This window comes from Condylostylus longicornis, unplaced genomic scaffold, assembly GCF_029603195.1.
Source record: "Condylostylus longicornis isolate FDR11 unplaced genomic scaffold, ASM2960319v2 ptg000004l, whole genome shotgun sequence".
Taxonomy (NCBI): domain Eukaryota; kingdom Metazoa; phylum Arthropoda; class Insecta; order Diptera; family Dolichopodidae; genus Condylostylus; species Condylostylus longicornis.
The window spans coordinates 1,139,949-1,428,306 of NW_026577973.1; the positions used below are offsets into that span (position 1 = coordinate 1,139,949).

At 24.3% G+C, this 288,358-nt stretch overlaps 3 protein-coding genes across 4 annotated transcripts; 2 read left to right on the top strand and 1 right to left on the bottom strand.

The window, feature by feature from the left end:
* Positions 1 to 12,169: 12,169 nt before the first annotated feature.
* Positions 12,170 to 43,454, top strand: LOC129612382 (skin secretory protein xP2-like). Its single transcript, XM_055525944.1, has 2 exons — positions 12,170 to 12,190; positions 42,813 to 43,454. The coding sequence occupies exons 1-2, from the start codon at positions 12,170 to 12,172 to the stop codon at positions 43,452 to 43,454; spliced, it is 663 nt and encodes a 220-aa protein (XP_055381919.1).
* A 56,125-nt stretch (positions 43,455 to 99,579) lies between these two features.
* LOC129613993 (fasciclin-1-like) lies at positions 99,580 to 213,571 on the bottom strand. Of its 2 annotated transcripts, XM_055528362.1 has the most exons (14): positions 213,210 to 213,571; positions 126,034 to 126,172; positions 124,991 to 125,163; positions 124,775 to 124,911; positions 123,217 to 123,313; positions 122,878 to 123,043; positions 119,595 to 119,755; positions 111,495 to 111,646; positions 111,274 to 111,364; positions 110,945 to 111,153; positions 110,693 to 110,855; positions 109,706 to 109,853; positions 107,518 to 107,553; positions 99,580 to 102,484 (listed from the first exon to the last, which is right to left on the bottom strand). In XM_055528362.1, exons 1-14 carry the CDS (start codon positions 213,327 to 213,329, stop codon positions 102,267 to 102,269), a joined length of 2,010 nt encoding a protein of 669 aa, XP_055384337.1. In that variant the 5' UTR covers positions 213,330 to 213,571; the 3' UTR covers positions 99,580 to 102,266. The 2 variants fall into 2 exon arrangements, with proteins under 2 accessions (XP_055384337.1, XP_055384345.1); XM_055528370.1 differs by lacking the exon at positions 107,518 to 107,553 and having other exon boundaries at positions 213,210 to 213,563.
* Positions 213,572 to 239,530: 25,959 nt separating this feature from the next.
* On the top strand, positions 239,531 to 245,547 carry LOC129612406 (cytosolic carboxypeptidase 6). The gene is made up of 7 exons (XM_055525981.1): positions 239,531 to 239,597; positions 239,713 to 240,272; positions 240,335 to 240,700; positions 240,768 to 241,083; positions 241,143 to 241,497; positions 241,561 to 241,772; positions 245,162 to 245,547. Exons 1-7 carry the CDS (start codon positions 239,531 to 239,533, stop codon positions 245,545 to 245,547), a joined length of 2,262 nt encoding a protein of 753 aa, XP_055381956.1.
* The last annotated feature ends 42,811 nt before the right edge of the window (positions 245,548 to 288,358 follow it).

Consider the following 288,358-nt stretch of genomic DNA (forward strand, 5'->3'; position numbering starts at 1 on the left):
AGATTAAAGACTGAGTTAATAACAAGAAGTATCATCTGCAATACTAAAAAATTTAGTTCTAACTGTATGAACAAACAAAATAATTACAAGTATGTGTGGACCATTTCACATATTGCATATTAGTATTACTTTTCGGTGCTGCAATCACTGCAATCAATGAAAAAAACTATTTCACTCATACTCCTGATGAAAATGTGAGCGAGACAACGGATCATATGTGATTTCTCGCAGTTAAACTTCTTAATCTATTGCAGCTATATTACACATAGATTAGTTAAGTTACAATAAAAATAAGAGTGGCTAAATAGTTTTACTAATTTCAATTCCATAGAGTTGAAATTAGTAAAATTTACAGACATGATTTATGTAAATACCTTATGGTTGATTCTCTCAACCAATAATTATTTATTTTCTCTCTTTTTTATTTTCATTTTTGAATTTTTCTATTGTTTCATTTTATATTTTTTACGCTTTTTAGACCTTGACGGAGAAACAAAATTGAGAATTTCCGGAATCGAATTAAGGTATATAGATATAGAATTTAATGTACAAAAGAACGTTAAATTAACATTTGAAAAACATTGAAAAGTATAAGAGCAGTGCGATAAAAAATCTAAAATTAAATTAAAGGAATAAAATGGAAGAACTTGACATTTATTTAATTATATTAAAATTCTTATTCATATACATATATATATATATACATATATGTACAACATAATATGTGAGTAAAAGTGATGGACAGATTTGATTTTGTAATCATTTAAAAATAACATTTTTTCTTTTACTTTAAGATTTTTTAAATTTTTGGTTACAGACTTTATATTATTATGTTACTATTTTTAGTACAAATTTTATGTTTACACAATGAAGATAAATATATTCGTTGGCACAAATTTCGTAGTGATGACGATTGAGAATGAATTTTTCTAAAAATTGGTACATAAAAGCCTTCGAAATGGAATATGATTTTGAAATTTAAATTTCACAATATAATTATAAAAATTTTGGAATATCGTCCGTGTTTTACAATTTCTTGTATCTTGTATAATTGAATAAACTATAATATTAATATACTGTTGTTACGGAAATCTATTTGTTATATTATTTTTATGACAACACCTATTTGTGTAATAAAATATTCAATTGATTCGAACTACAGTAGGCATATTATATATAGATAATTAAAAAGATTGATGACAGCAGAAGATATAGAAGTTTTCTTTTTTATTAACCGTAAAGAATGACCCATTGTAGTCAATAACCTGAAATTTCCTGCTTCATTCTGTTTTACAAATACCTTAAATTCTGAATTTTGCTATCTTATTTTTTCCAATTTGTTTTCCAACCTATTCAATTAACAAACTACAAGCCTCATCCTTGTAATACATAAAAATTAAAATTTTTATTATTGGTACTACTCGTACCTATTCTGAGTTTTTAATGTAAAAATCGAGGCACATTTTAGGGCACCAGTAATGTAGTACTCGTATATACAAAAAATCTCTTAATAATTTTTGCTTTTCCTTATTAAATCTGAATAAAAGTTAACGAATTCTACCTGAAATTTTTTCAACTTAACTTTTTTTACAAAAAATATTTTAAATATAAAATAACTAATTATTATTTTATTAAAAATTTTAAATAATTACAATTTTGCTTTAGGACATTTACTGTTTTTAAATTATATTAAATTTTCATTCTTGTACTACTATACAAACATATACATACATATTATATAAAATATGAAGTAAGTTTTTCAGGTTTTTATTTATTAAAAAAAGTTTTTGTAATTTAAAAATTCTCTCGTATAACATTTTATGACAATAAAGCACAATTTTATAGAAAACATTTTATTTTATAAAATCATATTATCCATTTTTGCCTTATTTTTATATGTACTAGTCCGTACCTGAGTAATAATTATAATAATGATTTACATTTGAGTATTGTTCTACAAAACATACAAAAATTCAAAATAGAACGAAGGGAAGACAGCAAAATCGGTTAGATTTTCCATATCATACATAGCACAAATTTCGTTGGATAATTGTAATTTGGCAAGAAATTTGTCAGGGATCATTTTTCCTTGATTGACAATGTATTTTTTCGAGTTAAGCTAAATATTGCTGAATTAGCTATTTTTAAGAACACATAATTCAAAATTAATTGTAATATAAGTTTTTTTTTTATTGACACAGATTTGTTTTAAAAGCAAGTTAGAGAATACAAAAAATATTTCTTTGTAATATAAAATTTGAAGAAACCAAATCAATAATTTGGATCTTTTAGGAAAAACAAAAATTTTATGTCATAAATAATTGTTATTAATCTTAACACTTTTGTGAACATAAAAATTGAAACTAAGTTAAAATACTCATTCCTTATGAACGCGATTATGCCATGTTTTTAATTTGTTGGCAGAAATTCAAAGAAGTCTTGCGTATAAATTAACTATGCAAATCATATGTAAAGAATTATACGTCTGAATTCGAATGTGGTAATTGGCTTTTAAAAAAACAGAACAATTGTATTAGTAATCAGACCTTTTTTATGCTTGAGCTTATTCCTTAAGAAAAAAAAAAAGAAGAACAATCAAGCAACAAAAAATTCATTTCGCTATTTATTAAAATATCATTTTCGCTTTCAAATCACATTCTGATATACACATAATACATACATTTACATGTAACATCCTTAATAAATGCAAAGAACAAAGATTGCATTCTTTACATCACGTATTCTATTTTCACGTACGTAAATGTATGTATAGATGTTTGTAAATTTTAATATTTTAAAAAACAAATTAAATAAAAGGAAGAAAATTTGTTATTCTATGCTACTGATCTGCTCCTTTAGAATTCTTTACTCTTGTAATATGTCTTAAAAATATATGCGACATTTAAGTCTAAAACAGAAAAGCTATAACTAATTTCAATTCCTTAAAAACATTATTTCCCTTGTACACGTACAAAGTTACAAAACAAAAAAAAAAACATGAAGCATGAAGTAAACACAAAACAACATAGTAGTTACCATCATTCCTGAAAAAGATTGTCATCTTTCATAAATTTCAATAAACTTTTTTTTTAACAAACACAAAAACAATGAAACGAAAACGACAACGGCAAGGATAGATGCAATGTGAATAACAACACATTTTTTTTATTATTTTGATTTCATATTACAAGAATATGTACGTATGTATGTATTATGTATGTATACATGGTTTAATTAACTTGCCAACGGAGGATAATTCAAAACACTTCCAATTTTTTGCGTTATAATGATTCAACTACCCATTTGGTCGAATTAGAGCAATTGATCGACATATTTATGTATAAGCTAAATCTGACATCGAAACACATAGCACTTGAATCGTATGACAATTCTAACTGCAGCAGCCTACAATAAAGGACTAATTTAGAAGAGTAATTATGCATATTGGTCGCGATAGGCGATTTTATAGAATCTTTAAACTTATAAGTTTTTTTTATTTATTTATAATAGATTAGGTTGTATACCGCAACTCGCAAACTAATTTGACATGAATTTAAGAACCCATACATTTACAAATTTATATATAAAAATTTTCTTTTTATAAAAAAGATTACCGTGAATAAAAGTGCAGTTTTAATAGTTTAATTTTTGTTCAACCATTCAATAGCAGCGTGATTTAATTTGGCTAATAAATTCAAATTACAAGGGGCTAATGCCTTAATTTCCTATAATTTTTCTTATTCATAAATAATATTTTTCATCATTGCTTCTATATTTTCTGCAATAGCTGAACAAAACATTTATTGAAACAAAATTTAATCTTAAAAAGCTTAATTCGAGACTGCGACGTACACATTTTTAATAATTTTAAATAAAACTCGGTAAGATTATCATGGTACCAAACAAAAAAGGATAGGCAATCGACTAAAAGTTAATATTACGAAAAGTGAGAACAAATTAGAGAAAAACAAAAAACCAAAGTAGAAAACATTAAAATCAAATTCTTTTTCAAGAAAATTATAGTAACGAGGAGAAAAAATTCGCAAAAGGAAATTTTTTTGCAATCTCTGTGTATCCTTGTTTCCTAAATTTTAAGATAAAATGATATTTTTTTACAAAAATGCTTACAAAATAATATTTGATATGCTAAACCTATATTATAAAATAAAAAATATTTCGCTTGTCTCCGATACAAAATTCAACTCCAACTTCAAAATATCTGCAGCACTCATTGTTTTTTTTTTTGTTCTTGTTATTTTTCTTTTTTTCTTATTTCTTTTTATTTGTATACTTATTAAATTTTGCTAGAACAAAAATGGATTCTTTTAACTAATATTTCAGCAACAGTAACACACGTTCTCTGCAAATATTTAATCAAAATAATAATTTTGAAAAAAAAAAAGAAAAAGCATGAAGTTTAATTGTTTTAATCCAGTTCCATACCTAAAGGAAAATTCAAAAATTTGTAAATAGGGATCATAGAGCTATAAGTGTAAATTAAGCAGTCATAAATCTAAAATAATTTTATTTGCCTCAAGGAATTTTAAAAGCATGTAATTTAAATGCAAAAGCTTATATACTTCGAAGAGATAAGCAATGTTTAAGGGTCTATAAAGAAATATTTTAATTATTATATATATTTAGGTGTATACATAATATGCATGTACATGAATGTGAAATAACATAACATATGATTTACAAAGCACAGCACTTCAAGAGACGCATTCTGGCTGCTTATATTAAAAGTTTAGAAACTCTTAGTTAAGGTGGTTATTGATAAATATCATAGTAAGTATGGCATATTTCAATCCAAAACGAGAATAAATTGGGAACTGCTTCGAATAATCATTAAAAAATGCTTAGGTCATGGTTAGTTTAAAATAGTTTAATATGATGAAAAGAAAAAATTATATTAATTCTAAAAAAAAAGAATTTATTAGAATATGGAGGAATCTCCACTATCTGCATTTCTTAATTCTCTACTTCAAATTAAATTGTATATAAATATAACAAAGTCATATAGAAATTATTTTTTATAACTTCTAAGTTATAAGTCACTACATATTGATCTTAGACCAGGTTATTTTAAAACCAATTTTTCAAAGTTTTGTTTTTTAAATATTATTGAAATCGTAGTTCATATTGTAATTAAAATTTGCAAATTCATAATAACCTTTCCCTTTTTACATTTTTTTAATTCATTTTTTTTAATATGTATTTTTAAGAAGTAAAAAAGAAATGTTAAACAAACTAAATTGAAACACAATAGAAAAACCTCAGCATAGAAAAATTCAAATAAAATCTTTTTCTTATTCCTTGAATTTAAACTCATACCACACCACATTTATTTATTTTTCTTTCGAACTGATTTCAAACCCAATTCATTTACAATATACGTACACCAAATTCAAAGAAAAAGAAATGATAAAAAAAATAAATAATAGAATAATAGGACAATATGCAAGCAGTATGCTGCCAGATCAGTACAAGCAGTTTTTCATTTTTTCTACAATTTTTATTTCTCATTTGAAAGAACTTTTGTATTCTGTTAAAGAATACTTGGTATAGTTATAAAAATTAAATTTCATTAAACTTAGATGACCTTAAATTTTTTCTTATATTACTATTCTCCTTCTTTTTTCAGTAAAATGTGTAAGAATGAAATTTTTTAATTAGAGCATTCAATAACAAAAAAAAAACAAAATACAATAATGGCAATAACAAAAAATTTACATACATTGCACGACTCAAAAATTATTATAATTTTGAAATAGGAAACTGGTATATGCACGCACCTAAGTATACACTAGTATATAATAATATTGATATATATATAATGACAGTTATATTACTGCTACCTGATTAAAATTCAAGACACAAACATGAAATTTAAAAAAAAAAAAAATTTAATTTTTTTCATTTTCATATTACGTAAAAGTTCAGCAGAATAAGGATCTATGAAATTGAATTTTTTCTCACGCATTCAAATTTATTTTGTAATTTTTGTAATACGAGTATTAGTTATTATGAAAATAATATTTTTCAATAAATATGTGTACTATAAATATACTAACGTATGTAAGTTGAGCGTCTTGAATCAGGATTATTACAAAAAATTTTATAATTATATGTAGAAATCTTACTTTAGCACATATTGAACATTGCATAATTGCTGTAATACATTCTTAACAAACAGTAGAGAAGAGATATACGTAGATACTTTTAAGGAATTGCCATTAAAAATTTAAAAAAATATAAAATATTTAATATTTTTTGAAAAAAATGCTATAATTTTGAAATATTTCTTCTTATTATATTGTAGATTAACGTCTTTAAGTAGAAACAGACCTCTTTTGAAAATAATTGCTGTTATAAAGCACGAATATTTAAAAATTCAATCAAGAGTTTTAATATTTTTATACGGTTTCCTGATTTTCATATAGGATTTGAATTTATAATAAATTTATACAATTCATTTTTTTTAAATAATAGATGGTACGATAAATTTATGTTTTAAATATTTGACAGATGCTAATTGAAACCCGTTTTAACTCTGACGCTAACAGTAGTAGGAAATACCCGTATGCAATAATACCATATGAATTTACCAAAAGTAGGTAGGTACATATTAGTTATAAATAAATTTAAAAATTTCGAACATTTAAATCCACTTATGTAAGCATAATATACACTTTTCAGAACTGTAAAATTCAATGTATCTTAAAACCATGAACACAATTTTTATTTTACAGTACAAATAAGTAATTTTATACTTCAATTTAAATGCCACATAGGAATTTTTGGAGAAACGGAAGTTAAAACTTTCCTGATCTACATTTATTTTAAAGTTAAACTTATAACCATATAACAGAAAAATAAAAATAAAAGAGAAACAAAAACACAAACTTTTTTAACATATACAAACAAAGAACAAATAACAAGTTAGAAAAATTATTTTACAATACAAGGATTAAAATGAATTTTCCTGATTTTTGCTTTTTCTTTCCCATTTATTTTTATTTCAATTTTTTTTTTTTTCAGTTAAAGTGTGTACAATAAATTTTTACAATATTAATTTTTACTCAGTTTCAAACAATCGAAAGTTCGAAGTTCATCACTCTTTACAACACAAAGTTTTGTTTTTGTTTTAATACAATCTCAACTTTCACATTCACTGCATACTACACAACAACTTGCTCTTTAAACATTCATACAAAAATTTTAGCTTGTTACAAAAGAACCATGTTAGAAAATAAACTAAAAGAGAAATTTATATTTTTAAGCTTCCAATTCCATTGTACCTTCTGTATACAGGTATCACTCCTATAACACGGTTAATTGGTTCCGTGTTATATCGAAACCGTGGTATACGAGGTTTTTAAAAAGATAACAAATTATGTACATAATATTGTTAGGTACAATAAATAACGTAATTACATCAATTCAAGAAAATTTTTTTGCCCGTGTAATATCGAGACCGTGTTATATAAAAACCGTGTTGTATCGAAACCGTGTTAAACGAGACTGTAAAACTAATGTATTTTCCGTGTAATATCGAAAACATGCTCCGTGTTATATCGAGAGGTAAATTTTAGAAAATCTGAAATTTCATAAAAAAATTAATGAAAAACTTATTAACTTTATTTTTTTAATATAAATAAATAATAAATTCAATCATAAGTAATAACGAACAAAAATAAAAATATAAATTCATAATGTATAAATCGTAATGAAACAATTTCATTAGATTAATTTGAATCATCGCTGTCATCAAAAATGACCCGTGACTTAGTATTAATTTTTTTCATATTTGCTTGAAAATCCTCGTCACTAGTTATTTCTTCATCAGATGAAGCAGCTACAAAATCAGATTGCAACTGGGCCAAAACTTCTCTATAAGGACCCAAGCAACTTCTGAGATCTCTTTTAAATTTTCCGCAACGAACTGCTGAAGAATCTTTGTCAACGAAATGATTCTCTAAGTCATTAGCTAACGCTATACCTTTTTGCACGTCAGCTAAACTTAATTTAGGAGCGATAAAGCTAAAGTTTTCGTTTTGATCAAAATTGGATATATTCAATAATGTATGTTTAAGTATTTGTTATTATTTTTAGGGGAAATCCCATTTTTGTTGTGTTGAATATCAAAATTTAAAAAAAAATTTCCGTGTAATATCGAAAATCGTGTTAAAAAAGTCGCAAATTTTATACCGTGTAATATCGAAAACGTGTTATACAAGTGCCGTGTTATACGAGGGATACCTGTATTATTATTTTATAAATAACATTATCAGTTTGAAATTTGAAGAGAAACAAAATAAAGGAAACAAAGAAGAGGAAGAGAAAAAAGTTAGAAAACAATGAAAATTCAATTTGAGAAACTTATTCAGTTCGTTTTCTATATTAAATTTTGATTTTCAAAATAACAAAATTTGTATTTTTTTTTTGTGTTATATTTTAAGTTTTGTATATCACAGCTACCAACAAACCAGGATATCTTTGCTAAAAAAAACAGAAAATAACAAAGTAAATACGTAGGTATTGTGTTTTCATCCAAGGTAGGTAAGTAAGTTGTATCCATAGAAAGAGAAAGAGAGGGAAAATAACTTGTAATGAGTATAATTTTGCATAATATGGTAGAAAAAACGGAACGTAAATGTAAAAATTTTCAATAACGCTCAATAAAAAGAAAACTTTGCTTTCTTCCGAAAAGCAACAAGGAAAAAAAAAATAAAACATTGAAATAAAAAAAAAACAACTGGTCCCAGAATAACCTTCAACCTTCATGATTATTTTATAAATACGAAAAAAAAAACCAAGCAAATCAAAAAAAAAAATGAAACAAATTGTTTTTTATTGTTGATTATTGGTTGTTTTCGGAGAGCAGTGAGAGTATGATAATGGTAAAGAATGGTAGTAAGAGTATTATTAGTAGCACTAATAAACATTGCAAAATGTACAAGTAACATAAAGGTGTGTTATCCCCTAATAAAATGTTAAAAATGAAAAAATAAACAAATAGAAAAAAAACTTTTTAAAATTGCTTTTTTGTTTTTTTTTTAAATAAAAAGTTTTTGTGTTAAAATTGCTCTTTTTGTTTGTTTTTTTTTTGTGAATTACCAACAAGTTGATCCCTTAAGTGCAAGAAAATGCGTAATAAGATTTTTTTTTTATTTTATTGTAAGTACTGTAAGTAAGGTAAACTCAATTTTGCTTTTTTTCAAAATGAATTTTAAAATCTCCAAAAAAAAAAAACCTAGTTTAGTTTCTGACTTTTGTAAATTGTTGTTAATTGACGATGATGTATGGTTTAAAAAAAAATAAACAAAAATCAAAGTTATTAGTATTTTAACTTTCTATTTGACGAATCTATTGATTAGATATTTCAAACATTTCAATTAGACCAGGAATGAACAAGACTTGAATAAGATCCGAATCAAAATTTTGTCTCTGAAATGTAAATCAGTGTTCACTGGAGATTTAGTTGTGTCATATATAAGTATACACTATCGATACCAAGTATTATTAAATTAACAATAATAATTAATGCATCCTTGTTTTGATATCTGATGTGTCATTCAAAGGTTTAGTTTCTATCATTATTGTAATGTAAGCGTATTGCTACTGCCTTTTAAAAATTCTAATTTGTAGTGATAAATTGAAAGTACAAAATATTTTTTTTTTAAATTCCGACTCTTATGTCACATTACACAATGAATCTAAATTTAACATTATTGTAATATATCAGTTATTTATAAATATTAATTATATAATTATGTATCCTTTTCGAATATAAAACCAATAATTTTCAATTTAAATTGATTTTGAAAACAAAAAACTTTCGATTTACTTTTCCTTTACTTTATAACATTATTTCTCTTAACGACTTCCGGGAATTTAACTATTTTCCAAAGTGGTTGTCAAAATACAATGCAAAAGGATAATAATACAAATACTTAACAAGAATTTGTTTAAAAAAAAAAAAACAAATCCTTATTTTCTGTATATGTACATACTGTATAATAAGTATAACATAATTTCAAATTTAAATTTTATATTATTTTAAGATATAAAACGCCCGGAAAACAGTAAAAATAATAATATAGGAATGTAAAATAAAACAAAAAAGAGCTATTCAATAAATTACTTTTGAAAAATTGTTAAAAAGCTTTATCCCCAAAATATAACCTACTTATGCACAAAACATTGTAAGTTTATTTATGACGTATAATAAAAAAAATGTAAAATAAAAATCGAGCAAAATATAATGTGTATAAAATAAACAGGATGATCATATTTAAGAAATTTTTTAAAAATCCTTATATGATTTTTTTTCTTTCTCTCTCTAAATCAAGATTTTATTTAAAACCCCAAGTAAATTTACCATTTCGTTTATAACACTCATCACGTGAAAATAGCATTGTTCCAATTATTATTTAAAATTGAAGTAATTAAAGTATAGTAGGAAAGAATAGAATTAATTTAGAATATACTCAATTTTTAGTGAAACTTAAGTTTCGAATACATTAAAATTATCACAATTGGAATATTTTCATAACTAACAAACTATCATCCTGTGAAACACTACAGTTAATCACGCTTCTTTTTTAGTATAATTAGATTTAAGAAAATCCAGTTCTTAAAATTAGATCAGCAAATGATTATCAGTTCAGAACTTTGTAATGCTAGTTTAAGAGTGATACCTTCGAAAACCAACAAATTGAAGAGTGTAAAAAACTTTTACTTTAATTAACAAATATTACCACATGATCAATATGTTACATATGCATTGTATGTTACGTATACAGCAGCATATTTATGTGCATTTCAAATTTTAGTATTTAATTAATTGCTAAACTCACACAAATAACTAAATATGATAGTGCTTGAGAAAAAAAAATTTAAGAAAAAAACTTTGATATATTCCCCCTTTTACCTATATTAAAAAATCCTGTATGGATAATAACAGTTAACAAATTAAACTAACCAAAGTTCTTTATATTGTACAGAAAAACCACCGCATTTCATTTTTGAGCCCGCAAAGTTTTTTAAATTAACTTTATACTTTTTCATTCTCTTATTTTATAAACCATATATATACGAGTATATAGCAAAATATAAAGCAAATCAAAATGCATGTAAATATAGAGGGTTTTAATGTATGGCAAGGGTATAATTTATTTGGATGTTTTGAAATTTATTAAAGGAACCGAAAAAAAAAATGTTAACAGTATAACGAATTGGAAAATGAAAAACAAAAAATAAAGAAAAATAAAATTAAAAAAAAATAGTTAACATTTTTATATAATTGAAATCATCTTAATTCATAGCACCAGGGTAAAAAGGAAATACGACACTAAATTATATACCATATAATAATATGATTTCTGGGAGTGTCATTGAAAATTAAGTATACCAATTAAATATTCAAAACATGTAAAGTTCATTTAATTAATTTATATTTTATTTGATTTGATTTTATTATACATTTTACTATACCTACATATATGCCATATAGCACATACATATATTATAACGTGTAAATGTAGAAAAGTTTTTTCATTTAAACGATAAATGACTTTGAGTATAATACTATAAGAGTAAGGATATTTTGTTTTAATATATAATATGTGTACGATTAATATATTTTATACATGGATGTGTCCTATTAACATTCCTGCACTATATGTTAAATAAGTTTTAAGTATATTATGTACTCGGAATGAGAATAATTTGAATTTTAATCAAGAAGTCGTTTACAGAATCCTTGATTTTATATATATACACGATAATAAAATAACTTACGTACTTACTTAGGTATTTAAATTATAAATTCATGTCCCATTTTTTATATTTCGGTAAATATTTGACATATTTATGTAGTTTAAAACATAAATCAAAAATTTTCCTTAATTCCTTAATTTAATTAATTACGATAATATGGTAAATATTATATATATAAAATAAAAATTATATAGAACTGAAATGTTATTAGATCTAAAACTGAATTGTAATTAGCATCAACTTATGCTTATATGATATTCAATTTTTGAGATTTTTCAAATTTTTAATAAAATTATTTTTATAAATTTCAGATTATGTGTACTGCCATAAAAAGAAAACTAAAAAATTATAAAGAAAAATTTTTTTTTATTTTAAGATTAAAAAAATGGAAGAATTAAGAGCTGACGTAAGTATATGGTTCAGAAATAAAATTTATATAAAAAAAATCTGATGTGGTCAGCACATAACCGACCGCATTGTGTATTGTCTAGTTAAACGAAAGTGTTACAAAATATTATAAAAATGTCTGTTAAATACTTTTTTTCAATTTTTAGGACATTAGTAAGCTTATAGTTAACATACTTAGAAAAATGTAAATTTGGCTCTTAGTAGAGTTTCGCTTTGTGTTACCAGAATTCCCTGAAATGCTCGCCAGTTAGTTTCGGTAACAACCAGAACCCAAATGTCAAATTTCAAGAAATTCCATCAATTTGTTCTGTGGATATGGTGAAAAATGTAAAATCGGCCCGCAAATCAGTTCTCGAGCCCTGATCTTTCCAAAAAAGTTATATGTTCATTGCTTTAATATGAGGAATTCATATATTAAATTTCAATGAAATCGGTTGATTATTTCTCTTTATACACACAAAAGTGTATGTTTGGCCCGTAGTAAACGTTTAGTTGCCGATGCCTGATCTTTCCAAAAAATTTACATGTTCATTGTTTTAATACGGGGAATTCATATATTAAATTTAAATGAAATCGGTTTATTATTTCTCTTTATATACACAAAAATGTATATTTGGCCCGTAGTAAACGCCCAGTTGCTGATGCCTGATTTCTTCCAAAAGTTAGGAATTTTTGCGTATGATCGAGCAAAGCTTATATATGACATTTCAAGTAAATCGGTTGAATACTTTCTTCAAAATGGTGAAAAATGTAAATTCGGCCCGCAAATCCGTTTTCGAGCCCTGATCTTTCCAAAAAATTTATATGTTCATTGTTTTAATACGAGGAGCTCATATATTAAATTTAAATGAAATCGGTTGATTATTTCTCTTTATATACACAAAAATGTATATTTGGCCCGTAGTAAACGCCCAGTTGCTGATGCCTGATTTCTTCCAAAAGTTAGGAATTTTTGCGTATGATCGAGCAAAGCTTATATATGAAATTTCAAGTAAATCGGTTGAATACTTTCTTCAAAATGGTGAAAAATGTAAAATCGGCCCGCAAATCAGTTCTCGAGCCCTGATCTTTCCAAAACAGTTATATGTTCATTGCTTTAATATGAGGAATTCATATATTAAATTTCAATGAAATCGGTTGATTATTTCTCTTTATACACACAAAAGTGTATGTTTGGCCCGTAGTAAACGTTTAGTTGCCGATGCCTGATCTTTCCAAAAAATTTACATGTTCATTGTTTTAATACGGGGAATTCATATATTAAATTTAAATGAAATCGGTTGATTATTTCTCTTTATATACACAAAAATGTATATTTGGCCCGTAGTAAACGCCCAGTTGCTGATGCCTGATTTCTTCCAAAAGTTAGGAATTTTTGCGGACGGTCGAGCTGAGCTTATATATAAAATTTCAAGTAAATCGGTTGAATATTTTCTTCAAAATGTTCAAAAATGTAAAACAGGTCCGCTAAAAAGTGCAGTTCCCGAGGCCTGATATATACCAAGAGTTGATCGATCCGTGCCATGGTGGAAACAAACTTACATATAAAATTTCATCAAAATCGGTTCAGCCGAACTTGAGATACACGCGTGCACACACAGACCGACAGACGGACAGACCGACAGACCGACAGGTTGCTAAAAATAGTTTATTTATACTTCCCTACTATGGAGAAGTACGTTCCCACCGAAAACTCGATATGCAAAATTTGTTGCCATCACATAACCTACCTATTGTTTACACAATACGGTCGGTAATTAAGTTTGGTCAAACCAATGGTTTTATTGTAGCACTTTTCCTTTCAACAAGTGAAAATTCTGCTTTTAAATACAGTCTATGTATGCCTATCACACTATTAAAATTATTTTCATTCATATACAAAACTATTTCTAGGATTGCATATATTTAGGATGACGCATATATGTAGTGTTTGAAATAAAGCAAAAATTAATATAAAAAGGGGTTAACATAACGCTCGATTTTAAGGGTTAATTGTGTGAGTTAAGAAAAATAATTATATTTTTTAATTTCATGGAATTTACCGTTAACTTTTTGCGTTTATAAAAATTTGGAAAACCTTGCGGTTTCGGAAATATAAGGTGTCAAAAATTCAAATTTTACGAATTTCAAGAGGTGATAACTTGAGAGGGGGTGGAGATGGAAAAAAATTTTCTTCAAGCGAAATAAACTATTTGTTAATGTCTAAAAGCTCCTAAAATTTCAAGCTTCTACAGGCTGGGGTCTAGAAGAAAAACGACATCAAAAATTTGGAAAAAAAGGACTTTAGATAACGGTAAATTTGTACGGCCATTTTGTTTTTCTAAAGTTTAACTATAGTATATCGCGCTAGGGGAAGCAAGCTACCGCCTTTCTGCGTTTGCAAAATTTCAAAAATGGTTATGGTTTCATTGCAAAAAATATTTAAAAAAGGCCATTTTTAGGGTTTTGGGGGGGTATAACTTCTAGAGGGGGGGAGATAGGTAAAAATTTTGTTCTACGGAAATAAGTTTCTAGTAAAGATCTATGTACGTATTAAATTTCAGCTTTCTATCTTCAAGGGTGTAGAAGTTTTGTAAACAAAAAAAGTGTCCACGGACGGACGGACGGACGAACAGAGTGAAAAAAAATTTTGGAAAAGTGCTAAAAAATGATGTTAAAATAACAGATTGAATAAAATTTTTGAGGTTTACTTGAAATTAATTTCAATTTATTCAGAAATATTCACTCAACAATCAGAATAATTACTGATTTTAAATAGCCCTTACAACATGTCTTTTTGGAGGTTTGAACTTTTTTTCAAATTGTGCAGGTAAAAATAAATATAGCAAGTTCAACCAATTATTATTATACAAGACTTAAATGAGCGGATTTTCGGAAGCTGGTAGATAAAAGTTATCTTTAATTTGACATTGAATTTGTGAGATGAGCGTGGTTGTATATATACAGAGTTATTTGATATAAAGAGTTTTTCAATATAAATACTACCATTTAAAACATTCCAAATGGATAAAATATTTTCCTTAGAAACAATTGTTAAATCTAAATTTATTTAAGAAAATTTCAAAAATATTTTTTTACTTGTGGAAAGATAAAAATTTAAAGTTAAGCAGATGCTATTTGAATTTTGTTTAACCACCAAATGCAAGTTATAAAATTCACCTTTTATACTTCTTGTTTTCAACTTGACAAAAATATTAAAATTTCTAAAATTTTAATGATTATCAAAAAAAACAAAAATTTATATATTGAGAAGAGAAAAAAATTTTTCTAGAGAAAAAATTTATTTTATTTACTCCATGAATTTGAGAAGGTATAATACACAGCAAAGCATGTATATCCTGATTACATCTCGTATACTGATATTAAAATATGGTAGCGAGTACGATTGCTAAAACCGAAACAACGTCCTGTAAATCATATTAAATATAGATTAAGATGCTCTTTTATTTTGATTCGTAGATGTATATGCGAATTCAGAATTAGTTGGTAATTATTAGTAGATATTTTGTTAATTGAGTATCAAGAATACCGCAAATTAAATTAAGGTATAAAAATATTCAAAGATCTCTATTCATTTTTATATAAAATATTATTTATTAATTAATAATTTTAAGTTCTTTTTTAACTACGAATACATTAAAGTAGAAAATTAAATTAAATACATCAAAAATGCTATTCTACATAATATAGCTATTTAACGTATACGTATGTGTGTATGCAAAGAAAATTTCTTGCTTTCAAATTTATTAAAAATCTTTTATGGAAAAGAAACTTCCGATAGAATTTGAAATACTCGAATATTAAGCAAACAATTCTAAACAATTTCTTTTTAATAATTATTTCTTTCATTTTTGCATATAGACTCAATAAAGTACACACAACTTGTGTAGGCTTTAATTTGGTAAAAGAACAATTTTATTATTATCAAAGTAGCATAAATTGCTTTTTATATATAGTATAATTAATCTAATAAAGATTATGAAACGAAAAATTAAAGAAAAGTTTTTTTTTTTTATTTTATGTACATATAGTTACCTCTATACATTTTAAATAATAAAGAACTGATTCGAGCAAAATTATATTAAAATTTATATGTAAATAAGAATTTAAAAGATGTAAATTTGTTTTACTTTAAATTAGTTTAATTAATTTTAATCAACAGACTGGAATTAATTTTTGTCTAGTCATTATTCACTATACATACATAATTTGCACATATACTCATACTTATATTAATAAATTTAATTAAAAGCCTAGAGTATTGAACGAAAAGTCATCTTAAATTTTTTTATATACGCAAACATATAGATGATATACATATATCATGTTACAAACAGGGTATTGAAAAAAAAATTCAACTATATTTCCAAAAATAAAATTTACTTATATTAAAAGATTTCAAAATGTAAATAATATGGTTTAAATGATAAGAATTTAATCCTTTTTTTTATAAATTTGGAAAAATTTATGATTAAATTATTCGAAAATAGTTGACAAAATATTTTTCATCAAGTATTTTTAATAATAAATTTTTACTGAAAAATTTCCATCAAAAATTTAACTAACAATGATTATATTAATAAAAAATTTTTAAAATAATTGAAAATTAAAATTTGTAAAATTTTAAATACTTATTAATATAAAAAAAAAATTAAAAAAATTTCAAAAAAAAAAATCTTTTTTCCACAATAAACTCATTTGAATGCCTGACCGCATAATAACCAATTGAATTTTTAAAATAAAAAAAAACAAAAGAAAGGATAATATTAATTCCCTCACTGGTTAACTATATTCAAATATACTCATATGCATACTTACAGGCGCACAAAATAAATAATGTACGATAATTTCCATTGGAATATTGAAAAATAGTATGGTAATAATGGTAGCAATAATAAGTCAAATTATAATGGCATAAAATATAATGAATTGTTCCCAATGTGAGAGAAAGAGGAAAACTTTTTTTATTTTCAGTTTTCCCTTTTTAATACGCGTTCGTTGAATGCGGTCTCTCATTGAATCATAATTTGCTCTTACAGAGGTTTTCAGATTTCTTTTTTTTTAAGTATTTTTTTTTGTTTTTAAGTATTGCCACAATTGAACCCTGTAACTCAATAATAATTTGTAGAAATAAAACTGCAAACATGTATGTATGTATACATACTCGTATAATATATATTTATATACATATTATATACGATATACACATACTATAGGAATAAATACTTTTGTTTTATGATTGCATTCATGGAATCTTTATCAACTTTAAATTGCATGAATAAAATGATTATCAACACCATGGCAAAGGTTAACACTTTGCATCCGTTAATTTTGCACACTAACTCAATAAAACGAATTCGAAATTGTTGTAAATTTTCCAGTTAAATAAAATGATTCATTCAATTTAAATTGAAGTGAAAAATAAAGAACCTAATCAGAAAAAAAAAGAGAACCGAAAATAAAAAAAAAATGTCATGGTGCGGTTCCCATTTTTTAATTAACAAAAATAATTTTTGCATCCAAAAAGAATAAATTAATTTAATTAAAAAAAAAACAAAATCCGCTTTAAATTTAATCAATATTAATTTGAGTTTATTTCTGCGGTATTCTGATAATTTTACTCTTGGCTCATATACACAGTGCGAAAAAAATGTTATTATAATTTTGCAATTTTTCCAAAAATTAATTAATAATACAATTAATGGACCAATTTTACCTTAAATTATTTTAATATCTCGAAACCATTCAAACGTCTCATCATAGCAAACAATTCTAAATCACGAAATATTGGAATTTTTATTAAAAGCTCTAAATTTAATTTATCAAGGTTTCTTAAAACAAATTAAAAATATTTGAAATTTCAATAAATAATCTTAAATTTCAGTTTTTTTTATTGAAACAGTTAAATTTATAAACTAATTATATCTAATAAGAATAAATAGAAAGAAAAACAAACTTTAATTTTAACTGTATTATTTATTCATTGGAGCATATTAAAGTTAAATAAAATTCAAAATACAGTAAACAAAAAGAAAAACAAAAAGAAAACAGAAGCAAAAAACAATTTTTTTTTTCATTCCCTAAATAAAACAGAATTCCACAATTCGTGCCTTAACGCCATCTGAATACAATGCTATACATTTAATTCATGTACCAGCTCATATACAATCTCATATACACCCAATATATAATGTATACATACAATTAATGTATTCTATATTAAACACACAATACATATTCATTAGTACATTTTTACTCGTTTTATTTTTTGTTGTCCCATCACTAAAGTAATTATTCCAATGACCCAATACAAAACTTTATTACTATTGTATTATGGATGAGAGGAAAAATATGTAGAACAGTTAACCCGGAAAAAAATGGTAGCACACAAAAAAAAAAACATAAAAACAAAGAAAATAACAACAAAATTGAAAAAAAAAAACAAAAGAAACTTGGTATGTGAATCCGTACGTGACAAAACCGTCTATGAAGCTTCTTTGAATTACTTAACTTTACTTCATTTAACAGTTATTTCAGTTGTTGTATTTCACCTAATATACATATATACATGAATATATAATATATTTACGTCTACATATCTCTACATATGTATATACGCCTACATATACGAATATATGTATGTATATAAGTATATATATATCTTGTTCATTGCTTTTGAATATCCTTTTCTTATTTTACATTTCAATGTGAGACTTTAAAAGCTATTTAAAGCTACATATATATAAGTATGTATGTGATGAAGTACACAGGTTTTCGCACATCATTTATTATCCTGACTTCTTCATACAATGTTAAAATGTTTATTTTAATTTTCTTATTTTTTGCTCTTTCTTGATTCTGTGTACTTTCGTGTTCCTTTTGATTGTCCTTTAAATTCCATTCTATTTCTTCTTTCTTTCTTACAAATTTATATTGCTTTAGAAATTATGGAACTGTATAAGAAGATAAAATAAAAAACAAATTGTCTTTTTGTATTTTCCGTGTTTTTTTTCTTTTGCTTTTTATTTCTTTACTTAATTAAATTCAGGACTAAAGTAATTTTTGTACTGTGACTTCTATAACGTATAAGTACAAAGTTATTCAGGGCTTGCCCATGCATCTAGCATTTTTACTCGTCAGGGGATAAGAAAATAAGAGGATTGTGTTCGTGTTGCCTACCTCGATTTTTCTAAAATTTATGCAAAATTTAGTCACAACTTCATTCCTTCGCAAGTTCATTTTGAGAAAGTATTAAAATGTATACTTATCTGAATCAAAAAATCATAAAATTCTGATGTTAAAGTGAATAAAAAACCAGTCTAGCTGAATGAATAAAATACACAAGAAGGCTGTCAATATTTTGCAATTTCAATAAAATTATGCTTTACTTTCAGTTTTAAAGTTTTAGAAAATTATTCACAATATATGTGCGGGGTTGTTAAAATTATCGCCAACAAAAAATGACTTTATTTTGAAAATTATTTTGCCATATTGATAGACTCGTTTCTTTTGTTCTGTTGTACTTCTCATGTTTAAACAAGTTTTAGCTTTAATATCTTTGTAAAACAAAAAAAAGATTCGTGGATAAAAATATAAGAACTAATTGATAATAACAAACCAATGGTTTGTAAAGTAGCACTTTTATCTCGAACAAGTGATAATTCTGCTTTTAAAAGCATTTCTAATAGCTATGTACATTATTTAAATTACTTTCGTTTATATATATTAAAATTTATAAAATTATTGCATAAAATTAGGATGATCAAAAAAAAAAAATCAAGAGTTAAGACAAGAAACGGTTTGATGGTTTAATGGTAGTTTTAACCATTCAATTTTCGCTATTCTAGGAATTCGGAAAAGTACTGAAAATTCAAATTTTACTAATTTCGAAAAGATAACTTTTAACTAAAACGGTCACTTTGTCATTACAATATTTGCGGATTTACGGACGAACAAAGTGAAACTACTGAACAATTTTTCTACAACTTTCTTTTTCGGAAAAGTACTAAAAATTATGCTGGAACTTTGATAAAAAATATTTCAATATTATTGGTATGAAGATATCTTCAAATAGGTACGATAACACTATGGTTATTGAGTTTTTAGCAAAAAATTATATTTAAAGTAGAGTAAACATGCATTTCTAATTTCTTTTTTGTCACTTGCTTAATTTTAGTTTCAGTAACAATATAGTATATACAGACTTTTTATTATAAATTATTGTTAATCGTTTGAATATTTTAATTTGTTAAATAATAAAAACGAGCAATTTATATTTCCAAGAAGTCAACGCTTATATAAAAATATTTAATATTCCAGAAATATCTTGAGTGTTTTTATCCTTATTAATATAAAACTATTATGTAAGCAAAAAAACTCCACGATTTTTGCATATATAAGAATGAAACACACCACAACAGTAAATTTTTATTTAATTTCCTCAGAATAGTAATTTGGATTTTAGGGAAGGTTCTTTAAACTGCAACTTTACTTAGAACAAAATGATCAAAGAAGTAGATTTTTTTGAAGCCATGAAACAAGTTGAAAGAAAATTTTATTTTAATTGAAAAGATTAGATCGAAACCCATGAAGATGAAGAAAATAAAAATTCCTAAAAATATTTCCTAAAAATTGTTAAAACGCATTTCAAAAGCACAGAAGGTTTAATGTTGGATTAGCAGTCAAATGTTTTAGTTCTTATAAAAATGAAGAAAATCTAAAACAAAAAAATGAACTAATAAATATATGGAACGTTTTCCAGTAAGTAAAAAACTGCAAAATAAGAATGAAACCTTAAGAATTTGCTGACAACAAACCAAAAAAAAAATAGAATAATAAATACTTGAAACAACCAAAAGCAGAAAATGGGTTGAAAAACAATATTTTGTTGTTTGTTAAAGAAAAATTTTTCCTTTAGCAGTTTCAATATTATTCACCTTCCACCCTTTGAACTTAAATAAAATACTCTTTTGAAAACTTTAACATCCTTTTCGATGTATCTATAAAATTTATTTTCAATATCTTATTTCTTCACAATTTAGTTATTTTATTATTATTTTTGAAATTTTAGACAAGAAAAAAATATTTTTGAAGAAAAAAAAGCCAAAGAAACCTTGCCGTTTGAATATTAAATAAGTGAATTTTAACAGAATAAGTGAAAATAAAAAAGATTATGAAAAGGAATTAGAATTTTAATAAAAAAAAAGGATAAAGTTTTAAAAACTAACAAAAAAAAAAGAGAAGACAACTAAATATTTATTTGAAAATTTTTCCATAAAGCTGCAAAACACAAAGAAAATAAAATTCTAGAATTTTAAAAGAAAATATTTTTATAACTCTTGTTTCTAGATTATAAAAAAGTTTTTAGGATCCTTTATAATGAATATTAAAATTCATAATTCGAAAAGAGTTTAAACGCATTAAACTCTTTATTACCGTACAAAACGAATTATAATATTTAGTTCTATTCTACAATAGTTTAATGAAATGTTCTTATTAGAACTCATATTCAAAATATTAAAAATTTTTATAAAAAAGCTCACTTTTGGGTCTATGTTTAAATAATGTGACTAAGGATTAAAAGAATTAATTATAAAACTAAATTTATTTTTTTGTAGTTAAGAAAAAACTCAACTCATATATATTAAATGTGGTAAAAGCATATTAACCTTCGGTTATGCGAGGTTGCATAACGTAAGTCACAAGAAGTAAAAATGAGTTTCAAGAAATCTTTTCTCTCTTTATCGTAGTACTGCACAGTTTTGTCATTTGGTCAATGCGTTGATTTAAATATTACGATATGATCAAACTAAAAATTGCAAAATAACTTAAAAACCAATCTTTTGATCAACATGCGCAATAATATTATATGATTAGGATACAAGGTCATGCCAATTTAAAGAAAAAACACGTTTCGCACTACAAAACGTAAGAATTTTTTTAATTAATTTTTTTTTTAAATCGTTTTTGTGCTAGAAATCATATTTTCTATATATAAGAACAACGTTTTGTATAATTCAGCTCATTCCAATTTTTTGGATTTTTGTCAAAAATTTTTTTTATTAATTATATACAAGCACATAAATTGATTTGGCATTTCAATATAAAAACTAGGCGATATTTGAAAATTAAATTTCATTTATGAGAGGAAAACAATTTCCCTTTGCGAATTCTCTAGCATTTCACAATTAGAACTAAAGAAAATGTCTTTTGTTTTACAAAAACTCAATCATCTATTTTTTTTATTCACAATGTTTCTGCCTAAAATGCTCCTGCCAGAAAATAATTAAAAATTTCACATTCAATATAAAAGTTTAGTTTCTCAATTGAGAGTAAATTTAATTCGCATTTCAACAAAGTTCGAAAAACAAATATTTTTTATTTTCTATAAAGTAGTTGAAAAATTCTTTGGCACAAATCTTAAGAGAACCAAAAAACACCTACACATTAATTACGTAATACTTGCAGAACTTAAAATGAAAGTTTTTCGAAAATTTCGTTTTTATTTAACGATTAATATTTTTCATTTTGCAAGGTCAAAGACATTTCTTTTTATGTTCGTCCTTATACGAATAAAATATGCACGCATACATGATTCACACTTTCCACTATTTTACATTTTTCCTTTTAATATTACATAATATATGCACACGTCCATACACACATGTCAATCATAGGTGCGGCATTTAATAAAGAAATAGGTTATAAAATAAAAAATAAAAATACATATAGGACAAAGGATCATTTTCACTTTATTTTTTTTATTTTTTTTTCGATATTTTCTCAATGAAATCAGAAACGTTATCAAATTGATGTATTCCAAAATGTCATTTTATATCTATAAAAAATAAACAAAAAAAAATGTTTTTCTTGAATTAATATCGTTTTGAATACAATACATTCACATATTATATATATATATATATCTATACGTGGTATATATGTATGAAAAGGCCCTTTTAAGAAAATTATATTCGTTTTATTGTATCGTGTGTTAGATGTAGGCATGACAATTTAATATCATATAATACTGGAAAGTAATACTATTAAAATGAAAAAAAAAAAATAAAAACAAAAAAATATTAAAAAAAATATAAGATAAAATAAAAAATAAATTAAATTCAAGGATTTAAACCTCGCCTACATGCAACCATATTTTTATATATTTATGTATATGTATGGCCTTTCACACATACATACATACAAAATATATGATTTATTTAAATGTTATGAAAGTTTAGGTTTTTATGGTAAAAATCATAAATTTGTTTTGATATTTGTTTATATTTTATTTTGATCTTGTTTTTTTTTTGTTCCTTTATTTTTCATTTTAACTCAATAAATAAATTGAAACCATAAATAATAAGAGTTAAAATGAAAATTGTAATGTATCTATACATATATATATAACTGTACACAAATATCTATGGCAAGGATTTTGGAAATAGATAAAATATTCTCTCTCCTAAACATAAAAATAATGAATTACAAAATGACAAAACAATATTTTTTGTTTCTTTTGGCATTTCTTTCTCTTTTTCAAATACAGGGTCAATCCTTGATTTTGTTTGACAATTGAATTATTGAAATGACAAAGATATGGAGAAGGATGTTAGTTAGATTAGGGCGGAGTATAAAACTTTTTTTAATAATTTTTTTACAATATGTTCATATGTATTTTTTTTTTCGAAATGTTCAGATTCAAAAACTGTATGACTGTATGAGCTAATATTTATTGGTTCAAGCACATGAAGGAACAATTGAATTTTGAGTATTGAACTCTTGTTTTGCAATTCCTTAAATAACATAAATACGAAATTTGTTTTAATTTTTACAATGCAATATTGAATAATTTACAAAATTATTACAAATAATTGGATTCAGCCACCATATTTTAATTAGTCTTGCATAATCCCATACACTAATTAAGTACCTACGTTATACCACAAATTTTTGTTTTATGAAAAATATTGGATTTTTAAACAATTAAAATAACCTGAGATTGAATGAGTACAATGATTCTCATGAGCGGCAGATTATAGAAATTTTAAATGCACATTGCGTTAAAATATTTATGCATTTTAAAACTTGTTATGACATACAGAATATAAAATATAACGCATTATTTGCGTAACTTAAATTGAGAGTTTCTTTATACTTCAGTGATTCATGGCAGTCTATTTTAATTTTAAATGTAGCACTAATATTCATAGAACTTCAGTCAAAAACTCTTATGACAGTTGACATTTCCAGGGTTCAGTTTAAAAAATAGTAGCGGATTTATAAAAATTTATCTTTATTAACTTAATATGAAAGGACGGGTATTCACAGTTATTAAAAGCTAAATTTTTGAAAAAATTATAACTCAAATCAATTATAACTTTTGTGCAAAATCAAAAATTTATTTAACTTTAAAATAATTAAGTATAAATTGTGTGTTTCCATAATCTTTCCCATTTTTCATTATGTATATTAACAGAAAAATTTTTCTGTGTAGTTTTGAGTTTAAATTCATCTGATAGCAGAAAAACCATTATTTCTATTAAAGTGACAAGTTCTATTAATCTATTATAATAAATAAACTCAGAAAAATTGAAAAAAAAAAATTGAAATTGAATTACACATTTACTATTGCAATAATAACAATTTCTGTTGAAAAATTGAATTATAACATAAAATTAGAGTTTTTCTTCAAGAAATAAATAAATAATTTATAACTAAAAAATTTATAAACAAATATTGTTAATGGTATTATGTAATTCACCAATTGCTAATATGCCTAAATACCGCACTTTCAAAATATGTATACAAATGTATATAATGAAACGTGTATGCACATGACACATCTAAACACTCTTATAGTTCACCTTACGTGTATGCACATCACTATATTTTTATTTTGAAGAACCTGGCTCGAAAACTTATCGTTGATATTTTAATTTAATTCATTATTCTGACCCAATTTAAAATATTCTATCAGAATATTCCAAGCGCATATTATGAAAAAAAATTTCCTGAAATCAAACTTCATTTTATTCTTCATAATGAAAATTTATAGGAAATATTAAATAGTCTGTTGTTAAAATATAGAATAACCCATGCAAGGATGAATGTAAAATGGAATATATAGATAAATATAGGTATTATGTATGTATATAAATTGTAATATTATAAAATTTAAACGTTCAATAGAAAACCACTTATTTCTGCTTTTAAAAATGAATGGCAACTGAATACAAATGAAAATTAAAATAAATGATTCTTTCTTTCTTTCTTTCTATTTTATTTTTTTGGATTTTGGTTCGATTATTATTGTTATAAATATTTGAGAATTATAGCGAGATCATAAATAAATATTTTGTATTCATGAAATTTTATTTAGCAAAAATTTCATTCAAAACAATTTTTATTGAAAATTTTCTAAATTTATTTTAATCTATTTTATATTTTATATTATTATTTATATTATTAAGATAGTTTTAAAATATTTTGAACTTAATAAAATACAGCGCTGAATATAAACGCGTGACCATGATTCAAATCTTAAATACAAAAAACTTCTATATTATTGAACACTGGGTGCAAAATGCAATTATTTTAATTGAGACTTTAAATTATTCTTATATTGCAAGCTCATTGCATACTTTAACACAGTAATCATACAGTTTGAGGTGTAATCGAGATCTGATTCGATTTTGGTAATTTGATATGAAATCGCAATCAAACTCGTATATTATAATTCAAACAGTAATAATTATTCAAATTTTCCTGGTTGCTTATATATCTGCATGTTCGTTTGCTAAATATAAGCATTTTGTACATTTTGGGTTAGTAAGTGTTTTTATTATAATACAAGATGTGACAAACAGCGTCCAGCATAAAAAAAAGGAAAATAAACTCACTGCACGTTTTACTAGACATTTATAGTTTTATAATTATATCGGCAGACCATTCATTTAGAAATTTGTTTGAGAAGTTAATGCAAAGTGTCAACCGGAATTTTATAAGGGGATAATAAGCTAATAACATTTTGTACAAAAATTTGTATTACAACTCGCTATTTGTTAAGTACTAAGAAAAAGAATTTTAAAGTTAAAGTTTAGTGAAATTTTTTTAGCGAACGCGGTGTTATTTCCGCTACACATTAAAGAAAGTCATTGGTTTAATCCAAAATTGTTCTGTAATATAGGAAAAAGATGGTTAGTATTTTTACTAAGTAAATATACCTATAGAGTCCCTTAAATTTTTCTCAATTTTAGAACACTTTAAATTATTTCATTTTTTCAAAATTGTAGTTTTAATCTCCGTTTACGTCTCCCAAAACAGAATTTTTTTACTAGATATATTTAAATTTTTCTTACTTAAACTTTTTCAAACTGTTTCATTAATGTCGGAATTTAATTTTACACAGTAACATTTTATAAATAAGTACTTTTATATAAGTATGGATATGTACATATTACTATACCGACCATTAAAACTTAGAATTACAAAAATTCTCAAACATATTTTAGATACGACTTTAATATGCCGGTTAGATGCACATAAAATTCATCAACCTTTTGATTCATATCACATAAATTTTGAATAAATTATAGGAATTTTTCTAATTTCTAGCAAAATCGTAGAAAATTTAAATCAGGAACACAAAAAAATTAAAAAAAGAGCAGAGAAACTTTTCTCCTTTACACTAATGTAAACCCAAAATAATTCCATAGAAAGTTTTATTTTTGATTTTTTCTCTATCCAACTGTCAGAAGGGTATCAAAATAAAGAATTATAATAAGCTTTACTCTTCTGGGTACCTACTCTCCTTTATTAAAATATATGTGAAAGTATTTTAGCCAAATTTTCTGTGTTTTATTTTTTTCATTGTTGTCATATTTAATCCCTTGAACACACAATTTTAATCTCATTTAACTTCATTATATCACGTTCATTTTTTTTTAGAATATTGGGTACGTTATACACATATACATATTATATTTATAATGAGGATATAACATTTTCCTTAAAAAAGTCATAGAAATAAGTTATTAGTAAATTTACTAGTAATAATTGATGTTTTAATTTTTGCTCTTAATTGTTTTCATTATAAAAATATGCAAAGTGTAAGATAGTGGAAATGTTTACATAAACTTTTTAATTTTTGTTTTGATGCCAATAAGCTATAATGGAGAATTTAAAGCAATCATGTCAGAGTGGAAGCATAATCTTCATTGTTAGTGAGTATTCAAGGATGATCTGAAAATATTAAACTTATTTTTACATATACATATAATGTGTACGTAATTATATATTATAACAATAACAGGGAAAGATTTTCGACTTTTAGAAATCTTAATTAATTATTAAATTACACTATAATTCAGTATAATGTAATTTAAAAAGTGTCAATTCAGAAATCACTCAATTTTAATGATGAGTACTATAATAAAACAATAATTTGTTGTTGTTCTTAAATTATTTCTCTTGATTGATTAAGACTTTAAAAGTATAAGGAACATAACATAAAATACAGCCTTTGTTATTTAAAAAGAAATCACTCAAAGTAGGTTTTATAATTAAAAAAAATTTTAAGACTTACATTTTCAAAGACCATTTTCACCGTGGAAATCCATTTCTATTAAAAAACGGAAATATCGTTTAGTTATTTCACTGAAAAATGGAGTAATTTTTTAAAATTATGTAAAATTTCGAAAAATTCATTTTAATCAAATATTAAGCCGTAGATTGCGATAACCACATTTTAAAACTCAAGACAACCACATTTTCAAACCCAAAGAAATTTTGAAATCTACCTCTGAAAAAGTTACTTTCATTTATGAGCAAGGAAACCACATTATTTCGATAAATCCAGTGCATTTCCAAAGCTAGAAATTTCAATTCCCGAACTGACATATATAGTCAAAATCAAAGGTTTAAGACCCTTGAACTCATGTCAAAACGACGCATAAAGCTTTTCCCTTCCATTTTCCCACAAATCGCATACAAATGTGCTTCTCATTACATATTAAACTTAATGCGTATACGTTACAAGATGTTCACTATATAAAAAATTTTTATCAATTTATGAGACAAAAGTTTTTCCTTCCTTTTAAATCTCTATTTCTCACTCGATGAAAATAATGTTTTGGGAATATCATAATTCATTGCGTTTCAAGTAGAGTTTTCTTATACTTTGTCACATACAGCTTAAACTTCAGGAGTAAGCAGCTTAGGAGAACGACTCAAAATTATTATTAAAAATTGTAGTTTTCTTGCTGATCTCTTTATATACGTTTTATCAGAGCGTTTATAATTATTTTCTTTTGAAATTTTTAAAAATAACATGTTCTGGGTACCATAACAATTCATAGGCTCATTACAGGTTAATTATTTATAAAAGACACACAAAAAAAAATATAAAATTTAATTGATTTTTTCCGACCGTATTATGTATACAATAGGTATAGGTCATGTGATAGCATCAAATTTTGCACATGTTTTCGGTGGGAACGAACTTCTCCAGGATAGGGAAGTGTAAATAAACTGTTTTTAGCAACCTGTCGGTCTGTCTGTCTGTGTGTGCACGCGTGTATCTCAAGTTCGACTGAACCGATTTTAATGAAATTTTATATGTAAGTTTATTTTGACTACGGCACGGATTCATCAACTTTTAGTATATGTCAGGCCTGGGGAACTGCACTTTTTAGCGGGCGTGTTTTACATTTTTGATCATTATAAATATATAAGCTTCGCCCAAACGTCCGCGAAGCCTCCTAACTTTTGGAAGAAATCAGGCATCAGCAACTGCACGTTTACTATAGGCCAAATATACATTTTTGCGTATATAAAGAAAAATAATCAACCGGTTTCATTGAAATTTAATATTTAAATTTTTCGTATTAATGCAATGAATAAATAATTTTTTTGGAAAGATCAGGGGTTGGAAACTGATCTGAGGGCCGATTTTAATTTCTTACCATATCTACGGAACGAATTGACGGAATTTGTTGAAATTTGATATTTGAGTTCTGGTTGTTACCGAAACTAACTGGCGAGAATTTCAGAGAATTCGGGTAATACAAAGCGAAACCCTACTAAGAGCCAAATTTACATTCTTCTAGGGATGTTAAATAAAAGCTTATTAATGTCCTAAAAATTGGAAAGAAGTATTTAACAGACATTTTTATAATATTCTGTAACATTTTCATTTAACTAGACAATACACAATGCGGTCGGTTATGTGCTGACCACATCAGATTTTTTTTATTTGTCCTAAAATTAGAAATTTTATTTTTATTTTTATATTTAATTTTATTATACGTTTTCTTTCTAATGAAAATTTTTTTTGAATATTTTTTAAAAGTAAATGATTTCTATTTATATGATTCGTTTTACGTAATCACTTAACAAAGAAAAAAATAAATTTTGAATTTCAAAATGTGTGGTTTAAAATAATTTTGACCTTTCTAATACCATTTTTCAAATTTACAATGATCGAAAAAAAAAGAATTAAGTATAAGTAACTTTTATCATAAATAAACTATATTATGATAAAAAGTTATGCCTATAGCCGATAGATTTGCAATTCAAGCTTTGGATTCATTGAAATAATGATTTTTGATCTCTGTCGACAAATTATAAAAAACAAGTAAAAACGTTTCAGTCGGCGTTGCATACCGGAGACGACTTCCTTAAATGGTTACAAACTCCATTACCAAAGCTAATATATCCTTCACGAAGGTGCAGGGTATACAAATGGTACTAGCTTTCATTTTAGAATATTATTTATACTTTTATTTACGAAATCATAAAGGTTAAAATGGCTTGGAAAAAAAAAACATTTTCCACATCAATCCAAGTTAATTTATTGTTTTTCAGAATTTTAATAGACGTCGCTAATTAATATCATGTCAGAACCATAGACGAACAGTAATTGAAATATTTTTATATTTTATTGGTTTCACCCATCTCACATATTATGTTTTTCCATTATTAAACATTTTGCAATTCAAAAAAGGAAAAAAAAATTAAATGATTTTATTTTCCAAACCCCTTGTAAATTTTTTACCAGTATAGTACCTAAAGATTAGGCCACTATTAAACTTATAAAATATTTCAACTGAAATAAATACCTACCTGTACATTACAAGTATGATTCCATAATTTACTTAAGACTCCAACTTAAATTACTTTTTTCCTCAAGAAATATTGTTTTTTTTTTTAAGGATCCAATGTTAACAATTTTTGAATGTTTTAAAAGTGAAACATTAGTTTCTAAATTATTCTTCAAAATATTTTTTTAATTGCTCTTTTTAAAGTCACAAATTGTTTTGAAAAAATAAAAAGTACTTAAAGAAAAACTTTTATAAAAATATTTTTTTTCCGTCTATATGTGTGAGTCCTGTAATAAATACACATTTAAAAATTAAAGGTGAAATTAAAAAATAAGTTAATAAATTACTTTATAAAGAGATTTTTAAAAAGATTAAGAGTCGTTAACTACAACGTTTTAATTATGATTATGTTTCGAAACAAATTTAATAAATTATGGTTGTTGGTTAGAGGAATTAATTTTAATTTTGCTGTTTTTCCTAGAATCAAATTTTAAAAGATAAATTTTTACATCTAATAGCGTGTTTATATGAGGAGCTATTTGTGCATAAAAAGGGTTAAACTTAAATGTTACACAGTTGGGTCGACTGCACGCACACCTATGTCGACTTCTGAGCAACTCTAATGAAAAACAACATTTTTACGCTCAACACCTTCGTTAAGGTTATATAAACTTTGATGCTGAATTTGTAACTACTTGAAGGAGTCATCTGCGATATGCACATGTATACATATTCTTGATCTGCGTAAAATTCTGCGTTGATTTAGACATGTCCGTACGTCCGATCGCATAGTAACTCAAAAGCGAATAAAGCAAATATCACCAAACTTTCACAAGTTGTTTCTTTTCTCTCAAGGATGGGTCAATTCAAACAACGGAGTCAAGTAGTTGCCACGCTATACAACTCAAAGAGTTTATTTTAAATATTTTAAAAACTAATAAAGGTAAAAATATGAAATTTCTTATAAATGTTTTTTTTATTTGTTATATATAACTTTTATAAACGGAGCATTGTAAAGAGCAACACTACTTTGAAGTTTTATTTAATTTTCGATTATTTAAATTACAAAATCGAAGAAGCTTAGGCATTTGATTCGCTTCATATTGAAATTTAAAACATTTAACGTGCACTGCGACAGACAATACCAGATGTGCAAGGCGCATCTAAAAAAATTTTATAAGAAAATATATTCTTTTAAAAATTATTTTCCTCTTACACAAAGAAAGGAAAAGGTTAAGTGAAATTCTTAACAATAATTTTATAATTGTTGTCAGAGACAAAAGCTCTCATTTTCTTTTCTTTTGCATTTGTTTCAAAAGTTGAAAACTTGCGGTTTTTATAAGTATAACTAAAGTTTGTACATCAAATCAATTATCAGTATTGAAAACACTTGTCTTAAGAGGTAGCATATCTACAATTTTCTACCGTGAATTTTATAATTCCAGTTATGATAGCGCAAACTATGAACAATAAATATTTAATGCATTGCAATATATTGAGTTTATACCTAAAATCTCTACAGCTATAGAACACTCTACCTAACCTACTCTACTATAGAGCACTCTATATTATGTACACCCACTTAAACATATAAGAGTTAATATTTTACATCCTTGATATAACATTTATTTTGACATTTATTTTCACAGACCATTATTTTTACAGGAAATTTTTCCTTTTATCATTTAATTGAAAGGTGTTATATTTCCATCGATTTCAATTTTAAGTACAAAAGACAGAAGTATAAAACATAAAAGGGACCATATTTAATATACGTAAAACATAATTTTATAAACTATTATGTAAATGTATGTTTTTTTTTGTAAACGATATTTTTTTCGAAGAAAAATGAAGTGAATAAAATAAAATATTTGAAATAATTTTAAACAAAAAAAAAGTGTAGGAACATGTGTATATACAATTTTCCTTTCCTAGTAAATAAGAAAAGGCGAAGCTACAAATGTGTAGGAAATTTTTGAAAAGAATAATGTTCAAGTTTTTTATGTTATTTCAGATATTTTTGTAATGTGTAGGAATGAAAATAATATTCATATTTTATAAAAAGGACATTAAGTTCATTTCAAAAAAATTCTCTATAAATAGAGTATGGAAAATGTATACGTATGTATATGTACATGATAAAAAATTGATTTATAATTTTTCAATGAAAAATAATGATAGCTGCTTAAAAGCAAATTTTCAAGCAGGTCGTTTTATTAATTTAGAGTTGAAACAAGTTTCTGATCAATGTAGTTTTCAATGCATATATGAACATATTTCTGGTATGAATATTAAGAAACAACATTTTGTATACTAAAACCTGTGAAATTTAAAACATCAAACGCGGACACAATAAGTTTGTATCATAAATTGCATAACGTAAGATTTTTTTAAAGAATATACAGCTTTTCGAGCCTTATTTTGGAGCTTTTAAAATCCAGGACAAAGGGACCCTCTAAAAGAGAAGAACTTTTAAGTATGTATTACAATTTGCAATTACACAAAAACACATATTAATCAAACGTTTAAATATACTTAAAGTTCAAATGAAAATCGTCTTCCAAATGCCCCATATAATATTGTATTATTACCATTATTTTTATCGTTATGCTAGAATTAAAAAAAAAGTATAACAATTTTTCTAAAAATCTTATTATTTAAATTGTGAATCGATGCTATGTTTTTCTATTTGACTTAAATACCTCCTGACCTGAACTTTAAATCTAATACAACATATTATAAACTTATCTCCAATGGTTGAGCTATTTTTATATTTTTATTTCCTGGTTTTAATGATTTTATTCCCAACACTTCCCTTTAACCCTTAGAGGAACTCTAAATGCACATTGAATTTATAACTGTTCAGCTACAGGTAAACACATAATTTTTATTTTATTATTGCATTTTAAAATATCGTCACCTGGGTGCAATTATGATTTATACTCCACTTTCATGATTTTTGACTTAAGAACACTTCCACAGGAGGAAGATCTTTCAGAATAGGCAATTAATTTTTAACTCTTTCGCTTAACTTTATAGATCTACGAGTTATTTTGATCCACCTACATTTTTAAAACAGTTTTATATACTTATCTTTTTAGTTTAAAATTTTTGTTTTCGCATTATAACTATTTTTATGATACAAGTGTATGAGGAATATGTTTGTGCTGCTTTGATCTATATCTATTAAAATTAAATTTACAAATACAATATTATACAAAGGGAATCGAAACTGTAATGGCAAAAACTTAAAAAATCTCACCACGTAATTTTTAAATATAAGATTGCTAAACTTCAGGCGGGATTTTCTCGATTCAAAAAATATGTCATATGGGTCAAAATTGCATTTAATCGACGATATATAATAATGATATTAATTTTAAAATAATAATTATGATTGCCATAATTTTATCAGGATGTCAAAATGTCAATTTTACAAATCAAATGCAAATAATTATATTATTAACGAAACAAAAAAAATATTCGAATGTAAAATGTGCATAATATGAAATTTTGTTTTAAAAATACAAAACTTAGCAAATATTTAATGTCAATAATAATTAAATTGAAATTTAAACCATTCCATAATAATATTTTAATGCGAATATTACACCTCTAGCCACTATTTTAATTTATGAAATTTAATTGAGTTGTTGCTAAAATTAATACAACAATAAAAAAACTATAATGAGTTGGTAAAGTTGGTAAAAAAATTAGTTGGTTGGAAATAGAATATTTATATACTTACATATGTACGTGAAACAAAGAGTTAAATTCGACAGACAATTAATTAAAAAAAAAATAAACATGGAAAAAAAGAACTACTCTCCTGATTAAATTGTTGTCATTAATATTCAATTTCAATTAACACTGAATTTATTATTAGCTATTCCTTTTTTTCTAACGAACAGATTTAAAAATGTTAAAACCATTCTAAAAGTACACTTGAGATTTGTACAAGTAAAGAATTAAAAGTCAGTAACCATGTAAGATACCTGACCAATGATGCAGTGGTTATTACACTGGTCCTTTAACAGAAGGGTCTCGGTTTCACAGCCCAGCCAGGTCACTATAAAAATTATATTCAATATTATATATACCAGAAAAACAAAATAGTAAATATCAATAACCTTAAATTTTTAATATAAAACTACAGTAGACGCATCACTAACCTAGTAAAACTCAATGAGGTAAAAAACTGGTGTTCATGGTTATCCATAATATCGCGCACCACCCCTAAGCTTTTATCCCTAAGTAGGAATAAAAGAATAAAAAAACCATGTTACATTAAGTATTCAGAAAATTTAAAATGTTACGTACATGCTCTTAAAATTGCTTGACAACCTCTTACCTAACAATAAATAAAATCAAATTACACATCTAGGTAACAGGAAATAGCACAATAGTTAGCTCAATAATTAAATGTTATTCAATTACTATACAGAATTATTTTTGGTTTTCTTCAATTTTTAAAATCATCAGCTATTATTTTTCTTTATTCATCCCTATATCCAATTTAAAAATATGTTCATAGAGCACAAATTTCAAAAGAAACAAGTACTAAATAAATGTAAGCGCCCCTATACATAAGTAATTATTCAATTGCTATCGTGTATTATAGTATAGTGCATACCTTACTTATTATTATAAGTAAGCAAATGTATAACGTTATTTGTAAAAGAATAGTAGAACAAAGTATAAAATTAATCATATTAGTGGAACATAAAGTTTTATAACGATTGTAACAATTGCATTATGTGAAAATATAGTAAAAATATAAAAGCGGAAAAATAAACTTTTCCCTCTAAAGAAAAATTATAAGCCTGAAAAGGCTCTTCTTTCAACTTTCTAAAACTAATTGAGTTAAACTTTTTTTATAACAATGTAACTCTGGTAGAATTTTCATGTCAAAAAAAAAAAGACCAAAAGCAAAAATTAAATGAAAATCGTGAAAAACTACACCCTTTAACAAATAAAACTTTTTTCCTTATAACATCAAATAATAAGAAAAAATAAAAAATAATTATCAAGGCTTCTGTGATCTTCCTTTCTCTTTAGAACTTTATTATTAACAAATTTATCAACGCATATACCTATTCTTCTTGAAATAAATACGACTACTTACATTACAATGTTCAAAGGATGTTGATTTTATTGACTTATTGCACAAAAGACACAGAACCAGAAACAATAATAGGAAATAATGTTATAAAAAGGTCAAGGATATTATAAGTATAGAAAAACTTTTCTAATTGAAAATGCTTTTTGCTCCTCACCAAACTTTTATACAGAATGGGTTTTTTTATATTAACAAATAATACTCGTAGGCACACTTGCTAATACACTATTGATTTTTGCATGCCCTCAATTTGAGCACTTTTAAGCCAAACTTGATTTTTAATAATAAATTTTTATGAACGTTTATTGAAAAGAGTTTAAAGAAAATCTTGTATTAAACTTAGCCGCAACATATAACGCATAAATTAATGACATTTTGAGCAGATGAAGTAAAGTGCTAAAGATCATTTTTCATTTAAAGCCTTTCATAAAAAATCAGCGAATGTGCACGCGGACTTTATCGTAAATTTTTCCTAAAACCGATCCTGCGACACTTTAAATTATTGAAAAATCTTGAGCATTGTCTGTAACACGTTCTACTTATATTTTTTTCATTTAAAATTGAATGTATTTCAATTGCAGTAAGATCAAAACTGTTTTGGTGTTAAAAAGCAGTTGAATTGATGTAGGTTTTCTTTTAAGATTGTTTTGAATTTTTTGATATACGGCTTGTAGAAAAATTTGTGTAACAAAAGACTCTTTTCTAAAAAACTGCATTATTATATTTTAAAATTAATGAATTTGTGTAAATTATTTTCAATTCTTTAACCATTAAGAGATCAGCTTTAATCGTTTTTCAATTTGGCTCAAGATAAAACTTGACTGATTAATTTTCAAATGAAATAAAATTCAATAACACTTTAACAAAAACCTAAAAGTTTACTATGTTTTATACTAAAAGGAAACCATTTTTTTTTAATTTTTCAATATAGAATCAAAGTCACGATTTCAACTTTATTTTCTATTTGAAGAATTTTTTCATTTATATAATAATATGGTAAAGTGATTTAATTGATTTTATTAAAGGATATCTAAAACGTGCTTATGAAAAAATTCTATGTAATTTCATTATTTTAACTGTAATTTGCTTTTATATAAATATAAATAGTTACTTTACTTTCAATTAATTTATTTAATTAATTTTAAGAACTCACATTTATTTTCGTTAGAACTATTACATTTTTCTTCCTTAAAAATAATCGTTTTCATGGTACGGATATATGTGTGTGAAACTTTTATTTTCAAATTTTAAATACTGTAATTTTTGCTCTATACACGTAAACATACATGTATAAAATATTTATAATTTTAAGAAAATTGTTTGTTGGAGAAATAAAGTAAATGGTAAAATTGTACTAAGATTTATTAAGAAAAATAAGTTTTCAAATAAATACCAGTTATTTGGGTATTGCATCTTATAAAAATTTGGTTTGTATAAAAGTGTTTTAAGTATACTACAACTAGATACCTACAGCAATGAGTATTTATTAAAAATACAAATAAAGAACACAAGAGCATCTTCAATTTGATATTTTTATTTGATTAAGAAATTAATAAAACATTTTTTTATAATTTAAGAACAAAAGTTGCATTTAAATATTCAATTAAGTAAATTTCTTTTAACCAAAACTTCATTTTAAAATAGTTTTAATTTCATTGGACGTGCAGAGCTGAGGTACGTTTTGTATATTGTTTAATATCTTCATTGGCAAAATATATCTGACATGAATATGTAGTTATAAATTTAATTGAGAATATCAAAAAATTATGTTTTTTGAATTTAATAAAAAATTATGAATACTATTGTGGAGAATAAATGTCAGATAGAATCGAAATTTTCAAATCATAAATTTTATATAAAATTGATTTTTCAATTTTAATCGAAAACTTCTTATATCTAAAATCATTTAAAATCTTTGGCAGTAAGTTAAACCAGTCTAACTCAACTTAGTATGAAGCATTGATATATTTTACAATATTTGAATTTTTTATCAACGAGGAAAGTCCAAAAAATGAAATGAAGAGAAAAGCTATTTTCAAAAAAATTGAAATAATCTTATTGAAATTTTGCATTTTATAAAAATTTATTTGTCAAACATATTTAATTTCATTAATTTTCCCAAAAAAAAAAATCTAGAATAGAATTTTTTCTTATGTCCACTCTATTTAAAAGTTACGGCTCCATAAAGTTAATTTTTCCATTATTTATTGCAGCGAAACCATAACATAAGCCTGTTTGAAATAAAATATGTTATATTACCGTTATATAAAATATGGTTTTCCAAATTTTTGGATATCGTTTTTCTTTTAGACCGCAGATTGTAAGAGTATAAAGTTTAACATCTTTTAGACAGTAATAAATAGTTTATTTTGTTATATCAAAATTTTTTTCCACCTCCACAACCTCCCAAGCTATCGTCCTTTGAATTTTTGGCACCTGTGATTCCGAAACTGCACGCTTTTCTGAATTTCTTTAAATGCGAAAAGCTAACTGTAACATGATAACGGCTTTTTCAATTTTTTTGTTTTATTTCAAAGATTGCATATATTACTCATCCTAAATGTATGCAATTTTTGAAATTTTTTGCACATGAATAGTTTAAATTATTTATGTAGTACATACATAGGTAGATTGTTTACAGAAGCTTCATTAGATTGTTCAATAGTTGAAAGGAAGAGTGCTATATTGCAAACCATTTGTTTGACCTAACTTTATTCATAATAACTAACGTTTGCTTCATAAATATAAAGAAAATTATGCATTTCCTTTTTTGTACATTGATTTTAAAATCTTATTTAAACTATACCCACAGTAAAAAATTTTATATGTATTAGGAAACAGTTGTCATATTTTTATATCTAATAAGTTTTGTCAAACTTATATTGGCATAAACTGTAAATATAATTTGCATTCGCAAATTCAACAGATCGTATTTGATAATTTTTCAAAACTCATAATGAGTTTCGGAAGCAAATTGCTTGAAATTAAAGTTTGATTTAAAATTTTATTAAAATTTTTATGGTATTTTCTCTGCTATACTTGTAGAATACCATAAAAATTAAAACTAGTTTTGGTAGTAATTTTATATGATTTTATTTATCATATTATTAAAATTATTAATTTTTGAAAAAAAAATATTCAAATTTTTTAAGTTTTTTATTAAAATTAAAGATATTGGCATATTTTGACATAAATACTGATGGTAAACATTATTAATCACTTCCTAAAAAGTTTTATGTGCGAGTACTTAGCATAGTTTAAAAAAAACGGTTTGAAACTAAAAACTTATTTTTAAAATAATTAAAAATAAGTTTTTAAAAAACTTAAAATATTTTTAAAATAATTAAAATTAAAAATTTACAATTTTTTAATACAAAGGTTTTCCGAAACCATATTTAAGACCTAATAATCTTGCAAATAGTCAAAAATAGCAAACAATTGTTATCGAATGGCTCAATCCATTTAACGAGATAAAATAATTTTTAAGAAACTATCAAAAAAATTATGGATAACTACGGATTCTAAACAGTAATAATTTTGCTCAGGCTGCTTATCGATCCAAGTTCAAAACTAAAACTTGAAATTTCTTCCACAAATTGGTTATTTTTCCACAATGAATTTATTTTGCATTCGTCTTAAATGGGTAACTGGGATTTTCCTAAACTAAATAGTGGAAATAACCTACTGTTTTACAACCGATTTCAATCAATTCTGTAAATGCACAAAAGTCCTGAATTGTTTCTTCTATTTAAAAAATTCATAAGCAAAGAAAAAATCTGCTTATAAAATTGATTTTTAAAATTAACCGTTATAAATATCTAACCAATTTTTGACTAATTTTTCAAGTAATTTTTCTCAAAAAAGAAAGCTCGTTATCCCTTATAAATTTAAAAATATGAATTTTCTTGGACACCACAAGCTTTATCAAGCTTTGGTGAAAACCAAAATGTCTATCAGATATACAATTCAAGCTTTACGTCGACATAAATTTGAAATATTAAATTTATTATGAATTGCGATAGTCTACACTGTTGATTTTGAAGCTCTAAATATTTGACAAATAAAGTTTAATAAGTCCAAAAGGCGATAGGTTCGGAAACGATTTGAGTTTTAAAACTAAAGATAAAAGTGGAATTTTAATGCTTTGGATTTTTTGATTGACCACGTTTTCTTTTTACTTTTCGTCAATTGTCCGGCTATATATTCGGAAACAATTAATAGATTCTGCAAGCTGAGCTATATTTATATGCACATACATATATTATATTAGTCAATAAATCTTATTCTAAAATTTAATTTAATTCTGAACAAAATTTTCCTTTTATCAAAATCAAGATTAATAACTAAAGCGCACACTATTATTTCCGCGATCTCATTTTATTGATAATTTAATCTTAAAGTACAAATCTAGTAATACTCACATATTGATTCATATATTTATCTTTATAATACTATTTACATAAATAAATACATATTATACAAAATCAAATATTCTTAACTAAACGCAAATAAATAAATGAATGAATTAAAAATTTTAAAAATTTTACAAAAACTAAACGTAAAACATGAATGCAAATTATTATTTCTAGTTATAATTTCCAATAATATTTCATAACTCCCAAACTACTTTATGATTTCATAAATATGCTGTAGGCTATAATATTCATTTTCATTTTTATATTCCAAATTATAAATATTCATAAGTTCTTAATCACAGTTCTAAAATATTTAAATTCATTTCCTAAAAATTTAATTAATTTTTCATATTACATACTAGTATTTAAACTGGTTTATTCAAAGTATATTTATTATAAAAATATTGCGGTATAAGTAAATTGAATACAAATTTTATTGTTTTTAAATGAAAAATATCGTAAATTTGAGAAAACTATTATGAGAATTACAGTTGATTGTAATGTCAGTGACCGTACATTAGAAATATTTACTGTAATATTATTAAATTAAAGCTAATTAAAATTTCAGCAGAAAAGATCTTCTTTCTAAAAACCAAAAATTAATTCAATACTTGTTTAATTCTATTTATTAATTTTATTAATTTTACTGTAAAGTAGTTGTTATAGTCAAACTCACAGTCAAACTGAAATCAAAGCACAAAGCGCCTGGGCTTATGCTTTTTTTCAGACAATTTTGTTTAAGTTTATTTTTTTAAATTCCACGTACTTCAGAAACTTAATTCAATGTTTTATCCAAATATCATTCGATTTATAGTGACTAATGTAAAAAATATTTTTAGAAATATGAAATAATTATGTAAATTCAATGACAATGATGTATAAACACATATACATACGTACTAAGTAAAAATTAATTCAGTGTGCTCTCAATTGATAATAAATAATTTGGTTAATTATAATGTGTCTTTCACCTTTAAAATCTATTTATAATAAATTGTCCATTATTTAAATACATAAAATTAAAATCCAATATTTTAAAAACGATTAATATTGCTCAAATTTCTTTCATTTTAATAATGTTATAATTGTGACATTGTACAGCTTTTAATATTTGTTATTTATGTAAAGAATTTTTGTAGGTAAATTATGATATGGGGTGCGTGCATTTTATTCTAATAAGGTTATTTGTTAAATTTGTGACACTGTTATTAATAACAATAAAAATATTTTAGGTAACCGCAAACCTTCTAAGGTTTAAAGTATTATAAATATTACATTCCAAATCATGACATATTTACGTTTTAGATGTAATTATATAGATCTTTTAGTTTAATGAACACTAACCAGTAATTATTATAATGCTTCCAAAATCATTAACTAATTTACATAAAATTATAAAAATCTAATAAACTCATCAAAATTTAGTTTAAACTTTATTATTAACATAATAAATAATTTACATATTTGGTTGTAAAAATTAAAAACTTGTTTTCTAATTATAGATTAAATTTGACTTAATGAATTTTTTTTACGTCTACATGATTTTTTTATTTTTTGTAAAACTTTAAGTTTCATACACAACTTTGAAACCATAACCTAAGTTAACCTAACCTATAAAGTATAAAACAAATGAGGTTTTCCTTAATGTCATCTCATACATACTTTGGGTTCAATAAAACTCTTTGAAGTTCAATGTCGTTGTAAACACAAACAATGTGAAAAAATTCGAACAATTTGATCAAGAGACGTTTTATGTTAATTAAAGATAATAGATATAATAAAAATTATTTTAAATTATTTCAACTGGAGCTTGAATGTAGTCAACTAAATGAATTTTATACAATTATGCTTATATAAAATGTGCAATAAAAATAAAAAATATATCTAAAACCAAATGACTTAATTACATTTAAAATGTATTCACTATATTAAATGACTAAACGAAATCACTTGTGTAGATTTAATTAATTTCCTTATAATAGACTAGTATAAAATCAATTAAAATTTTACAGACACCATTGGGTATTTATGACTTTTGTGTGCATTGAAAGTGCTTTTTATGTCTATTTTCTTGAAATTTCTTTCAAAGTAGTTGTTTATGTGAATTAATATTTTAATTGTTATAAGAGAGTCTCGGATTGTGTATCTACCTTACAAAATTCAAAATTTAAAAGATGCATGATAAATGCAAACATATGATGTGATAGTATCAAGATTAAGATAAACTCTTTGTAAGTATATGTATATATATTGTATTAAACTAACTATAATATATGTTGCCCACCAGCATTATAAAATGTTATTCTTTTGAATAATTAATTATAACATCGTTAATTAAAACGTTAAAACGTTAAGGTAAATCAATAAAAACTAAAAAATTATTATGATGCGCGTTTTATTTTTTACTAAGCGATAATTATTACCTTTTAGGCTACCATAATTAACTTATGTTTATATGTATGTATGTACGTTTGTATAATTTATCTGAGCAAATATTACAAAGATCTAGAGGTAGCAATTTGTTTCAATATTATATACTTGTATTTAATTTACAAATTAAAAAATTTATTCAAATTGTTTAATATTTTTAAATTAATTCTATTTCTTTAGTTTTATCAATTTTTTTTTTTGTTTTAATAATTTAATTCGATAAGGTCGCTTAGTTTTGTGTCGTTTCTTTTTTTCTTCTTCTTTTTAATAGGTACTAGTTCATTTTCGCAGTTAATGAATTAACCCACCGCTTAGTTAATATTCTATTAATTTTTGCGTATTACCTCAAATATTTATTTTTGAAAGTTTTAGTATAAATATTCTTGTAACTTTAACATTTGGTATCAATTCAATTTTTCAATTTCATTAAGAAAGAATAAAACTCTTTAACTTTACAACATGGTACATACATACCCTTTTTTCTAATAAAATTAAATCTTTATTAATATTTTTCAATAAAAAAATGGTGTAATTGTTTTCATTTCGTTTGTGTAGAAATTTTTGTTGTGTGCTTTAGCTTGCTTGGCCGTAGCATCCGCTGATGTTTCACATTTAAGTGGATATAATTATGAACCACCAGCTCGTCATGAAGTAGCTGCAGCTCCACCACCAGCCCCACCTCCAGCTCCAGCTCCAGAATATTTGCCACCATCAAAACCAGCTCCTGCTCCCGCTCCAGCTCCAGCTCCAGCCCCTGCTCCCGCTCCGGCTCCACATCATGCACCAGCCCCTGCCCCATCACATCACGCTCATGCCCCTGCTGCACATCATGCTCCAGCTCCACATCATGCACCAGCCCCCGCTCCAGCACATCACGCTCATGCCCCTGCTGCTCATCATGCTCCGGCACCAGCACCAGCTCCAGCACCAGCTCCAGCACCAGCGCCAGCACCTGCACCAGCCCCACAACAAGAATACTTGCCACCTCAATCAGCACCTGCTCCAGCTCCTGCACCAGCACCTGCTCCAGCACCAGCACCAGCACCTGCACCAGCCCCAGCAATCGCACATGCATCAGCACCTGCACCAGCCCCAGCTCCCGCACCTGCCCCAGAACCAGCACCAGCTCATGAGTTAGCCGATGACGGTTACCGTTATAGAGCTATTAAACGTTATAGATATAGATACAGATATTAGATTAAATTAGTCCAAACCCTTCCATTATCGGAATGACAAATAATAAGTTCTTTTTATTTGGAAACATCAAATTTATTATAGAATTTAAACGCTAATTACTGCAAAAATATAAAAAAAAAAAATAATTCCAATGTGCCAAAAATTTTATGTATATAAAATAAATATTGTGTAGATATCGTAAAAAAATGTATTATTTTTAGTTAGGAATAATAGATTATACGCGCATATGTTTAACGTAACATTTGGTAAGAAACTTGTGAATCACACCTAATGTACATAACACCGGTAATATGTACATAAAATTTTATAGTGAATTTTCATTTTAGTGTTGTTCTTATAAGACAAATTTCTTGAAGCAAGAATTTCAATAATACGATAACACGATTCCATTTGATTTTTCTTATGGGCTTATGTGAATTTTATATAGTATACTTTATCGCACATTAATTATAGAATTACCAGGATCATACACGAGTAACTTTTGCTATAATTATTCTAATGCTGCGTGATAATAAATAAAACTTTTGACATTTCTCTAATAAAAATGTTTTTCTTTCGAGTACTGTTGCTTTTATACAATAACTACATCTTACCATTGTTTTGACCAATAACCAAAACTTTTTGTTGAAAATTAAAATTGATCACTAAAAAATTATTAATTAGATATTTTAAAGCTTTTCAAAATTCAAAACTTTTTCGAACAAAATCAAAAGATAATAACAATTTTATTAAATTTTTTTTAGACTATGGGCAAACTGATTCTTTAATAGCTCACATTAAACTTATAACACTTTATTATGCTTCCAGTTATAAAAATTCTAAACGCGTAGAGACAGAAAGCATAACTTCACTTGCAAATGCATCTCAATTATTTCCCTATATCTAAAAAATTGGACCAATCAACTCAAAACATGCTTTCCAAAACTCAAATCAACCGTTACAAACCATAAAGCTAAAAGTTTCAGAAATGCAATTTTCAAAAAGCAAAATTATATTTATCTTTCTTTAAACATCTTCTTTCTGAATGTAATTTATATAGCAAAATTTGATGTGATCAGCACATAACCGACCACAATGTGTATGGTCTAGTTTAACGAAAATGTTAAAGAAGATTACGAAAATTCTTTTTAAAAATTTCTTTTCAATTTTAATAATGCTTGTAAGGTTTTCGTTAACATACCCAGAAAACCAATTACATCCGGCAGCAAACAGATATGGTAAAAAATGTGAAAAGAGCCCCTATTTCAGTTTTCGATACCCGATTTTTCCAAAAAATTTATTTGTTGCGCTCATTATTTTAATACTCCGAATTTAATAATAATATGTAAAATCAGCCCATAAGAAGGTCCAGTTCCAAAAATCTGATATATCCCAAAAGTTAATTAATCCATGGCATAGCCAAAATAAATTTACATATAATATTCCATCAAAGTCTGTTCAGCAGAACTTGAAATAAATACGTGCACAAACACATACAGCGACATCTCTTTAAAAATGGTTCATTTACGCTTTTCTACCATGGAGAAGTGCGTTCCTACCAAAAACTCGACTTCTAAAATTTGATGCCATAACACAACCTCTAACGCTATACAGTCGGTAATGAATAAATAAATAAATTTCTTGTGAACGCATATACAACAAGATGTGAAGCCCCTTACTTCATAAAAATGTGACCCTTAAACTTGTAAAGATAATTATGTTATATTTTATATGCAAACCTTAATCTAAATCGAATGTAATTCAGTATTTTTCGGCTTTAATAATTACTTCTTTTAAATCACGAAAAAATTGTTTCTATGCCACTAATTGCAATTTTATAAAATCTGCATAAGTATTTTAACAAGAGAATATAGTTGCAAGGAAGACAATTTCAAATCAATGATAATGATGAAAGAATTCTTTTTCAAATTTTAGAATTTAAAAGAGTTTCTTTAAGTATATAAAATTTTCAAACCAAATTAAAATATCGAATTTAAACTACCATTTAATAATAATGAAAACTATAACTAAACATACTAAAAATTTGTTGTTGAAATATATTATTATCCAGTATTACTGTAGTCGCTTTTCAAAAAAATTCAAGAAAATAATTTTATTATAGACTCTTGCTATTACCAAGAAACTTCTTGAAAAAAAAAATTACTGTTTAAAAATAAAAAGATGCAACTACAAAGGACATAAAATGTGAATGTCATAATCTATACTCAAGATGTTATTATGAGCTAAAGGAGAATTTACTTCTATTGTGTGTAAAATATTAAATGAAAAATTTTTGTTTAGTGACAGAAGGACATTATATAAGTAGTTATAAGAGAAATGACATGTTCATGACGTTGATTTTGAGTTTTAAGGACATTTAAGGACAAATGAATTTTTTTCATTTATTTATAATTTTTACATTTCAATAAATGAAAGGACTTTTTCAAATACATAAGTTTTTTCATTAAGATTTTTTATTATAAGTACCTAATAGATTTATATATACACATAAGTACATAAATTTCGTAAAGCAAGGACAGTAAAAAAATTATAATTTACTGCAAGGGCAGTAAATTATAAAGGGTAAAATGTTTTCATATTAAAATATATTACTTATGCTTAAAATAAAATATGTAACCGTACCTTAGTTAAATCCGGATCATCACGCATTTTATCCAAGATTGCACATTTAACACCATTATTGGCATTAAATACACAAATATAAAGTATTGTTGTTGTACAGAGCACCGATAAAAAATCCATTAATGATCTCATTTTGAAATTATTGTTTGGTTTTTTGCTTTTAATAATTTATTATTTATTTTATTAATATTATTATTTTTATATTTTAATTCTTTACGTAATTTAGTCTAAATTCACTTTCCTATTTTATAATTATTTATTTATTATTATTAAATATTTTTGTTTTGTTATTTCGAACACTTTTATTTTATGTTTTTGAAAAAAATATATTATACAAGATCACTTTAAGTAATTAATTTCTTTTCTCTTTTTTTGCTGTTAATCTTGTGTATTAAGAATTTTCATTTAAATATGTTACCTAGAAAAATAGTAATATATACTTAAGTATATAATATTTTTTGAAATGAAATTAATTGGTGGTCAGTAAAATGTTAAATGAACAAAATATTATAATATTGTATATAAACATACGAGTACTATGTAATACACACAAATATATTTTTTTATGTAGATGAATAAATTTTATATTTTTCATGTTTTTGTTTTGGGTTTTAAATTTTTTTAAGGTTGCTATAGAAACTAGATTAAAGTGTAATGCTAATTGGTGTTATGTACTGAATTGGACATAAAAACCAAACGTTTCCGTTGTTAATTATTTTATTCAATTATTTTTGATATTCCTATAACTGTTCCTATGAAAGTTTTATTCAAAATCAAATATTGGAAGTTTATGTTGAAATTAAACTTCAGATGTAAAAGAAGTAACAATTGATTTATAAATAATCAACAAAAAATTGAAAATTTCAAAATTCCTTTTTAAATTGGGGGAAAAAGTGATATGTACGAATTTCGAATATAACTAATTCACACGTCTTTATCAATTATTTTTCCAAATAAGAAATTATCAATTTTTAAGTTTTGTTTTGTGAACCTCTACTATAATTACAGCTTGGTACATGCATAAACATGTATATTTACCGTTAATTTTGAAGATTGATTGAAGCCTTTAAAAGTGTGTAAGTGTATATATGTATATACATACGTCCTTCATTTTTTTCAGAGATTATTTTAAAAAATTATTAAAAAGTTTACTTAAGTTGGAATGAAATCATCTGAAACCACGTAACTACAAATATAAAATTAGTCCCATATATGAATATGGAATATGAAAAAATAAATGCAAAGAAAAACTTATTGAACATTAATTAATAATGTTATTTATTGTATAATAATTAATAACATTACTCTCAAAAATTAAAGAAAGAAAAAATTTTGTAATTCTAGGCTTCTAATTTAAATATTTTGTAATTCTAAACTTAAATAAATATGATTATGTATTTTAGAGGAAAAAACATTACTAATTAATATTATATAACAGTTAACTTTTTGAAAAATATAAAAATTCGATAAATTATATATAACCACAAATAAATTACGATTTACTACGATTAAACGTAGTCTGCTCATCGATTACGATAGAAAACTGCTTATATTGCAATATCGTAAAAAATCAACTTAACACAAATTTCTAACAATTACTTGCATCAAAATTAACTGCTAATATACTTCAAATATAATTGTATGTTATGATTATATTCTTTAATTTTCATTTAACATTAACGCGCAACCCCCAATATATCGATCAAGCAGAAAATAAAAAAAAATAAAAAGAAACAAAACATGGCCACAGATATATGAAAGAAAAGGGTGGAAATGCAGATTTTCCGTTACATCAGATCTGAATGTAACTTTTTAAACAATTATCAGTTAATTTGTAAAAGAATTTCGAGTATTTTGTATGCATAAATTAAGTATTTCTGGGTACATTTAAATATCTAAAATATATTTGAAAAAATACATTAAATATACAAGAATTTATGAAATAATTTTTATTTAAAAAAAAATATTTAGTGCATCATTGTTTAATTTGAAAATTTTAAATTTAAAAAATCGATATTTTTGTCTTTTGCTTTTGCACTATGTTGCACAACACATAGCTTTAATAATCTATATGTGCGACATAAACTGCACCACTTCACACACGGCAATGCAAAATTAGATTTTCTATTTTAAAAATTTTTTCTTTTTCTTTTACTCTTGTGAATATTTCAAGGTTATTATAACACATAAAATATTAAAAATTTTTTGCAATATTTCTTTTGCCCCTAAATTTTATTGATCGAAAAAATTATTTTAATCTAACACAAGTATATAAGTTCAATTTAATATTTTATATTAGGTAAATAAATAGTTAACTATATTGCTGAATGTGTCATACATAAATAATTAATAGCATAATTATTATTATGAAAATATATAAGCACAATAATTTTATATAACTGTATAATATAAATAATTATGAATATATTATGAATATATTTAAGTATATGTTCCTATAGTGGAACACATATGATGTTACACAACTAAATGGCATTCACAAAACACGAAGAAAAAAAAAACAAGAGAAAAACGAAAAATTTTCTTTCAAGGTCAACATTTACACATTGCTAACAATTCTGTTATATTAAAATATAAATAATATGTAAGTGTTTCTATTTAAATATAACAGCTACATAGGACAACAAAACTTTATTTAAAATAATTATTCTTTATGTACAACTATTTTCAAATTAATATGCAGCAAACGCATGCCATAAAAAATCTTATTAATTTTTTTTTCTTAAATTTTTTTCTTGTTTCATAATCACTTAATTAAAAAACATTTTTGATTTATTTTTATTTTTGTTTCTTCTTTCTTTTATTTAATAAAACTCAACATGGTTGCTTTATGTTTTTATGGATTTTATTTTTTAATATTATTTGATTACATAAGAGAAAATTATTCTTAAAATTTGAATTGGAAAAAAAAGCACTTCTTTATGTATTTTTTTTAACAACAACAGCAATAACAAATCAAAAGGAAGAAAAAGGACAATTTCTTGTTTTAATACATAAAATGCAACGTAACACTGCACCAAAAATTTGAAAATCTCACTAAGTATGTTATGACAGCAATAGTAACGGTAAAATACTATGTTCGTCAGTTAAGAGAAAGAGAATAGCCAAAGTTTAATTTTGTTATAGGTTTATTTTTCAATTTCTCTTCGTTCTTTTTTTAATCTATTTTTAAAAGAGTTTATAAATTGCACCAAAAAAATTAATAGATGGCATGCACATAAAGAGAACACACACACACTTAACCACACTTAATAAGAAAAAAAACTTGAAATTTAAAATATTCTTTGAGCATAATTTTTCTCATATTTATTGAAAGGAATCTGAAAGATTATTAACGCTAAATAATAGAAAATCAATTAATTTTTTTTATTGTTCAAAATTTTGGTAATTCAAATTTTTGTTAATAATTTTAAAAATAAAAATTGTATAATTTTTGTTTTATTAAATTGAATCAAATTCACCAATATTCAAGATTATGTATTTGAATTTTTAAATTTTGTTGCTACCAATTCCCATTTAAGGTTAAAATTATTACTTAACAGTGTGCTCTTTTGTATATAAAATATCGATTATTCCTCTTTCTATGTAATTAAATATTTAACCTTGAAAAATTTTTACACATTATGTACACAATTACATATATATTTTAACTTTAACTGGAACAAGATTTCCTTTGATATTTCAAAAATGAAAAAAAAACAGAAAACAAAAAACTAAAACATTTATGAAGAAAAAAATTTTAATTTTTGTCAAACACTTTATTAAATTCACAAAATTTTTTCATCCGTGTTTTGATTTTCCTTTTTTTTTTTTTTTAATATAAATTAAAGATTCGCCTTTCTAATGAAATTTTGACACATTAAAAAAAAACCACTTGAATTATTTACCATTCCAAGAAATTAAAAACAACAATATTGTTTTCTTTTTTTGATTATTTTCTAAATTATATGTGATATATATGTATATATAATATATGTAAAGAGTTTTATTATATAAATCCTTGTATTTTTACTTTACATACATATATATGTATAAGAATATTTATTTATTATATTATTATACATTTAATTGTATATATAACGGCTCGTATCCCTAATTTTAATGCTTCCAAAACAACAAAACGACAAGACGTCCACCGATCAACTGTTTTATTAAATATCAAAATACCGTTAAAATATTATAAAAATCAACAATTCTAATTTCACATAGAACAGAAATTGTTGAAAATAATATAAATATAAAAATTCTTACATTGGTGAATTATTTCTGTTATTATTATTATTGTTTTCCTTCATTTCTCCTTCATAAAAAATTTTTATCAGTTTTTTTTTTTTCTTTTTTCATTTTTACAGACTTCCCATTCAAATTGAGAGAAAAGAGTAAATTTCGTTTTGTAGGTTAAACGTGAAAATGCAGAAAAATTCACAATAATTGGTGAATTAAATTATTATGTTTATATACGAAATAGAAGGGGAATAAAAGCATTTTACGTTATTATATTGTGTTGGTGATATTTTATTTTTGCCCTCTTGTTTTTTATATATTATTTAATTCATGCTTCATGGATTTTTCTCTCTGTATGTTAAAACATATAATAAGGAAATTATTTTATGTAGATTATAATTTTCTTTGAAAGTTACATTTTTTAAAAATGGAACGAAATTTAACATACCATATTATAATTAAAGAAGACTTCACAAGTCACAATATACAATGAAAATCAACATTCAAGCATTCTAAAAATAAAATACATTTATGATGCTAATTAAAAAAATTAAAAAATAATTACTTTTTCCAACTGGCTCTTAAAGCATTTAATTTAACATTTGCAGACATTTAACATTTTAGAAACAAAAATTGTTTTTAATGTTTATGTAGGTACTCTATACATTTTTTAAATTTAACCGAAAATAATAACAGATTTCAATGTGAACAATAACAGAAACAAAAAATTGGTGAAAAATAAAATAATATAGTACATGAGTCCAAACGTTGTTATGATATAAGAACAATAAAATAAAAATGATAAAAGTTAAAATAATTTTCTTTCCGAAAATCCTACTTGAGAGTTTTCACAGCTACAAGCCGTTTACAAAGCTAATATAAAAAAAGTTCTACAAAGATATTGACCTCATAAAACACTTTATATTTAAGATGCCTCCTATATTGTTAATAATTTAAAATTGCTGTCAATTTGCATGAACATAACATTATTCTAATAAATCTTGAAAACCATGTCATACTAATCGTATTATGATTAAACTGAAATTATAACAGAAAATTTTATTGCTGCGTTTACGTAACATAATACTGTAAAAATAAATTTTCTTAATGCAGAAATAATTTTCAACCATATTCATTTAAACATTCTGTTTTGTTGAAGTAGAACAGAATATTGTTTGCTTGTCATGGCATTGTAGAAGAATAACGATGCGGTAAAATTGTTGTTAAAATTTACGATATTAATATTATATGAGTCATATCAAAATTGATTTTATTTTCTGCTGGAGAAAAATATAACAAAAAGAAAAAAATATAAAACAAGAAGGTAATGACGTTGCACGTGTTTTTTTTGCTTTTGAATAATTTTTCTACATACAATAAAAATATCAGAAAATTTCTACAGCACAAAAACAAATTCATACATACACATATATTTATACAAACACAAAGAAAGTCATACCGTTATTTGGTATGACTTATTATACAATGGTTATTTTGTACTATTAAAGAATTTAATATTGAGCATTAGATAATATTGGCATTTGTGACATTTAAATTAAGGCAAATTTAAAAAAAAAACTATTTTTATAAAGTACATAACTACATACAGGGTGTGCATCTACATGCAAACGAATATTAATTGTGTATTATATACTAAATTATAAGATAAAAACTATTCAAGAATTTAATAAAATATTTTGAATATACTCCGATATAAAAATTCATATAACAATTAGATAAAATAAAAGAATGTCCAGGAAAAAATTTATTTTGAAATTCTTATAGTATAAATGTATATACGAAAAGTTTTCAATAGCTATAATGTATTTACCTATATAACACATCCGAATTCATTTGTACGAATAAATGTTATGATCATATAAAATATTATGATAAAAACTTTGAATATCTTTAAACATATAAATTGCAGAAATTTTTTTGGGAAAATTTCAAAGGTCATGAACTAAATTCTCCAACAAATGCACATAAACATTATACATAAATAATATTCAATAACATATAAATTATAATATGCATATATAAAAGATTAATAAAAATAATTAATATTCAAATGGCTTCTGACATTAAAACAGTAATGAGTTTTGCATAATAAAATAAAAAAGAAAATGGAAAATTTAAATCAATACTTCAAATATATAATACAATGCTTTCCTGATTAAGCACTTTTAAAGTTTTTTTCATATATAATTCAAATATTAATATTAAATCTATAATTATGTACATTATAGGTATATATTATATAAAATAAAATATTTTTGCATTTAAGGTTATCAGAGAAATTGTTATACGAGTATTACAGTTATAGAATTAATTATATTTTATAAGTATACAAGAACTTGTGTATATAAAAAATATATTTTATTTATTAAAATAATTTTATTATTCAGAAAGCAAATATTGTCAAGACTAATTAAATTAAGTGCAATTTTTAGTAAAATATAAATTAATTAACAGTTGATAGAAAAAACGAGAAAAATGTCAATGATACCTAAAGCAGGTAACTTTACTGCATACTTTATTTACAATCTAAATCTTTATAAAATTTTTCAATTTTATATAAAAATTCATATTGCAATTCATATTGAAATTCATATTGCTGATATTCCAAACCAAGTTTCAATTGCTTAATTTAAAATTTATCAATTAGAAGTATATGCGCTATCATGACTGCAATTAAACACCAAATATGCAAATAAAAATTTAAAGTTAAAAAAAATATGAATCTGATACTTAATCACACGTCACGTTTATTAACAATATTTGTTGTTATTGTGGTTACGTATGGCTTTTCGTAACTTAATTATATGCGACCCGATTTCAGCACAAAACGTTCCCGTATGTACCTACATACAAAAAACAAATCGCATTTTCAAATATTTTTTATTAAAATATGAATTTTATCATTATAAAATTACCTATTAAAATATTTTTTTATCGTAATCAAGTTTTTTTGCATGTGTGTAAGAGCAAAAGGATTGCATATATTTAGGGGGAAAATAATAATTTTTAAAAAAATTGTAAAACATTATTAAATTGCACATATGAGAGGATACTTTCTATTATCTTTCTTTTTTTTTACAAGTTGAATTCAGAAGAAATAACGGACCGGAATTTGAGATTTTTGCTGTTTTACTGAGTTGCCGTTTAAATAAAAAATCATATCAAAAATTTAAAAAAAAATTCATTAACAGCAGTATTTTGTAAAGGTAATTTGATATCCTAAAATTTTCTAATAATGTTATCAAATAGAGAAAGTCCGTATGCTAAAATTTGCCTGTAGTGGTTATAACCAGAAGGAGAGAAAACATACATAAAAATCTTCTCTTAGAAATGTTTTTATCTGCTTGTGAAGTTTAAATTTTTATTTCAAATTGAAAAAGTAAAGTTTTTTTTTCCAATTTTGTCGAAACTTGTTAAAAATTTAGGTTATTCTTTAGAGTAACATTTATTTTAATAAAATAAAATTATTGCTAAAAATCATTTAAGTAGATGAGTAGATTTAAATTTTAAATTAAAAAATATAATGCAACTGTAGTCCAATAAAAAATTATAGACATTTCTAACACATTGTTATGAATATTACAAATTAACACTACAAAAACACGTAAAATTACAAACCAACATAAATGTCGCACCTACTGAATGAAACTGAACAATTAATTCAATTTTAAATGGAAGTTTCGAAATATTTAAATTAAATAATGTTCTTATGACATAAGACGGATAGAGAGTATAAGTAAGAAAGAAGTATTAACAAATAATGTTCTTAATTTCAGAAAAATATATTTTATATTAAAACAAATGCCAATAGTTTACACGAACACTATTGTGAATCGAAGCAACGCCGCATTCCCATATAATGAGCCTCAGTTTTCGTATAAAAGACATAACGTCTACAAATATTATCTCTAAATCCATGGTACTGCTTTAGTGTTACTATTATCTAATTTTTATATTTGGTGTTGTGGCAGTGGTGCAATTTAATTTTCTCAAAACATAACATTTAAATGCAATATAAGAATTTTGAAAGTCAAAATAAAATTTTCACTTATACCCTAATAGACACTAATTTAAAAAAAAAAAATTACCACTGCAATATTAGGATACAATAAAAATTTTTTTTTTCAATATTATAAGAAATTTTCTCAAAATACAAAATCTTGTTTAATCTACACACATACATACATACCAATATTGAATAGAAAATGCACATTCTAATGTTAAAATTCAAATTTTTCCAAATTTTATTTTCAATTTACAAAATAATATTGGTAGCTACTATACAATTTGAACAAAAAAAAAATTCTTGGATATTTTTTAATACTATCTGTGTGGTATTTATAAAATATTTATTATGAATATGATTTTATAATGTGGGATTTGTACAGACCAATAAATGCACAATTTATGCACATACGCACGCATTATAATATTTTAATATTAAAATAAGCAAATTTATATAAGCAATTCAATTTTCAATCCTATAAAAAGCAATAAAAATAATAAAAAATTAATATAGAAATAAAATACAATATAAAAAATTAAATGCATAGAATTGTTCATATGAATGTGATAGGAAAACTTTCTTACTAGGAAAAAAAAATTTTGACCGAAAAAAAGTTCAAATGCGATACCACTATTATACTTATATTGTACTAGGGTTTAAGGACATATGTATATATGGGTATGCCAAAAGATTTATGCGCTTACATTATAATAAGAAAAATAGGACACCAAAGGAATATTTCCCTATACTTTTGAAAAAATGGTTTTTTTGATGCAGAGCACTAGTTTATACAGGAAATATTAAAGCAATGTACAAAATTTCATATAATAGGAATTTTAATATAATAACATCAATTTTAGTTAAATATACTGGCCCTACATTTCTCGTACATTTTTTTAAGAAAAAAAAATTGAACACTCTTAAATAAAGTTTCATGATATTTTAACTACATTCAAAATTTAAAGTTTAATTGTGTATTAAAGAACCGAAAAATCTGAAACTTAATAGGCAAGAGTATACAATTTGTAGTTCAATGTGGAAAATATAAATGAAGTTGAACTTGTAAAGGAAAAATATAACCTAACTATTCATCTGTTAATTTAGCTGTTTAATTTTACTGAATTTAAAATTTTATAATTATGTACACATGTCAATGATGTAGTTTCTGTAATAATTTTGATTATGCGAGTTGATCAAAAAAATATACTTCTTTCCTGAAGAAATCTGAAATATCTAACGATGTATTAGAAATAAAATTATCAAGCAATGCCATTTCGCGTTCAATAGAATAATTAATTGAATTAAAATTAAAAGAAAAATTTGAGATTGAAGACTAAAAATATTTTAGAATGTTTGGTCTTTTAATATGTCAGAATAATTATCACTATTATATTTCTCTGAAAAAAAGACCCCATACTTCTACGATATTTTGTTATCCAAATGTGAATATAACAATTATAAGACCGATCAAATTTATTTTTACTAAAATATATTTCCAAATAGACCAAGTCTATTTGATATAAAATTTTAAGTCACAAAATATTATACTTAATCGAAAAAAGAAATTCGTCTTCACAAGCAACATTAAAAATTATCCATTCCAAATAACCATAAATGAAAAAAATTTCCATTTTAATAAAAAATAGTTCTATATTCCATTTAAAATTTAAATATTAAACTAAAATATATTCTTGAAAGAAGAAAATAAATTTATGAGATCTTTTAAAGTTTTGGTACTCGATTGTACGCCTACGATAATTCAATCTTTTCTCTTGTGTACTTTTTTTAATGATAATAGTAAGACTCAATATTAGTAATTCTTAAATTTTATATTTGTTCTTGTAAATTTGTTCGTATGCACTGAATATATGCTAAAAAGTTTATTGCATTTTAATTTCTCTGTATATAGATTTACAAATTTATAATATCAATTAATAAATTTTTAAATGGATTGAATAAATAAGAAAGTTTTAAAGCGAAAACGATATGTTAGTTATTAATTTTGAGTATGTGAACACAATTTGGTTAGAAGCACATAGATTATACTCTTAATTATTGCTTACAATTTCTCACATTAAAGATTATACAAATGCAAAATATGGTCAAATACAATTATGAAATTAAAAATTGTAACAATTTGTCTGAGATTATTGATAAGAATTTTAAATAGAATGCAGTGATTTTCTCCTTGAAAGTTAAGAATAAATATCGAGCCTTTTTTTTTAATAAAGATGGAACACTTGATCATTTCTACCAAAACTCTAAAATTTAGACTAAAAAACTCAAGAAGTGAATTACAAAATATATTTTTGTATTTGATATTGTAGCTTAAAAAACTTAAACTTTCAATTTCTCGTAATTTTTTTTTTCAACTGAAAACTCTATCTAATAAATTAGTATTTCGAATTATAAAATTAATTAATTTTATCAATAATATCATACACTTATTGCTAAAATTGCCTGAAATTCTGTTCCTCACGAACTTTAATTATCCAATACATGTACGAATTCTATTACAATGTTAACGTTTCGCTTTTATGATTTTATCCTAAAAATATGCAAAAAATATTATTAAGATATTTAGGAAATAATACAAAGCGAACGTCATTTCAAAGTCATAATTTTATGAGTTTAGTTTTTTATTTGAAACTGGGTATTTTAATTATTAGGCTTGTGATGTATATAGACCTCACTTAGAATTTCAGGACATTTTTTCATAAACTAGCTGCCATTTAAAGTAAACAATTCTCGATAACGTGAATTTTACAGTAGTGTTATTAAAAAGAGGGTGTCAAATTTTTTATGTTTTATAAAAAATTCGCATTCGAAACTAAATGAAAAAAAGAAAGAAGTCTGTGTATAAGAAAAAAGCACCAGATGTTCCTATGTTGGACGAAAACTTTCAACATGACGTTACTTAACAAAAAAAAAATTGAGTAATCTTTTCTTAAAAGTTAAAATTTTTATTAATTTAACTTCAAACAAAGTATTAATTTTTTTGAATTAAATCAAATTTTTTAAAATACTTCGACCAAATATAAATAATTCGAAGGTATTTTTATTCCCCAAATTTTTACATTTTATAAACATGCAGCCAACATAAAAAAAATACTTTTTCATACAATTGTAGTCAGAAATTCAAAACTTTAAAACGAACGAAAAAATAATCTTAACCACAATTTTAAAAACTTAAAAAATTTTTCAATAATTTTTTTATGAAATAAAACGAAATTATTAAATGGTAATTATTTTAACAACTTCCTTTCCTTTATTTACAATTTTTCACTTTATAATTATTAAATTAAATGAATTTTAAAAGCAAAACAAAAAAAAATTAATAACAATATTTTTGTTTTATTAAACAAGGACCATTTAAACGTGCTAGTAATAAATTGTAAGTGTGTGTTTTATCTCTTTCACGTCATATTCCTGTGTTCACACACACACACGTGTTCACAAAAGGAAATCATTAAAAATTTTTATTTTGACAGCAATTATACTTTTACGTTTTGTATTTTTCTTTTTGGCTGACGCTTATTTTTTATTTTAACAGTAAATGTATACGTTTTTTTTTCGTTTTTCTTTATTTTTTTTTAACCCAATTTTCCATAATTTTTTTTAAAGATTTTTCATTATCTTGTTATTTAGAATTTTTTCATTTTCTTTTTTTTTTTTTGGTTCTTTAACAGCAATTCGCTTTATGGTTTTAAATTTAACTTTTACGTTATACAAAACAAAAAAAAAAAAAAAAAAAAAAAACAAAAATAAACAAAACAGAGGGAATAAAATTTAAGGATAACAAAAGAACGGCAAAAGCACAAATTAAACAAAAATGCTGTCATTTAAGTGAACTGTAATTTTTTTTTTACATTACCTTTCAGAATGATGTGAATGTGAAGGATAAAAAGTGTATAGAATTTCAAAAGAAAAATCTTCTGAACACAAAAATGTCCTCGTCAGCTTTCAAAACAAAAAAAAATACGAAGCAAAAAAGAAAAATTACTTTACAAAAAGAAGCAACAAAAATACTTTTGCATATATCCGAACAAAAAAAGTACCAATCCGCCCAAGTTTAAGGATGTGAGAAGTAAAGCTTTACAGTATCATTTTTTTTTTCCAAAATGTCACTCTGTATTTATCTTTATATATTCAAAGTATTTAGCCTAAGCTTGCGAAAAATGCCAAAAATAAATAAGAAAAGTAAAAATGAAGAACAAAAAATATTCACATATTTTCGCATTAGCGTTAAAAATTAGTGCACACACTCATAAAAGTACATAATATATACATATAATAATTAAAGGGAATGTGTGTATAGACATGCACTCTTTGAATTGGCCTCTTACTCCAACCTCCACACCACGTCTCTCTATTCTTTTTTCTTTAATGAAAGCATAATTTTTTTTTCTTATTTTATTTATTTCTTCTTTTGACAGAATTACGCTGCGGGTAAAAATTTGCTTTTGCATATCATGACGTTATTTGAAAGTATAGTGGAAAATATATTTAAAGAGAAAAAAGTGTTATTTTGTATATATATAGAAATTTAGGTCACAATGAGAAATTATATAAAAACTTTTGAAAAAAGAACAAATTTTGTTTTTCAAATTTATTTTTGGTACAACATGAAACCAATAAACTTCTTTAAATATCGTTGTTTTGAATGCTAACTTTTTAAAATTTAATTGTATACACAAATTCTTATGACTTTGTTATTGTAATTGAAACTATTAAAGTTTTGCAAGGAATGAGGAATGTTTTATGAACTTATATATTGCAATTTGAAGATTAGTAGTTAATTTAATTAAATTCTTATATCTTAGTTAAAAATATTCAAATTTTACATACGATTTAACCAACCGTACTTCAGACAAATTAATTATCATTTTGAGCATATTTCAGACCAGATTGAAGGAAATGTGTTTTTTAATTTCGTTTGTACATTCATTCGTATGTTCGTCCATGTCTATAATCAGCAAACACTCGTTTTTGTATAAACGTAAGCCCTTACATAATTTTCCCCCGCCCCCATAGCTAACTCGATAAGAAACAACAATTAATAAGATAATAATTAATAAAATAATAATTACAGACAATTATAACGTAAAATCAAATATAACTATAAAATTTATTTGTGTGCGTATTTATAATATTTTTTATTGCTACCATATTGGACGAATTATAATTTTTCATAAATCGATTTTTATATTTAATAAAATTTCCAATAGTTGTGATTTTCTTAAAATAATTCCAAAAAAATATAATCCTTAAATTTAAATCTATATAGCAAATCTACGTTTATATGTTATATGAATGCCAGCAATGCTTTTTTAGAAAAATTTTCTTACAAATTTCTAAAATATTAGTATGTAAATGAATAAAGTTGGGTCAAACCAATGGTTGGTATTGTAGCACTTTTCCTTTCAACAGGTGAAAATTCTGCTTTTAAATACAGTCTATTAAAAATATTTTCATTCATATAGGAAACTATTTCTAGGATTGCCTATATTTAGGATGACGCATTATGCAGTCTTTGAAATAAAGCAAAAATTAATATAAAGTGGGGTTAACATATTACTCGATTTTAAGGGTTAATTGTGTGAATTAAGAAAAATAATTATATTTTTTAATGTCATGGAATTTACCGTTAGCTTTTCGTGTTTATAGAAATTTGAAAAAGTTGCGGTTTCGGATATATAAGGTGTCAAAAATTCAAATTTTACAAATTTCAAGAAGCGATAACTTGAGACGGGTGGAGATGGAAAAAAAAAGGCACGGGCAGACAGAGTGAAACTAATAAGCATTTTTTTTCAAAAAATTTTTGGAAAAGTGCTAAAAAGCACTTTAAATAAAAAAACTCTACATTTTAGTTTCAATCTGAAAAAATTTCCATTAATAAAATTGTTCATAAAACTCATTCTTTATTCCACCTAACGGTAAGAATTTGTTAACTTTCCTTAAGTGCATACAACAATATATTCCAAATTCATTCTTGAGACTAAACGATTTTAAAATGACAAATTTATTTTACTTAAATTTAAATTTTTTACCATTTATTTAAAAATTTGTATACAAAGAGCATGTATTTGCAATTATTATAAACGTGATTTTAAAAATAGTGAATTGCAATTTTATGTGTTCAATATTCGTCATTTACACAATACCTGACTTTCGAATTCACTTTTCGAATTTTAAAAAAAAAATTTTTCGACTACGAGAATGTGCAAATTGTAAATATACAATATTATGTTTATAAATCATATATGTGCATACTTAAAGAAGCTCTTGAAAATGTCATTTTGATTTATTAGTATTAGAAAAATATATTTTTTATATATAAAGAAAACTAACTTGAAATCGTCATTTATCTGTTCAATACACTTATATCTTAAAGGACAATCTACTATACACGTTTTATTGTAACATTTTCACAATTTACAGTGGAATAGTAAAATTTTAAAAAGGAAATTAAATTTAGCTACAGCACATAAAACGTGCAAATCTCTTTTCGCTTGAAATATTTCAAAAATTTTTTTTTTATATTATACCATTCAATCCTTTTTAAATGTCTTAAGATTTTAAACAAAATTTTACGAATAAATTTCTTATCCTGCACTTTTTTTGAAAAATGGTTTTGAATTTTTACACAATTTGATTTTAAATTTGTAAAAACAGACAGCTTTCTTGCATATTTTCACAATTTGGCCTTGTACTGAATGAAATTTTGGCCCTATACATATTTTGCCTTATAATGAAAAATACCTTATAAATACAAACTTAATTTTCTCTATTATTTTCAATTTAAGCCTCTCAATTAAAATTTCTGTATTTTTAAGTTTATTCACTAAAAAGAGTATATGAGATTGGGAAATCATTTCTTACACATATTTACTAAAAATTATTTTAATCAGTAGAATATTGCTAACCTAACAATCTTCTAGCTTTTGGTTAATTTAAAATTTAATAAAAGACTAAATTTTTAATTGAAAGAGTCAACCCATTAAGTTAAGGGCGGTGCCAATTTTGGATTAAATTTCATGTTCAATAAATTTGTCTGATCTCGATAATAAAATTTGTATATGAGTTCTTTTAGGAACTTAATGAATTACTTTAATTAATTGAGCTTTTACTATATTTCCAACGATATATTAAAAGTAATAATTGCATATTATAATAATTACTTATCTAATTACCAATTTCATATTTTTAAGATGTCTTTCATAATATTACTTGGAATAATTAATTTAAAATTAAAATTTGTTTGCATAGAATATTTGAACCTTTCTCGTACAGTTTTTCTACTAAGCTGATACGATTTTCATTCAGGAAGAATCAGTCATGTACTTTCTTATTAACATCAGATTTTTAATAATATAAATTTTTTGCTTTATCGTAAAAATATTTCATATTAATTTCATTTGTAGAAATAAAGTTAGCAATTCGCATGAAAAAGAGAAACATTCATTTAAGTTTTTCTTATAATATTTTCCCCCACACATATTGCAAAAACCCTAACGTCCCCCCCCTCCCCTCAAAAAAAAAAATAAACTTCATATTTCGTACACCTCTACAAAACAAAAACCAACTAAAACTTTTGTAAAAAAGAGTCGAAACATAATATTTAGTGCATCTTCCTTTTTTATACCCTGCACTTCGTGAAGGGTATATTAACTTTGGTATGGAGTTTGTAACTACTTGAAGGAGTCATCTGCGGTATGGACATATATATATATTCTTGCTCAGCGTAAAATTCTGAGTCGATTTAGACATGTCCGTCTGTCCGTCCGTCCGTCCGTCCGTGCGTCCGTCCGATCGCACGATAACTCAAAAACGAATAATGCAATCGACACCAAACTTTCACAAGTTTTTTCTTTTGTGCCAAGGACGAGCCCTATTGTTATTGGACTAATTCGGACAACGGGTTCGGGTAGCTGCCATACAACTCAAAGAGTTTATTTTAAATATTTCAAAAACTAATAAAGCTATAAATATTAAATTTTGTATACCTGTGTCCAATTATATTCTACACATGCTCTAAAAATTATAATGGGATAGCTGCACCGGTTCGGGTGGCTGCCATACAACTTCAACAGCAAATTTTTTATATTCGGCAAAATAATAAAGTCAGATTCATGAAACTTGGCAGTCATGTGTCCAATTATAGGTCAAATATATTTTTGAAGTTTTAGAGGAATCGCTTGACAGGTTCGGGTACCTGCCATTCAACTCCAGAAGCTAATTTTAAATATTTGGAAAAATAATATAGTAAGATTCATGAAACTTGGCAATCATGTGTCCAATTATGGCTCAAATATATTTCTGAAGTTTTGGTGGAATTGCTCAACAGGTTCGAGTAGCTCCCATGCAAGTCTAAAAGCTTATTTTAAATATTTGGAAAAATAATAAAGTCAAATTCATGAGACTTGGCAGTCGTGTATCCAATTATAGGTCCGACATATTTCTAAAGTTTTGGTGCGATTGCTTGACAGGTTCGAGTAGCTCCCATGCAAGTCTAAAAGCTTATTCTTAATATTTGGAAAAATAATAAAGTCAGATTCATGAAACTTGGCAGTTGTGTGTCCGATAATAGATCAGATATATTTGTGAAGTTTTAGTGAAATTGCTTGACAGGTTCGGGTACTTGCCATACAACTCCAAAAGCTTATTTTAAATATTTGGAAAAAAAATAAAGTCAGATTCATGGAACTTGGCAGTTGTATGTTGAGTTATAGGTCACATATATTTCTGAAGTTTTGATGGAATTGCTTAACAGATTCGAGTAGATCCCATACAAGTCTAAAAGCTTATTCTTAATATTTGGAAAAATAATAAAGTTAGATTCATGAAACTTGGCAGTTGTGTGTCCGATTATAGATCAGATACATATATTTGTGAAGTTTTCGTGAAATTGCTTGGCAGGTTCAGGTACTTACCATACAACTCCAAAAACTAATTTTAAATATTTGGAAAAATTATAAGGTCAGATTCATGAAACTTGAAATGATTTTAGAGGTTCAAGTAATTGCTACACAATAACGAAAGGTGCAGGGTATAATTCAATCGGTTTATACCGACTGAAACGTTTTTACTTGTTATTTTTTACACACACACAAAAAAAAAGTTACAAACCAAATTTAATAAATTCCATTTAATTTTAAATACGAAAAAGAAACTTTTTTATTTACAACAAATATTTTGATAAATTTTCTGTTTTTCAACCTTTTTTATTAAGAGGTAAAAAAATTATAGCGTAGGTTTGGTTTATTAAAGTGTTGCATGTGTGAAACAGGAATATTTTTGAGGCTTCACTAATGTTGGGCTTATAAGAATAATACAAAACTTTTGAATTAGTTAAAGAATAATATTTTTTCAGATTTGACAATTGAATTATTATAAAAAATTAATAAATTTGCTCAAAACTTTAATTATGTAAAAGTGTAATAGAAAAACTTCGTCATAATATTTGTTTAATTTTGATCAAACGCAAAATTATTTTAACAGCTTAAGTAAAATTAAAGAAAATTTGAAATTGTAAATAATTCTTTTTCTATTTCACTCCTTTTAAAAGCATAGGGCTTCCACAAAGCTTTTCCAAAGAATTTTATTTTGCGATATAAGAACGTTCCAATGTCTCCTAATGCTTGTTCCAATGGTCTTTACCGTATGATCACTCGATATTCGAGGCTCTGTTTCAAATTCTTGAATCATTTTGTATTTTCACTAAGTAGATGATTTCACTAGGTAGAGTCTATTGCACCGATCATCTTTGCGGCGAAACTTGTCATGAGTACTTTTTGTTGAACTGCCATTGCGGTGAAAACCATGACAATTCATTACACCACACGATTATCGTCAAACATCAGGCTGTTCTTCGGTCATATGATATATTTATTATCATTTGTAAGGTTTACCATTATTATTATATATCGGATTATCATTAATATTATATATCGGATATTATTAGCACGATCATTTTGGATATTTGAATTATTAAAGTCGGTATGCATATTGGATATTTTTCCTTCTATATTTCAGTATTAGATATTAATTTATAAATTATTAGTTATATTTGTATGACCTATCTAGGGTTTCAACCCGGGAGCTTTTGATAAAAGAGTCGGTGCCTTAACCATTGCACCATCAGACAAATTAAACTATTTGCGTAGATTATTTGCGTCAGTTCAAATTTTGTAAACTGGTCGCTTACTCCCAAATGGCTTGCACTGACTTTTATTTTAAATACAAATTTTTTACATCAAATGTGATACTTTTCGAATATGAATTTTATTTTATTTTTTTTTTCAAGTAAATCTAATAATACTCTCGATAATCCATTTTAAAATATTTGACGGATTAAATATTTTTATTTTATTTTAGTAAAAGTGTAAATAAAATTTTGTACAAAAACAAGGAAAAAAATTGTTTTTTTATTAAAAAATTTTTCAATCCCCATTCAAACAACGGTTTTGTAATTCTCACAACAAGATTAAAAAAACAAAACTTTTTATTTTACACGAAATTTTTTAATTTTTTTGCTCCTTTTCAAGTATATATTTAAAAAAAAGTCAAAACTCTACTGACCAATAACATGAGAAATGTGAGAAAAAAAACGTGATGTGATCAACACAAAAAGGACCGTAATGTATATTCTCTAGTTTAATGAATGCGTTAAAGAAGATTGTATTATTATAAGAATGGGTTTTAAACACTTCTTTCCAAATAACTAGAAAAATTTATACAGTTTCGCTTTTTGCCATCCAGTCCCCGAAGCCTGACATATCCTAAAAGTTGATCAATCCGTGACATGATAGACGAAGTAAAATCACTTATAAAATTTCATCAAAATCGTTTCAGCTGAGAGAGACCGATATACCGACAGACTAATACGCTGCTACTATTATAAAGAAGTGCGTTCCCACCGAAAACCCAACATATGAAATTTGATGCCATCACATATCCTTCCTTATTGTATGCAATGCGATCGGTAAAAAGGATTAATAAAAAATCAAAATCATTCGTAAAACACAAAAAATTTCACATATTTTTAAATTATCATGAAATAATTTTATTTTTCGCTCAATTTATTTTAGCTATGATAAATACAGTTTTTCTAGCCGCCCACTGTTTTCTAAAAGCAAAATCACTTATTTTAGCACTTGTAACCATGAATTTGGTTGAACGAGCTTAAATCATTTTGCTCAACTGCAACGCACCTATTTCTCTTAAAGTATTATTATTTTTCTATTTTTAATTCAAGAGATAAAATATTTAAGGAAACAAAAATAAATTCAAGTGTTAAGATTTAAATGTAAGTTTATGTCTGGATGTGTTTCTGTGATAACAAAATTTTTATGTGAGTAACATAAGATTTACTTAGAGCACTATAATTACAGGAAGACTGAAAAGACATGATTACTATTTACTTTATCATCCAAACTATAAACTGGGACACTTACTCATTATCCCTAAATATTATGATTGATAAGAATGTGCTTGTAAGCAATCCGTTGTGTTAATACTTACTTCATTTCTATTAAATTTTGATTTCATAAAGGTATACATAAAATTTGTGTTATGCCCTTTTTTGAATGCTTTGATCCAGAAAATTTAAAAATTCCATGAATTTTCATTAAGTTAATTTATATATGTATGAATGATAATCCTTTGTTTGCAATTATTTATTAAATAAAAAATCAAAATCAAATAAAATCAATTGATTGTAAAAAAACAAAAAGCACTTTCCCTTTTAGATGATTTTTAGTGTTAGAAAATTTTGAATACGATATCATTGAGTACGTGTTGGGATTTATATAGGAATGGAAATAAAATAGAAATGTATTTGAAGCTGAATGTCGTTCAAAAGTATTTAATTTTAGTACAATAATTCAGCAACCCGATGTAAGTTCTGCACCCGCAGTAGTTTGTAAGATGTTTAAAAGTTGTAATGGAAGTTTTCATACAAAAACTCAAAAAATTTTAACAATTTAAAGTTCAATGAAAATAATGGACTCATTATTGTATCTGCTTGTGCTAAATTTCAGTATTACAGGGAAATATTTTTGGATAATACATTTTTCTAATTGTTATCTCCATCACGAGTTTATATGTTTACTTCTCAGCTCGTTTTTTCTGAATGTCACGCATGTTACGGAAAATAAATGATAACTTAAAATAAATGACATACGTACGTCCGCACATAGGGATAAGAATGGTTATTAACCAATAAGAATCAAGAGTATTTTTTCATTTCTTTATTATTATTCTCTTTCAGCTAGTAATTTTCAATATATTATCTGATTGCTTATAATACTTATATATTTCTTCAATTTAAGCACGTGAATAAGAAAACTCAAATCTCAATTTTCAGTATTTTCATACTCGAATATGAACGAAAGTTCGAATGTTATTATAAATTTAACACTCCGTTTGTAATGCCAAGAAAAAGGCGTCTAAGGTATGGACTTAAGTACTTACACGTTTTTGATCAATGTCACATTTTAATTAAGCACATCGTAGGAACTGTTTATTACAACCAATAACCGTAACCAATAATTCGTAAAAAATTTGATTGTTGTATAAACTCTTACAATGTATTGTAAGTTCTAGCAATAGATGAAGCTTGTGGTCGTATAAATTGTTACAAAAGCTTTCGTAAAATTACAAAAATAATATGGTCATAAAATTAAGAGCTATATTTTAAAATTTTGGTGAGTTTGCTAATAGGTTCCAACTGCATAAACTCTTTCTTTATTTAATTAAATAATTCGGGAAGCAATTTATACTCATAACTTAAATTTTAAAGACTAAAATATAGAGAAATGTTAATAGAAGACATTCGTATACGGATATACTAATATATCACAAAGTTTACACGAACAAACTCTATCTTTCCTCGTATTTCTACAAATTCAAATTAATATTGTATTAAATAAAAAATATCCAAATATTTACATGAATTCCATTTAAAATAAATTAATACTTTAAAAAAAAGATCTGACCTAAATTGGTTTTTTATTAGCTAGAATTTAAACAACGTTTTTCCTTTTAATTTATTTAAAGTATATAGTTGTGATTCTTCTCCTCGTTAAAACAAGTTTCTTATTTAACTTTAAAAATCTAAAGTTAAATTCCAGCTTTTTTATATGGTCCTTATTTAAAACTATTGCATAAGACTGCACAAATTGATACAAAATTTAAAGTTTTATTTAATATTTTATTTGCATAGCTCTTCATGCACACAATACCCTAGCATATATATATATATATATATACATATATACATATATATTATGAACACACAAGTACTATGTGACAAATTCTTAGTTTATAATTAAGCTATTATTTATGAAACTACATAGAAACATACATTATTATATAGACACGAGATACTTACAAAAAAAAATTAAATTTTTTGTATAGTATGCTTGATACTCGCATATATAGCAAATTTTCTACGCATGCATATGTACATGTACATAATAATATCCACATGACCGTATGTGCATTTGTGCATTGTATTTCCATCGTATTATAAATAATTTATGTAACTTTTCCTAAATTTTCTCTGAAAATATTTTACTATAATATTGTCTCTTTCTATTTAAATAATAACATTTTATCCCAAGTGATCCATATATATGAAAATGCTATACAATATTTATAATAATGTGTGTATATGTACATACATTTATGAAGTGTATAAATAATTTGCATATATGACTTAAATTCATTCAACTTTTAAAGCTAAAGAGGCAAAAATATCGTGCATAAAATCCATGTTATTCCTTTACGATATCATTTTATGTGACTTTTATTTTGGTTTTTGCCCTTCTCTCTTGTTGTATTTTATTATTAAATGAGAGAAATAGAATATTTTTTAAATTATTGCTCGGTCCGAATCCACACAATAATAATTAGGTGGACGTGTGAATTTTTTTCTTTTTGATAATTTTTAACTATTCTCTAAGTTAGAATGATGGAAGAGATTTTATCGTAAAATATAGATCGTTAAAAATATTAAATAACATTAATTATAATGAAAGCAATGAATTTATTTTTTTTTTATTTAAAAAATTTAATCACTTTCACTATTTTATTTATTCTTTAACAGTATTGAATCAACAATAAATGTTATTAATTATTACACAATTAAGATTTATTTGTTAATCGTTCCTTATGTGAAATATACAATAGTTTGGACTACAATTACATACATTTTATACTACAATTTAGTTATGAGGAAAGCGCGGAAAGGTACAAAGACTATTTTAGAATAGAAATACTTTAAAAACATTATATATAAAGAGGGGGAGGAGACCTTTAACCATTTTCTGTTTTAAGTTATAGGTGTTTAGAAGATATTTAATTCATTCATTAATGTCAATAAGGCAATTCTTTCAGAAACTTTCGTTGTAGTATAGTATAATTCAATACACTTGAATTTATTTCTTTCATTAGATACTTATACACAGCTATACTTTAATTTTCATGAAAAATGTGATCCGATTATCGTCCAAATGGAGTTCATTGAAGCCTATAGAATACGACATATCTAAAAAATATTTAGGAATTTCAACCATTTCATTTAAGGCATGGCATTTTCGTATCATATTCAGAAATTTATGCAATTTTTCTTAAGGCTATTGATAATGTGAGTTCTATTTGAAATTTCAAGAAAAAAAATATTCTTTTCTTATTAATTTTATTTTATTAAGTTCACGTGCATTTGCAGCTTTATAATAACAAACTTTAATATTGACTCTAACTTAATATCTTTTTAAACTATTATAAAGTACATATTTTACATTTAGTATATAATGTGTCATATTTGCACAAACAAATTTTTACTTACAACAAACCTTAATAGAAAATGAAGACAATATTTTACCTCCTTTTTACTCTAACACAAGTTTTATGTGTTGTGATTCCCAAATGAGCTTCTACTATAAAAATGAACTGTTTAAATAACATAAACATTTTTCTTTTTAGTTAAAGCATAAAAAATATTATAATGTCATCTTTAACAAAAAAAAAAAAAAGAGAAATACAGAGTTGACCGTGTCAACTCTGTGATACCCGTACGAATTTGTTATCCTATGTACGAATAATTATGCCTTATTTGACTATGGGACAGACTATTACGTTAAGTTGTCGTATTACCATATTAATTTATGCAAAATTTCAGTACCGCGTTTTCAATATTTTCTAAGATATGATCAAACTACTATTAAAGTTGCATGGCCGCTGCCAGAAAGAGCCAGGCGATTTCAACTACTTTTATCAAACACTTTGGCCCTACTAATATATTCGCTTGTGTGAAATTTCATTATCACACCTTTTATAATTTCTAAGATATAGCCAAATAACTTTTGAAGTTGTATGGCAGCAGTACCCCGATCATATCTAATTTAAATAGGATTCTACAATTTATTTTAATAAATCATTTGGGAAAATTTGGTGAACTTGGATCAATTAGTTTTTGAGTTATCATTTAGGTGGACGGAGGGACGAACGGGCGGACGGACATACAAAGCTAAATCGACTCAGAATTCGACGGAATTCAAAAACATACACTTGAGTCTATATCTAACACCGTTATTTCTTAGCGTTACAAACGGTAAGGTAAATTTAGTATACCCTTCGAACATACGTTCGTACGGGTATAAAAAGGATTTCCATTTTAGCCAAATATATAAATTTAAATAAAATGAAAGTTCTCTAAAGTTGTTCTGGATAACATTAAATAAATATCAAGAATAATGTTATAATTTATGATATATAAGATGGTGTGTGTGTGTATCTAAAGATTATTTATTTTTTGTTTATACTTTAGAAAAAACATATCGAAGTCTTGTGTAAAACTTTTTATGTCAAACATTTTTAAAATTTTTAAAATTAATTGCAATATTTTCCAATTGAACATTGAACCACCTACCATAAGTAAAAATAACCCGTAAACTAAAATAAAAATGCTTTATTTTGTAAAATATCCAATGGAATAACCAGTAATTTAATTTTCAATTATCAATAGTAGAATTTTAGAAAGAATAAAATTATGCATAACTCTTCGATGTTTAAAAATGAAGGACCTAAATTTCAACTATCCATCTAGGTGCTTTAAAATTACACTACAATTTTGTATTGTTAATATTGTTTTAAAATTTTTCGTTTTGGAATGTGAATATGTATAATAACGTTTTTCGAAATAGACTTTCAAACCTTATTTAAAAAGTTTGGAAGCCGTCAAATGTGATACGCGGTATTGTTCGAAAAGTCTAGACGTTATCTTAGAAACTGTTGCTTCGGGAGATTTCGGGGAGTTTCGGGGGAAAATGGATCAATTTTGGGAATGGTCCAGATTTTTTCATGCTGATATTTGAAATATTTAAAGTAAGTACAGGAAGCTTCTCGCGATTACTTCATCACCACTATGCGAATAAGGTTTTAAGGTCTTCAGAAATCGTAAACATCAAAAAAATAATAGTATAACTGGAGCAAAATGTTGATGAGCTCGAGAAACACCAGAATAAGAAATTTTTCACTTTTTTTATTTTGAGCTAGTAGGTAGTGATAGTAAAATATGTAAAATTGGATTTCGACCCGATTTGAGTAAAATATAACTTAACCGTGAAATGATTGTGAAACAACCTGCATGACACTTTCATATAAGTTTCACATAGCTTTCATTATATCATATACTATCCCTAAGATACTCCGAATCAATCATTTTGAATTAAATAAATTGTCTTTCAATCTCTTAAAATTATCATCTTAGACAAACAAATTGATGCGGTAACTGGTAATCCAGTAAAAATAATGCAAATAAAACAATATTATATTGTTGGGCCTAAATCAAGACCCAAAAATTTTGTATGTTGAGTGTAGAAGCAAAAAAAAAATTAAAATTCTATTATAATGCCAACAATTTTAAATTTCTAATGCATCATCCACGAAGGCCCTTTGGCAGTGAAATTTGTACGCGAATTTAAAAATGAAATATGTCAAAGAAATATCATGCAAAAATTGGTTTCGTGATTTTCCATAAAGTTTCCAAATAAAAATAACTGCTGGTAATAACAATTAAAATTAGAGCAAAACTATCATAAAACAAAACTTGGAAAATGTTTTTCATGACATTCCGTTCAAATCGTTGTACGAACATTAAAACAATTATTTTTTGATGTTATTATAGTTTTTCGCCTTAAAAAAAATTCTATTGATATAAATAAGTTTCTGGCAAGCGGATATGCATAACATGAAAACCATTATATCAAACATTTCATTTAAAAATGGAAGAAATTCGGGCAAAAATAAAAGTTCTTTTAAAGTAAAATAAACTAAAGAAAAATATTTGTTTAATGTTCTTGAATGGCACATAAGACCATCAGAATCAACATTAAAAATACATAAAGAAAATTTTAGAATATTGAAACTGGTTTTTTGTCATATCAAATTAAACAAATTAAAAATGTAACGTAAAAGAAAACAAAGAATTTTAGAAAAAATTTTCTTTAAGACGTTTTTTCCCTCTTACTTCTGTTTTACTTTTAATATTTCCGAGACAAACAAAGCTACAAATCCAATTAAAAATTTTGGTTAGATTTTGGTTTGTTTCTCATATTTATGTTTACACTAATAGGAATCTAAAATTTTTTATTAGAATTTTGTTTAAGTTTCCCTCAAAAATTGGCTCAAAATCCTTCTACTTTTTAGAGAATAATTCCTTTAATTTTTGCCTCACTTCATACTCTGTAAAATCGCATACTCACCATTAAATTTAAAACATTGTGCAGACCATCCCTAACAGGATTCTAAAAGAATTTTAGATCACTTTATCGATCAGTGTTAATTGTGTTGTATGACAATATTTCAATTTAAAACTTCTTAACGTATAACTAGTTAATCAATAAAATTCATCACAAAAAAAAATTGCGGAAATTTTTGCAATAATTAAAGTTTTTGAAAAATTTTCAAGTGTTTAACTTGAAATTCTGTACGTTTGAATTACTATACCTCGAAAGCAGTAAGTCTGACACTAACCATCAGTATATCGTTATGTAGGTGGTCGTAGCTGGAATGGATATTGGTGAGACAGAAGTTTTACAATACGATTTCTGTGACCCTAAAAAACTGCCCGTGAACGTCCGAGCTCTTTCCCCCTCCCCCCTCGCTTCCTCTCCTATTTTTTCCTGGCAAACTCCAAGCAATAGCGTCTACACCAGAACAAAACGACCCTGTATATAGATGGATTACAGGTTTGTGTGATAACAAACCGATTTAAACGAAAATTTTAACTGTATCGCTTCAGCTCAAGATCTTTTTGTTCTTCTTGGAATAGAACTCAAGATCTTTTGTTCGTTATTAAAAAAATCGTTTCTTAGATGTACCGTTTTTGTGCCATGTACGTGTCTCAAGATATACACTCAAAATACGATGGATGACTTACTCAGACGACAAACTACACGTGATTTATACAATTGAGTGGTCATCTTTAAGTTTTGTTAAGCGGCAACTGATTTTCAAAGTTAATTGTTTTTATACCAAAATACATGATCCTAATTTATATTACAACGGTTTAATTTATTTTACACTACTTAAATTTTTCCTTTTCGAAAACAATTGAAGATACTTCCCAATTTTAAATTTCAGCACTTTGCTTTGCTTTTATCAAAAATTCCTATTCAAAAATAAGTTCGCAAATGTATAAAATTTTGCTATCAGAAAATTTGTAAATAAATTTATCATAACAACACTTCTTTTCAACTTCAATTCATTTTAGAATTTAAAACTCTTATTTAACGAATTAAAAATACTTTGTTATTTTATTAAATTTATTTTTCAATGTCACATAAACAGAATGTCAAAGTTTTTAATAGATAAAATAATAGAAAATTAAAACTAAACAAATAGATTGCATTACAATAGATACATAAGATATATGTATATATATATGGATATATACATATATGGATACATATGTACAATTTGAATTTTATTTAAATTAATTTTATTTATTAAGGAACACACACACACAACATAACAAAAAACACTTAAACTCAAAATATTCCCTCAAGAAATCAAAACAAATGATCATAAAAGAATGAATAAAAAAAAACAGCAAAACTTATAAAACATTACCGCATGCTATAATATCCTTTAGGTATACACATTTATACCTCTATGATAACAATAAAAAAAAAACTTTTCTTCCTTTATTTTATAACGGAATTATTAATTATTAAAGGAAACAAATTATCTTACTTCCTTAGGCATAAAAATGAAATTATTCTGGAAAAAAAAAAGAAAATATAAATGTCACAATTATTACTTGAAATTTACTTAGAATATATTCCTATCCTTGTTCAACTTTAACAACAAAAACAAAAACAAAAAGGCGAAAAAACTTTCTTTACTTAAATTTCTCTTCGTTTATTTAAAAGGACGACTTTTCTTTTTTTTGTACACATAAAATTTACTACAATCATAACATTTTATAAAAACAAAACATTTACTGACTTGTATTTAAAAAATTTCCCTCTCTCTCTTATATTACATTTATACATTTATGTATAAATGTTGTATAGTTATGTAAGAACTTTTTTTTTTAAAGAAAATAAACTTTAATTAAATTAAAAGCATCATCGTTAACAATATTTAATTGCTTTGATAAACTTTTCTACTTTATTTCTTATAGTAGTAATAAAAAGAATTCTTATATCGCAGTAATGAAACGACTTATAAAATATAAAATGAGAATACTACCTAAAAAACAAAAAGAACAACAAAAATAGCAAATGAAAAGAAAGTAAAGCAGCATGGATTCATGATAGATTAAGGGAAACTTTTTGTAGTATTCTTATATTTCGTTTACAATTTCCTCTTCAGTATTATATGAGAAAAAGAATATTTTCTCGATTTACGGGATGAAAAGGAATATTGGATTGGAAACCTTTATAAGGAATTTATAAAATTTATTTTGAGCTATTCTAAATTGTAGCAATATATGAGATTGTAGCAATAAGGACAAAAAATGTAAGTCGACGAAATATTGTTATATTTAAAAAATATAAGACAGCTTTTAAAAGCTTAAAAGTAATTTTTAATCCATGTACTCGTAACTGCCACATAAGCAAATCTTCATTTAAACTATTCCATAAAAACAAGTTCCATAGAATATTTTAGCAGTATTCCATAAAATTTGCTCAATTTCTACATATAATAAATACAAACTAAATAAATTTTTTAAATATTAAATAAGGTACTTACAATAAAAGGCAAAAGAAAAGAATGAAAAATTTGTTTCAAATAATTCGATTAACGCGAATAAAATTAAAAAATCATTATGTCACCTACAGCTCTTTCAAAAAAATTTAATTAGATAGATTAAATAGATAGATTTATTAGATATTTACCTAATAAATATCTATCAAGATCTATCTAATAATATCTTTATTAGATAGATCTTAATTAGATAGATTTAAAGAAAAATTATAGACCATTTATGAATAAAATTTATTGACCAACTATGAACCAACGCTAATTGTAAGTAACATAAGAGTAAATTTGCATTCCATTGAATTATTAACAAATCGGGAAAGTTTACAAAAATTTACAAACTTTCATTTATTCAGCTATCTTATTCAAAATCTAATGATTTATATAGGTGAAAAGTTTTTTGAATTTTAAAGTTTTTGTTAAGATTATTATTTTGTTTTATTTATTTTAATATTATTATTATTATATAAATTAAACAATGAAATATGAGTAAAAATAAAGCTATCAACAAAATAGAATCATTGAAATCTATATTTAGGCGAAGAAAATAATACTCTCTTATATAAGTATCATTATAAAATTTACGTCAGAAATTAAAAGTTTTTTGAAAATTCAAATACACGCGCCTAAATATAGATTTCAATGATTCTATTTGAAATCTAAATATAGATTTCAAATAGAATCATTGAAATCTATATTTAGGCGCGTGTATTTGAATTTTCAAAAAACTTTTAATTTCTGACGTAAATTTTATAATGATACTTATATAAGAGAGTATTATTTTTCTCAAAATCTTAATTTAAATATAACTACAATTTTATTGTACAAGCATTGTAGGTTATAGATTTGAAACATGTAGTATCCATATAATGATAAAATTTGAGACGATTCCTGATTTTCAAAAATAAAATAAAATTTTTAAGGTTTTCTATCCATACTTTCACAACATTTGTGCAACTTTGGAAAAGAAAACGTAAAGTTTTTTTGACAACAAAATTTTATTGAAACAAGAATCGACAGTGTGTTCTGTAACGAATAAATGATTTTAAAACCTGTAGCATAATTGCAAAATTTTTTTACAGAAACTCTTGTTTTTTGAATTTGTTTGCCAGGTACCAGTGCCCTCGCCTCGATCATATTCAATTAAAACGTGGTTCGGCCATTTCTAGTATTTAACCGGTATTTTCATGGCAGCTACCCAAATCACCGCATCGTTCACATCCAATTGAAAACGAAATTGGGTTTTACAAAAATTGGTACAAAAATTATTTCTCTGTAGCCCAAAACATTTATCCTATCCCCAAAACTCATTAAAATTCAAGTTTTTAAACTTGAGCAGGATTTTCAATCTATCCTTTCAAACTGTTTTTAGTTTTAAATATGGATTAATTTTTCTCCTATATAAGGAATCTTAGAATTGCGTCCAACTATTCTTCAGATATCGAAAATAAATTTATTTCATAAGAAAAGATTTTCGTTTACCCTGCTTCTATTTCTTTTTCAATATGCTTCATCGAACTTCTATACAAAATCCGAAATGGAACAGTTATTGCTTTAATTGTCAGTATTCTTTTACTAATTAGCAATTTTAAGTAATTTCACTAATTAGCAATTTAATTCGACCTTCATAGTAGTAGAACTTTATTTAAAATTTATACTTTAAAACTTCTCCTGAATTTTATATGCAGCATTAACAGGGTTCTGTTTCCTGATCGATGGACGTGGGATCGGGGTGGTCCGGTACTTAGGTCGGGTTCGAGCGTGTGGTATGCGGACGGATCCAAAACGGAGTCGGGTGTGGGCTCGGGCGTATACGGTGTCCGCCCGGACACGCGTGTATATGCAACCCTTGACCCGTATTGCACAGTGTTCCAGGCCGAAATACATGCAATAGAGATCTGTCTGAGAATCAATTTGGAAAGGGGGTATAGAAACCGCACCATCTATGTGTTCTCAGACAGCAGGGCTGCACTGCTGGCGCTCCGTTCAGCTCAGGTTACATCCAAGCTGGTCTGGAGCTGCCTTGCTGCACTTGTGGAATTGGCATCGGAAAACAGAGTGATGCTCATTTGGGTGCCGGGCCATAGTGGCCATGCGGGCAACGAAGTTGCCGATGAGTTGGCGCGGAGGGGATCTGGGGCTGCCTTTGTGCAGCCGCTGCCTTTCTGTGGTCTGCCTTCTTCCGCCGTGGGGGCCAGGCTTGCCTGCCTACTCGCGGCGGAATGCAGTCGTCACTGGCGGGACACGAAAGGGTGCCGTCATGCGAAGGTGTTTGTTCCGGCGTGCTCCGGCGGATTCGCTGCGGAGTTGCTGGGGATGAGCAGGAGCCGGGTTCGCACTATTGCGAATTTCTTCACGGGGCACTGCCCGGTGAAATACCACCTGCACAGGCTGGGGAAGTCGGGCTCCCCCCTGTGCAGATTTTGTGGGGGTGGCGATGAGACCGCCGTGCACATTCTCTGCGACTGTCCGGCACTGGCTGTTCGGCGCCGCAATTGTCTTGGACATGGGTCCCTAAGTGTTCGGGAACTATTGTCCAACTCCCTTAGGGATATCTCCGGCTTTGTGATTGGGACGGGGATATTATAGACGGGAGAGTGGGGTGGCTACAATAAGTCAAAAATGGCTGCGGTGGCTTGGGGGATGCTCCTGTCCCCACTCAGTTCCCTTAGAATCTACAATCTACAATATGCAGCATTATAAATACTGCATATAAAATTTTTAAGTTAGACCTTCAACATAAAGTTATAAATGTAATTTTTCCTATATATGTGAATTACAAAGTAAACACTTAGGAAAATAATTATTCATTGGCATACTACAAAATTATTTGAAATTTTAAAATTTAAAATAAAACCTTTATTTTCTTTAATTATAATTAATTTTTTTGTTTTTAATCATGCTCCATTTATGGCCCATAACCATGGATATTTACCAGTTCAATAAAATATTTCAAAGAAATCAAGGTGAATTGAATAAATTCGAGTTAATTAATGGTATAGTAATTATAATATAATAATCCCTTGACTGAGCAATAATTTTCTTTGATATATTATATTTTCATTGTGTTCATTACATGTTTATAGATACAAATACACACAACTCTTAACACATAATACATAACATTACATATATATACGCAATAATTATTATTTATCATAAAAACTTTTCATATTATTAAATTTCATTTGAACTCAATACAAGAGAAATTAATATCGTTGATAGGAAAAAAAAAACTTTATTGAACTAAATTTTCATTAAATACACAAATGAATAATTTTCATCAAGTATTAATTGTTGACTTTTTAAATATTTTAAATTAAATTAAAAACATTATGTATTCCCTGTTGAAGAAGATTGAGTGTATACTTATGTGGTAAAAATATGTACATATACTTGTCGTAAACAATTTATGATAACGTATAACAGTATTAACACCTTTTCATAATCATCACTTCCTTATACTTGATTTATTTTATTTGAAATCTTAAAATTTATACTCGAAACATGTCATTTATATATCAAAACCAGAGCAAGGATAACATAACAAGTTTAAAATGAAAATAATCGAAATTTCATAAATTTCAACACAAATTATATATATGAACAAACATATGTGTCTGTATTGCAACTTTATAGAACACAAATATAACGTTATTTATGCTTGAAAAAACTTTTACAAAATTTTCATTTAAGGATAATAATGCTCCCTACATATACTCGTAATAATATCCTACACATATTTCACATATTTCATTTATTATACTTTTTTTTTATTTCAATTTCTTTCCTTATTTTTTCTTCTATTAAATTCTTCTATATTATTGACAATTAGAGTTCATTCATCTGTACAAATTCTTATACATAAGAAAGATAAGTTTCTGTTGAAAACAAATAATACCAATAAGTTTATATGATGTAGAATGTACATGTAAACTTTTTTATATGCTGAATTTCAACCTATTTTAATATGCTTGTATGTACTTGTATATGCCCTATATATAAAATTAATCTATATGCTGAAGAATTGATTTCTTATAAATCATTCTCATCCATTTTCAATTTTCAATCATTCTGTCAACTAAAGAACTGGAACAAAAAATAAAGGAGTTAAACAAAAAAAAAAGAAGAAAAACAAAAAAGGCTCACAATCAAATATAAAGATAGCAAAAAAAAAAAAAAACTTTTTTTTTTAAACTATAAATTTTTGGAACTGTTGGTGGAGAATATTGTTTTCTTATTAAACCTATAAAAATCGATTTAACGTATTAACATATAAGAAAATTTGAACTACATGGAAAATTTCTTTTACGAATTTTTCTCACAAAACAGAAAGTTAAACTTAATCGTTGAGCCAAGGATATGTTGATGAACACAGATAAAAATTTCCATTAACAAAATTTTGAAATAAATAATCCTCATCTTTCTCGTCTTGAATACATTTCAAACGAAATTAAAAAATGTGCTTGTATTGCTGTCCGCCCGTATATTTTTTTTACAAAACTTCTACAATCCTCCAGATAGAAAACCAACATTCTACGCACAATAATATCTAAATCTTACCGGTGAAACTTATGCTACCAAATAGTGTTCTAACTACCTTCTTAAAAAGATGGTGACTTGCTTCATCTACTGCCTAAAAAATAAAGCCTAACATTATAAAACAAAGTGGCAATTTTGATTAAATTTTTCTCTAAAAAGTGGTATTGTAAAATTTTAATGACTTCTTCACATTAAAAAATGATTCATTTAATTGAAATAAAATATTTTTCATTCATACCATCCTTGTAAGTTGTCACGACACGCTAAATTATCAAAATTTAAATTTCGGGCAATTAAAAATTCTAAATCTGAATTCAGATCAGAAACTATAAGGTTTGTTAAATTTTTATGTATTAACGCAATCAATTAACCTTAAAAGGAAAACATAATTAAAACGGTTCTTCAAAACTACATTGCTTCATTATTCAGAAACTACAAAGCATTTGTATATTATTGCTGTATAACTGCACTTCTGTAGTCCGCGATGCCGTTGTTAATGTAGAACATCTTCTTTTCACTCAGAATTTCACTACTTTAGAAAGCCCTTGGATTGTTGCAATTTTTTACTTTTCTGAAAAGTTATTGAGCTCCCGTATTCTTCCGAAACATGTTTTTCATTTATTTTAACTTCGAATAGATTGCTATTCCTGTGTATACAGCCTTGGAATAATAAAACGTTTGAAAATAAATTCTTACTTTTTTATAAATATTTTCCCCTCAATACAAAAAAGCAAAATTGTAAAGTGATTTGTGTGCAAATTTGATGATTTTTTTACGTCATATTTTCCCTCATTTAATGAATACGCGTATAAGTATGAAATGTCCTTTTAAATAAAGTAGAAATATATTTAGAGGTCTAAAGAACAATATAACACTAACAACATAATACATACTTACATATATGTATATTACATAACACATAGCAGAACACATAAAGATAAACTAAGCGTTTAACCATAAAATAAAGTGTAAAAGCGGAAATACGAGTCATAAAGAGATTTGTTCATGGTGGAATTTACGCGTACAAAATAACATCTCAAGTATACTTACAACTTACATAATATACAAAATTTAGTTCTATACAAATAAATTAATATAAGACATAAAAAGAAAGAAAGACAAAATGACTAGATCGTTTGACTGCTCGCTTAATTTAATAAAATATAATAAATAAGGTTAGAATTTTGGAATCTGAACAATATGCTTTGTATTATAGATTTAGTTTTTAAAGGAAATCTATACTTTCAGTTAGTTTAACTTTATAAAGTAACTGTAATTGAAGTGATTTTGAATGAGTAAATGATAGTTGTACGTGTAGAGTAACCCAAAGTTCAATTTGATTGAAATTTAATTTCGGTAAACCTCTTCTACTTTTACCAATAAAAGTTCATGCTCAACACAGTTTGGACATTTATGGTCAAGAAAATAGTCACATAATTCTGTTTTTTTTTTTTGAAAACAGTTTTATTTTCAATGTTAGAAAACCATAACATAAAATATGTATTTAAAAGATCTAAATATCATATAATTCATATTGCATAGTTATAGGCAAAATTCGAAATGGTTCCTATTAAATTGTTTTCTATAACACAAAATAGGCGCGCACAAATATTAATTCAAGAGAACCACATGGCTTTTATGAAATTTCAAATAATTTAAATTTTTTTTGTTGTTTTTCTCTTTTTATTACATACTAAATGCAATATGTTTTTCAACATAATTAAGATTTTTATTAAAAGAATGAAACCACGCAAATTAATTTCAAGGACAGAATAATCCTCGTACAATTTTACTCGTATAATATATCGAAGGTCCGTACAAATTTTTATATATTTTCCTTATATATTTACAGAAACTAACGTGTTGTCATAAAGTACTGACTAATTTAAATATAAGACTAGAAACATTAAATGTATGTACTTAAATTTATGAAATCTACTTTTTTTAAAAATCGCTATAGTTTGTAATGTAGCACTTTTTCTTCAACAAGTGAAAACACTGCTTTTAAACGCAATCTGGGTAGATACTACATTATTAAAATTAAATCCATTCATTCACCAAAATTTTTCAAAAATTGCATACATTTAGGATGTGAAAAAAAAACAATTGAAAGAATTGTAACATAATGTTCAAATAGGTTAATTACATAATTTAAGAAAATTATATATATTTTAAATGGCATTTACCGTTAGCTTTCTGCACTTTTAGAAATTTGGAAAAGCTTGCAGTTTCGGGAGTATAAGGTGCCAAAAATTAAATTTTACAAATTTCATGAGACGATCTTGAATAGAGAAAAAAAGAACTATTTATTACTGTCTAAAATATGCTGCGATTTCAGGCTCGTAAAAGTTGGAAAAAACGGATTTTAAATAACTGTTAATTTTAACGTTCATTTTGTATTTTTTTAAGTAGTGTAGTATGCTGCGGCAGAAGAAGGCAGCCGCTATGCATTCGCTACAATAAATAGTTGAAAACTAGCATTTTTAAAATTTTGGCGGGCTATGACTTTAAATGCGAGTGAGAATGGTAAAAATTTAAAAATAAAAAATTTATACTTTTATATAATGAAGTATTATGCGCACACACAGTAATAAAAAAAGAAAATATTTGGGCCCTATTTAAACTAAAAGAGTTATGCTACATTTCCTTCTTCCTATTGTTGAAATTATTAAAACAAAATATCATTTCTGAAACTTAATATGAAACGTCAAATACACGAGATTTGTTTATAGTGGTTTCAGCAATTTAATATATATTTTATCTGCCGATGGTTTTTTATACTGAACATATAATATAAATAAATTTAACCTAAAAAGACAAAATATTTTTAATATTTTAAATGGATTTGCCAAAAAAAAATAATTTGTAATTTGTAATGCACTCAGGTGTATAAAATTGCCACAACAAGTTAAAATATTTTTTTATATTGAAGTACAAAATGCATAAAAAAAATGTAAGACACTAATATTTTCCAAGATGCATCTAATGTGGAGCGGTATTCAAAAATTCCAATTTTCCAAATAAAATCAATGTTGAAATTAATTATTGAACACTAAAATTACAATATTAATAAGAACATTGCCTATTGGATATTGGTGATGGCCAGTGTTAGCAAAATAAAATTTGTTAATTTAAAAAATTAACAAATTTTAATATTAAAAAATTTAAATTAAATTTCTTCATTAACAATTTTATTTTCTTTTTCTTATATCAAAGACCATATATTTAAATATAGGATCTTTGCTCATACATTAAGAAAACGCATTCACCTGAGTTTGCAAGGTGTAAAGGGTTTGTACTAATAAGAAAAAAAAAATTAATTCTTCTCAGTAATTAAATACGGCTAGCTAATCATCTATGTACCTAGTTAAAATATCTATATGACGCAATATGACGCAATCTATGATAGCATGCACTAGACCTATACAAAATTCTGGTATTTCATTAAAAAAAATTAATTTTCTTAAAAAAAAAAATTTAATGAAAATATTATTGCTTTATATTATATTTAATATGCCCATGCTTTCAACATTTTTATTTGAAATTTTAATTATAAAAAATATTGTTTTGTTTTCCTTTTTATCTTTTATTATTTTGTTGATCATCATTCATTGGGCGACAACATAAAGTTACATGGTCTTATGGGTAATAAACCTCTAACAAAATAAAAATAATGAATAAAAAATAACAAAACAAAAAAAAACAATTGTGATAAAATCCTTCAAAATACGTATGTATGTATATGTATGTATGTATGTATGTATGCAATATAAACTTATATACAAATTATATTTTGCTCATATTTTGAAATGTTAAAATGTGAACAACAAACAAATAAAATTCAACAGACAACTTGAAAACAAAACTCAAATTACTGAAAGGATGTATGTCAAGAGTGTCAAATAAGAAAAAAAAATATACAGAAGAAATTATATACATACTTATGTAACACGTAACTGTAAGAAAAAATTTAACCAAAAAAAAAGAAGAACAGAAATAAGCAAGAATAAATTGTAAAATTCACATTAGTGGCAAGCTGACGTAATATGTACTTACTTACATTACTTGTACTGCTATGATGGTAATATGTAGAAAACTCAGAGACAGAGAAATGTCCTTTTCTTTTCCCTTTATTGTCATCTTCCATATTATGTATGTATGTATATAAAAAGATTTTTCATTCTGAATGCTGTCATCGTATTAAATTTTTTCTCATGTATCAAAACAACAAGAAAAAATTTTGAATTTCATTCTATAATTTTTTTGCTTTCTACTTTTTTTCTTTTATTAAACAAAGCTTGCTTTTTTATATTTTACCACATTTTTTGATAATTTTGAAAAAAAAAAAAGAATCCATTTTGTTATTTTGGTTTTATTTTTCAGTTTCTGTTCTTTTTTTTCGAGGGGGGGTGGAATGAATATGAAATTTAAATAAAATTTATTCGTTTTTCATTTTTATAAAAATTTTAGGTGAAATCAGAATATTTTCTTTTTTTATTTTTTATTTTATTACTTATTTTTATTGCTATACACACAATACCACGTATCATTTACAAAATGACGTAAAGATGAAATCATCTGTTCTCTAACTTTTCATGAATAATTAACAGATTTTCAACATTTTACGAACAAAAGAGAAAAACTAAACATAACATTGGATTGAAAATATTATTATCAAGGATCTACAGCACATATACATACATACGACATCTATTTTTAGTTAAAATAGAAATTTCTGATTACTTATTTATTAGAATTTATTTCATATTAAAATTCATATTTTTTTTTCTACTTAAATTCAACACTTTTTGTAACTTTCACCATATTTGCACTTAAATTTTATGATTTTTTTTGAATCGCGAAAATTTAAACTTGTCTACTACATTGATGGTTTAATAAAATCGGTATTTAGCACTTCTTATTATACATATTATGTTTGCATATATAAAAACACAAAAATTATAAATTTTATTAAAACACATGCAAAAAAACTGCGAATTATAGATTAAATAAGATTGTCAAAAAAAATATTTTAAATTCTACTATATTTTATTAAATACGAAAACCAATAAAAAAACCGAACGAAACTAAAATTCTAGAAAACTAAAAATTAAAATTCTAGAAAATAAAAATTATTTAGCCAACTAGATGTAAAAAAAATTTTAAATTCTTTCTTTCCAAAAATATTTGGCCTACTAGATATGCATATTTAGTAATTTTCGGGCGCCTTTGTTTTTTAGTTCAAAGGTTCATTTTGAGTAAATTCAGGATTGTTCATTTGATTTGATCACATGAAAATGATTGTGTAATCTGAGATCTCTAATTTTAAAAACGAACACGATGTGGTACCTGTTCGGGTTTCAGGTTCAAACCGTGATCAGGTCACTATCAATTATCAAATAACCTTACGCTTGCGCTCCGAACGGAATTTTTGCCTCCCTTTTGTTTACATGTGTTGCCGGTTTTGCACTATACCCGGCAAAAAACTCTGACTTGTAAATTATGGATAAAAAAGCTTCTTTTTAATAAAAAGTGTTTATACCTATGAGCACATTTTTAATTCATATCTGAAGTGAATTTTTGTTTTTTTGCTTTTTAGTTAGTATCTTATGTTAGAATATGGTTTAGTACAGAAAAATCAATATTTTCTGCAACCCCATGCAAAAAACTACTAAATACGTGTCAAAAGTTAGAGTTTTCGTTCCTATATCAAGTTTCCTGTATTTTGCTACAATTTCAATAGGACAGTTTTAGATGTAGGTGTATGAAGCTTCGAATATGTAGATTCGTCATCATTGAATATTGAATTAAACAAAAATTAAGTATAACTAAATGTCAGCATCAGAATATTATTATAGAGAGTGTTTTATTATGTTAGAATTCCGGGCACCCTTTTAACCTTAAAAGCTCCATTTTTTTTCAGTTTACTACTATGTAAAATTGTAAAATGCCACTATAACCAAAACCCGACCACTATAATAATAATACTTACCATTATTTAGTTTAATATACAATATTATTAATTAAAAAAATGTTTATAAAAGTAATTGCCACTTGCTATCCATAAAATTCGATATTGCATACTAAAAAAATACACAGTAAAAATCAAATAGCTTTTTAATATTTAATATAAAAAAAAACTACGGTAGGCTGGTAATGGCCTAGTTCACTCAATAACTTGTGAAACTGTTGCTTGACTCCAAATTCAAATGGAAGGTTCTAATACTCGCAAGTGGAGTAAGGAAAAAAAGCATTACTGATAAAAACGTTTTCATATTAAAAAAAAAATTTTTCAATAGTCAGAATATGCATTTCGGTTGTTCAAAATTTAAATACATCTTTTAGCTGTTTTGGAATATTCGCATGCAATCTAATGTAAATGTTTTCTTTCCTCATACACTCTTACTTTACACAATATGAATTGTATTGCAACTCAGCAAGCTCACATATAGATTTTAAATTTGGAATTCAATTAAATTCATAAATAAAATTACTGATTTTTAAAAAAGAAGACTTTTATTTCAAACTACATTTAGGCAATTTAAAAATTTTATCAAAGTTTACAAATTATTGAAGATCTTAATAAAATAAACCTAAAACTTGATTAAATTTCATTTAAAAAAAAATGCATTATCCTATGCAAAAAGTAGGAAAAATTTTAAAATGAAATTGTGCAATTTTTTCTTCCTTTTCATTTTATCTTTTTTTTTTAATTAAAATATTCAACCCTTTTTGCTAACGTTAAAAACCTCATAAACAGCCCTCGGTTATATTTTCACTTATTCTTGTATTAATATTCATTTACTTCTTTAAATTGACCTCTCGGTAGGGTAACTTTTATATGCGAACATGTTGTTTGAGTAACAAGAGAAAATTCCATTAGAACGTTATACACGTACAACTTATGTACATAAAAAAAAAACAATTAATAGACAATTTATTTTTACATTCAATAATTATTAAAAAAAAGAGCAGAAAGGTAGAGGACTTCATACCATTTAAGTTATTAATGAAAATGTTACATAAGAAAAACATATTGGGGTTTGACCGGATATCGAATATTTATTTATTCTGTATATAATTAAATTACTTCAGAAGCACACATGATTTATGCCCGTCTATAATTCCAATATTATTGCATGATAATTCCAATATTATTGCATTGAAGAAAAGAAGTTATAAATCAAAAAAATATAACGTACATTTTGAATTATTACGGAAATGTTACATTTATGACTAAAATTAGCTGGACTTAATAAAATGAATTTCAAATATAAAATTCTTGCAAACATGACCACTAATTTCACCCTTCTCTTTTAGAAATATTTTTTGCAAATATAATTCTGCAATAATATGAAAAGCAATAATTATATTATGTTATTGTAGGGCTGAATGTACTTATTTATACTTACTTTAAAAATTTAAGAAATAATGAATTTAAAAGCCATAAACTTTAAAATGAAATGCATCAAAAATTTCAAAAACTCTCTAGTTCAAAATGCTACCGTTTCCAAATTTTTTATTAGATCAAAATTTTCATTTAACTCTCAAACGAATGTCACATTTTTGAAACACAAACGGATAGCATGCGCCTGATAAACACATATGGTAAAATGAAACATTTTCGATGGATAAAATCTTCATTTCGTTGAAATTGACGGTTGCCTCTTAAGCACATCTTATCCATTTCAAGATTAATTAAGTCGACGTTCAACTTTAACAACATATTTATGTTATATAATAAATGTGACTACATTGCATATATTTAAACATTTTAATCGGTATATACGTATGTTCGTATACACTGCTCCTTAAATGTCAACAATGTCAATTATTTCAACTTAAAAAATATTAAATGACCTCAAAAATTTATGAGGCTCATTTCTAATATTTTCTTTTAATGATTGGGTACATATTTAACATTTAGTTTGTCATGTTCAGTTCACAATTTTCTATATATACATACATTATGACGCATTATGCCTACCCATAAAAAAATATGCGTAAAAATAAGTTGATTTTTTTTTTTCTCCTAATATGTTTGTTAACAAAATCCACACTTTACATATTAAATTTAATGTGTGATCATTGTTTATTCTGTTATGGGTTCAAAAGTTATACAAGACAATAAAATGAGTTTGAGTCCTTTGTTTTTCTTCATCATTTTGCTAAGAATATGATAATTTTTTCAAGAAAATGATTTTCTATTTTTTTTTGTGTTCTTTTTTCAAAACCCTTAAGGATAATATGCGAGAAAAAATTTTTTTTTTGTTTTACTCCCTAATGTACAAACAAGGTAAGACATATTACAAGCATTTGTAAACTTAAACCAAATGTAAACAATTTTTTTTTATTATTGTGTTTTTGTTTTCTTGTATTTTACACTTTCTATCATTTCTCTTTATATTCTTCGAATGCCAAAACAAAAAATATAAAAATGGATATTTATGCTAAAATTACCATAAGTTAAGAAAAACAGGTGCTAAAATAAATAACAGGACCCCTGATAACTATACAACTCTACAAAATAGGTCTATAGACAAAATAGGTCTACTTGTACTTAAAATATTTGTGTGAATATGCATGAAAGAGATGAACATATATCATAGTATAGTTTTGCTTAGGTATATTCCATTATTAATCATAATAATGGTGACTACAATAAATGTATAAGCATAATAAAAGAGTTGCATATCCATTTTACTGTCCAAAATACAACAACATGAATTCAACAAAAAAGTGTTTTGGTTTTTCAATTTTCAATTTCAAAAAATACCTTTTCCCTCTTATTTCACATTTTTATTGCAAAATCCTGTTCAAAATTTTCATTCTAAATTGTTATTTATTCTTATTCGTTAAACAATTCATTCAAATATTTTTCCTCTAATGTAATAAGCATATAGATTTTTCATAAAATTACAGAATATTTGAATTATTCAATCTCTACTAGGCTTTGCAAAGTGAACAACATATTGTTACGATTTGTTGAAAGATTTGTACGATTTCTCATTTTAACAGAACCATTTTAATGTTGGGAAATTTTAAAATTATTTAATGTTTTTTTAAAATGTTTATTTTATACTAAAAATAAAGTAATGAATTTTTTGTGGAATTATTTGTTTTACAGAAAAATTTTGAGTATTTGAACAATAGCATCACATACATACATACATATGCTTACACAAACTTCAATATTAAAGAATTGTGTTAATCCTTATTATATTATAGTATTAAGCTAACCCTTATTTGATTATTGATTAATAATTTTTCCCTTAAACATCAGAGCTAAAAACGTCGAGTTTTCGGCGCAAATGTGCTTTTCCACCCAACAGTATATTTATGTTTTTAGCAAAATATCTGTCGATATGTGTGTCAGTTTGTCTGTACAGACCAGTATCTAAAGTTCGGCTTTAATTATATAATAAACGAATATTTATATGAAAGGTGAGATTGCTCGATCAATTTTTAGGATATGTCAGATCTCTGGAATAGGATCTTTAAGGGCCGAACTTTAATGCTTTTCTCATTAGAGAAATTAAAAAAAGATGAGAAATGAAGAAAACCACAATATACAAATTTAATTCTATTATATGTTACATGTTCCGGAAATGTTGTCCGTAAATTGAAATTCCGTAAATCGAATCTTTTTACTTACATTACGTTCCAACCACATAATTTTCTACCTACCTAAACTTATATATGTATGTATGTGGGTTCACATATTTCTTTTAGTTTGCGAAAAACATAGTAGGGAAATAAATTCCCTGCATTATTTTGCTCTGAACTCTGGTTCATATGTATAAAACATTAGAATATACATATATGTATGTACATACATAATCGCAATGGTTTTCATGTATCTACATAATATTTAACATACATATATATAAATTTTAATTTTTAATAACAAAAAACTGTAATTTTTTAGACTACTTTGTTTGTTTTTTGCATTTTAAAAATTTTCCGTAAATTGAAATTTATTTTCCGTAAAAAGAGACTTTGGTTTAATTTTGGCTTTATCAAAAATTTTAAGTTTTCCAATTCTAAGATCAAAACTTTCATTATTTTAATTGATTTCTCTTGTGATTGCAGTCGCAGAATATTTTGTTTATTAAATTTTATTTTTTCTGAATTTAAAATAAATTTGAAGAATATTATACTTAAATGCATTTTTCCATGTTACATAATTAATATATTATATAGGTATAAGTGTTAGGAAATGTTTATTTCAATTCTCGATCTCCACATAACTTGAAATCGTTATCTGAAACCATTCTGTTTCAATTTTATTTTAATTGGTTTTAAGAATTTAACTAAATTGGTCTTTTTTCTAATTTAAAATAATTAAGAGTTTGATTGCATCAAACAAATAAAAGTGAATTTAAAAATTGTTTTAAATTCTTTATAACTTTCTCAGAGAAAATTAATTTTAATTTTAAATTTTCTATTTTTTTGGAAAAATAGAAAAATGTTTGTTTTGTTAAATTTTATTTTATTTTTAAAAACTCAACCAACTACTCAATTTCAATTTATATAATAAGCTAGTAGATATACTCACAATAACAATTTTATGTAATTGAATAAAAAATTTTTTGAAAAATAAAAAAAAGTAATTATATTACTCTCTATCTATCTCTATTTCTTTCAATTAATTAAAAAATTTTTAAAATTTTTATATGAGAACACTAAAAATTTTTCTTTTTTCAAAAAAAAAAAATTTACAGACAACCTGTTATTATATGCATTCAAAGAAAAGGGCAAAGTTTAACTAAATACTTTAAAAATTTTTAATATTTTTCTTACATTTCTTTTACCAAAATACACACACAAACAAAAATCTATATATACATATATACGAGTATATACAAAAAAGAAAGAAATTTAACAAAACAATCTTCCTTTTTTACTAGATCATTTCATTTAAAATGCCTCTTTAAAAGGCATTCACCGTTTATCATTTTGTAAAATTTTATTACAATCGTATGCAAATAAACAAACATACATGAATATACATATACTATAATGTTATATATAGATTTATAAGTAAAACGTGCATGTTAAAAACAGAGTCCTTGTCCTCTTTGTTATGCATAATTTTATTTCTGATATTACATAAAAAACACGTTCATATTATACTTACATAATATGTATATAAAAAATACAGTTATTAAATCAGAAACGAGAATAAAAATAAACAAACAAATAAAAGAGCAAAATTTTATTTTTCAACTTCTTAAAAATTATACCTTTAAAATTAGCATAAAAAGTTATGCCTAAATTAGGTTATTTTCATTTTCTTTTCCTGCTTTTGAAATATAAAATGTTACAAAAGGCAAAAAAAAAAAAAAAATAAGAAAATCTTTAATTATAATATGAAAACTTTGAATAATTACTTTTCTTCCCTTCATTTACATTAAATGCACACATACATACACAAATGTAACGTACGTCTCTCTACTTCATATTATGAAAAATATAAAATATGTGAATGTGTTCGTTAGAGAATGCTCTCATATGTTAAATTATAATTTGAATTTTTCTCTTCTTTCCTTTTGACTCCTGCATAATTCATATAATAAAGTTTAATGTTTGAAGAATTTTCCTTATTTACAAGGATTCCTTATAAGTATGAATGTGTTTTGAAATTGTATATTTTTAAATTTTCGTATAACATACTTATTGCATATACTATCACATACTGTATAATAATAACATTTATTTAAATTTCAAATATATGCCTACACATACTTGTACACATATTCCTTAACATATTATTACTTATCAAAAAAGAAAAATAAAAATTAACGTCATGAGACCAATTTCTATGAAATGATTTAAACCGTTCTTTAAAAAGGATTCCGTGGGCTTGTTTTACTTAATTTTCTTTACATGATATAATTATCGAATTGAGAATTATAAATAACAGCTTTGCGGTATAGTACAGCGAATTAATGTACATATATGTATATAGTCTACATTTTTTATTCATATTTGTATGTATATGATCTAATTATATGGGAGATGATATTATGTGTAGGAGGAATTTTAAATAATTTTAAAATTATTAAGACTGTTAACATTATATTTTATACGCATTGGGTTATTAATAATGCGCTATAATAAAGTAAGAAATTTCAAAAAGGAATTAAAGACTTTAGAATTATTATAAAAAAAATTTTCTTTTTGTTGTTATAAGGTATGAAATTTTAAGTTTTCCTTTATAAAAAAATTTTCAGTTAATTAGATTGTTTTTATTTTCAATTTGAATTTCTAAATTATTAAAATCATAGAAATAAAAATTTATTTACAATATTGCATTCATACTCCTAATTGTATGCAATATTATTGGATAGTAGAGAATTACTTCAACAGGACATCATTTAGAACTAAACATATTAAGCTAGATAATTTTAATAATATGTGTTTATACCTAAATTCTTAAGTGATTCCATAGGTGATATTTATTACAGACGTTACTGTGTTGTTGATAAAAAGAAACTATATTAACCAGATTTATATTAATCGACTAGTATTGTAACAGTGCTATAAACTTCTATATAGGAAGCAGGATATTATGTATACATACGAAGATATGTTTACAACAGTAAACTCTTGACTCTATACATACGGTGTACGGACACATGGCTTTATACAAATTAAAATAATTTTGCTTTTGTTTTTTACTATATCATTATTACCAACTGCATGGGGACCTTTTAGCGGAAATGCGTTTTCCTATTTTAAGCAGAATTCTAAGAAAACCTAAATAATTATTAAGAGATGCTTGTCTGTTGTCATGACTATGTACGGTTCACATCAGATTTCTTTAAAATGACAATCAGTTAATTTTAGCTGAAATTATGAAAAAAAAAATATTTTGATTTTTTAACATTTTCTATTTTTAGTAAATTTTTTAAAGTCTGACAAATAGTTCCAACATGTGTACGTAAATAGGTAAGTGTAATCTGAAAAAATAATCTTATGAAGTAGTCCAATATATTGGTTAAATGGTTAAAATGTTATGAACAAGTCGATTACATTTGATATTACATAAAAAACCGCTGAAACAAGAAATCTTACATTCAACTACATTCACATATTACATATGTATATTATGTAATTACGTAGATTACATAAACTTTTACGGGAATTGTTATCAGCAGGCATTTGAATCAATTTAACAAAAAATACTCTTACAATAATTAATAAACAAAAAAATCATACACGCACATACACGAAAATAAATCTTAGATTAATAAAATGAAATAAAATTATAATTCAAAATGGTAGAATAAAAATCAAGGTGGAAACGAAAATTTATCAAATTTTTGCATCCTTCATTTTATTATTTGAAAAACGAATGCTACCAATACCAAAAGTAATGCGACCTGTGCTCAAAAATACGCTAAATCAAATTTGAATTTAAATAGTAATATTAAAATCAAATTTTATTTTGACTCAACAAAAAAAAATCAAAAAAAGCAAAGCAAGAGAAAATATTTTCTTTTCTTTGGAAAATTTTTCTATATAAGAAAAATACTACCACCATTTTCATTTCCCCTCCACAACTAAAATTCCAAAATCGAACAATATTGACCTAGATTTTTTGTTTTTGTTTGTGTAAGAATTTCTTCGATAAATTTTACTTCATATCTATTCAAAGTAAGTAGGTATATGGCTACATACTATTTATGCCCATAAGTATACAAATTTTTAATATTTACTTTCTCTTCGAAATTTAAATATTTTTTTCATATATACATATGTATGTAACAATATACTCTTTGGTGTTATTCAATAAAAGCACATTTAAAATCAAATTTATGAATCCTTTATAGCCTTCATAAGGTTTTATTTTCTCATACTCAAATATATTTGTAAATTTTCAATATATAGATGTATGAATGTATTTCATAAATCTATTGTAAAACATAAAATTTTTGGAAGTGCTCCCTTGAATTTTAAAATGAAAGAAAACAAATTTGCAAAAAAAAACTAATCTTTTATTAAAATTCTATTGATTTGTACTTCATATTTTGCAAAACTTTCTCAATATAGGCTCATAATATGTAGATATGAGTTTGAATGTATGATATAGAACACGCATTCATAGATATATATGCATAGTTACTTTTTCTGAAAATTTTTCCTAGGGATACTTTTTTTATTTGCTAAATGAGAAACACTCAAAAATAAATGTACATATGTGATCCAACATACATACATATTGCTATATATACCTCCTAACATTCTTGTACAAATCAATAAAAATTCATTGGTTTTAGAGAAGCACATTTCCTAATAATTTCCACTGACTTCAAAAATTCCCACGAAAACTTATAGCTATACATAGACTGTTAAAATAACATGAAACGCGTCATTAAAAATTTTTATATTTTTATATTCAAATTTTAGGAACTCTTGTGAATCTAAGATGTTTAGTTTAAATTAAAATTGGCTTCGAAAATTTAAAAATTTTAGAATTTATGGATAAAACTTTTTTTTAAAACAATTAAAATAAGATCATATAGAAGAAGAGTTTACTACCAATATTTATACTTATTCGAAGAACCAAAATTTTCTTAAATAACAGGCTGACTTCTACATTTATTTTTTTCTTTAGGGAATTTACAAAAAAATATTGAACAATTATTTTTTGTTTTTATTGAAAAAATTTCAAAAGAAAAATATTTATTTTTCTCTTTCGAAACAAAAATTCGGTTGGAATTTTCCAATAAAGAATTTTTCTTAAATTAGGATTAATTTTACCCCTTCTTTTTTCTAATTAACAATATTATTGTCCATTTTATTTTTGTTAAAAAGTTCTTTAATTTGAAGTATTGGAAATACAGATAAGAATGCTCATTGTTCAAAAGATTTTTTGATGCACGAACTGTGATCAAACGCCATTATATTTGACTAACTTTTTAAAAACTTTCTCAACTATTGATATTGCTAGCTAGTGAAATTTTATTATTAATTTTCAAATTGTTTTCAGTAGCGTCGTCGCAAAAATAGTCAATTTTTTCCATATACGTCGAAAGATTTAGTCAAATTTTACTAAATCTAAATTGAGTAGTTGAATGTTTTGTTTTTTATAAAATCATCCAATTATTGTTTTCTTCAATTTTTTATAACTTGTTATTTTTACTGAAATTATTAAACCTTATTATGCTCACAAAACCAATATTTTTTTCCCGAAACTCCACATAATAATCCAATTCATATTTTATTGTTTGTTTATTTAAATTAAATAATTAAAAGTACACAATTGAAAATCAGGCTGATTTAAACATAAATATTAAATTAATTTCTATACTAAAATTAAAAAAACATTTTTTAATAATTAAAATTTTGTATTCGTTGTTTTCGAATTCAACAAGCTTTTGATTAATTTATTCCGCCTATTCAATAATATTATTTCACTTTATTGTTCATCATAAATTGTGCAGATTAAAAATTTATTTTGTTATTCGGTTTTAGGTGGAGACCGCCCTTAGTACTAAGTTAACGGTATTAAGTATCACAACTTCACTTAAATAATTATTTTGTCAAATACTCGAGCAACTTTCATCATTACGAGTACAAAAATTTCTCTTCTTCTAAGTAAAAATACTTAAATCTTGTACAAGGAACACTGGACTTTAATAATAATAGTACAATTGAATGTTTATATGCCAAATTTAATTATTTCAATAATAAATATGCCGAACTCTATTAAGAGTTAACTTTTATTCTAGATAATAAAATGAGCAGCAAACAATTTTAGCAATCATACAAATTTTTTCTATTGTTATAAAACACATTTTTTGTCAATTTTTTCCTTATAAAATTTAATCGGTATTTACTTTTTACTTAAATTCTTTTTATTTGTAACTTCTCAAGTATATTTTATTTTTACTAGCTTACATCACAGTTATAACGAAAGGAAACGTTAAACACATTTCGTTAGCAAAAAATTTATTCAATGAACACAAAAAAAATCCATTATTTTTTTGTTGTTTTTTATTTTTTTTTTTTTAATATTTATTCCCTATTTTATTAATTTTATCAATACCCTTAATTGATATTCAATACACGTTTAAATACATGGGAATTCGATGAAGCCAACCCGAAATATAGGGTAAGTTACATTTTTACCATATTCTTAGAAAATTATATTGTGTTTAAAAAGCAAAAAAAACAAATATGATGTGATCGGCACATGACCGACTAAAAAATATTAAGAAATCTTTATTAATTCATTCTTAGACAAAAGAGTTGCATAAGATTGTTAAAAACGGTTAGTTTGGCATGAAAATGATGTATGATCAAGTTGCAGAGGGCGATGTAGTGTATGGGAAAAGCAATATTAAAACAAAATAACAAACTTTTCAGTTTCTTTTCTCTAAATTTCATAGTTAGGCATTTATTTCTTGAAAGAGTAACTCTGACACCAACCACAAACTCTATACCATTATGTAGGTGTATTAATTGAGAAAAAAAAAAATTGTAAACAACACTTGCTCTAAGTTTAACAGCTATTGATATCTGTCAGCAAGAAATCTTTCAGTCTGACTTGCTTTAATGTTCCAAAACTATTCCTACAAGTCTGAATTCATCCTCCACAAGACTAATTTAATCCAAAAGAACATCAAGGGATCACCTCCCGGAAGCTTTAGTAACAGTTTTGTGGAAACCTGTAATATCAGCAAAAATGTAAATTTCTGAATTAAAAGAGAGTACTGTTATTTGCATCTGATTTCTGTGATTTCTACAGAAGGAGGTTCTTCATATTCCCATATTTCAAAAGTTGATCAACCCAAGATATGAATGAATCTAGAATTTCGAAATCAGAAATGCACTGGCAGACACAAAAACAAAATTATAGACATTTTGCCAAAAAAATTGTTCATTTATGCAGTCCTTATGCAAGAAGAAATTAAATTCCATCGAAAACTCGACATTCGAAGTTTGGTACTATCACAAGACCTACCTGACTGTATACAATACGGTCGGTAAAAATCAAGAAATTTGTTAAATTAAATTTAAGGTTGTATATTGACGCAAAAATTGTAAGAACATAAGTAAACATAATTTGTGTCCGTAAAAAACGGAGCATATAACAGAATAAATTTATAAAAATAAAATAACAAAACTTTAATAACTTTTATACAAATTTATTTTCATTGTAAATTTCTATAATCATAATATCCAAGCAAAAAAAAAAATACCAGAGTATGAGAGAGTGCAAACTTTTGAAAAAAAAAAATATTATAATAATAAAAACAACTAAAATATGTAAAAAACCAATGATTTGTAAAAACACTAACAAAAAACTGAACATATAGAATTTAAAAAATATTATTCTCCCATCAAGGATAATGCCTAAACGATAATAAAATATATTAAAACACTCTTTTCTGCCTTGATATCCTTATACATGCCACCATAGATTATGTATACAACACAGAACAGGTAAAACCCCGTAATCGAAAGATAAAAGAACCGAAAATAATAATAACAGGAAAACTGCTTACTGGAAGTAATGCAATACACAATAATTTTTTCGAAGGAAAATGTTTTTCAAGTTAATGAAAATTAGATCTGAAAAACGTGTATGAAATAATTTTACATAAACTAAATAATAAAGATATTGAAAGGGATAATATTAGGGAGCCTATGGATAAATAGGAATAAAGGAGTTTTTATCCTTGAGAAATTTCTTTTTTATATATTTCGATAACAACATTAACGTATGCATAATCGATATAATAATTTCCATGTTTTACATTATATAATTTTGTTTCAGACAGATTTTTATAAGCAAAAAATACATTATATGTGATGTTTTACTATACCAATACTTATTACATAAATTTGGGCGCCAATTGATGACCTTCCAAGAAAAACATAAAAAATAATATAAAATATCTTGTTATAATATAAAAAGAAATCTTATATTTTCTTTAGACACACATGAAAAATAAAGGAATCAAGAAGCCTAAATTTAAATTAATTCATGAAAGCAAAAGAGTGTATATTTAAAATGCTTTTGCACGGCCTTGTATTTGTTTTTGGCATGTGTTCAGTAAAATTTAAGATGTTTTCATTGTATGTAATTGTATACGTCAATACAGTTTTAGGTAGACCGGAATCACTACCCTTCGAAAACAATTTTTAATAAGATGACAATAATACCAACTTTTAACACTGTTTGAATAATTATTTGAATCATTTTGTTCTAGGCAGGCAATATATTTTCATCTAGAATTACAATCATGGGACCATTACCTTTTTACATGAATGTTATAAAACAATTTTTGAATTATGTAAAATCTTTGGAATCGTAATATTGATTACATTCTTTGAATCCCTAATTTGACTGTTAGTTTAACTAAATATTTAATTATAATTACGTTAGTCTAAAAATTATCAAGAACTGAAATAATTCTGTCAAATATTTTTATTTTTTCGTTCTCCGTTCTACTCAATTTTCTGAAAAATTTGCAATTTATAAAGCAAAATTTTATTATTCTCATCTCAGTATTAAATTCAGATTAAAACTATTTCTAACGTAGAATACTAAATTATAAAACATAAAGGTTATCGGTTACTAAAATCCTTAATGAAGCTTTAATTCGCATTTTGATCAAAATTTTCTTGCTAGTAACTGATTAAATGCATTGTACCTGATAAACGTATGATTCGATTCAATTAGAATTTTATACTTTCAAGAAAGGTGGCGATTTTGTTATTCGAACTTCGGACCTGGCAAATGCGAATTGGGGGGCTCTTAACTGGTTTTCAAAAAGTTCTTAAGCTCTTATCTAATTTAAGTGTTATCGATTGCGTAACCTAATAAAACCTAATAAAACCTAGAAAAACCTATGCTAGTTTTGTTTAAAAAATATATTAAATAATTTTTTACTTAATTATGGTGTCATCACGTAGTATATTCGTCATGTTTAAGAATAATCAAAGAACTTTCTAACTATTTCATTTATACGAGTATGTGTGAATAATTGTGCAAAAGAGTTTTCTGGCAATCTTCCTATATGAAATTAATAGAATTCAAAGTATATTCAAAAATAAGATTACTAAAATCCTATTTTAAGTTACTAATTATTTTTCAGAAAAAACTTATTTAAAATTATTTAGATCTGTTTACATTGAGTTTTGTAATTTGTAAGTCAATTGATAAGCATCTAGCGATTGATATGCCTAAGTTATCATTTATATTGGGTATTATAAAAAATTTGGCACAAAGAAAATTGAATTTTATAATATTAATATAATTAATAGATTTGAATTTTAAAAATATTTTTATTATTTCTATAGCTATGGACTACAAAAGAAAAGGCAAATCTCTTATTGTCAGGATTAGTTGTCAAAAAGAAACATAAAGAAAACGCTAAGTTTCTAAGCTTTTAACCAAACGATAAGTTTTACAAGTAAAATACTTACATGTTTGTTATATTATTTAAATTTTTATTCAAACTTCTAAATTCAAATTTTAATTGAACTTCTTTATTTCAAATTCAACATTTTTATATAGTTTTGAATTCCGGAAATTTACTTTCTCATTCTCTTTGTCATTTCCTTGTTTCTCCGATAAAAGACTTTTATCATTTTAACCATTTTTAACATTTTTTATTTATTTATTTTATTTTTAATCATTTACAACACTATCTCATATGGAAATTATTTTTAATATTGAATCTCCAATATTAAGGGTGTACGGCAAGCTAGGCATCTACTTAATTAAAAATCTTTGACGTAATAAAACTGAGGCATGATTATCTATGGTATGATCCGTTAGCCCTATGTTCCTCCTAGTAGTGAAGAAACAAAAACAAATATTAAGGATATAAAATGCACAATATTATACGAAATATAATTTAATATTAAATTTCAAATTACGAAATAATGTTATAATATTTTGACTAAATAAGAAAATGGGCTATAGGGTCCAAAAAATTTTAAAAAAGAAAAACATTGGCTACCTTTGGCTCATTTAGTCCAAACGGGCAACACTGGTTAGCAGGCAATCATAATGCTACATCTACTAAAATGACAAACAACTTTCAAGGCACTCAATTAATTAGTATAATGACGATCGGTATTGACTAAACCGAATACATTGGATAGGCAGCCCAGATTAACGCAGTAAGAAGGAATAAAACGCATTTTTATAATTCTTAAATAATTTTATTTTCCATTTTTTTGTTTTCTTTGTTTTCAGTTATATTTACTTTTATCCCCCAAATGAATCCATTATTGATAAAGTAATTCTTTTATGGTTTTTCTTTTTTAATTAATTAAAGTTTTTTTTTTAATACTTAATTTTTTTTTCCATTTCTTTTTTTTATTTTTTTTTGTTTTTACACGATTAAAATAAAATTTTTTTTGCAAGGATACTTATAATTTATTTATTCATTTTTTTTTTCTTATTTTTGTATGATTTTTTTTATTTTTCATAAAACTAATTAAAAATTATGAGAAAATATTAAAGTGGCAGAATACGAGGTCAAAAGAAAAAGAGGAAGGCAGGAGGCAGGCTTTTACAGGAAAAACAAAAAAGAAAAAATATTATTTTTTTTTTTTTAATATGGAAGTGAGAAAATTTCGATAGGTGACTTAAATTTTAAATATATATATTTATTTTTCTTTTTCTTTTTTCTTTTTTTTTTAAATTAATTAAATTTTAACTTAATAATGGTTTTAATACATGTTTTTTTTTGTTTTGTTATTTTTTTATTTACTGTTATTTATTGATTTTAAATTGCTTTCAATTTTTTTTTCAATTTTTTATTTAATTTTTTATTTTATTTTTTCTTTTTGTATTATAAACTATGGCAGTCCTTAGAATGCTGTATTGCCATAAACGTGTATCTACAAAATAGTTATGATTGAATATTCCGTCCTTTTTTTTAGTTTTTTTTTTTTTTTAATTTTTTGTTCTTTGTTTTTAGCTTAGGATGATATTACATTGGTTATGATTTCATTTTTTTTTTTTCTTTTTTATTATTATTAAAATGGCGGTGAAATAATGTCAATTTTATATATTTAAATGGGGTGTGTATGTGTGTTTTATTTTGTTTTTTTCTAATGATTTAAAATGAATGTTCGATGATTGAATTAATTTTTTTTTTTATATTTAATTTTTTCTTTTTTTGTTTTATATTAGAATTTCATTGAATTTCTTTGAGTTATTCTTTTTGTTTTTGTTGTAGCTTTTTAAGAACGCTAAATAGTTGTTATTTTGTTGTTGTTTTTGTTCTTGTTGTTGTTATTTTTGTTGTTTATCAAAAAATTCAAAATCTAAATAAATAATGTACATACTCTTGTTTTATATAATTTGGTTATTTAGTGGTAGTGATAGTAAATATATTAATTTTTTTTTATAACAATTATTTTTAAAGAACTTCATTTTTTTTTAAATGAAAACAATAAAATGTCAAATTTGTTTGGTTATGTATGACATTTGAATTGTCAATATATTACATAATTTAATCTGTTGTGTTGTATCTTGTGTAAATGTATAGTATATTTATATTATATAAATTTTTGTGTGTGTTTTATTTTATTTCAATAAATAGTTTTTATTTAATCATTTATTTATTTATTTATTTTTTTATTTCTTTTAATTCATGTTGCTAAACAAAATATCACAGCAGAAAATTTTTCATAACTACATACATACATATTATGTATATGAATAGATTAATTAGTATGGCTAGGTATTATGGTGTTGTTTTCATTGTTTGTTAGTATTTTAACAGTGTTGCCATTTTGTAAAATTTTTATAGTAAATTTTTAGCAGCCTATATTATATTTTTGTAATATTAAGAAATATTAATTTTCAGAAAAGAAAAATATTAATTTACTTTTTTAATTTTACATTTTCTAATTTTCTATGTTTCATATACATAAATGTATATATATGTTTTAATAATATTTTTATTAGCGTTCTTATGCGAATTCTTTGTATTTTTTCTTTTTATTTAACAGTAAATTAAGTTGTTCTGTTTTTTTTTTCATTTCAAAAATATCAAATAAATATTTTAGAGATTTTTATAAAGATTTTTAATTTTATCGCTGGTTCATCTCGATCTTAAAGATTATTGAAGTTCTTTTTCAATTTGTCAAAATGTCAAATTTTGTTTTGATTTTTAAAATCTTTTTGAAATAATTGGTTATTGAAAGTGAAAAGTAAAAGTTTTGGAACACAATTTTGAAAAACGTTGTGGTTTTTATTTTATTATGGTTACTATTTTTATGTCTTTACATCTTTTTGCAAGAATATACTAGTGTATATAATATTATATCGTACATGAGTACATACGAATAATAAAATATTCAAACAGTCAGAGTTCGTTACAAGTAATCTAAGTTAATCATTATAGTTTTGTGATTCTAACTCGAATTAATAATTGAAAAATACTTATTATTTTGAATGTTTAATAAAAAATTTTATTATATGCAAAGTCGAAATTTTATAACACTTTAGAATTGAATTAATTTGATTTATTAACATATTTTTTGTTAATTCTTAAATTTTGAACTTGAAACATCGGGATTTCAAGTTCTTATCGGGAAGAATACGGACTAAAATTTGACGTTTGCCATTCTTAAATGCAAAATATTCTGGCAACAACAAAATATTTTCTTTATTAAAAATTTTTATCAAACAAAATATTTACATTTTTGTAGGACAATAAATATGCAATTTTGGGAATTTTACTTGTTTAAGGAAAACTTAATTGTTAAAATAATTTGAAAACCTTCGAAATTTCCGCAACAATGACGTTTTGTTTATGTCGCTGGATTCATTACTGTCAACGAACTCATAACTGTATATTTGTTATTAAATTTTATAATGATTACTCAGTTTTTATTGAAAATTAAAAAAAAAAAATTTAATAAATACCGAAAATTAGAGAAAAAGAAATTGAAAATTTTTTGAATGTATAGTTGTAGGCTTTCGGTTTTATTTTATATTTTTTCCAAGAAATCATTGGTGTTTTTAAATTTGAAATGTTTTTTGTTCTTTTCCTTATTTCATTTTTTATTTTTTAAATATTTATTTATTTATTTTTTTTGTTCTTTTATATAATTAGTTTTTAAAGTAAAAGCTTTGCTACAATTATCATTAAAAAGCTTGCAAATATTTGATAAGCACTATATGTTGTACGTGTTGCAAAACCAGTAAAGCTTCCAGTTACAATTAGATCTCCATTGTCCATAATCGGATGATCTAATACATGTATTATTCCATTAGTACATTCTACATCGGCACGGAATACCCCAATTTTCTTTAGATTCCATTTGATATAATAACCTGAAATAAGTTTTATAAAAGAAAATAAAAAAATAATGAAATAAAAAACACAAAGAAAAAAAATAAAATATTAATTTTTTTTTTTAAAAAAATTTTTTTTTTTTTTCTAATAAATTTATTAAAATGAAAATAATAAAATATTTAATTTGTAAATATGTTTAAGATTTATTGAAATAAAATTTAACATAAATAAGTAAATCGAAAATTTTTAATATGTTTAAAATAATTAAACATTCGATATGGTTTTCTTAATAATAAAATTTGAGTGTAGTAAATTTTATTTCTGAGACATGCAGTAAAGCTATTATTAAAAATATTTAATATTAAAAATTTGTATAAATTTGCTATTAACATTAAATTTTTGAGCGCAAACTAAATCTGCCTTATTATAGAAAAGTATGCCTTTTGAAAAAGCATGTGAAGAGAAGAAATTAGAAAATTTTTCATACTTCTTAAATAATAAAAGAAGTAAATTTGAACGAAATTTTTGGAAAAATAATTCTGAATAAAGTAAAAAAAAACGAAAGCCAAAAACTTAAATTAAAATTATTTTTGAAAATCAAAGTTTTCCCACAGTAAAGTCATTCATCTTGGCTAAAAGCTTTCAGAGAAATAAATGAAATTTTCTGAGTTTGTAAGAAAATACAAAAAGAAAGTTTGTGCTAATGCATTTATGGACATATACAAAATATTGAAATATTAAACATTTCGGACTCGGCGTTAAGAAAAATCCAAAATTTGAATATATTCGCAAATTTGAATAAAAAACAATTTCCTTACAACAACAAATCTAACTGGCATATTTCGAATCCTTAGGGTTAATAAATCAAAAATGACTGGAAGTAGGTGAAATAAATTTCAGGTTAGAGAAATTCATTTCTTAATTTGACTTTAAATTTTATGTAAATGGATAAAAAGAAAAGTGAACGGATAAAGATTAACAGAATTTAATAATTTTTTCTTGATTTTGCCTGAATACCTCAACTCCCCATACGCAATTAACTCTTTTTTTCATATATGAATGAGGAATATAATAAATATATGAACAGAATTTATTAATTTACATTAAATTAATAATTTCCAGCTAAATATACTTTCATATTACAATTAAGTTGATTAGTGCAGTGCATACTACAATTAAGTTGATTTGTACCGTAAAGTGTAGTGTAACACATAGCTAGATGTTAAGTCTAGTTAGTGCAAAATTACTTTAATTTATGGAGTAGTTTTACACTTATGATTAAAATTTTAATTTTCAAAACTTTAAAAATGTGATCCCCCGAAAAATGTATAATGATTGCTTTTAAAAAAAAATTTACCAAAAAGAATGCATTAATAAAATATGAGTTCTTTCAATGATCTATATTCCAAAGTCTATAGAAAAGAACAAAGAAAAAATACATAAATTAATAAAATTTGCAGTTCTTATAATTTTTGCCATTCATTTTAAATTTATCTAATAAATTCTTTACAAGACAACAAAATTTCTGCAAATTTATACAGTCATAACCTTATTGCAGTTTTTCGTAGTGAAAATTTATACTATAATTGAAAAAAAAAAGTAATTTTTCAATTTTATAAACGCTAGAAGACAGCACAAAAGCAATGAAATTGATTAAAGTAAAAACAAAGAAATAAAAGATTTTTGGCAAAACATTTTTAATTTTTGGCAAAAGTTAAACATTCACATAGAACCGCAGTACTGCAATACTATAGAAATTTAAAATAAAATTAAATCGTCTTTACTATACTCTAATAGTATTCAACAATATTGTAGTATTAACTTTAAAGGATCGCAAAGAATACTTCTTTTTTCAATTTAATTTCAATTTAAGCATCAATAAAGCTCTCAACATAAAACAAAAACAAAATAATTCATTTTTCTTTAAAGGATCTTTTCTCCTATAACGGTACATATTATTATGGTTGTACATTATACAGATATACATACACATAGACAAGTAATGTCTCAAAATCTTTAGTAATCTTTATCTTTTGATTTCATTTAATTTTCTTTAAAGAGACATCAGGCAACTAAAGATAGTAACAAAACGAAACAAAACCCAAAACGAAAAAAAAAACAAAGAGAAAAAATCCCCAATTTCATTTATAATAATTTTTTTTTTTTTTATTTGCGTTTCCCCATGAAAAATTTCTTTTATATCACCAATTTCTAAAAATTTCAATCCTATATATTGTACGAGAAAATTAAGGACCTCAAAACCATAAAATGGAATTTTCCTTTTTATATTTTTAAGAAAACAAAATTCCAAAAATGAACAAATAAGAAAAAAAAAATTTTTTTTTAATAATAAAATTTTTTTAAGGCAAAAGTCTACAGCAACATTAACAATAATAAATTACAGGTAAATAAATATACAAGGTAAAATTTGTATAAAAAAAAGAGAAAATACATAGGTACATAAAGGGAAAAGAAAATGATAAAAGAAGAAACACAAAGATAACAGAACAGAAGGGAAAACACAAAACAAAAAAAACAAAAAAAAATACAAACAATAAAAACAAAAACAAAAAGCAGTAGCGCTTTAAAAAACAATCATTTAACAATAATTTCAACATAATTAAAAATTAATGAAATATTTTTTCATTTTATAACTGAATTTTTTTTTTTGTGTCCATAATTTTATTCAAGTTATTTTTTAAAGGTTGAGTGAAATTTTTTTAAGTGAACTTTCAGTAAAAAAAAAAAAATTCAAAAAAATTCAAAAATACTTAAAATTTTAATTAATATTCGAAAGAATGCGTCGAATGTAAAAAATGCGAAACGCGGTACCTTCAAAATTTCGTACATAATTAAATTTTATTACAGTGTGATTACATTATTTAATTACAATTATACAAACATATAATTCTTGTAAATCTTCAAAATGTAATCAATGTGCTAAAATATGACAAATCAACTAATAAATTACATAATTTGATTTTGACATATTCATAACAATGACATTAACATTGACATAAATGTGTTGAAATTATAACCGACATGAAAATACATTATTGTCATTAGGGCTGACATGTTAACACTAAACTCAAAAATTTATGTCAGAAGGCATTACTAGAATTCAGTTTACGACTTGAAATTTCCAAATACTTGTAATAGCAATACAGGATTTTTATACAGTTTACTGTAGCAACACAGTATTTTTAAAATTTCAAAGTCAGGTTATGTTAAGAGTTAACATAAATCTTACAAAAATAATCGAATCATACGATGATTTTTAATAATTTTCGCATTTTTTTAACAAATCTCGCATACTTTCTACCAATAAGATTTATTAAAGCTTTATAATTGTTATACATATTGGTCTAATTATATTAAAAAAAATTAAATTTTGAAAAATAATTTTATTTAATAAATTCATAATTATTTCTAATATAAAAGAAATCATATAGTAATTCAATTAAAAATTTTCAAAATAGTTACTAAAGTGTAGAATTTAAGCAATTATTATAAAATAACTATAAAAATTAAATTAAACACAGGTATTAATTAAGATGGCGTATGTAGGGGGTGTACCAATTGGTTAATTAAAAGCAAATTGAATTTTGTAAATAAAATGTTTTAAAAAAAAGCATAAATATGAAAAAGACTCTATACAATTTGTGTGTATAGAGTTTTTTCTATACGAATTACTCTACGATTTTAAAAGCAGAACGAAATTATACAATGTAAATACGCAAATTTTTCAATCCTCAATAATTTTAAATACAAAATAACTTTTTACTTAAAATTGTGATCGTTTCAATAGTCTTAATGTTCTGCCATGAAACATGCTTGTTTATACTATTCTAATATCTTGGTCATCACTTTTATTTCTTCAATGTTATTTTATTTAAGAAAAAACGAGAAAAAAAATAGAGTTGACCTTGTCAACTCTGTGATACCCGTACGAATTTGTTATCCTATGTGCAAATAAAGATGCCATAACTTACTAAGGGACACATTAATTTATGCAAAATTTCAATACTGTCTGTTTTTCAAAATACTGTGTGTGCCAAACTACTATTTAAGTTGTATGGCAGCTACCAGAAAAAGCTAAGAAATTTTAACAAATTTTATCAAAAACATTGGCCCTAGTAATATATTCGCTTGTGTGAAATTTCAATACCATAGCTTTTATAGTTTCTAAGATATAGCCAAATAACTTTTGAAGTTGTGTGGCAGCTACCCGAACCGGTACCCCGATCATGTCCAATTTAAATAGGGTTCTGGCACTTACTACAATAAATCATTTGTGAAAATTTGGTGAACTTAGCTCAATTAGTTTTTGAGTTATCGTTCGGACGGACGGACGGACAGACAAAGCTAAATCAACTCAGAATTTGACGCTGATCAAAAACATACACTTGAGTCTATATCTAAGACCGTTATTTCTCAGCGTTACAAACGGTAAGGCAAATTTAGTATACCCTTCGAACATACGTTCGTACGGGTATAAAAACTTGTAACAAATCTCAGATTAAAATTAATTTTCATTCAAATATTAAAAATATTTAAATGCCAAACATGCTTTCGAATCGTAAAGTATTTCGCAATAATAAGAATAATTATAAATTTTCAAACTAGAAAAATTTCGAATTTAAAAAATAAATTTTGCTACAATATGAAAATTTTTTAACCCATAAATGCATGCTAAGACCAAATTTGAAAATAAATTAAAACTCTGTGCTCTTGTGACCGTATGAAATCTGATTTTAAATTTGCATGCATGTAAGGGTTAAATTTACTTTTTTTGGAATCTTTAGAATGTAGGCATAATTTTGTTTGTGGTTATAAAAATTTCACTCAATCTTGTTTTATTATTTTTAATTTTTTTTTGGAAGGAAAATACTACCAAACAACAAAATTAATTTACAAATAGATACAAAAAAAAAACAAGGAGAATTAAATTTTTATTTAAATTTTAGCTAATTTTTTTCACAAATTTATATTTAATTTTTTTTGGTTTTTTTTTAATTTATAATTTAAATTTAAAATTTTCTTTTTTTTTTGCATTTATTTTTTAACTCACCAGGCACTTTTATTTTTTTATATTCATTGGAGAAAGCTTTTTTTTTTGATATTTTTTTAAATTTTTTTTAATTGTTTTTGTTTTTTTTTCAAAATATTTTTAATGAATGAAATGTTTAACGTTTACGTATTTGTATTGGGCCGGCGATAATTTTTAATAACAATAACAACAGTTACGAGAAAATGAGAGTTTTAAAAAAGAAAAAGAAAGAAGAAAAAAATAATTTTTTTTTTTTATATGAAAATTTTTATTTATTTAATTAATATTAAAAATATTATATTTCATTGTATATGTGATAAAAAGGATCAAAACAAGTTGAAAAAACAAAAGTAGAAAATACAAAAACAACAGAATAAGAATAAAAAATCAATTTTACCCAAAAAACAAAAATAGAGAATAAAAAAATATAACAATTTCGGATATAACAAAAAAAAATCAACAGTAAAAACAAAATGAAAATAAAAAACTCAAAAATGATGAGATGAGAGTGAAAAAAAAAATTCTTACGCTCATTTTAACTCACACAAATACGAAATGAAACTTTTAATAATAATTTTGTTTTTCAAATTAATAAAATTAATAAAGGTAAAACAATTCGTAATTGAAAGCGTCATTATTACAAATTTAATTGAAATTCGCGACATTATTAAAACTTTTGACAAGTTATTTTTGCTTTCATTATTTTTGAGTTCGAAATTATGCCACGAAATTATTGTGTGATCATTTTGCGTAACACTGAATTGGGTTTTCAATATTTTTATAAATTTTTAATAAACTGTAGTCTTATTCGTGGGAAGGTTTTCGTTTTTGCATTAAAAATGGCTTCTGATTTCACCTTTTGTGACTTTTTTGTGCGGAGCTCAAACAAAATAGTCGAAGCAAATTTCTTCCAAAAGCTAAATAAAAAATCCTGTCCCAATCCGGGAATTATAAGAGCACTGGTATTAATAGTTACTTGTAAATAACCACAGAAATGAAAGGGTTAAATTTTTTTTTTTCAAAATTGTAACAATTTTATTATCTTTTTGTTTTCTTTTTTTTCCAAAATAAATTTAAAAATTATTTTTTATATTTTGGAAAGACATATACTACAATATTCATCATAATCTGTTCATCATAAATTAAAATATACCGGAACATCAAATTCATCAAGATCTTGTGATTTGAAGTGGAAATAAAAAAATATAAAATCTAATAAAAAGTAAACCAATAATTAACCAATACCGAATTTTTTTCCAATCTGGCCTAATAAAATTTTAATTAATCTGAAAAATAAAGCTGTCACAATTTTTTTTATTCGTATTCATGCGAGTACCTCATAATTGTCAAATATACTCATTTATAAAAGAAAAATAATTTCGGATTATATTGGGAAAATGCTTCAAAATAATCAACATTAAATAAGTATAAAAATCCGTACAAAATTACAAATGAAAGAAAAAATATACAAAAATAAAAGAAAAAAATGAAATAAAAACCAGTTTTATTTTTAAGTTTTTTTTTTTCCATTTTCATTTTCATTTGTAACCTATACATTATTATATGCTACTTACAAGCAAAATATATATAATATACTTTCCAGAAATATAATTTTAATGAAATGAGAAGGATACATTTTGTAAAATTATAAAAATAAACAGAAACGGAAATACGAAATGATGAAAATTGAAAGGAAATACGAAAAAAAAACCAAAATAAAACTGATTTTAAGAAAATAAAATAACGGTATAATTCTAGGGATAATGAAATCCTTAAAATAATAATGAGTTTTTTGTACAATCTTTTTTTATTCAATAAAATGAAAACAAGAAAAAAAAATCGAATACAATAATATTGTGATAAAAAGGAAGAAAATAATTTAAGAATGAGCATGAATGAAACAAAAAACAAAAAAAAATGAAAAAGAAAAACAACTCAACAATGGAAAAACACTACTTTTTCAAAATCGAACCAAAATTATTGTTTATACTTAATTTATATTTAGAGAGACTATATAAAAAGGTACTTGATTAACACAAATAAAAGAAACAAACCAAAAATATCTTTTCTTTTGTTATTATTATAAAAATAAAAATTGTTTTTTGTTTTTTAATTATATATTAAATAAGTATATAAGTATATGAATATATGTTAACACAATATACACATATATATACTTGTACAAACATATATAAATTAGTATACTTACGACCAAGTTCTTCATAAATTCCAAGTTTAAGGGAATCTCTTTGGGTTGGCAACACCGTAGGACCTTCTCTTTTTGTTATTTCAGCAAGATCTTTCATTTTATATATTCTATCAGAAATGACTAGATGACGTTCTAAAAGTTGAGTTGACTAAATGAAATGGAAAAATAAAATTTATAATTTTTGTTGAAATAATTGTACAATATTTTATATAAAGAATGATTCCTTAATTTATTTGATATATAACAAAGAACTGTCCACCAGTTGGCCATTAAAGTATGTACATAAGAAGATATTTTTGAATAAAGGAAAATTGATGGGAGAAACTTGAATTTTTCGCGATGTCTTTCTAAACAAAGTAATCAAGACTCATCTAACTAGGTCTGACATTTTCTCTTCTTCTGTTTTGATGGAAATTAAATAATTTCTAAAATTTTGCTTTCATTTCACATAGAATTTTGGCATAATATAAAGTAAATAACTATATTTCTGTAATATAGTACAAGTGTTTAAGAGAACATTTGTTAAATTTTTATTTTCGAAAAGATGGCCGAAAGTCAAATACGATTAGAAACCCCACACTCTACACAAACTTCTTCCATTTTAAAACCTCTAATCGGGTGAAACACGTGTTTTATTTTGTTTTAACATACTTAATTTGATTATTCGAATTATTTTATTAATTTGATCTGAATTTATTGCATACTTCAGGGATAAATGTTTTTATAATTTTTCAATAAAACAGTTCGTTTTTTAATGCGATAAGCTACTCGGTCGGATTTTTATACCACATATTCTTTAAACGCCTTTTTTTAAGTTTTATATTCTTGCAATAACTTAAATATTACAATTATTAAGAATACAAATTAAACTATTCTATTAAACTCGCACTTAACAATGCTGATCCCATATAATTTAATTGTATTTGTCATTAAACTTAATTTTATTGAAATACTTAACAAAAAGAAATTATTTTATTGTTTACTTACATGATATCTAAATTCTGGCATAAATATTTTTTTATATTTTGATGGTTGTTCATTTCTCAAATATTCCCAACCTTTATCACGTGTAACAAAATAAGTGTAACGTTTAGTTGTATCACCCAATTGTTTATTGAAATCAGAAAATGTTCCAATTGTATAAGTTCCACTATATTTGATAAGAAATAAAAATTAAATTGAAAAATTCAAGAATTTAGTAAATTTAACAGGAAAAAGAAAACAAAATATTTTTCTTACTTTAACATTGGATCCTCTTTTAGTTTTCCTAAAACTGTGGTATATGGTACACCTAAAACTTTATCGATTATATGTACATAACCATTTGTTTGTGCGATATCGGTTTGAATTAAAGTTGCATTAACACCTTTACCCTCAACGGTGATCGTATCACCCAAAATATTGAAATACAATGCTGTTCGATTATTTAAAGTCGGTAATAACGTAATCTAGTTTGAGTATAATAAAAATTTATTTTAAATTTCATAAGACTTTTAAATATAAAATACGAAAAATTTTGATTCTCAACAAGATATAGAATTTTTAAATTACAAAATCCGGAAACTTACTCGATTTTCATTTCTTGCTTTAATAGTTGCAATATCAACTCTGTCTCTAATTACGTGCATATTCAAAATATCCTTCATTTTCTCTCGATTTCTTTTTTCGCATTTAAATTATTTAGAAAAAAAACAAATATTTTTATTTATTATTTATTTTAATTTATTACAGAAAATTAATTTATGCATATATACATGAAAATTTAATAAATTAATTTTTATTTACTGACCTAATTACATTGTTAATATTAGCATTATCCCATGCTTCATTACTAGGTGCCAATATTGTTACATTTGGTAAACTTGCAATTTCACCAAGAACTTCACCACCAATATCCATAATTGTTTCATAGAATTTATGTAAGGCTCCATTCTCTTCATCCTTAAATATTGTTATCATTAGAATTCATAAAATTAATTTTATGCGAAAAATTATCATAAATTTAATTATTTTTTATACGAAAACAAACAAATAAATTAAAACAAAAACAAAATGTAAATTTAGTAAATAAATTAAAAATTTCTTGACAATAAAATTATAAATTTTGAAAAATTTTTTTTTTTCTTCTTTTGTTCTTATAATATAATATAAAACATAAACAAAAACAATAAAAATTCAAATTAAAAAATGTTAGTTTGTTTTTTTGGCGTGCAAAATTTTTTTCTTTTCAACATAATTTTTAATTTAAACAAAAACAAGGAACGAATATTAATTTTTAATTATGATGATGAATTTTCTTAAACAAGTTAAAGATTTGAGTAAATAATGATTAATTCAGTTGTAAGTCATAATTTTTTGTAAGTTGAACTAAAAATATTTTCCTTTATAATTCCCTCAGGGAAATTCATAATGACTCAGAATTTATAAAAACCGGAATTTTTCCAAAAAATTCTTGGAACAATTCAAAATATAATTTTTAATAATTTACGGAAACCAAATGCATTTTTCAAACCGAAACCAAATGCATTGAAAGTGTTGGTGAATAATGAAGAACCTTAAATAATAGCGTTTAGAGAAATTTTGTGAATGTTTTATATTTGAAAATGTTTTCATTAATTTTGAAATCGAGTAATCGTACAACAAATATAGGAGCTATGTATTGTTTCATATCTCAAAGAATTTCAAAAAATGTTTGATTTTGTTAAGTAAAACTGATTCGAATGAAATTTGATGAAGTAAGAGGCGTTCATACAAAGAAGGAAATTTTTAAAAAATCGTATAATATTAATAACCTCTTAGTAAATCGTAATTATAAAAATACGAGCTCTGTATAGAAATATCTCAATTCTAATTTCAAACATATACAAAATATTTATTTATTTTCAAAATTTTATAGTTTTTTTCTTTACATCTAATTTTTTTCATATACAACTTTATATGTATACATCTAATAATTTCACAATAATTATTTGATGTATATGAACACAATAGGAGAGAATTATGATAAATGAGAAAATTTTATTTTCTACTGTTTCCCGTTCGAGTAAATTTCAGTGAGATAAAAATTTTCTCAATTGCTACGACGAACTTTACAAATCAATTTTTACATCAGATCAAACACAGTTTGTATGAACAAAATTTGATTATTCGAAATTTTATGAAAATTTAATAAATTTAACTTTCTCAGAGAATAAAATTTTTAATAATAATAAAACGAGAAGAATTTGTTATAATTTAATTATTTGCGTATATACAACGTAACATAAAGACCCAGTAAACTTATAACTCAGAAACTTATTTTTTATTTTTTCAATTGAAAATGAATAATGAAATTTAATTAAATTTACAATAATTTTTGCCAATATTGTAATCGAATTTTTAATTAATAATTATTATGTGCTTCTATAATTTCATAATTGAATTGAATTCGAAAAATAAAAACAATATTTTTTATTTCTTTTCTATTATAATAACATAATAAAATTTCAATTACATAATTAACAATTTAACAAGAAATTATCGAAAAAGGAACCAAATTATATTAATTATTAATTACAGAAATAAATTAAAAAAAGAAATATATATATATATATATATATACGTTTTCTACCAATGTTTTCAAAACATTTTCACAATTTTCAACTTTTATATACAAATATATTTATATATTTTATTTATATTTATAAATTTAATTATAAAATCTATTTTTTTTTATAATTATATTTCCATTAACATTAAAAATACTTACATCAATCTAGTTTTTAGTTTTAATTTTTTATAATTATATAAATTTTTTTTAAGTGTTTAAACGAATTCGTAAATTGGTCGAATTTTTCGAAGATTTTTTTTTAACATTTTCGAAGTTTTAAGTTAAAAAACAAACAATGATATTCGAAAGAAACATAATAAGAGATCAAGAAAAGAAATATAATATTAATTATTAATATTTTAATTTCTTTTAATCATTATTAAATTATTTATATAATTTTTTTTTTTTTTTGAAAAAACATTTAGCAAAAAAAATATCTGAAATAATCAAGCACTCAATTAAATAAAACATCCTAAAGAAAACGTTAATGAATTGGATGATTTTTTGAAAAACGAAAAAAAAAGAACAATACAAAGGCTGATTTGTTTTGAATTAAAAAATTAATAAATCTATATATTTTTTAAATTCTGATTTTGTTTTAATTCTAAATAATAATATAGCATAGTCACTAATTATGATGTCAGTACAAAGATTATGGTAATAGTATGTTGTTGTTTATTATTAAATGTTAATAATCATAATGTAGAAACTAAGAACAAAAACAATATACAGAGGTCGAATTGAAAAGATGAAATTTTGTAATATTGAAAAGATTGTCATGTAAGTGTAGAAAATAATATTAAAGAGAACACATTGAACAATTTTTCTCTCACTAAAAATAAAAATTTTTCCAACATTTTAAAATATGATCGCGCAGTTTTTCAGTATGAAATACTTGATAGTTTGATACTTACTGTATGAAATACTTTAAGGAGCAGTTTTACAGTGGATTTTTGATTGTTGCATGGAAAATTATAACAATGTTTTCTAAGTTGTTAATGGAGACCAACGAAAAATTTAAGCTTACAAATTTTACAGTCTGATCGTGTTTATCGCTTTTTTACTCACTTTTTATTCACTTTCAAATCAGAATTTTTAGTATTTTCAGATGGATGTTTCACTTTTCCAATAACTCATTTTATTGTAAATTTGATGTTTTCATAATATCGATTGACCGTCTCACTTTCAAAAACAAAATGAATAAATTTTGTATGCATTTTAGAAAAAAACGAGATACGCAATACTAAATAATTCTTCTCATTCGAAAATTACATTTTTCAAGTACATGATAGTTACTCACTTTCTTCTCACTTTCCGAGTAAAATAGCGAAATAGATGATCAGCCCCTTAATGTTATTATTTTCTCATTATATAAAATTTTAAATTATTTTCAGTGAGGAGAAAAGCTTGTAATATTTTTTTTTGTATATATATGTGTTCCCTTGCATATTATTGTTTACACCGTAGAATAGTTTAGTTTTTAGTAAAAAGAAAACATCTAATTTAAAAAATCAAAAAACAAAAATCCTATGATATCTAATTATATAAGAGTGAAATACGATTACTTTTAAATAAATAATTAAAAGTATCACAGGAGACAAACCTATTGGGCTAAATATGAAACCTTTTGAAGTTTATACAAATTCTATGACACAATACAAATTTTCTAAAAAAGTTGGAAAAAATATTAATACAATTAATATTTTTGATAAAAATTTAAAATTAATTGCGCTCATTTGATAAGCAATTTGTCACATTTTCACTTAACTTTAGATAATTAGCAAGGAAACTTGTTATCAGAACCACGTGTATTACCAAAACCAATGTTTGACCGTCTGATTAATATGTTTGTAAATATTACAATCACTTTTAACAACTTATTGCTAAAATTAGCAAGGTTCTATTCAAATGATTGCTTCTCTTTTAATTTTAATGAAACAAAAGACTCTTTCTTTTGCTTATAAAAGAGCGAATTTAAAACTTATATGTAGCTCTACTCCAATTGCCTTTTTATCTACATTTCAATATTGCTTTGTAATTTTGTTACCTCAATTAATTCATTTCGTTTAGAAATAAAATTAACAAAATTAAAAACCATTTATGCTTTCTTTTCATATTTCTCTTATAATATTGAATTATGAGAATTGCAATTGCAAAATGATGTTATTTTTAACTTTACAAGTAAACTTACACTTGCAACCAGCTTACAGGCGAAAATCTATCACTTTTATAATACAATCTACTCAAATTTTTACTACTTAATAATTTTTTTTACTTCTCCTAAATATATGCAATTTTATTTAAGAATTCATTTCGTTCTATTTTAAACATGGAACTAAATAATTTTCTTTCACGCATGTTGTAAATGGCTTTTATACCCTGCACTTCGTGAAAAGTATATTAATTTTGGTATGGAGTTTGTAACTACTTGAAGGAGTCATCTGCGGTATGGACATATATATATATTCTTGCTCAGCGTAAAATTCTGCGTCGATTTAGACATGTCCGTCCGTCCGACCGTCCGTCCATCCGCCCGTTCGTTCGTCCGTCCGTACGATCGCACGATAACTCAAAAACGAATAATGCAATCGACACCAAACTTTCACAAGTTTTTTCTTTTGTGCCAAGGACGAACCCTATTGTTATTAGACTAAGTCGGACAACGGGTCAGGGGAGCTGCCATACGACTCAAAGAGTTTATTTTAAATATTTCAAAAACTAATAAAGCTATAAATATAAAATTTTGTATACATGTGTCCAATTATATTCTACACATGCTCTAAAAATTATAATGGGATATCTGCACCAGTTCGGGTGGCTGCCTTACAACTCTAACAGTAAATTTTTTATGTTCGGCAAAATAATAAAGTCAGATTCATGAAACTTGGCAGTCATGTGTCCAATTATAGATCAAATATATTTCTGAAGTTTTAGAGGAATTGCTTGACAGGTTCGGCTACCTGCCATACAACTCCAGAAGCTAATTTTAAATACTTGGAAAAATAATAAAGTCAGATTCATGAAACTTGACAGTTGTGTGTCGAGTTATAGGTCAGATATATTTCTGAAGTTTTGGTGGAATTGCTTGACAGGTTCGAGTAGCTCCCATACAAGTCCAAAAGCTTATTTTACATATTTGGAAAAATAACAAAGTCAGATTCATGAAACTTGGCAGTTGTGTGCCCGATTATAGATCAGATATTATTGACAAGTTTTGATGGAATTACTTGTCAGGTTCAGGTACTTGACATACAACTCCAAAAGCTAATTTTAAATATTTGGAAAAATTATAAAGTCAGATTCATGAAACTTGGCAGTCAGGTGTCCAATTATAGGTTAGACATGTCCGTGAAGTTTCTATTGAATGATTTCACAGGTTTGAGTGATTGCTACACAATAACGAAAGGACCCTGCACCTAACTCAATCGGTTTATACCGACTGAAACGTTTTTACTTGTTTGTATTTATTTTTAAGTGGTTAGAAGCAAAAACTTTTTAAGTCGTACTGCGTAATATAATTTTATATTGCACTTCAATTTTGAATTTTTTATAATTTAATGAAGTGTAAATAATGAAGAAAAATATAAAAGATAGCAATTTTCTTCAAATAAATTTCATATTTCCTTTGCAAATCGAGAATATCGTAACAAGAGTTTGGCAATTTATTGAAAATTTTATTCACGTATATATTCTGCTCAATTTTTGATCACAGTCCACTTATCTGATTCGGAAGTTAATTTAGGTAAATTACAACAGCTTCAGTTTTTTTTTAGTTTTTAACTAAAATATAAATTTCAAATATGATTTACTTGCAAAATATTTGTTTTATTTAACAAGTTTTTACTTAAAACCACAGATTAATTAAAATATAAGTTGCACAAGAAAAATATGAAATTTAAAGTTTTTGAATTCAGTGTTTTTGTTAGCTTAATTTTTAATTAAAACTAAATGTTTAACTTTTTATGAATATTTTGTGTTTAAGAATTACATCAATGTACAATTATTAATAATTTTAATAATATAATGCATATTAAAATTATGTTAAATATAAATTTTATATAATATTAATTTAGCGTTTTGTATTAAAATATGCGTGAAATAATGAAAATGTTTTGTGCATTTATTTCTTTTTTATACAATTATATAATAAATTTATAAAGATCAAAGAATAATTAGATGCAATTACTGAAACTATATATAGAGACTGAATGATATAAGCTAGAATGCTATAAAGCTGATTAGTCAACGAAAAAAAAATAAATTCGAAATTTTTATCCAAAAGTTGAAAAAAAAAATGAATCATGCAAATTTTGAATTCAGTATGATTTTAATTAATGAAAATGGAATATAAAAGATGAACTATTTCTAAACTAAATGAAATTTTTAGCAATGGATTTTTTTTATTTGTCATTTTTTTTGCATTTAATGAGCCTGTGGTATATATTAAACACCAACATGCCATTCTATTCCATTTTATAAAGCATTTTTAAGCTATTTACTAAATACATACATTTTTCTATTTCAAGTATAAATAATATCTATGCATTTTACATTATACAACAACAGCGTGTATTTATGTATGTTACGGGAGAAAATAACATTGCATTCAGAGTTAAATGAAGAGGAATAAAGCAAAGCTTCAAAACAATTTTGCATTTCAATTATGTTAAAACGAATGAATGAATGAATGGATGCATATGAATTTTTAATCAATATTAAAATGCATAATTATTTATTTATTAATTAAAAAATATCCTTTGATAATATAATTTTTTATTACTTTACCTTGAATGACTGGTAATGTTAACCATTAAATGAAAACACCCCCAATTTTTAGTTTTTATTTATAGTTTTTTTTTTTAATGTAAAAGGTATAGGAGGAAAAAGTTTTTAATAGTTCCGTTTTCCAAGTTTTATAGATTTCATTTTTTTTTTTAAGATGCGATGGTTTTTTTTTGTAAGTTTATTTAAGGTTAATATTTGTGTTTTATGTGTAGAAAAAACAAGAAATGAAATAGAAAGTAAATAAAAAAATTAATATTAGTTATTAATTATCAGAGTTTTTTTCTTTTCAATTATTTTATATGTTGATATAAATATATTTACAAAAAATAATTTTTCAATTTTAAATTCAAAGTTGAAAAAGAATGCTCTCGAAATTTCAATAAAGTAATTAAGAAATATCATTAAATTTTTACTTTAAATTAAAAAGTTCTTTGCTATAAATTATATTCAGAATAATAAATGTTGAATATTTCTTTAATTTAACGTAGTCATCAATTTGTATAATATTAAAATAAATCCTACAAATTCAGATTTTTTAATTAAATTTTATTTTTTCACTAATCACTCATTTTTCTAATTGATATGATTATACTACACGCCTATAGTAAAACATTGCCAGATAAAAAATATTTGCGTTATAAGATTGTTGTAAAATTGAAATAGACGGAAGTCGAAAATTTTCAAAACCGAATGTATCGTGTTTTTTGCCAATTTTAATTGTAGCGATCATATCCTATGAAAAACTCACAATTATATATTTATTATAATTATGCCACTTGCATGTTAGATATCTTCATTTTTTCAATGAGATTAAGATATCTGCATAAATATTAATCAAACTTCTATTAAAAAAACATTAATTTTAATTAACGATAATTTATTGAATTAATAAACGAAAACCGTAAATAAATACCATTTAATAAATTGAAGTTTTCGTTTAAATGCAGTAAATTCTATATAATAACTAATTTAAAAAAAATTTCTTTATGAATTTTACAGAAAATGTAAAATCACACCAAGCGAGTATTTTTTATTACAATTCTAACATAACCATATTATGTAAACGCCACAGAAATCAGAATTTTAATTATCAGGTAGGCATGTTAAAATATTGTGTATCTTCTACAGAAATTATTTTTGGCGATATTTTCCTTTTTACGGTAGCTGAAATCTTTTCTAAATCAAAATATAAAATAGCCTTTCTCTCGAAAAGATGTTAAATCTTGAATATTTTTAATCGAATTTATATTTTTCTACGTTAAATGAAATTTCTCTATTATATTTTTTTAATATAAATATACGCCAATTATGAACAAGTTTCTGTCTTGATATTTGTATATATTCATTTTCATTTTCAAATCTATTTTATTTTATATAAAACACAAAAGTATAATATTTTAGTGTAATTATGGCGTTTATAACATTATTTTGTTCACACCTTTCTTTATTAATTTTTCAATTTAGCAAAAATAAATATAATTATATTCAAAAAATTAATTAAATTAATTTACTCACCTGTAAAAATTGTGTTACCGTTGAATCAATTATCATTAAAGGCCTTGATATTAAATGTACAACACCATTTTGAACCGGTATATTTGCTTTAACAATTTCAGCAAGTACAACACCTCTTGGGTGTTTTGGATCTGCAGTAATTGTATTTGACTTAACGTACACTAAAATAAAAAATTTAAATGTTACACAAACATAAATTTTGTTGTGTATGATTGAAATGAATGTTTTTCATTTTCATACCAATTTTGTAAAAATATAACAATTATTTTAAAGTATTCTGTTGAAGTAATCTGAACTCATTTTTATTTTGTAACTCTATATTAAATATGGACTTAAGGAACGTCGACTAATCAGTTAGTTAGTATAACAAATATGAAATGAGTATGAAATATAGCAATTTTATTAAAATATTGTTATACTAAATCAGAATTAAGAAATCAAATATATTTCATGAATTTATGAAAATTTAATGGCGATTTTTTTCTTTCATCAAATAAAATCCGCGAACGTAATTATTTAAAATGGGTACTATATGAATTAAAAAACAATAAGGAGATTCTCTTGAAAATGTTTTCATTAAACAGAAATAGCTTTTAACAGTATTACGTATACAAATGTAAAAATTCTACTAAAATATAATTCAAGCACGGAAAAAGCATCAAGCCTGCAAGATTATATTAATAAACAGCTACACTCTAGGAATTATTTTAAAAAGTCAATAAGTTTTAATCACTTTTAAAATGAATTCAACATGAACTTCTGTAACACACCCATTCTGAATAAAATGCTTTTAAATTTTTTTTAGATAAACCGTCTAAGAAGTTATCGTTAAATGAAAAAATAAATCAAATTTTCAACACTACTTTCATTTTATAAAAATAACATGAAGTTTACACGAAAACTCTTTTAGTCATCGAATTTCAAAATAAAAGGATAAAAAAAGTAGATACGCAATTCAAAAATTTCTCATTCAATTTTTAACACAAAAATCCTAGGCGTTAAAACCTACAACAACTTACACTTATTCAAAACCATAATCTTTCATTTTCATGTCTTTTTTGAACTTTACCTCACTTTATTTAAAATGTCGTAACAATAAATTGTATAGGTCACAAAATACATTGCAATTCTATGAATTTTAAATACGCTTAAAAGTTTAACATCAGATGGGTTCAGTTTAATTCAACAGTTTTACCACCACAAAAAAAAATTTTAGTCATGAACAGTTTTTGTAATATACAAATCATTTTTGTTTTTTTTTGCCTACCTGAAAGTCAAGTGCAGTAAAGTTATTGTAAATTGAAGTTTAAACAAAAAAGAACTGTTCCTTTCTGAAATTTTCATATTTTTTTTCATGGTTTTTAATCAAAACTAATGGATCTTTTAAAATGTTGTAGAACTATAGAAACAGACAAACTCATATTAAATAAATTTTTGATTAACAAAATGACAAACGTATGGGATTTGACAGAAATATTAAAGGATTTTCATTTAGTGTGTGAAATTGTTTAAAGCTCTTAAACAAAAAACAAACTAAAAACTTTCCAATCTTGAAAGTAGATAAAATACAATGTGCTGCAAATACCATTGTTATCAACACCAACTTGATATTTGTAAAATTGCAAACAATATAGGTTTGTTCAAGAATTAAATAAACTGTACTATGTCCAAAAATTACTGAACTAAATCCCAATTTAAATAGTTGAACATTATCAAAATCTATAAGAAATTTATCAGTTGTTAAATTTTATATGAAGTTGAAATAGAATTTATGAATAATTCGCATTCAAACAAAATGGAAATGTACTTTAAAATTAAATACGTTTTAAGAGGATTGAAGAAAAATTCTAAAGTTACTAAAAAATTTATACATATTTCATATGAATTCAGCGGGAAAATAAACTACAATGAGTTTGGGACTCGTGAAATTACTAAAATGTTAATTAGTAATTTCACGAGTCCCAAAGCTAACAAAAGTTCCAAAAAATTTTTGACAAAAATTTTTCGTATTGAGAGAAATTAATCTGGCAGGAAAAGAATTGATTTATTAATAAGTTATTACTTATGCCCAATGTTAACTTTGGTATACAGTTTCTTATTTAAAATCAAATCTTATTGAAAATATCCTACATAATGTTCAAAAAAATTTCTATTTAAATCAGATAAAAAATTTCAATTGTTCTAAAGCATTTCATACGTTCACATATTCTTTTGCTTCTTAAGATTAAAGTCTATTGAAAATTGTCAATGCTACGCATAGGATTAAAATTCTCCGATAATGCCATTCTATCATTAACATATTCAACTAAAAGTATTTTAAACCATTATCTTTAATTTAACAGTAAGTTTCTTAAGTATACAAATCTTATACAACTATGTGTTCAGGAAAAATTCTTTGGTTTAAACATAAAAACTGATAATGTCACAAATTTGTCTTTAATGTTTAAAGAATTGTCATATTAAAGCTTTTGTACAATTAGAGAAAGAACTTGGTGTCAAAAGTTTTATGATAAAAGACAATTTAAGGTTTTCCTTTTTTTATCAATTCTCCAAATAATTGAAATAAATGTCGCACCCCTGCGGTAAAAGTGTGGTAAAGCAAAAGTTATTTACCTTTTACAAGTTACTTTTTTGCAAATATTTTCTTCTATACTTTGCACATCGAAAGGACGTTAAAGCACATTTATACCTTGGTTCAAATAAAATTTATTTTTATTCCAGACAAAATTATAGAAAAATATATGAAGATTTGGAATTTTTTAAAATATGCTAAACATAATTTTTGCAGTTTGTACAATATTAAGAAAACTTGAGGATCTAATACGAGAAATATTAAGAAAACTCATGGATCCAAACTCAATATTTTAAGTATTTTTCATAAATTTCAAAAATTGAAATAAAATTTTGTATAACAGTTAGCTGACACAATATTATTAATGTATTAAATTCGAAAATTGTTTTGATTCCAAGTCAAGTAGAAGTACAGTCCAATATTTTTAGCGCTGCGATTTCATCTTTTTACCTATTCTTAAGATTTTATACAAACATAAAACAAATAAATAATGAGAGCGGATGAAAAATTAAAGTAAAATATTTTTTTTACTATGAGAAAGAGAGATTTTTTAGACAAAACGGCTACCAACTGTGCCTTGGAAATATAAGAAGAAAATATTACAAATTTTTCTGGAAGCAACCTTCACATTTATAGTTAATATGACAAAATATAATTTCATACATATAGATTTATTAATGAGTTGCTATTTTAATAAAATTTTGTACTTACTTTTATTACCAGTTTCAAAGAATGTTACAGATACTTTAATATTATCTTCAAAAGCGGCAGTGGTCTGAGGCTGATCTAATGGTGCAGCTGCTGTAAATAGTGGATTATTTAATATAACATGACCATCAATTACTTTATGATCTACAAGAGCGCTTCTGGCTGTCGTCTAGACAATCGAAAAAAAAATTATGTGTTATTCAAATTGATATTGAATTAAGTTACATATTCCCAAATGCATATCGGACAAAAAGAAAGAATAATAAAGAAAAAATGGAAAAAAAAATATTTGTAAGTATATCTGTATAAATTTATGAATTTGTAAATATTTGGTTAATTTACCTTGAATCCTAAATCAATTGGCAAAAAGAAGGTATGCTCCCCAGGTGCATTATAAAGATCTTGTTTTTTCATAAGTTGTACCTGATTCCTATATGACCTATAAATATTCAAATGAAAAAAAACAGAATTTAAATGTGTACGTACGTATGTAAAATCTATTTAGTTAAAGCAGAAATAATAAAGAAAAATTATAAAAATTTTATAGAAACAGAAAATTCTTTCTCACTTGTAGTGTCTTACATATCTTGAGGTTATGGGGAAATTTGAAAATTTTCAAATATAAAATGAAAATTCCAGAAGGATAATTGAAATATCAATTCTCTTTTTTTTTTTTTCTTTTTTTTAAAAATCGATAAGAATTGTTAACCAAAAAGTAAACAGCAAAAATTAGTACTGATCGATTTCAAGGAAATTCAAATTGTGAAAATAAATTTCTAAGTAGACAAGGATACATTTTTTTTTTATAAAGAAAATTTGCCTCTTAAGAAAACCAATACCCACAAGGAAAATTCTAAATAAATTGTTTTTTTTTTTGGTAAAGATTGCCATTTAAAAGGTGTTACAATTGTTGGGGTGAAATAAATTCACGAGAAACTTATTCTTTTAACAAACAAAAACTGAATAAATTTCAATGGATTTCAACATATTAAAATAAAAAATATTGTGAACAATTTATTTATTGTGTTAAGAACAAATTTTTAATTTTGCTGCTGACAAGAGGTTCGAACTCAAGTTGTATAATAGTTGCAAAAACTGTGATAAAATTTCGTTGCAGCTGTAGTGTTTAAAACTCCAACCAACAAAATATTTTAAAATGAGAAAGAAAATAAACCAAAGCGTAACTGTTAAAGCACAGTCATCCACACTTATTTCATAATTCAATTTTTTAAACTATTCTTGTAGGATTTTTTAATCCGATTTGCTTTATCTTATTAATAAGTGGTGAAATTTGGAATTAAACATTCTCATTTCTTAATTTTGTTCTGATAAGGCAGTTTAATTATTAAAATTTGATGTTAAATTTATGAAAATAATTATTAGTTTCACTAAGATGCAACACCCTGAAAATTCCTGGTTTATATTCCAATGAACTTAACGGAAGGAAAATTGAAAAAAAAAATGATAAAAAATAAATTGAAGCAAGGACTTTTATCAAATACAATGTCCTTTCGTCTTTCTTTTGTTTCTTTTCATAAAAAGGTTAATGAACTGAACGGAAGGATAATTTTTTTCAGCGATTTCATTAGTAAATGTTAAAACATTAAATGGGTAAAATTGTGTAAAGGTTTCTAAATAAATTGAAAGACCTAAACAAAACCAAACCAAATTTGTGTTAAAAAATCTTTTAATTAACACAAACCTGAAATTCAATATAGTTGTTCGCCTATTATATCTTCAAAATTGTTACAATTTTTTTTTATATTCTTTTTAAGAATTCAACAGTTCAAGAAGTTTCAGCAGTTTGCAATTAAAAACTAGAATCTCTTCAAAATTTCAGGGCTCAAAATGAATTTGGTACAAAAAAATAATTTCCACATCACATAAATTTTAAACTTACCTTAATTTGAAATTTCCAATATTAAATGATTCATAAAAATTTAATAATTGAAAAGCGCTTGGATTTACAGGAACATGAATATTTTGTGGACCGTTTTGTGTTAATGGCTCTAGAACTTGATCAATTACATAAATGACCTATAAATTTAAATAATTTAATGATTTTTTTCTTTCTATATAATTACACATTATTTAATTTATTCTAAAGATCTTTTACCTGTTTTTTGTCCAAATGATTTTTAAATTCTAATGTGCGAGATGGTACTACACGGGCATTATTAACAAATGTTTCACCTTGCCTGGTCTGTTTAATATAAAGTGGTAAATTACCATCAACATCTGATGAAATTGCCATAGATTTAAGTTGATCGCTTGCTATCGCTGATGTTGCTATAATATGGAAAAGTTAAAGTTGACTTTTAAATGCTGTTATAAGTAACTTTTAAAAATAATATTGAAATTTTTTAAGCATTCATCCATTTTTGTACAGTTTTTTTCATATTCGCTCAAATTGTTGTCATATATAAATATAAACAAAAAAAAGTCTCTTTACTAAATTTTTTAAAGTTCTTCCTTAATAAAATTCAATTACATTAGCGTCATGCCTGTTCGCCACAGAAATCCTATTAGGTTTCAAAAACAGGTTTCCCAAAATTTGTTCAGACAAAGGTTTCAGATGATGCAGATTTTATTGCACGTGTTTTATCAGAACTATATACCAAAATTCGATTTAAGTTTAGAAGTTAAAGAAAATACAATTTTGAAGGCTCATGTGATTTCCGTATTAAAAAATTTACATACTTTGTTTCATTTACAAGTTTTTACTTCTCTATTGCAATTTATGGAACAAGTTATTTTGAACTATAATCGTAGTTTAACACGATTACAAATTTTTTTACACTCTCTTCAAAGAGACTTAAATAAAACTTTAATAACATTTTTATACATTTTGTCGCCTCCTACATCTTTTTAAAACTTTTCAGGGATAATAATCGTAAAGTACATAAAAACTTTATGTCATCAGCGTGTCAGCAAAACAGCAAAAATATTTTTTATGTTAAAAAATTTTTTCAAGTATAATAGTAAAGAATTCATAGTAAAATAAAAAAAAAATAAAAAATCGTCAAAATTTGCTGATTTTTATGTTATGAAACTTAAAGATTAAAAAACAAAATGAAATCTACTTATAATAATAAAAAAAATTTTCACTTTTCTTTTTCACATTTTCTCATTGCACATTCAAAATTTTATTAAACTTACCAATATGATATAAAACTAGATTTTCCGATAATTCTCCTTCGTATTTTGAAAAGGCTTCATTTGTTGGTATAAATAATGTTACACGCCTAAATGTGACTGTTGCATTCGCTACCTCATACTTTTCCAATAATGAATAAAACTGTAAAAATATAAAAAAAAAATTATTTTAAACAGAAAGAAAAATCTCGGGAATGTATAAGAAAAAAATATTGATTGAAAATACATAAAAATTATTTTAGTACGTTTGGATATAGCCATCACAGATCGTATAAATTTACATTGACCTCATAAGTAAAAACAGTGCATAAATCACAGAAACAAACATAAAAAAATTAAAATCAATAAATTTTCCAAAAAAAGAAAAATAAATAATCAAAAGTAAGAATGTAATAAAAAATTTAAATTTAAAATTCCATTTAAGGATTCAAAAAAAAAAATGGAATTTTTTTAGAATTTCAACCCTGAGTCAACTGTAAATAACAACAAATCTTTGATTTTTTATTCAAGACTTCCTTTTTTTCTCAAATTGAATAAGAATTTGAAGTATTCTTAAAAAAATATTCTTTCCTTCTTCTTGTGTCTTGAATTGACTTAAAAATGAAATGATCAACATTTTATTGGAATTTCAACCGGATTTCAAACAGAGAACTTTCAATTCAATTCTACAAAATCACAGAAAAAATCCAGTAAATCTTAAATAAAAAAAAAAGATTAGTTGTTATCTGTCAAATGGTCTGGAAAAAAATTGAACTAAAGAAAACTTGACCCACATAAAGTATAACAATATTTTATTTTTCACAAAATTCTTTTTCTCTTATACAAAGAAGCCATACTTTTAAATAAAATCAAAATAGGTATACAATATTAAATTTTTAAAATAATGTGGGGCACTCTTTATACCTCTGTAATTTTTACGCATTCTCAATAAAAACAAAAATACATACAAAACAAAAATAGCAATAAACTCAAAATTGACGTATGGCAACAATAAACGGAACAATTCAAAGAATAGCAAATATTTTTTACATTATCTATATTTAATATACCGTATACACATGAATGTGTCGACCTTCTTATGACTTTAAAAGGAAGAACACATTTACGATTTGTTTAAATATTTGTAGAATGCATAAAATAAGAAAAAAACATTGTATTCCATAAGGAACACTCCACTTTCTATAAAAATCAGTCAGTCTTCTTTTTTACATACTTGCAATTTAATTTCAGACATCAATCGATTCACATCACTTAATTTTGTTGTTATAAATTTCCAGTTCTTTTCTGAGAAAATATGATGGCGGGAATTTAAGAAAAAAAATTACAATAACAAAAAATTTTTAATTGGATTTATGGAACCATCAATATTTCATTTCCAGATTTTTAATGATTACCTAAACGTTTAAGCAATTTAAGGGTGTAATCATTTAATTTTGCCCTGGGTAATCAAAAATCATAAACTATTCAAACACAACTTACTTCAGAGCTCATTCAATTTTAAAAGTCTTCAATTTAAGAACGGCTTTCACTTTAATATAAGTAGTGTGTCTGATGATATTAAAATTTAAAAAATTAATTTCTATAGTCGTTTGCAACTTATTCTAATTTAAAAAATTTCAAGAACTCGTACAACCTATAAATTCTAAAATTCAGATAACTTTGTAGTTGCAAATTAAGAAAAATCGCGTTCAAATTCAATTTTTATCTTATTAATATTGTAACAATCTTCAAATAAATTTTTGGGCTACCAATTCAACATTACCGACTATAATTTTAAAGTCATAGCTACGCCGTTGTTACGAAATTTTCTTCATTTCCTACATTCAACTCCTTTACTTTGTTCAAATTTTCAAAAATTGTAATGTTCTTTTATTTGCCTTAACAATTTCTCTTTTATTTAAAATAATTAATTTTCATTTCAAGATTTAAAAAAAAAAAAGGTGAAGAAACAAAAAGAAAAACATTAAAGGTAATAAAGTGAAAATTACTTTTCTTTTAAAAATTTATTAAAGTTTACCTTTTTTGGAGGGTAGTTACCTTTTTTCATTTTCATTTTTATGTTTTTCTTTTTCTTTCTTTCTTTTCAATTATACCCAAACAAAAGATTTTTGGGGTATAAATTTAAGAAAGGTCGAAAACAAAAAACATAATAATAAAAATGTTAAAAATAATTTTTTAATCACTTGAATAAATTGTTTAGTTTTCAAGTTTATTATGTAATTGCGAACCAGGATATTTATATTTTTCCAAGTAAACATGGGGATGGGGATACAAAGACTTAGTACACATTATGTATGCATGTATTTAGGTGTATATTAAACATACAATTTAACGGATATTATTGTTTTATGAACCTTAGAATATGGTCAACAATAAGATTTTTTAAATTAAAAAATGTTCAATTTTCGAAATAAATTGACTGAAATGGATTTAGAAAAAATTTCTAATTATCAAAATATGTTTTAGGGAATAAATTACGTGTGCATGTGCCATGTGTAGATTTATTTTAGAGAAAAATCCATGTACAGTTCACCCGTACAAACAAAATATTTTGTAATTTTCTACACCGAATAAATCAATAGAATCCAGTAATATTTTAGAAAATTTTAATTTGCATGCAACGCAACATTGTACTTAAAAATTATATTTGTAATGCTGAAGACGCTCAATTTTATTTCTGATACTCTCCAAGATTTTAAATAATTCAATTTGATGTTGGTTGCGTCTGTTCTAGGTGATCTCCAATAAAGATCCTTGTAAAACGGAAAAATAATTCAGTGTTTTGTTTGTTTCTGGTTATTCTGTTAATTTTGGAAGTATTTGCGTATATGCCGCCTACCAACTTTCACTAATAATTACGTACATTACTTTGCATGTCCTGCATTTGTATGTTTTAAATTTCCAATATATTAAAAACAAGTACTATTCGAAAATTTTGACAACTGATTTTAGTTTTAATAAAGAATATATACATACATAAGTATTTACATATTAAATTATTAGATTAATTCGGAGCTAGACTAGAGAAAACTTTCTGAAGTATAATAAACCTAAGTACATTCGTATCGAGGAATAATAGGAATATACGTTCATATCAAGTTTAATAAATTCCACAACATTGCTGATAATCTTATCAAATTAAAATACGTTTTTGTATATAACCGTTCTCCTTAACCTAAACGTTTTCCCCAATTCCCTAAAATATTAATTTTTAAAAAAAAACTTTTAACAAATATTTTGACCTTAACTAATTTATTTTACCAAATCCTTACTGGGCGCACACACGTTTATATATACATGCATACATGCGTTTAATATTGAATTAGCGCTACAGTGGAATATTTAAACTGGATAAAGAACAACATGTGAGGGTTCCCTAACAAAAATACACACTGTTTCCGTGTGACAAATTTGAAAATTATTTTTTATGTAAATTTTAAATTTGAAAACTTTTCTAATTTCCATATACGAAACGAGTATAATATGACGTAAAATGTATAATTAATTTATTCAAGTGCATAATAATTAAGATATCACAGATTTTAATCTTCATCTTAAAATTACCTTTTCTAATTCTTATTCCAAGAAAAAAAAAAAACTATCAAAAAAAATTTTAACTTGAAAATATTAGTTAAATGAATGGGGCACTGACATAATCACTCTAGAATAGAAATAACAGGTGGTATTTTGTTTAACCTTTGTCTAAATATACATGAATTGCATTCAGGTATAACCCAGGTGAATTATAATTCAAATTTTCTTTTCTATTTTTTGTCATTTAATATCAAAACAATTTCATGTTAGAATAAATTAGAAAAAAAAATAAAGTATATTTTTAGGTTTTTTAATGTCTAGTCATTGTGGCGTCAAAATGCTTTCAATTAAAAATTCAAATGCAATTTTACAAATAATATAAAAATAAAGGGCGCATAATCCTAGCATAATATTATGATAATTATTATAATTGGATTGAAGAAGTAGATACGCGACAACGCATTATTATAAAAAAAAAAAAATAAACCCTCATAGGAGTTAATTTGTAATATTTGTAAAAATCTTCTAAACTTATAAAAATTATAGGTTATAGGTATAAGAAATTTTTGAATATAAATATATGTTACACATAGCTAACATACATTTAAATATTATGAATAAATTTAAAGTTTCAAGTGATTCGTAACCTTGATTTTCCTAGAATTCCGAAAAATATTTGCTTTTTTTTTAGAATCTATCAATTGTTTATCTATAGAACTTTCATATAAAATATCGTTGGGTTCAATAAATAAAATTGTATACTTTTAGGGGTTTTCAAAACCACAGTTGCTCTACATATGAATAAGCAGGAATTCTGTAGTGGTAGAATAACACCTTGGTCTCTTAGAACTCTATTATACAGAATAAACAGAATTTTACCATCGTATTTATCTTACATACATAATAAATAAAACATATGAAATCTATTCTTACAATTTAATATTCTGAGCTGAAGTCATTGATTTATCTAAAAAAAGTACAATATTTTTGCTTTTCAGCATAAACTACTAAAATTTTGAAACATTTTTAGCATTTTTCCAAAAAAAATTAGAAAAAGTCCTTATTATATTCACTCTGTCCATCGTAGACCCGTTTACAAAACTTCCACACCCTTTGAGATAGACAACTGAAATTTTACGTATAAATACATTTAAATTAGATTAATTTATTTCCGAAGAAGAAACTTTTTGTCAAAGTTAGAGCCGCATTTTTGGCAATTTATTGTAATTAAATCACAAATATTTCTTAAATTTTGCAAAGCAGATTAACGGTGATCTAAAACACTTTACTTTTTTCAAATTTTTGGTGTCATTTTTCTACTAAGTTGTATAAATTCCTCTCAACTTATCTACTTTCCCTCTCAAGCTATATCTCAGCATTCCCTCTCAAGTTATCCCCTTTAAAAAAAAGTAACGATAAATAGCATGCCATCAAAAACTATAAATTTTTTTTTGAAAACCGTCCAATTCAACTATTATGTTGAAATTTCTTTATAATTTTTTCTTTTGCTCATCCTAAATGTATGCAATAAGTCGATATATTTTGGTATAGAATAAGAGTAATTTAAATAATGTACGACCATTTTTAAAAACTGTAATTTCACAGGGAAATGTGCTTCTTTACAAACCGTTGTCTCAACCTTATTCAGTTTATTGCTGATTGCAGACGTCACTATTGAAATAAATATTAAATAGAATTTAAATTTATTAAACTCATAGATTCACGAATTAACTATGACTACATACATATACTGTGTATTTATAAGTACATAAAGACTTGAAAAAAACCACCTGATATTCTACATTCATTATACTTGTTAAATTATTAATATGGCGTAGATTTTATGTCATTAAAATCATATTTTAATTTTAAAATACACCAAATCTAAAAATAAAAAACTATTCTACTTTAGTTATAATTATATTTTAATTTTTTTCGGTTAATTTTTAATCCTTTAATAGTGCTATGAAAGAAAGCAGAAATCGGCATTAATTATTAATCTGGAAAAGACCACATTATTAATAAGGTTTAATCCTTTTTTTTATTTTTTTCAAAAACTTTCTGAGTAGAAAGGTCAATTAAATTTTTTTAAAATAGTACGGTGAATAAAAAATCAAAAGTATGTAGAACTATTAAATTAAATAGTTCTATGTAATAGTTAATAAATATACATATACCGAGTAATAAATATGGCCCTCTTTACTTTTTATTCTTCCAATTTTGGACATTATATTTCATCGATACTATAAGATATTATCGAAAAAAAATCCACGTTATTTGTTTTATATATTAATTGGGATCAACTAAATTAATATTGCGATAACATACAAATTCGATCTTTATTATTGCAGAAAATTTTTTTAAATTATTACTTTAAGATTTCTGTTAAATGTACGCAATACATTCGTAATTAGAGAAGTATTTTAATAGAACATCTTTTTCATTGTAATTGAAATTTATTTTTTTTATGTAAATCATAGGTTTAATCAAGTGTGGAGCACTTTTACTCCTCATTTTTAAATATTTATCTCAATAAAATCAAATTGCATCTTTTATAGCCAAAAGAACAACGATTATATTACAAAAATATTATAAAAATTATAATAGAAACTATAAGAAATTATGATTGCGGAAAAAGTTTGAATTCGTTATTTCCGGTCATTTGTTTAATTTCTTTTTAATTTTAATTTTAACCACGGATTAATCGTCGCATTTTTACATTAGTTCCTATGGTAGTCATAAGTTTTTACTTAATTATATAGGAGCCTTACATTTTCTTAATAAAAAATGTAATTAATAGCCGTTGATCTTATATCGTTTAAACATTTATTGCTTTTCTAACTCTAAAATAAGAAAATGACGGGATTTTCTTTATTAAAAAATTTAATACAATATTCATTTTTATGTCAAATTATTAAAAGTTATTCAATTTTTAAAAAAGACTATATAAAATTTGATCATGAAAAAGTTTTATGTAAGAACTTTTGATACAAGATTTGATGACACACACTGACACGATTTTCAATTAATTAATAAGTTTAATAATAAGAGTAAGTATTCCAAGAATTTATCAGAAAGATTCCAATACCTTTACAATACCATAAAAAATACCATTAAAAATGTAAACAAATTTTATTCCAAATTTCTTATTTTATTCTTACATCAATAACCAATTTAAGGCTCAAAACATATTATACTGTCCATAATCTACTTTATGTGTATTCATGAATGAGTATTACCCATCAATACTTTAACATTTTTATTACAATATTACATGCTATATTTTACTTTATTTTATACGATTATAATATAATGATTAATAATAATAATGATTACCATAATGATTATAATGATAGCATACTTTTTAAATATTTCAGGACAATGAACTTTATTATATCGATAAAATGTGAAGATGATTCGTACATGAACATACTTATACATATGGATGTATATATATTTATATTGCATTAATATTGTTCGTATATAAAATATTGAGTATATATCTAGTAAAATAAAATTTATATATTGTTATTGACAGAATTCATTAGATTGATATCCTCTTTTAATTCATTAAGCTAATGGTGTGTGTCATTAAGTGACCATCTGATGGATTTAATAATAACAAAATATAGTAGCGTTTCATATACAAATAAAGGCAAACCTTTTATGTAAGCACATCCACACATAATATAGTTGTATATTCTATTTACAAGGATACATTTATATGTATGTATAAAAATATGCGTTTATAATGTATTTATTTTCAGGTAGGTATTAAAATCGATTTTTAAATAGCACACAATAATTTATGGAACACTCAGAAACACAGTGCTTCTGTTATACATATATAAAATATATAACAGAATTTATATAGTATATAAATTTATGTAGAAATATCTTGTTGTATATATTATGTGAAATGTCCTTTTTGTTATAAAAACCATTTAAAGGAATTTCTCTGTTTTTTTTATAGAATATTAAATATATTAATGAGTATATTTTATGTACATAAATACAATAATATATACTTATAATAAACAATGGCATTGTAATATGATTACCTATTAAATATTTTAGGTTTATTTGATTTTTTTCTCTCTTAATTTTTATATACATATATATATATACTTATTATTTATGTATGTTTATACAATGGTTCACATTATGTTGCTGTTATAATTATTACTAATTCAAGGAAAATTTAATGAAGGATTAAATAATTCGGTAAAGCTATTGAGTTAAAAGGATTTTTATAATGAAAATTAAATGTGGAATTTTCATTTAATTTAATGTGGTATATATACACATAGGTATGAATATTATTAATATAACAATAGATTGTATACATTCTGTCTTTATGAAAAATTCGGAGAATTTCTGAGGGAAATGACAATTTTATGTACATATATAAAACTCAAATTAATTTAGGCGTGAATCTTAACAGATTTTAAAGAATGTATATACATTGTAATGTGGAGAAGTAAGAAAAAGAAAGAAAATATATGCACAACTCTATAATCTGGAAAAATTTTATTACAAAATAAGTACCTGAATACCGCCAATTCAATAATTTTATTTGAAATTGTTTTCGGTTCTTTTTTAAGAAGATTAAAAAGATTATTTCACATTTAATTTATTTGAACATTTGAGTTCAATATAATATTTTAAATATTTCGAAAATGAATAGTAATTTTATATTTTAATGTTTTCTTTTATTTATTGTAATTTAAAGTCTTAATAACATTTTTTTTTACCAACCCTTTATTTTTAATTAATATATGTATAAGTAATCGAATACTTTCGTATAATACCTTATGAATTATTTCATTAAAATTTTTATAAGTTAAAGAGTTATAATTTGCACTGCTAATAAAAAGTATTATGAAAATTAATGTATGCTAAAGAATTTCTCGTTCTATTTATACTTTAAATTTTATTCTCTCACAAATCATTTTTATTTGAAATTTTACAAAATTTAATTTGTCATATTAACTAAATATTTAAAACTATCTATTTAAATATTTTAACGAATTTTACTAAATACTTACTTATCCAAGTTTTTTTGATTATAACTTCCGTTCTGAAAGAGATGGGGACTTCAAACAAAAAGTTTTTGAAAGGCCTAGTAAAGGGCTTAAAATAAGCATGTTACTAAATTCTGTAGTTTATGTATCTTCGGAATACAAAGCATTCGAACTTTAGGCAAAATCAAATTTTTCCCTTGTTTTATTTTTTCTGTTTTTACTAACTAGAAAATTTTGTAAGAAATATTTTTTTTTATAGAGCTTTGCCCAGCTTCTTAAATTTTACTTTAAGTTCACAAACATTAAAAAAATTTTTATGGTACAGAAAATTTAGCACAAAAATCATTTCTATGTAAATATTTTAAAGTCCCTATTTTTCACTATTTTTGATTTTGAATTACTTATTTTCAGTGCTTTAATTACCAACTATTTAATTTTGGATGACGAGAGTGTTGTTTTGGATGAACATCACTTTATTTTGTAAAAAATCTGAATTTTATTGTTTTCATTGAAATCTAACAAATAATAACAAAATTGAAACAAAATTTTATACAAACTTTGAATTTGAAAAACAATAATTGATTTAAAAAAATTTGAAATTTTTGAAAAGGAAACCCAGAATTTTGTATTAGGAAAAACAAAAAAAAATCTAGTAATCAAAAATTTTTTTTCGAAACTTTTCTTGGTAAAAAAAATTGATAGGTTTTTTATTTTTGCCAATTTTTATAAGAAATGGTACCTATATGGTTTGAAATTTTTAAATGCATTTTTCTCACATTGGGTGCAATTTAAAAATTTGAAAAAATAATTTTTGGAATCTAGACACCATTTGGCATCTGAATTATTAAAATTATCAAGCTGGAGGGAATTTTTAAAGATATGCCATATAAATTTTGACATTTATTTTATTAGAAAAAAAATTTATTAATAGGAAAATTTAATTTTTTTTACACAAAATGGAGTTTGTAAATAATATTGTATTAACATTATTAAACTAATAAATAATTTATAAATAATTTAAGATAATTAATAAATTTTCAACATATTTCTACAAAAACTAAAATTGGTGTACGATTGATGTACAACTAAAGAGGAATTACAGTAAAGCAATTAATTTAAAATATGCGATTGAATAGAAATAGATTTGAAAGAAGAAAAACATAAATTTTTGCCGAACTAAATGAATTTCATAGGAGAATTTGGTGTTCGTTTTGAGAAATTTGTAAAATTTTTGAATAAAGGAATATAAGATTGAATTTAATTTTAGTTTTATCAACATCTCCTTTGATTTTAATTAAATTTTTGGCTCACAATATACGTGGTTTTTTGCTGTATCTTTTGTACCATAAAAATTTTTTTAATGCTTGACGACTTAAATTAAAGCTAAAACTAAGGCAAAATTCTATAAAAAAATTTTTATAGAATAAAGGGTTTTAAAAAATTTCTTACGAAATTATCTAACGTGCCTATCTTTTTCAGCACGAAAGTTGTAATAGAAAAAACTTGGATAAGTAAAAATTTCGCGAAAATTCGTTAAAATCCCTGGAATTCGGAAACCCTGGAGATTTGGCACTACAATCCGGAACAAATATTTTACCCATTTTCGATCCTCTAACGAATGGTATATGTTGTTATACCTATATCTTTGAGAATCACCTTGTATATGGCTTTATATGTCTTATATATGCCTTTGTATGCTCTGCTCATATGTGCGAATAGCTTATATACGAGCCCGACTATAAAAATAAACTCATAGTCAACTTATTATTAACCATATATAAGATTACGACTAACATACATAATATGCGTGGGTAAATGTACACATTATATTTAATTACAACTTGTGATATAGTTTTTTTTAAATAGTATGTTCGTGTTTTAAGAATTTTAATTAAATGTCAATCAGATTATTTATTTAATATATGACATACGATATTTTTTCAGAACTTTATTTCATACAACACAATATACTAGCCTTTTAAAAAGGGTCATTGATTTTTAAAATTTTTAGTTTAGAAAATTTAAGTATTTTATTTTTTTTTTAAAAAGTGACTTATTAATTCAATAATTATACACCATTTCATTCTTAATGAAATTCTTCATTTCATACAAACATACTTTATATTCTTTAACTTTGCGTGCTTGTGTACACATTGTATAAAACACGTTTACTTAAAATTCTATTAATAATGACCTTTAAATAAAAATTGATTAATGCATACAGTTATTAAATATGTACAAATATATATGTATATATGTATTTATACTATATACATATGTATTGACACTTCATGATCATATAGAGAAAGAGAGACATCAATGGCTTTTAATTAATCTCATAATATCTCAATTTACTTAATTAAATGTACTATTAATAGAGCGTATTTATAAGAGCGATCATATATTATGAAGAACACTACTTTAATGGCTAAGTAAATTACAAAAAAAAAAAAAAAAACCAAAAATTATAAGAGATGAGAACTTGAAAAATCTCTTAATTAACTAATCAATCAATAATATTTAATAATTGCTAGTGTAATTCATCATTTCAAAAATTCTATTATACAAAATATAATTTTAGAATGCATAGAAGAAAAAAAAATTTTAAATTGACAGCACGCTCTTTAAGTACCCAAGTGTATGTTTATGTACAAAATATATCAAAGAGATTTTATATACATTGTAATCACATACAACGAACGCAAAAGTTTATAATGATACAAACATAGGTATAAGTATTAAGAAAAGAATTATTTCAACAAAAAAAAACTTTAATTCTAATCTATTATCATAGTAGAAAAAAATACAAATTTATAATTATTATTTATTTTATATATGTACAAATTTACAGACATTATTCCCATCATTGAAAAATTAATGTTTTCACATGATGGTTAAGGCTACATATGTGAAATTTTCTTAAGAAAGACACATAGCTATATGAAGAAGGATTGCCGATAGTAAATGGAAACATCAAACACTTAAACATCTTCTTCAAATTAAAAATTTATTGAAATTTGATATTTTTTTTATGATTATAAGCGATTAATATCCAGTCTTTCCAAAAAAAAAAAAATAAAAAAGAAGGTTTGAATGGGTTTACTTATATGTACTTAAGAAATATTTTTTAAATGTATATGATTAAATACCTTGAAGTGCAAACGAATACAGTAGCTTCATGTTGCTTAGCACTGAAATCTAAACTATAAGTAATTGAAAAAAAAAATGGGAAATTTCGATATTTGAATTTTTTTTTTGACAAAATTAACGATTAAAACCATTATACAATTCAAGCAATAACGTGCAAAATATATTTCAGAAAGAATTGCTTTTTTAATTCCTTTCGGTATTTTGAATAACACGTAAAAACCCTCTTTAAACTTTTTCATTGATAAAATGAACTCACCACATCTTTCCTTCCCACATTTTAATAAAAACGAACTTTATAAGGCAAGTTATTTTCTAATCACTTAATAGACTTGGAAATACGTCCAATATACATGTAGCAGCCATAAATCTTAATATTTCAATTTGGTTACTCTAAATATTACTCTTGTGAAGCTATAAAATAATTTTATAGGGTTACCGATTCCATAAAAATGTTAAGGTATTAATTTTACATAAGTTTTTGCAGTAGCTGCCATACAAAATTCAAGATTATTTAGACATATTCCAAAACTACTTGAAATTAAAAAACTTAATTTAACACCACGAACAACTTTAATTATGGGGCATGACTCTACAAAAATGATAGTACGGCTAAAATAACATAATTGATACGGGGACCTCTCTTATTTTTTGGTTAATTTTGACATCATAATAATGTATTTAAAACATTTTATTTTAAAGAATTGATAGTATAATTAATGTTTTCCAACCTCATTGCTCTAAGTTCATAATTAAAGTAAATTTTGTAATATTGTTTGCAATATAAAAGCGTATTCTAATATCTTAAAGAATATTCTCATTCTAATATTTATGGAGGCGAAGATCTCAGTGAAAATTTGTTAAATAATAATTAAAAGTCAAAACACTTTATTTTTATCAAAATTAATGCCATATCCGGAATTTAAAAAAGTATAACTATGAGAATAAATTTTCCTGTTTAATTTCAACTAAAGTCTATTAAAATTCTTTGGAAAAAGAAGAAAAAATAAATCTGTTTTTAACAATATCCAACATAATAAAAATAACTTAATTAATGAAAATTTTCTTACAAAAATCCTTCCCACGAATTGAGTTCAAAAAAAAATGTTAAAAACATTAAAATAAAAAATAAATCTCCAAAATTCTATTTTAATTAAGTTAAAACATTAAAATTGTAATTTTTTATTTTTTTCTTTTAATGTCTTGAAAATTCTCTAATTATTCCTCGTACTTGATGTATTTTAATCAAAAGCATCCATCAATGTATCTTCAAAGAATATAGAATATTAAACGGAATCACAAAATTATTCAAGACAACATTATTTTACTAAAATTTCGTACGAAAAAGTCCAATACAAAAAATTCTAATTTCCTTCCTTTAAAAATGTACTTGAATGATTCAGCATACACACACGCATACAAACCATAATTACATTTTTGTATACGCTGAAAAAAAAAAACTTTAAAAATAACTAATTTGTAATTTCATTTTAATCAAGTCGTTTGCTTGATATCCGAAAAAAAAAATTAAATTAAACCTGAAAACTGGCCGTTCCCTATTGTGTACAAATTACACCCGTCACTTTTTTCAATTTACTATACAATTTATATGCATGTATAAATAAGTTTGAATGTGTACGTATGACATTAAAATCACTTCTTCTATAGCTACTTACTTCTATAGCATGTATAGTGTACTCATATTAAAAATCTCATTAACCAGAGTACATCTCTAAAGAAGATCACTTTTAATCAAAATTAAAATGATCATTTTGATGGTAAAAAAATAAGTACATTTACGAAACAAATATGACAAGAGCTATGAATAATTACAAATTAAAATTTTTGAAGACAAGATAGAGCAAGTGTTGAGACATTGTTCTCGTTTTCATAATAATCTTCTCATCTTAAAATATGCATTACAAATTTAAAACTTTAAAAAAAGTCATTGAATAAAATTAAAATCTTGTATTTTTTTTAGAAAATTTTCGATTAGCAATGGTTTAATATTAAACACGACCACAAAATTGAACAAAAAAGTTAAATAATAAAATTTAAATAAAAATTTCAACTATTCATCGAAATTTTTGTTCGTTCTTTATGCTTTTGTTACAAATTTTTTTTTTTTAAAAATGTTTCATCATGGTTAATTTAAAAATTCGTATATTTTAATCTTGTTATAAAAGTTAGACAAGTTAAATATTTTCTAAAACAATAGGAATTGGATTTTCTAATATAATGAAAAAATTTGTTGTGTAAAATTAAAAATAAATTTTATTCAAAATTTCAAAAGCAAAATGATGCACATAAAATTGAACAAACAAAACAAGAAGATAAAATAAAAAAAATTTATACTCTAAAACAAATAATTACTTCATCATCTTAATCATCATCTTTAATTTATTATCATAAACGATAAATGTTATAATTATTAACGTTGTCATCATTCCCTTGTTTAATCCAAATTTTCGAATATTATTCGAATCGCTCGCTATAGAACGTTAGTCCATGTTTCAAAACAATTGTGTTTATAATTTGCTCATTTTTATTTTCCCGCTAATTTAAGATGTTCAATAAACGGTAAGTCACAAACAGCAGCGTTTCAAAGATCCAAGCTCTAACTATTTACGTTTAGCCGTTCTTAAATTATAATTATTCAAAAAGTGTAACTTGTAAACAAACATATGCAACATTTAGGGGTGTTTCACTATCACATCTATTTCAGTTAAAGCCAATCTCACACTTCATACCTTTTAAATCTCTAGAAATAAATTTAAACATTTTTTGAGCTGTACATAGTGTATGTAATTTCGTAAAAATATATGTATGGGTTCGATTCATTAACAGCTTTTAGATTAGAGCAGAAATCAGATCCACATGCTTCTTTTTTTAAAACTTCTTGAAAAATATCTTTTTACCGGAATTTAAATCTCCTCTTCTTATTTCTCGAAAAAATATTAAACAACCGAGAAAATTGCGGCTAAACTCTCTCCTTTTTTCATACGAGTATATTAGAAACAAAAATAATATACTTCGATTGGGGTCATCAATATGTTTCTCTATCAAAATTTTAATTGGATTCAATTAATATACAAAATTTTAACATTTTTTAGTTCATGATCTCATTAAATAAACAGCTGGGATGAAAATATGAAATAGAATATTATAAAAATTTTATGTTTGCCTTTGCACTTTTGTCTCTTATTCACTCACTCTTTTCTCTCATTTTCCCAAAATTAATAGTAAACAAAATATATACATAGTAGCTGAGCTGGGCATTTGAACTTTCAAAACAACAATGAAATGTGGAAAATAACAACAATACTATTGTTATTATTTAAATAATTGTGTTGAATGGAAATTTAAAATATTCAAAAAACAAAGAAATATGATAGCTTTTAAATTGGTCATAAATAAATATTAATGTTAGAAAAAAAGTAGTTTGTACACAATATTATATGACTAAAAATTTAAGAACTATACAAATGAATACACAAAATGTTTCAAAACCTTATAAATGACCTTATTGAAAGTTGAAATACAAAATATTTTATTTTAAATGATTGCTGTTAACTTAAAATGTAGAATTTTACGGAAAGAGATGAAAAAAAATTAAATTGTGAAATTTGGGATTAAAAAATTGTAGAAAATTTCTCACATTATATTTACATTTAAATTTCGAATGGAATAATTAACACCTAAATTAATTACTTACATTCTTTGATTAATTACTTTACATTCTAGCAAAAATTACTAAATTGTGTAGTCAGACAAGAAAGATTTTTAGAAAATATTAAAGAATAATTCACAATTTTTTATATATTAATCGTCGCAATTTTAAAAATTTTCTTTTTTCGAATTGAATCAAAAAAAATTTTGATTTTTTCTTATCTGTTATATTGTTTTATAACCTCAATTTTTTCAAAATATATATATATTTTAATTTTCTCATAGGACGTCTACATTTTGAATTCTGAATTGATATTAAATTTTCTAAGCAAATTTTAAAATTCACAATTTATAGGTTAAAATGACAAGATCTAAAATTTAATCTCGGTCTGATGAAAGTCTCATACGAGTTTATTTGACGGCAAATATTAGAATTCAGTCTTATATGCAAACAGACATCAGACGTTATCGTGGATTTAATCATAGATTTTATCGTATATGTAAACGGCACTAAACACGTCATATTAGATTACTTTTATAAATGCTATAGCAAAATTCCATATAATGTATAATAACTGAACTGCTTCTTATTTTATAGATGATTCATAATTTTCATTACATTTTCAATTAGAAAATAATTTTAAAAATTTCCATTAAAAAACAATTTTTGTTATTTCACATATATGTACATAGGTATAATTATTCTAATTTATTTAAATGTTTATCAAATTTAGAAACTAAATAAAAACCACAAAACAATGAGTCATTCCATTATATAATAATACAGAATTAACACTAGAAAATTTAAACAAAAGTTCTTATAATAAAAACAAAATTAAAATCAAATATAAATAAAATATTGAAAAAAAACACACTATAATTGTAGTTTTGAGATTTATGGCGCTGAAATCAATTCATTTACATAATTTTAATGTTATTAAAACGAAAGCATTTGTGTGAATTGAAAAATTAAAAAAAAATTTAATTACTATTTTGAACCAAGAAATTTAATATTTATTTTACATTCATCTTCACATAACATTATGTGCACATTCACTTTTTAATATTTTAAAATAATTATTAACATAATTTTATGTTATTCCATAATATCAAATTGCTATTATCCTTAAAAATAGAAAAATAAATTATGCCGAAACCAAAAACAAAATCGACAAGACTTTCAACAATTTTTTCAAAGTTGCATGTGGCGACAAGCTAAATAACAAAAAAGAAATGTCCTTAAAATTAGTTTTAATTAAATAACATGCAATCTTACTTATCAATTGTTACTGTGGTTTTTTTTTTCTAAACAAAAACGAACTTAAATTATACAAAAAAAACCATTACAATTTCATAATAATTTACCATACTTTCAATTTCATATCTTTAACATTACATCTAAATTATTGAAATAAAAAATTCCTACCAAAAATCCAACCCCGAAATGTTCTATAAAATTTCAAATGTTAAACATGAAATTTAATGCTATAAAAAATAATTCGCGATTTTAAAATTAAAAAAAAAAACAAAACAAAATGTTTGGCGGCTGTTTTGTACGTGTATAACAGTTATGTAAATAATTTCTTTTGCTCTGTTTCTACTTTTTCAACAATATGAATTGTAAAAAATTTTATATTTTTGTAAATACAAAGTAGAACTGAAAAAAAAAAAATAAATTTTTTCTGTAATAGACTCGATACCCTTTTCAAAATAAATTTCACTTTTTAACAAAAATAAAAATTCAAATACATTTGCTGTAGTTACGAATAAAAAACACATTTTAAATAACAATTTTGTATTTAAAATAAACAATTTTATAAAATAAACTCTTGAGGAAAATTTATTTTGATTCCTCGTCCCCCTTTTTAGCATCATTCTAAATTCTAAAAGAAACAAAATTCATTTTTTCTACATGATTGTGTCTGTTTTTTCTTTTTCAATATTGCTAAAGTATAAAGGATATTTATTTTTATATTTTATAAATTTTTATATCAAAAAAATTTTATATTGAACGATTCTTCGTTATTAAACCATTTTGGTTATGTTTTCTATTTTTTTTTTTTTTATTATCTCATATATACTAATATTACTGCAGAAATAATGGTTATGTATACATTATAGAACACATAAAATTACATTCAGTACATAACCTCAACCAAAAAAAAAACGCATCAAAACTAAACCACCTGGTCTCAACTATTAAAAAAAAATCGAATCTATAAAGAATGTAAGTACATACATATGAGTATATGCTTTTCTTTTATACTTTCATATATTGGATTTTTTATTTTAAATTTTAAAATTTCATATATATATATATATATATACATATTTTACTCGATTTCCCATCCTTATACTGTTTTCTTTTCTAGATTATTTTCCCAACTAAAAATAACAAAAATATTGTTAAAAAAAATTAAAGATATTTAAAATTTTATTTGTTTTGAATTTAACACGTTTCGTATAATGTTGGAAGGAGTTGAGAGAATTTAATAATAATTTTAAATGGAAAATTTTCAAATTATGATAATATTTTCCATTCATGCATGTACGTGTACACATAACTACAATAAATATTTTAGCTAAACCAATTTAATTTCGTTTATCTTTTGGCTTAAGCTATAAAAATATTTATTTTGGTCAAAAAGAAAATTTTTAACATTAATCGAAATTAAAGTTTCCAGAACATTTTGGATAAACAATATAAGTGATAAACGACTCATTTCATTTATACTCGTATTATACATAAAAATATTGTGGTAACACTCGTGTAGTGATCAAAAATTAGACGACATATGTTTGATATTTAGCAAGATTAATGAGCAATTTTCACAGAAAAATTTAAGACTTTTTAAATTTTCATCAATCTCTGTAAAGTAAATTTACATTTTTTGAAATTAGAGTAAGAAATCCTGACATCAAAATGACAAATTGACAACATCGAATTGTTAGTAAATAAAACAAAATTATCACATGAGCCGGAACTTTTAAATAATGCTTACTTAATCAGATTTTTCATAAGTTATACAAGTTATATGCAGGGAAGTATAACAATTAATTACTAATCAAAATCAATGAAATCATTGAGTTAATACTATTCTGGTTTAGCAAATATATATTTATTAATGTAGATTTCTAAACATTTTTAATTTCGAAATATTTCGGACTGTATATACATACAAAAATTAAAAAATCAAGTCGAACAGGCATTTATGCATTCCGGCTATTAAAACACCCACTGTTATAGAAAACTTTTAATTTTATTAAACCAACAAATATTCCATTTCTGTGAAGTGTTCTATTACCAAATATTGAAATAATTCTAAATAGATACAGTATAGAATATGAATGTACATCAAAATCCATAAAAGGAGGATAAAATGAAAATAAAAACCCAGCATTGAAAATACCCTCATGAAAAACTAAGCGGTAATCAAGTTACTCTTTTAACTAAAAAAAAAATAGACCAGTATATAAACATAAAAATTTTCACAACCGAAGCATACGTATATGAACATTTATATACATATGTACTTAAATACATACACATATAATTTCGAAATTCTATACATTTTCAAAATTTCATGAATTTTTAAATTTTTGCATCCTAAATATGTAAAATGAATTTTTAATATATTGGTGTGTTTCATTTTTTTTCTTTATTTTAAAATTTCCTAAGTGCATCTAACCACATGCAACCACGATATCAATATTATATAACATATATAAACACAAATACTATCGCAACATCAAAGGGAGAAAGTTAAAACAGAAAAAAAAGAATATGAGGAACAATATTAAAAACCTGGGATTAAGTATTAATGTCGATCGGCAAAATATGAAACCGTAAAACATTATTAACATCATAACCTTAACCTGTAAGTAATTAGAATAATATTTTGTATTTTGAAAGTATCCAACCAAAAAGTTTAAAGTTTTAGAAGAACCAATAATAATATTGTAATATGCACATAAACCGGTATGTACTTATACATAAAAGTATTCCAAGTAATATCAAAATCGATTCTACATAGAAGTTTTGATATTTACATTTAAGTACGTTATTATATTTTATGTTACCTAAATAAGTTTTTATACCTTAAAGCAAAATAAATACTTTGTAGTTTTTAATATTGCAAGTATGCACTAAATACATAATTTTCTTACTTTCATGTTAGGTAAATTAAAATGTATATCAAATTACGGAAATAATTTCTGTTAAATAACTAATATATGTTAAAAATTTGAAAATAATTACAAAATTTATATATTACTGAAAATCAAATATAAAAGTATAGTACGTTGGAATTAGAAACCTACAAAATATCATAAGAAAAATTATTGCTGTTCTTACTTAAGAGTTCTTATAATATCGATTAGAACTAATCAATCAAGATTTTAATTTAAACTTCTGACTACTTTTCTGTATTACTGAATGCAACTGCACATTATTAATAACAATATTTTCATGTAAACTGTTTTGAATTCTTATAATTTTTGACTATCAGACCCGAAATATTGGCATTGTAATTTCGAATTTATTCAAATGCTTTTATTCGAATAATCTCTTAGTTTTTATTTTGCTATTGCATACTAGTAAAATAATTCATTTCGAAAATTTTTACTCTATGGTGCATATTTCTAATTAAAATTAAATTATCAACAATTGTATCAGAAATCAAAATCGAATTTAGATTTTTTTAAATGATTCTAAGAAAAAAATTGCCCAGGAACAACAAAAACTTTACCTTTAAAGTTTTTAATTCTAAAAATTTTTTATGGTCGCACATATTTTTCGTTTAACTCAATTTTTCATTTTTTTTCCTTTTGCATACAATGCATACATACATACTATCTATTCATTTTCGTAAAACTTGAAAAGCATTTTACTGTGCCGCATTATCCTGCCAATGTTGCACACACATATGTATTTGTTTTTTGCTTTTTTACAAAACATCACCTAAATAAAAATTTATTCATATATAATTTAAACTAACCGTCTTGTATTGAAAAAGTGAGGTATTGCTTTCATTATACAATTTCATATAATATGGAAGGCTAAAATTAAGACATTATCAAGAACACATAAACCTCTTGTGACTATCTGATTGGTTCCTCAATAATATAATTTCATGATCGCCAAAATACCAAATTACTTTCTGTACCTATAAATTCATTATCTTCATTTATCGAAAAAAAATGTTTTAAAAAATGTATTCTCTTTCATTCCAGTAATCTGACATTTAAAATGAAGAATCAATTTTCTAATTAACTAAACTGTTATCTCAGTTCTCAAATCGGAACTTGAATTCTAAAATTGAGACAAACGCAAATTTTGGTGCAACTCATTACTAATAATTAATGAGTTGCACCATTTTTAATATTTTTAAAAAATCATATGATTTTTTTTATTTAATTGCAAATTCAATCTTGTTTAATTTTACGAAAATCATTTCGAAAATTATAATGCAGTTGATTATGTACCTGTACTTTCCAAATTTTTTGCTATTCTATGAGCGCTTACAGATGGTACTCGTATGTGTAGTTTTTTTTTACGTTCTAATTACAATTTAAACACTAAAAATATTTTTTTAGATAACGAATACAAGGAGTGCAAATACGTACACACGTTATATACTAGAGTTAAACATATGTATATCTATGTGTTTTTAAAATAATAACATAGTTAACGGTTTAACACAAAAAAAACCGTTACTCCAGGGGTTTCCTTTTAGGTAAGTACATACTCACATACATACCCCATACATACATGCCTGCATACACGCACACGTTTTATATGCATACATGAATGCGAATCGAAAAGTGAAAAAAAATAATAAACAAAATAAAATATTGAAAAAAAAAAATTATTCATAAAATCATAAACGCTAGCCGCCTAATGGCGTCGTAACTTTCTTTCCACTCTTTTCCTTCTTTTAATCCTTCCTCTTCAATTCCCCTAGTCCTTTACTTTTTTAAAGTAACTGTTATTTTGTTTGTTTTAACTTAAACAAAAATATTGCAATTCACTTCAAAATATTCACAACGGTAACGGAAAATGATGGCAACAAGCCAAAAGGGACAAAAAATTAAAAAAAAAAAAGAAAAACCAAAAAAGATAAAAAGTTAAAATAAGTGACGCCATTATGGCGGGACGGTATGATAAAACAACAACAACAACAAAAGTGAGTAAATAAGTGAATTTATTTATTTTTTTTTTTTGAGAAATTTTTGAAAATTATTTTCATTTTCCATAACAAATAATAAAGGGAAATTATTTTAGATTTCAAAAAAAAAAATCCTCAACTTGAAGAAAAAAAGACAAAATTTTCACGTTTAGTTTTGGTTTTTCTCATTTTTAGAGAAAACTTTTATAGAAAGGTTAACTTTTGAACTTCAGATGTAATGATTTTTTGCGTTTTAGAATAGAAAATTTTTAGATACGAATAACTTTTAATAAACTTTATTATTTTTTATACTTTTTTATTCTTTTGCTCAAATTTATTCTAATAATAAGTATTTTTTGTGGTTTATATAAGTACGTGTGTATTATGCAAGTTTCTTCATTTTATACCAATTACGAAAAATAATTCCAGGGTTATACATACAGATTTAAAAGATAGTTTTATAGAAAAGGACATGATTATTATTATTGTACATATACGTAAAATTGTCAGTCATAATGATGTAAAATATTTGCATAAATATTTTATAATAATTCAAAAAATTAAAATATTATTTTTTTTTTACGAGAAAATAAAATTTTATTTTCCATTATTATTATATATAGGGAAAACTTTTATAAAATGTAAAAATAAATCATTTATTCCGAATTTATTATACAACGAGCGTAATTATTTTTAATTTGCTAAAATACTGAAATTTTTAGCTGGAATTGTTGAAAAATTTCAAATGCAAAATTATTAAAAAAAAATTTATACGTAAGTATAAATATTTTGAATGAATTTTAAAAGTTACAGGTAAATTTCCATAAAATATTTAAAGAATGTAAAAATAATTTTATTAGAAAAAATCAGACACATCTTGAAAAATTATTTGATTACCAATTTTACATAAATATACAATATACAAATATGTATACAGTTGCAAATTCTGGAGTGAAAAACTTGAAAAAGTATTTCTATGGTAATAGGACACAGCTGTTAATAGGATAAAGCAGGAATAGTATTTCTATATAGGACACAGCTGCCTCAATCAGCATGCGCTATTTGAACTAAAGAAAATTTGAAAACCAACCGTAATTTTTGGGAAAATAAAAGAATATAAGTAAAATGGAACTTATGCTAGGCTAACTCTAGAAACGTTTTAATATTTTGTTTGATTCAGGAACCTTCTTATCAACTTTCATTAATACTTTTTTAAGTTTGCACTACTTTACGAAATCATGCAACAATTTGCGATATATATTCACACAGATGTCTTTATACTCGTAACTAATTTTATGTTATTCAACAATTTAACATTTACACCACGAGTATATTTTGCTGAGAACGGAAATAAAACGCAGTATCAATTTTTTGTTAAGGAATACAATAGAAGAACATCAAAATTTTGTTATGTCAAAAATTATAACTGGAATTGAATACAATGAAAATATAGCATGGTTCGACATTATTCGAAAAAGGCAAAACAATTTTTCATTTCATTTTCAACCCGTAACCATATTAAACTTTATGCGAATTTTTTAATTTTGTTTCATTAAATTTTTTCTCTTAAAATAGCTTTTTAAAATGTAAATAATTCGCGAAATTATGTAAATATTTATGAAAAATAAAATTTCTAATTAAAAAATTTAAAAACAATTTTTTTTTAGATGAAAACCATTCAAAATGCTATTTTGAATAAAAGTTTAAAAAAATATTTTTTGAAATTAATATTTTTATCACAACATTACATTAAAATTTTTCATTCACAATCTAAAAATAGCATGTACTCGTATAATAATATAGATAATTAATTTAATATTGTGCATGTTTGTGAGTAAGTGTTTATTTTGAAAGAAATTCTTCATTCAACGATTAAATTAAAATATTAGTACGAAGTTGAAATTCAATGTCTGAAAAGAATGGAGAAAAGCTAAATAAACATTCACAATATTTTCTTAATTAAAATACATTGCACTTCAGAATTATACTGCAAATAACAATTTGTATGCTATTATTGACAATTATAAAATGTGAATAGGAATTTAAAATGTCATTAATTTTCCAGGTTTTACACTAATTTTCTATAAAAAATTTTTCTATATTTCTATTTCCTTAAAACTTCCTCTAATTTAATTATTATAATATATGTACATATTTATATATACATATGTATATATTTATATAAAAATGCAATAGATGTAATTGAAACTTTATATTGAATTGAAATAATATTTTTAATTAAAGAAATCTTTTTATACTTTCTATTTGTACGCGTATTAATATTTTAATATATTATCGTTTACATCTCGCCATTAAAAAATCACATCGAACACTTTAAAATTTTATTACCAACAAAATCGTGTTTATACTTAATATAATACTAAATAGCTGTTATATAGCCACACAAATTTACTAAGTGTTCATTTACTATAGGAAACTATTTCCGGATAAAGCCATTATAACACGTTATTACTTTAATTTCTTGTAAATATAGTAACCGGAAGATTTTTATAATAAGAAAAATAAAATAATTTTCTTGTTGTTGCATATCTGCGCATAGATGTAGCAAAGAAGCATAGTGCAGAATAAGAAACCTACGAATTTAATGAAAAAATAACTTTGTGGTAACAAAAATAAAATTATGAAAAGAAAAATTTTCATTCAGAAAATTCAATATTGCAAAGATGAAACGCCTTCTTCCTTCTTCTTATTACTAAACATAAAGCATACACTATTTGCGATAAATAAGAATTCTAATATACAATGAAAATGAGACAAATGCTATTTTATTTACATTGAATGCAATATTCTATAATATATAAATGAAATTAAAGAGTTTTTGCAACAGGTTTCATATAAAATGAAATTGAAATAAGCCAATGGTTTGTAAAGTAGCATTTTTACTTCAGACAATTGCCATAGACACTACTTTTCGGCTTTTGCAAAATTTAAAAATTGTTTATTGTTTCGATACAAGAAATAGTCCAAAATGGCTTTTTTTGGATTTGGAGAGTTTTAATTTTTATGTGAAGGAAAATAGATAAAAATTTTCTTTTAGAGAAATAAGTTTCTAGTAAAGACCTATTTGCATGCAAAATTTCAGCGTCTACCTAAAAGGGTGTTGAAGTTTAATAAATCAACGCTCAGACGGGAAGAGTAAAACTCGTAAGCACTTTTTTCCAATTTTTTTGGTAAAGTGCTTAAAAAAACTAAACCCCGTCTTAATCATTATTATATCGTTATGATCACAGTTACTATTAACTATCAGGAGAACGAAATATTGCTGCGAGCATTCTATTATGGAAGAAAGTACATACATACAGTTTGGTAAGGAAAGAAGCCTTGAGTGAGAATTTTTCATTTTATACTAACATCCAACTTCAACATTTTTCCTTATTTTTTACAATACACACATAATATATAAAGTAATTTTAAGTTTTAGAGCTAAAAAACTCTATTTTACAGTATATAACGCTCCTTTTAAATACATCATAGAACAAAAGACAGTGATAACAAACGAAGTTTCAAACCTTTTTGTTGAATTCTATGTGAAATATAAAAATATGGAATTCGTAACACTCGGAAACAAATCCTCTAGCCTTAATTATTAAAAAGAAATAAAAATATAAAAAATAAAAACAAAAATTATAAAGGTTATGAAAAGTCAAACACTGGCATTCTTGTTACAATCCACTAACACTATACAAAAAAATACAATGGAGGTTGCGATGACAAAAACAAACAAAAACAACAAAATGAAAAATTAAGATTTTTGCTTGGCATCAAACAAAAACAAAATTAATTTGACTTTGTTGAAATGAAAAAGGATAAGACTGCATTTAATTTAAAGTAAAAGAAGAAAAAAAAATTAAATAGAAAACAATAACAGTTCAAAAGAATTAAAAACCAAGAGAGATGATCTCATTCTTTATGGTTTACTGGCGTTATTTCTGATGCATTTTTGCAATTTTTATTTTAATACCAACAAAAGGAATTGCACCATATTGCAATATAAGGTCAAGAAAGAAAAAATACAAAAAAAAGAGTAGAAGATTTTGAATTTTGTACACTTAAAAAAAAAAATGACAAAACAAAAAAGTTGGTTTAGTTTTTAATTGTTTTTAATATTTTTAGAACTTAGAAGACTTTATGAAAAAAAAAAATGAAAATTTAAAATTAAAAATTTTTTCCATAATCTAGTTTTGATTATTTTTTCTACATAAAATGAAAATAGCGCACAACAATGACCCTTAAGTAAACGATGAAAAATCCTTGTGTAATTTAAGGATAAACTGGAATTAATTTTAAAAACATTTTATAAATTAAGTTGAATGAAAAGAATCAAATTTCTTTTATCTTAATAAAAGCTATTTGTAAAATCTCATAATAAATTAAAAATAGATCACATTGAAATATAATTAAACTGGAAAATATTAATCAAGGTTTAATAGAAAGAAATATTTTTTTTAATTTATGATTTAGTTTTGATCAATACTCACATAGTTTTTCTTTCAGAGAGTTTTTGTGTCCCAAGCAGATTATAAGCGTATTATCAATGGTCATTTTAAAAATTTATATATTATCTAATTACACTAACTAATAAAGAACTTATCTTAAAATATAAATAGCATATAGAGCTTCGAGATCACACCTTCTAGAATGCCCAAAATATTTTTGTAGTCTTAAATAATTTTGTGATCTTATACCAAATTTCTTCCCTATATCGATAATTGAGCATATAGAGAATAAGAAAATAATTATGCGGATATGAAACAAAATATTGAACATGTCACATTTATCATAATCCGGTCGAAGTGTGATATCAACATTTAAATAAAATTATAATAGATAAATATTCAATTGCATTTAAATTTACTCATATATAATCTGTTCTACTACAAAATAATTCGATTATATAGTTGACCATTATTGTTAAATATATTTTAAATTAAAAGCATTTCCATTTTTACATTGTAATGAATAATAGTGTATATATATTAAGTACGTACATATATATAGACAGATGCACAAACTAGTATATTCTAGGTTAATTTTTATTTTATTCATATTAATTCTCCTTTAACCAATAATTTTAATAATTAACACAATTTACATATATTTACACCAATTCTATTATAATTATTATTAATTTATTATTATTTTTAACATCTGAAAATGGTTGAATGCATAATGTCTTCATATATCTATAACAATTATTGTCATCACAACTATTGTCGCTTTTATATAATTTTCAATTTGTACACATAAGTACGCATATAAGGAAATTTGCATATTTATTAAATATTTAATTAAATAATTTTAATTCAATAAATAACTTCAATTCAATCGAGTATCATTTTAATTGTACTTGAACAATAGTTTAACATTTTATTATTATTATAAATTATGTTTAAATTTTTTTTTCGCACAATAAATTAAAAATCATTTCCTTTACACATTTTGTCATTTTTGTTATACAAAAATAATTAATACGATTATAATACTATATGCATATAAATATGTACTTGCAAATACATAAAATACTTTGAGTATATAATGATGAAAATTTCTGAATAATTTAAATATAAATTGTCCTTTTTTTCCAATTTTTTTTTCTCTTTTAATTTTTTAAAGTCTAGTTAAAAATGGCGTTAAACAAATTATATTTTCGTATATATAATGTACGTATGTATGCAACCATTAATATTTTTAACATTTTTATTTTTTTTTTGCTTTTTTTAATTTTTCTCTTCTTTTTTAATGTCATTTCCCTTATTTATTTCCTGAAGCCACAATAAAATTGCATTAGTCGAATCATTCCATTTCCTATATGTGTTTGCCTACCTGTACAATGTATATACAGATATGAAAAATATCCTGACGTATGCATAATTTTAATAGCAACATATTATTTATGTATGTGCAAATGTATGTATGTATAATGGCTAGCATGTGTGACCACATAAACAAAAGTAGTCAAAGAGTATATCGTTACGTTTAATGTCCTGTTTATTTATTTATTTTATTTTATTGTTCTTATTTTCATTTCTATATAACGCATCAAGTGCCTTGGTGCTGCTCAATGGAGCTTAAAATTAAAAATTCCTTTCTAAAAGAGAAAAATAAAAATTAACAAAAAATAAAATGGAAACTTAATTCTATTTATAAATGAATGAGAAAATTTGACGGTAGTTCATTTATATTAATTTGTTTTCGTTTTTTTGCTTTACCGATATCGGCGTGGCGTCTAAATTATGATGAATTGCCATTTTAAAATAATTTCCCTTAAATTTGTATTTGTTTTTCTCTATATAAATTTATTAATTTTCCTTACTTTGTTCTGGTATTTTTTTATATCCTGAAAATATTTTATTTTTGTCTACCATATTTGAAAATATAAGGGTTAACTTCGACTTTAAAGTGTGAGAATAGCGACGTTTTGAAAACGATAAAAATATTTTTTCCTTGTTTTGTTTTCTGTGTGACGACAAACAAAAAATTCAAAATGCAAAAACAAGAAAAATATCCAAAATGTCGCCATACCATATATTACAAACTCCCACAATCAACCTTAGCCATAACAATAATATGTTTATATGTGTGTATAAATATTATGTATGTATATATGTATATATGCGTATATTCAGAAACTTACACACCTAAATGACATCCTGATGTAATATAATAATTTTTTTTTGCAAAACAACAACATTAAATTATAAAAATAACAAAAAAAAACGCAGAATTGACTTTTCTCAGAGCTGTTTTTACTTATTTAGTTATCAGATCCGCCATATTTCAAATTGACTTACTACTATAGGAAATTTTCCATCTAGTCTATACACAATAAACTCCCCAACATATTATAGAATTTTTTGTCTCTATAACTAATAAACAAAAATTGACTTGCATATACAAAAAGAGAAGGGGCCATTTACCAATACACCGCACCAATACACGACATTTATAAAGATAAAAATCTTTATTTTTACATGTAAAAATCGTTATGTCGAACGATTAAAAGGATATTTAATTTTTTACGAAGTATAGACTAAAATTATATTAGTCAGTTTCAATAATCTGAAGACACGTATAGTTGAAAATATAAGCTGTAAGCTCTCCTTATATACTTACGTCTTATAATGTCTCAGTTTATACACATAGAAGCAAATTATCTTAAAAATAACGATGGAAAAAAAATAAAAAAAGAAAGAAGACAAAATAATTTTATTAACTTTTAAATATTGCAAGCCTAGAAATGCGCGATTTCATATACTTTTTTTTGGAATTATACGATTTTGACGGCACTTTATTATATTTATTTCGTCTGAGTTATTTTTTCTACATTTTTAAAAGCATTTCCTCGAAAAGATTAATATAAGGATAAAATATACCAATACTATTTAGTTGTATGTTCATACAAAATAGTATTGAAATATGCACATTCGTTGAAGGCTCATATAGGATATAAGAGATATATTTATGATGGTTTATATAACCTTTATTATAGTAAAAAATATGTAATATTTGATTTAAAAAAAAAATCCAAATATTTTGTTATGTTAAATGTGCGGTTAAATGAAATTTAATAATATTTTATTGGTAAAACAAAGCCTAAGGAAGGAAAAACAACGGAAGCATATAAAGAAAAATATAACAAAATTATTAGGAATTTGCGGTTGGCTTATAGAAAATAATTTGATTAACGTGCAATAAGAATTGTGAAAATCATATGCTTTCTCTTACTATTGTAGAGACACAAATTTTTTCTATTTTACCCGATGTGGCCGTCAGTAACCTTCAATTTTCAAAAGCAAAATATTTTAGAAAAGCTATTTGTAAGTCGAATAATGTTAATTACAAAATTTTTTAACATAGCCTTCTTCACCAAGCCCTTTCAAATGCCACTTTTTTCAGGATTCCAATTAAGTCAGTCAATCGTACTATTAAAACATACCTTTAATATAGGTTTCATTTTCTGTAATTTTGTTATTTAAATTAGTAAAAATTAATAAAATTCAATCATCCTAAATCTTATTTTCAAACCATTCAACTAAATAAAGATTACACCATCAACAGTCAAATTTTATTGGTTCTGTTTTTAAACAATCTGGAAATTTGTAATATAAAACTTTCCTTGATTTACTTTGAAAGAAAGCTATAAAAAAAAATCTATTTAAAAGTTTTCTTTCAAACTCAATAAAGGTAAAAATAAAATTCTGATTAAAATTTATGAGTTTTCTTTTATATTATATTGTTTACCTTTTTCCAAAGATTACTTTAACTTTCCCAAAATAAAATAATAAAATAAATTCTAATAAAATTTATTAAACGCTACTACATATATAAAATTTGGAATTTTGCGTAAACACTTTATTTACAATTAAGAATATAAAAAATATTTATACAAATATTTTTTGCAAAAAATTTTAAAATAATTTTTTATTGAGTAAACAAAGTTTTTAATAGGTAAAGATTAAAAGTCATCAATTTAGAAAATTTAGTAAAAAAGAAACTACATTTTAAAATAAAAGGTATCAAGGGAACTTGATCCATGAGAAATTTCATTTTCTTTTTAATAAAATGGGAAAAATTTTGAGCTGAACTTTTCTATATAGTGCTTTTACTCTCTGATTAGCAAGCTGCGAAATGAGGCGATGAGATCGATTAAATGCCAGCTATGAATAACATATCATTTTCATAGCAGTGTTATATACATGTTTTTAAGGTGTTCATTACAATAAAGCATTTAAGGGATTAAGAATAATTCTAATTCATTTGGTAATACAATACTCTGACTCAAGATTTGTGAACTTTAGCTTGAACAAATTTTTAAGAATGAATTTTAAGTTTTAACTACATGCATATTTCAACTATGAATCATTATTACCCAAAAATTTTAGAACCTCTAAAACAAATTAAATTAAATTAAATTAAACTGATGAAATTTTAAATTTTTTCTTAAAATGTTTATTGACTGTTATAATCTAAACTTTGCAATGTGTTGAACTAAACGACCCTATGCAGTTTAAACGTGTACAAAGTACGTTTAAACCAAAATTGTGCTCAATTATTCCTTAACATCTACATATTCATGAATTATATTTGACTGATATAGATTGTCAGAAACCTTGAATTAGAACCCTTAATTTTTTTCTTATCTTTATAATTAATTTAAATGTTTAATTTTTAAAAACTTTCAAATAAAAAATTCTTTGTTTTTCTCTTTTCTCTAAAATCTAATTTGAATGCCCCTTTTTTATTTCATTATCAATCAAACCCTCAATTAATCGAAAATTTAAATTTCCTTTTAAAACAAATTAAAAATTTTCTTTTTAAGAAATGGAATAAATTTGACTTTTGACACTTGTTGTATACAATTAAGACAGTTGTAATTTTTTCTTTTCTTTCCTTTTCTTCTTTTATTTCCGGATGACAAACAAATTAAAAAAAAAATAAAAATCTTTTATTTCTTTTTTCAGTTCGTGGTTTTATTTGCTTTCACGCAATATTTTCAGCCCACATACATAAAAAACAAATGAAAAAACCGCGTGTACAGTTAATTTTCCATTTCATTTAGCACCATAAAATAAAAGTAAAATTAATTATTATAAAAAAAAACTAAAGACATAAGAAAAACAAAAAATTCTTTCCATCTTAATAAAAATTTTTTAGTGGACGAAAAAAATATTCACATTTTAATCCACGAGCTTGACCTCAACGCTACCCAGATCTTAGTAAAGCGCATCCAAATTCAATTCAATCATGGTATATTATGTCCACTTTTTTAAAAATAAGCATAATAATAATAATTTTTCCACACTGAATACTTAAAAATCAAATGATGTGAAAAATATGACAAAAATACAATGGAAGTTGGGTTACGTTTATAATAGTGGTGTGTATGTACGTATACGTTCAACAAATGAAATTAAGTACGAATAAAGAAGATAGTAACTAAAGCCATTAAAACTAAAGCCAGAATTACAATGTTACGAGTATGCTTGTGTAAAATACATATATATATATATATATATATAAATCGGTTTTCGGTCATATTGTACATATCTAAATTATAAGAAAAATTTTTATTAAAAATATTTTACGTAGAAGTCAAGTTACTTCAAAGTCTTATACCCTAATAATTTTAAAAGTACAAAATTTCGATATTTCAATTAAGTTCTCGTATACCAACAATTTAGAAAATTTATTTTTCATTTACATACTCGTATATTCTCAAACCATGGCAAAAATTAATTGCATATTTAAAAAAACATCTTATAGTGAGCAAGAAAAATTCTCTCTCTTAAAATATTTTGCCACTATTAAAATGTATTTACAGAATTCTTTAATGTACTGCAAGAGATAAGTAACATATTTGTGGTGGTACATACGCGCGTTGTAGCTGTCATACAAAAACACACACATAAATTTTTGAATTATAACAAAAATTTCAAATTATGTGTACAGAGTGATTTTAAATTAAGTTAAAGTTAATTTTTATTTGAATTTTTTCTATATTTCAGGGGTTTATGATAATTTCCTTTTGAATTAAAGTTTATAAATTCGTATATTCGGGCAGCTTCTTGCTACAATTAAATTCAATTAAAAATTCATTAAGATTTTATTTTATTCTTTTATTTTTTTGTTTTTTTTTTGTTAATCTTACTTATCTTTTTGGTTAATTACATTTTTATTGGATAAAAAAAAATTTTATGCTAGAATTTGCTTTCCTTTGCCTCGTTCTGTACAAAATTCATTTTATTTTTGTAATAATTAAAATGTCTCAAGTTATAGAAAAGTTGGTATCTTTCATGTTTTTCTTCTTTTTTTCTCTATTTATTTGTAAAAATAGAGAAGCTGAAAAAGCAAAAAGGCAAAGAAAATGGAGTTTATGAAAATTTTTATTTTTAATTATAATAAATATGTCATAATCACATTTTCATTTCTAATTTATTAAAAAAAAATGCATTAAAAATTTTCATAATCATTATCATAAATAATCATTGATCATGGAATTTATGCGTCATTAATGAGGGCAATGTCATTTCAATCGTGTGGTTTATTGCTGGAATAAGAAATTGAATTTTGATAACGTAATTTTGAAAAATTGTTTTAATTAACAATACTGGAAAAAAAATAAAATACAAATAAAAAGAATTGTTTAGAACAGAGTTTATAACTTTTTACAAAATTTCCGAAATTATTTGAAAGCATAGGAGGAATGTGATAATCATATAGAATAAAATCGGATTTCTAGAAATACTTTACTAACATTCGCCTTATAATTTGATAAATTGTATTAGCACATTATTTCACAGGCGGTTAGTGTGCATTTTGGAATATAAGACACGATGTTTGTATTACAAAACAAAAGTTCAAAAAATAAGACAATATGCGCCTGACTTTAATTCTGCAGGTTGTATATTATTACTTTTTAGGGCATACATTAGATTTTAGCTGACATATCTTGCAAAATTGACATACCTTACTATTTCATCCTATTAATTATCTATTGTATTTACTCAAGAAGTTGAATGTATTTTGTTTTCAAATAGCTAAAATACACAAAAAAAGACAAATACTAAAGAAATGTCAGCCATAAACAAAATAAACACTAAAATATGCACATAAACTTGGAAATAATGTAAGCTAAATTTATTAAATTTATTTTATTCTTTAAGAATACTTTCTATAAAAAATTTAATAAATTTCTAAATTTAAATGAAAAGTAAGTATGGCACACAGAAATAAATGATTTTAAATAACAATTTTTTGGATAACACTACAAAAAAGTTATGTAATAAGAAATGAAAACAATTAAGAGCAAAAGAAAATCTCTTTTATTACAATTTTTTATTTGAAAATTTTTATCTGTTTTGCTCCTTTATCTTGTCCAAAAATCCAATTCTCCTTTCCTTTTTTTTTATTGAAAATAAGTCACTTTTCATGTCTTACTTTTTTTTATTTTCAAAATTTTTAAAGTCAAAGTAATTAAATAGATTTAAACTTCTATTTATTTTATGCTTCCTAAAATATACTAGAGACTTTATAAAATAAAAAATAATAAAACAAAAAAAAAAAAACTTAAAAGAAAAGTAAGTAATTCTTCAGGCACAAATGAATTCTGTGGCTTTTGGTTTTTCCATTTTGTTTTATGTCCTTCTCCTCAAATTATTTAAGAATACAAAAGAATAATATCATTTTTATTAGATTTATTCTTCTCTTCTTCGCTTTTTGTCTCTCTGATACATGCAGCACACATGTACATATACAAAGTTAATAGGTTACAATGTACAGCTAAAAAAAAACGTTCCATTTCCCTTATATTTGTTACATACAAGAAAATATCCAAACTTACACATATAAAGCAAAATGAATTAATATTTCAATTTGAATCCTTTACAAAATACAAGCAAAAAGGAGAAATGAAAAAACGGAGGACATTGGCAAAAGTTAGCCATGTACGCTTGATATGTACAAATATTTGCATTTTATGATTTTTTAAGTTTATTACCATAAAAATCCCATGACAATGAAGAATCTGAATGATAATAAGAAGAATAATGAAAACCAACTGCGGCAAAAGTCATTCTGTTCCGTTACTCTAAGTGTCAGAGAGCGTAATGAAAGTAAACAAAAAAAAATGAATATTGAAGGAAATTTTTTTGCTGATTTCACCGACTATTACAAAAATCATTATATGACTGAATATTATGAGCATTATATATATTTATGGCAGTACAAGCCGAAAACAGTGGGAATGGAAGAATCTTTGCCATAGTCTGAGACTGAGTAGAAAATTCCGAGCTGAGAAACCATAGTTCAAATTGAGATCTGGAAGTTTAGACATTGAGCAATCGAAATTTAATTATTTTTTTTAGGTTAACACATCCAGTTGGAAATTAAAAAAAATTGGAATTGTATTTGTTTTTGTGTTTTGGTCTAAGAGATTTAAAAAAAACATAAGCAAGAATTATTTTAATTGAAATATTATTGCTAATATTTAAATTCGACTGGACTTGAAAGGATTTCTAAAGCAAATTATAAAATCTCAGCTTCAGTTTTAGGATGCAAATCACTACATTCAAATTTCAAATGTTTTAAGAAATATTTTAACTTTAAATTTACTTAAAATATCATCAATTTCGAGACTTATTAAGGAAGAACATAATAGAAATGCTAGGGAAATCAATTTCATGTTCCTATACTCGTATTAACTAGTTGAGACAGATCTAAATTTTCACAATAGTTAAGCATAAAGTATCAGCATCAGCATAAAAGTTTGTGGCTTTCCATAAAATATTAAAAAAAAAAATTTAACAGAAATGCAATATGCGCTTTTATTATACAAAAGTCTGAAAGTTGAGTCAAAAAATTCAAAATAAAAAAATGCTATTTTATTTTAATTTTACTTTATGGTTATTTTTATGGCTATTCTTTTATTGTATTTTCTCTTAACTGCTTTAAAGTTATGAAGTTTTTAAAGAATAAAAAAAAAATTCGAAACTGTTATACGAACTTTAACCACTGCAAAATCTTTTGAATTTTATAATGAAATTTTTGTTTATTTTTCTCTTTTCTCTCAAAATTACACCGATTCCCCTCTTTAGACGTCTAGTAGTGAAAATTTTTTATAGTTGAAAAACAAAAATAAATACTCAAATAATAATGATGACAAACAATAACAATGATAATGATAATAATGACTGCAATGATAATGGTAATAATGATGATGGACGATAGGTTGGGAGTTGTACCAGTTCATTCCATTTAGTGTCATAGGATTTTAAAATTTTATTTCTTATTTCAATAAAATAAATTATTTCAATTTTAAAAAAATATTTTTGGTTTAAAAAGGATAACAATTGTTTTAAAAACAAAAAAAAATGACTAATAAAAATGACGATTTTTATTAAAAAAATTAAAATTTGAGAAAAAGTTTTTCTTTCAATTTGGTCATGTCGTCGTCTAAAAAGTGTTCACTTTTTTTTAACCATTGTCTTCAATATGAAGATAACAATTTTTCAATTTCTTCTTCCATTACTTTTGTTTTTCTTCATTTCGTTTAAGATTAAATGTCGTCATTGTCATAGAAAAAAACTATGAATTTTTCTATCCTTAAAAACATTCATCACGTTCTATACCGGAATTTGTCTTTCAATTGTAAAGAATTTTTAGATTTTTATTTTTTTTTTTTTGTTCATTCTCTTCTCCTTGTCCATGTTTAAAGAAATTTCAATATTTTTAGTCTTTATACATTAAATTGCCATTTTACTTTTTATTAATATTTGACTTCTTCTTACAGACAAAGCTGTTTATATACTTCTCTCCTTTTGCTTATAATGCCACTTTACTTTGATCATTTCAATTGGAAACTTAAATCCATTAAAGTCAAAGTAAAGAGCATCAATCATCTGCAATTTCATAAAATGTTTAATGTTAGATTGTAAAAGGAAAAAGAAAAATTTTAAAATGTCAGGACAAAAGCGTTAAAATTTAATTTTGTCAAAATGAAAAATTTCATTTAAATTTTAATTAAAGTTCTTCAAACTTTTTAAAGAATAACGTTCATAAACGTTTTGCACTTAAAATTTTTTCTCTTGGAAAATTTATATAAGAAGTTAACACCTAATCTATATGTCTACAACAGCTGTTACAAAGAATTAAAATTTTAAATTAATTAATTGGATTATAAAAAAAATTATACAGCACCGCCATATGTCACTTATTTTTTCAATCAAAGAAATCTTCAATTGATTTGCTATTAGATTTGGAATTCTAGTCAATAACCGAAAAAAATTTTGATAATGGCGTTTTTTCACACTAAATTTTACACTATGAAAGCATAATAATTTTCGGAAAATTAAAATTTCTGGCAATTTCATAAATTCATCCAACATTACTGCCAAATGCATATCAAACATTACTTTTTACATTATTAAATAATAAAGAAGGCTAGATTATTTGTAATTAGAACATTATTAAATGAAATGATTAAATTAAAATTTTAAAACATATAAAAAATTCCACATTAAAATTAATTAGAAATTAAAAGTTTTCCGTATAAATCTTCTCTTTTCTCATTTTGCCCTCTTTTACATTTTTAACAAATAAAAGTAGGTATTAAAGGAGATTTATTAAACTGTACTACAACCAAAACTATATTACGCAACTTAAAGTGAAAAATTTTATATTTTATTCACAATTTATTTGAAATAATTTAATTTAAGTTTGCAAAAACTTTTATCCTTTTAATTGTAATTTCAATGTGTCACTCATTCAGAAATCTTTCCAATGTTTTCTATTAATTTTTTTGCTTCTACAATATTTTTGAATAAATTGTAATGTTTTTCTTCAACTCACACACATTTACATAAAAACCATATAAGATACACATATAAAAAATTTAAATGTCTTTTTCAATATTTCTTAAAATTGAGAAATCTAACAATAACAACAAGTTGAAATTATTTTAAATTTAATTCAATTTTCTATATACATATGTGTATGTATAAAAAAAGTTAGAACAAAAACCAAATTAAAAACAAAATTACAAAACTAATGTTTATTTTCAAATATTTGCCTTTCATTGTTGCTTTTACCACTAAACCATGAAATCTACACAAAAAAAAGGATTATACATATTATGTAGATAATACACATATGTTCAGAGAAAAAACAATAAAAAACAAATAGAAAAATTAAAGAAAGGACTAAAACATTTTGAAGACTTATTCAAGAAAACCGCAATTCTAATTTTTTTAGGTTACATTCTCCTTGTTTCATTCACAAATTTTATACTCATAGGATATGAGTTGACACTACAACGGATATAGAAAATAAATTCAGCTGATCAGGATTTCAGAGTGAAAATTTTTATTCAACACTGTTATAATTCTATTTTTTGAACATATTGAACGTTAGCTACAATTTGATGTTCTGAAATTCATACAGAGTATACTGATTAAATATAAGTTCTAAAATTAATGGAACAAGTTTAAAGAAACGCACAATTTTCTGATTTTCAATATTAAAAAAAAAAAAAAATTTATGTCATAAAATTTCGTTAGAATAATTATAATAAAGAAAAGCCAGAAATCATATAATTAGTACGTTGAATGTACATAGCTCCTGAATCATGCACAAGGAAATTGCTGATTATTCCTAAATCCTAATCTAACTAGCTTTTCAACTCCTGAACTCTAATCTAACTAGTAAACAAGTAATTGAATTTACTGACCAAAATATTTATAGTTAACATTATTATTAAACTTTTGTATTCCGATATAGCACGCGTCAGACGTCATAGTCAGGATTTAAATACTTTCTAAGCATAATTCACATCCAAATTCCTAAAAAAAATGATAGATTTAATCCCACGAATATGACACACATGTAAAAATTACTGTCCCATAAACAATTTTCCCCAAAAAATTTCAACTATAGAAAATTTCAAATCAATTTTAAAAAGAAATTTAATATGCCATTTCAAATAACTATCTACTTATTTCTGCAAATTGAACAAAAATCAAAGAACTCTTATAAGATCTTAGCATATTTCTCCTCTATTTTAAAGATCTAATTTTGGACCTTTATTCTATGAAATTTTCGAAAAATGCTTAAATTTTTAAAATTTTTTTTAAACTTTAGATGTCCTTATTTCACACATATTTGTTTTGTTCCCTAATAATAAATCGAAACATTTCTAAAATGCAAATATTTTGTCACAGAAAAAAAAATTAGATTCTGTTTTTAAAAATTTAAAAGTCCTTTTAGGTTTCTTTCAATATCTTGAAATCCTTTTTTTTTGTTTTTCTCTTTGTGTGTATTTTTTAATTTAATTTATACGGTCCTTTTATTTAAATGCTTATGCTTGCTTTTTTTTTTCATTTAAAATCCCTTATAAGTATGTTAAGAGTCTGTGCATATGAAATGAGAAGTGTCTGTTTGAAAAAACAAAAGAACTAAAATTTTATGCACACATAAGAAATTATTGTGTTTTTTTAGCAACAATTTTTTTTTATCCTTGGTACTAACGTATACTATAGCTATGCGAAGTATAAAAATTCAATATTATAAATTTATTTTTCGAATTTTTAAATTTTGTTTTTATTAATATTATAAAATATATGTATATATTATAAAATATATGTATAAAATATATGTAGAAATAATTACATTGAAAATATGTACAAATTTTTTCCCCATTTCGAACCCAATTGTAGAAAATTCAGGAATATTTTAAATTTGATGTCGTACATTGTTGAAAATAATAAAAATTTTTATAATAAGGAACTGGAATTAAATCAACGACGAATGGAACTCCTTATCTAAATTCGGATCCATCCTGGTATTATTATAAAGATAGGAGAAAAAATGTTATAACTCAAACAAATTTGATAAATGCAATTCAATTCGAAAAATTAAAATTGTTTTAGAAATATGAAGATATCAATGAAATGTCTATGTTCTTTTAGAATTTAAATTTTTTATAAAATTATTATAGAAAAACAAATTAAATTATTCAATCAATTCCTTAATGCTAAAATTTAAGTTAGAAATTTAAAAAGTATACAAAATTTAGTAAATTTAGTTCCAATTCACTACGAAAATATACGAGTAGTTGACATTTTCGAAATTTTAATGAAATTGTCATTTTCAAGACTTTTAATAAATTGTAAGAGAAGAGAAATATTCCGCTTAAAAATTTTAAAAAATGGGCTTTATAGACACGGTAACCGTATAGAAAGCATAGAATTCAAATGTAATTGTTATTTGTCCCAAAAATTTAATTATTTTTGTTGTTAAAATCAGAAAGTGAATAAATCAAATTTGCTGGTCTTTTAATTTTTTTTTAGAATATTCAAATTTTTGTATTCTGTCCAAACTTAATTAATTTGTTTCTTAATTAGTTCAGAAATTCAACACAAATGCTATAAGAATTACTAAATTTTAATAAAAATTAAAGTAAATTTAAAATTTAAATTTAAAATAATTTAATTACCTGGACTGTATGGTCAATATTATTTACAGTTATTACATAATATTAATATAGAATTTTGCCAAATAAATTACCTGAAATAGAATATATTAAAAATATTAGTTCAAAAATTTTTTATTAATTTAAATTTTAAAATCAATTTTTGAAATTTAATTTAAATTCATAGCATTTCCAGTTTTAAATAGCAATTACACTTAAGAACTTATAGAATATTTCTATAATCAAATACAGTATGACACTTATGATTGTGTTATTGCAAAAATCATTACAGAACTATACTAACACTGAAGGTTTTCTTAATTATTGCCTCTGATATTTCCATTCAAATAAAAACTATTACTCAATTACAAAAACTATCCTTGAAAATAATTTTTCCTTTACAAGTTTCTCTAAATATTTATAACTCATATACATATATAAAAGTTTCACACATATTCGCATACATACATACATAGAAAAGTGTTAAATTACTTGGACCAAAAACATTTTGAAACCTTAAAAGAATTTTTTTTCTTCTTGCAGAAACATTAAAAACAGGAAAAAAGCAATTTAACCCTAATGATGAAAGCTATTAATTTTACACCCCATTGACACCTTATCTACCATTAAAAAACAAAAAAAAAAATGAAAAATAAAAAGAAACCTAACATTATTGTTTTTAATCCCATTTTTATGTTTTAATTTTTCTTTTATTTTTTTTTTTTTTTTAGAAATATCGATAACTTTCATAACACTTGGTTAACAAAATAAAAGATTTGAAAACGAAAATTACATATGAAAGCAAAAAATAATTTTCTTTTAACCACAAAACTTTTTAATAATTAAATTCAAAAAATGAACCCCATATGAAAATATGTTTTAGGTAAATTTTTGTACACAAAAAAAGCAGAAACACATTTAATTAAACATATCCTTTTAAAGGATACGAACACACAAAACATAAAAAATTTATATATTAAAAGAACCATTTTGAAAATAGAAGTTGTTAAACTTTAAGAGAGCTAAAAAATCCTTATATGAGATCCTTCGAAACAACATTTATCTTATTTTTCAAAAAAAAATTTGATAGAAGCATTAAAATTCGAAAAATATAAACTGTAGGTATTTATTTAAAAACTTTTAATAATTGGTACTTCCTACAAAGAAAAACTTCAAATCACTAAGACTTGAGAAAATCATAACATATTAATCTCAAGTCTTGTCAGGGTAAATCTCAAATCTTAGCTCTTGAAAAAATCATTATCAAGTTATGATATTCGATTAAGATTTAAGTGATCTTAAATACCGCATTTACGCCAATGTTAAATTTGTTGCCATAAAAAATGGTTCAAAAACTGAATATAATGAAAAACAAAGTCAAAATTCAAAACAGAAGTTTTATGAGAATTCCTAAAATAATTTGTCTAAATATAAGATGAGTAAGATTGTTCATTAATGCATTAACGCGTAAAATAATGCAGGGCGTTTCATTTAATGAATCTTAGAATTCATTTTCCAAAAACGCCTTGCATATGTACATAAGAAACTTATAAATTTAATTCCGACTAATTTAGCTGGTGTGCCCAAAAGGTCGAAAATTACTTTTTCTCAGAATTTTTGCGGAGTATTACATTCAACGCATTCAATATTGTTTAGGAACTTTGAATCTGCAAACCAAATTATTTCCAACTCATTCTTAGATTTTTAGATGTTGGAAATAAAGATGGTTTCATTCTTAGATGAATTTAATCAAAAATGAAAAATTATAATTTTTCATTTTTGATTAAGTTCAAGTAATTTCTAAAGTCTCCAAATACATTAGTCTATAATTCTAACTTAAAACTTCGTCCTTAATATTTTTTTTTCCGAAAAATTGTCAATTTAAAATTTTGGAAAAATTCTCCATAATTATTAATTTAAAAACATAAAACTATGGAACTTTTCTTCTTCCCACAAAAAAAGGCAAAAAAGAAAACCTCAAAACTTGTAACATGTTCATAGGTCCTTAATTTTTATTTATATTTCTATTTTTTTCTTCTTTTGAGTAAATATGATGAAGTTACTCTTAAGCCGATTTAGAAAAAAAAACTCAACACAAAATCCTTTAATGAACTTGTTACATATAGTAACAAAATAATAAAATTAAAATCTATATAAATATAATATAGGATCTTTAGACCTTCTCTTAAACTTAATGTCATTGAACCATGACTTAATTACCAGAATAATATACAATATTTGAGTATAGTGAAAATAATACATGAAAGTTGAGATGACAAAATAAAACAAAAATTCTCAACAACTACTCAAATTTAGGATAGGACACCAATTGTTGGTAACACAGGTACAAATGTACAATACAATATATATTAGACGGTAAAGAGAAAGTACTAGTAATTTAAATTAGTCAATAAACTCGTATATGGGGAACTAAATCTATACCAATTTCTTAGTTAATGAACAAAAGCAAATAGAATCACAGTGTACATGAAAATGAAATATCGACGAAGGATTTTAAAGAAACTGTCGATATGTCAAGTTAAAGCAAGAAGAGTTAGACTCAAAAAAACTAAGAAAACACTCCAAGTATAGAACACTTAACGAGCTCCACCAATAGTAATGTAACAATTTTTTCTACTCTAATGCCAAAGTTAATTTTCAAGGTTGTTTAGAAAATATAAAAGACCGATCCGATGCTTTTATCTGGAATTCAAATATTTTAAAAGCATGTTTTGGTGTTCAGCCGATTAAAGGGGTTTTGTCTTATTATTGTAGTTTTATTAATGTTGAATTTGTTGAGTTTTAAAATCTCCTACTTATCTATATTATAGTTATATAATTTCGTAACATGTGAATTTTATTACAGTTCAAAATATTTCTAACTTATATACTAGTTTAAATAGGAGTTACAGCAATTTCTTTGAATCACTAGGAAAATGGAAAATTTTTCAATTCACCTATGTAAATTTGTATACATTCACACTTACATTTATACAATATTGTGCACTGTGGCTTTATTTATTTTAAATTCTCATATGTAAAAGAAAAATGAGTAAAAAACAAACGTCTTTTTGCTGACCACATAAAAACATGAAAACCTAATTAGAGTAATCTAAAAATAAAAGTTTTTTGCTTTTAAAAGGTAAAAATAAAAAAAAATGTTGTTTTTGTTTGTTTTATTTTATTTTTCTACCGGGATAACTTCATTATAAATTGTATGAGTACATTAAAGTTCTAGTTTTTTAGGTAAAAAATTTTATTTTGCTAAACTTTCTAAAATTAAAACTTTATGAAAGGAAGAAATTAGAGTAAAATTCTGGATCAATAATAATAATGGTTTGGTTCGTCTTAATTAGTGTCATGGTCTTTTTTTTCAACTCTTTTTTTCTAAAAATAAAATATTAAATTCCAAACATTGGGTTGTATAATTTTTAAATTTGCAGAAAAAACACAGGAAAGTGGCAAATTTGTCCATTTTAAAAGGTCCGATTTGAATCCAATTTTTCGAAGAAATTTAGAAATTTAATGTTTAGTATTGCATTTCAAAACATTTGAAATCACATTGTCTGCATAAACAATATATATTCCATATATATTAGAAGAAATCAATTTACAATCTTCAAATCAAAGAGTTTTGTTGTCCTGTTGCCATATTCGAAACATGAATACAAGTAGTTATTTACCAAACACATTCTAATGTTTTTAAACTTATAGCTTCCACATTAAATACTAAAATGCAAACGGAACTGTGGCAATTTCATACTAAAAGAAACACGTATCACGTACGTGTTTTTATAATGGTCACAAAGAGCCAAAAAAACATGAAAATCAAACAATCAAAGATAACATCTACAACAGTGCTTTTAGTTTTACTTATGATATTTTAAAATAATAAAACTATTAAAATAAATAAATCGTCTTAACAATTTAATTAATTTGATCCTCACATCATACTTGTATATGACACTGATTTAAAATGTAAGAAATAAAGGAACATTTTATTGTCATTTAGATGCACGACGTACTTTTAGATTGTATTTATGAATTTTCTAATGGAAAAATACATAAATATGTAAGTACACATGAATAAGTCGTAAAACAGAATAGTTGATAATTCAAATTCATGTTGCATACTTGAAGCTGTCTATTTCACAAAATTTTCTAATTTTAATTGTGCGAAAATAATAACATTGTATTTAATTTCCACCATATTATTGGAATATAACCAAGGTAACATGTGATTTTTATTGCAAATGATATTTTTAATGAAAGTTATTCAAAATAATTGCAATCATTAAAAATTATTTTTTTTTTTAAATATAATCTTAGAAAAATTAATTTCATACATAGTTTAGTGCTATAAAATAATTTCTATTTAATGAATTTTATTGCAACTAAATCAACATTTTTAATGATAAAATCCTATAGAATACAAACTGAATTTAATCCCGTATTTTAAATTGAAATTAAATTCCCATTGGAATGGTTTTTATAAATTTTGTTTTTTAAATCAATCAAATAATGACAACTCGGAAAATTAATTTTTCTCCAAAAATTCATGTTTTCATTTGCAATATCATCAAATGATTAAATGCAAATAGTATATATATACAACATTGTAATTAAAAATTAATTTTGTCCTCATTTAATTGAATTTTTTTTATTTTTGCCATAATGTTTCGGTTATTTTGAGCTTACCAACAAAATCAATTTTTTGCAATATTAAATTTAATTTCAAATGCACAGATTTTGTTGTGCTACTGTTGATCAATCATATACGTTTGTTCCATTACCATAATTAAATTTTAGTAAAAAATACATATAAGACTCTGTAATGAACCTATCCGTATTTTGGGAACCATAAATCGAACAGGAATGATTCAAAAAATTCAATTCCTGAATTTTGATAAAGAACTTTTTTATTTGCGAAAAAAAAGTAAAAAAAAGCGCGCGACGTTGCCCAAAAAAAATCGTGTCACTTTCAGGAACTTTTTTAATTTTTATTGTTGTTTTAGCTTCTATTACAGGATTGGGGAATACATTTTTTTAAGTAAGTCGATAGAAGCTACAGTTCTCACGATTTTTAATGCTTACGCTAATCCAACTAAATTTTAAATTTACACTTGCATACATAAATAATTGACAGTATTTAAATGCAAACAAAAATTCATAAATTCTCTTCACTCATAAGTATATAATAGTTTGATGTAATAAACATCACATCTAATAACCACACTTATGCAAAAAAACCAACACATGAAAAAATTCTAATACTAATCTGTCACATTCTAATTATCCCATTAACTAAATACCAAAAACAAAATACAAGTACCAAAAACAAAATACGAGTTAATTGTAGGCACAATATGAAAACTTATGAGCGAGTGTTGAGTAACGAGTATTCTTGATCTATTAGAAATCAGTTACTTCGAGTCCTCGAAGTAACGAGTAGTTAGTATTCACGCACCACTAAGTGATTCCTTTGATTTCTTATTTAATGGAAGATGCAATACGTTTATTTTCTTATTTAATGGAAAACGCAATATGTCTTCCATTATAAAAGAAAAAAGCTGTTTTTTGACGGCCGAAATTAGAAATTCTGAGGAGTGCAACTGAAAATTTCGTGGAACCTATAGTCATCTATCTCAGCGTATATCGAATATTTTGAATCGGCATACTCAGTCGAATTAAAATAAGTAAAAATTTTGCTTGTGACTCAAGAATTATGTAGAAACTGTGAAAAAATTTTCATTTAAGCCCTTCAATCAAGAATTTAAAAATTCATTGTTCAAACATTTAAACGTTTATTATAACAAACATTTAAAGAAGATCGGGTTGAAATTGTCATTAATTTCAGTAAAGGTAATTTCAAATACCTTCACACATTAAATTCTTAATATAATTTTCTTTTAACATCTTCCTTTTCGTATTTTTCATCCTTTTTTTTCATTAAAACACAAAATTACCTATAATTTTTTTCTAGATTTTTTTTCTTGTTTTTTATTATCACCGTTATTATGTATCCTTATTAAAAAATATTTTGTTGTTGTATTCGTTTTTATTTCTCTTTCTCTCTTCATATGTAATTTTGTGTAATTTTCTATTTTATTGCTGCCTACTTCTTCCTATACTCTATCCTTCTATTGCACAAAATGTATAAAAATGAAAAAGGTATATAACGTAGAAAATGAAATTTCCTTCCTCATTTCAATTGCAGGTAAACTCATTTTCACACATTCCCTACTTAATGTTGTGTAATACAAGTAAAGCGTAACTATACAATTGTTCATTATAAAATATTAAACATGTTGGAAAGAAAGCGATGTACGATGTGTCGCCGTATTTACACACAAATTATATAAAAAGAAAGGTAAAAAAAATTAAATGAAAACAAAACAAACTTTTATACAATTAGGCCGGAAATACTGCGTCATGTTAAATACGGTTATAAAAGTTGACGGTTCTCTACATAATATTATGTACAATAATCCGGGAAGATGTAAAAAAGGATATTCATATATGTATGTATATATGATATGACGTCATTTTGTTGGGAGTTTTTTTTATAATGTGCACAACTTTATATGTAATTTTTTTAATTCCCTTCTCAAATAATATGTACATGTGTACATATGATGTGTGCGTATATATTATGTATTTATATCAAAAAATATAAATGTACAATTTTTGAAATTAAACACACCACTTTGATGTTTACAACAGATAAAATAAAACAATTATCGTTATATAACAAAATTAACTAAAAATGTACTTTGAATGTAGAAGGAAACATTAAGGAAACGACACTTTTTGAAAATATTATATAGCATATGCTGCAATAATGTTGAAATCAATTTTTTTTTTATTCAATTAATTTAAAAGGACAATTATAAAACGATTCTTAAAAGGATTGTCATGTATATGAAAGGCATTGTATATAATATGCCTTTCATATAATTGACTTTATTACAATTTTCATTTAAATTTTTGGTATAATCAAGAACAGTGCTAAAAAATTTGAGAATATTAAACAAATCTCTAACTTAAAAAACCATTTAGATTGCAGCCAGAAGGAAGTCGGTTAAATTTTTCTTAGAAAATTTTCAGATTTTAGAAATTTTTTTGGTTCACATCATTCTGATAGAACAGGCATGTGCATTAAAGCTATGGTATTACAATATAGTAATCATGCATGCGGGCATAGAAAAGAATGGTTTTTTAATTCGAATGTTACATATAAGTTAATTAAAATAGATATTTAAAGTGTTTCCTTTCTTACTTTAATTTCTTACTTTTAATGAAATTTTCAGACTTTGATATTTCTTATTTTAAAAATGAAATTAGACAAAGATTTTTGAAGCTAAAAAGTGAGGATATGTAATTTATTTGTATGGCATTACAAACTACATACTTAAAAATTTAAACGTTTTATAAAATTTTTTAGATCCGGTTATACGGTGAATGCACTGAAAACTTGAAATTGGAGTTTGGTATGGGCTACTTAACATTATATTCCATTACACGGTTCTTGTATCTTACGAATCGGACACAGGTTAATAAAGCTTTTAGATAGGGTTCAAAAAAATGGAAACATCCCTTAAACAATTCGCTTTGAAAGTTTAAGTCGTATGTAAATTTTTTTCTTTAAATCTCCTTTTCACTTTTTAAAAATAATAGAGTGAAAGATAAGTTTTCAATCGTAGATTATAACATCAAAATTTTTGTTAAAATCGACTGCAATTAAACAAATCATTAAAACAAATTCTAAATTCCAAAAAAGAACCATTTCTTTCAGCTAGCAAATCTTAAACTACAATTGTAATTTTATCAATGAATAATTTTGCAATTTATTATTGTGACAAATTCTAAATATTATTCTTTAACTTACTTTAATACCTATATTTGAAATATGAAAACCATTTTGATAGGTAAGAAGTTTCTATAGAACATCGTTTAGACCGAAAATCGTTTTTTCACATGAACTAAATAGAATTATGTAAATTTCATATACACTCATACCTATATGATTAATTAAAATTTTTACGTAGGAAACTAAAATAATTTGATTTACAAGCTCATAAATTTCTTTAAAATATTTCAATTTCAATCCCTATTCAACCCTATATTCAATCACCAGAAAATTATTTTCCAAATGCATGGTGGAAAAAAGAAACATCAGTATAGTGTGATAAATTTGAAATTAATGAATGTGCATATAATCAATTTTGCGCGTATTATCTGAGTTGAAAAATAATTGTGTCAAATGAAGAATCCAATTTAAATGATATAAAACAATTTATAAACATGTATGTACATATATGTATATATATAGCCCAAGTAGAGAACAACATAGTTTGTCCCAAATTTTACAAATTCTCACATTTATATGGTTAAATCATTGCTTATACTTTGAAAAATGCAAAAAATTTGTTCCGTACCTTAATACTGTGATTCAACTATAAATATTTTCGTCATACATAACCTTCTCAAACTCCATTTATGAAACGAATATTAAAGAGCAATGATTTTGTACAACCACATAAGAGAAACTTTAATTTTTTATTCAGAATTTTAATTACATTTGTCGTCCATTCGTTTAAGTTTGATAATTTGTTAAGAAATGAAAAATAAATTTCTCATTTATAACAATTTTTTTTGGAAGTATTCCAGATCGAGATCCAAAACAGAAATATTCATTTCTAGGTCATTTTTCTCTTTTCTTGGCTCTAAGCTTGTCATATGAAATACAAATTTTAATAATTTGTCAAAACAAAGCAAAAAAAAAATTTGAAAAGCTGCACATAAACTACACAAATTTCTTCTAATTTTTCTTCTTTTAATAATAATTACAAATTTTTTATCATTTCATCTGAATCTTGTGGGTAAAATGTGTAAACAAAAACATTTGTCATTAAAAAAAACACAATCCAACATACTCGAATATTAAAATCGTTATGTCTATGAACATATTTCAGGAAATAGGGTTTACTCTGAACTAAATATGCATATGGTCAAACACGCGTATAATTTATCAGACCGGAAATTGGCTTGCCATTAGAACTATTAAACAATAAAAGCAAGAAAAAAAAATATTAAATTTATCATTCTTTTTCCCCTTTAATAACATTAAAATTTGTGAAATTTTTTATAAAGAGGTTACAAAATTTCGTTATCATTATAAACAATGAAATAAATAGTATTAAGGATAAAAAGGATGTAAAATTCCAACCTAAAAATATGAAATTATAAAATGAAATTCTAGAAATAATTACACTTTGTTATTTTAGTATTTTTTTTTTACACCACATAAAAATATTTAAGTATATTTTAATGTTTTGGGTTTGGTAATTGTAATTTATACAAATTATGAGTTATGGGTGTTTGTACGTATGTCTCTATTGAAAAGGGAAAAATTCGTCAAAAATTAAAAGATAAACACTTGTTGTCTAATAAACTCTTTAAAGAATGTTGTAGAAACCGTTGAAGAAGTATGTGAAAAATGAACTTGAAACTTTTAGTGGCTTAGTTTTGAAGGTCGTAAATCAGAAAACGTAAGTCAAAAGAAAATGTTTCCCAAAGATAAAATTATTTTCAATCAAAAATTTTTTTAGTTCAATGTTTACTAATATTTTTGTGGCATTAAATAGCTCTCATATATTTTAAAATAGGAACACCTCATTCCAAAAAATATTCCTTTTAAAAAATGGTGTCTTAACAAAATACATTCACGATCTGAAATGGTATAATAATTTAATTTGTTTGTTTTTCTCAAATTATAATTGGAATTTCCCTTGTGAAGTGCAGTAATTCAAAATGAAACAATTTTTCGTTCTAAACCTAAAAAATTCAAAATGAATACAAGTTCAATAAATAATTTATAGGCTAAAGGAATAATAGATAAAAGCGCGGATATCTGTTACCACCACCTTATTCTAGCTATGCTATGGCACCACAATTTGTAAAGTAGAATATTATTGCCATAAAGAATGTACAGTGCTCATTAAATGAGTATTTACTACACGGTACTTAAAAACGGTTGATCTGTACAGTAAATGAATTATACACAACTCAAAATCAGTTGATTAAAATGTCGAGCTGCAGCAGTTAAAAGTAGGAAATTTACTTTTCATGCAATTCCTTCCAAATTACAGGCATATTCACTTTTGGTTTTATGTACATTGAGAGTTTTTGCCCTAAAAAGTCTACTCTATTATGGGCTAAAATTAGATCTTAATACATGTATGTATATTTTTTTATATTTTTTTACAATGTTCAACGAGAAATGAGCATTTAACCACCATACGGTTAAATACACCGGTTAATTTATAAAGCAGTTAATTTCGTTTGATCATATAATGTAAATTAATGGTTCCAATGTATGCGTTATGAATTTTATTGATTTCCAAAATGTTAACTTTTACTCATGAAAGTTTACATTTTTCTTGAAATTCACAGACCCATTGAAAAAAAAAGAATTAAAACGACAATCAATTCTCATTGTAAATAAAGCACGGATCCTAAAATAGAAACTGCAATTCTAAAAATGCATGAATCTCTATTTAAAACAACGTTACATACATGCATATAAAAATATTTATTCATATACTTTATACCATTTTTTCTTTCAATGTAAAATTTTCCCATACCGCATGATTTTATTATAACAATTTTCATGTAAATTTTCCATAATCCTACTTAAATTTATCATTTATTTATTTAAGTGGTTACTTACATGTACTTACATACATATATAAAACCAAAACTTGTTTATTAACTTATCTGTACCTATACCTTCTTTTAAAAAATTGAATTGATTAATTATAAAAATAACATCTTTAATCTTGTTTTCTCTAAATGCACACAAGAACCGCTTTTGTTTAAATCGAATTTGTATGTAACCAAGTACAGTTTGTACATCAACTTCAAAAATTTTTAAATTTCATTTATGAATTGATTTTCAAATTACAAAACAAATTTAATAATAATGGCATTATATTAGAGAATTCATTAACAAAATTGTTGAAATAAAATATAAAGAAAACAGGACAATATACGAAAACCATTATCAAAATTTTATTTATGTAGATCTTTTCGGTTGAAGAAATATTTTTAAATCCATTAAGTTATTACATTTTCAAATACATATACAAATGTACAATATGTATATGTTTTGTGTATGTAGTCTTTATATATAGTCAATTTTATTCTATTGTTTATTTAACTGATTTCATTTGAATTCTAAACGAATTTATTCTATTACCATAAAATCAAAAATCTGTAATTTTTCGTCCTTAAATTTATAGGAATAAAATCTCGATATTTGATTTATATATATTTATCCTTCGCGATTTTTTCATTTAAGTATATCGAATATATTTTTGTGCACGAATTCTATACTGAATAATTTTTCGACTGGGCTCATAAATTACCACCCATTGTCTATCCATCTTGACATACAAATAAAATGTTATATCCTTTTTTTTGCTATTATTTTTTCCTTTTTCTGTTTCTGTTCGTTATTCTATTACTAATTCCCTCTTATTTTTCTGAACTTTCACTCTGTATTACCCGAAACCAGAAAAACAAAAATATCCTTTGAAATTTTTTCATTACTCGTACATTTTCATTACTCGTTTTTTTCATTTCAGGACTTCTGATACAATTTTACGTTTTTATTTACTTTCCATTTAGTGCAATCAATAATTTTCCCTCAATTCCACTCTTATTATTTTATATAAAAAATCCAGTTTTTTTGGTTATATTTTTCAGTGTTATCCTTTTTCTTTCTCCCTATTTTTTTTTTTTTGTTTTGATTAAAAAGATCACAGCAGGATAAATGTTTACATGTATAATTTGTGGTGAATGCAGTCATTTTTACATTTTTATTATTATTATTTGAATTTATATTGTCATCGTAAATTAAAAATTTTGTGAAAAAGCCAAATTCGCATGCGCCCCTATTTAAAATATTTCAATTTTTTTTTTTGTCATACTCAAGCATTTTTCAACGAGAAGTATTTAAGAAATTACAGAATTTCGTAACAACAGTATAAAAGTTCCATATAGGAATTTTATCTGATTTTGAGTTCCAGGTGAAGGATTTTGAGTTTATTTCATGCTGAGATTAATAAAATGTATACTGGTTGACTGGTTGAAAATAAAAGGATCAAAGAAGGGGTACGAATCAAATGAACAGAAAAACACAAACAAACAAAAAAAAGAACAAATATACAAAAAACAGTAAAATAGCAACAAAATATTTCAACTCTATTAAATTGTATCATATGCAATTTTTTGTATTTATAAATAAATATAAACAAGGAATTAAGGATAATAATATATCGTAGGATAGTGAAAAAGGACGTGCATTGAATATAAAGTATTTAGTTATTAAAAAAAAAGAACAACAACAATAAATTAATCCTAAGTACAATGAGAAAGGCAAACGTGAGAGCGGCACCAAAAAAAAGAGTAACTTTTCTAACCCCAGATTACAGAGGATTATTAAGTATTTTTTTTTTTTTGCTATATAAAATGAAATTTCTTAACTCATTCCTAGTAAAAATAAATTATGTATTTAAGTGAATTGTTGTAAGTATTGCAATAATAATTAAACGCTTCGTAAAAATTTTTTCTTTGCTTGCTCAAACAAATATTGAAGTCAGTGACTTGAGTTAAGTTTCGATTTACAACGACTTAATGAGTGAACATCGATTTCTTCTGTTGTATAAATTTCTGCACTAAAATTAAAAAAAACAATTCCTTAAATTTAAATTCCGCATATAATTGTTTATTTTGAAATTTTCGTAAAATAAGAAATTATTTTTAGCTTATGAGCTTAAATGACCTTAAAAAATTGCTTTTACAGAGAAAACAAAACTAAATCAATGTCCTGAAGAAAAACTCACAATTAGAATAACAAATAAAACAATAAAATTGTTATTTTTGAGTAAATGAGCACCACAATTGAACCGCATAAATATTACTGAAAAAAACTTTTCTCAACAAAAAATTTTTCGACCTTGATGGCATCAATTGTCTTAAGAAGATAATATATTTTTATAAATTGTAATGTCAATACACAAAAACGAGATTAAAACGCACCAATTCAACAACAAACTTCTGTTCAGAAATTCTGAATTTAATCTTGAATTTAATTTCGGAAATATATGACGTATACCTTGATCAAATTTTGGCAAATAATAAAGTTAACTAATATTCAAATTTCTAAAACATTTTTTGCACAAATACAATTAATTATGCTTAATGACTAATATGACATAATCATTCCATTTAAATTGTTATTAGAAATGTTATAATGATTCGACAGTACTGAAGAAAAAGTTTTGAAAAAATTTTTAATTTGCAAAAACCCATTAAAATATCAAATTACAATTTCCGTTCAGTTCTACTACATTAAATTTCCATATATGTATGAACGAATATTAACTGATGTGGTTTTTGTTCTTTATAATGTTTTTATGACCATATTTCAAAGTTTTCATAAACCATATTTCAAAGTTTTCATTTTGAATTCTTATTTGTATATAGAAAAGGAGTTCATTTGTAATCATCTTAAAGCAATTATGAAAATTATTTTTTTAATTCCTAAGAGGATTAATAATGATTAAAATTTATGCTTCATTGTTATATCATTCTGTTCATTAATGTTAGTGGAAAATTCCCATACTGCAATCACCAGAATTCAGAAATTTTTAAATTCTTATTATACAAAAATTAAATCCAAGTTTGTTAACATATTAAAAATAAATATAAGGTCCTTTAGAAGACAAATTACAATAATAAAATCATAAATCTCGTTATCATTTTCACCCACCTTTCACAAAATTTTGTAACTTTTTGATATATTCACCGTTATTGATAATAGAGAACCCACAAGTATTATTTTATTACATTTCTTATTTACAGTTTAAAGTTTTTTTTAAAAAACAAATATCTGGAAAATTTTTTATATCCTTTTAATAAAACAAAAAACATTTTATAACGCTTCGCCACCTTTGGTCCTTATACCAAATAATTTGATTTCTTTTTAAAGAAAAAACATTTAATTATTTTTCATATTTTGTTTTTGAATCCGATCTTGGTAAAAAACTATAGTTTAAAATTGTAATTTTTAATTGTAATTTTTACATAACATCGCACTCACATTTTAATTTTTGGTAAAATCTTAAGAATTCGTCACAATTTAATGTATGTATATACGAATGTATGTAGATATTAAATGGTGTCCAGGCAGCGACGAATAATTGAGGGAAGTTGAAGAAAACATCTCCAACTTTCATTTTCATTTTAAAAATTTGATCCCAAATTAGTTCATTTTTTTCCAAATCTTTTTTTTACTAGACTAAAACAGGCAGCACGTTCTCCTACAATCTCAGAAGAAAGAAGTTGTATTTTTTGTATTTATTTATTTTAATGCTTTAATAAATTTCTTGAACGTTTTAAAATCTTTTTTTTAAATTCCACTGAAATCCTACTGTACGTAATACATTTAACATGTTTTTTTTTATTTTTCGGGAGAACCTAAAGTTTTGTATATACTGACACTGCAATAGTTTACAGAAAGCTGCACCCTGCATATTATATACTATTGCAGATAGTATATAATTTATCTGAGATCTCTTGCATGAATTTTCAGTTTTTGTTGAATTGAGCTCAATCAGGCTGAGTCAAATTTGTTTAAGCATTTATTTTTAGTAGTTCTAATTCTTCAAATTATATAAAATTTGGCAAATGAAATTTACACACTTTGTCTTCTAAGTGTATTAATATTATAATATATAAAATATATGCGTACTTATGAACATATGAAAAACATTAAAAAATTTTTACGCCTAAAAAAATCGTAAAAAAATGCTATAAAATCTTACATTGCCGTACATTTACATCTATCTTATTTGCATGCCTACCTATATAAAAAATTCATATATGTATACGCATACATGTTTGTATGAAACTAGAAAAACAATCTTTTTTATCCTTACAAATTATACGACTACGCAAAGCCTATAAAATTCAGGCATTAAAAATTATCCTTTTTATTGCTATTTTTTTTATTTCCCTTTTATAGTTCTGTTCCTTTTTTTTGATTTTTCTTTCGAGAACTGAGAAATGATTTTCTGTTTCTCCCAAAATAAATCCGATTTTAAAAAATAAAAACATTTCTTTTTAATTCTATTCTCACTTTTATTGTCATCGTCGAACAACATGCCCCCAATATACGAAGATTAAGGAGAAATGAATTGTTACAAATATTCTTTAATTTATTACAATAAATTTTTGTTATATACATACTTTACCCTCACATCTTTTTAAAGAAATGTAAACGATAGGAATGAAAGGATCTGTAAGCGCCACGTTAAATTTTAACTGGTTTAATTCGATTATTTACAATTGCAATCCCAAATATTGGTAACAATTAATAAACATAAAGAAAATATCGAAATTTAATTCTCCGTTTTTAGCACTTTTCCAAAAATTTTTTGAAAAAGAGTGCTTATTAGTTTCACTCTGTCCGTCCGTCCGTCCGTGGACACTTTTTTTGTTTACAAAACTTTTACACCCTTGAAGATAGAAAGCTGAAATTTAATACGTACATAGATCTTTATTAGAAACTTATTTCCCTTGAACAAAATTTTTACCTATCTCCCCCCCTCTAGAAGTTATACCCCCCCCAAAACCCTAAAAATGGCCTTTTTTAACTATTTGTTGCAATGAAACCATAAGCATTTTTGAAATTTTGCAAACGCAGAAAGGCTGTTGCTTGCTTTCCCTAGTGCGGCATACTATAGTTAAACTTTAGAAAAACAAAATGGCGGTTCAAACTTACCGTTATCAAAAGTCTTTTTTTTTCCAAATTTTTGATTTCGGTTTTCTTCTAGACCCCAGCCTGTAGAAGCTTGAAATTTTAGGAGCTTTTAGACATTAACAAATAGTTCATTTCGTTAGAAGAAAATTTTTTTCCATCTCCACCCCCTCTCAAGTTATCGCCTCTTGAAATTTGTAAAATTTGAATTTTTGGCGTCTTATATTTCCGAAACCGCAAGCTTTTTCAAATTTCTATAAACGCAAAAAACTAACGGCAAATTCAATGATATTAAAAAATATAATTATTTTTCTTAACTCACACAATTAATTCTTAAAATCGAGCATTATGTTAACCCCACTTTATACTAATTTTTGCTTTTTTTCAAAGACTGCATAAATCGTTCATCCTAAGTATATGCTATGCTAGAAAGAGTATCGTATATGAATGAAAATATTTTTAATAGTGTGTTAGATATACATAGACTGCATTTAAAAGCAGAATTTTCACTTGTTGAAGGGAAAAGTGCTACAATACAAACCATTGGTTTGAGCCAACTTTATTGATATAAATTTTTATTTTTCAAATATTTTGTCTTTTTATTTTTAGCAATCAATTTTGAAGTAAAACAAATAGTATTCGTAGCAAAAAACAAGAAGGGGTGTGAAAAATAAACATAAAATTTTCAATTCAAAAAAAATTATGTAGAGCCCACACGATAAATTTAAGTTTTGAGATTGCAATAATCAAATTCTGAAAAAATAGTTTTGAGATAAAAATTAAATTCTAACATCATTGTAAATTAAATACTTGATTTCTGATTTTAAAGTTTCTTTTATTATTATAAATTTTGAATCAAAGCAAAACAGCTTTAAAAACCTTAGTTTACATTAAGTTTCCTAAAAATTTATGATCATAGACCAGAAATAAAAATATATATGGAATTTTCCAACAATCTCGCCAGTTGATTCCTTAGGTGTATTATACCTTGCCAAATACGAATTCTTTAAAAAATATCAGGAGCTTTGCATTTCAGAAATAAATAGTTTACTTGTTTTTAATGTATGTGCTTGTCCATTTGGTCGTTAAAAATATCATGAGTCTAAATCTCCGAATTCACATTGAACATGATTAATAATTTTCAAGAGCTTTCAGTAATCTCCCCACTTCCTGATAGTTTCATTTATGTTAAAATAATTAATAAAACTTTTATACTATAGAAAATTCTCAACATATTAGAAAACGTCAATAAGAACTTCTTTTTAAGTTCACGGAATTTAATCACTCATCCCTCCGTATATTATAGTTTATGCACCCAAATAATAAACAAGATTACTTTATATTAGTTAAATGCAATACAATTTATAGAACATGCTGCGCATTCGAGTAATTCATGCAAATAAACAGATTATAACATTATGCAAGCTCAGCATTTAAACGAATTACAAAAATAAGTAGCAAAAATTGATTCGCATAGTTTAAGAAAAGATTTAATAATTTGTTCATGTTTTACTTTCAGTTATAATAACAGATTAAATATTATAATGTTAGGAAATTTCATTAATTTAATTTGATAAAGTCTCAATAATGAATATGAGACACTAATTTTTCATAATTTTTATTTTCTTTATTTTCTTCCAAATCTCATATTCTATTACCACAAAATCACTTTATTTACTTTCACTAATGAATTGTTTACATTTTTCGATAATTGAAAAATCCTTTTCATATACCAAAAAATAAAAAATATTTTCAATTCTACTTAATCGTATTATACCCAAGCATACATAAATATATTTATATATGTATGTATGAAATGTATGAATTGGAAGGACTCTTATTTTCGAATGTATAACCCTAATTCAATCAAAATTATTTACTTAATTTTTACATATTTTTTTATTTTAGTGTAAAGTAAACGTTGTATACCGAATTGTATAAAATACATTTTGACTTCAATTATATACATATGTATGTACATAAAGCTGATATGTATATACGTAGCATTATGTAAACATGTAAACATAAACAACAATTATTAGCATGATTCGTTTACTATTCATTTATTTAGCGAATACAACAACCCTAACTTATACTACGAGTATAATACAATTATTTTATTAAGAATCTCTCTTGGTAAGTAGAATACAAATATTGAATTTCAATGATTTGAAGTGAATGCACACAGTGTTGATTTTGCAATACAAAACTCATATATGTATACATATATGTACATATATTTACAACATTATATCGTTCTTAAAATACATTATTCTTCATATACACGCCTTTAATTTATTATTTAAATATGTGCAGTTGGTGTGATATATACGTGACGTATACATGCACCCCCACTGTACAATAATATTAATTTCAATTTCAACCGTTTAATTGATAAAAATTTTGTTTGCAACATTTTTTTTTACTTTTTTGTTTAAACTTTCATTGGTTTCTTTATTTTTTAGAATAATAATACGTATATATAAATAATTGACATATGTTAAATTTAGCTTCATTCATCCATTCTTCCGCCAAAAAATACATCAGGAAAACAAAACAATAGCCAATATAAATTTCATTTATTCCCCGTATCAACGGTCTAAATATAAAAAATGTATTTTTATTATTGAAAGCCAATAAAGTTTTAAAATTGACAGCTTTTGTTTTACTTTCGTCAAATAATCTTTTATTCTTAATATAATGCAACGGAAATAAAGAAAACCTGAACATTTTCCCCAATTTTCTTATTCAGGCAATATCAAATTATAATATCAATAAATTAAATATCGATTTTTTATAATTGAGATTGAAAAAGTATTGAAGCGAAAACTGAAAATAAATAAAAATAGTAAATTTTGCATACTTATTTCAAAAATCTAAAATGCAGACATGCATTGCCACTATATAAAGTAAATTAACCTTTTTTTATTATTAAGATGATCTTCCAATTTGCATAAATAATTTACGTAAGACCCCGACTTGATTAATACGCTATCTAACAAAAATCAAATTAATCTACAATTCTATAATTGTATAACAAGAAAAACTATTATATGTTCCAATTAAAACAACAAATTACATTTAATTCTTAATAATAATATTTTCGTAATTATTTCAGACATAATAAAGCACTTGGTTGATTACCCAAAAGTATAATATGTCAATATTTATTTTATAATTTTCCTCATTAAATTATCCAATTATTATACATTAAAGCAGGTGCCACACAACAAAAAGTACACCAATTAAATAATGTTTAAAGTAATTAACATCAATAATAATTATTTTTTTCGTTTCTTGTTATTTTTGTCCATTATACTTTTTTAAAATCACCTTTGATTTAATTTTTCTCCAACAAATTCAAATAATGTCAGCACAAAATTATATTGTTTATAAACAACTGAGTACATTAATGAGTGATCAAGCTTTCAAAATTTCAAAAACATAATCAATAATGCTGTTTTTTTTTAAAGCAGACGTTACCACAAAAAATTTTCCAATTTATTTAGATTCCATTGGGAAAATTATGTTAAAATCAACACATCTGTCAAATAATAATTTTAATCCAGTTATTGCTTTTAGCTCCATTATCAAATTTGCATTTTCATCAAAAACAGGATTTTTCGTTTTTTTTAACTTCATATTCTCCATACACATTGCAGCCTAACTCTTTTGATTTTCACTACACAAAAGAAAATAAAATTAAATGAAACTAGTGCAAAAAAAAAACTTAAAGTAATTGACAATCGCGTTCATGTAGTGGCAGAAGCTTCCAGACAATAAAAAAAATACATTGTTTGAACAAAAACTAGAGTAAACTGAAGGCGGAAATAAATTATGAAATTTTTGATTCCGTTGTGTCCATTTGCTTTGCTTCAACTAAATTTATTCGTCTGTTTGATTTTCAATTTAAAACGTTAAAAAAATCAAGAACAAAATGTTGGTTAGAAAGTAGAAAAGTATTGTTGTAAATGCTCCTTCCGTTTTGTACATAGTGATAATAAAAATTATTAGGTGCAAAGCAATGTTTTAATATTTAGTTGTTTAGTTTTTATTTCAACCTAAGTATTAAATTCCACATTAATTACTTAACAGGTCACATAAACAAAAGAATAAAATTAAAATTAAAAAACAATAGAACATGAAACAGGTGTGAAAACTAAGTAAAATGAATTAATATAAAAGTTATTGAATTGGAAAAATATTGATGTGGTCGACAACATTACATATTGTGCGGTAAACCAGAATATTTGATTAATCATTTAATATTCTTAAATTAATTACTTTATTGATTATTAATTTCAAATATTAGTCGTTAAAATTAAAGTTAAATTTTAATAAGCGCAAAATACATACATATGTAGAAGCTGTTGAGTACAAGAAAATATTATGAGTTAGCCGTGGGTGATTAACTTAATTTCGTCACTCATAATTTTTATGATTATGAAAGTTTCAAAAATGGTTTGACTAAGTAAAGTCCCAAACCCACAAAACAAGTATTTAATTTTTATCTTATTTTCCAGATTAAAATTGAAGGCTGGTGATTAGAGTGGCGATGCATTCAAAAGAATCTATTGCGCTCCCTCTTAAAGCCAAGTCCATTCCATTTATCTTCCATTGAAAGCGAAACATCTCCTTACGCTTCTATTTAATCGGATTAACTTGATTGATGCAATATCTCAGAACAAAACATCCACCTAGATAGTTCCTTTTCCTATCAATCAATATTTACATACTTCCTTATTCTTGCAAAACGTAGTCGCCAGAGGGAAAGACAAAGCCCAGAATAACTCTGAGAATTCTCACATAGTTTCCGCTCATTATGATAATCTTTTGCTTGGCGGAGACCTTAACGTATTCTCTATAGTTCCAGCCAGTTTTCTTTTATTCCGTTTAATTGTCAAAATTCAATTGCTTTATTCAAACCATAAATTCTTTAATTTTAAAGAACAATTTATCGATTACAATTTCTAAGTAAATCCAATAAACAGTCAACCACCATTGATGACGATCAATAATATTAAAACCAATCCCAAAAACAGAAAAATTAATATTTTTTTTCTCAAATTTCCATTCTTCACACTTTGTAAATTCTAAGAATTTTAATGGTGTGTTTATCGACTAGGGGTACGCGTAGCAGTTGTTCAAACTTTGTACAATCATCATTTATGCTAATTTTTTCTTTTAAGTCAATTAATATTACAAATCATCACGTAAATAATAAAAAAATAAAATAAAGACTAACACGTTTAAAAATTAAATTTCCAATTAAAGTGATGAATTTTTATTATCAATAATTTTTAAAAATATTCTGCTACAGGATCTATGAAACAAATCCACACTAAATAAGACAGAGAATTAAAAATGTTTAAGAAAGTTGCATTTTTTATTTTGTAGCATAATTCAAATAATAATTTATTGTCATAAAATAATTTGAAAAAAAAAATATTTATCTCCCGAAGTTTCAATTAAACTAAAAAACGTTTGTTTGTTGTTGGGCTAGTAGACAAGTACAAAAAAAAGGAAATGGAAGGTATACACAGATCATTTAAAATTTGGACAGTAAACTAAAACACGCAAGTAGCAATGCCAACTGCAATATAGCAAGTGTTATCTCGGAAAGAATGTTAAAAGCAGTGCGACAGTGTCACAGAAAAGGACGAGAGAGCGGATGGTTCTCTGAATGTTTTTAAAACTATTAGGTTCGGAGTGGAAGTCGAAAATTGTTCACACAGGCATTATGTTATAAGTCCCCAATTTGAAATGTTGAATTGCAAATTGCATATTTATTTATATTAGGAAAATTTCGATACTTGACTGGTTTTTCATACATACATAGGTATGTATATACATACGTATATATGTATAAAGTAATCGGGTTTTTGATGGAAATCACATTTGTATCGGCACATTTAATGATAACTGCTAAAGTAATGTTATTTAAGAAACCATTCTAATCAGATAAAAGCCCATTCTATACCAAATAAACGAATAATATTTTATAAATACCAATATCAGAGTGACTCAACATATTGCATTAAAAATTAAGAATACACAAATTATAACGTTAATTACATGTGAATGTATGTATGTATTTGGATATGTATTTTTACACCGATATAAAAATCGATCATCGTTGACTGACTCTGACTCACACTTTAAAAAAAATTAAATTATCATTCATACATCAAACAAGAATTTTATTTTCTACACTCTGCTTCTCTGATTATTTTCTATCCAGTTAGTCAGTTAATTGAAATTGGTGTTATTTATTTACATATGAAAAACAACAATTATAACACCATCGATTTCTTCTCTTCCTTTCCCCCCCTACTAAAATCTTTTTCTTCCATGTGAACCACCTTCTATTCTCTAACATGTTTTATTGAAAATTATTTTCTTTATATAATATTCAGAACTTTAAATGTCTAGAAACACAAAAAAAATAAAAATTAAAAAGAATACATTCATTCTAATAATAGCAATCAAACTGCCATAATAAAACACAAAATTTTAAAATTCGAACCGCCAAAAAAAAAACAATTTCATTACCCTATAGTGTTTTTTTAAACCGTTTTTTAAATCAACAAAAAATTAAAGGCAAAAATTTACAATTTTGTCTTCTCTGTCTTATAAATAAAACAGCCAAAAAAAACAAACCCATTCATACTCTATGTACTACACTTGATATTTTCAAGTTGAGAATATTAACAACACCGTACACCCCACCACAGCACATTCTTTTTAAGCTTCTCAACTAACTAAAAGAAATAAAAATTTAAGGAAAGGAAAGAAAGCGAAGACGAAATTCAAATATTCAAGAAAAAAAATTCAGAGAAAACCAATTAAAATTTAAAGGCCAACACAAGTAAAACAGCATTAAAGCAAAAAAAAAACTAAACATAAAAAATATTAAATGAAATTTCATTATTTTGATACCCTCGGTATGACATCACAAATAAATTCCTTTTAGAAAAAAAATAATACAAATCAACTCAAAGTAACAGCCCGATGTTGTTATTATTTAAAAAAAAAAAATAAAATGAAAGAGAAAAAAAACAAATTCAAAATATGACAGTCATGCCAGATGACACTATCAAAACATAATAAGAGTGCACAACATGACGAACTAGGAATTTTTTTGAAACAGAAATAATTCAGAAGCTGAAAACATATACAACTGTGAACAGAAAAGAAAAAAAAATGTAAAAAGGACACAATATTCCCAAACCTTCTAAATACAAGTCGTTGGCTTTAATTTTTAAAAGCCATTCCCTTCCTTGAGTATATACACACATACATACATATATAGGAAAAAAAACTAAAATTTCTTACACATTTTTACTTATGTACATACTTAGTTTCGTACCTAAATTAAACTGTGATGGAAAAAAACACATAAAAACTCTTTTCTCCTTGCAATAACGATAATTATTAGGATACCATCGACCCGCAATAGAATTTAATATTTAAATGGCATTAACGATAATGACAATTGTTATTTTATAAAAATTGAAAATATAATGAAAAAGGATATACGATAAATACTTTATGAATACCTTCCTTTTTTTATTTCATAATAATTTTCATATAATGGCGCAAACTATTTTCTATCTTTTTTACCTTATTTTATCTTAAATATCATTTGTTTTTTTTTTTTTTTGAAACGAGACATTCACTTCAAAACAACATAATTCGTAATTGAAAATTAGAAGAAAGTTCAAAAACTGTGATGGTGTTACGTAATTCATTTGTTTTACTGTTATGAGCTGTTCACATCACTGCGACAACAACAGTCGCACGAAGTATCAAAATATTATTCATATATAAAATATTACTCGTATCTACTGACTTAAATACATTTCGTCACACAATTTCGGAAAATAGAATAATTGCAGAAAATAACCGCTGCAACATGCAATGACAATTGAATGACAAACGTTATTTTTAATTTGGAAATAAAAATTGCGAGAAAAACGATCATTATATTATAATTTCAAAAGAAAAATAAAAAAAAATTAAAAAAAAATTCAAGTTAAATTATGTTTTCAGTTAAATTAATGAAAACAGAATAGCGACACCGATATTTCTTCGACATCTCATACGACGCTTGCTTTCGCAGTTTCGCGAATGTGATCGACAAATTATGAATGCGATAGCATATTTAATAAAATGTAAATTTCAAAAATTCTTCATATTTTTAAGTGACACCAAACTCATAAAACATAAAATAAAAGAAAATATGTCCATAAAATTTACGATTGCGTAACTAGCCAAATGAATAAGTTAAGACAGAGAAATTAAAAAATTTTTCTTCTCAAACTGGACTCGAATCAGTAACATACTGCTTTCTAAGTAGATGATATATTAATTGAGCTACATAGATACCACAAAACTATATTGTTGAATCTTAAAATTAAATGTTGTTGCTTCTGAGAGCATACAAACAATCTGTCTTGCATTTAACTCTTCCTCTGGTATATTTTTTAAATTCTTTCATACATACATACATACTTTTTCATAACACATAATATGACGTTTTCTTTAGCATTGAAAAGTTACGTATGATAATATACAGAAATAATTTATTTGATTATTGAGTTCATAAGCAATATAATCATAACCTTACAGTTGTTGAAATATAAACCATACTTTTTCAACATTAATGTTCACAAACACACAAATTATATAATATGAAAAAAATAACAACAAGAATAAAATTTTCAAAAAAACAAAAATGTGCTACAACTACCTGTCATTTATTTCGGGTTTACTTTTTTTTATACTTATATAATTTTCTCGCTCAAAGGTCATAATGGTAATGTAGATATAAAATGTAATCAGAAGTTAATATTAAACACTATAGAGTGCTTCAATGCCCTAATAAACCTAGTATTTTTATCGGTGCCTCTGTTTGTAATCAATTTTTTCTTCAAATGTTTCTCGTAAATTTTATATACAAGAAGTTTTATAATAGGGTTTTTAATCTACAATTTTACCAAACTAATTACTTATATTATATACTTTAACTCTTCGCTTATAACACACTATCTCCAATGCCCTATATAAGGATAAAGGCAAACCTTTATATATGTATATTTTCAGAAATATGGCAAACCTGTGTTCCTTTTGATGTTACTTAAATTTGCTTTCAATATTGAATTAACAGTATTGTCATTTATAGAAAATAATGGAACGTAACATCTGGTACACCTTCTTTCAAATTCAAATTCTAATGATTGTTTTTTTTTCGCTTTCGTTGATTCCATCAATTCAATTTACTTGGAGATAACAATTTTTGTTTTTGTTTTTTGGAAACCTTTTTTTACTACCTGTACTATTAAAGATCCTTTTCACGTGCATCTAATGATAATGTGTACAATTTAAACACAATCATGTATATATGTATATGCGTATATACATATTAGAATACGTGTGTAAATTTTTTGAACAGCCACCGTTCTGAGAGAATAATTTTTTTTATCTTTTCATAAAATTTTCCTTTTTTTTGCCCCTTTTCAATTTTTTTTAAATTTTCATGCGTTTTAAAAAATCGAAGAAACAATATTATGACCGGCGTTATACAAAGAAATACAAAATAACTCTATTTTTCTAAACAAATTTTAAGGTTATTTTTAGTTTTAATTTATTTTGAATGTCCGGCTTACCATTTTCGCAGTAGCACTGTAGCAGTTACAACACTTTAATGAACACATCTTTATGCTGCTCTCTAACTTTGATTTTTCATCAATTTACTTTTGTACACTTTTATTATGATTCATTCGTAAAATTTTCATTTATAAGATGTTACTTAATCTCAAACCACATATATGTACATACGTATGAATCTGCTCGTAAGACGAATTTTGAATCGTGAATTTCAAATACGGACTAATTTCAACAAAAAAATGTATGTATGTACATACTTTTTGACATTCCATTGCAACAAAAACTTTTAAATCGTTGTTGTTGTAACACAAACATGTCCTTTGAATTATATCAGCTGCTGTTACCTCGGTTAACTTCGGTTATTTTCGTTCTTCTCAAATTTTATTTAATTAAAGGGTTTGTGAGCGATATGAAATTAATATTTCTATGATCTTCAATAATGAAAACTTTTCAATAAAATTAAAAAAATTTATGACTTTTTAAAAATTCCCAATACAATTTAATAAAATATGTAAAAATAATTTGATTACTTTTTTCTCCGTTGCTCAGAATATTTTTTATACAAAAAATTATTCTATTACTTTAATTAAATTTATTTCACTGTCATTAATGACAATGCAAATGACAATTGGATCGACGATTTATTAAATTTTCATGTTTAATTTATTATTTTTTGATATTTGATATTTTAAAATTCTATTCAGGTAGGTAACAAACAAGTGAATTTCAGTCTGTCAAAATAAATACAAAAAAGAAATAAAGTTGGGTCAAACCAATGGTTTGTATTGTAGCACTTTTCCCTTCAGCAAGTGAAAATTCTGCTTTTAAATACAGTCTATGTATACCTATCACACTATTAAAATTATTTTCATTCATATACAAAACTATTTCTAGGATTGCATATATTTAGGATGACGCATATATGCAGTCTTTGAAATAAAGCAAAAATTAATATAAAAAGGGGTTAACACAATGCTCGATTTTAAGCGTTGATTGTGTGAGTTAAGAAAAATAATTATATTTTTTAATTTCATGGAATTTACCGTTAGCTTTTTGCGTTTATAAAAATTTGGAAAAGCTTGCGGTTTCGGAAATATAAGGTGTCAAAAATTCAAATTTTACGAATTTCAAGAGGGAATAACTTGAGAGGGGAAGGAGATGGAAAAAAATTTTCTTCTAACGAAATGAACTATTTGTTAATGTCTAAAAGCCCATAAAATTTCAAGCTTCTACAGGCTGGGGTCTAGAAAATAAACGACATCAAAAATTTGGAAAAAACAGACTTTAGATAACGGTAAATTTGAGCGGCCATTTTGTTTTTCTAAAGTTAACCTTTAGTATACCCCGCTAGGGGAAGCAAGGAAGGGAAGAAGGGAACTGCCTTTCTGCGTTTGCAAAATTTGAAAAATCCTTATGGTTTCATTGCACTAAATAGTTAAAGAATGGCATTTTTAGGGTTTCGGGGGGGTATAACTTCTAAAGGGGGGGGAGATAGATAAAAATTTTGTTCTACGAAAATAAGTTTCTAGTAAAAATCTATGTACGTGCAAAATTTCAGCTTTCTATCTTCAAGGGTGTAGAAGTTTTGTAAACACGGACAGACGGACGGACGGACGGACGGACGGACGGACGGACGGACGGACAGACGGACGGACGGACGGACGGACGGACGGACAGAGTGAAACTAATAAGCACTTTTTTTCAAAATTTTTTTGGAAAAGTGCTAAAAAGAACACAAATTAAATATACCAAATTATGAAGGCCTAATATTAAGTTATCAAAAAATTTCGTATGAACCCAAGTGTATTATATTTTAGTATAAAGCCAGTACAAGTGCTTAGATTAGAATCTAGAAGAATCCTGTACATAATGGATGTAGTACACACACGTACTTGCATATTTTATGTGTATCCACGTTTGGTATGGGCATATTTAATAGTAATACATTAATATCATAGATTTTGATCACAAATTTAAAGTTACAAATCGACAATAATTATAAAATCTTTGAGAAAAATATTGAACTGTTTTTGAGAACATTTAATTTTTTTATTAATATATATACCTCTATAATATCTACATACATACATATATACGGGCGCTTACATATTGAACCCTATGTATGATATTAATAAATATGATCATATATGGACTATAATTGATTCATTAAGAGCCTATAAATAAATTCGATTTATAATTTAATTGTGTATAATTTTGATATTCCCAGTTTTTGTTTTCTCTACCTTTTTTTAATTAAAACATTCCCAATTCAACTGGAACTAATCCAGATTCAATGTTATTAATTTGATTATTATGTGATTTTAATTTTAAAAGGCAAAAAATAGAAATTTTTGAATACATTATTAAATGAAGATAAATTCGAATTCTATATAAGGTAAGTGTAGCTAATACTGACAGTGGCGGTAATACTGACATATATGAGGTTTTTTATAATTATTAAGAGATTTTCTCTATACAACATATATATATATTTTTATTTCTAGATTAATTCAAATTATCGCAATACTTCCTTTTATTTAGTTTTGAAATAACTCCAAAATATTGAACATAAATCAGTTTTGTTTCCATAGACATAGCAATGGTGGGTTGAATTGGAGAATTTCTTATACTTTTTGCTTAATTTTTCCGATTTTGTTTTTATTGCTTTTTGACTTATTTGAGGGTTAAAAATATATGTATTTATATTAAATTAAATATTTTGATTATTTTTTATCTTATTTTATAAGTAATTCGGAGTAAAAACGTTAAATAAATAAGAATTTTAACAAATAATTTCTGTCAGTATTAGAAACATCTAAAATTCGACCATGCTTCTATTACTGACATATGTGTCAGGAATACGTCAAAAATCCGTATTTTTATAAATTACGTCATTTTTAAAATATTTAAATTTTTATTTTCGTATTTATTTAATTAAAATCGAATTTGAATTTTCTTTCTAATGTCCGAATTCTGACACTAAGAATTTACTACAGGTTCGGAGTATTTTACCTTTAAAAACTGGTGTCAGTAATACGATCTAAAGAGGGTCAATATTATGTACAAAATTATGTCAGTATAAAGTTTTAATTTTTATATTCATTTTAATTAATTAAAATAATTTCTTTATACTTTAAAATTGTTTAAACTATTTCAGTCAAATGAAAATCGATTACATTTGTGAAAACCTATATCTGACTACGACCTTTTTACCTTTTTAATAGTGATATTCGTCTAATAAATTGTGTATCAATATTGTATACAATACTGTCAATAAAACAGTACAATTCGGTTTCTAAGAAAATGCTTTAAAATTACTGTAAACGTTAACGTTATAACAAATATCACAACGGAAATGGTTCTCTTTAAATAAGAAAAGTAGACCTTTTTAATAACCCAAAATGTTGTTCTAAAAATTGAGAATGGGTTGCTTTCGTTACGTACTTAATACATAAATAGTCTTTGTTAAAGCAAAAAGCAGCTTTAGAATAGGCTTATTAGCAGCTTTAGAATATATTGATCTGATTTCTTATAATTTCGTGTGATATGGTACATCATATTTTAGGTATTATTTATAAGAATACATTTGTAGCAAATATTACTTATAATACTTTATAAAACATTATGTAATTTCGAATTAGATTTTTATAAATATCTTTTAAAAATTTTTATTTATTCATTGTTGCATATTAAGACTACTAGCAAAAGTACATTCTACAGTAATAATAAATTCAAATCAGCTGAATTTCACATATTTTTACCTTTAATTCAATAAAAAATATGTTTTTTATTTTTGTTTGAATTACAATATGATAAATTTTTAATTTTTTTTTTAAAAATGAAATATCCGTAGAAATCCAAATTATTATTCCATTTTTATTGAATATTATCATTTTAACCATTTTAAACTATTATTCATAAGTATATAGAATATGGATTACAGCATATAAAATTACATTGTCAGTATTAGGAACACAAACTGTCAGTAATAGACACAAACATTTGCGGTTATGTCAATATTAGGAACATTTTTGCTCTTCATTTTTAATGGAAAAATTATGAATTAAAAAATATTTTGATTAAATAATTTTATAAAAAACATTATTCTCAATTATCCAAATTATTCAAAAAATCGGAAACACGATCATTTATTGTGTCTCACATATAAAATATCTCACGCCAAAGTTGAATTTGTTGCGAAATATGTCAGTAATAGGGACACTTACCTTATGTATATTGTATGTACATAACGTTATTCCGTAGAAAATGTTCATTGATTTACTATTTTTTAAGATATTGTAATAAATTGTAATCGATTTTACCAGGTAGGTAGGTAGGTGTAACGATTTAATAAAATCTACATAATATTATGAAAATTACAAATAAAACAAACAATTTTTCAACTTTACAAGTTGAATGAACTTTATATCTGAAAAGAATTTCGGAACTAATTTAAGCTTATTGGGCTTAATCAAAGAAAAAACAAAGCAAACAATTTGAAAATCTGAAGTTGATTTCAAGTATTTACAAAAAAATATTTGAATCAAATAACATTTTTTTGAAAAATATTTGTGAATATCAAGCGCTGTTTAATTAAACCGATCCACAGACTAGTCTTAATGATAATTTACAAATAAAATATAGATCCAGATTACTAGTAAAATTCATACAATAACAGTTAAATTGTTGCAATTATTCTACAACAGCGAAAATTGTATTGGTTGCTTATAAATTTTTGATATTTCATAGAATTACGTTTCTCCATCTATATAAGTGCTGCGTCCCATTACATATCTGCTGTATCGTCCCATTACATAACTGCAGATTTCACTTTATATAATAACTTTTGAAATTAAAAAACTAAAGTACGACATACGTAAGTTGGCTGAACTTTACTTGTATATACATAAGTATGTATTTTTGTATGCATGTATTTTGATAGTAATTAAAATGCAAATTATGTCAATAACTATGACATAGTTTGTTTAAATTCTCAAATTACGTGTAATTATTTTTCTAAGAAAAATTTAAAATTTCAACAAACATATTTCGGCATATTATTGAATATTAATAGTCGCGACGAATCGTAATTAAAAAAATTAAAATTCTTGCATTCTAATATTATTATATGTCGGTTTGTGTTTATAGTCCAAGCACAAAATTCTGATTACCTACTCCAATTTGCTTAAAAAACCTCTGAATTTAAAATTTGCTTATTACGAATAGTAGACAGTTGATTACTTTTTCAAATGATTTGTTTTTCACAATTTCATACGTTCAACTGGATAATCAAAGTTTTAAATACCAAGTCCTTTGAAAAAAAAAAACAAAAACAACTTTTGTCTTTAAATTTTTACAAAAAGTATACGATTTCCTAATTCCAAGCTAATGAGTCTCAATTTCTTTCTTCCTCTAACTTGTTTGCCCTAATTATAAGTCAAAAGCTTTTATATTCGCATAAAAAAAAGAAATTTCAAAGATTTTGAAAAAAAAGGAATTCGGAAAATTTTTTTTTAAAAGAGTTCATCCATACTTTGCTCTCAAACATAACCTTTCATTTGTGGTTAAAAGAAATTGAAAAATTTCAAACTTCTCTCAAATGGCATTTTAAGAAATATTCTTTTTTTGGAAAAGTTAAAGTATCTTCAAAGAAATTTACTCCACATATACATACATATATGAATTTTAAGAACAATGAAAAAAAGTTTTCCCTAAGGATAAATTCCAGCAAAAACCGAAAGGAATTCAAACAATAATAATGTGCAAGCTAAAAACTTTATATATAAAATCCATTTACACAATATATGAACAGTTCATGCATAAGTGCTATATATGGCTTTGTTCAATATTTTTATGTACAATAGCCAAGTTTTGTTATACACAATCATTGAAATGAATCCACAAAGCAATTCATGAAGATATTTCTTTATGAATCGCAACTGAATTGCTGCAATCACAAATTCATAAAATAAAATTATTAAAATGCAATTAATTGTTTTCTATATCAAGTCAATTCATATTCAATCTATTCAAAAATAGAACTTATTAACTAGAAATTACAAAGGTTTTTTAATCAAACAAATGTCCATACCTGTTGAATGAACTGTTGATAATAAAATTTATATGTAATTGTATAACTGATCGACTGTATTACAAAAATAATTGTTATAACCATCAATTTTTCATTGTTTTAAATGTGCGTAATAAAGGGTTAATAACGTAATGTTTTCTCTCCTTAAAACCTTAAATATCATCATATATACATTATAAACTGCAAAAGATAAAAGTTGTATTAAGATATACAAAATATTTTAAGTTAGAATAATCATTGTCTCCAATTTTACATCATTTGCATAATAACTAAAATTACCAATATTAAATTCGAGCAACTTTAAGTTTCGTTATTCTGACTGTTTTGAATTAAATTGAATTATATTGATTGGATCGGAGTTCAAAATTTAGAATCAATTTAAAAAAATAGGTACTTCCCAAAACTAGAACAATTAGGCGAATGCAAATTAACAAATATACATATATTTAATAATTTGCATTCGCCTAATTCTAATTGTTTTTAGCTGTTCAACTCACCTATGTATTCAAGAAAAATTAATATTTTCTCAGAGTTTAATTTACCCAGTACAAATTACCCAAAACGTAAAATTTCTTCAGATTGCTGTGTTCATTTAAATATGACCATACTTTCAAATCAATTCCATTATAAAGTATTAAGGTAAGTGTCCCTATTACTGACATATTTCGCAACAAATTCAACTTTGGCGTGAGATATTTTATATGTGGGACACAATATGTGCGATCGTGTTACCAATTTTTTGAATAATTTAGAAAATTGTAAACACTGTTTTTTATAAAATTATTTAATCAAAATATTTTTTAATTCATAATTTTTCGATTAAAGTTGAAAAGAAAAAATGTTCCTAATATTGACCTATCCGCAAATGTTTGTGTCTATTACTGACAGTTTGTGTTCCTAAAACTGACAATGTAATTTTATATGCTGTAATCCATATTCTATATATGAATAATGGTTTAAAATTGTTAAAATAATATTATTCAATAAAAATGGAATAATAATTTAGATTTCCATGGATATTTCATCTTATTCAAAAAAAAAATTAAAAATGGATCAAATTATAATTCAAATAAAAATAAAAAACATATTTTTTATTGAATTAAAGGTAAAAATATGTGAAATTCAGCTGATTTGAATTTATTATTACTGTAGAATGTACTTTTACTAGTAGTCTTAATATGCAACAATGAATAAATAAAAATTTTTAAAAGATGTTTATGAAAATCTAATTCGAAATTATATAATTTTTTATAAAGTATTATAAGTAATATATGCTACAAATGTATTCTTATAAATAATACCTAAAATATGATGTACCATATCATATGTACCAAGAATTATAAGAGATTATATCAATTGCATTCTTCATATTCTAAAGCTGGTTTTTGTTTTAACAAAGACTATTTATGTATTAGCTACGTTACGGGAGCAACCCATTCTTAATTTTTGGAACAACATTTTGGGATATTAAAAAGGACTACTTTTTTCCTTTGTAGAGAGAACCATTTCCGTTGTGATATCTGTTATGACGTTAACGATTAGAGTAATTTTAAAGCATTTTTTTAGAAAGCGATTTGTACTGTTTTATTGACAGTATTGTATACAATATTGACACAAAATTTATTAGACGAATATCACTATTAAAAAGGTAAAAAGGTCATAGTCAGATATAGGTTTTCACAAATATAATCGATTTTCTTTCGACAGAAATAATTTAAACAATTTTAAAGTATAAAAAAAGTATTTTAATTAATTAAAATGAATATAAAAATTAAAACTTTATACTGACATAATTTTGTACATAATACTGACCCATTTTAGAACCTATTACTGACACTAGTTTTTAAAGCTAAAATACTCCGAAACAGTAATGAATTCTTAGTGTCAGAATTCGGACATTAGAAAGAAAATTCAAATTTGATTTTAATTAAAAAAATACGAAAATAAAAATTTAAATATTTTAAATATGATAAAATTTTTCAAAATACGGATTTCTGACGTATTACTGACACATATATCAGTAATAGGAGCAGGGTCGAATTTTAGATGTTCCTAATACTGATAGAAATTATTTTTTAAAATTCTTATTTATTTAACGTTTTTACTCCGAATTACTTATAAAATAAGATAAAAAATAATCAAAATATTTAATTTAATATAAATACATATATTTTTAACCCTCAAATAAGTCAAAAAACAATAAAAACAAAATCGGAAAAATTAAGCAAAAAAAATAAGAAATTCTCCAATCCAACCCACTTTTGCTATGTCTATGGAAACAAAGCTGATTTATGCTCAATATTTTGGAGTTATTTCAAAACTAAATAAAAGGAAGTATTGCAATAATTTTAATTAATCTAGAAATAAAAAAATATATAAGTATATGTTGTATAGAGAAAATCTCTTAATAATTATAAAAAAACCTCATATATGTCAGTATTACCGCCACTGTCAGTATTAGCGACACTTACCTTATACAGTTAATTAAAAAATAAAGTGCACTTAAATTATAAACATATACATAAATTATGAGACAAATTCAAAAAGTTATTGAACTTGTCAAAGGAACAGAAGTAAATACCTTAAAATTTCAACTTTTTTGCAAATTTATAACAAACAACAACTCGTTCCAATATAAAATCAACTATATTACAATTTACATTTACAATTACACAATCTTACGTTCAAACTTTTCAACAATCTTAAAAATTCGAGCACATTCCGCACTAAATTCCGCATTAAATATTTTCAAAATTAATTTTAATAAATTTTATAGAATTTTCACCTTTTCCTTTTCATTATAATTACAAATCTTGAATTATTTAATTTAGAATTCGCGTTTTAAGGAAAAATAATTTCAATTTTATATCAATTACAAATATTTCAAAATTTTCATATTTTTTCTTACCCTCACCCTCCTCCCCCCTTCCAATTTTTGTAATATTTAATATTAAAAAAAATAAAAAGTAAATAAACGTGAAAAAAATCTTTAGGATCATTTTATATTCAATTTGTTAAGTAAATTGAAAATTTCTTGTATTTTACGTTCTTCTTATAATTTTCTTGTAAAGCAAATAACGCTCATAAAAAAAAATAAGAAAGAAAATGGCAAATCATGCAAAACAAATAAACATTTTCTCCATTTTCTATTACATTTTCCAATTTCTTACGAAATTTCCATTCCATATTCCAACATTTCATTAAAAAAAAAAATTTATATGAAAAAAAAATAAAGTCAAATTTCTCCTGTCATTTTAACGTTATACTCTTAATAATATATACGTGGTATGTAAAATATAACAAGCAAAAACAAAAAAAAACAAGAATAATAAAAATATAGAAAAAAAAATGTCCTTGTTGCGTGAAAAAAATATCAAAAAAACAATTTTTTCTTTATGCCTTCTTTTGCATAAAAATGTCCTTAGAGTACAAGAAAACGAGAATAGACGACTATTCTAATATTCGCAAATATATTTTGTTGTTTAGCGGTACCGTACAATGGTGTTATATAATAATATCCTTTATGACTTTTTCGTGTATTTTTATTTATAAAGGTAATTCCTTTTCATGTTTCGAATGTAAATGTGTACATTGAGATACAAAATGTAATCTGTATAACTTTGTTATATTTCTTGATTTTTTTTCGCTTTTTACTTTCATAAAGGTTTTGTTTTATGCCGGTGTAACTGTTTGATTTTACTGCTTTATCTCTATGAATATATAAGAACTTCGTAAGAATGCACACCTTTATCTTTCTTGTAAGAGTATATCAACTTAAAAATTCCTTCTTCGTTTTATAAATGTATTGCATATTATAAAGGATTCTTATACAATAGTTTTATTTTATTATAATAATTTCTAAGTGTACTTTCAATTCTAAAATATTATTGAAATTCTGAAAGAAAATGCACTACAAATATTGTTTTGTCAGTTCATTCTGTACAATCCTTATAATGGTAAATCGATATCGGCTAACAATACTTAACTTATATATATATATATATGTATATTATTATATATAGAACATCCAAGTTATGATTGAATACCAACGTCTAAACTCAAAAATTGTAATAAATGTTTAGAAAAATGTTAAAATATTTTGAAAGATGAAGAGCGTAATCGTGTATTGTGCTTTTTTTTCTCGCCGGGAAAGTAGTAGCTGAGTGAATAATTTAGTTTTTTTTTTATCTCATTTAAATTTTGTCAGTGTTACGGTTTTACTTCCAGAAGTTATGTACAAAATTGTAAAGTTATTACAGCATTTTTAAATTAAAAATTAAATTAATTTAAATTTGAGTTCTCTATCGTTTAATTGAAAGTTTGAAGAAAATAGCTTTCAAGCCTATGATTACTAGATACACAACACCTTTTTTTTGTACAATTTACGAAAATTGTCTTAATGTAATACTAACGTGTTCGCAAATTTGACCAAAAATTAAATATTTCGGTAAATTACAATATTTCAAAACATAAAAATTTTGTAGAATTAAACTAAAAATTAGCTCGAAATATCGAAAAATACTAATCGAAAAGTTTCAAAAATACAAAATGGAATTTTAATATTTTAAGTTAAATTTAATTTTTCAATCAAGTTTCTTATGTAAAACTGCTATTTTACTAAAACTATTTGCTTGTTTTGTTGTTTTCAAGTTCTTATAGTTTCAACATAACATCCTCACTCCCTCATAAACAAGAGGAAAATGCTTTTCTTTCACACTATGGTTTACCTATATTTTTATTTAATAGCATATCTTAATCTTAGGTATTTGTATTCGAGTAAAAAAAGGGAAAACCATTAAAATGGGGGAGAACTGAAAATCTCCATATTTATACACTTCTCATATTAGTTATCTTTTAGTTGCTTTGTATTCTTACGAGCTGCCTTAAACATTAAACTACATAGAAAAGTCAGAGACAGAATTGTTTTTTAAATAGTAGCTATACTAAATGTAGAACCCGCAAATTGAAATCCTTATAGAAGTTGTTGTATAGTTTTTTCTTGGTTATTTTCTTTTAAATTTTAGTTAACTTCTTACTAAACAAATATAGCTGGTGTATAGGTAAGTGGGTGGCTAAAAGTGCGATGGAAAGGGGTTATGTCTGATGTCATACTGAATTATTTAATCAAGTAAAAAGAAGACAAGAAAATATTTTTTGTTGTTTTTTTTTTGTATTTTCACTATTTTTTCATAGACTTTTGTTCTTTATCCTTTATTCTGTGTACATTTTTTCATGCTTTGTTTTATACATAATGTCCTTATTTTCTTCTTATAGACTCTATAATATTTTATTATTATGTCTGAAGCGAATTACTTTAATTTCGTATTTTTGTTATCTTGTATAAAGTTAATTGTCTACATTACGTGATAACAAACTTGTTTTGGAACTGTATTTTTTTCTTTGGAAAAATATAACTAAACAAAAATTGCTAATTTATCCTAGTGATTAATGAAAAGTTGAATATACAATATCAGAATAAAATAGTTATTTGGACATTTTTATCGTATACCAAGTTAGAGATAAATACGGTAACATTTAGTAATTTTTGTTGTTGATAAGATATTCAAAAAATTCAATTAGTAGTTAGAATAACTTTACTTTTATATTTTTCTAATTTATTAATTTAAAGGTCAGACAAGAGAAGTAGTCGGCGGAAAAAATTTTAGAAATTTTATTCGCACAAATATTAAACTTTTAGTATGAAACTTTTTTTTAACGCAATTACAATGGCCTACTCTTCTATACTCTTATTAAAGCAACAAATTTATCAGAAAAATGTTAATACTTATATAACGTAAACGAAAATGAATTTCGAATAAGGATGACTTTCAAAGTATTTCTGTTTGGCCAGCATTGTAATAAAATATTAAAAGTACCTAGTGATTACTAGTGTCTAAAGCTTTCAGCTTATCGGTTTTAACTGAAATTTTAAATATTCGTTTTCCACAACAACTCTGGCACAAAAATTTAAGATCTTCTAACTAAAAAAATTTTATATTTTCATTAAAAAAAAAAGAAGCTCAATTCTGTAATAAATCTTTGCCAAGAACCACTTCTTGCCTTCATGAAAATGTATGCCATTTATGATGACGTTTTTCGAGATTTCCATAATTAAATTTGTTTTATTTTAAAATTTTTATTTTTAATATTTTACCACATTTTATTACAATAAAAGTAAATTGTAAATCTATACTTTTACGAATTATAATTTTGGAAATGATGTTTTCACTGTTTTCACTTCACCAAGTGTCGTTGTGTCAACTGATGGTTCAGTATTGTTATTTAAAAAAAATTGAAATATTAATTCAAATTCACAATCTGGAAAATATGTTGGAAATTTCTCTGGATCAATAATTAAATGTTTCATATCGTATGTAAACTGTAAGTAAAATTTTTTTATAAATATTCATTTTTAATATAAATAAAATTATTAAATAATTATTTTTTTAATTAAATTTCTGAAAACCTCAAACATTTTCAAATATTTTCAATGAATTATTTTAAATTTTTTATATAATTGTTTGTCATCCTGTACATTATAAACTATTCTTATATATTTACCGGAGAAACTGGACATTTTGTTGGTAGATTGCTATATTTTTTAACTATTCCAAATGCAATATTAATAATTGGTATTTCAATTTTTGATTCCAGGAATTTACATCCATCAATTGTATCCTTTTCGAATAAATTAATTTTTTTACCAACTGGTGTCGTTAAAGTTAATTGAAAGTTTGACCTTACTGTTTTTACAACTTGCTTTGTTGTAAAAGCCAAATTCAATGTATTTTTACCTTGAAATTCATCTACAAAACATTTTTCCAGGACAATCAAATCATTTGTTATATTTTTACATTTTATATCTTTCAGTAAGATATCAAAGTTTCTCTATTTTATAAAAATAAATATTAATTTTATTGGATTCAAAAAAATAATATTTGAAATTCATTCAGTAATTCAAAATTAGAGATCTCATAAATTTATAGAATAAATTGACAAAGCGCTATTTGATCTGCTTCTCGTGGTTCTTTTTCAGATATGAAACATTCATAATTCATATATGATTCGAACTCATCAAATTTTGTTTAATTATTTTTTAGAAAATTTCAAATGTATTTAGTATTTTGATTTTACCAAATGAATTTGTAGAAATTCAATACAAATTTTTAACTTACACGGCAAAAGATCAACTTTAAATTAAATAAAAATAAAATTAATAAAAAATTTAGGGATTGAATTGTTTTCATAATTTTAGTTTTTTATTTTAAATAACACAACGCACTATTCGAATATTTTAAAATGAAAAATTCAAGCGGAAAAAGATTTATACCAGTGAATAGAACGAGAAATCAGGGTTAATTGAAATATTGAAATTAAAATTTTCCAGTTTTTAAAAAATCTAATCAAAGATAAGTTATACTCGTAATTCTAAAATTATTTGGTCTCTTAACAGACAAAATCATAAAAATTAAATTAGGATTTTTATCGGGCAAAGCTGTAATTAAAATAATTTTTTTTTTAATTTATTTATAGTTATGATGCAAATAGAAACGGATCCGTTTAACTTCAAATTTCAAATTTTTAGGAAATATAAGAAAAAAACAAAATTTAAAAAGAACTTTCGCTTTATCGTTTTGTTCGTTTATTCTTGAAGATATTGCTTCGTTCACCTTTAACTAATGTAAAATCAAGAAGTCTATGTGAATAATAAAATATTTAACCTATGACAGTATTAGTAAAATAATAATCTGTCCCCGGCTTGGTAATTAATATCAATGTTACGAACATTGAACACTATTAGAAATTACGTCAAACATCAGATGCAAAATAATCTTAAAATTTCAAATTATTACAAAAAATACAAGGTTCAGCCGTAAAAAAACGGAATCCAAACAACTATTTCGAATTTCAAACTGAAATCTCCTTAATCTCTTAAATTTTTAAAAATTAATTCTTCAGTTCAAATTAATACCATACTTGAACCATATACGCCGCCATTATGTTATACAAAACAGATTAATTTTTTCCGTAAAAGTTTTACATAACAAAGCAACAATAAATTTAGTACACATAGGTATGTATATTATATGTATTCACAAATGATGTCCTTCAGTTTATAATTAAACAATATAAAAAATTTTCAATCAAATAAAAATTTATAGCTTCGTATACTGCATACAATATAACACGTAAAGTGTAAAGATTTAAGCAATGCAAGGCTTTTGAGCTAAAATTAATTTTTAAAAATCACGCACAATTGCAACAAAACAATTGATTTGAATAATACGTATACACATTATGTACAATGTTTCACCGTATTTATTACAAATGACAAATACAAATGTTACCAAATCTCAAACTTTCTACTAACTTGTGACTAATTTTTTTAGAATTTTATTACACTATCGACAAAATACACAGCCACTTCTAATTTCAATCACTTATTATTTAATTACATATGTACATACATAGGTAAATATGTATATACAAATATACATATTATAATTAATTACATACACTAATATTATGCTTAACACACCAAAAAAAATTAATTTTGTTTTTTAATATTAATTGTATAGTAAAAGTCGATTAGATTTCTAGCGCATAAGAAGTACAATTCATTACTCAAGCGAAAAAAAAACTCAATTCAACGAATATTTTTCAAAAAAAAACCAAAAAATTGCACTCAAAATTATGAGTTACTCGCTTTATTTATAATTCACCATGAAATACTTATTACAACAACTTTTATTACCACTACAAACACACATAAAAAAATTTTAACAGAACTCAACATATACACTCAATAGTGATAATGACTCAAATATTACACTCACTCAAAATGTCCAAAAAAATAATTCACTCATAAAAATTACTCAAAAATAATGAAAAAAACAATAACTAAAAGTAACAAAAAAAAATCAAAAATGGTGTATCATATTCAACTTCACCACAAATATCCTTGACCTTTTTACACAATTTTATTGTTGAGAAAATCTGTGATACTTGTAGGGATGATATTATAATAAATAAGAATACTTATATACTAACATGCCTAATACATACATTATAAATGTATGTACATACAAATACCTATATTGTATTGATGGAAAAAACATGAGAGAATGAAGGAAAAAAAACCTATTTAAGTATTTTTTTTTTTTGAAAAGCTAAAAATTCTATTCACAATTTAAAGTTGATACAAAAATAAAATAAAGAAAAACTTGAAAAAATCAATAAATTGTATTTGTAGGTTTTTTCTTTTTTTTCCATTTTCATCTTCAACTTTTGTTACAATACGATGAGTTATGCTAGTTTTGACATTTATATTAAAATCATAATACAAGAAGACATAGAAGTATCTTTCATTTTCCTCTCTCTCTCTTTTGTAAAATCTATCCCTTAATACCTAACTTTCCTATGTTATGACCTAGTGAAACTGTGTATGTGACAAAATGATTATTTGTTGAAAACTATTTTTTAAACAGCTTTTTTCTTAAATTGTTATGTAATACAGGAATACAAGAATCAAAGAATATAAAAGAAAATTAGGTATAAACTTCTTTGTTCGGAATTACAACACTTCAACCTCTAAATCTAAAATATCTCTAATTACAAGTTATTTATTTATACGTTTCCTAAAGTCTCAATCGATGATCGATATAAATAAAAGTTTTCACGTATACCCAGAAAGAAGATAATCTATGCATATAGAAATGCCAAATCGTAATTTCAATGAAAACAACAAATCATTATTAAATCAACATTTTTTTCATATACTTTACTCTGTCTGTCAGATCCAACTAAACTAAGCTAACTAACCCAAATTAATGAATTTCGAGAAAAATATAAAAAAAGTTGTTAAGTCTGTAAGCAAATTTTTCATTTGATTCCAATTTAAACGTAAACTTTCGGCTTTCCTACATTTTTTTAAAGTGAAATACATGTATAATCAAGTTAGGATAATTTTTTAATATATGTATTTCGAGTATGGACCACAACATCCTTCTTCTCAAAAAGACGCTATAGTGCCTTACCCAACATTCCCTCTTAGTTATTCAAATGTATTGAAAAAAATTATATGTATTCGGTATAAAGGGCCAAAATACGAAGTTGAAATTCGAAAATATTATTTAAAAGTTGACAAAATTTTTTTTTAATTGAACATTTTATATTTATTGTAATAATCTAAAAATTTTTAATTACCTATTAAATATTTAAATTATTTTTATTTGTGTTTTTGGAGTTACACCAATATTACAGCAGAAAACCAAATATTGCATGCTATCATGTATTAATAAAATAAATAAGTGTGTCATCTAAAAACAAAGTGAACAATAAAATCGAAAATAGAAAAAGCTCTTTTATCGACAAAAGTACATGCAAACATGTACCTTAACAATAATATTAAATATATTGTGCATGAATATCATCATAGTATCAATGTTGTACATATGTATATACTCTCTTATATACAAATGAAAATATTATGTGTGTGCATATGCAAAAAAGATGTCCTTAATTTTTAATAAAACGTTATTTTTTTATTTTATATATTCGTATTAAGTTTAATTTATAAAATTTCTCTTATACTATGAAAAAGGAAATCATTTATTTTCGGTTTCTGTCATTTTACTTTTATTTATATTCCAAATATTTATTTATATACCAAGTCAAAATCTTCCTATATATACACTAACATAATACTTACTCAAAAACGTACAATAAAAGGGAGCATATAAATTTTTACTAGATTTTTTTTTTATATATTTTCTGGTTTATTAGTTACTGAAGACTAAGGTAAGCCTAATTTCCTATTCACCTACACTTACACTAATCAATTTTATTATTCATGAGCCAGAAGAAAATAAAAAGGATACACACATAAAATTGGAAAAATCAAAATTGCATATAACAAGGATAAAAAAAGTACATGCAATTTTTGTTTATTGTTTCATTGTTTTTTTTTAATATCGATTCATAAATATAATACAAACATAAAATTGAACATAATTCGTAAAGTATAATACAAATTTTATTTTGTTTCTAATGCTAAAAAGATTAATTATACAATAAACAAAGTGCATTTTCATAGAGTTTTTCTAATTTATTGGGTTACTTTCTGAATTCGAAATGCAATTGAAATATAAGAAATTTGCAAATAACTTTTTGAATAAGGAACACATATTACCTGACAGACATGATGCCAGAGGAAGGATCTACAATTTATTACAATTGAAATCCTCCTTAATTATGTTACTAAAATAGGGTTTAAAAGAGGTCATCAAACGCTGAAACGATTTAGGGTTTAATTAATGGAGTAATTTTGTTCAGTGAAATAACACATATATATAAGTTTGGCAAAATTAGTTTCTCCCCCACGGCAAATCACTGCAACCACATAAATCTAAGTCCTTATATTTCAAATTTAAATATAATCCAGTTACAATTTATTCTGTTCTCATAATTCTTTAATATTCTACAGCTATCCTGACCAACTTTTCTACATGTAAATCATGAATATATTTTGTTTATTTTCTTCCTAATAAGGTTAATAGCTTTATTTATTATAAAAAATTTCAAATAATCTACATATAAATAATATAAAATTTATTTTTAATATAAACTTATTTTCTTTATTATAAATTCATCAATATTTTGTACAGACATTTTTTGTACTAAAGGAAAATTTAATCAGACAGTAAATATGCATGCAACTATACATATGTATGTATATACATATACATATTTTGTATTACATACATATTTTATATTTATTGTTCATTTATAATATATTTTCTTCTATATATAACCATTTTGTATAATATTAAAATTGGTGTAATACTTTTCAAATAAGAAGGATATAACAATTTCTGCATACAGATATATACAAACATAGGCAGAAAACATGTATATATATATAATAATATTATGAAAATATTGATTAATTTTTTTTAAGGGTATTTAAAACTTTAAGTATAATGGCATAACAATAATATTATTTAAAGTAGGTCAAATCATGCTAACAATTTATAATTATAAAATGCACTTTAATTGACTTTACATGCTATACATGAAGCTTTATACTTTAATTATAAAAATATATTACATGTATAGTTATACATTATGCAAATACAGTTGGCGTCACGTTTTTTTTTTGTGGCATAAAATAATAATAAATGCAAAAAGGTGATTGTAATTGTTACATAATAATTAAATTAATAAAAAGGATTTTCATATAACAAAAATAAATCAAACAATAGAAAATGTTATATTTAGGGTACAACATACATAAAATATATACACGTACATATAGAGACATTCTATATGTTAAAGGAGTGCATGTTATGTAGGTGTTTTAAATGTAATCAAAAAAATTATTTGATTCGTAAAATAATTGAAAAATTGAATGATTATTATAACTGTTATTTATAGTTTGATAATTGAAAAGTTTTTTATTTCCCACTAAACTTTGATCCCTTGTTAAATTGAACACGTTTTTGTAGGTTGACATTATTATTTATTTCATTCGAGTGAAAGTTTGAGTAATTATATGACTAACTAACACTGAAAATATCAAAATGAATATGACAAATATAGAAAAATTTATGATAAGTGACATGAAAGTTATAGCTAAATTCGTATAGGTAAACGATTAAATCGAATTATCCTAATTAGAACATTTTTTTTACCATACATAATATGTACATTTAAAACGGATTAAATTATGAAATATGTAATTCTGAATTTATTTATCGTGAAAATTTAGTAAACTTCTTGTTCTTTTGTCAACAATAATGTTTTTATATCAAAATGGAGAAAATGAACTCTTAAGTTTTATATCTTGATTCAGCTCTTATTACTCTTATTACTTTTATTTTTTACGATTTACTCTTATTTTTAACGATGTCACTAAATGATAGTGAAATTTATCATGAAAAATCAATACAAACGATTCGTGTCTGTAATAAAATTTTTGAAACTTTTTCGATCTCTTAGTGATCGATCTCTAAATACTGACCCCTAATGTTTATTTTTATAAAAAAATGAGTTACGTTTTATCTACGTTATTCTCTTAATATGATATTTAAAAAGTTTGATCTTATTACATAATTTTAGGAGAATATTGTTGAACAAAAATATTGTTCTTATACGAGAAGACATTTGCTATATCATACAATTTATTTCTGTTGCAATTTAATAATATTTTAAAAGGATCAAGTTCCTAAAATTTAACTAAAGAAGATAGAATTTAATTTGCTGCTAAAATTTTAGATTTCTACAAATAACCATTTAAGGTAAAAGCGATGTTGAAATTTTGAACAATTTCTTTCGTTTTTATTTGCTCCATCGAATAATAAATTAAATATTAATTTAAATATTTCTTAACTTTTCCTATTCTTAGTTACTAGGAAATGTTAAACAAATAATGAAAATTTATGAATTAAATTTTTATTTTCCGTATCTTTTCTTCTCAATCTTGTTTAACAATAATTAAATTATATGACATAAAGACTAATGTCTGACCATTTTTTATTCCCTTTTTATTCTTTTTATTTGAAAGTTCAGTAACTGAAAAACATCATTTTGAAATTACTAAATTTTTCATCTTCGTCATTTTCATTAAACTATGAATGCATTTGCAAAATACGATAAGAAATAAGTGAACATATAAATTTGCTTTTTTTTTATGCAGATATTTTAGAAAATTTTTTCGTTTTTACAATAAAGAAATTTTAGAATAGAAACTTTAATATTTTGACATAACCGAGTTTAATAAAATCGCGAACAAAATTAAATCAAAAGTATTTGAGTCAAGGCAAAGAAGTAGTGGCAGTAAAAAATAAAATTATTATCTAAATTTAAAAAATTTCCAAAGCACTTTTCAAGCGCAAAATCAAGAATTGGTACACACATGCAGCAGAGCTGAGACTTTCGACTCCATTTAATTTATAATAGTTACAATTTCGACCCATTTTTCAGTATTGAGAAGTTTCTAAATTTTTCAAAAGAATTTTAAAGTTTGATTTAAAAAACTTTTATTACACTAAAATTAAAAATTCATTGAAAAAGCGCAGAAAAGCAAAAAATAAAAATATTGTTTAATTCACTTTTAACCAAGAACTAAACAGGTAGAATGAGGTTGCGTGTTTAAACCTTATTTATTAATCTTCTATAAAATTTAAATTTATTTTAAAATTTGACCCCATTTTTTTATTACATGTTCTTTTTTCTATAGGTCAAACGAAAGGCTTTACAAATAAAAAATTATTCTAATTGAATTTTTATGATGATTAAAAATTACTTAAATCCCCGAAGGAGGAGAAAGCATGTTATAAATTTTCCCTACATACTTGTTTTGCAAAAAAAATTTTCATGTATAGAAAGTTAATATAATTGTATTTTTATTTCCACTCCTTCAATTCTATTGCATTATTATAGCATATTATAAAATTATAAGTATTACTTAAGTTGTATGCGTGATAATTGTTTTCTAATTATTCAACCTATAAAATAATTTTATTTAGAATATTAACTCTCTAATTATGCTAAACTATTTTTAATACTCAAAACTTGATTGTATGTTTCATGGAATTTCATTAAGTCTTAAAGGAATTCGAAAAAAGTACGAGTGCAATTAAAAATTTCAAACATATTTTATTATACCTACCTGCTATAAAAATAATTTAGAAGAATATTAGTTTGCGATTTACCTGACAAATATGTAAAATACTTATAGTTTACATATTATATGAATGATGAATAACATATTTTATCAAAAAAAAAAACTATTAAAGTTAAGATTTTATTCTGAAATTAAAATTTTAGATTTATAGGAATAATTAAATTAATTTAAATTCCTATACTCTTTAACACTAAATAACCAACGCTCATAATTTTAAGTAATTATTAAACATATGTAAGTATTTATAGAAGTTCTTCATTTACGAATAAGTTCAGACAAAGCACTGAACTTATCTTACAAAAATGTTATTATCATTACAAGAAATAAAAATTCTGGAAATAGCTGAGCAAAATTCTATAAAGGGAATTTTGAAAGTTTCAAAAAAGTTCATTGGAATTTGTCGTGACAAAAAAAGTAAAAAAATAAAATATGAGGAAAATTGAGATTTTCCTATAGTTCGAATACTTGTATTTCCGAAAAAAAATGCAAAACCAAATATTCCTCTGTTCTTTCTTTGAAACCTCTAAAATTTCGCCAATTAAAAGCTCTGTAGCTCAGAAACGGTTCAGATTCAACACTATGTTTCGAACAAAAATTTTACTCATTTTCGACCCTCTACCCGGTGGTATACGGCTCTATATACGGTGGTATATCACGCTATATAATACGCCTTTAAATGAAGCGCTGTACTCTTATTGATTTCAAACTTACCAAAATATTTTTGATTTATTAAACAAAAAATTTAATATTTTATTTATTCTTCAATAAAATCTTTAACTTCAAACAATTTTTCCAATGTAGTCTTTTCTTTTTTTTTAAGTTATCTATTAAAGCTTATTACAATTTCCAACTACCTTTTATTATGTAAAAGCGATAGCACTGGTTTTTCGCGATAATTTTGTAATTTTATGTCTTTAAAAGCTATACAGTTCTTTGAAAAAGTATTTAATCAGAATTTTCAATACGATAAATTTTTCTTATTGTCATGTTTTTTTTTTTAATATAAATTTTCAATATAAAAAACTAAATATTTTAAAATGATTATACAAGGTCATCCGGATATACACCAAAAATTTAATATGATATACCGAAAAATACAATATACATACTCGTATACATGAACATGTTGGTATGTGTATATGTATTACAAACAACAAAAAAATTTCATTAACTAAAAAAAAATCCTCTTGTGATCTCTTCGTTTTATACAAGTACTTAAATCCTTTTTTTTTTACTTCTTCTACTCTTACACTTTTTCAAATTTATAATCATATAATTTTTGAATGAATCATCAGAGTTCTCTTATATGACGAAAATATTTTTGCTTTTAAAAATTTTATTATGTAAAAATAAAAAAAGGAAAATTTCCAAAAGAAAACTTACCTGTCCTAGATCTGTTTCTTCTCTTAATTTATCCCATATATTAGAAGCGTTAACTTTATTATAAATTAAGTTAATTAAGAATGCTATTAAGAGCATTAGTTTAGGGTTTATTGAATTCATTGTAATTTTAATTTATAAATAATTTTATTATACAATTTGTTTGGTATTTATTTTTCCTTACTAGATTAATATTTCTTTATTTAGATTTGTAATTTAATTTTTTTATTACTAAAATTTTTAATTAATTTTTTTTTTGTTCTTATTTTTTGTAATTAAATTAAATTAAATTTTTGTTTTTAATAACTATTTACTTATATGTTGTGTTCTCGTTCTTTTATTCTTCTTTTTTAATTTTATTTCTAATCTAGAATCTTATATTTTTATAACTCATCTAAAATACAATTTGAAACGAAAAAAAAACTAAATGAAGAAACTGAAATGAACAAAAAATTTCTATCATTATTGATTTTATATTTTCTTTATTGTATTTTTTTTTTTCAACTCAAATGCATTTTAAAGCTCATTCATATTATATGCTTTCCAGCTTATTTACTTAAATTTGTACATAATATGAACGTACGTTGTATATAAAAAGAACTGAAAAAAAGGATTTGTTCTTTTTAAAATATACACAAAAAATTCATTTTCAAAATGAAAAAAAAAGTACTCATTTTTTTTTAAATGAATTTATATACATATGTAGGTAATATGGAAAAAATATTATTTGATTTTTTATTTTCACTCATATTTGAAAACTCAATTTTTCTATTGCATTTGTTTATATACAGAGAGTATTACACGTTCGTTTATTGTTATTACGTTATGTAAATAAATTTGACTTAGAATAAAAATGTAATTTTTATATGCCAGTGTAAATTATATAAAAACTTTTATACACTTTAAAATACTCATGTAGGTACTATATCAATATGCATGTCATATGCAATATAATAATATATTTTTATATTATACTGATATAGCAATGTTATAACAGTGTTATTTTGTGATATTATATTTTATTGAATACAGTGTACATAAATAAGTATTTTTATGCAAAATTCTATGTATAACAATTTTTCATTTTATTGAGTAAATTTATTTTTCAATTTAACTCTTTTTTTCATTCATAAGTCTTTTATTTTGAATTTTAAAAATACACTCTTGGTCTAAGTTTATATTTTGTTTTTATTTTAATAATTAATTTTTTTTGACATATTTTAGTTATTTTTTTATTTTAGTTTTTGATTTGAATTCATTTTATTACTTTTTTTTATTTTTTTCTATACACACATATACATATATCACGTACATACATACATATAATATGTTTTTGTTTACAATATTTTTGTTCTATATAGTCTGCAATATATGCAATCTATTTTTAGATGCGTCAACTTATTAAATTAGAAATATTGAAAATTAAAACAAACTTTTAGGCAAACACACTGAATCAGAATACAAAACAATATAAGATCATATTTTTGTTGTACACCATAATGAAGAAGTAATAAGTGAGGAATAAAAAATATATTACAAAAGTTAAAGCTCTTACTTTCAAACAAATTACCGTACGACGCCAACTCTTTGAGACAGTGTAGTCTAGTTCAGCAACTCATCTTGAACGGATTAAAACTTGAACATGGTCACAAAAATTTCTGAATTTTACGTCAATAATATCTATAATAATCAAAATTACTGTATATGAATGGAAGGAGAATAAAAATACTACACGCCCTGCTTCAGGATTTCATTATATGTATCCAAAAATTATATCACTATTACAGACCGACTTCTTTTTAAAAAATAGTTTACTTGCGATTCACTATCATACTGGAATGCGTTTCCACCAAAGATTCGATATGTGAAATTCGGAGCCATGACATAATCTGCCTTATTGAGTGCAATGCGATTGGTAAAAAATTAAAATTCATATACTTTATAATTCTATATACACACATACTATTCATAAATATGCATTATGATTTCTAACAAAGATCATGGAAATATTTTATAGTACCTACTGTTGAAAAGGGTTATTTTAAAAAATAAAAATAAATTAAAAAAAAAAAAACAATATTTTCATTTCCAATCATTTTCTAAATCCGGATTTCAGATGTTTTTTAAATTTTTATGTTTATAAGTTCTTTTGTACATAATTTTAACTGTAAAATTAAATATATATAAAAAATAACAAAATAAAATTTGAAAAGAAAACAACGCCAAATTTCAATTTTCCTAAGAATTGCCTTAAAGGGTTTCGTTGAGAAGATCAAAGAAGAGCACAGCTTGTTGTGTTTTAAATCTATATACTCATACACATATGTATGTACATATGTGCATTCAAACATTTTCAGAATGAAATTAATATATAAGAAGATTACGCTACAAGTCGGTATAAAACATTCTGCATATTCTTATGCATATGTACTCGTACATGCATGTATAACAATAAACGTACATAAATGTAATATTTTTAAATTTATGAAGACAAAATCAAATAAAACAAAGTTTTAAATAGTCATAAAAATCGTTAATGCTTTAAATTGTTCGGTCGCTTTTGCGTTCTGATCTGAAATTTTTTCCCCGAAGATCATATACATATATGTATACACACAATAACAAGATCATTTGATTTAGATACTTATAGCCTTATGCAAACAAGAGATATATCTATAGATATATCGATAAACCAACGTTAATATACATGTGCGATATATACAATTAAACGTTGTTGCAACAAATAAACTGAAACTCTAAAAAAATTATACATACCCTATGTACATAAAAAAATGCATACTTGATGTGATTTTTGATATGTAATTTTTCTTATATTTAGCTTCATTAAAAACAAGCAACATAAGAAAAATGGAGAATCAAGTTTTATTACAGTAGCAGATGTAGTTTACGTTACTAAATATGTATGCTTGAATATGCATATAAGTCAATCTACATTCATACAAAATATTGTACATTCATACAAACGCATGTATAAACAGATGATTAATGTTATTCTTCAATTGATTAATTGGATAAAAAAAATAAAAGAAAGAGGAAAGGAAGACGACGACAAAAAAATAAGAAAAAAAAATAGCAAATTAAATTGTTGCAGGTATTTTTAATAAAGTATAAGTATTTTATAAAAGTACAATTTCGTAAAAAACTAATTTTGTAAAAAAAGCCCATAAACGACTCCGACTGGCTAGGACAAGGTTTAGGGCACAGGCAGACATACAATTTTTAGTTTTGCAACTGTTTGATTGCTTATGTATTTGTAAAAAACTGTTTGATTGCTGTATGCAAAAAACACATGTTTTATGTTTAGGCCGGACGTACAGATGATCGAGAAAGCAAACTTTATTGGTTTAATCAGGTCCTTTTTCAAAAAAATTTTGTATGAAAAAATGCGATAGGAACTCATTAACAAATTTTCATTGTAACACAACGGATACTTAAAAATAATTGAACCAATTTCCTCTACAGATTTAGAAAGAAAAGCACTTTTAAATGTATTGAAATTTGTACTTAAAATCTTGTTAACTTCATAATTAATGAACATCATCATAACCATTATTTGAATCTAAGAATACAAGTTTCGCGTTTTTAAAATGGATAGTGTAAGAAATTTGATTGAATTATTTATAGTTGAAAAGCGTGTACATATAATGTGCGTGCGTTAATGTAGATTTATACACATTAAAAGTGTAAGTAATTAATATTATTAAATTGCTAAATACAGAGACGACACGCAAATATTTTTATTTTATAAATTTGAACTAACATTGATTAAATTTTTTAAATTGCAATTTATATTTCTTTTTTCTTCCTCTTGCACCTTCAAAAAGCGATGCGTAAGTCAGTGCGGGTGACTAACCTCATATAGAAATATAATTTTCAAAAAATGTCAACCTTTCTGATAGTTTAAGCTCAGATGTTTGTAATAGCTTACATTATTTATAAAACTAACATACTTCGTAAACTTAGAGTTTGTTTAAAGTTATTGATACTTGTGAAACATTCTGGAAATGAATGTGTTTAAATAACAAGTTTTAGATCAATGGTTGACATTCATATGTCTCACTTTCGTTACCAACAAAACTTGTAGGTAATTGGGAAGACACGTATGTATGTCATTGATGCAAAATTTGTCGTTCAAACATTAATTATGGTATAAATACTGACAAATACGTATTGGCTAAACTTGCTTTATATTAAAAATTCGATATTAAACTATACAATTTCATATATGTATGTATATCTTTTGTAATAACCAAAACAGGAGTTAACCCTGATACCTTTAGGCTATACCGCCGTCATTCAGGAAAATTTTTATACTTTTTGATTGACAAGCGTTAATTTGTTAAATAAAAATATTTAAAGCTAAGCATAAATTATAAAGTTATGTAAATTGGAATTGATATTGGTATGAAAATTTAAATGGAAAACTTCACACCGAAATGAAATTTGAATTTTCATATAATCAATAGTATTTGTTAAAATACTATTGACAAGTAATTTAAATTAAAAATTTAAATTTTCGTATGTTTCAAACGCACTCTTAAAAATATTATAATTATAATTCCCGTACAAATCGCATAAAAATTACAATAACATACAATTTTCCAAAATAATTACTACAATTTAAGTCCCACATTTTGAAAATTTCAAAATACTTAAAAATATTAACAATTTTCAATGAAAACTTTGAAAATACTAAGCACAATAAGTATATTTCTAAATACTATTATGGTATGTTCACATATTTTCGCATAGCATGTGAAGTATGTAAAGAAAAATTTATATAAATATACTCAGAAAAACAAGTTATATAATTGAGAATATTGCCTTATCAATTACAAGAAAAAAAATATCATTTTACGTTACACATTTTAATAACACGCATCAATACTGGGAAAAATTGCATTTTTACAATTACAAGAATTATAATTTCTGGTTTTTTATATTATCTTTTTGTCTATCTCTATATATATGTATGCATAATGTGAAATGTAAAGTCTAGAGCATTAAATTTAACAAGCGATAAAGGAATATTAAAATAATGAATCTGATATCATTTTATACACGTTTAGACCTATGAATCATGAAAATGGAAATGTGCCAATATTATATTAGTATAGGTGATTAAGTTTAATTAACTTAATGAATAATTAATTCTGAAAAAGTAAATTATAAATTCTTTGTATAATATACTACCATTTATTGCAACAATATCCTATTTTAAGAAAAAAATAGTAACTAAGTAAGTACATACATATATATTTATTAATTAAACTTCAATTTAAATCAAGAATTATGCTTTTAAAAACTCCGTAAAGAAACATTAAAGCAGAAGAAATTCCACCAAAGTTCTAAATAAGTTTTTTAAAACGTATATAAAAACTTATAAAAGATTGTTTCTGATTGATTATTTTGGAAATTTAAAAATTCAATTTTTAAAAGAGAATAAAAAAGAAAATTTTTTCTGTAAAAATTAAGTAAAATTAAAAAAATTCAATAAAACATAGTATTTTATTTCTACTTTAATTATTATTGAATTAAAATCACTTTTACTAATATGTATACATTTTACCCCAATATACTTTGTCTAAGTATAATAAGAATGATTTTTAATATAATACTTTATTTTTGTACATAACATATGTTTATATCAGTATACGAGTACAATATTTTGTAACAGTATTCACAAAAACAAAATTTTTGACAATACAATTTATGACAGTTGAATTGACATTTTGTAAGACATATTTATAGAGAAATGTTTAAAAATTAAAATTTGTTATTATGTCAATTTATAATATTAACTTTATTATTTTATTATATAAAAATACGCAAGAGAAGAAGCAACGTCAAAAAAACAGACAAAAATACCGTTATATATTCGTTTGTATGTATTTATTCAAAATCCTTTTTAACTGTCACCTACTTTTCTTGAGTACTTATTGCTATTGTTATTGTTGTTGTTGCTGTTATTGCTACTTTATTTAATATTGTATATACTTTATATTTTTTTTGCTTTCTAAGAATTCCTGAAATAAAACAAAATATACAATAGATATTTTTTCAAAGCATGCGTATAAAAGTTATGTCACCTAGCACCATCATCACCGGTTTAATGAACTAAAATTTGAGAATGGTGTAATGTTTTTGATAGGCACCGATAGGGTTAGTATAAAAGTTTTTTTTTGCTTTATGTACATAATATAAATAGTATAAAGTTTTATACAAGTATATTATTATTTGAAATGACCTACTTAATTAATAATTCAATATTCTTTTATATTTAATTGTATTAACGTATGATTATTATCGTAATTCAAAATTTTTAATTATTCTTTTTGTACAAAGAAAATATATTAAAAATAAAATTAAAGTAATTTCTTTTCTATATAATATTATTAAATTAAATGGACTGTTATACTATATTAAATACAATAAATCTTTGATATTATACACGATTCAATTAAAAAAGAAATAATTACTAAATCACTTTTTATTTTATACATTATAAGTAAAATAAAATTGAAAGAAAAAAAACCGAAAATTGTAAAATCATTAAAATTTAATATTTTTTTTTGCAAAATAATTCAAATTTTCTTTTAATAATTTAACTTATTATTAATTGTTTGGAAATTATATTAATATTATATTAAAAAGGTATTCAAAATATAAAAAAGCAATAACTCACAACTACGCTATTTTTCAGTTATTAAAAATTTCCACTTATTTTCAATTCTCTACATTTTTAAAATTGTGAAAGTTTTTGTTAATATTTTTTGTGCGTATATAGCATTTATTATTGTTATATGATTTACAAAAATGAGCAATTAACTGATGTATCAAAAAATTTCCAATTAAGTATCAATGTGTTTGATTCAAAGATTGAAATATTCTCTTAGTTTTATAAATTGAACAAAAATAAGCAATAGCAATTTTACTTCATTCGGCAATTTTTTTACATTTAGAAATTTATCTGAAATATATAAATTACTTAATCTGTAATATACCTTATTCAGCAGCTAAAATTATATTGTTGAATAAGTCAAGTTCACGGTAGTTTTTATATAATTTAGATAACCGCCCGATCAGTATGCTAATTTCCTTGTTGTCTAAATTTTTACACAAATTTATTTGTGTATATACATAAATGTTCATAAATAGTAGTGTTGCTGTATTCTTTTTCAGTCATTACAATAAGTCTTTATAGTCACAGGTATAAGGCTTAATTTTGTATTACTGAAATTTTGAAGTTATGGATACAATGAGATTCCAAAATGGAATTCATTTTGGGTATATTAAAAAATAAAAGTTATTTTATTGAATTTTTTTGAGTTACACCAATTGAATATTTTTTTAATCATTATTTTATCATATAATTAAATTCAACATTAAGACATACCAAAAAGAAAAATATGTACATATGTACATGCATACGTAGACACAATATATAATCTGTATGTAGTATATATACATACATACATACATAAAAAATTTACAAAAATAATACAGAAAAGTGTAAATTTTTCTCGTTTGTTTTTTATTCTTGTTTTGAAACGTGACTTAACTGATTCATCAAAAATTCATCAAAATAAAGTGTTGATCATCATACTTTTTCTTTATTATAGAGTAGGTTAAATTTACAACAAGCTTCACTCGTATCGTAATGGATATTATATTTACAGTACTAGTACATAAGTATAAACATACATCCATACATTATTTGTGTCTATGGGTGCATGTTTTTATGTCAAATACAACCAAATAATGTAAAAAAACAAGCCGCATATTTATTGAAAATCGACAAATAAAATTTTATTCAATTTATGCATTAACTATAATAAATTTTATGAATAAAACATTTTTATTTAAAAGAATGTAAGAATCTACTAAATGTTAACCGCATAAGTACGTATACATATGTATGTATATATGTTTGTTTGTATATATAATTACACATTTAATTACATGCTTGCTTGTACATGTATGTAGATGTAAAACCCGCGCCTCTGGCTATAAAACTCAATTTTCAAATTGTTTACATTTTTATTTTGTATATTAAGTAACTAAGTAAGTAACTAAAAGTAGAGTTGAAAAGAATTAAATGGAAAAAATTGTTGTTTTTTTTTGTTGTGTTTTTTATGTATTTTATGAAAAAAAAATATTAAAACCGGTTTTGATTTTTTTAACCCGCTTTGTTTACTTTTTTTTTTACCATTTTCATGATTTTTTCAACATTTTTTTTTTCATTCATTCATAACCATGGTATGGTTTTTTTAAGCTCGGCTTATGAATAAAAAAAAAACAGAAAATAGAAATGTTAAAATAATATGAAAATAAACTGTTGAATATGAATGCAAGCTAAAACTTTTCATTTCAATTGAATACCGGTTAACAAAAGAAATGAAATTTCGAAAATTTTTTCATGTTTAGGTTATTTTTGCGTTTCTTGTTTTTTTTTTTTTTTTGATAATGATTAGGGAGATTGATTAGATCGCATTTTTTTTTTTGTTTCGAAAGTTACAAAAGCGTTACAATTTTCGTTTCGCCGCTTTTTCTTTATTAATACTGTTTTTTTTTTTTTGTAATTAATGAATATATTAAAAACAACAAAAAGTCGACATTTTCCGAAACTCTTATTATTTTAACAGTTCAATGTATTGTGTTTTATGAGTGTACAATATAGGTAAGCATAGAAAAAAAAAGTTTAGAAATTTCATAAAAAAGTTTTTAACTTTTGCTCTAATTTGCTATTAATTTCTTGTTATACTTAATATTTGCGTGTTTCTACTTACAAACATTCATACATATACATATGTACATATTTGATATACGGTTAATAATTGGTTATACGGCATAAGAATGGAATTACTTGCAGATCGTAGTCGGTTTGTAATTTAATAAAAAAAAATATCTCAAAAAGGTATAAATATATAAATACATATGTATGAATGTACATATTTACATATGTATATACATATGTATGTAAATATATTCAATCAAAACAGACGTAAAGTATAAATTTAAGCTAAAATAATATTTGAGTTTCAATAATTTCGGATATTTGCATGTTCGTATATATGTATGTATATGTACATAATTATATGTATAAGTATAACAGTTAAAAAATATATTATGTATACATATTATAAGTATGTGTAGTGATCTATTCATCCATTTGTTTATTACATATAAAATTTTTATATGAGAAAAATCCATATTTAAGGCAAAAAAAAATATGCTTAGTATGATGGTAAAATAAGTTAAAAATTACATAATGAAAACAATACGAAAAAATTTTAGAAATATTATTACAACTATGAAAGGTCTAAAGCATGTACATTTGTACATACATATATAATTATTTATACTTATTATATCAGTACATTTTAGTATTATATAAAACTTTTCATCTTATTTAGAGTTTTCCTACTACAAATACATATACGAATTGTATACATAATTGTATACAATTAGAAAATTTTCTTACAAATTATACGTACATATGTATGTATGTATATAAAAATTAAATAAAAATTTCACTCTTTTCATTAATTATTGCCAGCGTACATACATATTTAAAAGAAATTAAAAAAACCAACCAATTTAGGCGATCATACCGATCTCCATTATTCAGTTTTGTATATTCAACCCTAGCAATTTAAAGTTTTCAGTGAGAAAAAAGTTTAACAAATTATATTTCGAAATAAAACATACTGTAATTCGAAAATATATTTGATTTTAAAAAAGTGCTATTGATAACCTTTTTTTATTTCAAAAGGTATTTAGCATTAAATTCTCCAAATTCAATCGATTCTCAAAATTATTAGAGGAGATCCTTTAAATTTTGCCAAAAATGACTTGAAATACTTATGATTCAAAAAGAAACTAAACACGCTATTACTTATATAAAACAATTTTACCCCATCGCAACACCATATACATTTCATTTCCGTAGAAAAAACATTCTCTCATTTCTAATTCCAATTCAACGCGATACTACATAAATACAAAGTTTTCTTAATAAAAAGTAAAGTTTTTACTATAAAAGTTAAGGAAATTTATTATTTCTAATATATTGTTACATATTATGTATATATATAACAGACTACTTATAGTTATAAGTAATTTCTTATATCGAAATTCCGAAACTTGTTCACTCTTTACATATAAAGATTAAGTCATTTAAATATCTGAAAATCCTAATGTTTATTAAATGACTATAATTTTACCTTAATAATATCTAAGGAAATTAAAAATTAAAATTAAAATTCATGTGAAAAATCAAAAGGATTGTTTTAAATATATAGTATTTATATACTTAAGCATTATTTATTTTACATTACTATAGATATATGTATATCACTGAAATAATAATATTGTATTTATATCCATATATGCGTAAGTATAATATTTATATTTATGTATATCTTTTTCATAGAAGTAGGAAAATATAATCACGGATATGTACATAATTTATATATACCCACTTAATAATACATATTATATCTATATGTACATATAATTATTCACATGCTCATTTCATAATATTTTGAGATTTTAATAACGTATAGGGCAATTGTTGAAAACGAACGCCATTTAAATAATATTTGTTTTTAAATATGGAAATGTGTATATTGTGTATAAAAGTTTATTCAGTAAGTGAAAGTTTTTCAGAAATTTATACAAATTTGTATTTAAATTTTGTCATCTACGAGTATGTAACTATATTTTTCTTAATATAATATTTTTATAAAACTGCTGATGATATTTATGTTTCTTTTAAGATAAGATAAATATATAATTCTGCCAACTTTACTCACAAAAACTAATTATATACATAAATTAACAGGAATGTTGCTAGCTAATTAACTATTAATTTAAATAAAAAACATCATTTAACGTGTATAACACTGTTTCATTTACAAATAACACCCAACTACTCTGTTATAATAGTAGCTTAATGTATTTTATTTTCTTAAATGTAATGTAAGAATTATTTACAAATGCGTGTTTTATGAATTTACAATAAGAAGCGGTACCTATATGAAATGAGTTTAATTGTTTTTAACAATTACCTCAGAAACTATGAGCATAAATTTTATGTACTTGTGTGTTATATAAACAAGAAAATGTTAATTTTGTTATAATTTTAAGCATTTTACTTTATATAGGCATATAATGTATATTATGTAATATATTTATTAATATTGTACAATTTCGTATATAATATACATGTGTATTCATATTTTGTCCTTTTAAATACACTACATATTAAAATGTTGTTATAGGTTATGTCCAGAAATTTTTTCCAATTTTTTTTGCATTTTTTGTATAAATACTATTACAAGATAAATAAATATAAGAATATATAAATATATATACTTATATGTGTATGTATATAAAACATGTATATTATTCTGAATATTAAAGGGTATATACATATAAATTTATATAAGCGAGAAAACCGAAAATTATAAATACTACATATGTATGTATTTATATAAAGTATATGTACTACGTATGACAAATGTCAAAAATATAATATTGGATAGTTGAACAAATTTCATTTTTTTTTAAATATTTGCATATTTTTTCTATCCTTTTTTTATTTTATTATATTCTTTCTTATCCCAAAACAAAAAATTGTTATAATATTAATTACGTCACAATTTAACTGTAGATATTTTTAATTGTAGTTGTATTTAATATTTCTATTATAATAATTGTTATACGTACTGTACATAAGAGTATATTTATACAAAATTTTTATAGAAATTGTGTAGTTATACAAATTTTTAGAGTATTATACAAATTTTTCATAGAATTCTATAATTGTAATAATTTCTTTTTATGTTAATTTTTTTTCTGTCTATACATAAAATAAGTATAAAAATCTATATAATTTCCAAATAAATATACACTACTTATTTATATTTAATATATAAAATATAAAAAATAAAACAAAACGACTTATAATATCCTTGAATTAAATTTGCATTATACTTTTTTTTTGAGGGATTTTATAGTACCTACATACACATATAACATTAAAATATAAAAGTAGAGAAAATAAATACATATATGTATGTATATAATATTATAAATATATAAGTTAAATTTTTTGTATATAAAAGACGGTTATGTAATATATAAAAATTTGTATTATGAAGATATTATATAGTAGGTATATAATATGCAAAATATTTTATATATATGTATGTATTATGTAGTAGATAATAAGTATAACATATATAAAAGTAGAAACAGATAGGGAAAGGTGAAATTAGGAGGTATTTTTTTTCTGTGTAAGTATATAGAGAGGAGCATAAAGAAAAAGAGCTTTTTTTCACTATATTTAAACTAACTGACATTTTTTTCTTTTTCTGTTTTTATTCTCTTTTTATTTTTATTTTTTTTCTTAATTCGTTTTTTTTATTCCTTTTTACTGTTACAAAACAATTTTTTATTCTTTTCTATTATTATTTTTTTTTTGTTTTTAATGAAATTAATTTATTTCACATAAAATTTTTGATTTTTTAATTAAATTTAGTTTAATTTTTATCAACTTTTTTAAGAACACTAAAACAAATTCATTTTTTTTATTGAAAATCTATGAAAAAAGCAGAATCTTTGTTAAATAACTTTTATGTAACTTTCTTTCAAGGATCTTCCGTGAAAATTTACATATAGTTTGTAGGTATGTATGTGTGTGTATGAATAAAATTCTTATATATATTTAAGTGTTGTAAAAAAAAAATTAAATTCACATTTTTTTTAATTCAATTTTATTTAATGGCATTTTTATTAATTTATTTTATTTATTATATAATTTAATTGAATTTTATTAATAAAAACAATCACCTCTATGTTAGCAAATAATTTTAATGAACATGTTTTCTTCTATAATTTTCAAGATTTGCTTTTCAAATTTAATTTGAACAAAATGTTACTTAATAATTATATTGTACTTTATATTTCTATACATATGTATGTAATGTATGTATATAACTTATATTGCAATAAAAGATTATCGAAAATTGAAAAAATTTTTGCCAAAAAAACACAAAATAATTAAATTTTCATTTAATTAATTTTTTTATACTTTTTCTTTTCTTTTTTCTGCTTGTATATGCGTTAATTTCAATTCAAAACTTTTATTGAATAAGAAATTATTGGTAAAGAAAAAACACAATACAATATTCTTTTTAAGAAAACAAAAACAAAAAAAAAATTGTAACTGAAGACCCTATTTTATATTTATATACTGTTATGTTATAACCGCAAAATAAAAAAAAAAACAAAACTTTATTTTCTTCTTTCTTTTCTAATTTTTAAATTTCCTTTTTCTCTCTTGCTTTTTTACAACTTTCCCAGCACATAACAATATTTTGAGACAGTTCACGAACTACTAAATTGTTGAAAAATTATTTTCAACTGGAGAACCTGTATTCCAAAAACAAAAGCAAAAATAAAATAAAAAATTCATAACATTTTAAATATACATATATACAAAAACACACATTTATTGTACACAAGTATATAAGTTCATATGCATACATACATGTATAGAGTATAATTTAAATGTTATACTGCTATGTCCCATGGAAAAAATTGTATCTTATAAAAATGGATTCAATCATACGTTCATAAAAATATCAACAGAATAATAAAACTTAATAACATTTAACATTTTAAAAGGTTCTTAAAATATTTTTTATATTTTATACTGATTTTTTTTTATAGAGGACTGTAATGTAATGTTACCATCGAATTATCAACTGAACTGTAAAGAATAAGCTGATTTTATATAAAATTTCTCTTTTATACATTAGAAATATTTATTTAATACCGAAGCTATTCGAATTTCACTCAAAAACATTTTCACTTTTACTCAAAATAGAATTTTTAGTGTTGAATTTAATTTTATTACAGACTTTTTATTATTATTATATTATATTTTGAAGAAATTACAGTTTTGAATTAATTTTAACAATATTACCGAAATATTTCAATTGTTTGTTACATTTAATATTTAAAATAAATAAGTATTTGTTTCTAATACAAATATTAATAAATTATTGATTTTTTTGAAAGGTAATAATCTTAAAATTCACTCATGACTATCTTTCCAAAAGGAAAGATGACGAAGAAAAATTCGTTACTTGTCTTTTTTATAAATTGTCAAATTAGTAGAACTTTTGCTACAATTAAATTTGATTATATTTGCATTAGGAACTCGATTAATTCAAATTGCAATAGTTCGTAAATTATAATTCAGATTATTACCGTTATTAATTACAATTTAAATTTGTAATAGCCTTTAAGTTCTTTATATCATCATAGGAAAACTCCTTAGATTGTCATAGGACTCAAAAATTCATATATGTATTTAAAAAAATTAAAAAAAAAAATTGATTTTGTACAAACTAATTTCTTTTTTAGATAAATCCAGTTAAAATTTGAGTGAAATATTTTGAAAGACACTCAATAAAATTTACTGTAATATTTAAAATAAAATGCTCAAAGTTTTTACGTTAAAATGGTGAATTTTAAATTATATTGTCACCACAACTCAAAATTGTCATACTCATGGTATAAAATTTTAAAGAATTTATTAACATTTTTTTCTTGAAAAGTTACTCTGTGGTGAATATTAAAATTTTATAAAAAGGTTTGTTTTTTGAGTTTTAATTTACATTTGTTCTTATTTTTTGAAACTTAGTAAAACCGTTATAATTTCCGTTACTATTAATATTTTTTATTCTTATTAATTTTATTTCTAGAAATATCAAAAACTTTGTTTAGCTTTCTGTTTATAATTTTAATTTGGGTACTGCAGTTGTGGTGCAATTTGAAAAAGGAATAATTTTTTTACCGTTACTCTATATACGAGAAAATTGAGAAAAAAAGTCTGTACGCCCGTCTGTCCGTTTACGAAACTTCTTTAAACACACTTTAAAATAGAAGGCTGAAATTTTATATATAAATAAATCTTTACTAGAAACTTATTTCTAGAAACTTATTGATACATTTGCTGCAAAATATGATGGAAATTTTATACACCTAATATTAAATTATATTTCTACAGCTCGAATGCGCAATGTGCGATGTGTGCATACCAATGTGCTTATATTTGTTTTTTTTTTTTACTTTCGGTTCAATTTCGACTTTGTAATGATTTATGTACCCAATATATGTATAAGTAAATGGTCGGTTGTATTGTGGTTACACTCATTTCAAATTTCTTTACTTGCAATAACTGGAAAATATTTAAATTTCTTTAAACAGAATAAACATGGTATCAGTATCTATAGAAGTCTTTACACTTAACAGAAAACAGCAGTCTTAATCAGTAATTAAGATATATCTGAATTATTAAAGTTTTTGTTTTCAAAATTTTTTATATAGTTCACTCTTTCTTAATTAAAATTGCATAGATGAATAAATAAAACCCTTCTCTTACTCATACATAAAAAGGGAATTTTAATACAAATAAAAAGCAAAAAAAAATATGAACAACAATTTTGAAAAGTTAATTCCGGTATTTAACCAACAAGGAATTTGTCCCTACTTTGCACCAACTTTCTACAAAGAAACTATTTTATCAAAATAAAAGAAAGCCATCAAGACTTTTTGGAAAACTGAGTTTTCATGAGATCAGTTTTGTATCCATGTCACTTTATTCAAATTCCAAAAAAGTAGTGTCCAAGCTGCGATTTTTGTGAAATTATGAAAAGCCAAAATCAAGACAATTTAAAAAACTTTAATTTGTTCTCAAATTTCAATACATACATATATAAATTCATATGTACATGTGCATGCAAAAAAATTATAACATATACGAAAACCACATTTCATTTGCAGTTTCGAAAAATAAATTTGTGAAATAAATTAATTAATTTCTCGCTGGTACACTTATGTTAAAATTGGATTAAAATACACGACAGCTAATTCATAATTCATGTCAAGCAAAATACATTTTTGTGTATGAGCAAAGGATTGAATTAGTCTTTTGACTTGATTTTTTATATATTAAAATATTTTTTACAGGTAACCACAGAAATGCAAAAATGAAAAATTCAAAAAAAAATATTAAAAAGTTCTGTCACACTTGTTTATTACTCTACACATACATACATATTTTCTATAAGTGAAAACTACTATATCGCATAGCTTACTAACCTCATTTTATTTTATTAAAAGTTAAATTTTATATAAAAACAATATTCACATACACATTATACAAACATTAATCATAAAAATTTCTCACAATCTTGCAATCATAAAAATAAATAAAACAAAAGTTAAATTAAGGATCAAATCAGTTATAATGGTGAATTCAAACAAAAACAAAAAAATAAAATCTTCCAGTAACTTTTCATCACGTCACGAAAATTTTTGTCGTCCACATATAAGGAAAGTAAAACATGCTATGCCATTAAAACTATATAGAAAAGAAGCTATAAAAGATAATGTCTACCAATATAAACAGCTAAGCAGTTTAACAGTTAAGCACTAGATTCATTTCGGAAATTACATTGTTTTAATATTTTTTTTCTAGATACAATTAACAATGAGTAATAATGTGAAACGAATACGTCAAATTGAGAGAATCCATATATGTAGTTCTGATGAAACTGAACCCAACTTAATAGTTCTATACATATATAGGTGGCATTTATAAAAAGTTGACATTCTATCACTTCAATACTAATTTTAAAGAAAAATTGTAAGGTCCCACATTTGTTAAAAGTTCTTCATCATTAAAAGTGCGGTATTAGATCCTGAGGATGACAAGATTACAAAGGTGCATAGGTAAAGTCAAAATCAAATTTACATCAAATTTTGTCATAGTATTTAAACAAAAATTCTAATACCAAATTTTCTTCTATTAAATCATAATAAAAAATGTTATTCTTTCCATATTAACAGACCTTTTATATATGCAAAAAGTACATATTTTGTTAACAGTATAGCTCATAGAGTAACCAGCTATTTAAATTAAATAATTCATACATAAAATTTAACTTCGAAGTTTACTCCTTATGAAATTAAGAAAAATTTAAAATTAGGTGAATTAATTTAAATAGTTACAAAATTTTTAATACTTTAATTTTAATTTTAATTGCAATAAAACACTCTTATATAGATCTCCTATAGGACTGAACATATTATAGTTATATCCTACCCTTATACTCCTTTTTCTCTTCTATTCAAATAATTATTAAAAAAAACCTTCATTTTACAAGACAAAAATTTTTGAAAATCCTCTTCGTATTTAAACGACATAATATTAATGAGCTTTGAGGCCTTATCAACATAAGACCACAAATAACTAATATGTATACACAAATTGTTTACGACGTATACGAGTATCATAAAACTTTGAAAATTATAATTTAAAATTTTAAACCAAAACAACTTTGAGTAATTGGCAACTTTTTTACGTTTAGAAAATATCGTAATTTTGATAAAAAAAAACTTCCACAAAAATATATACTATTCTTTTTTATGTTATAAATTTATTATTTATCATTAAATTTATACGCGACGACAATAACTGCAAAATATTAATATGAGAAGACACTCATTATAAAAAAGTAAATTATTATTTATATTATCTAGATGCCTAAACATACACATGGTACGACTGATATGTATATGTATATGCACATTTTTATTATTAAAAGCTCAAAAGTTAATCCATTATATACACACTAACCTATGCATGTAAGCCTACACAAAAACATAATTTTATACATACGATATAAACCTAAAACAAATATTATAAACAAGAAATCAAGAAAAATTACTATTATAACAATCACTATCGTAACACCTTTAAAGCCAAGTGTATTGTCTTTTTTACTTTTGCCATCACTATATTGATCAAACTTCAAAAAATACCGTAAACAAAGTAGAAAAAAAAAAATAAATTTTTGCATTTTCATTTTTCATCATTTTTTTTCTCTTACCCATAACCACTACACGGAAATAATAAAAACAAAACAGAATAAAATAAATTTTCAAAAAGAAAATTTTCCACAAAAAAGGAAAATCCGCATTTTCCTTTAGTTTTTCTTTTTGTTTTACCTTGTATTCTTTTATTTTGTCTCTTTGTAAACCAAAAAAAAACAAATACAAAATTTTCCATTTAAAAGTTTTCATTCGTCGCCATCATCTCTTAATCAGTCGGCAAGTTAAATTTTAATTTTATTTATTTATATTTCGGAATTTGCTTTTCATTTTTAATTTTCAATTTTCTAAGAAAATTGAAAAAAACACCTTTAAATTTTCATTAATCGAAAAAATCGAGAGAAACGCGTTTGTGAACACTAAACTTGTAAAAAGAATGGAATAAAAAATTTAATTGTAATCTTAACAGAATGAATTCGTCTAAAACCATTGATAATAGTAAAATATAAAATAAAAAAGTTAACAAGTGTTTAAAGGATTCCAAGGAAAAACAAAAAAAAATTTAAAACAACCTTGTATCCTCCTTCTTAATTTTCAATTTCAAAATGTATAAGCAATACTAGTCTAGGTGAATATGCAATAATAAAAATGTAAAACAAATGACTTTTAGTGAATAAAAATCTACTTATATAGATTTTGTTTTATATACGTACTTATGTTAATTTACAATTTTATATTTATAGTGTAAAAAAAGATAAGTAATTTTTCATTTATTGGCACGCTATTATTGAAATTTTTAACATTTTTCAATGAATACTAAAATAAAAAATTAAATTGTATAAATTAAGAAAATTTTACAACACTATTGCATAGTGTAAAATCGTGTTAGAATTAGAAAATAATATAGTTATACTTAAACACAACATAGACCTAACCTTAAAATATATTAGCCTTAAAATTTGTATTTGGAAAACAAAAATCTCTACCGTCTTATATTTCTTATGATTTTGTTTTTTTTTTATTTCTATATTTTACACAATAAAAACTCAATAAATTACAAAGAATTTAAATAAAAGAAAAGTAAAAATAAAAAAATTACAACAAATGAAAAATTACTTGCAAGGAAATGTGTATTTGTAATCGTATTCCAGCCTATATCAAACAACACCTTGTTCTGTATGTAGATATTTTTTTTTCAGTGACACTGGAACAGTTAAAATGTAAATGAAGTTCAATATATGGCAATTCTATACTGAATATTATTAGATACTATACGTTTTTACCATACAAAATTAAATTAGTGCACACACGGAATATGAAATTCAAATGTTAAAATGAAAATTGATTTACACCGCATTGAATTTATCTACCTCATGTATAAGAACTGAAAATTGTTGTGTTATGGGAAAAGTAAAAATTGGTTGTGAATTGCTTGAATTGCGCAATAAATTAATTTTTAAAAAATTAAATTAAATTTAAAAACAAAATTAAATTTAAAAATAAAATTTACATATTTTTAATTCCTATAAGTATGCAATGGATTTATTTCATACTTGTAATACAATGCAGCGGCTTAGGTATAAATAATGCGATTCTTGAAGGTTATGTGATGGTATCTACCTTTACATGTGAAGTTTTCCAGGGGAACACATTTCTCTATTATAGAAAAACGTAAATAAACTATTTTCAGCGAGACATTACTCTATAGATAGACTGATCTGTACCTTAATTTCGGCGAAACCGATTTTGAGGAAAATTTGTATCTTAGTTAACTTTATGTCTCCATTTAATCCACTTTTACTACTTCAACTAAACTTTAAATTAGCAGAGCAGCAAATTAACAGAGAAATTATCATTACATTTTTCTGAAATTTAATATTTCAAATAGCAAATTTTTTATAGATTTTAAGGGTCGAAAATTAAAAATAAATTTTAATATGAAGAATATTAAATTAGATTGAAAATGGAGCGTTGCTTGTTTTGCGTTTGACTTTCTAAGATCTTTTATCTCTGGTCTTTGATAATCACACCAGCATTTCTATTATTCAAAATATTTTATACAAAGCTCTTCATTATAGAACAGGCATTTTAAATTGAGTTAGTCCAATAGAACTACATTATCTAAGATTAAGTGTCTTGATTTAATAAAATCCTTCATTCTCAATACAAATTTACGATTATTTATTACTTCATTTCGGAGTTTACTAGTACTTTACTATTCTTTTTTGTAATTAAAAAAAGAATTCTTGTATGTTCTTGAGCATTAAGTTGAAAACGCTGTCAAATAAAGGCTACAATGTATAAATTTTATAATTTTATTAGATTGTTTATAATAAAATCTCTTGTATATTTAAGTATGTAAGTATCTGACATAATTTAAAAAATTTTATTGAATTTTATTGAATAAAATCTATGAACTATAAAATCTATAGAACAAAATCTATTTTTAACTAAAGTAATGGATTGCTATATGAAATAAGACTCTACAATAGAATATTTAGAAATATTTTCATCTTTGCTTTAAATTCTTTAATAAACCTTCCTTACCACTGACTTTCAGTTTAGTACAATCAAATATGTATATTATAATATAGAAAAAACAAATGATTTACTTAATATTTATACAAAAATAAAATATTTATGCGTTTAAACATATTTAAGTATGTATTTTTGTACTATATCTGTATTAAAATATAACAATGCGGTGCTTAAATACTACAAACTTTTATGAATAATAACCTTTAAAGTTTACAAAATTTTAAACTTTAAATACTAAGTACACGAAATGTGAATGTATGTATGTGTCTAAACAAGTAAAAAAAAATTTCCTTGATTACCAATATATATGTCGCACGTATTTTAAAACTTAAATGTAATTTCATTTTTATCTACATAATTCTATATAGGAATACTGCAAACTGCATTAACGCAATTTTCTTCAATTGTAAAACGCTTGTTATTGTGTGTAACCATTTGTAAATTTTCCATTTTTTTATGAATGAATTTTATGTGTAAGCACACAATTTTACATACATAGACATACTGACATATGAATATGGATACCTTTAATTTACATTTAAAAAGCTTTAACATACTTTTGAAAAATATTTTCACTTTAATCACATAATCGTATATATTGCGTATGTATATATGTATAAATAATTATAAAATAAAATAAAAACTTTAAACAAAAAACATAAATTGAAATTTTACACGATTCAATGCGTTCAGTCTTATTACATTTACAAATTATGCACAAATAATACGTCCTTGTTTGTGAATTGAAAATAGTCCTTATTCGATTTCTGTTCTTTTTTTACATTTAAGCACATAAACTCATAAACAGATCACAATTTTATATCCAATACACATATGTATAATAAAAAAATTTATTCACTGTGCCACCTAATTCATTACCGATTCGCGAAGGTATTGTACACAGACGTCCAAAACTTATTGTTAATCATGTTGTTTTAGCAAAACATTTTTCTAACTATTTTTCTAACTCTTGGACCGAAGGGCTCTGATGCAAAATGTATCAAATATTGTATCTTAATATAGTCAACATTAAAAAATGTAAATAAAATCTAAATAATTACATACAATTATAAAAATTTCGACAATATTCAACATTAAAAGTTCTGATCTAGGTAGTTAACTAGCTAGATTAGAAAAAAATTTCTATTCAAAATTTCATATATGTATGTATAAAGATTGCAGATTAGTGACTGGCCGAGCAAGTCAATAGTAATATAAAATATTTTTAAAGCCATGGTTCGGTTTCTTTATATGGATAAGGAACAGCAGCAAAAATTTTGTTATGCTTTTTCAAGAATTTGTGCTAGAACTCATTGTTTTATAATAACAAGGAATCATATGGGTGTAGAAAATATTAAAATAGTAAAAAGCATTTTTCAATACATAATCCGGATAAATATAAACTCATGTATTTTATACACATCCTTACATTACGTATATATGTATGTTGGTATTTCATATATAGGACACCGTTAATATAAAGTTCTTTTTGTATCACATATTATCTATTTGTAACACATACTTTTCTAACATAAATTTATTTATGTATCTATTTGTGTATTACGAATTTTATAACATATACATGTACATTGATTGGTATGTTTAAAGAATATTACTAATTTATTATTCTGTTTGTAATATAGAAAATAATAACCTTAAGCTCAAGAAGTTTATATGACAGGAATCCTTGTTCAAGATGAAATCGCAACTCGATTTCATAACAGTTTAGCTTTCAATAATAAATTGAATTTTAGCAAAAATACAGTAAGTAACAAAAATTTCATACTTAAGACAGCACAATAACTTGTTTTAAATTTCAAATCGATTACGACCTTTTACACCTTTTAAAATGGAAAGCTGATATTTGTCATGGAAAAGAACCTTGCTAAGAAACCTATGCTCTAAATTCTAAAATTACTGTACTTTTTCAAAATTTATTCATTCGTTAACATAAACATTTTTTTATATCACGCAAAATCAGAAAAATACAAGCTTGTTTTTTTACTACCCACTTATCAATGTTCCAATGATAAATTAGCCATTAAAATAAATCGTTAATTCACCTAGGTTAAAAAACCTAGTTTTCGTCCTGGAAATAAGCTGGCAAATACTACAAGCAATAAACAATAAATTGTAGAAGTACCGAAATCTTTTTTTACAATAAAGTAATTTCACTTGGAAATGTGCTACATTACAAGCCATTAGTCTGATCTGGATTTATTTTGACTTTTTACTTATCTCGTATAGCGTGCTTTAATCCAATAAAATTAACTGTGTATATTGAGTACAATAAAAACACAGGTAAAGATAGTAGCAAATTTTTATCCTTCTTTCTTATTGTTTTGTGTTGGTAAATTGCAATTATCATCCTAAGTTCATTTTTTCATTACTTTTCTTTTTGTGAAAGGATACCTTTGCAATAAAAATTGTAAAAGTATGCAATAGTATGAGAATAAAATATTTGTTTTTTAAGTATGGCATGCACTGAAATATTTATTTTGCATTTTATAAGAAACTTAAACAAATAAGAAAAAAAAAAATAAAGCAAATTCATGGTGACTAAAACAGAAAAAATCTGTTGAATATTTTTTCTTGCTATTTTAAGAAAATTAAATTTATTATGCCATTGCACTTTTGCAATAAATACAGTGAAACTTTTAACATTGGAATTTATTAAAATATTTAACAAATAAAATGTAAAGTAAAATTGAACTTACTAGATATTAATGGCAAATGTGTTTAAATAAATTTTAAATATTAGTGGCATTTGTCATAAATTAGTCATAATGCAAAAGACTTTTGAAATCGAACGAACAAATTATGTAAATTAGATAAGAGTTAAATTGTAAAAAAACTCAATTTAGCAAAAATTTATAAGCGGACAGGCAAACAACAGATCGGGAAACGAAGAGTTGAAAAATCTTAAGACAAATCAAAACCAAACTAAAACAAAAAAATACAGTTACTATGTCAACGCAGAACCTAAATATTTACGAAATGCGGTTGTCAAAAAAAACTTCTATATATTGATAATATATTGACAAGCACGGAAATTCGATATTTTCTGAACATGTCCGTCTGAACTTATATAAATAAACGGTTTGGTATTTCTTCAACTACAGTGACTAATGATCAGTAATCCTAATCAAATTTCTACGAACTACAAGTAAATTTTTTCTCATATCACATTGCAGAAGACAAATCAACTAATTGTTATGAAAATAGAAATTCTCTAATATTCTTAAATTGAAAGTTTTACTGTAAATGCCTGTTACCTATAGCACTAGACATATTCATTTTTTATTTCTATTTAAATTTTTTCTAATACTTTTTAAGGCAACAATATTTTAACATATTATTCACAATATTATACAGGTACGTTCAAAAGAAGTGAAATGACAGGATCACTAATGTACACATTTTGTATACATTACTCTAACATAAAGTTATTATTCTTCTGATTTTATTGCCAACCTATAAGAAACATATGCAAACATTTAGAATTCAAAATGCCATAAGGAAAATCTTTTAAACTACATTAATACTAAGAAAGAGGATTATCACAAACAATGGATTCAGGTAAGAATTTTTAAAATAAATATTTTCTTATTGTTTTTATTTCACCTTAATTGAAGTTTATTAGTATTTAATTTTTTTTTGTTTTAAAATAAAATTGTAGCACATTAAAAATACAAAATATCATTGATATTGCTTACCTGATACGCTTCCTTTTCATTTCTTATTCGAAAGGATATTTTATGCTATTCCGCTCTTTTAGCTTTTCTGATTCAATATACAACATAGGTTTTCATCATTTTTTCTTGGTGTATGTGATTCCAACTTATAAATTTAAATTTAAAATATGGGTCTTTACAGGGAAATGCAGGATGTGGTCTATTTAAAAATGGATATAAAAAAATATTTCCTTTGCTAGTGAATGTTTAATGTTATAATTTTTTTTCCTTGATCAAAATTTCAAAAATGACATTTAAATAATAAGTACGTGTGTTTCAAAAAAAATTTTCTCAAATATTTCCGAGCTACAAAATAAAAAACATACATATGTATGTATGCTTGTATAATATTGACAATTCTTTGCAATTCGATCTTTCGTCGATCTGTCTGTCTGTCTGTGTGTACACGCGTGTTCTCAAGTTCGGCTGAAGCAATTTTCATGAAATTTTATATGTGAGTTTGTTTTGGCTATGTCACAGATTGATCAAATCTTGGGATGAATCAGGCCTTGGTAACTTGACCTTGAAAATTAGCATTTAAATTTGGAGTATTAAAAAAATTATCATATAAATTTTTTGGAACGATCACGGCTCGGAAACCAAACTGGGAGCCGATTTTACGTTTGTTATCGTATCTACGAAACGGATTGATGGAATTTTTTGAAATTTGATATTTGAGCTCCGGCTGTTACCGAAACTAACTGGAGAAATTTTTAGGGAATTCGGATGGCACAAAGCGAAACTCTACTAAGAGCCAATTTTACAGTTTTCTAGGCATGTTAACTAAAAGCTTACTAACTACCTAAAAATTGGAAAAAAGTGTTTTAAAAAGACATTTTTATAATATTCTGTAACACTTTTACTTAACTAAACAATATACATTGCGATCGGTTAAGTACTGACCACATCAGATTTTTTGAACTAATATACATCGACCTGTGAAAACCCGTAACGCATGTAATGAGATAATAAAATTGTACTTTATTATCAAAAGTTGTTTTACATTTTGGTGTAAAATTTAGATTTTTATTAATAATGGAGTTGCGTAAATCTTTGCTTACTTTAAATTATAAATGTATCCTTGCAAAAAAAAATTAAATTTTACGAATCTTACGCAATTTTATTGAGATTTGTATTACAATATAAAAGCTATAAATAATAAGGCTTCTTAAAGATATCCATTTTTTTAAAACACCCTCTAAATTAACTATAATAATTAACCTTAAACCTATATAATAATATCCTGGTTATTGAGAAATTGAGTTGCACACTCGCTTTATTACCATAATTCACACCAATATATTCTTTCTAAAAATTTAAAAGTTTAAAAAAGAAAATAAAGTATTAGTGGTAAACTGTGCCTATAAATCATTTAAAATTTCCCATATAAAATGCAATATGGATATAATACTCGTATATACGTAAAATTTTAAGTGTATAATAGCAATTATTTAAATACACTTATGTATACTATTATTATAAATTACAAGAAAAAAATTGCCTCGAAATAGCGATATTGCTTTTCAATACTTGCAGTAATGGAAATTTTCAACGCGATTAAAATCTTAAACACCAATATATTACAATATGCATTTTAAAAGTACACATTATAAGGTTTTAAGGCACAAAGTATTTTATTGAATATAAGTGAAAATTGAAAGGACGCATGCAATTTTCTAGTTTTTTTTTTATTTTCTACTTAATCATCTAAGATATACACCCATACACATTGTTGGCACCATTAACTTTATATTTATCATATACTATAAGAATTTATCCTTCAATGTTAAATTTTATACCACATTTCCGCTCTAAATATAAGAAATTTGAGTTAGAAAAAATTGTAAGAAAAAGAATTTTCAAAGAATGTTTATTTAAATATATTGAAAAATTTAAAGTTTGTAAGTTGCGGTTAGCACCTACATTATTTACATAAACACATATATACATATTGTAAGTGATAGAAAAAATTAATATTGAAAATCAATGCCTAAATCTTATTTAGTAGAATTTTAAAATTTGAAGAGATTACACGATATACCTACAAAAATTCGAATTAAATTTAAACTTTGATTTTTAAAATTTATTTTTGAATTAAATTAAAAAAAAAAAATAAAAATGACTTTGTACGCAATGGCATGTGATCCTCTTAGACATACTAGCATGTATGAGAGATTAAAAGAGGGTAGGAAATGTCTCTTAAAATTATTGACCTTGAAAACAATCGAATAATATATTGAAATCGCTTAATAATTTGAAATTTTGTTATTTCATAAAATTTTAATTTTTATATTTTGCAGATAGCGAAGATAGTGATGGAGAAGGAGGATTAGGTAATGTAAGCCGTGTAATTATTAGACCACCAGGTCATAGTGGTAAAGCTAAACGTGGTCATCTTTGTTTTGATGCTGCATTTGAAACTGGTAATCTAGGTAAAGCAGAATTAGTTGGAGAATTTGAATATGATATATTCTTAAGGCCAGATACATGTAATCCAAGATATCGATTCTGGTTCAATTTTACTGTCGACAATGTACGACAAGATCAACGTGTCATTTTTAATGTTGTTAATATTAGTAAACCTAGAAATTTGTTTGCTCTCGGTTTAACCCCATTAGTAAAATCATCAAGTAGACCAAAATGGCAACGATTATCACAAAATAATGTCTTCTTCTATAGATCAGCAGTACATCAAAATCACCATGTAATGAGTTTTGCATTTGCATTCGACAAAGAAGATGAAGTTTATCAATTTGCCTTATCGTATCCATATAGCTATTCAAGGCTACAATCATATTTGAAAATAATTGATTCACGAGCAGAAAAGAACTTTGAAAGAACTCAAATTGGGAAAAGTTTGGTAATTTCATTTGCATTTGGTATTGTTTAAATATTAAAAAAAAAAATTTTGTATTTTCTCAGCAAAACCGAAATTTGGAATTATTGACAGTTGATTTTGTCAAAAAACCTATGAAAGTTGATTCAAAAAATCTTATAAGAATGATTGTAATTTTAGCAAGAAGTAATCCAGGTGAAGCTCCTGTATCATACGCTGTTCAGGGTTTTATAGAATTTTTAATTGGTAACCATCCAATAGCAGTGATTTTACGGGAAAATTTTGTATTTAAAATATTACCTATGGTAAATCCAGATGGCGTTTTCTTAGGAAATAATCGCTGTAATTTAATTGGCCAAGATTTAAATCGAACATGGCATATAGCAACAGAATTTTCACACCCAACTTTATATGTTATAAAAGATTTATTAAAGGAATACGATACTTCTGATGTAAAAATTATATTTAAATATTCTGTAAAATGTGCAATTAAATAATATTGTAAAATTTTAATTTCAGTGTTATCAGCTAGATTTCATAGTTGATCTTCATGCTCATACCAGTTTATTAGGTACATTTGTTTATGGTAACACTTACGAAGATGTTTATAGATATGAAAGACATTTAGTATTTCCAAGATTATTTTCAAGCGCAGCTCATGATTATATCGCAACTAATGCGACATTTAATGCAGATGAAAGGAAAGCAGGCTGTATAAGACGATATGCTTGTGAAAATTTAAGTGATACTGTAAATGCATATACTCTTGAAGTTTCTATGTACGGATATTATTTGAAAGATGGGAAAACTATAACACCATATACCGAAGAAGGATGTAAATCATTTTGGTTTCTTTTAAATTTTTAATTTCTTATTATATTTCTATTTTTTTAGATATGCGAATTGGAAGAAACCTTGCAAGAACATTTTTACAATATTATCGTTTCATAAATTATTTAACATTGCCAACTGTTCCTGAATTGAATCCAAATCGTAAACGTCGTCCAAAAACCCATCAATCTCGTAGACGCTCACGGACACGTTATGAAATTCAACAAAGACCAAAAACAACTCGTACATGTGCACCAATTAGTTATACAGATTTATCAATATGTTATGAAAGCGGGGCAACATCAGATGAAGGATCACCGTTACGTGGTGCAAGCTCAAGTTACAAAAGTCATACAAAAAGAATGCATACTCCAAGTCGCGGTGGTACTAGCGCACAACAAGCTGGTGCATATTCAATGCCAGATCAATTTTCTTTAATGACAATCAAACAATCAAAATATGATTATTTTGATTTACACAGTGAACCAATAATGAAACAACGTAAAAAAACGGCTACTATGAGTACAGGATCTGTTAAATTACCACCATTAAATGAAAAAAATTATGGAGATGATGAAATATTAAATATACCACCAAAACCATATTTATCAATAATCGATTTTAATCAATTGACTAGAGGTAGTTTAGAAGAAGCAATGGCTAAAATGCAAACTGATAAAAAGAAAAATCGAAGTAGTAATAATAAGAATGTTAAATCGAAATTATAGAATTAATTCCTTTGATTTTTAAATATTGCAAAAATATGAAATCATTATTAAACAATTAATAAAATCTTTATGTAATTGTAGTTTATAATAATTAAGTAGCGCTAATCTTGCCAAACAATATATTGTTGCTTTATTTAATGTTTTATTCGTTTTCATAATTTTATTTTTATTGTAATTTAGCAAAATTTAATATTTATAATTAAAAAATAATTTAATTTAAGCAATTCTAAAAAAAATTGGTTAAAAATCAAAGTTACAGCATTTTTATGACATTTGAATAAAATTGAATATTTTCAGAGGCAGTTCAGTTGGAATTCAAAAAAAGAGGTCTAAAAAGTCAAAATCATGTTAAAGCCACTACATAATTCTCAAAATTTAGTTTTAAGCAAAAATCCTTATTAATTCAAAATTATTTTGAACTTTTTTGAAATCGAATCTTGATTGCAAACATTTGTTTCGCGAATCAGTTTGCTCTATTTCTTATTTTATACTGTCAATAACACAAAATTCCTTTGAGTTGATTTTGAAACCTCATAAACCTCTTATTACTCTTTAATAAGAGTAGCTTTATTAATATACACAGTTCTACCAAATTGAATTTAAAATTTAATATGTTAAAGAGTTTGAAAACTTTTTTCAACTGAACTGAACTTTCCTAATGTACAATTTAATTTAATTAAAGCATTCAATATACAAAATTTTTAAAAGCAATGTTAAGGAAATGTTGAGGAAAACTATTATAATTAAAAATATACATTTTGGACGACTAAAATCTTCTTTATACATTAAACTATAACTTTTACTTAATAAGTCTACTAAAGTATTATTATTGAATCATTAACCAAAATTTTTAAATTTAAAATAAATAGTATGATATTTTAAAATTTAAAATCGAATTCTAACTAAAAATTTTGCTGTCATTATAACACAAATTTTTATAATATAAAAATTAAAAAATAATAAAGATATATTATTAATTATTATACAATTAGTATAAATTATTGTCTTTCATTCTATTAAAACCTGTTTGAATGTACATTTTCATTGTTGCTACAAAAAAGGTTATGTCCTGAAATTAGAATTTTCAATAATGCCGACAATTTCTTCATATCTGTGTAGAGATCAGATTTCTTCATGTCAGATGGTATAGCGTCAGTCTAAAAAGCGGAGGTTGCTTGTTCGAATTCAATTTGAAGAGAAAAATTTTTTAATTTTTTTTTACTTTGACTTCGTTTCTCAGATTGGCTCTTGAGTTGTATTTAAAAATTTCTATGAAGTACTTATTCTTATAAGAATTTTCAATTTGGAAAATTTCTATTATTGAAAATTTTATTCTATTGTTTTTTTATTTTATTTTAACATTTTCTCCTATTATTAGTTTATTAACTCCAAAAATCCATTATGTTTGCGAAAAATTTCATAAATTCTTCAATCATTTCGAAAATAATTACAAATTATTTGTATGGTTAATTCCTTTGGTTTTCACTACAACCAGTAATTAATTGTAGCAGCGACCTACAGTTTTTATAGTCGACCGCCCTATTAACTAAGCTACACAAAATTTTAAAATAGAGTAATGTAATTTTTCAGTAAGTTAGAGTAAGAATTTTGGCATCATATAGTTCCTAATATATACTATTATACGTAGAGACAAGATCAAACTATATAGCGAAACCCAAACTTGATAAAAAATTTCTTTTAAAGATATAATAGGAAAAGAAAAATTTATGAAAATCTTCCGGTTAAATTATTTATGGATATTCAAGTTTTTAGTAAATTTGTAAAATTTGTAATTATATTAATTAAATGACTTTGAAATTAATTCTATAGATAAGTGAGATTATTCTTTTTTCTTGAGAAACAACTTTTTCTTCCCGAACATCGATTTATAAGATTTAAATCTTTTGCTATAATCTGGACATGCAGAGTTTACAATAAATTCATTTAAATTTGATTTTCGTTACAAGTATTTGATTTACAACTTAACGTTTATAAGGAGGACAGCATTACACAATAATATTAATTTACGATTAATAACAACAAAAAAAACGAACGTATACATTCAAAAAATACTAATAGGAGTGTTTGATCTTATAAATGGCGGAAAACACGTTTATTGGCACGGGAAAAAATTTTCGTGCATTCAAACGCAGTGCTTTATTTTGTAGAGAATATGACTAAAAGCAATTTTGAAAAATGTAGTTTTATTGAAGTACCCAAAAGTTTAACCGTACAACGCATGTATTCCCTTATATTTTTTATATACTTTTATGCCTAATGATTAATTTTCTTTAGTGAAAATTAATTAAAAAAAAAATAATTTATTCCAAAAAAACGTAAAATTTTAAAATCCGAAAAAAAATTTATTTGTGTGAATGTAAATTATAAAATCAAGTTACAACTTTACAATACGCGCCTTTTTTCTTTTGATTTTTTTTTTTACTAAATTAAGACTATAAAAATGATTAATTTAAATAAAATCATTAATAAAAAAAAATACAGAATAACAGAAATTTTGCATCCAAAATAAATATTAAACCATGCACGTTTTTTAAATAAATTCAAAAGTATATCAGCTCATGACCGAATTCCTAATGATTTCCGGTAAAATAGAAATAAAAAAACAAACTTCCAAAAATTTTATTTCATAAAAATTAACAAATTAATTTACCATTAAACATTAACATAGCATTTTAACCAAATCCAATATTATTAATCTTTAAATAATATGGTGAATCTTCTTTCTCATCTCAAAAACTTTATAATATTATCACTTATAATTAACAGATCATTGCCTGTTATTCGTAATTAAATTTACATGTCTACGATAAAACATACAAACGTTTGTTTTTATTTCTTTTTTCTTTTTACTCAAACGTAAGAGATTCCAAATTAATTAAATATCTGAATTTTTAATTAATAAAGTTAAAAAGAGATAGAAATATGTGAACTAGAAGTATAATCACAATGTTATGACTATTTCAAATACATATTAAATTAAATTTATTCATGAGACTTTTAAACATACATTTTCGGAGTAATTTATAACGTTTATGCTTATTTTTTGTCATTTTTGCGAAGGTTAATTTTTGTCATTCAATTTCAGCTTCCACATAAAACTTTGATTTTAGTATAAATATTGATGTAATATTTTGAATCTACATCAAATTACGTCTTCAATTCATCGAAGCAAATTCGAAGTAATCCAAAAAAACACTTCTAATATCCAAAATGGTAAAATATTAAATAATGGAAATATTATATTTTGAAATCAACACAACAATGGGATTAATTTTTTTTATTAAATCAACTTTATTTTACAGAAATTCTTCTTATTTACTTTGGCCTGTTTAGCTGTTGTAACAGCTGATGTTTCACATTTAGGTGGAGGTGGCGGTGGATACAATTATCCAGCTCCAGCACATCATCATCATGAAGAAGCTGCTGCACCACCACCAGCACCAGCACCAGAATATTTACCACCTGCTCATCATCATCATGAAGAAGCTGCTCCACCACCACCAGCTCCAGCACCAGCTCCAGCTCCACCACCACCACCACCACCAGCACCAGAACCAGAATATTTACCACCCCAAGCTGAAGAAATCGCACCAATTGCTGCCCCAGCACCAGCACCTGCACCAGCACCAGCACCAGAACCTGAACCAGCTCATGAATTAGGAAATGATGGTTACCGTTACAGAACTATTAAACGTTACAGATATAGATACAGATACTAAAGACTGCGCTAAAAACAAAAACTGTTGAAAATCAAAATGAAAAACAAAATAATTTGTTTGTTAAAATGATGATACCAAAAATTAATGTTAAAATCTATAAAATGCAAAACAAAAAAACAACAAAAATCAAAAAAAAAATATAAATAATCATTCAAAAAAATAATAAATTATTTAAAAAAAAAACAAAATATCAAAATATTTTCATTTTAAAAAAATATTAATAAGAGATTATTGGAAATCAAATTTAGCCATGACCAAAACACAATATAAACGTAATCACTCGATTAGAATAAAGTTTAAAGCAAAAAATATTTTTGAGATGGTTATGATTAAATTTTTAAATGATTGTTCAATGAGGAAAAAATAGTTCTAATCATAATCAAACTCAATATCAAACTCTAATAATAATCAAATAAAAAAATTCTTTGAATAATGAAAATGTCACTCAAAATGTCAGACATTTATGATTTCTATTCGTTGAAAGGCAGAACTGAATGAAGTTATCAACTACAAATAAGTGTGTAACACTTTTACGAGTATTTGTGTAAAAATCCCAATTTTCGTAAAAATTGCAGTTAATATTTTCATTCATTCGTATCTTATTTCTTAATTATAACTAATCAAGATTTAGATATTTACGGTTTCTTCATCGTTGGTACTATTCAAGAATTAATTCTTGATTTCGATCAAATTTGTAGATTAAACATTTGTAGATTGTCAGTTTTTATTTAAGAAACCAATTGGAACTAATGGAAGAAAAATAACGTTTAACATGCCGCTAAGTGTTCTAAATGCAATCGTTGTAATAATATTGTAAATAATACTTTTAACTAATTTTCAGTTTAGCAATTACTGCTGAAACGTAAAATCGCTGGGAGCATATCTAAGTTAGTAAACTATTACGACAACTCAAAATCTATTACGTTAACTAAAAAGTTTATTGCAAACTGGTTGATTGCTTAATTGCACGCTATCACACAGTTCCATGTGTGCGCGCTTGAATATTAATCTACAGAATACACATAAGCAATTAAACAGTTGCAGAACTAAAAATTGCATGTATAAGCCGTAAACTTTTTATACTGAAATTCTTTGTATCAAAATAAATATCATTTTTGTTCGGAATGGATCTAATAGCATCGAAATAAGTGTAAAAAAAGCTACAATTTTGACATTGTAGAACTAAATGAATTTATTGAAATTTAAAATACGTTTAATATATAAAACAGCAGACTCATAATTTATAACTTGTTATTGATTATATTTTGACAACAACAAACATTAATCACTGCATAAATTTTGCATCGATTTCACATTAATCACTGTCAAAAAAAATTAACTTTTGTGTTAGCAATCAATAAATTGTTAACCAATCGAGAATTATGATTTCCATGCAATCCAATATAAAACATAAATCACAAACATTGTGATTCCATTAGGAAAATTGAATACGAATGTTTTAATGTTGAACATTTCAAACGCAATACTTATTATGCTATGAACGTAATTTATTTAATATAAAAGACCTTTTCAATATCCCTGAAATCAAGAATATTGCTGTAAAATAAGAAAGATTTACAGAAAAACATCTTTCAAGAAAGCTTTTTGTTATTAAAATATTTTTTTGATGATCATCAGATCACACAATTTTACATGATTTTCTAATATCATCTGTTTTCATAACGTCATTTTATTATTAAATAATATGTATGTATGTATATAAATTCAAATTTATTCGAATAGCCGCATAAAATTAACAAGAGAAAAAAAAGCGGTAAAAAATAATTTTTAAATTAAAATTATATTTTCACGGACGCGAAAATTTAAATATTATCAAAAACGGTTTAAGTTATTTTTGGTGTGCTTGGAATTATATACAAATACATACACACATCCATATATACATAGGTACATGTATACACACATGTTAATTAATAAAAATATTTTCTCAAGACGTATGATTTTATTTTTTATCTGTAACGGAATCTCACAACACCAAATCGTGTGATTTCTAAGAATGCATTTGAATTACAATCATTGTTGTTGCCTTAATTTTAATGAATATTAAATAAAATTCAAATTTTGAAAATATTCAAAATAAAGATCAACACAAATCTTTTAATACAAAGGGTGAATCTACATATACCTACATGCATACTTATAAAAATAAGACTTTTTTTTAAATGCGAAGAAAAAATTTGTACCAAAGCTCATAAAATTTCACCTGACGGAAATCAATCAACAAGTTAAAGCAATAAAAAAATTCGTAAATAAAGTAAGAATTTGTCATCGGATTTATTCGGAAATTCAATACACGAAGTGAGGTATGTAGGTTTCATTTTATAAATTTTACTTTTCATACAATATACACTGCTTTTCACAAATAAAACACAATATAGAAATTTTGAAAAGACAGTGAAAACTTCCATAAAAAGAGCTCGCTAAATTCGTTAGAATTTATTCATATTGCAAAAAATTTGGTGTTAAAGAAACTAAAATGCGCACATGCAAATTTTATTCTACGAACAAAAGTGAAAAATTTCGTTTTATAGTAATTTTCGTGTTTAAGGTAACTCGTCTTATGCAACTATAATTTCACCTCGATTCAAAATTTTAAGCTTTTCAATTAAAATTGTAACATAACTTGCGGGGCAAAATGCGATAGATTTTCTAATGTTGTGAAATCGGAGTCAAAATCAAAGTCAGAAAAATATAAAATTTTATTTTTAAAGCAAAAATTTTGAGATTTTTATAACACCTGCAAATTGAAATCGGAATCGAATGAAATTAGAATATCAAAAAATAAAAGGAGATTAGTTCCAAGCTGAAGTCTGAATCAAACTCGAAGCTGAAATCGATGTCGGAATCGAAATTATAGAAACAGTTAGAGTTTGGGGAATTAAGAGTCGGTCATAATTAAGATCGAATTCGAAACAGAAGTCGAAATCAGTTTCGAAACCAAAGTCAGAGTTCTTATCGCATTCCAAGCCAAAATCAAAATCTGAGTATGAGAGTAAAATTCAGTACCGAAATCGTAGTCAAAGTAATACTAATTCGGAATCGGAGTTGCAAAAGAAGACAAAAATGTTGCAAACATGATTTTATTAACTCAAATCCTAAATTAAGTCTTGCAAGATTTCTCTGAAATTTTTAAAATTCTGCGTTGATCTTTTCAGTTCAGTTAAACATTATAGAATACTAAATAATATAGCAGGATTAGCTTCTAAATTTTAAGAACTATAAAATTATGTAATTAGATCTCATGAAAACTTGCTTATAAGATTTTTAGAGGTTAGTATTTAAATTATTTTTATTATTATTATTAAAAAATCGAAATCATACATGACTATATTCTTTGCAGCAGTAGTGTAAGGGTAATATGTAAGTAACATATGTATGTGCTCATTTATGTATAGCTATAGTAGATAATTGTAATTGAAACATTTATTATTATTGTTATTGTTTTAAAATTTAACAATAATCTTACATTTATTTTAAATAACAAATTTTTTAACCAAAAACACATTCATAAACCATACTACAAAGATTTTGTGCTTGTATTTACATAGTAATAACTTTAATAAGTACACATGTACAGAATTTATTATTGTTATAAAAATTATTGTAAAATTGTCCTGAATTCGTGCTGAGAAGATTTTAATATTAAAGTGCTATAAAAAAAAAGAAAACAGCGAAACTCAAATAAAAGTAAAAAAAAATCTTTTACGCTGGTAGTAAAATCACTCTGTTGGAAACATTCGTACACTATAAGACAATTCAATTATTTTTATGAGGATTACATAAAATGTTTAACCATACAAATACAGTTATACTTGCTATATCAAATGGATAAATTTTTACATAAGCAAAACAAAACTCTCTCCTTTACTATACATCCGTCTTGTTAACGTTCTATTTTAGTGACAAACTTAAATTTCAAATAAATAAAAATTTCAAACTTATTTTTATCCTAAAAAAATTTATTTAGATTTGAAAACATTTCCAAATATAAAAATTTAAATTTAAGTTTAACAACTTTCAAACCACCCTATTTACGTTACGATTTCCAATAGATGAATTTTAAGACTATACTCGTATCCATCAAAACTTTATATTCAAATTAGATTATTAGTGTTTAACACAGAATGATAATTTGACAAGAACATGTTAGGGAAATTCTTTCGTCCACTTCTTCGGCAATATAAGAATCCTGGTTAATATAAGAATCAAAATACTTATAAGTAAAATCAAAATTAACAGCGACTTGGCAATGCAATGGTATTTTCTCTGATAGATGATATTATTTTATCTTTTCCTTCGCTAATTCGCATATTAATAATTCTCGCTCTTAAATACTTTAAAAATAAAACTTGAAAATATATAATGTACTAAATTTTTAAACTTTGAACAATCATGCAAATCTAAAAAAATTTTACATTACCCTTCTCTAACACAAAATTTTAAATAAAACAATTCAATATACACACAAACATAAGATTTATTAGATTTTATTTTCCATGAAAAACAAATATTTTAAATCTATAAAAACATTAACAATTTTAAATTTTATTATTTTCACAATAAATTTCATTGAAGATTTAAATGTCATTTAAAAATTAAAGGACAAAATTCTAATTTTATTACAAGTTTTTGTGATTTATAAATTTGAGAAATAACTTGAAATAACCTATTCTTTATTCCTTATATTATTTGTATTTATTTATAGGGAAATAAGCAGGATTTAGTTCTTCAAAAGTAGAACATTTTTGTTTTATATTTCTAGTTTAGAAATTCCATTTAACTGTGGTATATACAAATACATAAATTGTTATTCGAATAAAATCTAATAAAAATTTGGTATTGAAGTTTCAATAACAATTTGTTATAAATTTCAGAATTGATGGGTTTATTCAAGCACTTAACTGTTTCTTTTAACGAAAGAAACGCAAAGAAATTTTAGTTGATAAAATAAACGAGTTCAAAATAAAAAAAAAATGTGATTTCTTTATTTTATTACAAAAAAATTCAAAAAAAAGGCATAAATAAAGTTGTTTCTAATATAGATTTTCATTTCGAATTTTATACAGATATATACATCCATCTACTTAACCACCAAGATCTGCGCATGGTGTCATCCTTAAGCTAAATTAAAATTTTTGAACACATTTCAGAAAAACATTTCTGAATACGTTTTTAGGAGCGCATTAAATATACTGAATCGATATAAATTGATACATTATTTCATATGAACTTGAAATTGTAATCTTTTCATAATACACTTAATACTACTTCGAATTTTACATAGGGGAAAAAAATAACATATGCAAATTCATTATGGTTGTTTGTAAAATCAAAAATCAAATTTACATATATTCTCCTCATATCAAATAAATATTTTATAATTTGTTTCCTTTCAATGAACCTTAAACTTGTTAATCTACAGAAATAAATGTAAAATCTATAGAATTTAAACCGTGTAAAATGTTTACTTAAAATGCATACTTAACTTTAAACTTTAATCAAAAATATCATTAATATTGAAATTCTAATATTTTTTAAATATATTTTTGATATTGCGAACGCAAATGCATTTTAGATTATGGTACATAGCCTCCTTCGTACGAAGATCTTCTCTTAATCAACATCACTCAACTCACCATGAATATAGTCATTAATATCTCTCAAAAATCTGCGGTTTTATTCTTATAACAAATTCAAAAAGGATAAAAATTTTATTAAAACAAATACACATACTTTAAATTTTATACTTTAATATTCTTGCATAATATTAGACAAGATAAGCACAGTAAAAAAAAAAACAAGCGAGAAAAATTACCGAACTAGGACATTAAACATATTATTATATAAGAAGAGAAGAGAAAAATGATGCCATTGATACCCAATGGTGACTAAATTTATGTTTAATAAATTTTGTATTTGATATGAACTTGTTTTTGGTTTTCTGTTTTTTTTTTTTATTGATACGCTCTTCAGGACAATAAAAATTAAACGAATATCGTTTTTTTTTTATGTATTATTTTTATTTTATTGTTTTGCCAAATGTCTTTTATTTTTTTTTGTTCCCTTTATCATTTTCTTTTATTCCATAAGGATTCTGGGTTCGAATTTATTGAAATGGCCCAGATGATTTATTTTCAATGATTTATTAACACCATGTCTCTATATATTAAAATTTTTGTATTTACACATATACACTCCATGTTTACATGAATGAATTGTCCTTATATACACAAAGTATCAAAATAATTTTTGGTTTTTTTTTTTGGTTTTTCCGTTGTCTTTAATTGTATCAGAATGCTTTCATATAGAAATAATTTGGTTTTTCAATAAAATGACACTTACACTTCTGTTTTATATAAATTATATTTTTGTTCTTTTTCTTTTCTTATTATTGTTTTTAATGTTATGTATAATAAAATATCTGATAATATATTATAAATATCAAAATTCAAGTGTACTTGTATCTTGAAAATGGAATTTATTTTTTCCACTACTTTCAATCAATATCCTTGCAAAAATTATAAATCTCAAGTATTTTATACAAAAATATTTTTATATACATATGTACATGTATAAGTATAATGATTCTGATTATTATATTATATACTTGTACAATACATATGTACTTACTCTCTTAAAATAACAAATTTAAATTCGCTATGGTTTCAAGTATTACAAATTATGATAACTGATCTGATCCACTTATACGTCACATATTTTATGATATTATAATATCATACAAAATAAGATATGGGTATGTTTACACACTGGGTGTGCTTTATTACAAAAAACTTGCAAGTCGTTATGGAATAATATTCTAAATGCATGGAATTCTGAATAATTTTATTTAAAAAAAAAAATATATAAAATAAATCTTTTGCTTATACATATGTTGGTCCAAGTGGCAACTCATTTTTAAAAATGTTAAAAAATTTCATACAAATTTATTTTAATTAATATCCTTCAACGCGATTCAAAGCTAAAAACCTTATATTTCACATGTGAAACCGTGTGTATTAAGCAAATTATAACCAAAGGCTCAAGGTAAAACAAAACCTGAATATTTTTCTTGAATTTCATATGTTTGTTTCCACAACAGGGATATTAAATGTTTACATAGAAAAAATTTTTGTAACCAGAAGTTTTCGCACTACTGTAAAGTATGAAAAATACTTTTGCAAATTTTTTCCTTTTTTTTTCAAACCGAGTTTCTAACTTAATATAAATAAGCGGAATTAGATAAAAGAAGAATATTTTTCTATTTCGAATTTGTTAGAGCATTTCTTTGTCATTGGTAATCATTTAAAATAGCATATAATTCATAACTACAACAGCAGTTATATACTGATGTTCCTTTCATTCCCTTCCACTGTCATAAACTTTCTTCTTGAGCATGTTAATTAATATCGTAAGCTATAAACAATGCAATACAACAATATTTAAATTCAGAGTAGTTCAAATTATTATGACATTAATGTGAACACTACTATATAACATCCTTAATAAAATGTTATACACCAACCGTAATGTTATTATTCTGATTTTTCGATTAAAATATACGAATTTCGCCTAAAGGATAACAAAATAGTAAAATAAAAAAATTAACATTAATTTCAGTAAACATTTAAGTACATTCAATCGCTTTCATGTACATTTTTAATATCTTTTACAGATACAATTTATAATTATATAAAAACATTCATGTCGCTAAAAGATAATCATGACCGAATAAATTTATACATACATTAAGATTTATACATACATACAAAGTTGCACGCATATGTAAATATTGTCAGAGTTTTATAATATGTTGTACATGTATTTATAGATATTGATCGAAAATTAAAATAACCTTAATTTCTGCTCTCAGGTAAATGCATTTAATACGAAATTTTAGTTAGTTAAAAAACTTTCATTTAAAATTTTGAATTGCTTTATTCAATTACATGGATGAGAAATCCTAGAGCGATCTTTTTTTATTTGATTTTCCATGTTTTAATTTTTGACACTTCAAGCGTGATTCACAGCAATTTTTAGTGTCGAATTGACTCAGTTTGGTTAACGATTTTAAATTAAAGAAACTGGCTCTCTATAGCAACGCTTCTAAATTTTTCAACTATTGAATTATTTTAATTATTGGGGAATAGTGTATAATTAAATTTACGTGCAAGCCTGTCATTTAGTTCACAGGCTATGCGGTTTAACTCCTCTTAATTATTTTTTTTCTTTTAAAGCAATATCTTCATAATATCCGCATATATTACAGTTTTAGAATGCAATATCAAATCCATAAGTAATGATACTTTCACCCAAAATGGCGAAAAATTCAACCATTCGAGAAGATCACCTAAAAACTTATTCTATCCAACTTTATTTGAATTTTTCCTTAAAGAATATTGATAAGGTAATATTCAATTTATTGATTAAAGTAAAAATTACATGGAAATTTACAAGTATCCTGGATTTAAATGAACGAAATTTAAAGTACCTTTCCTAAAAATTTTAATTAATTTTCAGAGTTAAATACTAAAAATAAAATTTAAAACTTTTAAAATCAACATTTTATTAATTATTGTATTTAAAATAAAATGCCTACCTATTGTTTTCAACAAGGAAAGAGAAATAAGAGCACCAAAAATGGAAAAGTCAAAAATTTATAAAAAAAAAATAAAAATAATAAACAACAAAGAGTAAAGCAAAAATTAAAAAAAAAAGAAAATATCTTCTCACAGGTCATTGAATTCAACTCTTAAAATAAATTATCCTTCTCTTCATCAACATCAACAACTTAACAAAGTAACAAAAAGTAAGGAACAAAACAGAAAAGATGAAAAACCAGCAAAAAACGGTACTGAAAGAAAGTCCTTTTTTTCAACCTTTTTTTTGCTCCTCTTGCTCTTATTATTTTTATTGTTGTTTCTATTATTATTATCGTTATTGTTTTCTCTTAACTAATTTTATATAATTAATTACAATTCTCTTGGGACCAAACCAATGGACAAGTTTCGCGTTCGCTTATTAAAAAGTATATAGTGAATTTTCTTATTGTTTACTTTTTAAGGAATTTTTTTAGATATGATAATTATTTTCCTCTATAGAAATCATAAAAGTAAATAAAGATAGAATAATATATACATATATATATATATATATATATATATGTATGTATATATTTAACACTATATACAATAAACATATACAATTTCAACAAAGTATAAACATTATACATAATACACATATACATAGATATGTAAATAGGTACGCAAAAACTTAAAGGTAATAAAAGTATATTAAACTTTTAACCTTTATTAACTTCCATAAAGTTATTTTATATTTCATTTCGTGAGCCTAACGAAAATTATTCATAAAGTTTAACGTATCCTTATATTATTTCAACATGGGGAGTTGAATGGCGTTCTCTTTATAACTTATTTTATCTTGAAGAAAATTAATTTCCCTCGCTTTAATTTAATGACAACATGATTTACAGTATTATAATATCTTGTGAATATGAGCCTTTGCTAGAAAGAATATTTGACCTGTTGATCGAAAACTAGTTGAATCATTTAGAGCTTTCAATAAATGAGAACCTGATTGGGACCTGATATTTTACATTTAAAATATGTAAAAATAGGAGGTTCCAATCAGGTAATTTTTGCATATATAAAAATATGAGGTTATAATCCAAATCAATGGTTGAGCATGTATCTATCACAAGAACCATAAAATAATGTAAGTATACTTTTAATTATAAATATTTTGCGTAAAATATATTTTTTTCAACATTTGGAAATCAAATATCAAATTCCAGCGACCGCGCTACAATTTTTCAATCATATTATTTAAATACCAAGTTTGAACACTAATTCAAAATTTTTCTCACTACTATTAATTTTTTTCCATAAAAAGAAAGCAAAGAATTATTAATATTAAATTCAATTACAAAAAGAGTGGTGTGATGACATTCAAATATGTACCTTGATCTTTATATCGACAATGAGATTATACATGGAACCGATATATTAACGAAAAAGATGTAATCATGCAGGAAAATAGTAGACATCTTTAGAACAATATCTAGTCTAATTCCTGAAACACAATTTAGTTTACGCTTATTGGTATGAGGCTATGGAAATTCAAACAAAATACAAACATTGATGCAAAATAAATCTATCCAAAATTCATATGGTTTGGATATATAGAATGTATTCCTCCAATGCGGATATAAATACAATGAAAATCGACATCACAAAATAATTTAAATCAAAAATATTAACATCACAATATGTCAAAAATATCTAAACAATTTAATAGAACAATATCCCGCTTGCTGCTATATATCCTTTTTTCTTGCACATAAAATCATATAATTCAATGCGCAAAGCATAATTTTATAACACACTCTATTCGAGAATTATCCTGTGCTAAATATGTGTTATTAAATAAAAAAAATTGTTCATATTGTCTCTTTCATGACGTCAATAACGTTTAATAACATTAAAATACACCATTACAAATACAACTCAAATGTACATAACTGTAAATATACTGAAAACTTATAATTAAAATGCATTTCAATTAATTCAAAAGTTGTAAAATTTAAGACTGCATGTTGAAATACAACAGTAACTATAATTCAGTATGAAGTTGGGATTGTATAGAATTCACTCTCAATCAAAAGTACATTATCAAATTAATATACAGCTATGGTCAAAATAATAGAAACACCTAATATTTTTGTTCATAACAATTCCAATTCATTATATTGCCGCCACCATGTTTTACGGTTTTGCGCGTGAACCTGGGGTTTAATTCAGTATTTGGTGGACGTCTAACGAAGGTAGGAACATCTGGCCCAAATAAATTAATTTTTGTTTCGTCCGAACCAAAGATATTGCGCCACTCTCTGGCCCACTGCACTCCGAATGAGTTTTAGCAAAAGTTTTTCTATGTTTAATATTGTTTTTACTGACATAGGAAACTTTTCGAGCTTCGCCACCAAATAAATTATTTTTGTTCAATATTCTGCGTATGTTTCTACCACTCACATTAGCCTGACATTCTTTTAAAATTGCTTTTGAAGATTTGAATGGGTCTTTTTTACATATCATTACAATTTTTCTGTTCAGTTTTTCACTTGTTTATTGCTTTCTTCCTCGTGTTTCAGGACTTTTATTACTTTTTAAAGCGTTAAAAACTAAATGTAGTCAACGTTCAATAATTGTGGCAATTTCTTTTACACTTTTTCCTTGGTTTCTTAAGTTTTTAATTATTTATTTTTCCTTAACAATACAATGATTCGATTGACCCATAGTTCTGCAATATTTTTCCAATTTTTCAAAAATTAAATTATTTGATTATTATAATTTAAATATTGTTCAATATTTGCTTAAATTAGATTTTCACAAAATTTAGATTTTCATTTATTGCTCCAAAAAATATTTCAAAATAATACAATAATTAAATATAAGTATATACAGAGATATAGATATATGTTATCTTTACAGCTGAAATATTCTATATTATTTTAATTTTTTTTTTATGAATTTACAATAATATGTTACAGTAAGGAAAAACGGAGTATTCAAAAAACCTTCTTCAAAAAATTTTATTTAAAAACTTAAATTCTATAATTATGCTAGAGTTAGTACCTGTTTCTTAAATTATATTAATAAGCCTTAAAAATAATTAGTGAATTAAATCCCTAATTAGTAGATTATCAGAAAAAACAATATTTTTAACGAACGAGCTATAAATATTTTCGATTTGCCTATCAATTTTATGTTTGCTTAAATAATTTAAAAAAAAAATTGTTTTATTCATCAATAAAGCTACATTCGTCGGGTGTTTCTATTATTTTGACCAGATGAAATACGGTATTTTTACTTTTAAATGGTGAATTCCCGCAGATTACAGTTTTTTAGTGACTATAAATATATTCACAATAGAATATAATATAGCAAAATAATTTTGCAAAAGATAGCATTTAATTCGAATATAATTTACAAAAGATATAAAAGAAATTAAAAACGTATATTAAGTGTTTCTATTATTTTGGCCATAGCTGTACGTAAAAAAACATAACAGAAACACCTACAAAAATAAACACAATTAAATATAAAATGTTAAAATAAAAACAAAAAATTATTTTAACCAAAAAGCCTTTAGGTAAAAAGGATTTAACTATAAATAAAAATTTAACATACAATTTTACTAAAAATATAAATGAAACTTTCATAAATGATAATTTTCTAAATTACATTTTACAACTATATAATTATAATGGGTTGCGACTAGACAATCCTTATTGCATAACAGCATAAAAAATTATTTCAATTGATTATTAATAAATAATCGCCTAAAGCATTTTCTATCATTCCTTTTTTGTAACATACATCACAATAAAGTTCCAAATCCTGTTTTTTTTAATTGTATACTTTTAGTCATATAAAATTTTTATTGCATATTATGTAAGTATTTGTTCATTCTATATAACAGAAAAACAAAGAAATTATTATGTAAGGGTAATGAATATTTTATTAATATTTTTATTACAAAAAAAAAAACATTTTAATGTAAAAAATTTATGAAAACACTCAATAGCAAAAAGAATGTATTACACGCGAAATATTGCAATACACAATAGGTATACTCCAGCTCTGAAAATACCCTCAGGTCTCTAAATGATTTTTGAAATCCCATTTCAATTTGCAGCTTCTAAAACACTATACCCTAACAAATTGAAAACAAAAATTGCCGAATACATACACTATTTATCTATTCACAATATTTATTGAAAATGAGGTTACCATACAATATAAACTATATAAATGAGATAGTTCGTAAATTAATTTTGTTAACACATAGGAACAAGCAGAGATAAAAGGTATGTATTATATTGGGTCAAGCTCAATTCAAAGAATGATAAACAATTTTCCTGACACTGATTCTCACAAAAACTGATCCGTTTATTGTTAATCCAAATAAAAAACAAAAATGCAAATTACAGCATGTTAGATTGATTCTTTTACCAATCCAACTAACTGATGTAGCCAATATAACAAATAAATTGAGAAAAAAGCGAAAAACCAGAAATGAGGTAACTTGGAAATATAAAATCTGACAGTACTAACTGAGTACAAATATTTAAGCTGAAATATATAAACAAATGAGGATAAATCTAGAAATGTTGACGACAAAATCTTAAAGGTAAAAAGTACATTTGAATTGGCTACTACTGCAAAAAGTTAACACATACATATGTATCATTTTTTGATGGCATAGAAATAAGAAATTTCTTAGTAAGCTTTCGTAAACTTATGAGTAATTAAAGTAAATATGCAAAAAATATATGTACGGGCTATTTTCAACTAAAAATATATAATATATGCCGGATACTTTGTCTAAATACAGAGAGTTGTAAGAAGCAAGCCATCATATAGGAACCAGTAAAAACACAAATTAAAAAAACAATCTGAAAAATGACATGCTACGACAATCAACAACATAAGTAGGTCATTCAGCTCCTCAAAGCAATTTATATTCGGCATTCTTATGTTTGAATAGCATTCCTCATGTTTGATAGCATTCCTCATGATTTTTATGCATGCATTTGAAAATTTTATAAAAATTTTATGGAAACAATGGATGTTTTATGGAATGGTATCGAAAAATTTTTAACCGACACAACTAAATCACCAAATAAAAATATTTTTCTGAATAAATATACGAACATATCTCTTTCCTGTACATTTCTTAATCCGAAAGTTTATATGTTGCGCATTTTAATAAATTTTTCTTTCATCAAGTTAATCTGGTAACCTTAATATAAAACCCCTCAACTAAGAAGAATATATCATATAAAAAACTTAAAAAAAACTTGATAAAAATCATTCTGAAATTTCACCAAAAAAAAAGAACATTTTGATTATAAATTTATTTTTACAAGCGCATAACCGGTAGTAAAAGAAAATGCCACCGCGCCCGCCATTAAATAATAAAATATTAAATGCGGAGCTGGAAATTTTTCCCCCTTTACCAAAATTTTCTACCAAAAAAAAAATGACAAAATCGAATACTTACTATGAAATTGGCACAAAATGTATACTGCACGATTATACAATCTCTCCTTAAAGAATTCCGATTAATAATTCATATCAAAAATTATTTTCTAAAAAGGATTAACGTGTAAGACAACATCCAGATACCTTAAAATAACCGTAATGGAATTGTTGCAGAAACCAAATAAAAATAAATTTATATTTCATCTATTAAAAGGATATGAGAACCAATATAAGGACAATAACACAGTAAATTTGAAAATTTTTCAATTTCTAATTTTATTTCTAGTTTTTCGATTATAAAAATTTGCATTTATTTATGTAAAAAATAGAAGAAAAAAAAAGAGAAAACCAATAAAATAATCGTAAAATGGTTTTACAATTCATGATGACAAGTTTGTAGACAAGAGAAATGCATTTGCAATTTCAATATCATTTAAAAACTTAAGTGTATGTGAAATCAACGCTATAGTCATACTCAAAACAAATACAATATAATATAAGCATCTAGATATAAAATCTCAAACTAGTAGTTTTTTTTTAATATTCGTAAGGATTTTTATTTATGTGACTTCTGCTCGTAATCAGACCGAAAGTTCATGACCTGCTGGGGCTCATCAGGACGGCTTTTGTATAACACTCGATCTCGAACATTGGGTCCCGTACTTTGACTATTACAATATTGTATGGCAGTTAACATGTAATTTTTTATATTGTATTTGCTTAAAGTATATTTGAAATAGGTTTTCCGTAGTAGATTTCTAAATACTATCATCACTCGAAAACTATAGTGTTTTAATAATATTATGTAATTGTGTACTCAAGTTTTTATAAAATTATCACTAAATTTCTTTGTTTTTTGCCACTTAGTAAGCAAAAAAAAATTTTACAATTAATTGTATAATTATTAATTAATTTAACAAAACCACTCAATTAAGCAAAGTGATAATCTAATGTTAAAGTTATTTGATTTAATGCAATTATTATTAACTGACACGTGATTCAATATATTACATCATGATTAATGAAATTAATTACACTAAAATCCTGGATTCTTTTACTGTGCTAATTTTAGCATCCGTTTGTTTTTTCTAAATTTTATTTTAAATTTCAAAAGTAAATTCTTTTATAAACCGGTACTTAAAAATACAAAATTTGTTCATATACCGAGAGAAAAATGATAATCTATTTTTTTAAGGTGTAGGAAAAGAAAACTCCCTTTTATTCGAAATAAAATATTCCTGAGAAAAAAATCAACTTTAATAAAGTGCGTATATAGCGCACTTATTATCAAAAATGAAAGTATTTTATTTTGAATAATAGGGAGTTTTCTTCTCATACAGCCTATATTTCGGAAAAATTATCAACATTTTTATTAAAGAATTTTTTGAAAATGATAACCCTTTTGTTTTGGTTGACAAATAGCAAAGTAGTCTCACAATTCAGCACTAAAACAGTTGATATTTGGGTCTCCATTAGGATGAATTCTAATTTTGTTTTGAAGTTCCAACATCTCAACAGAATGCCTTTTCCGTTTTTACTATCTAATGTTTTACTAGAAATAGTTTCTTTAAAAAGAGCATAATAACAATACAAAAAATTTAACGATTAAGAGCATAATGGTGCAATTTCAATATGGCACATAATTATTCATCATTCCATACAAATCATAATTTCTATTTATCGTGATCTAATAATAGAGATAAAAAAAAACGGCTCTTATTAAAATTTATTATTAACTGCTATCTCTAACCCAAAATAAAATTTTAGCAATTTAAGAAAAAAATTGTTCTATATAATATTGTAGACCGTCCAAAACTTTGCTATCATTATAATTTATCCAATTTATGACTGATAAGAAAATATTACAACATTAAAAATTAAGTACAATCATAATTTTTTCGTTATTTCAGAAATCAAATTGTTCAATTCTCGTTCTATTTTAATTTTATATTTGCATTTTATTATACTTAAACATTTTGTTTCTTCTCTTAAGTATTGGATCTTGTGCCTTGTTTCGAATCTTTCCTAATGAACTCTCGAATGATTAGCATCGCAAAAAAGCATATAAAAAAAAAAATGTCTGAATCCTTTCAAAATTTTTCTTTACAATTATTTTCTTTCTTCTTTTTGTTTTTGTTTTCGTTTTACGCAAGCATTTTATCAATTTTTCATTAAAATTCTTTTCTTTTATATTATGTAGGTAAAATAAGAATCTTTTAACATTGAACTTTAGGCAAAATATTACAGATTGCCAAAAAAATAGCCTATGAGAATATCAAGAAGGTACTCAAACGATTGCAAGAAAAAATAAAACGTAATCGCAAAAAAAAGAAAGGAAAAGGAGAAGGTAATAATAAAATATTATGCAAGAATGGGAAAAATGTCCTCAAAAACCAGAAATTATCAAGATTTACCATAAATATTAAAAAGGATTTTAAGATGATTTTCATACTCGAATATCCAAGAAAAAATGCTATTAAAAAGAAGGCTGCTTAAACGAGGAAAAGAAAACAATGGAAAAAGCATGTATGAAAATAGAATTTATAAAGAGTTCGTTTTGTCTTTTTCTTTACCGATCGCATTGCATACAATAAGGGAGGTCATGTGATGGCACCAAATTCCAGATGTCGAGTTTTCGGTGGGAACGCATTTTTCCATAGTAAATAAACTACTTTGAGAGTGATGTCGGTTCGCCTATGTCTGTCTATCTATATGCACGCGTGTATTTCAGGGTCGGCTGTATCGATCTTGATGAAATTTTATATGCGAATTAACTTCGACCATGTCACGATTTGGTCAACTTTTGGCATAATCCAGGCCTCGGAAACTAGGTGGCATAAAGCGAAACTGTATCAAGAGATAACATTTTTTTCTACATTAACAAAAACCTAGTAGTGTAAACTAGTAGTCGATTATGCGCTGATCACATCACAATTTTTTTATTATAAAGAGAATATGAGTTGTTTATATTATGTAGGAGAACAAGAGAAACAAAAACAAAGTTTTTTTAATCGAGAAATAAAAAATTTATCAGGTCGCATAAATCTCAACGTCATTATTATTATTATTAAATATATTTGTTTTTGTTGTTGAGAAAACGTGAGAGAATTGGGAACCGATAAAAAAAAAAAATAATAGGAAAATTTTTTATTATACTGGAAAAGTAAAATTAAAGAAGTTTTAAAGTTATACAAGTAAAATTTAAGTTTTCATTTTTCTTCTTCTTTTCTTGGTCTTGCTTAAAAAAATAAAGTAAAAAATTTAAACTTTGGTTTTTGTAATCTTAATGAACGAGAAGAGTGCATTAAAAGTAATTTATTAAACTTTGCCATTTTAATTTATAAAGTTTTTGCTGTTTGTTTTTTATTTTCTTCTGTTATTTAAAGTTAAGTAGCCGACAAACCACACAAAAACCAACATAACTTTTTAGTAGAGAAAATTATTTCATGCGGTGCTCAAAGAACCTTTTACTTATTTTGTCATTTTATCAGAACAAAATATGTAAAGGTATAAAAAGTTTTTTGTATGAATAAAGAGATTAATCGCATTTTCGCAAAGCATACATAGGTAAATATTTCCTCAATATATACTTATGTACGTAAAAAGTTTTTCAAACAGAATTTACAAACGTGACAACATTTAAATTATAAGTTGTTTTATCAATTCTTAAAGAAGAAAATTTATTCTTTTTTATGAAAATAATTTAATTTTAATGTGATTAAATTTAATTTTAGTTAAAAAAATTAACATGTTTTAAAATTTCACTTGTCACAACCTTCCACTAAATATAACCTTATTTTATTTTAAGAAAGTTGTTTGTAGCAACTTTAAAAAAAACCCAATAGTCAAGGACTAAAAAATCTTATGTTAACTATAAACTTAACAAAAATAAAAAAAATAAATCTTCAGGTGTCTTATACCAAGCTCGTAAAATGTATTGAAATATGTGATAATCAATGTAAAGTCATATATGTACCTCTTGAAACAGTGATTTTTAAGTGGAGAGCCAAGGACTTCCATCAAAATTATTCAAAATTTCTACATTTAATTATCAAATTTTAATCATAAATAAATTAATAAATTACTTTATTATGCAAGTAATTAATTTTCATAATAATGAAATAGTAAATATAAAACATAACTTTATAACACTTACAATTCAGAAATCATTGCAAAAGAGAGCCGCTAAATAAATAAAAGAACATGGTGCCCACCTATTTGCCCACTTATTTTTTTGACCAAAAATAATCTTTCTTCTAAATATAACAAAAACTCTCAATATATTTTCTTTTACACCAACCATTTTACAAGACTATTAAAGATTCTAGGTACTTAAAAATATCTTTTTTATTGCATTTAAATTATATACGAGTAGAAACCTCTTAAATTCAAAAGTTATTTTCTAAGAATTTCGAACTTAAAATTAGAAATAAAAAATTAATACTTTAAACCAGAAAAATCAATAATAATTAGATTTTATCTCTTTTAATAAATTTCCACAAAAAGAAGGCAATCTTATAATTAAGGTCCTTTAAATAAATTGCATGTACATACCTATAAATCATTTTATAACAACACAAAGTATTCTATATTATATTATTATATGTATATGTATGTATGTATGCATACAACAATAATATAAGTGGCCTTAATTGGAAAATAAAAAAGTTTTTCCTCAAATTTCTTAATTTCATCATTGGTTTAAGATTAAAAGTAAAGAGGGTTAGTAACTTTTAAAAATATATTATGCAGTATAGTTATGAAATAATTCGATTTATAAACTTTAAAATGGAAAACTGAAAAAAAAAATTGTAATTTGAAAAACTTCTTACCTTTACGATAAGAAATTCTTGAAACTTTTTAATTTTAAAGTAAAAGAGTTTTTCTTTATATTTTCGATTCCCATAAAAAATAAAATTATATTCTAAAACAAAATCAAATTCAAATCAAAAGGATAAAAAAAAAACCTAAGAGTGCACCTGATAAAGAGAAATTCGATGATTAAATTTCTATGCATAAAATTTAAAGTTTGTAATTTTCTTTTGGAAACAAACTATAGAAGAGTACAGATAGTTGTAAATCCTAAACTTTATATTTTTCAAATTTTTAAAATCAGATTTACTTCCAGAACTAAATTTATACTATACGCCTATAAATTTGTACGATATATACACAATGTATGCAAAACATTGTAAAAATTTAATCTTTCTTAAATAGACAAAGTAGAATATTGGGTATTTTTCAAGTACAACCTAAAAACCTGAATATAAGAAATGCATCTAAATAAATTCAAAGCAAATATATATATGTAGGTAAAATTATAGTTTGTAACAAGACACAAACAACATTTGTTAATATTTTAATCTTTCGTTCCCGTAAACTCTTTCTCACTTTTTGATTTTATAAAAGAAAAGTTGCGAATAAAATAGAGTTTAAAGGTTTTAACCCTTTAAACAAGGCAATTCAGCGGAATTTAGCAAATTTTCTTCTGAAGATCTACCATCCTTCCATCTAACAAAATAGGCTTTCATGTGTTCGTATGTATGTTCATAAATGAGCTTTAAATTTTTCGTAATAATTTCCTTCGAATTTTCTTCATTTAAAAACTTTTGCTTACATTTTTTTGAAGAAATTTTAAATTTTCCATATATACATTTTAAAAATAACTATGTTGGTTTTGTTTCATCCTTTTTATACCCGTACCAACGTTTACCGTTCGGAAAGCTAAGAAATAATGGTGTGAGATATAGACTCAAGTGTATGTTTTTGATCAGCGTCGAATTCTGAGTCGATTTAGCTTTGTTTGTCCGTCTGTCCGACCCAACGATAACTCAAAAACTAATCTAAGTTCGCCAAATATTCACAAATGATTTATTATAGTAAATGCCAGAACCCTATTAAAATTGGATATGATCGGGGTACTGGTTCGGGTAGCTGCCATACAACTTCAAAATGTATTTGGGGATGTCAGAAACTATAAAAGCTGTGGTATTGAAATTTCACACAAGTAGGGCAAATGTGTTTGATAAAATTTTTTGAAATTGCTTGGCTCTTTCTGTTAGCTACCATACAGCGTTAACAGTAGTTTAGCCATATCTTAGAAAGTAGTACTGAAATTTTGCGTAAATTAATATGGTGTTATGGCAACTTAAAGTGATAGTCTGTTCCATAGTCAGCTATAACATATTTATTCGCACATAGGATAACAAATTCGTAAGGGTATCACAGAGTTCACACGGTCAACTCTATTTTTTCTCGTTTTTTTCTGGTTTTCTATCTTACAAAATGCATTAAGTGAAAGAATTAATTTCATAAAAGAAATAAATTATAAATATGTATTTGAAAATTCTGATATTTATTTGAAATAAGAAAAGTGTGTTAATGGATTTTGAATTATAATGAAAAATTTATGACAAACTGGCTATGAATTCGTTAAAAAATAATTTTGTTAAAAGTTCTTCTTAATTGTTGTCAAAGAACTTTTAACAAAATAGCTTATATGTATACTGAAACAGATCTAACAGAGAGAAATAGAATATAAAGAAATAAAAACAAAATTCTTTTAATCCTGTATTAAATAAAACTAAAATTTAATACAGGAATAAAAGAATTTTGTTTTTCAATCCTTTTAGTTGCATAGTGAACAATAATAAACAAAATCTATACCAACTGCGTGAGAAAAAGACAAAGACTTTAAAACTCAAAGAAGCTTTGAAAGTAGTACATACACATATTTTTTTATGTTGTAAAAAATTTACTGTAAATTTATTTCATTATAATTAAAACTTTGTCTTAATTAATTTTGAGAAAAATTTCATTCATTTCAAAATAATGTTCTTTTCTGTTAAAAACAAAACGAAGAAACAAGTTAAACATGAGACAATTGGTACAAAAGTTTTTCAAAAAAATTTAATATAAAATATTAGAACAAAAATTTCCTTCATTTGTAATTTTGGTTTTTCTTAATTTTCTTGCATTTTTAACAAAAATTTGCAAAAATAATTTTTAAAATTTCCATTAACATGTCCTTTTTTTATGTTTGAAATTTTCTACTAATTAGGATCATCAACAAAAAAAAGTCACTTTGTTTTTTTCTTTGTTTTTCTCTATTATTCCTTCATGAATCCAACTGCCTTTTTTTTACTAAATCTAAAATGAAATTGCAAGAAAAACGAATATTTAGTAGATTCTCTACAGTAAATTTACATTAACAATAGAATCCTGTTGTTAAAAATGAATTTAAGAAAGAACCGAAAAAAATTAAAAAGGAAAAAAAAAACTTGGTACATGAATTCGGTAAAAAAAGTATAATTGTTTTCTTTTTCCTCCTTTCGGATAATTAAAACGTGACATGGTTCTGAAATATTTAAATCCATCAATGTCAGCAGGTACAGAGAATATTTTTAAACTAAAACTCACTCCATGCATAAAAGCAAAATAAATGGTATTAATGAAACTGTGTGCACTAGCGATGATAAAATTAAAAAAACCCAATATAATTTTGATGTTCCAGTTCCAGTTTCATGATCCAATTTCTTTTTTACTATTTTAAATCCTAAATACATATATAAACAAAATAAGCTCGGCAGGGTAGAAGAGATCAAAGTATCCAAAATGTTAATTTTCTTTAGTTTTGTTGCCGACGACCATTTTATTTTTAGTTCAGCTCTTTTTAGCACTTTTCCAAAAAAATTTTGAAAAAAAGTGCTTATTAGTTTCACTCTGTCCGTCCGTCCGTCCGTCTGTGCGTGTGTCTGTTTACAAAACTTCTACATTCTTAAAGATAGAAAGCTGAAATTTAATATGTACATAGATCTTTACTAGAAACTTATTTTTGTAGAACAAAATTTTTACCTATCTCCCCCCCTCCAGAAGTTATACCCCCCCAAAGCACTAAAAATGGCCTATTTTAACTATTTGTTGCAATGAAACCATAAGCTTTTTTGAAATTTTGCAAACGCAGAAAGGCAGTGGCTTGCTTCCCCTACCGCGGTATACTATAGTTAAACTTTAGAAAAACAAAATGGCCGTTCAAATTTACCGTTATCTACAGTCCTTTTTTTCCAAATTTTTGATGTCGTTTTTCTTCTAGACCCCAGCCTGTAGAAGCTTGAAATTTTAGGGGCTTTTAGACATTAACAAGTAGTTCATTTCTTTAGAAGAAAATTTTTTTCCATCTCCACCCCCTCTCAAGTTATGGCCTCTTGAAATTTGTAAAATTTGCATTTTTGACACCTTATATTTCTCAAACCGCAAGCTTTTTCAAATTTCCACAAACACAAAAAGCTAACGGTAAATTCCATGACATTAAAAAATATAATTATTTTTCTTAACTCACGCAATTAACCCTTAAAATCGAGCATTATGTTAACCCCTGTTTATATTAATTTTTGCTTTATTTCAAAGACTGCATAAATGGTTCATCCTAAATATATGCAATGCTAGAAATAGTTTCGTTTATAAATGAAAATAATTTTAATAGTGTGATAGGTATACATAGACTGTATTTAAAAGCAGTATTTTCACTTGTTGAAGGGAAAAGTGCTACAATACAAACCATTGGTTTGACCCAACTTTATTATTTATAAATTTTGTATATGCAAAGATTTTATTTTTAACTTTGTTTCCTTATTTTCCGGTTTTTAAATAATTATTTTATATATTGTATATTAGATTTTTGAGGCAAAAACTAATTAAAATATTTAACTGTACTTTCATTTAAATAAAGATAAATTTTAAAGAATGTTTTTTTTTAAAGAAAAAAACTCAAATAAATTTAATTTAAACAATCAATTCTTACAATATAAATGAAGATTATTTTAATTTCAAATCATTCTGATGTAAGGGTATTTTATCAAAATAAGTGGTGACTGGTTATAATCTTGTATTGCATATGTTAAATGATGAATTTAAAGTTTTATTTTTATCCTATTCGCATCCATACGCTTAACGCTTGGCCTACATACAAATTATTTGACTGAAGTATAATGAATAAAGCAAAGTTTGTTACACGAATCGGACGAGTAAACAAATCCGACATTTAAAACTTTTCTTTAAAAATTTCTATGAAAATTCATGTTAGTAAAGCTTTACTTTTCGAGTTGTTCGCTGCTTGTTATTAGATAAATCAAAATTAAAATCAAAATTTCATTTCCTATTACACAATAACATATATATATAGTTAAATTTTACATTTAAATAATTTAATTTTAATAAAAACAAGAAAAACATCAAATTTCTTCCTGTTTACTAAAAAATTGCCGTATCATCTTCAATTTTTTCCAATATCTTTTTGATTTTGCCTAAAGTAAATTTCCAATTTTTTGTTTTCCCAATCATTTTTCCTACCTTTTTTTTAATGCCACGTACATACTAAGCAAAGTATAGCGATGGCAACAAATTCCAAATGTTGAACTTTTTTGGAAAAAAATTGTCAAGAATTTGAATAAATATTAAAAATTTTATAAGTTCTGAGAATACGACAGGCTACCAAAATTTTCTATGAAATAAGTTTCCAGAAAATCTACTTTTAATATGCGAACCACTTTTCATTTTTTACCCTTCATGTAAGGAACAAACAAGCGGAATTTTTTAAAATTTAATATTTGAGTTTCGTTAACAGAAACTGCTATTCAGGCTAATTGTATCCCCGAAAATTTACCACTACTAAGAATCAAATTAAGATTTTTCTGGGTATATTAGTTGAGAAGTTGTTAGCATTCTTAACATTTCAAATAATTGTTTAAAGGACATTTCCATAATATTTTGCTAAATTTGAAACTAAATTTTGCGATCGGTTATATGCTGACTACATCAAATTTATTTGTTTTCCGTTTTCTTATAAAAAAAAAAGGTTAAAAAAATCCTTTTCGCCTGCATATGATCTTAATCGATTTTAGAATCAACAAGCACAAACAAACAAGTTTTTTTTACAATTTTTTTTTATATAAAAGAAGAAAACTTTGTCTAGAAAAAAAGGAAAAAAAAGTGAAAAAAAAAAATTAAGATTGAATAGAAATATTTTTTTTTTCTTGTTTCTCAGTCCTTTTACAATAAAATGTAAAATAGGAAAATAGAAAATTTAATTTTTTTTTTATTTTTTTTTTGTTTCTTTTTATTATTTGTTACTAAAAAGGACATGAAGTAATCCTGAAATAATTTAAGATCAATTGTTGCTTTTGCTATTCGCAAAAAAAAATAAAAAAAATTGTTTTTTTCTCTATTTTTTTATTATTTTCTATTCAGAGAAAAAATTAAATTCGAAATCGTGTTATATAAGATTCAAAAAGAGGCAGAATTGTTGATATCAAATTCGAAGAAAAACAAAATTCTTTTCTTTGATATTTTGTTGAAAATTTTGTCTATCCTGAATTTAAAATAAAAAATGATGTAAGTACAGTTGCAAACAATAATTTAAGTTTTTGACCAGCAGATTTAGGTTTTTAGATAACAGTAATTACAATATATTCAAAATTCGACCTAAATTTAAAAAACATATTGAAAATATTTAAATAATTTTATCAAGTTTTTTTTAAAGGAAAATTAAAATTATAAAAATCAACAATATTTAAAATAGAAAATTTTTAAATTATTTTTAAAAGTTAAGAATTTAACATTTTATTTTCCATAAAATCATAACTACACTTTTGTCTACCTAATACTTCTTTTCTCACTTCACCTCACTTCTTTTAGATGTACGGAGTAATAAATTTCAAGTGATATAAGACCTTAAATTTTTAACAAGTGTATGCGGCTAAATATACTTACATGTATTTCGAACGCTAAAAATTTACCGTTTTATTAGACACAATTAAATATTAGGAAAAATGAATGGAGCTACTAATGAAACTTTGTATAAGCCTAATTAATCGCTTGGCTTATATACAATTATAATCTTTTATAAAATTCAAAATTGTTTACTATTATCATTTATTATAAATTAAAATTCGGCCTATCTCAATAAGTTTAAAATAAATTTTTATATAATATTGCAAAACAAATGTGGTCACTTATGTGTGTACACTACACTGTTTATTCGTACACACATAATGTCTATATACTTATGTATTTATATTAGAAAACAACTATGAAATTGTAATATATATGTATATAATTTTTATTAAAATGTAGAAAAAAAGACCATGTTTATTTACAATACTCAAAAAAAAACAAAAAATAACAAAAAAAAAAGGAAGTAAAAAAATGTAGTAAAAATAAATCGACAAATCCTTTATGTGGTTTTGTATAAGAAGAAAGAGAAATTTAAGAAAATAAAATTTTTTTGTTTACCTTAAGAAAATATTGGTTTCCTTAAAGCATATAAGAAAATTTTAAATAAAAAAAAAGTTACATTTTATATATACATACATGTATGTATTTATACTATACCTAAAAACGAACACATATATACATATATATGCAAGGATAAGTCTAATGAAATTTATGCAAATAATATTGGATCTCAACAATCACAATATAGCCAATAATTGAACTTCTGTTTCGATTATATTTCAAAAGATCTTTCTTTCTTTTACTATACATATCTAGCATTCTTGAAGATTTTGAATAAAGAATATTTTCTTTATCATATTGTCATTTAAATGATTGAGAAAATTGAATGAAATCTGTAAAGAAAGGTTATATTTTAAAACGTGGTTTGTTAAACCGATTTCTTTCAACAGACAGAACTCAGAAACAATTTATTGAAACATGGTTTGTTGAACATCCGGTCTGTTAAATTGTATTAAAATTTTAATTAATAAATTGTTAATAAGTTAAAAATATATTTAGAGATTTTAATTAAAATTGAAAAAATTAATGCAATGTACAATTTCGGTAAAGTATAAAATCTGATCCAATTAAAATTGGCTCCAATTAAAGGCAAGTTTTAGATTGGAGACTAAATGCTTTACATTAAAATTTCGAAAAAATTGTTCGTGTTAAAACATTTTATTAATAAATTTCCATAATATATTTACATAATTTTCTTTTATAGTTGATGCTAAAAAAAAAAACTCCAAAGAATCAGGAAAAAATCCAATTGATAATTAAATTTGTGAAGTTCACAAATGTAATTATAGTTAATACTTTAAAAGTGAAAAATTTTTCTTCTTATAAAATATAAAATTGTTAAAATTGCAAATAAAACGCAAACTTTACAAAATTTTACGATCTAAATTGTAAACGGAAGAATTTTTACAACGTCCACTGATCCAAAAAGTTTAATTAAACGCCAAACGAAAGCAAGAAATAAACAAACCGTGCGTCGTAAAATTTGAGTATACTTTAATAAGTTTAATAACTAGTGAATAATTATGTGATATTTTTAAATATGCTTCTGGCACTGATTTAAAAAAATTGCATAAATTAAGGCAAATTGGTTTGCCTGTTTAGATTTTTGATAAGTGTTTAGATCTTTATGAAATACTATTGATATTACTGGATGATTATTATAAGATTTTCGATGTTATTATAAATCTAAAATGAAAAATATGTTTGTTTTTTAAGTCTTTCGTGTCACAAAATTATTTTTATAGTAATCAAATTTACATTATAACTTTTAAATTAAAATTTACCTTTTATTAGTAATTTAATTTTATACATTTGCAAAGTTTTAAAAATGAACTTTATAAATATCTTTTTCAAAAATTTAATTCAATTGAAATTTCAAAAACACCTAGCAAATTAAAAAATTTAATCAATAATCCTGTTTTTCTTTTATTTGAATATCATAAAAGTAAAAAGTTTTAGTTTTGCAAAAAAAAAAAACTTGTAAAATTTAATTAAAAAAATTTTTTTATTTCTCTATTCAAATATTCTATGAAACTTTTAAAATAAATAATTATTTTTCATCAGAATCTGAAATATAGAAAAATAAGAAGTTTTTTAATAAAAATGAATAGCTCATCATGTGACTTAATATTAATCTTGTACAGATTACAAAGCATATGCAAAAAACCTAACATGTTCATATAGATAAATGAATGTATGTATAGGTGCAGTAAACAGAACGTGCAATGATAAACCTTCTTCATATAGCAATTGTTCTTATACAACAACATCAGTAATTATTGCCAAATGCCAATATTATTTGAAATGGTTTAAAAATCAAAAAAGAGCATTTTAGGAAATTGATTTTAAGAATTCATACTATATGCCTTTTATTATTTCCCAGTATGTCCAATATTTGACGATCATGTTGATCACGTCATTCGCTTGATTATGCAAATGATAATCATCTGCAATTAAGCAATTTTCGCAATTGAAATTCAGAAATTATTTCTTAATTATGCATCAAGTGTTACATAAATGCACAAAAAAATATGACGCGTTGGAATTCATGAAAAACGTCAATTGCACACATTTGATATACTGGAATGAGCCTTTCTCTCAAATTTAATAATTTTAATTAAAAAAAAATTTTTGCTGCGAAAAATTTAATAACATTGTTACGCAACAATTACAGTTCAGTCACAAAATATTAAAATAATAAATTTACGTTACTGTTTGTAACGCTAGGAAACAATGGTCTGAGATATAGACTCAAGTATATGATTCATTTTCTGCTCATTGTCAAATTCTGAGTCGATTTACCCATGTCTGTCCGTCTATTCCAGCGATAGCTTTAAAACTAATTGAGACAATATTCTTTAAAAGTAGAAAAGGGGCTTTTAACGTTGAAAAATTGACTCTACTAGATGACACATTTACACAACAAAAACATAATCTCGCGGCAATTGTGACGATAAAACATAAGTAAATGATGAAGCGGCAACACCAAAGCTGTGGCATACTACTAAGAATACTACTTTATTACCGATTGTTACCGAAACTAGCTAGCGAATTTTTTACGTAAATCGGATGGCACAAAGCGAAACTGTGCTAAGACGCAAATATACATTTTTTTTGGTACTAACTTACTAATTCCTTAAAATTGGAAAGTAGTGTTTAAAAGGCATTTTCATAATCTTCGGTAACATTTTCGCTAAATATACTCAGACAATATACATACTCTTAGGCAATATACATTGCGGTGGGATATGTGCCGACCATATCAGACTTTTTTTATTAACTTTTCCTCATTTGGTTTTTATCCTATTGTTCTTATTGTGACTGGAGATATTTCTATATACGGCATAGTAAAAGCAGATGTCGCCTCAACTGATCTTGACTTGATTGTATTGTCATTACAGTCATTCTCGACGAAATGATTCTGTTTATTGCTTTATTTAATCAGTTTATTGCTTCTTTTTTATTTAATCAGTATTATTATTTGTATCAGTTCTATTATTGCAAATTTGTATGTTTTAATATTGGCTGGATTCGTAAAATATTTTCAATTCTTTAAAATGAAATTCTGACAACACTATAAATCGATCTTGTAAATTTTTCTGTATTGACTTTGTAACTACCAAGTATTTTACATGAAAATATTAAACGTACATATGTATGTATGAACATTTTAGCAAATTTTCAAAAAAAGTACAAGAAATGTCTTTTAATTTTTGCATTTCAATAAATAGTAATTCTTTCTACACAAAAAAAACAAACTAACAAGACCTCGTAACCCCGAAATCAATAAATCATATTTAAATGGTAGTAGTTATTAAAAATATTTTCAATTACTTAAGGAGATATCAATAAGTCATATGACTAAGAATAGTACAATAAATAGAACATACACTCGTTACTTACTAAATTTATTATGCTCTCTTATTGTATTCCCCTAAGATTTTATATACAATTATTATCAATTTCTTACTAAACATTTATGTATGTCACGATATGAATAACACAGAAATTATTCTATTAATTTAATTTATTTCCATTACAAATTTGAGTATTTTATATAGGTCTTATATTTTTTGACCAGCTAAAAACCATGTTAGTTAATAGTTTCGTATTAGTTAGTTATTTTGTGTTTATACTACATATAATTTTGGATTTCGGATTGTTAAAAAACTTAAAGCAAAATTATGTTAGGGCAAAATATTCGAAAATTAAATGATTATCCACGAAAACTTAGACCATCAGAATATTCAATAAAAACTTTAAATCCTGATTTTTATAATGTCCCGTATAATGTGCACTACAATAGAAACTATTTAATAAAGCCTAAAGAAGAACGTTGTAGAAATTTTTTTGAAAAATTTTGTAAATCATCGTCATTGCACGGTATTAAATATATTGTTGACAATAGTATTCAAGTTTTTGAAAGGTAATTATTAATTCCCATTTTGTATAAGAAGTTTTAACTAAAAAGTTTCGTAATTTTTTTTTTTTGTTTTTAGAAAAATCTGGGGATTTATTTTTATTTCAGCTGTTATAACATTGATTTGTTTTTCACTTACCATGAATTTCAGTCAAGATAGTATAATTACAACAATTATACAAAATGCAACATATTCAGTTAATGATATGGTATTTCCATCACTTACAATTTGTTCACTGAATGGAATTGATTGGTCGAAAATTAATGAAGCTGAAAAGAGATTTTTAAGATCAAATGCTACAATGGATCAAAGACTTTTATTTAGAAATTTTATTGAACGTTTTCAATCATTTAGATTTGGAAAGTTTGAATTATTTAATGATTTAAATAAAATAAGTTTAGAAGAAATTGATTATGTGAATATTAAAGATATAATCGATTTTATGACATTCAAATGTCCAGATTTTTTTGCAAATTGTAAATGGATCGAAAGTCAATTTAATTGTTGTGATATATTTAAAGGACAGTACACAGAATCCGGGTATTGTTATACTTTTAATAAAGACACTTCAAATAATAAAATTACTAGACCAAATATTTTGGTAAGTATATATACATATTTTATTAAATATGCTGCAGAGAATAGCAAAAATGGTAAATTTTATAAAGAAATAAGTTAATTTAAAGTGTTTGCAATTTTAATTAAATACCTACTTAAGCCTATAGCTCTTTATTTTACTGTATATTGGAATCTTTAATTGTTTAATCTTAAATATGTTTTCCATTTGCATCATCTGAAAAATTAGTTGTTTAAACTTTATCGGCATCAATAAACGATCTTAGTATTTTGGAACGATCTTAGTGTAGTCTAGCTAAAGTTGTTACACAAATTCCCTAGTCGAAATCCTGTTAAAATAAAAGTAAAGTTAATATACGTCAGTTAAATCCAAAATTATGATCTGAATTGTGGAAAATTGGAATTTTCTACAAAATTAAATATTATCTTTTTAATCAGACTTACTAAGATAAGTTTAAGAATCATTTATATTCTGCTAAACTTTAACCAACGTACAAACTTCAATTTAATTCTGCAATTATTCGTTAAACTTTAACTTAAATTCCCCAAAATACGTTCTTCCATATTAACAGCTTTTTCCCTTAAAACCACAGAGTTATTTTAATTCATACGTTAATTTAATACTTGTGAATGATTTATTAGTCAAATAATTTTAAATACATTTTTTTTTTGAATTTTTTCAAGAACAACCCAAATATTAATTATTTATGGCGTGCTTCTTTTGGTGGCACAGAGAATGGTCTAACAGTTCTTTTAAGAACTGATCCAAATCGTAGAAGTATTCATAATCAAAAGAATCCCGATGGAGTTTTAGTAATATTATTTTAAAATGTATACTTATAATTTTGTGTAATTATTATATCTATATAGATAGACATTCATATGACTGACGAGCAACCATTTCCAACAGTATCAATACCGACAGATTCTAGAGTTGCTCTTAAATTAGAACCAATATATTTTACATCTGCAGAAAATATACGTGAAGTAAAGAGTGACATTAGACAATGTATATTTCAGGTGTGTAAATATACGTTTTAAAAAATTTTGCATATTATAATAAAATTATCAATTAATATAATTTTAGGATGAAATTAAAGATCCACATTATTCAACTTTACCAAATTTTACATACACTTATAATAATTGTCAAAGTGAATGTCGTAGAAAATATACAAATAAATTATGCAATTGTACATTAAATATTTTTCATCCATTAGGTATAAATAAAAATTGCATTAATTTATTTAGAATCAGTTTCTTAAATATTAAAAAATTTATTAAATTAATATGGAAATACGAGTATTAAAGTATGGAGAAATTTTCTAAATTAAAGAAAAAAGTCGATTTTATTATATTAAAGTTTTGTATTTTATCTTGATTTTATAAGCCAAAGTAGAAATATTAATTTAAAATAATAAGATTCTATATACATTTCAGGAAAAACAAGACCATGCAAACCATCAGATTTCGTCTGTTTGGCTAAAAATGATGGTAAGTAATCTGATTAAAAAATTAACAAATAATTTAAAATTTTAAGTTTTAACTAGGAAATATTTAAATTTTTCAATTCATATAAATATTTTACAGAGCCATTAAGCCATATGAAATTATTTGATGATAAGAAAAACTTAAATATTGTATGCCACTGCTTTCAAGTATGCCATTTTTTTAAACTTCATTACAGTCATTCGATAATTGATGATTATTTTAAATATCCGCCTTCATATATTCAAATCAAAGCATTCTATGAATCGGATCATATTTTACGTTATCAAACATTTCTTTCAAGAAATTGGTTCGATTATTTTGGTGAATATTTTATTTAGTTTCTATCTATAATTATTATTTTTTAAAATAATCTTCACATTAAAAACAAAGCTCTTATATAATATTTTCCTATCTTTGTCTTTTCTAGTTTACTATGGCTCTATTGTTTCATTTTTCATTGGCTGCTCAATATTGAGTTTCGTGGAAATTATTTATTTTTTTACTATACGATTAATAACTTTTTTAATTAGACATGAAAATTTAAATTAAAAAAATTTTTTTTTTTGAAATTTTTTAAAAGGAATATATTTTTTTTAAAAGTGTTAAAAAATAAATCTTCATTACTTACTGCAAACGTATAAAATTTCTTTCAATTCATTAAACTGGCATAAAACCATGTTGGAATATTTAAAAAATTTTTTACTTCACAGCCTGAGAAAGTCTAACACTAATTTATAATTAAAATTTTAAGATTTCAATACTTATTGTATGTAAAAAGAATCATATTAGCTTTAATTTAAATTTAGTTTTGATAGCACTTTTATTAATTATTTACATAGAATTGAAAGCACTTATAGTAATATACCTATATATATGTAGTATTAGTAAAATTTTAATTTTTATATCGATTATAGAAAATATTTATGATATTTAGCATTTCGAACAATATAAATATCTATTTATTTTGGAGTATGCACATTTTTATAATGAAAACACATAATATCCTTTTTTTCAGTATACATATTAATATTGATCCTTTTATGCCTTACAGAGATTCTAACTCGATTTCGATTTGGTAACAACAACAAAACTCAAGGAATGATTTGTCATTGCCTGTTAACATGTTACGACATACAATTAACATTTTCACAAAGTTTTAGGGATGATGAGTAAGTTTTGATTTCAATTTGAAGATAATCAAACAGATTATCTGTCATTTTAAACTATGTACATTTCTAAGAATCAAACGGAAATAATTCATTTTGTTTTTTACAATAAATGGGATAGATAATGTTTTGAGTTCTTCATTAAATTTGAAAACAAAATTCATATTTATACAATTTGGTTCTAATGTAACCTTGATGCTATTAAGACAAGCCTAGGGTAATTTTAATTGTTATGATTTTATGTGAAATTTTTAATTTTGGAGTAATCTTAAAGTTTCAATTTTGAGAATTCAAAATTTCATTTTAAACAAATATTTTTTTGCATATTCTTTAGTATAGGTATGTACATGTATTTCACTAAAAATATTTTGTTATCTAACTGACTCACAAAACTAAATTTAAATTTTTTTGTCAATGATTCCATTGCCATTTTTGTTTGCCATTTTCAATTTAAACTGCAATTAGCTCAGATAACTGTGATATTTTTCAAAAACTACAAAATTATTTAATATCAAATTTTAGTAGGGAAAAATTTTTAAAAGATGTTTTTCTCAGCTGTAAATTACATTATCTACGCTTTTAAAGTAAACAAAAATTTTTAACCTAAAATAGATTTTTACTAAAAATCGGCTACTTTAGATCTTTTTCCGGATAATTTTCAGGCTTCAAACATCAACTGATCAATTTCAAGTAACTTTGCCAACTTGTGAAATTTTCTCTATTTTCTTTTGTTTGTTTTTTATAATGATAAAATTAAACATTTTAAAATTGTTTGATTTTCCATAGTAATCCAAATTATACGATAGAAATTGATATGTTCTATGGCAGTGATGATATTTTACAATATAAAACATTTTTATCTAGGAATTGGTTTGATTACATAGGTTTGTAAATTTTTAACAATTTCTTATATTTTAAATTGATTAAATTTTGAATATTTGAATTTCATTTTCAGTTTATTATGGTGGTTTATCATCATTTTTTCTAGGATGTTCGATTATTACATTCTTTGAAATTTTTTACCAATTTACAAGTAAATTTATAAAAAGCTTTAAAATAAGAAATGAGCAAGAAGAGAAAAATTTACCAAACGTCTTAATTAATTTGCGTTAACATATTTAAATTTGTTTTGTTTTTAAAATTTAATGTTTTTGATTAGTATAAAATAAATTAGATATCATTAAGAAGAAATTTATTTTAAATTTCTTTATTAAATTTTAAAAAATTTATAAATTTTCTGAACAGCAATTAAATTTTAATTTCCATGAAGGGTTAGAAATGTCGAACATTTTATTAAAATTGCATCACAAATTTACTTTTCAACTTTTCAATAGTTAATAGCACATTTGCATTAATAAATCAAACAGAAAGATCTATAATTTAAAACAAAAAATGAAAATTCAATTACAATTTTTTCTACGTTTTTTTTGTTTTATTGTTCAATTTAAGAAAAGTAAAAGGATTGTGTACAACAAAACCAAGCAAAAAAATTTAATTTTATTAAATTGTTCGTGTATGGTTGGCACAAATTAATGTTTTTATAACCTTTTATTAAATGAATAAGAGAAAGTAATTGAAAAATTATATGGATATTTTAATACTCACAGTAATAATTTACGATTCAGTAAGATTTCATTTTGTTATTTATTTTATTAAAATCTAATTGCTAATACCAATAATCAGTGAATCATTTCAAATGTGAAAATAATTATTGTGATTATATTGCATATTTAAATTAATTAATTAAAATACAATAAAATATAAAATTATTGTAAAATTTCATTCATTCAAAATGTATCCTTCGTATTTAGATTATCCTATTAAAAATAATCATAATATTTATGAACAAAATATTCATAATCCAATAAATAAATTTCATAAAAGTTTAGAAAATCAAAATTTTACACCTAATTTTAGTAATAATAAATTACTTGTTACACAATCAAATTTCCGTCAAATTTCTCCCTCACATCACAAACATTTGTACAAAAATAAAAATAATGGATTTTTTCAACAATTTTGTCAAGACACTACAATTCATGGTCTTGGATTTACTGCAAATTCACGTATTACAAAATTTGAAAGGTAAAAATTAATTAATAATCTCAAATAAAAAATGAGAATAAAAAAAAAAATTTAATTTAAAATTTTATTATTTTTATTATTATTAGAATAATTTGGGCAATTCTATTTGGAATAACATCAATATTTCTATTTTACACTATGTTAAGTTTTTACTTACACGACAATTCAGTTTTAACAACTGTTATACAGAATGCTTCATATTCTATTGCTGATGTACCATTTCCAAGTGTTACAATTTGTCGTAGTTTAAATTTTAATTTTTTAAGATATAAAGAAGCTGAAGAAAAATTTTTACCGAAAAATTCAAGTAAAGAAATTCGTTTAATATTCAAAAATTTCTTAATTTTATATAATGATATTGGTTTTGAAAATATTGAAATACGTGGTAAATCAATACCGTCTTTTAATTTAGAGCAAGATGATTTGAAAAAAATTGATTTTATAAATATTAAAGAACTTTTTGATTTTATGGCATGGACATGTAATGAAAATTTCGTTGATTGTATATGGCATGGAAGTTTTGCACCATGTTGTGAATTATTTCAAAGAAAATACACTACAAAAGGTCTATGTTTCTCATTTAATTCTTTAATGGTTATTGAAGATCTCGAACAATTGGTAAATTTAATATTTATAATATTATATATATCAATAAAAAGTATTTATATTTTCTTTAAATTATAATTATTATAGGATATTGAAAGGAAAAAATTGCGAACTTCATCAGTAAAAGGAGATGGTGGTTCCCTACAAATCACATTAACTGATCAAAGAATATATACTATGAAACTAAACGAAGAAATTTTAGAGAGACCAAAGAATAGACCAAAAAGATCTATACCAGAAAGTGAAAAAGATCTTACAAATATGACATGCATTTGTTCAATTAAATCGCCAGAATCAAGTAGAAGTCCGCAAATATCTGATAATTTGAAGCAACATTCTTATAGTTTTAAAAGTTCTATTGAATCTCCAAATTCAAATAATATTTTAGTTGCAACAAAAATTCCTTCAACTCTCGCTCATTCGGATACGAATAATATTATGAATTCAAGTAAAACTCCTAAAATTAAAAGTGAAGAAAATTTCGAAAATTTTATGCCACCTCCCCCACTACCAAAATCTTCGCCACTTATGAAAGAATTTTATCTTGAAGGAGATCATGGAGTTCTAGTAAATAACTAAATAAAAACTTTTTTAGTAAAATATTATTATTTTCTATTTATATAATCCACAAAATTAAAAATACTACATTTATATAGATTGCAGTACATGAGCCAGAAGAAAAACCAGAACCTGATTATTTTTTATCCCATGGTTCCTATGGAAAAATTAATATAGAACCTACGTATCATTCAAATAATAAGGAAACAAAACGGGTTGAAAGTACTGTAAGGCAATGCCTCTTCGAGGTATACATATGTTATGTTACAATTTCAAAATTATTATCTGAAATTTTTTATAAATGCATTTATTTTAGACTGAAACTTCAGATTATTTATATTCAACTTTACCAGGTCATATATATAATTTAGGAAATTGCAATTTGCAATGTAAAAGACAAGAAATTTTAAAATTATGTAATTGTGTACCAGACATACTATATCCAATAGGTAATAAACTTTTTTTGCACTTTAAAATCTTTAGTAATAAAAAAAATTGGTCAAAAACAAGATTTGAAAATTTTTTTAATCAAAAAAAGGAGTTAAACAGCTTTATAATTTTTATAGGTAACTGCCGTCCTTGTAAAGCATCCGATTTTCCTTGTTTAAAAAATATCAGTGGTAAGTAGGCAAAAAAAATGATATAAAACTTAAATAAAGAAAGATTAAAACTAGAAGATGATTTAATTTTAAGGTATGTTAACTAATTTGATGAAATTCGCACCGAAAGTATCAAAAAATAGAACCTTAGTGTGCTACTGTATGTCTGCTTGTAACAGAGTAAATTATGGATTAACAAAAACAACTGATAAAGGACCACCACCAGGCATGTAAGTAATAAATAAATTTAGTATATTAAAATATAATTTAAGAAAATTCTAAAAAAAGTAATTGTTTTTAAATTAAATGCACAGGCGACCACCAGGAGGTGAAACTATCAAATTAACAATTTATTATGGTGTTGACACATTCATTAATTATCAAACATTTTTATCAAAAAATTGGTTAGATTATCTTGGTATGATGATGGTTTTTCAATAATTTTTGATTCTTTTTTATACAAAATTAATATTTATATCTTGTTTGTGATATTTTTTTTATTATTTTTCTACTTTTAGTTTATTATGGTGGGATCGCATCATTTTTCTTAGGCTGTTCACTTTTGAGCTTTGTTGAAATAATTTATTACTTTACATTAAGATTTCTTATATATTTTACATGTAAAAAGAAATAGTTGAAATTTTTTTTATAATTTTTCTAATTTATATTGCTGACTAAAATTAATTATAAATTTTCTTAAAGTTATTCACAATTTTGATTAGGAATAAAATATTTTACATCTAATATGCGTAGATATATTTTTTTGTTTTTTTGAGAGCAAGCTCAAAAAATAATAAAGAAAATAGTACACATTAATAATAATTAATAAACAATTTTAAATTTTTTGTTTTTTTTTCTAAATTCTTACGCATAGTAACACTCTAAAAAATTTTAACGCGTTCTGATTTGAGAATTCGAAAGATGGTTTACTCACTGAACTTTGTTTCTACACACACCATCCTAAATGTAATCATTCACAATTCTTTAATAGATTTACCCTTTTTTCAATTTTTATAATCTAGTCGTATATGACTTCGAGTTGCTTAAAGAATAAATATTGTATTGTAATTCTATTTTGGACAACAACAAATAGATTTGGACAATTCCATGATCTCGAACAACTAAAAATTTATAAAAAAAAACTTTGTCTTACAAAATTCTTTATAAATTTGATTAAATTTAATTAAACTCTTGAAAATTTTGAAAAATTATAAAAGCTTTATTCGGCGCGAAAATTTGTTTGAAATCTTGAGTTTTCGAATAATTAAACTTTAAATTCGTTTTCCGAAATTTATACAAATTTTTTTTATTTCAAACTTAAGAAATAAGAAAAAAATTTTTCAAAGAAATTTTTATTTTGATTGCTCTTACAAAAAATTATCCACTAAAATTAGAAACAACATAATTTTATTATTTCGAATTAAAAACTTATTTCTCTAAACTTGATTTAAAATTATCTTTGTTTACTACTGAACAAATACAAAATTATTTCCTATTAATTTTTTCCTTTAACAAATTTCATGCTATAGCAGAAAATTTACATAAATTCTAATGAATTTGTTAAAGAGATTAATATTTTCAATTAAATAAAGTTTTTCTTAAAATTTTCTAATAAAAATTTCTAAGAAAATATGAACAAAATATTAATAACTTATTTTCCATTAAGTTTCAATTTAAAGATTTTCTTCTAAATCTCTCAATCTTTTCTTATAAAATATGTACTCGTACATAATATATACATATATGCAATGTATGTTAAAAATATATATATACATAATATTAAAATGGTCTATCATAAATTAAATTTACATTTAAATTGGAAATTATATTTTCTTCATTATATAAATTAAATTAAAATTTAAATAAAAACAAAAAATAAGGAAAACACAATGAATTTTTGATATTTCCTTTTTCAATATTTTATTTAGAAATATCGATTATTTGGTTGAATATTATTACGCAAACATACACACATACATACGCAAATGTACATATTTGCATTGATTCCGTATTTTAATTTTAAGAATTCTTAAAGACTATAATTTAATTTACGTAATAAATTTTATGATATTTAATTAGTTACAATATTTTAAGCAAAATTCACAATTTAATTGTGTTTAATGAATAAAATATTTTAAATTAATAAAACAGACGGGTTCGAACTAACTGATTGAAAAAATGACAAGAAATACTTCAAATTTTTAATATGAAAATCATTTAAAAAATTATTAAAAAACATTTATTTTGTATACATACATATCGCACGAATATTAAAAGAGTATGTAGTACTTTTTACTAAACATTTCGATAAACAAAGTTTCTAAGCATAAATTCTGACGTTAAAGTCTACTTAAGGTGCCGTCCTACAAAATTTAATAAAACGAGGCAAAATAATTTTTCTTTTGTAAAAATTCTTAACATAATTTTGTTCCTTTAGACTGGGCTCATTGTAAAAATTTATTCGTTGAAAATTTATCGAGTTAACACTTGATTTTACTTTGGCATTTCGGCAAATTTTAATACTGAAATCTGAATAAGGTAAAAAGTGCAATCTGATCGGATTCAGAGTTGTCTCAGAAAGATCAGATAAGGTGAAAAATTTTTGTCATCTGAAAGTTCTGATTTTAAAAATGTGCACTATATATCCGTTTATTATAATTTTTCAAATTTTTTTCAAACCGATAAAACCCAATCTGAATCTGATCTGATTTAAAAAAATCTTATGTGGTCTGGTTAAGAGAATATATTGCATAAAATTATGAAAATGCAACATAAGCAAAATAAACTTATGTATAAATTTAAATGAAAATTGGTTCAGCCGAATCGAGGTCCACAACTGCATAGGCAGACTGGCAGACAGACCGACAGACATCTCTCTAAAAAAGCTTAGTTACGCTTCCCTACCTCGAAGATGTGCATTTCCGTCGAACACGCAACATCCGAAATTTTATTGTAGCCGTAATTTTGTATTGTTTTTGGAACATATCGATTATGTAGAGTATCAACATTTAACACATTGACCTAAATTTGAAACTGAGAAAGTAAAGGTTAATTTTTGTCAAATAATATATTTTTAACATTAATTTTGATGTTTGAATTTACTTTATTTGCATTTTTCCTTTAAAGTTCTCGTTAATTATGTAAGCACATTTTAAACCGTTATTACCTACATCATTGCTTAAAGGATAACAACACTAAAGGCTGAAATTTAAGAAAAAAAAAATAAAATTTATTTAAATTAAAAAATTCCTTTTATTTTCTTCAAGAAGAAATAAAAATTCCTATATGTAAATGCAATATGTTTGTATACAAGTAAAACCAAAAAAATTTCAGTATATTAGTAGATATATACTTTTTGAAATTGTAGTACAAAACCATAACTTTTTTCAGAAAAAAAAAGAAAAATCTAAAATATTACGGAAATTCCTTTAATTTTTATTCATACACATTTGTTTTTTTTTGTCATATTTACAATGGTGGCTAATAAAATGCACTTGACAACAAAATTGATTTCACCAAAATTTTCTGGTTTTTCCTATAACAAAAAACTTTCTCGTGACAATTTAATTAAAATCAAGGATAATTAAAAACAGCTGCAACAAAAACAGGCAAATGCTGCACGATTTCAATGTTTCCTTATAACATGTATTTTCCTGATGTGCTTGTCTTCGCAAAGGATTTCATTAAAATAACAATAAAAACTAATTTTGCAAAAGAAACTTCTTATCACATTTTAAAAAACAATGAAAATAACAAGCAAAATCAAAATATTTAAAAACCATTAAATTTATTAATGGAAAAAAAGTGTGATAAGTTTTTTAGTGCAAGTATGAAAAATTTTTAAACATTTTCAGAAGACATAAAACGGATAATGCTTAACAGTGTTGTTCGCAAAACTTAAAATGTTTTTATAAGAAAACTTTAACCAACGTTACATCATCATTCACACAATGATGCCATTTATACAATGAGCCTTATTCTAGTTGTCGAAGTAGAGCGACAATTGTCGTCACGACTTGAATTTGATATTCTAAATGGCGATTACAGTGACACGTGTCGTGGAATAGCGGGAAAATGTGTTTCAGGTATATTCCAGTTGTCGTTGTAGAGCGACACATGTCGTAGTGAAACGACGTTTTTTGTCGAAATGTATTTAACAAGTGACAACCGAGATGGATACACCAAAAATGTAAGTTTAAACAAAACAATTTAATAAAAATATAATAAAAATATAAAAAATAATAAATTTTGTAATTTAATACATAAATTAAACCATATAATATATAATTTAATTTTTATTTTTAGCTTAAAAGTAACAACAAGGAAGCAATTTGAAGAATTGGGAAATTTTATGACGGAGAACGCCTTTATTGCGAAAGGCCTTAAATTTGCTGAGAATAGCTGCATAAGCAAATGCGAGTTTGATGCAAAATGGAACCAGCTAACAGAAAAGCTTATGGCAGAAGGTAATTTTAACATAAGTTTAATTTAAAATTTAATTAATTTATGTAAATTTCAGGTAATTTTCAATAAAGGAATCATGAGATGATCCCGGATTATTAGCATCCACATACCTGATGCGCATTTTATGATCGCAAACCTTTAAGTCACATTATATTAAAATATTTTCAAATATTTAACAAGCAATGTTATACATACCAACATAACGTTTAAGCTATGATAACCCATCCGGTTATAATGTAAATGTAAATAACACTCCATTTGGCAAATCCAATAGAGCTGTCCCTAATCTTAAATCTTTTGATCCTTAATTGTTGTCTTTTTTCAATTTCATTACTCTCGGAGTCTGATGAATCCATAAACCATAATGCAAATGACGACATTTTTTATTTCCCTCGGATTAAAAATATAAATATATACACCGAATTTTTTTTTTAGTTTGAACTTTACTCGCCAAAATTTCTTTTTAAAATGTATCAATTTCACTTGAAACGTTTCATTTTCGTTTATTTCTCGCAGTCACGTCACTCGACAATTAGAATACCACATTTCAAGTGATGTGACAGCGACAACGACAAATGTCACGTAAGTGACGCGACAACTAGAATAAGGCTCAATATATCCGAGACTCAACAGTACTCCCGAAGCAGAATGATAGAATGCCTCGAGACGAACAAAAAAAAACATCTACAGTGACATTTTGCCCCTTTTTGGCCCCATTTCTAGAGTTATACAGTTCGAGTTTGTTAAGACTGCCTAATTTTGCCTATGAAAGGCAAAGCCAATTTCGTTTACTCATTTTGAAGACCACGATATTCCCCTTTTAATAATGAATCAGCGATGTCGAAGACTTTTTTTTTTTCAGATATATTTAAGTGCAAAGTCAAAATTTTGAAAAAAAATTCCAATAAAATTTCCTTTAATCTTCATTTACTCATACCCACAAGTTATTAACCTAACATTTTTTACAAGAAATGCAGCCTTGCATTCTGACCTTTATTTTGATACGACATAATAATGGAAATGTCTTAGGAATAATATCTATCAGACGAAAACCAAAGGTCAAAACATTAAAAACAATTACTAAAACAAACTATTTTTAACCTTTTCTCGAATTTAGTATTTCTTGTATCGCTAAGACTATTAAAATTGAATTATTGAATCTTTTCTCCCAAATCTTTTTTTAATACCCCTATTATAATGTAAAAAAAGGCAAAGCCTAGATTTTAAAATCTTATGTAAATTCAAATTAATTAATCCCCGATTCAATTCTACTTGATATAATTTCAAAATTTAATTTTTGAATACATTTAATGGCAATCCCAATAATGATTTTTCTAATTAAATAATATATTAAATTAAAAATAAATTAAACTTTAGAACAGAAAAAAAGTAAAATAATTATATTTATACGATTTAATTTAAAAAAAATTACATTTTAATAAGACTTCATTAACCCTCAAACCTGAACAATGTTTCAACAATGATCAAAAAAACAATACTGTGTAAAGTTTAAAAGCAAAATTTTTTGTTTTATTCCAATAAACATTTAATTAAATATTTAATTTAAAATAATTGCAGTAAGAAACAATTATTTAATGTATTGTATAATATATGAACTTTTTGTTCATATATAATATACAATAATGGCATTACACACCTGCTTAACTTTAAACACTCTAAAACCACACTATTTTCCTGAATAAATAATTAATTTATAATTTTCTTTAATATTTTTTATGGCAAATACTTTTTTCTACTTAAAATTTTTCTCACCGTCTTTGACAAGAAATAGCCTTATTTTATTCATTCTATATGAAGTTATTATTAATTAAATTGCCTATGTATGTGCCATTGCCATATTAGGAAAGTTACCAATTAAAAAAATTTAATAAATACATAAAATCTAAAAAATATTTGAAATTTGCTAAAAATATAAATTGCATATGTATTCTAAATATTCTATTATTGCT

Excerpts from the sequence above, each read along its gene's own strand:
- LOC129613993 (XM_055528362.1), bottom strand. The coding sequence starts at position 213,329 with ATGAATTCAATAAACCCTAAACTAATGCTCTTAATAGCATTCTTAATT. Across the intron at positions 111,365-111,494 it reads AATATTAACAATGTAATTAG|AAATCGAGAGAAAATGAAGG; the intron begins GTCAGTAAATAA and ends ATGCGAAAAAAG. Across the intron at positions 111,154-111,273 it reads AAGCAAGAAATGAAAATCGA|ATTACGTTATTACCGACTTT; the intron begins GTAAGTTTCCGG and ends TACTCAAACTAG.
- LOC129612406 (XM_055525981.1), top strand. The coding sequence starts at position 239,531 with ATGACTTTGTACGCAATGGCATGTGATCCTCTTAGACATACTAGCATG. Across the intron at positions 241,084-241,142 it reads ACCATATACCGAAGAAGGAT|ATATGCGAATTGGAAGAAAC; the intron begins GTAAATCATTTT and ends CTATTTTTTTAG. Across the intron at positions 241,773-245,161 it reads TGATAAAAAGAAAAATCGAA|CTGTTGTAACAGCTGATGTT; the intron begins GTAGTAATAATA and ends TGGCCTGTTTAG.
- LOC129612382 (XM_055525944.1), top strand. The coding sequence starts at position 12,170 with ATGGAAGAATTAAGAGCTGAC. Across the intron at positions 12,191-42,812 it reads TGGAAGAATTAAGAGCTGAC|AAATTTTTGTTGTGTGCTTT; the intron begins GTAAGTATATGG and ends TCGTTTGTGTAG.